This window comes from Colius striatus, chromosome 3 (genome assembly GCF_028858725.1).
Source record: "Colius striatus isolate bColStr4 chromosome 3, bColStr4.1.hap1, whole genome shotgun sequence".
NCBI lineage: Eukaryota > Metazoa > Chordata > Aves > Coliiformes > Coliidae > Colius > Colius striatus.
The window spans coordinates 68,150,104-68,438,461 of NC_084761.1; the positions used below are offsets into that span (position 1 = coordinate 68,150,104).

The following is a 288,358-nucleotide window of genomic DNA, read 5'->3' on the forward strand; positions in this document are numbered from 1 at the left end:
GCCCATCCTGAGAACTTATACACACAGAGGAATTGAAGATGCTAAACATAGTCCATGCAGAGTAATCTTCTCAGATGACTTAATTTTCCTGCCAATTCCTGTAGTTAAATTAGATTATAAAGTATAGAAACTTGCTTTTCTCATCTTCTGTCTTCCAAATAAGCTATACTAGATGCTCAGGTTTTTCTGTATTTCTTTTACAGGCAGTACCACTAACATATTAAACAATTTGCAGGCATGCTTGATGTAAATTACAGATTACATATATTGAAACATATATTCATCTACCAAGCTAGCAGTAAATGTATAGAGATTATGCACCATTTGTCTTGTGAGCTTACTTCAACTCCCTTAGTCAAATGGCAGTGTCTTCTGTCTTCACCCTTACTAGTGTTTTTCTCTGCTTATCCAGGCAAAGCCTCTTTGGGACTGAAGGATCAATCTTATTTCTACCCATCCTGCATGTTTGCTTTAGGAGTTATCAAAAGGATTTGGAATGCAGTGTGAAAATAAAGTCAAAACACAAAGGCATATTGCCTGGTATGGTAATATTAAGAAGTATAGAATTTATAGAATGGTTAAGTTTATAGTTTGCCTATATTGAGACTGGGGACTCAGAACAAGACAGTTAATTTGTGATAATATTCTAACAGAAAATATGTATTTAGGTGTCAGTGACTAAAAATTACCATAACTTCTGACTTTCAAAAAAGAAACAGTATAGGAAAAAAATTAAACTTACAGAAAAGCTGTAACAGTGTAACAAAAACAAAAGGAAATAGAGAAGGCAAAGTGAGACTTTTTGTTTACATTTTTTTTCCCTACAACATAATGTGTAAAGATTTGGGAAAGCTACTCCTTTACAAAATTAATTAAATGGACAAAATAGATGAATAAATGATGAGTAATCAAGTACAAGAACCACTTCTGTTTATGTCAAATATCAGAGCTCTGATCCTGTGTTGCCTTGCATCTTACCTAGTCTTTTTCTAAAGAGCACAAGGCATATACAAAGTAGATATAAATTGCCATTCTAAATATGTGAGACAGTCCATGTGCTGTATGGGATCTTTGCACTCTTCTGAGACTGAATGAGATATAGGGCAAGAAAAAATGAGTCTCCAGTGGTAGGCAGACATAAGAGGGTAAACACAAGTGCCTGCTGAAAAAGCTCTCCTCAGTCAGTGTGCAGTCCACAAACAGCAGAATCACTGCTGTATGTAGCTTCGATTTTGTTGTTTTCTGGTCATGGGTATAAAAATTATAGAAGACATCCTTTGAAAATTGTGGTATTGAGGCCAAGTTACCTCGTCTCCTCAAATTTGTGTCCACTGCTCAGCCCAAGAGGAATGAGAAACATTATTAGTCCCAAGGAAGATTTTGGTTGATAGGCAGTAAAAAATGCAGATATTAAACATGTTACAATGATGCTGGAAAAGTGAAATCACTTTGATAAACAATAATATTTTTTTCTACTACTTCCATATTACTGTGTATTTCCTCACTGAAATGAAAAAATATATTAATGAAACTTGGGGGAAAAAAACAGTAACTTGAACTTGGATGAAAAGGTAATAGATTCCACAATTATATGACCTACTTAAGTGCATATACTTTTACAATTCTGATACATAGCATTTTGCATACTGTTTATATTTTCAGAATGATGATCATTCTAAAACCATGATCAGTCATATTGCTATCTTTATTTCTAAGTTTCTAAAGTTTTTGACAAATTTTGTTATGATTTTTTAAATAGGAGGTACGTTCACCTTATAGTCTTCTGAAACAGATTTTCTGATCTGATTATTCCTTCTAAATTTTAACATTAGTCACCCTAGCTTATGATGTTGCTTTTATCAGTCTCCCCTGATCAAGTTTTAATAACTTTAAGTCTCTTACCTATGTTTCCTTCTGGTCTGGAGTATATTAAACAACTTACCAGTTACAGAAAAGTTGAGTGCAGCTAGTTTTTAATAATTTTGATTTGTTGCATGAAGCACAAAAGGCTGGAATCTCAGCAGGATTAAATGCATTTAGCTTTCCATAGTTCTATGAAATTAAATGGCAATGTGCCAGTCTATATCCTATGAGTTTCTACACATGAATATGGAAACAAACTACTTTTTTTTTTTTCAGGAAATATTTGAGACTTTTGAGACTTTTCTATATATTTCTACTTTTATTATCTTTTTTTTTTTTTCCTGGGCAAAAATAAACTCTTCCATATACAGTCTAAGGGTTTATAGTTGTGAAAAAATTGAGTGCATTCCTCTTGGTAGGCAACAGAATGAGAAAAAAGTCCATCTATAATTCAGAACTACACTGTGTCATATAAAATAAGATCATAATAAAATAATAATGATATGACTCATGAACCAGAAACTCTGATTGTTCAAGAAGTATAGTAATAAAGTTAAGGACTTAATTTATTTGTGATACAAAATCTGAGTTTCTAAGCAGGAGCTGAAGAAAACCTCAAAGTAATTTCTTCATTAAAGTTTATTAGAAAATTCAAGATTAATTCATGCATAATTAAGGTTGAATTAGCAGCAAACAGGAGACATACCATCCATAGCACCCTCACAAGTAGTGAGAGTACTTTGCTTAAGAACAGCAAGACCAGGAAAATCACACCTTCAGGATACTCATTAGCAGCACATAATGAGGTAAATGTGCTATACAGTGTACTTAATTAAAGGTGAGTTCCCAATGGTCACCTTCTTAATTAAGGAAGGGGCCTAAATAGGCTACTATTCTACTTTTTTTCATTATTGTAATCAGTAATGTAGTGAATATTGTATGATACCTCACACAGCTGAAGATGATTACTTCAGTTTAAGTGTCTATCTAAACTATTCTTTTTATATAGAGCAAAATGGAAATATTTGGTTTTTTTCAAGGACATAGAGTTATAGCTGAATTTATGGGAAAGAATGGAAGATCTGAAGTTTAGCACTGAAGGAAAGCATCTCTTGCTCTCCTTGGCTGATGAGATCTACTGCTTCTTGGCTGCTCAAGTGACTGTGCTGAGTGCAGATGCTTGTCTGGGAGTTTTGCTTTTTCATATAGCTTTCTGTAGGTTTACTTTTGGTTTCTGATTTTTTTAGCAGATTCAACTGCCATAATCCCATATTATTGTTAATCACACTATGCAACTGCGAAAAGGACATTCCATCTTTTTTATCTAGACTATACTCATTCCTTGCATTAAAAGTGTGTTACATTAAAAAGAGGTAACTGAGTCATAAAACAAACATTCCAGGCATAAGCATTTTCACAGATAATTAATTAATTCAGTTGCTAACTTCAATGAAGCAATGAGTTTAACATTACAAAGCTGCAGGCACAAAAACTACTTGCTGAAGTGCATATTGAGTTTAAAACATGAAATGAGAGAAATAGGGAACAAGAAATCTAAAAATTGAACAGTTTAGACACTTTGAAGAAGCAAAGGATAAAAGCACACCAATTGTGTCTGCCTCCTTACAAAAAGCAGGGTGGTAGGAGAGTGATATACAAGGACTTTTAAAAAAAATTTACAATTAGTCCATTGCTGTGGTACGTCTGGTATAAAGGAAAATTAATGTTCATAACTCTGAATATAAGTCCTACAAATAAATATTTATGAATCTAAAGACAGTCCCTGGAATGAAGAGTGCAGATCAACTGAAATAAAACCAGTAATATTTCTCAAGTATTGGCCTTTGATATCAGCTTTCTGTTATTAGTCTTCCAACCCCTACCATTCTGTAATTCTGTGATTCTGTAATATATTTCACATGTACAAATCATCTTAAAACAACTGCAAGAATTAGAGCTACACTGAAGATTAGGGATCTGGAATAGCTCTCTAAAGAGGAAGCTTTTAGAGACCTGGGGCTGTTTATCCCAGAGGAGACACTGAGGGGTGACCTTACCCATGCTTATAAATACCTAAAGGGCAGGTGTCAAGAGGATCTGATGAGTCTTTTTTTCCACAATGCTTAATGAGAGGACAAGGGGTAAGATAAACACAAGCTGAACACGAGGAAAACGTCTTTACTCTGAGCATGATGAAACAGTGGAACGGGTTGCTCAGAGGGCAGAGTCTCCTTCTCTGGATGTTTTCAGCCTAACACCACCCCCCTATCCCCATCATCCAGATACATTCCTGTGTAACCTGCTGTAGATGAACCTGCTTTAGCAGTGGGTTGGACTAGATGATTTCTAGAGGTCCTTTCCAATGCCTACCATTCTGTGATTCTGTGAATTAATTTCCAGTAAGGAAACTGCTGTTAGCAATGGTTCCTAGAACATGGACCTGCTTCTGTTTTTTCACTGGTAAATTACAAAAATAACATGTCTAAAAGCCTCACTAGAAAATACGATGTTACTTCAATTCTGTGTAGTGGGATATTTTTACAGCTTTTACTAGCAAATGCAAACACGGTGCAGTGAAAACTAAGTATTAGATACCACTCTTGAAATCACTATTGCTGTTCTCAGTAATGGCTCTGATGCTATAAAAGTGGTAATTGAGGGCTGAATTCAGAGATGATAAGGTGATATGTCTTTTTCTCATTGAGCAGTGTATATGTATAGTGTATTTGTCACACAGAAGTACCTTAGAAATATCTCCGTTTTGTAATTTGGAACATCTTATATACTCTTTTGACCTAAAATAAATGAAAATTTTTTAGGCTATGTATTCATTGGCACAAGTGAATGTAATTATAGAAAGAGATAGTAGAAATACATTTTCATTACCTTAATAAATACTTGTTATTTATCATTGCTTCCTATGGAAACCAGAAAGTAAATAGATCAGTTTAAGCCATGCCTTATTACCACTGCTAGCTGTTAATGTTTTTAAAGGTATCTGAAAAAAAAAGAAAATTTCTATCTCATTCTTAAAATATTTCTGAGCCACTGATTTTTTACATATTACATATACCTCCCAAATATAAAGCACAATCTAGTAATTATAGTAAATGAAGGTAAAAAATACATCTTTGAATTCTCAGGTTTTAAAATTATCTTATCATTGCTGCTGTGCTGAATTTATATTTTCTGTTGAATATTCATAAGATCGCAATGATGGCAACTCTCCAACATTTTCCTCCTCAGAGCTTTAGCTGCTTTGTATAGGTGCATTTTTAATATTTGAGATTTTAATTTTTATTAAAATAGTAGAAAATCTCTGGGGTTATAAATACAGTACTATACCAAATTTCTGTTTTTAAAATAAAGGTAAAATATCTGCTTTCATAAAAATTATTATAATAAGCTTTGTTACTTTTCTACATCAACTTGTACAAATATTTTTTATTTCATTCTGCAATATAGTAATTGTGCTTCAGACATTTTTTTCATGACTATTATGCCAAAGTACCATTAAAACAGAACTTTAAAAATAATTTGATCTAATTATCTGCACTCATTTTCTCAGCACAATAAATGAAAGGAAAAGCACATAATATCTAAAATAGGCATTTAAGCTTATTTAATTAAATTGTTTAAGCAAAGAGAAATATCATAGAATCATTTTGGTTGGAAAAGACATGTAAGATCGAGTCTAATGCTGACAAGCCCACCACTAAACCACACCACTCAGTACCTCGTCTACGTGCCTTTTAAAGATCTCTGGAGGTGGTAACACCACTACCTCCCTGAGCAGCCTGTGCCACCATCTAACAACCCTTTCAGTGAAGAAGCTCTTCCTAGTCTCCAATTTAAACCTTCCCTGGTGCAAATTGAGACCATTTACTCTTGTCCTGTCACTTGTTACTTGTGAGAAGAGACTGACTTCCACCTGACAACAAGTACTTTCAGGTAGTTGTAGAGAATAATAAGGTCTCCTCTGAGCCTCCTTTTCTCCAGGCTAAACATCCTCAGCTGCCTCAGCCACCCCTTGTAAGACTTACACTCTAGGTCCTTCACCAGCTTCTTTGTCTTTTTTTGGGCAGGATTAGGGTGAAGGTTTTTCCTAGCTCTACTACTCCCAACCCTGCCACAACTCTAATACAATCTCCTACTTTAAGGAGACTATTTTAATGATTTTATTTTTTTCCTTAAAGAATATCATGTTCACAAATATAAACCCTGTAGTTTAGCTTTCTGATTGTTCTGTTGTAACTATTCTTGGAAATGTTAGAAAGAGCTTGCTTTTTCCTCTTCCTTTTTAAAATAATGATCCATAAAACTACCTTTGATGTTAATGCCTTCTTCCTCGAGAAAGCAAACTGCATATATTATAATAATGAAAATTGTATCAGTACAGTAGCTGTTTGCCAGTGGTAATGCTGGCTTTTTTAAAAACTTTTTTTGTTTTTCTTTATTTTTTGTCTTCACTGCTAATGATTTAGGATTTAATAGGATAAAAAGGTGAAAAAGAGTCAGGACCAAAATGAACATGATGATTAAATTTGTGCATTTGCTGTGTGAACTATCTATCCTAACACTGTCCCAGTCTCTTCAGATTGCATTTCTTCTTCTACCTTTTTCAAGACATAGATCTTAGTCAAAACACAACTTCTGAAAACCAGAATGAGATTAGAAAACTGAGGAAGTGCATTCATTTTTCAGAATGTTAAAAAATCAGATTGCATAAAGGCTTAATCAGCCCTTGCTATCACATCCAACCACAGAAGAAACTTAGTACTAGTAAAAAAAGAACAACCAACAAGAAGGTGTTAAACCAGTGTTAAACCAGAAGGTCTTATACCAGTGTCAATTCAGATTACAGACATAAGACCTTCCACTATTATCTGCTTGAGAAAATTTTGTCACTCTCATGTATGGTGTATGTTGATGTGTTTTATGAGTTTATGAGAAGAGTTGAATGGGAGATTTTTGTAAAGGCACAATGACGCTTACAGAAATTTTGTTCAAATATTCACTTCTTAAATTAAATGTTGGATATATTATTTCAGGGAATAAACAAAGTTCAGTGTGATAAAGGTACATAAACCCTTTAAAGCTCTTATTTTAAACACGGTAGATTTAAGTCTCAGTCTACATAATACTTTCTGAAAATACCTGGAAGACAAATGACTTTTAATATGTGCTTCAACAAAGAACTGTGGCTTAAAGTGCAATCTACCATACTTGCAACACAACCGTCTTTGGTGTAGTGGATAGTATTGTCCATTGTTCCTTTTTGGTACAATTTGGGCTACCCAGCCACAAGCAAATTAAGTTGGTAGGTCAGTCTGGAGGAAGCTGCAATACTGTCCATGCTGTACCTTACTTTGAATTTAAAAATTGTTCCATTCTTCCTCTCTTCTTGATTGGTATTTTTCATGAGCACAAGATTGACTTACAAGATTGCTAAACGTATCAGTAAGTTGTCTCAAAATATTTTTTTTGCTGGATTAAATCTATATTCTATTGACAATGCAACCAAAGATAATATTGCATATACCAATATTTTTAATGTATGCTAGTCTGCTCATAAAACCCTTGCTGCCTGAGCTTACATACTTTTACATTTTAATGCCTCAGTGACTGAAACAAAAGAAAATGTTATATAAACCTTTTCCAAAATTATATCTGGGAAACAACCAGTGCCATTTACAATCCAATAGAAATGTAACTATTTAATATATCATCAGATTCTGCCGTCTCTCTGTCTCTACATATATTACTTCTTTACTTATGCTAAACACGTACAACTAAATCAGATTCCTAACTTTTCTTCTTGACTTCTATGACTTGAAATGAGATCCAGATATTATTAAACTCTTCTGATTTCTTGTCTATCCTATAAAAAGATAACCTTTTCATGCCATGCATTCAAGACCCATTCAAAATTCTGATCATTTCCATCAGTCCAATGCCATGACAGATTTGTTTTCAGAATCATCAGCCTTCTAGGTGTCACCTTTAACACTGACTCAAACTCAGCTATAATTCCTAAAATATAGATGAGTGAAAAAGAAGAGTCTGACCTCATTTTCTCTAGCTCCTGACTCATCTTGCTATTAGTGGTTCAGTTATTTGTGGACAAATATATTCCTTTAATTGCTTACAGTGCTGAGGTGTTTAAAATCTTCCTACTTATGTTTTAAACTCTATTCATAATCAAACTGTGCTTTTTAATCGTGATCTTGAAATACTTATACAGTATTTCTCTTAGAAATGTTTGGGGAAATGAATGAGGAAATTTCTCCCTAAATTTTGGACCCATTTACTAAATGGAAAATAAGCTATGCAAAGTATAGTTTTGATTCTGAATATGACCAAGAAGACACCAGGGACAAGACTTAACAGCCATTTTCAGATTACCTGAAAAATAGATGCAAAATTCCAATCAAACCCCATAAACGATAAAAAGTAGGAAATTTCACTTCTTTCTTGGACTGTGGTGTCTAACCAAAAGCTGCAGTGAGAGATAGCTGTGAAACTAGGATTCCAAGTCAGAAATCTCTGCTGCTGTGAGTGAGGGGGCAGGACACTAGAAGTGTGATGTATTCAACCTTTTAGGACATTCAAGACTTCAGTTCATGTGTATTTGGGACTTTCCTCACCTCTACAGCCAGAAATACAGGTGCTTGTAGAAACTCTGATATTAAAGATGAGAGCACTCTGTTGTGATCAAACAGTCCTGGATTCTGCTCCCTGCTTTCAAGATTCTTGAGGGTTTTGTCATATAGCAATTTAATGTAGACCATATTAATATATGAATAATTGTGATCAGCCAAGTCTCTGTATGCCTGTGCCGCCTTCTAAAACCAGATGTTATCAGAGCAAATAGTAAGCATTTAGCTGAATGGCAAATAATAGATCATGAAAGAGCAATTGTTTAACCATGAGACAGAAACAGTAGTGTAGATAATAGTTGGATACACTGAAGACTATTTTTTCATAAGAGCAATTAATTTTATTCTAAGAGGGGAATATGATTGATTAAACACAATTAGTTCCATCTTATCTATGTGCTCAGACACCTGCTTAATCTTTAAGCACAATTTGTATGTTGTATCTTTTAGGAATGGTCAAGATACAGAGTACTCCATACTTATAAATAATTTTTAAAATCCTTAAAAAATGAAAATAACACAAAAAACTACTGAGATCAGTAGAAATGTAAAAAAAAAAAAATGACCAAGGGGAGAGGGCATGGAAATAATTCCAACAACCTGCTGGGAATTCAAAATAAACCCTTGCTGTTCACATATTACTCCTTCATGAAGTGACCCATTTTAAAAGCAATTAGGTTATGCTCTTGTTACTCTGACTAGGAATTTTCCGATTTATTATCTTGTGTTCAGAATCACTTTATCCCTACATCTTGTATCAACACCTGTCCTTTAGCTTGAGGGTTTTTTCTCCTCTCTATTTCCTTACTATTTTTTTTCTATGATAGGCAGTTATCCTCCAAAGCTTGCCTTTGCTTGACTAAAACAATCCTGCTATTTATACTTTCTCTGTTAAAAGAAATGCTCCATTTGTTACTCAGCCTAGATGCAAATATTTCTCAGTATTTATTCTCTGTGACACCCACCAGAAGGATTCACAAACCACAGAGCAAATTTCAGAAATATTCAAGTTGTTTGTTATGTTCCCAGTCTCCCACAGTTAGCAGAACATTGAAAGTTTCAGAATAGACAATATCTGAGACATAAAGAGATGCTGCAATAACAATGCACAACTGTTGGCTTTATTTAATAGCCAAGGACAGCTTTCATGGAACTTTATTGCTGCAATCAGAAATTACATTCTTGTTTCCAAAATTAATTGTCATCCTCTCCCTTCCTCCTTTAATACATATTTCATTCTAGCTTTGAATTGCTTCTGGTTTCTAGCCAACAGAACGGATTTTACGATTCATGACTGAAAAAAGAATGTCATTGAATTTAACCTTCTAAATGTAATCCTTTTAAGTCTTGGTGGCTTATAATATAGCCATCTTGGTTTTAATGGCAGCTGTTTCCTCAGATTTACAGCTCAATTTTCACAAATACATGAAATGCTTATTGTAGGTCTCAAAAACATGTGTTTAGGAACATTACGATAATGAATAAAGCCATTTTTGTACTGCCACTAAACATATAATCAAGCTTTCAAGAGTCTACAGCTTTGTGACAAAGTGTTGCATTATTTTTTTTTTCCTTCTGGCATTAATTCTATTAGATGGTCTGTACAACCTGATTATTTGTCCTCTGTGGAATATTCACTTTTACAGACTGTCAAATAAAAGCTACTAAAAAACATATCTTGCAAAGTGTGTTTACAGAGACAGCCACATCTGCAGGATTAACTATAAATCGAGAACAACTATCTAACTGTTACAGATTTAAAGGAAGTGTAAGTTTCGGAAGACTCTAGCAAGTTTAAGGCTAAAAATTAATGAGAGTTTTCATGCTTCATTTCCACAGTGTAAACTATTTTCTAGTGATTACTGTGATCTTAAATGTTGTGTATCTTGTGAAAGATTCTTAAACATTGTTAAATACTATCCACTGTTCCATGTGAAATCTTCAAATAAAGATATAGCAGGTTTTTTGAAAGTGATAAGCAGACAAAGGATCTACGACTAACTCTTCAACTGGGGTGATCTTGGATGAGGAATTGCTATGTTCACAGTAAAGCAGAGAGAAGTGAAAACAGGAAAAGGTGGACAAGGCAAAAGAAAAAGAGTGACACATGCCAGGATTGAAATAGTCTTCCTTCAACTTCACTTTTATCAGTTACTGCTCCAAGTCTCCATCTAGTTTTGACTGTTCTCTCTGGAGCTGTGATTTGGGTATGGTTTTACGTGATGCAGGTTGGACTCCATACTGTGACTAGCACATGAAGAATGTTTCTTGTCTGTTCAAAAATCAAATCTCCAAGTTTTTGATTCTTTCCTTTTCTTGTTAAAATCCAGTTGCACCCCTTCCTTTTAGCTTTAATTGCATGTACCTGATATCATATGGCTAGTTTATTGTCATTTAATTATTCTGTTTAACTGTTACTGTTGTTTCTATGGCAAGTTTTAGCAATGTTATCTCTCTGGTCTTGATTCCTTGACTTTATTAGTCATGTTGAAATTATTTTTGTCATATAAGTATTTAATGTAATTTTTACATCATGTGATACATCTAAATGAAAAAAGTGTGTTACAAATGTACACACATACAACTGTCAACACATGCTTGTGATATATGTTCTTGGCAAAATTTTTTCTCCTTAGTGGATCACATTTTTCCTATACCAAGAAACATTTTTCTTTCTACAAGTACTTAACAAATGAAGTTATACTTGTGTATCAAACTTAGGTTTGCTTTTAAAGCTATTGAAATGGCCAATAAATTCCAGTAGTTTCTCAAATAACTCTACTTTTGTTATGTTGAAGCTAACATTCCTCAAAAATCTCCACAGAATATATTGTAGCATCTTCAAATATTAGCATTCTGTATGTAGAGGTCTCAGTAAATAATCAGATAAGACTGGCAATTCTTCCATGACCTACATGCTCAGAAGAAAATGGTCAGGTCACATCATTGCATTCACTTAGTGTAACAATAAGAACTAAGAGACTATGAAACAGAATATTTTTTTCTGAAAATACGTTATTTGTCTAAATGACAGAAAATATCTTAAACTGCTGTACCAGAGATGTAGTACATTTGATTTATGACAATGCCAATTATATGGCAATAACCCAGTGTGTTATATGCAAATAACAACTGCAAAAAAACCCCAATATATGGATGAGAAAACAAGAAAAAAAGTTTAACAATTTAAATTCTCTTGAGACTAAGCAAAATCTAAAAATTTAAAGGACAGATTGCTGCTTCTGTTGTGTTCCCTCCTTCCTAATACTAGATCCTCTGATGCTAGAATTTCATTACAGTGACCAGCACTGCACATAGATGGTTAGTGTGATGCACCACAGTATTTCTTTGCAAGAATATTGCAAACCTATTTCTGTGCAAGAATATTGAAAACTTATATTTTATTTCTTTGAGGTGCATCTTTATTAATGCATCCATTGTGGTAGCAGATATTACCATTAATGACCAACACAAATATTTATCCTCAAAACAGATATGTTTTCCAATGCTGCCCATTGGTTTGATGTTCAAAGAGAAGCTCTTGGAAGTTTAAAACTGTTATTCCTTTTTTAATAATAAATTACAATGAAACAGAAAAAATGATTCTCCTAACAGACCACAACTTTTCCTCCATGTCAGTTTTACTACACCCACAGTGCTGCCATAATATCATCACGTTACCTTACCTATGAGGTAATCCAAACCCCCTACTTCTACTACAAAAGTCTTTAAGAAATGATGAAGTTTCAGACTAGGTTCTTGTTTAGATTTTAGTACCAAATGAGAAGCAACAATTTTCACACTTCTACACTACACACAGAAGTTTCAGCAAGTACCTTTCTATGTTCCTTGTCTTGAAACAGAATCATAGAATGATAGAATGGTAGGGTTGGAAGGGACCTTTAGAGATCATCTAGCCCAATCCCTCTGCAGAAGCAGGTCCACCTAGATCAAGTCACACAGGAACATGTCCAGATGGGTCTTGAAAAGCTGAAATACCTCTAGGAGCTTCTTAATCCACTATGAATACCATGATAAACCCTTTTTCTAGGGAAGGTGGGGCAAAATTGTAATGACTTTCTAGCAGAATAGCACCACCAAATTAATAGCTGGCTGGGACTTGAACTTCTATGGCTTGTGTACAAGCTTATTGTGAACCTTGAGAACAAATGTCTCTTTTAAAAAGTTTGCTATGATACACGTCTATATCCTATCCAAAAGAGTATAAAACACTGATCCAACTGAAAAAATATGTTAGATATCCTTGAAAATATAATATGAAATATAATAATGCTTCTAATATCTACTGTATGTAGTCATTGGCATCTAGATGATAGTTGTATTTGAAATTCATAGATGTATGGGATTAAACAAAATTAATTTGACCGACTTCTTCAGTTTTCTAATATTGTTTACAGTAATGAGGCTTTTTTATCCCTCAGATTACAGTAGAAACCATTTTATACCTGGAGCACATGCAACATGCTATAAGTGCACAATTTATGTAAACTTGTACAAAGGAGAGTGTGAAAACAGAACCAGATATTTGTGTTATTTTAGCCACGGAACTTTCTCAGAAATCCTTATTGATTTTTTTCCCATTAGGATACGTTCTGCAATAAATGATGTCTTAGTATTTTAATGTTCCAGAACCATCATTCAGTTTTAAAGCCTCATATGTAGCTGATACCAACACCACAGCTCTTTCCTATTTTTAGTTAGCAACCTTAATTGCTACTAAACAACAGTGTGAACTATGACAGCTTGAGTTTAGTATTGAAACAGAGCATATTTCCATGTCTGTGGAAACACAAAAAACTACAGTATCTGCTCTGTATCAATTAAGCTGTTTTTTATAAAATTTCTCATCTCTTTATTACACAAAGTGAATAAAATCAGAATTATGTGTCACCTCTTCTTCACTTTCAGGCTGGGAAGACTATTGAAACTATGAATTCTGAATTTCTTTATTTATGTGCCAGAAATATTCTCCTAGAACTATAGCTTCAACAACTGATGAAACTACATATAATTAGTCCAAGCTAGACTCTTTTACCTTTTTTTTTTTTTTTTTAATCAAAAGCAGTCAAAAGCTTTCTATTAAGGAGACAAGTTGGATCTTAATGAAATTATACACTACTAATAGTTTAAAAAGAAAGAGTAAATGTAATGGAAGAAGACATACAATTCATGGTCAGTTTTTAATGTAATAAAAGCAATTCATTTCTCTGACTTGAAAGAAATAGCATGTTCTGGGTGCAGTAATGCTAATCCTGGCAGTTGCTCCTGGCCATGTATCTCATATAATTTTGAAAGATACAAAGACATGAAAAACTTCTTACATGAAACAGAACTTATGGATATTAAGATGACAGAGCATGAAGTGAAGAGTGTGGGCTTTGAAGAAAGCAAGGCAATTTTCAAAGCAACTAACTTTTTATTCTTTTTTCTAGAGTTACTCTGTCAAAGATGCTTAGCTCAACTGTCATTTCTTCCTTACTAAAGCCATATGTTTCACAACTTAAATCGGCAGATCCATCTGTGTTATTGGTGGTGAATAGCAGTAAACTACATACGCTGCATACAGATCATTCTGTTACATGCACACTTGATTTTGATTAAAAAAAAAAAAAAACAAAACTAAAAAAGAACCATCAACCAAAATTGCCAGCTATAAGTCATAGACATTTTCAGCTTTCTGATCCAGGAACTGAGAGAGAAAAGATCTTTTTTTGTTTTTGTTACTTCCATAATTTGTTCAAAGCCATTGGGGAAAAAAAAAAAAGGTGGATTTTTTTTCATGTAATTTTTTTCTAATTCAGAATAAGTCTGTTCCAATATTTACAGTTGCTTCAGAAGAGCACATAGCAAGGATGTATCATGCATAATAAGCTTTTGTACCAATTTAGTTTTAAATACCAGTAGGTAATAAATTTTCAGTAATGTCTATTGCTTCATATCACCATCTGTGACACATTCAATAACATATTTTAGCTGATAAAATACTTTATTTGATAAAGTGTATTATGTGGGTTACATTTTGCAGAAGGTGAACCTTTCTGCCTTAGAAAGTAGAGAGACAGAAATTGAAACCATACTGATGCTAGCAGTGAGGTATTGTTTTCCAGGAAAAACAATGCTTGTTCTCACATTCAAGCAGCTATGACAGTGTCATCAAAGACTCTCAGAGTTGCACATTCCTTTTAAAAAAAAATCTCACTTGCATAACTACCAGCCTTACCACTATCAACATGTTTCTCTTTGTGGCACCATCCATTACATTGCACTAGGCAGAGATTCTCATCCTAGCATACCAATTAACACACTGCTAATTTATTTTGAGCAAAATAAAAACCTCATAATTTCTTTCTGAAATTGCAGCATTTTAAGAGCTAGAAGATAGGATATTTGAAAGTTACATGCTCAGCATTCCTTTAGAGGACAACTGATTTCACCTTCAGACCTTGTGTGTAACCAAATCTTGCCTGGATTACATGTAGGAAGAGATGAGTTCAGATAAACAAAATCTCTCCAGATTCATGGTAAGTGTGACTCAGCTCACTGTGGCTGCCCATCCAGCTTTTGAGCTAAAACACTGTCAGCGACCTGTGGGATGAGTGGCAGGAGTTAACAACTTAGAATCAATGCTTTTCTGGATTACTTGACTGCTTCTTTTCTTTCCCATATCCTCTCAAGTCCAGTTTAGGGACAGTACAGAAAATGGTTTTGTTTTCATGCAGACATAGAACTGCTTTACTGAGAAAGAGGAACTTTTTAGACTTATGACCTAGCTCAAGACATCAGCCATACTCAGAAATATCTTTTTTTATTTGTATTGTACACTTACCTTTCTTTTAGGGCACTACATCTCACCGTCAATCTTAAACAAGTAAAATACATATCTTCTCCATACCAATTCAATTCTATGGAAGATGTACCTTATAAAATTAGTCCCAGAAAAATAATACTTTGTTAGCACAACACATTAAGGATGAAGGTAGACTGCAACACACCTCAAAAGTATGTATCAGTGAATAAATGCAAGCATTTCAACTTTCTAGCAGCTTGTCAGTCATGCCCAAAGTTATTTTGGCTGGAGAAATCTCCACAGCAGTTGACATAAGGATAAACCTTAGTATTGGAAGAATTGAGTGCTTTATGATAAAGTTGAATAGTAATGCTGATGCACACTAAAATAAAAAAAAAAAATAAACAAGCTTCTGCATAGAAGGCAGTTTTTCATCCGATTAATATCCGTTATGTGAAGGGCTGACGTTTCCACAGTAACACTGCAGATATGTTTCTGTCACCTTTCTTTTAGTAGAATCTAGGTGCAGCTCTTGGCAATGCAACAGAACTTCTGTTTAGAAATGTAGCTGCTGTAAGAAGGGCTTTTTTTTTTTTTAAAATTACATTACTAGATATTAGCTTTTTTTTCATTACATTACTAGATATTTTTTTAATTAATAAAAACCTGGATATTTTCATACAGATATACATTCTCACCACTAGATTTATTACAATCTAGTTTAGCCTCACAAAAGAGACAATGACAAAGAAGTTCAAGAAACCCTGTCTGGGGTCTCCAGCTCTGTGCTTGTGAGCTGCATGATCATGCCCTGCCTTTGTGCCTGGTCCAAGACCTCTGCAGAATTCAAAAATGAGGTAAGAAGGAATAAAATGATAAATATTAATGACATTATTGAAATTCTGTAAAATTGAGAGCATGTCACTGCAAACAAAAGTAGTAGTTGCATAATGGACTTAAGTAAGACAATCTAGAAAATACTATCGGCAACAGCTCTGAAATGTCAAATTTAAGACAAGCAGTTCTGTGGGACTAGAATAAACTGATAAAAAGCTAAAACCAACTATTGGAAGAGGTAATACACAAGTCCACCACTCTGCTAGAAGATTAGAAATACTTTATCTCCTGAAATCTTTATCAGAGGGATTCTAAAAGTAGGAGTAGAACAAGAGAGTCCAGCGCAGGGCCACCAAGATGATCAGGGGTATGGAACATCTTTCGTAAGAGGAAAGGCTGTGGGAACTGGGACTGTTTAGTCTGGAGGAGATTGAGGGTGATCTTATTAACATTTATAAATATCTAAAGGGTAGATGTCAGGAGGTTGGGACATCCCTCTTTTCTATAGTAGAGAGTAACAGGACAAGGAGTAATGGGATGAAGCACTTAACATAAGAAAAAAATATTTCACTGTGAGAGTGAGGGAGCCCTGGCACAGGCTGCCCAGAGAGGTTGTGGAGTCTCCTTCCTTGGAGGTCTTCAAGACCCGCCTCAACATGTTCCTATGCGACCTGATCTAGGTGACCCTGCCTCTGCAGGGGGGTTGGACTAGATGATCTCTAAAGGTCCCTTCCAATCCCTACCATTCTATGATTCTATGATTCTAAGATGATAATCTCTGACTTTCCTACACATGTAGGTCTACTTATTTCTTATTTGCAACTGACACCGTGTTGAGTAGGAGTGTTGATCTGCTGGAGGGTAGGAAGATTTTAAAGTGGGACTTGGACAGACTGGAGTGACGGTCTGAGGTCAGTTTTATGAGGTTCAACAAGGCCAAGTGCTCGGTCCTGCATTTGAGTTAAAGCAACTCCATGCGACTACACATCTGGGGAAGAGTTTGACAGAAAAGGACTTGGAGTTGTTGTTTGACAGCTGTCTGAACATGAGCCAGCAGTGTGCCCAGGTGGCCAAGAAGGCCAATGGCCTCCTGGCTTGTATCAGAAATAGCATGGCCAACAGGCCGAGGAAGGCGATTGTCTCCCTGTACTCAGGAGTGGTGAGGTCACAACTTGAATACAGTTTTGAGTCTCGCACTAAAAGAAAAACACTAAGATTCTGGAGCAATCCAAAGAGGAGCAACAAAGGTGATGAAGGGTCCAGAGAACAAGTCTGATGAGGAGGGAGTTGAGGTTGTTTGGCCTAGAGAAATGGGGTCTGAGGTGAGATCTTATCACTCTCTACAACTACCTGAAAAGAAGTTGTAGTGAGGTGGGGGTCAATCTCTTTGCCCAAGTAACAAGCTACAGGACAAGAAGAAGTAGACTCAGGTTTCACCAGTGGAGGTTTAGATTGGATATTAGGAAACAATTCCTCACCAAAAGGGTTGCCAAGTATTGGAACAGACTCTCCATACAAGCGATTGAGTTGCATGGTTTAGTGGTGGACGTTGCAGTGCTAAGTTAACCATTGCACTTGATGATCTTAAAGACCTTTTCCAACCTAAAGGATTCTACGAAATTAAGCCTATTTTACTTCTAGCTGCATATGCATTAATTTCATTCTAGTGGTAATTTCAGTTATGATTGAGGTATAATGAAGCTGATAACTTTCTAAATATATAGCTGAAGATCTTCAGCTATATCAAAGCTAATTTTTCTCTTCCAACACAGGATTTTTTTTTTTTCTTAGATGCACTTAATTTTTCTCATTTGTAAAGTGTTTTGAGTATCTCTTTCACATGATAAATGGGACTCTTAAAAAATCAGTTAGGGTCAGACTGCATACTGTCTGAATGTGTAGGAGAGTTTGAAAAGGATTCCTTCCTGCAAGTGTCAGTTGCCACTACTTCAGCTATATAACTTGGATTGATAAGTTTGCTAACTATAGGGACTGTTTCTATGGTATGAGCTGAGAAAATCCGGACTCCCAAAGAACCCTCTCATGAGAGATCAAAAGCAATTGTGTATATGATGGCTTTTTCTTCTGAAGTATCTGATTCTGTGCTGCTTAGACAGTATTCCCAGTCAAATCAAATTATGGTGTTTAAAAAACCAATTAGATTAGTTTTCTTGACACTGATATAGATTGTTTAAAATAGTTTTTCTATTGTTTCCCTTAGCTTCTTTGATTATTAGAAAGCTTACCTAAAGCATAACTAGGTAAATGCAGTGAATTCTAAGTATGGAAGACAACTCCTACTAGCAAATGCATAAATTTTCCACCCTTACGGAGACTAATTGTAAAGTTATTTTGGTCGGATCTGTTTTTATCTGTCCTTAGTACACTTCTTTTTCTTCTGTTTTGAGATCTATGTCAGTGTTCAATTTTAATTTTCCAGAAAGACCAAATGCTAATCACATGTAGAAAGGTTGATGGAGGTACTTTCAGCAGTGTTAATTAATTTAGCCTGAATAGTTCCATTCCATTCATACTTTGCAGTTTTGATTTTCGTATGAGCTGGGTGTCTGTTTCAACTCTGGGTGATAACTGAAGCAGTAAACCCACAGAATATCTATAAACAAGCCAAGATCTCAGCCTGGGCCTTCACATAAATTAAGGCATTTAGTAGCAGTAAGTAATCTGGTACAGGGCAGTTTTAATTCTACAGAAAGGCTGAACCTGGAACTCCAAATTTCCTTTTTCAACTCAGAATCCTTTCTGTATTCAGGAATGAAAGGAAGCTGAATCAAGATTTCAGCTTTTCAGTTATAGTATATTTCTATTCATTAAGCCAGGCAGCAGGATGACTTTCTAACAATTATGAGATAGTACGCCCGCTGCAATACTACACCTGCTCCAGATCTGTCATGAATGATCTATCTCCACCATATGAATTATCACTCTAGAGGATCTTATATTTTCACAGTCGTGTGTTCCTAAACCAAACTTTTCAGTGTTTCATTGACTCCTTTCCTCATTTTATTTCCTTTCCTTTTACCTTTTCATTTCCTTTCAGCTTGATTTAAGAAACCTATCCCATAGCTCATCAAGGAACAATGCTGGAGGTAACATTTTTTACAGCAACTTTTAAATTTTCTAGAAATTAGTTCTAGATAGGCCAGGTAATTTCTGCTTATTACATAGCATGAGGAGAAGTTTTAAAATGTTTCACTGTGGATAATATTAAAATGTCTGGACAATGTGGAACAGGGAAACCTGATGTGCAAAGACTGTAATGAAGTATGAGATAATCTGTCCAAAGGAAGGTCTAACATGTTTAATGCATTTGTTAGTGCTGTGCACTTAACACACAGTACCTGATAATTTAATCCTAGATGTTTTAAATGTATGGGGGTTTTGGTTTGTTGCCTTAACTAGTGCAGTAAGGATTTTATTTGTAATGGTATTCTAAATATGCATGTGTTTTACAGTTTGCTGTGTCAAACTGAATTCCAATGTCATGTAACTGGAAACTACTATGAGAGAATCTCTCAGTGGTCCTCAGTGTGAGAGTCAGGTTTTTTTTAAAACTTGCCATTTTTTACTTACTGTGATAGTCTAGTTTAACTGTCTTCAAATCAGCATTTCAATGTTTAACCAATGTAGATTTATAAATTCGCATGCTGATTTTCTCATCTATGCCTTCTTCTATAATTTCAAAATCTCTTCACCTGTCAATTTTTTCTGAAGTACTATGTACTGTAATCAGAAACATCAGAAATAATTATACAGGTAAAATTCATCCTTTTGGGAGATTTATTTCCTTTACACCAGATAAGCACTAAGTGTATAGCTATGTTTGCTGTAAGAACTGATGTGGAAATTGTGCCAAGTGGGATAAATCATTGGATTATTTGGGCAATAAAACAAAAGATATTGCATAAAAGGCTGATAACTAACAGTGTAGGTGCCAGACAATTGAATAATATTTATGTGTTCTAGTACATGTCTAGTGATAGAGTTTTCAGTAGAAGAAGAACACTTTTTTTTTCCTGTTATTATCAACTTCTATGTAGAACTAATGGAATTTTCGATTTATATTACTATAATTTTAGCTTCTTAAAAAACTAAAGTGATAAACTCTGATTCATACATTATTGCTATTATATAAGCTAGTACAGGGGATTTTGGGGAGTGAAGTTTATCTGAGGCAGGAACAGTTATTTGCATCGTCTCATGACAGCATAGCCTCTGTAGGGAGAATTTACGTCTGCATTGCAATTATGGATAAGTTTTATGGAAAATTCACTCTAGCTTTACATTTGCCATCTCACTTAGTTTCAATCCTTAGGCCTTCCTTAGTGTGACTAATACCTAGGATTTTGCATTTTTTGGTCTCTTCGGTATACTCCCATGGCATGGTTACACAACTTTCTTTAAAATTGAACTGTACCATCTTGTTGTCCTACTCTCAAAGCTAGTTCTTATCCACCAGTTCAAAATGCCACAATCTGTGTTTTTAAAGAGTATTAAATATTTTTTCATGCTGGTGAGGAATTTCTAGTTTTCCAAAAATTTTAATTGTAAATTCCAATATCTTGCAACGGAACTGAAAGAAAATAGTCTGGCATAGCATTCTTCAGCTGTCCCAGCCTCTCAAAATGCTTTTGACCCTCTATTGAGACATTTATGGGTATATTGATAGCATTTATAGATAGATCTCACACTATTCCAGCTTTACATCATCTGTTGTAATACTTTAGGGAAAAAAAAAAGAATTCACATAGAAGTCATTATGCTCTGATAAACTAGAAGTTCAGATACCTGCTCTTAGACAGACACTAGACTCCAGACACACTTCTCACAGTTCATAAAATGGTAGAGTTGGAAGGGACCTTTAGAGATCACGTAGTCCAAATCCCCTACAGAAGCAGGTCCACCTGTGCAAGAGCATAAGTGTGAATCTCCTGAATAAGAACTCTTACGCTGAAGGATGCTGGAGAAAAATGTGAACTCAGGATAAGTATACAACTAGCAATGATATAGATTAATCTTAAGTGATGGGTAAGCATATCCATAGTCTCAAACTGCTACTGTTACACTGCTAAAATATTTGTCTAATTTCATCCATAAGTGACCATCCTTTGTCTAATTAATTTAAACTCTCTTTGGAGTGACAGAAAGCTGATTTTTAAAATCATATACTTAGAAATAGTTACTCTGAATATTCTACAAAGACCTTTATCCAATATTTATTAATATGAAATTCTACTACCTAACAGTAGTTCAATGTTATTTGCAGAAACTGCTTGGTATTCTTTTCTCAAAAACAGAACAATTTAAATGTTTTAAAACATTTCCACACTGTAATATATGCAGCAATGTGTTTTCTCCGAAGTAAGCAAAACCCCATAGATAAGATTGCTATTTATCAGCAACTTGGAAAGCATTGTATCAGTAAAAATGACAGATTATACTGTCCCTAATAAAACCACAGGAATTACTTTGGATTTGGATTTGAACAGATATAGATAAAAATAAATAAATAAAACAAACAAATAAATAAAATAAAGCTGCACTTCTTCCCATGACAATTTTATTTCTAGTCAGTTGTTTTAAGGAAACAGTCCGTGATTTAATCAAATGAAAAGAACAATTGTGGGGTTTAAAAAGTTATTAATATAGTCCCTTAAATTCTCAGGCAAAAGTGACACCACAGAGTTGTATTTTCATGAACTCTTATTCCTTAATATATAGGCAGGCTTGTCTGGTGAAATAATCTCCAATCTCTCTCTCTTAATACAAAGAAACAATAAAGGAAAGGAGAAAAAAATTAAGTAACCTCCAAACACAAAACTCCCAAACATGACAGAGAAGGATAACATGCAGAGGCGATAACAAAAGAAATTCAGAAACTGATGTAAGTCTTTATATTTCCCCAAAATATTAAAAAATTATGATATTCTGGGAGCTTCCACAGTAGGAGTCCCAATAACTCAGTCTCTCCTGAAAAAGGACATTGTGATGGCATTTTATCTCTGACCTTCTGTATTTCAAATTTGAAATTCAAACAGGGTAATGGAGAGAAGTTCCTTATATGGAAACTCAGACGTCAGTAGAAGCTCTTTGACACTGAATACATTTGGATGCTGATGATAATTCATGTGCCAGGTACTGAATTACTGGGATTCTGGAAATGGAACTGTCTCAAAAGGGAGGTTCCACTAACATTGCCATCTTTGTTCCCATTGCTGAGTTACTTGGCTGTTTTTATATATGTAAAACTTAATTAGACTATTTCAGAATGTTCCAGAAAACAAGGGATCCAGTTCTAGCTCACTTGCCCTATAGCTCATAACTAAAATCCACATTTTACTGAAGGAGCTTATTTTAATGAAAATTCCATTCAGGTCATTTTTTACGTAAGCAAACTCAGAAGATGTTTTTCTTTATATAGCTAACACTTATTTTAGAACTCCTGATCAATCACTATCTCAGGTTTATTACTGTTTGTTTTACTTGTTTAAGCAAGAGATGTTTGGAGGGAATGAATTACTATGGTTACAGTCTGAATGGTAAAGAACAATAGATCAACCCTGACAGCCTTGTTTTGCAATGTTTGAAATAGTGCAATAAATGTAAAAAAAAAAAAAAGGAGAAAGAAAATGTTCCTTAGCACTTCTTTTGTTTCATTATACCTCAAAAAGTGCTGCATTGTTTTTTATTATGATTGCACTTAATCAAAGATTAATTTCCAACGTTCTGTCACTTTTACAGATTGGATAATTAAAGAGAAATTCTGAAACAATTCAGCAAAATTATAAGGTATTGGAAGGGTTAAAATATTCTTACAGGTATGAATTTTTTTAGCAGACATGAAAACAATGCCTAAACCTTTTTTCACAACTCTATTTCATTTTAGGGACTTCATGTTTGAAAACTAATTGTTTCCAGTATAGATTTACTTTTTCAAGAGATTTAGAAAAGAAATGTAAGCTTGTGTGACCTTTTCCATGAGTTTTGAAAATAGCAGTGTATCAATGAAATAATTCAATATTACTGAATGTGATTTTTTTCAAACCAAGACAATGTATTAACAAAATCCTGCTAGCTTGAAATATCAGAAAAGTAAATGAAACACATATTGATCAGTTTTGAATGATTTCAGCAGAAGTTATATTAAAACAGGGCCATTTTGTTGATTCATCTGTCTGACTAATTACTTTTCCATGTTTTAAAAACTTATGCTGCATAATTCTACAAGACACTTTAGTATTTGAAGTGTCATTTAAACATCAATATTGGGCTATGAAGGAAAGTTGGAGAAGCATTTTAATTATATACTAAAAAATTATACACCGCATGCTTGATTGGTCTTATTTTGCATTTTGTTTCTCTCTTCTAAGTAGGCGTGCTGTTATTAATGATATTTCTTTGATTTATACTCACATGTGTTGATTTAAAAAGTACAAATTCTGTGGGAATTCCATCTATTCACAGAATCATAGAATGGTAGGGTTGAAAGGAACCTTTAGAGATCATCTATTCCAACCTCTCTGCAGAAGCAGGTCAACCTAGATCAGGTTGCAATTCTTGAGATTATTCTTTCAAAGACTGATTTCAGCTCTCAAAACTTTCACTCACCCCAAGAGAGTACATTCTTTAGCATAAATGCAGTTAGTTAGGACAAGTTTTATGATTTTATTTTCTATTATTTTATATTATCTTTTATTTGACAATATAATTGGCAAAGCCAATTTGATTGATTACTTACATATATATTACGTCTTATTGTAATATAATAATGCAACTATCCAGTATAGGCAGAATATCGAAAAACCATAGTAGTCATCTGCTTGTAGGCAAGCTGCCTACAAAGGTACAAGCTACATTTTTTGCCTGACTGCATTATCTTCAAGTCCACCATTTAGAAGATGGCCTCTGCTACCCAGCCTGGGACTGCGAACTAGAGAAAGCTGGGTCTCAGCGAGAATATATTCTATTCATAATAGGCTCAAAAAATATGGAGTCAGGCGGTATAGTATGAGCATGAAGCTTTCAGATGACCTTTTTTCATTCTTTTCCTGTTAACTAAGTCTATTTCTTAATATTATGCCAACCTTTCACATCCCATGTTACTAATGATACACTGACTTCAGAGGAATTGTTCAATGACAGCATATCCCAGATGAGTTCAGGCTACCCAGAGAGCAAAAGTGATGGACTCCATCAGCTCAGCAGCTCAGGATTAGCTACCTGAGACATCTTTGCAAAGAGTGAGCAGACTCTGAGGTAGGAGTGAGATGATTACACAACAGTATATTGCTTTAAAACCTTATTACACAGGAGTGACTGTTCTAGCCCAGCACTTGATTTTTATTTGCTACTATAATGGAAGTTCAACAATGATGATAAAAATCTAAACTGTTTGTATAATACTGTCTAAGGGTTTATAAGAGGTATCCAATGTGTTAGGTGATATGAAACTAAGTATATATCAAGCAAACCCACAGTCCAAGCTGCAGTCCCAATCAACATTCTGGGAACTGAAATGTGGCTGAACATATAAATGATTTTCATTATTCTTGTATGAACACAAATTGTTAAAGACATTTTTTAATTCCTTTATACATGTTTTTAAATTGAATAGCACACTACAAATTTCCCTCAATAATTTCTGATTGAGAAACTATCTTATCAAATAGGAAAATTTCCATTATGTTTCTGTCCCTGTGTTTAATTAAAACAAAAGATTGTGGAATGGAACTCCTCTCTAAACACAAAATTTAAATGTTTTTAAAGCTGCTCTCAAACTTTATAAGTAATTTAAGCTATTCTTCTGAAAGGGCTTTTCTTTGACAAGCTTTGGCTAGTTATGACAGTAAACTATATTTTGCAAATGTATTAGAAAAAGAAGCTGTGGTGCTCCTGCTGAGTGAGAGAAAATGAAGTGTGGACTTACCCTACATGTAGACACTTTGAAACCTGAAAGTCAAGTGGCTATTTGTTCTTCAGTTCCTGGCAGTATCGATGTAGGCACTTATGGACACAGAAATAATGGTGCCAACTCAGAATATTTTCAAATACTAATCTGTGCAAGTTACAGGGATCTCAAGTTAAGCTTCAGCAGAAGATGAATTTCCAAATAATCATTGTAAGAGCTTGGAAACATGACTCAAATGCAACATAAAACTTCAGAAAGTAAAAGTGATTCCACAGTACCAGGAATATTCTCCAGAAATACTGTGCTTTTAATGGGCAGCAATCCGGAGTTCTGAATGTGTTTCTGAATGCAGGAAGTACAGGCAAGGATGATTGTATGTTGCAGGAAATGTGGGAATATGAAGGAAAAAAAAAAGTGAAACAAGGTAGTACCTTCTGGAAACACGGATGAAGGAAATCCTACAGGCAGAAATATGGTATGTTTTGGAGAATTTAGATATATTAAGGAGCTCCAAAGAGAGTTGTGCAGAAAAGTTCATTTCTCATTGTGTTATCAGTCATTGTAGATACAAACTCAGTGAGAAGCAATAGACATCAAAAGTCACACTTCAAGTGCAAAAGTTGAAATGTCAATGTTTGGGGATATATGTATGACAGACACAGGTTGTTAAAAATGAGAAGTAAATGAAGACAAGCAACCCAGATCTATGTTGGCAAATGAAAGCATAATGCTGATTTTTGTTTTTCTTGTTTGTAAATTTTAACTATTTTAACTGAGACATAAAAATAACTAAATGCAAAGTATTCTTCTGCTTCTGGTGGAAAGGGATGAAATATGAAAGGCATACTGTAGACAGTGGTTTTCAACACCAGTTCCATCTTCTGTAATTCATCCCAAAATTATCCTAGCAGAAAATGCAAGGATCTGTTGTGTTCTGACAGAACTGAGGTCACCAGTTACCAGTCACCAAATGCTATTATATAATACAACATATATAAAGATAATTTCTTCTTTTTCAATGAAAATATTTTTTAAAGACTTCTAAAATCCCATCTATAACACCTAATATTTCAGAGTTAAGGATCTTTCTCCTTTACTATTTTTCCACCTTAGCTACACAAAACTTCTCATAGGCTTCAGTCAGAAAACTTGTCTTATTGAAGAAATTTATGTGAATTGCACCCGGTTTTGATTATTTTTAGCTTTTTTATAATATACTGATTCTCATTTGAAGTTTTTCTTTAAAATTCATAGATAAAATAAATCTAAATTGAATTATATAAAATAAGTTATTTTTTTTACATTGTGTGCGTGATGTTCAACAAAAATGAAGTCTGGCAATTGAAAGTATCACCATTTTAATTTAAATTACTGTTAATAGATTGAAAGAGTGAATCTCAAAAGATTAGATGCTGTTTACAAACTATCAGTCTCCAAGGTGTTAAAGTAAGAATGATAAGAACAAGAAATGAGAATAAAATAACAATATAAATCTACTCATACTATTACTTACTAATATAATGACATTTTTCAAATAGCGAAGTATTCCTAGCTCCTAAATGAAATTAAGTTTATAGAATTTCAAACCACTTTAAAGGAACTGAAGTTTTTAGGGCTTTTTTTTTAAATTTCTTTTTTTGTTTGTTTTTCATAAACCATTGTTGTACAATCACAAGTTTTGGAAAAAAAACCCCAACTTTTCTGCTTACTGAAATCCTAAGAGTCTATTAAAGTCTTACACATTCCTCATCCTTATTATTCTGGCTTCAGAATATCCTGAGTTGTAGCATTTAAGGTTATAGTCCTGCATTTAATGACACAGAGCATTCTGATAGTTTTGAGGCTTTGTTTTATTTCATAAAGTAGCTGTTGTAGAAAAGGACTTGGGATTTACAGTTCACTTTACCAGTAATCCATAAATTATGTGACTTCTATTTACTAAAAGTTTGCTCCATGTGTTGTGAAATTATAATTTCTAGATGTTTGGTAGTTTTGCTTGGATCCTACTGCAGGGTTTAAATACGAAATAATTGTTTTCTCTTTCACTCTTCAGTTTAATTAGGCAAAGCAGTTAACATAATTTAAACACCCTGTGAGTTTTCACATAACCTCTATTCATTCTACTGTACAGTCTTTTTACTCTTCTGCAGGGGTGTCAAAATATATTTCCTCTCATTTCAGGATTGCTGCATCAGTGCCCTGTACATCATTTGTATCCAGTCTCTTTTAGATGTAACTGTTTGATAGCAGAAATTTTTTGAAAATTTCACAATTATTTAGGAAATTAATCTCTGCTGACTTTGGTACAAAAACCATGGAGGTGGAAGGAGTGAGGGCTTTTGTGGAAAAACTCATAGCTCTTCTAACTGACTTACTGCTGTTATTGCAATATGTTATTCTTGACGTTTTCTCTGACTGTAGAAAGATCTCCATTATTTTCTCGTGTAAGTTGGTTGCTTCTAAACATGAAACTAAAACAATTCAAAAGAATCGTTTTGCTTTAGGATATAAAGAGTACAGTGGTGAAAGGACAATGTTCTGGGAAAGAGTCACTTCTGATCTAATGAATACAAAGGAGACATTTCTACCTCAGGAGGTGAAAGCGTGGTCATTATTAGTCACATAAAATATTTTAACTGCCCTCTGGAGTTGTGACTTCTGGTCTCTCATAAATTAGATGAGATACTGGTGGTCAAACAGACTTATTTATATCCCCTGAGCCAAAAGAACTTTTTTTTCCACAATCATTTTCACCCTGCACTCATAATCTAGTCCTATTTTAAAATAAATCTAAAAGTTATTTTTCACTACTGGCTGATTTCCAGCAACGAAAACTGGTAGCTGACTTCTGTGCAGTGAAAAATGAGAGCTTCCTAGTTTATTACTAACCTGATTTCCCATGAAATTCTACCATTTATCAATCGGACAGAATTAGAAACATAAATGCCTTTGAATGTGGGCGAGCATACATCTCTAGTATACATACGTAAGTGCCAACACTGAGCACACTCCAGGAAATCCAGAAATTTAAGGCTCCCCTGATAGGAATAACCTCTCCTGACACTCTTCAAAGAGCTCTGTCATCTGAAAGGTTGCTGAGCCCCTACTAGTGTTTTCTTTCTGTAACAGCTTCTTGCTGAGCCTTAGCTTTTTTTGTTGTTGTTGTTGCTTTCTTCACATTTCAGTGGGATGACAGGCTCTTTGGGAACTTGGAGATCAAATTAGTTTTATGTGCATAGTGTTAGGACAAACAAAGAGTCAAACTACAGATGGCACAGGAATGAAAATAAAAGAGAAAATCAATACCAGTGCCACAAAAACCCCAGTCTAGACAACTTTTTTTTTTTTTTTCCCTAAGGAGACATATCAGTCCACAGGGAAATAGTCTGCCACGCCAGGGAAGGTGAAAGTGTTAAAACTATCTGATTCTGACTTGAACAGGACTGTCTTCAGTTCTGATCTCTTTTCAGGTCCTAAAAATAAAGGTGGAAACAGTTCTTTCTCAGGTATGGAGACAAACTTCAAAGAAAAGGGGCTTTTAACTTTTAAGGAGTAGCTGTATTGCCCAAAATTATGTCTTTTTCCTCTCTTGAGGATGATTTGTTGTGGTATTACAGTGAATGGTACAGAATCCTAAACCAAATGTGTGCTAGTTTGGGAAAGTATAATTCTATTTTGTTTAAATTCTCTTAAAAAAGAGGACTAGTTTGTTTCATTACATATATTAAGCAGATTATGTAGTTGGTAAGGAAACTCTACAAGCATGGGATAAAAAATTAAGTTATAGCATTCAACTGAACAGAGGGATTCATCACTTACTGTGAAAGAATATGGCTTATTTAAAACACAAGGAAGTCAGGTTGTAGGAAATGTAACAGAAGTTCTGTATGCAAAAGAGAATAAAGCATATTAAAAAAGCCATCTGTTTTTGTAATTGAATCAGCCACTCAGAATCTATCTTTTCATCCAGTGACCCAGGTAATATCACTACTGAGAGTTGTGGTGGTTGACCTCTCCTCTGCAAGTGCAATTTGGTTTCTCCCGATTCACCAAGCACAGGCAACCTAAAGAGTGTCAACAGGATTGTAAGGACATTCTAAAGACTGATGACATGTACTCTCCTGCATGAAATTGAGATCAGGTTATCAGGTGTGCAGGATTTCTGAAGGACAAAGTTGACATGTTGCCATGTTATTTACCTTGTGGTGGCATAGACACAGCCTCACAAAAAGAACTGCTGCACATCAGACAAGTCTCAGACCCCAGGAATGCTACAGGCTGCTTAGTTGCTTAGTTACTCAATTGCCGTGTGGTCTGGAACTTCTGTAAGAGCATTTGTCCTGTGTTCATCACTATTGACTATAATAACAATGAGTAAAACATAAGGTTATTTAGCCGTGTGGTTTTGTTCTTCACGAGACAAAGTAAAACTCTAGGAAGGGAAGAAATTAAGTTGTTTCTTGAATGGTAACTTTGTCCAACAGCTAACAATTAATCAAGGTATAAATTTGCTTCTTTGCCAAGAAAAATTCTTCACAAAATCTAAAGAGGAGGCTAGACAGAAAAACTATGTCTTGAAATACAGTTACTTTTGCAATACCAAATAATTTTTAACAATCAAGTACAAGTGTTAGGTATTGACAAACTTATGTTTAGTTAGTGGATGGAAGTCAAAGTTTACTTAATCAACGGATGTTAACATGATCTCAGTTGACTCCTTCTCATAAGCAGTTCTACAATTGTTTTCAGTGGTTGTAGAAACCAACCTTTTCCCCACATAAATAAAAAGCAGAGCTGAAGAACTTGGATTATCTGAATTATAAGAGGAATAATTTGTATTTCCTGTGTTATTTAATATTTTACTTTCAAGTTTAATGCTTGGATTTTTTAAAGAAATTATGACTACTAATACTATCTACTTGCAGAGTAATAGTCATCCGTTTTAATAAATGCATTGAATTTTTCAGATTTAAAATTTAAAGAGATAGTATTATATGGTATATAACTATTTGTGCATATATATATGCACATTTTTTAATGTATGAATTAGCTACATATATACAACACAGCTGAAAAAACTCAGCATCTTTTAAACCTTTCTTGTATATTTTGAATCTTTAGTCCTCAACTGACAAATAAAAAAACAATTACTAAATGCAATCATATGAAAACTATTCTTCTAAAACTTAAATAGAGACTCTCTGAGGAACCAGACTAAATTTTATGAAGAATTTATCTACAAGGCAAATGGTTCCAATTTTCAATTTTTACAAGTCATTCCTCTCCCAGGATGCTCCTTAATACACTCATTCATAATCCAAATGATCTTTCCTACTGGATGGTTTTACCTAAGCTATGTTTCTCATACCTGTGAGGTCAGAGAAGCCAATCTCATCAGTATTAAATCTTCTCTTGAATTCTGAGTGGCTCTTCTTAAGTTCATTGCAGCATGTCATCAAAACCTCAAAACACTCTTTCCAGCTTCCCTGGAAGTTGGTGGCTATATATGTAACTCTCCCTTCTTTCTCCACTTCTCCAAATATTTAAAGTTTTTAATGCTCTTTGGGCTCATTTTTGGCCTTAGAGTAATATAACTCTTGAATTATTTTAAAAATATGGTTATTAAGCACTCTTCATATTCTAAATAATTTAATATATAGCCAGTATATATGTAATATTTTACAATGAAATTATTAAACATTCTTCATATAATTACAATAATGTAATATATAGCCAGTATATCATATTTTTTAAAAAAGTAAGATATATTGAAGTGCAGAGAGGGAATAGTCAATTGTGTGAGGGCCTTCAAATCCATATCTAGAGACCATTAAACACCTGCTAAAGTAAGTCAGAAGAACATAAGTTGTCTCTTCTCTGTTGTGCACTACTCCACCATTCCAAACATTGTATTCATGAAAAAAAACCAGTCTGTATGTTGACTTTCATGAAAGGATGAGTTCTCTGCAAAATAGGTTCTTGATTTGTGCTAAAAAGACATACAAATCAGGAAACAGATGTGTTTTGTCCTAATGTATTAATAGCAAAACAGTTTCCTGAAGAATGTTAAAATCACTGAGATAGGTTGTGGAGGTGGTAAGAATACCAGATGGGACCTCAGGATATCAAAGCAACACTCCTAATTCCAGTTAAAAAATCGCTGTGTGACCTCTAGAAAGTTTGTTAAGCTTACATTTTGCAAAAGTTTGTAAGGAATTCAGATGCCAAAATCTCATTCATTTTCAGTGAGCTAAATCTACCCAAGTTGCTCGCAGATGTGGTTCATGATCTCAGAAATTGCTCTGGGAAATGAGTCACCAGGGAATTAGGGCAGCAAATTTTTCAAAGAACCTGTTAGTAGACTAGTGTTGAATGATAATAACCTGTTTCACAGATGTACAGGAAGAGCCTGAATGCTACAGTGGCTAACAGTTTAGGAAGATATATGGATATACATGCACAAAATGCATGTTTTCTATGTGACCTATGTGTACTCTGTCTGGCTTCTCTGATCAGGGTTAGAAAGCTCACCCTGCACAGCTGGAAATGCAGGAAGGTGATAGATTCCACCGCTTCTGAAAATCATAGCCAACTCATTTAAGTTACTTGAGAGAGTGCCAACTCTTTGGCAAATTAGGAGTGTTAAGGCTTTGTTTCAGGTGACCTAGAGGTATCACCGAGGAAAGTGAACAGACTTTGTTCTGTTTTGTTTTCTTCAGAGAGCTCATTGTCTGGAAAAAATCTGATTCTATAATTCATTTGATTATCCTGCTGATAATGAGGACAGAAAGCACTGAAGATTTCTTATGTAGGACTATTTCTTGTGATGAGCTTTTAATACTCCTAACCCGAAAGCAGTCTTCTCAGAGTCCAAGAGAAATCACAGCGTTTAATCATCTGGGACTTGGAAAAAGAACATAGCCCTTACTGGGTGACAGGAAAGGGTAGCACAGAAACATTCAGAGGCTAGTGATAAAGTAGGAGTTATTTCATCTTGTTTTTTTGCTTCTCTGAAGTAGCACAGATAAGTTCGCTGCTACAAGAAATAGGAAATGCCCTCAGGCACTGAAGATCTCCAGAGTACGTGTCTGTCTCTGCCTCTCACACCACCAAACAGAGTAGTTTTAAAAAATCCTATTCCAGACAAATAACTGAACTCATCTCATAGAGCCAGGAGGAAAATGAAAGTGCACTAATTTCCAGGATTAACTGTTGAGGAGGACTTTCACATGCACCGGTCCACCAGCTAGGTATTAGAAGACTGCACTGAATGCTCCTAAAGGTAGTAGCTATTACCTCTGATTCACAGCCTGGATGAAAAATCAGACAGAAAAATCAGACTTTCCTTTCCCTCTTCTTCCTCTGCCCTCTAAAACCCTCACAAGTACATGTTCTTTTTTTTCTAAAAGAGGCAAGCCTTTTTTGGTCTAAGTCAAAGTAGGTGGCTTTTTCGAAACATGTTAATAAGAGAACATTTCTTTATTCTTCTGATGATGAGTCAACAAATGGGAGTAAACGGAGCCTAACAAGGAAATCAGAGGTAAGATGAGGCCATGGTCTTGATGTTTATATTTTTGTTTTGACAGTCTGTTCCCCTGTATATTTACCCTTCTTTTGGGCTCCCTTCACCTTCCCTAGCCCAGATGGTGCTCCTGGCTATGGACCTGTGTGACAGAGATAAGGGCACTTTCTCCACATGGACCTGAACAGTCTCACCAAAGCACAACCCCTGAGAAAGAGGAATACTTTTACTGAGGGCATCTGGCAGAGACTGGGTGTGAGCCACATATCCAGCTGTTCAACACTATCCATCTGGCAGGGCTTTAGGGCTTATCCTGATGCTGATTTTTAGAGTTCTAGGGAAAATTAGTCTTGGCATCTGATGTGCCTGGAATTACCAAGCATTTCCAGGGTTAAACAGAGCCTGTTTTTTAGGAGTTTGACTGTGTTCTTCTATACAAACCTTTTGGATCTTATTTTGTATATATATTTTATGCTTTCATAGGAACACAGTTGCTGTTGGAGGATTTGAATTCACAAATTAAAGACCACTTCAAGAGATGTATATCTGTGTATATTGAAACTAACAAAAAAGTTTCTACAAAGCTTAGTAAAGCCAAGCTATGCAGCTTCCTAGATCCCAGCAATAAAGGCATTGTATAAAATTGGGTTAAATGTATTGAAGCAGTAATGTACTACTGTATTAATTTAACATACTGCAACATGAAATGAACTTTATCCTTTTAGAAAAACAATTATTATTTAATGTAATACAATTTCTCATGTGTTAGTGTTGCAGGAACATGTAACTGTAGTCAAAATACGATTATTTTCTCAGCAAGATAGCTTTATATATTCATCTTTTTTACTCACCCTGGCTTTTTTTTCAGTCTTGGGCTTGCTGAATGTAAACAAACCAATAGGAATTTCAGATAATCACTTTCCTAAAATCATCTAAAAGAATAATACATTGTCCAGAAAATATGTGCTATGATTATGTTAAATAACATTGTTAATGGTCACTTACCCTAAGAAAACTGAAAATCAACTGCTTTATAGTGCTTCTAATTTGCATTAAAATTCGTTTTAACCCAAATTCCATTATTACAAATATCTAATAACTAATCATGAGGGGTTCTCCACCATTAATTTCAGGATAATTCATGAACTTCAGTGTCTCTAAAATGAATGTTCACTTTAGCTCATTTGCAAGCTGATTTGGTTTAACACAGAAACACTACTGAGATCTACATTTTCATTTACACACTGATCTATGAATAAGTTTATTTCTTTTACTAAGCTAAATGTGATACATAAAAGGAACATGGATAGAAAGCAACAAATCATTATCTGTTGTTAGTACTCTATCAGGAAAAAAAAAGTTTCCCATTTGTGTGTTGTGATTTAATTTGCATCTAAAATAATAAGCTATGTTATCTGTTATGATGATTTACCAGTTAAAATAAAAGATTTGTTTTCTCTGAGCTAGTACCAGCAGTTTAACTGCAGATGTCACAAAAAAATGGAATATGGAATAGCTTGCTTTCTTTGAACATTTGGCATATATTGCCCACTAGAAGCAAATATAGGGGGCTATAGTGCCTAACCAAATAAGTCTTGTGACGTTTTAAAACACTAATTGATGTAATAGATTTTGCAGTTTACTATGCCATATCACAAAACTTACTTTAGAGATGCATGAATGTATATGATTAAATGCTATGTTTTAAAAAATTGTAAAGTAATTGAATAATTGAACCTTTCCCTTCAAATGATGAAGTAAATGTGGTTAGAGGCCAAGATGAGCTAAGTGTTTTATATAAGGAACATTAGCATATTATTATCATCCCTGAATTAACTATCTATCCTAAAAATCTTCTCTAATACCATCTCACGGCTGATCTCTTTTCTAATACCTTTATCTTCACTTTAGCACTGTACAATAGGAAGATACTATGTTCTTTTTAGAGAAACAGAATTACAGGACGTACTTCTTAAGCATAGCAGAGGTGTCTGAGTCAGTAGCCTAGATAAGTCAGGACAGTCAGAAGCCCAAATAATTTATAGGGTTTACATCTTGCTCATATAAAATCCAAGTTGCTTTCTGACCATGTCTTTCTCTTTCATCTCACTGAATTGAGGGTTTTCAAAGGCAGAATTTGAGCAGATCTGGAGAAAAACAAGCAGAAGATAAATGAGTTTTTTATTTTTGAAAAGTATTGATTAAATTATCTTCAGCATATATTTCTATGTGGGATTTTTTTAATGCTTTTCTCTGATAGAGATAATCAAGGAAAAAACCAATGACATTAAAGTAAGAGCTATTTGTCAGCTGTTGATGTTGTGAATGCTAAGCTTTATAGGTGTGTTTGTGTGATGTGTCTATCAGACTGAGTTAAATAACAGAATTAAATAACAAAGATAATTTAGAGAAACTTGCAGGAATTTTATGAAAGAAATAGGGTGATCCATGAGAGGGCTGTGGGAGATGTCTCTTTCACTTAGACAATGCTAGTCTACTGAAGGGGTAGCAGTTCCTTTAGCAGGGAAGCTTGGACATTTAGGGCCCACTTAGCCTGCAGTCAGCTGCACACATTCAATTATAAAACCTACTGGGAAAGAAACCGGTGATTATAAAAACCAGCAAGTGGTTCAGCTCCAACTGAGAGCCATAGGGGGGAAGATAGGATCCTGCAACAGGCCTGAAGCAGAGGGATTAAAGAGAAGACAGCAGGGAGTACATGATTCTTCAATTTCACTACCTGTGGTAGGCAGGGGAACTGTTTTGTTTTGATGTTTGCTTAAGTTTCATGCTGGAGAATAAATTGTATCCCGAAAAAGAACAGAGCCCCTCCTGCTCTGAGGAAGGTTAAGCAGGTTATCTTTAATGAAATCCTCCACTGACACTGTGGTTTAGCTGATAATACTACTTTAATGCCTCAACTACTTCCCAGAATGATGAGACAGGCTTTTTTTTTCTGTGTAAGTGGTTGTTTTCCTCATCTATTCATTTATTTGTTTGTTCGTTTTAAGATATATGTATTACTCCTTGTAATACCCCTCTGGGCCACATCCTGTCCTGAAAACTATCTTTTCATTCCACTTACAGCATACTGGACCTGTTAGACTTTCCATATTACAAGTGCTGTGGGGTCTGGAGTAGCATGAAGTTGCTTATCTGTGCAATGACATCTCCATGGTCCCCACAGAAGAGCGAGATTTCGATTTTCTCACAGAGAGCCCTGGGAATCTTGAGCATTTCTATGATTAAAAAAAAGTTTACCTTTTTGACCCTTCCCTACTCACTCAAAAGGCATTTTGTTTCTATGGACTCTCAAATATATTGCTGCACAATGATTTTTGACATGCATTTTTCAACAGCAAGAAAATATCAGGGCTATTACTCTAGTTATTTTATTTACAAGGTATTGCACATCTTTATATTTTAATAACTTTATCAATTACTTTAATTCTAGAGAGCAGCAAAGCCTGCTGCTCAGGAAGCAATTAACACTTATTAGCATGCAGAACTCATTATAATTTTGCTTGGTGTACTGTGTTTTAGAATAAATAATAACAATGTGACTTTCAAATTCCTTGAATACATTGACAAAAGCATATTTAGGGAATGGGGCTGCCAGTAAACAGCACTTTTTGAAGAGCAGGTTATACTGCTAATCACTACTTGTATTCACAAACATGAAAAATTAACAGACATTTTGAAAAATAGAACCAGATGTTAGATTTAAAAATACGCCTTAGGAGTTTATTATAGTCCTTTTTTCTCTACTCAGGTAAGTAAGTGTAGAATTCACCACATGTAAACTAGGTGCATCTGGTTTGCCAAGAATTATCTGGACATTATAAATTTGTTTCTGTATCAGTCACTAGTAGGATAGTAGCTGAGGTACTATGCTAATTTTGGAAAGAAAGGCACTTCTATTATCTAGTTAAGTCCTGAAGAATTGTATTTTTTGGATAAATTGGAGTTTTGGGCTCCCCAGCTCAAGAGGGACAGAGAACTTCTGGAGAGAGTCCAGCGCAGGGCCACCGATATGATCAGGGGACTGGAACATCTTCCTTTTGAGGAAAGGCTGCGGGAACTGGGGCTGTTTAGTCTACAGAAGAGGAGACTGAGGGGGGAATCTCATTAATATAAATGGTGGGTGTCAGAAGGTTGGGACATCCTGTTTTTCTATTGTATGTAGTGACAGGACAAAGGGCAAGGGTATAAAGGTGGAACACAAAAAGTTCCATTTAAACAAAAGGAAAAACTCTTTTACTGAGAGGATGAGGGAGCAGTGGAACAGGCTGCCCAGAGGGATTGTGGAGTCTCCTTCCTTGAAGGTCTTCAGAATCCACCTAGATGCATTCCAGTGTGATCTGATCTAGTTGGACTTTTTTCTGCAGAGGAGTTGGACTAGATGAGAGTCCCCTCTAAAGGTCCCTTCCAACCCCTACCATTCTATGATTCTATGATTCCATGACAATACAATACTACTTCCTGGACAGAGAGAAACAATGACAACATGCAAACATAAAAAATGATTTTCTGAAGACAGAAAGCTGTCATCTGTTATTCAAAGTTTATTAAATGTGAAAATTGTAATATCAAAATCTGCTGTTAATTCTTCACTCCATCAAGTGGAGAAATCACTATATCATGTTCTAGCTGAAAGTTAATAAACTTGGGGTTCATGCTTTACTCTGTGTAAATTTCAGGCATGATTCCTACAAAGAGCTATACCTGTAAATATATTGTTCTCCCATTAAGAAGGACATGAGTAAACTGAAAGGTCTAAAGGATCTGAGATGAAGACGTTGAAATGCTGAGGCCTGAGCAACAGACCCTGAACCAAAGCTGACCTCTAGATGAACTTCCCATAAAATTATTATCTGATTATTAATGAAATATGTATGATTATTAGTGAAAGATGTAGCTTAGACAGAATGTAATTATTAAGGAAGACGGATAGCTGTGAGAATGTAATCCTTTGCTTGTTTAGAGGCAGGGTATCAAGACCATAAAACCAGGTGTCTGGCCTTGTGTGAAAATACGTGATCAAAGCCAAATAGATAAAGAAACTCCCTTGGCTCCTCCCTGAGTCCTGGCCAAGCTCCAGGTGATATCTCAACAGAGAGTGAAACCAAGCGTTCCCACATTTGAAGTTATGTAACATTGTTTTTCATATAAAATAAAAATAAATATAAAATATAAATGTAAAATATAAATTCAAATAAAAAGAATATGAAAGCTGGACCATCTTGCAGCAACTTGGGAGACCTCACCTATGAATTGATGCACTGTGTAGGATCTCCCAGTTGCTGGGGCAGATTCGCAAAATCCTCACTAAAGCAGGGGCTCCCCAGTGACTGTGGATCTGGATGATGATAATTAGGAGATTGGTGATGTATTTTTCTTAATTACTACCTCTAAGTTTATGTAGTAATAGTTAAGTGCATTGTCTTAATTATTGTCTCTCCTGCCTTGCTAAATTTGTTGTATTATTTTACTTGTTATTTAGACACAAGTGAAAATCAGCCTGTTTCCTTTTAACTTGTGTCTTGTGTGCTGACCCTGTCTATTAGCAGAACATAAGTGTAATCTCCTGTATAAAAATGGTCACGGAGCTTCCCTGAATTAACTCCTGTTTATTTTTTAAAGAAAAAAACTTATTTAAAAATTACCAGTGATGGGTGCTTGTTGCTCTTGGGACTATATTTTATCCTCTGTCATTTAGTGGAGAGACAATAAGTGGCAACTCTTGAGAAAATCTGGCTCTTTGAGGAAATTCCACAAGATGATTTAACATTTGAAGGATAACTTTTAGGGACTATTCACCAATCTTCATATTAAAATATAGGAATCAATATGATGGGGAAAAACAGGATAAAGTCTTTAAAAATCAGTGGAATTTTAATGCTCAAAAATATGCTTTAGTTTTCAGTAACAGTGTTCACTCTACAAAGTTTGCTGACTGTTTATCAGTCAAATTTCCCCACTGTGAAGACATATCGAGTTACATTTGGGATGGCTTTAGTCTATTATCTATGTAATGCAAAAACAACATTGGTTTTACCTTCACATAACCTAAAAGTAAATGAACAGAGTTTTCATTACATTCAAAAAATTCTCCTTCTTTTTAAATCAAGATCAGATCAAACATCTAAAAATCCCAAACTGTTTCTTAGACCTAATGAAATAATAACTAAAGTCTGCTAAACAAATACTGTAATTATTTTCTGTGCATGTGGGCTTTTATCATTTGTCTCGTCAGATGAAATTTCCTTAGCCATCTCTCCACGGGAAAGGAATTTTCAAGATTTTTCAAGGTCATGGTTAAGCATTAAGTGTTGTTACAGCTCATTTCATCAGCAATTTTAGACCACTGAACACATGATGCTCAAAACCAAATTTTCTTATTTCTGCACAAACATGGATTTTGCTTCTGTTTCCACTTTGAACTAAATAAAGGCAGGGACAAACTGACGTTACCAGATGTAAGATTTAGCATCGAGACACAGCCATATGAAAACACATCAGCTAACTAGCCCAGTGCTAGGCACGATATTTGGGATGGAAAAGTTGCAAGGAGGAAAGGAAAGCCCTATACTGCTGACAGAGTAATCAGTAGAGCAAGAAAATGCTTGAGCCGTGAAGAAAGAAGGCTTCTGGCAACTTTGGGTGTCGAAGTGCACTGAGGAAAAGAGATGCAGATGTGAAGACTTGCCAGTAATGCTGACACAGGGTGCAGAGGCTTTCTCTCTTGTAAAAAGGAGCACAGGAAGAGGTCAAACAGTGTACTGTAACCATCATAGAATTGCAGTGGTTATTTTGATTCTGTTCCACAAAATAAGAGTGAGAAATTTCTACGTGGTTGTTGCACTGTCTTTTGAACACAGAAAACCTAGAGAAAACAATGAAATACTCTTTTCTGCAAAGCCCAGTGTAAATTCTCAACCATAATTTGGAAAACTCAAGTATCTGAAGATTCTATCTTACTAACCTTTCTACACATCTTTTTTTTTTTTTTTGTAGTTTTAATACACAAGGAGAAAGAAATCAGATAAATAAAGCACAGCAATGAATAAAAGATTTGCAGTGGTCAGGAGAACGGATAGAAAGCAGAAGGTACTCATACAGATGAGAGCTGTAGCCAGTTAGCTGAAACTGATAGTGAAAGATTAATCCAGCTAAGGAAATTAGTTTCTGGTCAGTAAAAAGTAATTGAAATGATATATATTAATGTCAGTAGTCTCAGTGGCAAAACTGAGGAATAAGAATTGCTAGTGCAGGACCTGAGAAGTAATATTCTTCTGGTAACAGAAGCATATTAGAACAGCAGCCATGGTAGGACACAGGTATGAAATAAAGACATAGGATGATTGTATCTTAAGGATATGAAAAACTTCAGGAAATAAGAAGATATGAGATACATAAAGTGCAAGTTATTGGAGTCAAAATCATGTGGGGAAGCATGCTAAAAGATGAACTACAGGTAGGATGCTGGAAGGTTTTGGGTCAGATATAAACAAGGATAGATATCTTCATGGAGCTTCTAGCAGGAGAAATATTACCACTGGTTACTTTTCTATGAGAATCTTCAGAGCTACTGGAGATAGACTGACAAATAAATGAAGCAAATATTCATAGGATCAGTTATCTCTGGAGATGGTAGTTGAGAGATCTCTTCATCGAAAAGTTTGAGTACAAAAGAAAAAATGACATTGGTTTTGTTAAGTCCTTCAGTTACACTTGGTGTTAAAAATAACCAAAGTTGAAAGATGGTAAATTAAATAGTAAATAAGCAAAAACAACTAGGGTTCTCAATTCTGAAATGACAGAGAAAAAATGAAACAAATTGGGGAAGATCAAGCAAACTGCTGAGATACAGAAGTGTAATAGAAGACAAGACTTTATTTCAGTTTAAGGTACTATAAATACTCCGGAACTACATGTCAGAAAAAGACAGAGAAATCCTTGGAGAAAAAAGACTGCATATACCAGTATGAACACCTTGAGATAGATGTTTGAACTAAATATAACATCTGAAAGTAGTGGGAAATAAAAGAATTAATCAGCGAGGAAAAGTATGTCAAACTAGAAGTCAAGGAGTACAGCAAAGTATTAGAACAGAGAAAGTTTGCCCTTGTGAATCAACGATGGAGGTGACTAAATGATGATGGTATGTGAGAGAGGAGCTAGTTCATGGTATCCTCACCAGAGTAATATTTACCTGCAGTGTTCAAGTTACAAAGGTGCTATTGGCCATGAGAGCAAAAACCAAATTAGGCCTGTGAATGAACATGGAGTTCACTCCTACAAAGTGTACACTAGTTGAGAAGACTGTATAATTCTAGCCTGGAAAAGTTAGTACTAGACATGGAGTATCTTTAAGTATATTTTCTTTAAATAAATAAATGTTTTTTAAAAATTATTGGTTGATTCATGATAAGACTAGACTATTTATTTAAGGGTTGTAACAGTCAGAGATAAAAGCAAAAGTAGAGAAAATTTATATTAACAAAGAACATAAAATATCCTGGGAATGTCTCATTGTGTATCTCTTCACAAGGACTATAAAAGTTTTTTAAAAAGTCTTGAAGAAGAGTAAAATAGAACTTGGACACGAATGAAAATGATGCACCATCATTCAACAAATGAAGATCATACTGCACTAATCTAATAACTTCCTTTGATTTTTCCATAAGTAAACTCATTTAATTTATACAAAATAATTGGTCATGGTGAAGAGAGAATGGAGAAATTGGAAGATGGATGAGGAACTCACAAAACCTATGAAACACAATGATGAAAGTTTACTGTCTAGAAGATTATTGGTGGAGTTTCTATGAGATAAATCTGTGACTCAATGTTTTAAAATATTTTAAGGATCTTAGCAAAAAAAAATGACAAGGTGTAGATGTAATCAACTGATTAATTAATGTTTACAAATATGTAAAGAGTGAGTGTCAGAAGGATGGAGCCAGGCTCTTCTCAAAGATGGCCAATGATAGGACAAGGGGCAATGGGTATAAGCTGGAATGCAAGAGGTTCCAAAGAAACACAGGGAAGAATTTCTTCACTGTGAGGATGATGTAGCACTGGAACATGCTGCCCAGGTGGGTTGTTGAGCCTCCTTCTCTGGGGACACTCAAAACCCATCTGGATGAGCTCCTGTGTGACCTAATTGAAGTGGTCCTGCTCTGGCAGGGGAGTTGGACTAGGTGATCTTTCGAGGTCCCTTCCAACCCTTAAGATACTGTGATTCTGTGAAATAAGACACATTTACCTTTACAAAAAGCAAATTCTGTTCTTGGAGGTAAAACATACTTCACTTTATATAGGAGTTCATTCTCTGAAACCAGTTGAAGACAAACACGAACAACTATTAATAGTGAGACCTCCAGCAGATTTAGACAATAATTGTATGAGTATATAGATCCTGAAAAGATTTCATTTCAAATATCAACCCCACTTCCAGGTGCTCAAACTATCACAGATGCAAAGATTGGCTAATAGGGGAACAGAAAGCAGGGTAGAAAGAAACCTAGAAAAGTTGTGGCTCGGCACAGAAGTTGACATTATTTTCTGTGAAATGCATAAAATGTAATAGCTGGTGAACACTTATCCTACCAAGAATGCCAGAAATTCATAGATATTCTCAGATTGTGTCTTGAGGCTGAATCATAGTACCTATCTCAATTCAAGAAAAACACTTGAGTCCTTTCCATGTTTTTCATGGCTACTTTTCCAGCTTTTTGCTGACATCATTGCAAACCAATTCCCTTCATACTTAGTCTGAAAGAGGTGATACAACTATACATTTAGCATTGCTGTCTGGAGATAAGCAGCCCCTTATGTACTTTTGAGAAAATAGCCCTAGCTATATAGATGAAGGTTCATCCACAAATCTGTATTTGACCTTGTTCAAAATTTTGTTATTTTCTGCAAGCACATTGGATTAAAACTTATGTCTAAATAAAGTTTAAAATATTAATAATTAATGTTCATTCTTATAAAGACAGCTCTTCTCACTGATACACAGGAGATAAGGAAGTGCATTCATATTTGAAGCTACGCATGTCAGTCCTCACATAACCCTAAGGAATCTTTTCTTCTGGGAGAACAAAGTGTATGTGGCTGCTGCATTCTTTCTATCAAACCCCCTGCCACTTCCACTTAAGAAGAATAATTTTAGCAGTTACTCTGTGCTATGAAATTTACATTGGTTTTGCTTCATAACCTTTTCCTAGCTGGCAACTGTCTGATTGCTGTATTTGAGGAGATAGTGGGACAGTCTAACCTAATCAAATCGTGTGCAGAGCCAGAGTTCAAGATGGTTTGGGATTTATTCATCAGAAGAAAGGTTCAGCTAAACTGCTCCTTTCCCAAATCAAAGTGACGTTTCTGGAAGAGGCTGCAAATGTAACAGAATCATACTGGCAAAGGAGACACCCTTTGTAGGAAGATTTTATTAATTAACTGTAACAGCCAGAGTGTTACTTCTTTAATATTCTCCCCATAACATTTGATGTTTGGTTTTGTACAAAAACAATCAACTAATTCAGAGTTTTTTCTACATTAGTAGGTTAATAGAATGGGGAGAATTAGAAAAACAGCCATAAGCTACGTTGAATAATAAATTAGCCTATCCCAACATAACTGGTACTGCACAAGAAAGTGAGGTGACAAAAGTGTTATTCCGTCTTTGATCCCTGGTGCCCTGAACCTATGAGTATACCATTCATCAAATCAAACTTTCTCAAAATAAATCAAAGTACCATGGAATTAGGCCATGCCAATTACCACGTCCTTTAGCTCTCCTGAAACAGCACACGTTATTTCCAAATGTGAGGCAGGTTCATGAAGGTAGAGATCTCCTGGTCTCTAGGACACCTCTGAAACTACGTGCTCTAAAATGTATGTTCATGCAAATTTATGCAAAAATAATAGCAAGAAGCAGAGGATTAGTAGAAACTTCAAGTGAATCAGGGATGTTACATCATGCTATATGTTTTGACTTGAGCCTATAAAATTAAATACACTGATTCTCTATCCTGATCTCTCATCTTCATTTTTAGCCTGGGCCCTACTTAGAGTTCAAGGAAAGTTAGAAGTATTTTGTTCTTCGTCACCTCCTTCCAATGCTGGGAATATTCATCTAATGAATTGTATTACTCTGCAGAGAATGGATTTAAAACAAACAAAAAAAAATCTGAGACATCATTCCCAAGGTGATGAGCTGATACAGTGAAAAAACCCGGTAATAGAATATTCTCACTGTTTACACAAGATAACTACAAACAATTCAGTGTTTAAAATACAGGAGCAAATAAATCAGTCTGTAAAATCTGACTGCATCTTCCATTTCTTGTTGTATCGTATGAAACGGATATTAATTGCTCCATTGTTAAAAGTATACCATGGAAATGAAAGAATTTCTGATCCTCCATGTGTAGAATTTTTAACATGGAAGTTTTCTGGCTGTTTCAAGAGGTTGCTTTTTTTGTTTGAAATATTTTATATTATGAATCAGTAAGGGAAAGTCCTCAGGACAGGGACTGAAACTCTGGCATTGTTGAGAACATTATTCATCTTCCTCAACTGATTGTTCAGTCCACTGACATACAGTCTTACATGGCAAGCAATAGCTGTACTGAACAGGAATGGATGATAACTTATCTAAGGGCAATATCTATTAGGACTATATTATTATATTGCATATAAAGGGAGTTTTGCAATTGAAAAAAATAAAAATGAAGATTTGTCTAGATTACATATTAGAGAGATAAAGTAACTTTAGGCTTTAAAGATGAATCAGAGATACAGTAAATACATCTTTTATTATTAGAGACTGAAATTCATTCATGTGTGTATCAATCCATCACAAACTTTTATATTAATGTTTATAGTTTAGGTATTCCACTGTTGGAAAATATTGTAATAATTTTTAAAGGTAGTCAGGTTGTTTTAACCTTAAATTTTTTGCTTCAGAGGGAATCAGCTCCTCTCCTGCAAGAAGACTATAAAAATATGAAGTTAAGAAATAAGAAGACAATAACAACACAAAATTAGTGAGAAGCTCTTACACCTATCTGTCAGCATGTGAAAGAAAATATTATTTATTTTTCTCAATGTGCATTCTTATACACACAAATAACATATATCTATACCTAGTTTGGTCACTGTTTATATGATTGTGGGTTTTTTCATCACCATTACTTAATCTATTACATGTAAAGAGAAGGGTTAGGGGAGAGAAGAGATTTTCAGAAGTACAGATGCTGCCAACAACGTTTAGTAGATGCAAGCATAAAAGTGCCTGTGACTCATTCTTCTTTCACTCTCTGGGAAATGTACACTTTTGTATTCAAGCTCTTCAGAACAGAAACTTCTTCCTAGTGTGTTCGGAAAACACTTGACGCCATTATATACACCATTATAAAAACATCCATCATATTCAGTTATTCCATGAATGTTGATTGCTTCCATCTGACCAACTTGAAAAATTCTTCTAACTCCTTACACTTGTACTTTGAGTATCTGTCATCTTACATCTATTCATTTATATCTGACAAAGCTAAGTGTACTCTGCTCTTTTCATCTTTGCTTTAGCATCTTCTTGTAGTCTTTTATGTTCCTCTCTGTGCTGTCTTAGATGTGTCAACATTAGTGATCACAGAAAGAGGGAGGACTTCAAGATGATCTACTAGATGGCTCTGAATGAGGAATTAGTTTGACAAAGTAACACAAGTTAACCTGCTCAACCTAGTACATTGTGCCCAGTGAGACAAAAGGCAGAAATCATCTTAAGAGACAGCTAGAGATTTTTATGGTGAGAGAAAATTGAAGGAGACAATGACATATCAGAGAGCAGGGCATAAGATAAGCTTAAGAAGGACAGACTCTTTGGGATAAGTTAGCTTTCTCTATATAAGTAATTCTTTTGCTTCTATGACACTTCAGCAGCTGATAATGCTCTGTTTTACACTGACGTAAAAAGTTTGCTAACAAAATCAAATCTGAGGTTTTTTTTTTTTAAAACAGTACAGAGTTGCTTCAGGAGTTTGGGGCAAGTTAAATGTGACACATCAGAGATTTAATATTTGAAAAATTAGCTTTTCTAGCCAGAGATACTGCAGATTTAATGTGCTTGATAAATCACTGTCATGGCTACAATGAAACTGGCATAGCAGGTATAGTAATAGAAGTCCAAAGGAAACACAACATGTTGAAGATGAATGATATCAAACAATATCTTTAATGGAAAACAACTTAGACAGAAATGCTCTGAGCTGCTATGGTTCTTTATCACAACATATTTTAAAATGCTGCATTTCTTCAACAGTAATTTTGAAATTGATGTGTAGGTGTATAAATATACTGTGAGGATTTTGAAATGTAAGACTATCTGATATAACATCTAGGACATCCATTATTGAATGTAACTTTGTTTTATTTGCTTAAACCTATCACAAAGTAAAATACGTGAAAATAAAGTGGTAAAGGTTGGTTAAGTTCTAAGCCCTGTACACATTGGAATATTTCCACTATATCCTCTAAGTGTTAGGCACAATAATGTAAAGTGCGACCAAAAAAGAGCAAGACTATTACAATACAGACTATAGAATGATTTTTTCTGAATAAGTTTCTCAGTTAAGCAATTTGAATGCATTTGTACATGAACAATGTTTAGGTACCAAAAGAGAAGCAGAATTTAGGTATTTGCACCTTGAACAACTATTTAAAGTGTTTCCCATTTGAAAATTAGATTCTAAACACAAAGTCTTACAAACTTCATCCAGACATTGTCACTGATGTTTATAGTATAATGCAAGAAAACATTTTGAATCTGTAATTTATAAGTAACAGTTGTCTCTCTGCAGTTGGCATTGTACACACAATAGAGAGAAAAGCAATGATATAGTCACTGACAAGGAAGCAAAAAATATGCAAAGAAAAATCCACTTTGAGAAGCATAGTTTGCATTTCAGTTTTTCTAGCATACTCATTACATTTGTTTTGGAAAAAGAGGTCATGTTCTAGGAGAATGTCTCACTGCTATTTTTACTCCTGGGTTACACTAATCTTCTGCCAAAAATAAATATCAGCAACAAATTGAATGGTAATAATGTAGGATTTCAATAGCATTCATTAAACTGGTCTACATTTACCAAAATATTTTTAGGTTAAATACAGTGCAACTTGGTGAAGTTTTAGGTATAAAAGAGGGATTTAAGGTTTTTAGCTTTTTTGCCGATTTTCTTACTCGGGGAGAAAGAGATTGGCTCTTCCTCCACCAAGACAGTGATATCTTCTTGGTAAGAATTGTGTTTTTCTCTCTGTAGCAAAGAATACCGGGAATAAGCGTCGCTAGCATTTTTATTAGGAATATTGCAGTAAGTGTATTATCAATGGCAATCTCAAATCTATTGTATCTGTCACTTTAATAAATTACCTATCCTTTCAGCCTTCTGAAATTGTATCTCATAAACAAAAATCTAACCCCTGACCTTGTCAAAATGCTTTCAGCTAAGTCCTCAGGAGGGACTCTGACAGGCAAATGTCTATCTCTTGCCCTTTAATGTGGCAATGTTCAGCATTTATTGCCAATTTCAGATATGCAAGTGGAAGCACCTGAGTCTGTCCCATTCCATTTGTTATCTGCCTCCTTTTCTTCCAGAAGCTCCCTGTTTTGAAGACTCTGTTTTGAAGGTACTTGTTAGGAGTGAATAGTTGTTTTAACTATATTAGCTACAAAACATCTGATTTCTGGCATAACCTGTGTCAGCTGAGCCATATGAATTCAATTCATTTCCCCAAATTGGTAGAAGATTAAAAAATGTCACTGTCCATTTTTACAATTTTGTGAAGTTTCTGTAACAGCAAGAAAATGAAAATTGTGGTATTTTTCTTTGTTTAAAATTATTCAGAGAGAAAATTGCAGATCATTGGTGTAAATTCAGTGGAGGTGATTTCGTTTGTAACAAATGTCCTTCTATGGCATTTTACCGTCATCCTCCTGCCCCCTATTTACCTTAGATGTATTAAATAGAAATATATCCTTTCATAGCCTACATATATAATTTCTAAACTAAAAATAAGAGCGAACAAAGTTAATAAAGAATATATATTCCACTCAAAATATCAGACATCTTAAACTCTGTAGGGAGAAATAGTGTGAGTTTGGATCTAATAGTCAATACTATATAGCAGCTTAAAAAAATTGGTCATACAATTTAGTTAAGAAACAGCTCTCTGAACGTTAGATTTGTGACTGCTGAAAAATACATGAGTAATAAATCCTATATCAGTTGTGTAACGGTGGTAAGTAATGCCAAAGTAGGAAAAACCTTTAGCCAACAGAAATGTAAACAAAAAACCCTTAATTGATCCAAAGGGATTCCTTAAGTGATTAAATATGTAGCAGTTTGTACGCAGCAAACTTCCTTCCCAAACTGACAATAAGATTGGATCCATAGCACAATTGCCCACCCCAGTGCTTGCAATATATGTAATCTGTTTGTATTGTCATGACAGGTGCAGTGGACTACTCACTTTCAATATTCACCACCAAAAATAGATGACTTAACCAAAGTTCCTAGTTGGCTGTATTGACACTCAGGTATTGCCACAATCATCATCTCTCAAAATTCAGAACGCTGATGTGCACAAGTAAATAGAAATAACTATTTTTCACAGTAATTTAGCATATTTCTCTATTGTTAAAATTTATAACAGAATTTGGGCACTGTACTCTTCATAAGATGTTGTTGTATTTTATGTATGCAGATAGAACCATTGGTACTGTTGCTTGTTACTTGTCAGAAAGATCATGCTTTTACTAATCACATTCTTCTCTTTTGGGAAACATTCTGACTTTTTTTTCTCAGTTCCAAGACATTTGTAGAATACAATATTAAAAGGAGCATAAATATCCTGAACCATCAGCATAGTATAGATTATATAATTCATTGTACTATCACATTTTCCTTTTCCAGCATAACTACCAATTATCATAACCAGTGACTCCCCGTGACACTCATTGTCTTCACTGATGTTCTGCTTCAAACAAGTAATTATTTTATTTTTTTTTAAGATTAGGACCTGTGTTTACTCATAGAGGCTGTAACTATAGGTAGAAACAGCCATATGACAGAAATACTGATTTTTTGTAGCATGATAAGAAAGGAAGCTAGACATTACTTGAAATACATCAGAGCATGTTAACTTTCTCGGTTTAAATGTAAATTGCATATTGGCAGTCACTATAAGTAGTGCCGTGATCTGGATAAACATAAAATGAATCATAGTGCTACATGTGGCTGTATGTTTGTTACAGATTTTATCACAAAAAGTGTTCTCAGTAGTGCCTGGATGCTATACTGATCATTAAGATTACTTTCTAAAAATAAAATGTAGATAAAAGCAGGGTTAGAAATATGGGGCTTACTATAAAATGAAATGGGAAAGATTGGTAATATATAGAAGAAAGTGGTATTTCTGATGATATCTTCCTTTTTCTGCCCTTAAATTCATCCTGGAGAAGGAACTTCTTTCTGCTGTGCTTACAGGAGCAATACTAACCTTGATCCCTGACATAACTCCAGGTGGAACAGACTGGCTTCAGAGCAGCACCTCTCCTACTTGCAAAGTCCTGAGGATCTGCAGTGTCTCAGTTACATTCAGGATCTGAGGCTGGGCTCACCCCAAACCTGCACTTCTGTACCCACAGAGGTCTGAGCCCAAGGGAAGCAGGAAGACAGGAATGTTTTTCTGCCTAGATGTAGGATGTTGCTCCAGCGAGAGGCACTAATCCCCGTGGCTACTTCATGATAGAGTGGAAGTCACAAACTTTTGCAAAGGCTGGATACAGCCTTTATGAAAGGTTGTTTCTCCTTGGCTACTGTCAGCCCTCCACCTCATTAAGACCAGGATGCCTTGACTGTCAAGGTGGAAGGTTCTCACTGCTACAAGAGAAGATGCTTTAAGCTCAGGTTCTGAACTTGGACTTAAACACTTTGGGAGCTGGAACAGTATCTCAGAAGACATAATCTTAGCTGAAGCATATCACAAAAGGAAAGAAGAAACAAGCACTAGGCAGAATTTTTTTGATATCTGATCAAAGTACACCCAAAGCAGCCTATAGGATATGATGATGAGGATACGCAATGAACTGTAGAGTGTTATAACGATATTGCAAACTTAGCTCAGTCAAAGAAGAATTAGCTACTTTTACCTGCTTGAGTGACATACTGGCACAATAATTAGTGCACACTATCTTGAAGAGAAGTGACAACATTTTTAGCAGAACAGCTTTCTCTGCACCTTTCCCTCTCCACTGTTTTTTTTTTCAGAAGGTAAATTACCCTCTGCTTTTGTCCAGTCTGACTCATCATTTGATTTTTCATTCCTCTCAAAGCTAACATAGAGAATATTCAGGAACATTTCTATCTTGCCCATAGGCATTAATGTGAGGGTCTCTACCTACCTTCTGTCCACTCTCAACTACATTGGTTCTTCCTAATGCCATCCTATACAGAAACTGATATGTTATTAACTTTAAAGACATTTTTTCCCCCACTTTCTGTTCTTTTCCTATGACAGAAAGCTCAGCTTCCCAGATCAGCTGTCCCCTGAAGGCAATTGGTAAGATAAGAAATAACCTTAAGGCAATATTGTGACTTTTGCAACTATTGCTGTTTTGGAGATGTAGGGTAACGAAGTCCATTCCTTCAGTTTTAGCTGCCAGAGGCATTCTGCCCACAGAGGATAGAGCTTATGTTTCACATGCTAGCACTAAGAAATCTTTGACTTACTAAAGGAAAATTTCATACAAATCTCTGCATCTTTCAATTTTGAACATTTTTAAACAGGAAAGAAATATCTTAATCACTTAACGATGAGACATCAGGCTATTTCCAAACTTGTTATGGGAAAGAGTATGCACTGTCCTGAAATTACAAAGTACAGACTTGGTAATGGGGGAAATAAGCTAGATAATAATCTCCAGTAGTACTGCAGATATAAAAACTGCCATTCAAAGAAGAGAAAGTATGACCCAGTAGCTGATATTTGAGAAAAATATTAAAATTGCTGTCTTGGAGAAGTATTTCAAAGTTAGATCCCACAGCACTTTCAAAGACAGTACCTATTGTAAGGCAGTTGTGTACCTGAAACCTGATTAAATCTAGCACTGGATACAGTGCGCATGGAAACTAAAATAGCTGAGATGAAAATTTGCGTGATTCCTATCGCATTTATCTCAAAGAGTTAAATCACTTACAATAGGAAAAAAAAATGGAGATCGAAATAAAAATCTGTAAATTTTTAAAGTTTAAAAGTTTTCTCTTAGTCTGCTAGCAAAAGCATTTCAAATACTTTAGCATTTTCAGCTGAGCCCAAGATCCTGGGGGAATTTGCAGACAAGAATTATTCTCAGGGTTAAAAACATGGAATGAAATCATGCCTGGAACAGAACATTAAACATTACAAGCTCCCCAGACAAACTGCCTATGGATTTCTGATGTTATGCCAAGTGTTGTTGAAAGTGAAGAGGGATTGCTTTCCTTTGCTGCATCACTGTAAGCACAGCACAGTGTGAAGGAGGTTTTCAGAGACTGTGTACTAAAAAAGTTGTCTGCTAGCTCAACTCAACAGCAAAAGGCATAGAAAGCATAATAAGATTAGACTGAAGTAGAATTTCAGCCTAATGAGCATGAAGGGATATTGTTCAGTTAGTGTCCCATGAGAGACATAGTCAAGAACTTTGAGTTCTCTGTACTCTTTCCAAAGGTGCCTAAATTTGCATCGTAGTGTGCATCTTTCTCCATTTATCATATACATGATGCAAGTGCTTGTGTAATGGGTTGCCTAACTGGAGCGAATTGACTCACATAATGCCCATACAGTTATTTCTCAACCCAGGAACACTGCTAGGGACTAGAAAAATTTGTGCAGTGAAACTCCTGAATACCTTCAATGATGAGAGACTGTTCAGCTACAGCAGTCTCATTTCTGTGTCCCTGTCTAATGTGTCCCCTGGATTTAAACAAAGATTCCTGTTAAAGTACCCCTCAGATAAGTTATAGAAGCAACTAAAACTTCTTCTGATCATATTATCGTGTTGTTACCTTTTCTATATATTAGTGATTTCCATCTGGAATTATTTTTATAAGTATATCAACAGTACCTTCCCATCTCATTCCCATCTCTTCCATCCCATCCCTTCCTTCTCCGTTCTTTCCTTTCCCCATCCCTTCCTTCCACTCCCCTTTGGTTTTCTGATTTTTGCACGGCATTAAAGCCCTTTTAAATCTCCAAAGACAGGAAAAAAAAAACAACAATCAAGGACACATCATAATCATATCTTAGTTCTTACTATTAAAAAGAAAATCAAATCCATTATTGGATAATGATTCTGACAGTGTCAGATTTTTAACAGTTGGGGCACTACTTTTTCTGTTTGGTAATGTGAAGTATTGCTTTCTCTGCACAGTGGTAAATTTAAAATGATCTCATTTGCTTCAATCTGTTTGAACTTTCATTTCTCACCTTTCCTGTCAATCAGAGAACACAGATGGGGAAATAACTTCTCAGTGATTGGACACATAGAGCTTTACTCACCTGTCAGTCGCTGTAAATCAGAAGAAAGGATATCTGAAGACTTAGTTAAAAAACTGTAAGTGAAGTGTCTAAACTCAGGCTCTTCTGACAGCTGGATTAAATTAAAAAAAAATAATTAAACATCAGAATTTAAAGTACAGCAGGCGTCCACAGATGTTAAATACCTAAGGAAGAATTTATAATGAGCCTACACTTAAAAGAGTATGTATAACCGAATGATAAGTTAGGCTTTGGAGGACATAATTTGCTGAGAAATTTGGTTCAATAGATAATATCATAAATTAATTTCTTTGCCTGAAATTTTTGAATGTCAGTCCCATAAGCTGGATTCTTGCACTTGACATCCTCTCTGAGACCACCTGAGATCAGCCATCTTCTTCCTGCACCAGATTTCACAGAGACTGAATTGAAAAAGAGTTTGTGTTGAGTGATACTTACTATGTATTCACTGCTGCTAACTCTGTAAAAAATATGTATCTCTACCATATTAAATGTGGTCAGGAGAATATGTGAAGAACTGATTGCTCACTATGTCTCACTACAGATATTTCCTGTCTCTTGCTGAGTTTTCTAGTCTTGCTTGTTCCATTCCAGCAGCAACGCTCAGCCTGTGCTGTTGAGAATAGAGGGAGACAGGAGGTGGTTTTTCTCTATAGCCAAGCTACTGATAGCAATAGGTTATTTCATTTTCTCAGCTACTTCCTCACCTCTCAAGCACTTTTTCCATCTCTCATCTATCTAATATTTACTTTACTTTCACAGAATGACAGAATCTTAAGGGTTGGAAGGGACCTCAAAAGATCATCTAGTCCAACCACCGCCAGAGCAGGACCACCTAGAGCAGGTCACATAGGAACTCCTTCAGGTGAGCTTTGAATGTCCTCAGAGAAGAAGACTCCACAACTCATCTGGGAAGTCTTTTCCAGTGCTCCATCACCCTCACAGTGAAGAAGATTTTCCTTGTGTTCCTTTGGAACATCTTATGTTCCAGCTTATACCCATTGCCTCTTGTTCTATTATTGGTCATCATCATTGAGAAGAGCCTGGCTCCATTCTCCTGACACTCGCCCTTTACATATTTGTAAACATTAATGAGGTCATCATTGCTTATGTGATTGTTTACATTCATTTTTGTGCTTTTTTACAAAGTCAAATTTGTTGCCTCTTTTCAGCATGTAAAACATCAGTTCTTATGGTTAAAGGAACTAAAATGCTTTTCCTAGATGAGCTATAATTTTTTTAAGTTTTCCATTCATGACAGAAAATTAATTTTAAGTCAAAATGCAATTTAATGAATACTGACAATGCAATTAAATCTTTTATTATGATGGGTAAATCCCAAGGAATTTGATGAGAAAGAAATAAATGTAGTTGTGAATCACAGTTCTTTTTTCTTTGCAGAAGAGAAAGAATGCAAATTAATAGGCAGAGATAGTCATGAGCAAAATCTCCCACTACATCATCATCAGAAAAACTTATCTTCACTCTTCAAGTACATTCATATATTATCCCCCATTGCTTTAAAGGTCTCCCATGGATCAGTGGAAATATTAGAACTGATTTATTCTCTTGAGGCATTGGAAAAAGTAGTAACAGGAAACAATTCTGATAATGTCAGTGATTGACAAACCTCCAAAAAAAGATGAAAGTATAGATAAAATAAGGCTCAATGTTCTCCTGTGTTGAAGACTCTTTACAAGTGATGAATGTGGGAATTATTCTGCCTGTGAAATAAGAGCAAAGACCTTCAAGATACAGCAGTTCTTTAACAAGACAATGTAATGATGCTACAGGATGCACACAAAGCAATGCAGATGCAGTAAAATCAGTGGGAATATTTATGTCCTTTAGAAAATCAACATCTGCAAAGTTCATGTTTACTTTCAGAAATTCAAAATAATTCATTACATTAGCCTTCCTCCTCTCAGAAAGGGATTTGTAGTCTAACTGATTTGTTACTTTTAAATGTCTAGAAAAGTGGAAGGGTAAGATATACAGCACAACACAGGTGAGACTCATCATATTCATGATGTTTCAGAGAAATCAGGGCAGCAGATTCCAAAACACTGGAACTTTATTGCTGACATCAAGTCGGAAATGGTTTCAAATATTTCAAAATAGGCTCACACACTTCATGTGCTGATTTCTGTGGTACTCTGAGGAGAAGGAAGGAACATTGCAACAGTTTCCCCAGTAGCTGCATCCACTGCATGTCACCAGTCCTGGCTGGATGAGACTGTAATAGTAACAGGTAATAATAAATGTGAAACAAAACATGGAAGACACGAGGAGGAGAGACAAAAAAAATAAACCCAACCACAAAATCAATGATCAATGATGTTTCATTATATTACTTATAATATATTACTTATATTATATTATTTATTTGAATTTTTATTATTGTTTATTTTTATTCCCACAAATTTTGCAGTCATTTGCTGTTAGAAAAAGCATGCAGGAACTTAACATTCAGAATTGTGAGGACAGTATCATTCCTTACATTGTTAACATTTCTTCTTATGGAATCATAGAACCATTTAGGTTGGAAAAGACTTTTAAGATGATTGAGTCTAACACAGCAAAATCCACCACTAAACCATGCCCCTAAGTGCTACATATACACATATTTTAAATACCTTCAGGGATGGTGATGCAACCCCTTCCCTGGTCAGCCTGTTCCAATGCTTTTCTCTGTTATTATAAAGGAAAGAGGAAATGGATTCAGCAGCAGTGCTCTTCAATAGTGCAACTACATCTCTCACCCTGGCAGCTAGCACCAGTACAACATACTTCATGAACAGTTACTTTGATGTACTGTACCCCAGTGACACTGGACAAGAGCAGTAATGTCTGGCACCAAGCACATCAAGTGGATTCGCATTGAAAAATCTGCAGGCTTTGTCAGAAGGTGACCTGTGTGCAACAGTATGACCGTTAATTATCTCTTTTGTTATTTTCTTTCCTTTTCATTATCAAAGATTATGAATCTTAATCAAACAGTAGTTGTTAGATCAAAGGGAATTAGATCAAAGTAGGAAAATACCCAATACATGAATGATAAAGTATTTGGCATCATATTTTCCCAACAAGTCTGTGAAAAACGTTTATAAACCATATATTCATAGCCAGAGCATAAAAAATAGAAGCTTTGGGTTTATTTGTATCTAGAGTCCTGCATATTACTTTTCTTTTTTCCAAATCATATAAACATGGCACTTCCGAGACTGTCTCAGGTAAGGTATCCAGTTATTGACAACCAACTTGGAACTGGTGCCCAGCTTCAGTAATAAATCCGAAATAGTCTTGCCTTGGCTACAAATAAGCATTTCCAGTTCAAGAGGAAAGTGAATTCGATGATGATTAAGTGGAAATCTGCTCAAAGTTTTAAGAAGGATTTGACAAGAAAAGCAATTTTCCTTTGAGCTTGTGTTCAGCTTTGAATCTCACTAAAACAGAGCTTTCATTTTGCAGGCAGTCACTCACTACACCTGGAAGCTTTAAAATTTAACGAACATACCCTTTGCAGGATGCTCTGGCAATAGCTCAGATATATTAGTAAGTGCAATGATGTCAATAAAAAAAAGAAAGGAAAAGGAAAAGGTAGCACCAGTGATATCTTTCATTGTTACAGTCACATTGATAGTTTCTGTGTTTTGAATTCCTGAACCATTTCCCAATTTGAACTAAACAGAATCTTAAAAATAAAAAAGTACCATACAATAATATATATCTTTAATTTTCCTAATTTTACCAACTACATTATGTTAATATGCACAGTTTAGAGAAGGTGTTTCCAATCTAAACTAATCAATGCCAATTTTCATTTAGCTGCTCTGAAAGGTAGCCACAACTCACAGATGTAACAATTTCAATTTAGAGTAGAGATTGATATTTATATATGTTGCTCCAATAGGATTTACAAACATGCCACATAAAGGTTGGGTTTAACCTCATGATAAACGCAGGGCTGAAGGAAATGGGCTCAGCTTCTGGGATTAAAAGAGCAGGAGGAGGCAGCTAAAGCTTTGCAGAGAGTAAGGAAGCCTCAGGGATGTGTAGGATATTGATTTCACGAGCAATAGTGCTGTGTGACTGGTGTAGGGAAGAGCTGTGTTAGGAGGCAGTCCTCTGTGCTGGAGGGCAGAGGCTGCCCCAGGTATGGCTGTGAAAGTTTAGATCATTGCTGGAACTGTGCTAACTTGTTGCCTTGTGAATTTTTTTTTTTCCCATGTGAATGTGCAGTTAAACCTCACTTGTAATTTGGCGTTCTCCATCAAAGCACTCTTGCATACCTTGTGGATTTAGGGCTTTTCGTGTTGTGCTAGAAACAGAGAGTAAGAGTTTCCTTCATGAGAATTGCTGTGTGTGACAAGTGAAGTCATTTCAAGTGCTATATTTCTCTTAGATTCCTGATTTTCTCAAGTCGATCAGACAGTTGAAATCAAGCTATTTCTATATTCTCCTTAAAGTTGAAGTGCCAAAGGCCTTGCAGTTTTTGAAGGCTGAGTTTCATTACAGTATTCTGAATAAAATTGAATGGCTGTTAGGTAAAATGGAACAAAATATGAGTTATCTAACCTTGAGTTATCTTGCCCACTATATCCTTGTACAATGGGTGATTTTCTTTGTCTTAGGTCCCAATAAAGTACATGGTCTCCCGTGTGCTCCTTGGACAGATAGTCTGCTCTCTTCTACTGCTTAAGAGTGCCTTAAACCTGTCTATGCCATAAATACCCCACAGATTAGTCTCTCCTCAGCCTGCTTCCTGACTCCGTGCTCTAAGAAACCCATGCCAGTAGAAGAGGTGCAGCACCCTTGGGCAGCTTGCCACGTCTTTTTGGTCCTGAGGCTGTGTCTGACTGGGAGCAAAGCTGCCTTTTTGTCTGTGCTCAGCTTCAACATAATTGTAGGGATATTTAGTAAATTGAGCAAACAATCTGCACCTTCCATCGCAATATCCATTACAACTACATGCAGATGGAGGCAAAAACTGTGTAGATGCACTGATTGTTTTTTATTTTCTTTTTCCTGAATTGATTTGATCTATCCACGTTCCTGTTACCTTTACCATCTTCTTGAGCTCATATCTGCTTGGAAATAATGGGAAAGAATGGAAACTCATAACTTTCATTTATAACTGGAAATGTTCCATGTTTCTCTGTTGCATGTTGCCTGTTCTCTTTTTGTTTTTACAGTCCTGGCTTACTGTGTTGAAAGTAATAACTGAAACACTAGGTATAGGAACTGAAACACTAGGTATAGGAAATATAACTTGTAAATACAAAGTGGCTTTTTAGTAAAAGATTTTCAGCCTTAATTTCCTTATCAGAAATACTATGCACCCTTGTTCTTGCCATGTAATTTTTTATTAGGACTTTGAAGATGATACTGATAATTGGTGCAAATTTGTGCCTCCTGGAAGCACAAGTGAAGAAAAACTCATCCCAGCAGTCTCCCTAGCTGAGCAAATTGTTAACTAATCAATTATTCCGAGGTAGGAAGACAGCTACTTAGCATAAGAACAGATTAATAGAAAATGTAATTGTTCCTTTTCTAAACCAGGATTATTCATGGTTATGTATCTCATAAAGCTGTAACCCTGATTATAGAGAAGGCTACATGTCATATTCACAAGCCAAATTACTCCTATATCCTCTAGTCCTAAAATATTTACTCTAAGGACATGACTAATTGTGTAGTATTATCTTTTCTTTTGTGAACAATAATCAGATTTGCTTTTAAATTAACGTTTTCTTGTGGCTAAATAGAATAAATATAATTAATTTTTTAAAATAATGCAGAGCATTGAGCTGCTGAAGGGATGAGACATTATAGGATCTAAGTAATATTTTCTGAATAATTCTTGCTGAATCCTGTTATGTTAGATGGGATCAAGAAAAGCTGACTATCTACTAAGAAAGGTATAGTAATTCAAGAAAAAAATTAATAACATCAAGAGATAATTACTTTTCTTTAATGAGTAACTGTACTTGGAAAAAGACATTGAAACATCCATTTCCAATGCTTTGGATTATATGAAATTTAACAAGAGAAGACTATAGTTTATAGTTATGCACAAATTATGTATATGAGTTGGAGAAGTTTATCCTGAACATTTACTATTGCTTTTGAAAAAAACACAACCAATCAGAACACAGTTATAATGTATGTGTGAACATCACCTTTGATTTCAAGATTTTAAGAAGGTTTGTCTCTGTGTAGAAGCTAACAAATTGCTGTCCAATTCCCAGTTACTCAGAAACTGATAAGTGATTAGTGTTTTCTGATTTGTGCCCTATGTACATACATCTAAATACCTTTCTTAATGGCCCTAAGTACGCATCTGCTTTTCTTAAACTCATAATTGCTGTACTTACATGTTCTTGTATATGCACTTTTACAGGATCATGGCTTAGAACATCTGTACCTCTTTGTATAATTTCAGATATCTAGCTCTACAGTAGATGCAGTATTTGGTGCTGAAATGAAAGGCCACGGCAACCGACATGCTATTTTTACCTGATGAAAGATACTTCCTGTAAAAAGAATGAAGCATGCTTATTATTGGGTTTTGATATAATTGCAGTCAAAGACTACCTGTTCTATTTGCCTTAGCTAGTTTGTGTATGAGGCTTGATTCAGCATCCTGTATCAGCTGTTATAGCCTATGTGATAAAATACCTAACTTGCAATATTTGTATTGAATTCAGCTGAGAGGTGATGGCAGTATATCTAGCAAACAATACGCTGGCAGCAATTTAGAAAGGCAACTAAAATTTCTGCTTTGGTAAGCTGAAGTAATTGTACTAGAAATGTGGTTATCTTCTCTACTAGGGACCACTCGATGCTCTTTTATGAGTATTTGGAATCAGAGAAAACTTCCCTTGACGGAAGTAGTAACACAAAGACAGTTGTTTTTTTAAGCTCAAGTCACCTGCAGCACCCTCTCTTTACAGAGTATGGGCTTGAATGATCTCTTCCCAGCCATTTCCTGTAATCATTATTATGCAAAAAAAGCTTTATTTTGCATTCTGACTTTTAAAATACAGCAGCTGAGCCCTTGTGTAGGCTGTAGCCCTAAGGACTGAAAGCCAGCAGTTCCTTACAACAAACACGGCTTTCTGCTTTTTCTTATGTAGCTTAGGAGTAGACTTCTTAGTTACTCACCTGAATACCATATACTTTTGACTACAGCTAACATGTAAGTTTAAAAAAAGGATTATCAGCACATAATATGTCCCAGCACAAATAGTATTTACTGGGAGAAAGAGGCCTAATTCCATTATTTCTTTGCAATGCAAACATTGATTTGGGAAGTATGGCAAGTGCGGTCACCAGGAAAGCTTGCATGAATATGTTTGTTAGTAAACTGCAGCTAGCATGTGATAATGAGAACCTGGTACATATCAAGAGTATATTTTGTAGCTGTTGTTTATGTATAAGCTCACTAACATAATAATACTATAAATCTACATCTTGTGCAGTATTCTTGCTTTTAGACCTCTGACAGTCCTGGGAGCACTGCTGCTTGCTTCATTTCATCTGTAAATTGTGCTGAAAGCTAGTCTGTGTCAAGGCATTCTATTATATATGTTCATTTATCTCTATTATCTTGCCCAGTTTTTTATCTTTATTAATGTATGACACACTAGAGCACCCTTTGGTCCTGATTTATTTTAGTGTCATAAAAATTGCAACCTAAAAAAAGGAAATTCGCTCCATCAAAAGGATGATAAATATCTACTTAAGCCTGAAATGACATTAAATGTTAATGTTTTCCTGAAATGAATCAGACAGAAGAAGTGTTTGAAGGAAGAGTAACCAAGAAAGCACAACCAATCAAAAACAAAGTCTCTTAATGCACTTCTTCAGGTATCCCTCAGTGTGAATGACACTTGAAAGTACTAAGCCACTTCAGAAGGAAAAGGGATACTTGTGCACTAATAGCAGTAGTAAGCCTCTTGAAAGAATGGTAAATTTTGAGGGTTTTAAAATATGCTTAGACTTGGCAAGAGAGGAAGCTGAAAGAAAGACCAAGAAATTAAGGTTTTAAGGAGAAGACAGGTTTAATACGGGATACTGGACAGCTTGGCTTATTTTCCAATGATTACTATTATGCCCTTCTTATACTATGTGCTGCTGTTGAAAAATTCTTGGTGATCAAAATGGTTTTTTTTCCAGTTTTTCATGCAACTTAGTTTCATAATAAGACCCCAGAGGAATTAAATGTCCCTGAATACATAGGGGAAAAGGTTTAGTTTATTTGGAGATGCTTGTGGAAGCAATTTATGGTGAGAGAGTTACAAGAAAAATAAATCTGAATGTTAAATAATGTCTCAGTAGTTCCTGGGTTGTAACAGCTGGTTGAACTCTTGATGATGACAATGTCCCTGAAGAGCATGAGCTGTAGCATCTCTGGAGTTTTTGTGTAGATATGAACACTAGGATGTGAGTAACAGTGATTTGTCTGTCAGAGCATTCCAGAGAAACCAGAGAGATTTCAGATTTCTCCTAACAAGAGTTTCTGTGGGTACAGAGGTCTTTGCACCATATGACATTTGGATAGCTAAATATGTAGACACTTAAGACTAACTTTGTCGACCCCTTAAGAATTGCTTTACCTTTCAACAGTTTAAAACATGAAAAATTCTGTATCAAAAGCTGTAGTGGCTAGATTATTTAATATCATCTATCTGCCTTAATAATAAATTGTAGTGGATTCATTTGTAATGCACTGACATGAATGTTTTGGCTCGTATTATCCTGTGAACCAAAATGTAGTCTTACAATTTGCTTTTGATGTATGTGCCTGTGGCTTACATCCTTTTTTTGTGGAAATGATCTGGGGAAGGAGCTATATGCCCAGCAGGAAATCTTGTTTTGCTTTGAGGAAACTCCCCAGCTCTTACTTGAGAACTGGGCATTGCTGGGCTAAGGCTTTTGGCAATTGTGATTACCAAAAGGGATGTAGGATGAAGTTGTATGATTACTGTTGCTAGTTTCTTAACTTGCTGCATTTTAAATGCTCATTAAAATTCCCAGGACTTATATAAATTCCTAAATAAGTGAGCTGTGAGTTTAAGTTTGACATCAACCCACAATGGCTTAAGGACAGAGGAATCATTACAAAGCCAATGAACTGTGACTATATCTTTCTCTTACTGAATGAGAAGTTCTAGAGAAATGCTTATGCTGCTCTTTCTGCATGCTCTCTGTATGAAAGTGTCACATGAGATGTTGAAGATCTTAAGTGCAAGTAACTGCAGTGATTGCATGAAAAATACTGTTTACAAATTTTACTTACTTTTGCAAAGTTCTCTGTTGTGTTCTGCTTTCAGCCTGTCTTCCAGAAACAAATGGTCTGCTAAGTGCAAGAAGGCCTCTCTGGGCTGATGTGACGTCACATAGCAGAGGCTTATTTCCAGCTTTGTTTCCCCTTACGGATTTTATAATATAGAATCATAGAATCATTATGGTTGAAAAATAACTTTAAGATCATTGAATCCAACCAGTCACCTCACACTGCCGAGTCCATCACTAAACTAAACTAAACCAAATCATATCACTCTGTGCCTCATCTATGTGTCTGAAATATCTGTAGGCATAGTGACTCCATCACCGCCCTGGGCAGCCCCTTCCAGTGCTTAACAACCCTGTCCCTGAAAAAGTTCTTCCTAATGTTTAGTCTAAACCTCCTCTGGTGCAACTTCAGCCTGTTTCTCTTGTCCTGTCATTCATTACTGGACAGAAGAAATCAACACTCTCTCAGTTTCCTACAACCCCTTTTCAGGTAGCTCTAAAGAGTGATCATATCTCCTCTCAGTCTCTTCAGCTCTAGGCTAAAAATCCCCAGTTCCTTCAGTTGCTTCTCGTAAGACTTGTTCTCTATATCCTTCACCAGCTTCATTGCCTGCCTCTGGACACGCTCTAGCATTTCAATGTGTTTCTTGTAGTGAGGGGCTCAGAACTGAACACAGAATTCTAGGTGTGGCCTCACCAGCACCAAGTACAAGGAGACAGTCACAGTCTTGGTCCTGCTGGTCCTACTATTCCTTATACAAGCCAGGATGCCATTGTCCTTCTTGGCCACCTGGGCACACTGCTGGATCATATTCAGCTGTCAGTCAATTAACATTCCCAGGTCTTTTTCCAAAGGACAGCTTTCCAGCCACTCTGTCCCAAGCCTGTAGTGTTGCACGGGGTTGTTGTGGCCCAAGTGCACAATCTGGCACTTGGCCTTGTTGAACCTCATACATTGGCCTACACTCATCGATCCAGCCAGTCCAGGTCCCTCTGAAGATCCTTCCTTTCCTCAAGCAGATCTACACTACTGCCCAGTTTTCTGTCATCACTGAGGGTTCACTCAATCCCCTCATCCAGATCATTGATAAAGATGTTAAACAGAACAGGCCCCAATATGGAGTTCTGGAGAACTCCACTAGTGACTCGCTGCCAACTGGGTTAAGCTGCATTGGCTGCTACTCTCTGGGCCTGGCCATCCAGCCAGTTTTCCACCCAATGAAGAGTACATCCATCCAAGCCATGGGCAGCCAGTTTCTTCAGGAAGATGCTGTGGGAGATTGTGTCAAAGGCCTTACTAAAGTCCAGGAAGACCACAGTGACAGCTTTTCGCTCATCCACTAAGTGTGTGACTTGTTGTAGAAGTAGATCAGGTTGGTCAAGCAGAACTTGACTTTCATAAAGCCATATTGACTGTAACACGTTACATATCTAAGCTGTGAAGAGGAATATGCCACTCTTCATTAATGGGCAATAGCATCAGTTCAGCCAAGCTGTCTTCTGAGAAATCATCTTAAGAGTCAACCAGAAGGAAAGCTGACAAAAGTCAGAGTCTGCTTGTGTCAGGCAGACATAGAAAATGCTATATATGAGGGCAGGGAGCTTTGGCCTGGGACTGGACACCTGTGAAGTTAATGAAATTCTCTGAGAAAAGTCACAGTACAATCCAGCTGAGCTGTGTGGCTCTGGCTTAGAAGTGTCAAGTCAGAAACGCAAGAAGAGAATCTGGGAAAAACAGGTCATCTGAGCAGTAACTAACTGTTGAGCATTTTAAGTGCCATAGTAGTAGGGACATCAACCTACCCATGACCCTATTCAAGAGGGAGGTGGGGGAAAGAATTTGTTAAACATGGCTGAGGAGAGTAATTGTAGAAAGGAAAGGGCTAAAGGTTGTTCTGCACCAGGTACAATTATTCCTAGCTCCAAATACCTTGACTAGGGAGGACTTCCTATTGACACAGACAGATGGCCAAATCCAATCTCTGTATAGAGGTGATTTATTACTTATGATCAGATAGCTCTCTTGAGGGCAAAAACTCTGATACTAACAACCTCCACTTGCTTTGACCACTGAAAAGCAGTTTTGTTTACCTTCACTCTGCAAGATGACTCCATTGCTAGAAAAAATACATACTGTTATAAAATAAACTAAAACTGAATAAGACTCTAACAGCTTTTCTTTATACGTAATGTTAAGCTTCCTGTTCTCTGTCCTTAAACCCAGAGAATGAAACTCTTGCACCAAGTGCTATCACCAGAAAAACTGATACTTATGGAAGTTTGTGTGCTACAGCCTAGATAAACTCATATTTTCTACTGTTTTTTGCCTGAAGCACTCCTCAGTAATGACTTACCTTGAGGCTTTCTTTTTTTTTCTCTCTCTAGAGTAAGACTCCTAAAGCAAAAATGTAGCTATCAGAAGATAAAACAAAACATTTCAACTTGGGAACTTCTGAGGCTTCTACATTACTGTTTATACTTATGAAGCATTTTTAAAATGCAAGACAGAAAAGCTAAATACAAACCAGAGAAATATTACCTAATTGAAGTAGTTTTAGAGGGACCAATATGCAGCCTAGTGTTATGGATATTACTAATCTCAAATGAAATGTACTGATTTGTGTTAATACACAGTACAAACCTCCCTTGAAAGTATGGTAAAAAAAACTAGAGGCTATTTTTCTCTTGAATGTAGTTATTCAGTACTACCAAACATAAAGAGTAAAATCACCCTGAGTTGTTCATATATTCCAAAGAATTACAAGAATAACCACCAGAGCTTCTAATGTGGTTTAAAGACATAAGGGTGAGGTTCTGAGTTTGTGTATGACTCTGCCTGATCAGACAGCTCCATCAACATAGAGATCTGTCCTAGATACTTAACAGGACACTGAACCTTGTTTATGTCACTATCACAACCGTGGAGAGAGTTTTATCTGGCTGGTTTGAAAAGTATCTGAAGTTAAATTTGATTGGAAAGAGAATGGTGATTTTCTTTTTTTCCACTTTCTTTACAGCTTCAGTTGCAAGGTTTTGCTGCTATAAATCTTTATCCTTTGATCCTCAAGTATGGATTTCCTTTTTTACAAGTTTGTGGGTGTCTGCTGCTGAAAATATCAACCAGTGAAAAATGCTGCCAAGATTTTTAGTACCACACTACTGCTTATTTAGAATCTGGGTACTTTTAAGAGATATTGCTTGCTTATCTCCACCTTTATTCATACATCACTTAGTTTTCATCTAAATGGTCCCTTTAATAACATGTTTTGTAATACTAATTACATCAGCATCTAGTTAAAGTAATTAACAAAGTCCAACAAAACAAACGTGGGATGAGGTTTCCCTAAATGTCAGCTTGATCAGTGTAAAAACTTTAAGGCCTCTGATACAGAAAAAGAACACAAAGAAGCAGCTGCTGGTACAAGAGGATGGAAGAAAATGCTTGCTAAGATCTAGAGAAATATATCTAAACCTGGGTGTGAGAAGAGACAATATGTGCCAAGTAGTGGTCCATTTCCCTCTCTGCAGCATCCAGAATTACAAACAATGCATGCTTGCCTTTCCTTTAGTTTCTGGTGGAACTGTGACCATGAATTTTCTGTTTTCTGAACCTGCTGATATTATGTAGCTCCACAACCTCCTGTGGCAGAGAACCTGTAAAATTAGTACGGATGTGATCCCTTGTACTTTTTTTAAAATCAGTGCACATTGGTTCTAGGACTGTAGGAATTGTTGAATGTTTTTAATTCAGTTTATCTAATGCATTTATGAAGTTGTGAAAAGTTCCAGTATTCTTCATGTCTCTTTGTAAAGAAGGACTTTATCTCCCTGACCGATTCTCAGGGCCTTCTCTGTACCTTGAACTGCCCCATGTCTTTGATATGTTTAGCTGAGAACTACATGCAACACTTAACATGAATGCACAGAGATTTTGTGTAGTTGTAAAGTGCTGTCTTACATTTTTTTACCCACACCTTTACTGCTAACACCAAACATCTTTTCTTCGGCTGACAGTGCACATTGACAATTCTATTAAAATCTCTTCAGTGATAACTTTCCTGTCTTTCCTGAGTTTTAGCTGAATAAGGCATGCATTATTTTTCTCTAGATACAATGATGCTCACCTGCCAACTTCTTACACATTCATTGAGTTTTGTGAAGTTTTTGTGGACTTTAGTCTGCATCAGCACATCACCATATAAGCTTATCTATAATTTAGGTTGCACTGCATAGGCTCTTCTACAGGTCACTCATGATGTTTTCAAGTTGTTCTGGCACCAGTCTTCAGGAAGGTCCCATTTCTGACTTTTCTATCATGGGAAGTGACCATTAAATCCTATCCTTTGTTTGATATCTTTTATCTGGTTTTCAAGTCATGAAAAGAACATTTCTCCCAATTCCAGATTAGATTCTATAATAAAGCCTTGACAAAAGTTTTGGTTTTTCCTTTTTTTTTTTTTTTTATCCACGTGCTTTTCTGACACTTTTGTAGCCCTCTCCAGGCTTTGTGAGCTCAAATTCTCCTTCCCACAAGACTTACACCTTTCTCAGATGACTGTTTACTTACCCCAACTCTCAGTAAACTTACTCTGTATTGCAGAATTGACCATCAGAGTTGGAAATTGTTTGTTGGTCTGTAACTCAGTTATCCCTTTAGACTCTCCTTTTTACTTGACAGTTGTGTTAGGAGTCCTAAGAAGGTTTTTCAAAACCTGCCTGGATGCGTTCCTGTGTGACCTGATCTAGGTGGACCTGCTTCGGCAGGGAAGTTGGACTAGGTGATCTCTAGAGGTCCCCTACAACCCTTACCATTCTGTAATTCTGTAACTACACAAAAGGTGCTGGACCACATTGCTCTAGATCTTCGAGCCTAGCTACTACAGAGAATTTAGTTTCTCTGTCACGGCCTTTATCGGTTTATGCTCTTTAAACTTTCACCATAATGTCTCTTACTAGCTCCCTACCTTGTTCCCTGTTTTTGATATATTTAAAGAATTTTGTGCTACCATGCCACCACCCTGAGTAGCAACTTAAAACTGGGGTTTTTTTAGACCTGTTATGTTTACAGTTGTCCCATGATGTGTTGTGAATTTTTATTCTTCAGCATTGAAAACACAGAACTCCAAGTAACTTTCTTATTGAGTCATGTAAGTACTTTTAAATTATTTTAAAGCTGTGGCATGTGTTTTACCTGGGCTTCTAATGCAGTATTTAACAACTCCCAGGCTGGCTGTGTCTTGCTATTTGGACCAGGGTGTTATTAGGTTTGTGATTTTTTTTTTTTTTGCTCATTTATTAAATGCTTATTTCTACATTGCTCACTATAGTAGGGCAACAGTATTTCCATACTGTTGCCCTACTATAGTGAGCAATATATATTTCCATACTCCATCGCAGTTGCTGTTTCAGAGTAGCTGTCCCATGAATACCCTTATGCTAGTACCCATGCCCTACTCAAGCTGCTGCTTTTGCTCTGGTTATTAATTAAGATACACTGTGGCAGTCATATGTCACTGGAATAGTTTACACTCCATCACAATCTGAAATACATAATCTCATTAGGATATGGTCTTGATCTCTCGCTAGGTTACCTGTCTGAAACTTGCAGTTTCTTTAGTCTCACTTCTTGATCACTATTTTCATCTTGATCAGGGGTCACTAGCACAGTTTAAATTGTTTTCCAGATTTCTTTCTTTTTTAATTAGGTCTGTAGAGACTTCCAACCATGCAGACCCACTGCAATACCGTGATTTGGGTTTTTTTCCCTTTTTCCCTTGTAAGACATCCATAATGTTGCACTATGTAATCTTTTACATACAGTGCCACTCTGTCACCCACATATCCTGCTGTGTCATTCTCAAGTCAGCAGCCTGGCAACAGTGTCCTGCTGATTATTTTTTTCCCCACCAGGTCCTGAATTCCTGTTAAAACAGTGCTGTTGTTTGATATCACACATTCTAATTCCCTCATCCATTTCTTAAGCTTCTAGCATTGACATTAAGCTCTTGCAAATTCTGCCCTAGCTTCACCACACTGGCATATGCCAGTCATCTGGTATTGTGGGCAGTCTGATTTGACTTCCCTACACAATGTGATGTGTCTTCCTTGCTATTAGTTGATAGATCCCTCACAAGACTCTCACAGTGAACCAGTGGTTTTGAGTTTGTCAGGCTTTTCCCCAGGTTCTAGTACAAATGCTGCTCTACAACCTTGCAGCATTTCCACACCAGCAGTCTTGCTCTGGTTTTGTGTATGACACGATTTGACCTTCCTTTTTTTTTTTTGGTCCTAAAATGTTTCCGAGTCCTTAACATATTGATATCTTCTGGAGAAAGAACAGCTAGATTATCAGATGAATTGAAGTTTGTAAAAATTCTACTCAGTTTTCACATTTGGAGGCATTTTTATATCACGATTTAAGAAATTCCAGCCTGATTTCATTCCTGGGATGCTAGTGACAGTGAACTGGTACTTGAAGGAGTACCAGCAGAGAGGAAAAGAAGTGACAGGGGTGCAGTAAAGTATGATTCTTGTTATTTCTTGAGCCACAGATAATGCACTATGTAGGCATATGCAAAGGTTTATGGGCAATTCATATAACATTAGACGGTCTCAGATATAAAAAATTGCCAAAAATCTTGACAATACCCTTTAGATTCATGTACTAAAGTTAATGAGGAAGCCTGAGACAGAAGCCCATTATAATGAACTTTATTTAAATTCTTGATCATGGTATATTCATAACTTCTTAGCATTCCCCAATGAGGTGTTTACTGTATGTTTCTGTAAATTACACATTCATTGCATAAAACTTTATTCATTTCTCTATCAGCACACTATATAAATTGTCGCAAAACCAGATAAATCAACAAAAGACTCTTGAATACATGGAACATTGGTAGGCAGATAATATCAGTAATAGCTTATCTTCATGGTACGCAGTTCTAAATGAATCCCTCTTGAATTCATTTAATTAAGAAGCTGAAAAGAAAGAAAACATGATTAAATGTTGAAAAATGCACATAAAACATAGCATCACAATTACTTGAAAAGAACAGACAAAGGCTTCAAAACACTTATTTGAAAAGTCATTTGACATTTGTGTAATCATCTCTTTAAGTTTTCAGATCCCATTTAGTAATTAGTAAGCGAGAACGAAAGTTATCAAATAAAACTAGAGTGACTGAAACTTAAATTAGCCTATTTAAAAAAATTAAAAACCCAAATGTGCCTCAAACATCTGTTGTCTTTCATCAAGTTCCGCACCTGCTTTTACTACCTAAAGTGAGTACTACCTCTCCCAGGATGTTTCGGATTTATTTAAAACACTTTTACTGTTGAAGTGGCCCCAGAATGGGGAGAGTTTAGATAACTTGGAAGTGCTCTGTCAGGTTGCAGACAAATTCTTAACATTTTAATAAATGAAGAAGTTTCAGATGACATTGCTGTTTCTTTACCTCTGGAATGAAACTTTGAATTTTTTAAGGAGTACCTATAAATTGCATGTCATACCTTTCCAAGTTCTTTGCCAAACAACATTTATGTCAAAAAATGAGGTAATGGGAAAGATAACAGTTAATAGACTGAGTTAACTGTGCAAACATGAAGACAGTGAAATACTGAATGGAGGGGTTTCTTCACTGCCTCTAGGTTTGCATGAAAGAACTTTAATCTCCTTATAGATATGCAGTGTGCTCTAGCATACACATTTTGTAGCATTTTCACCAGTTTTCCATTCATGGCATAATTAATTAATCATTACAAAACATACATACAAGCAGCATAAGCTTAAAAGCCTGTATCAGTATAAAGATGTTCCCTGCTGCAGAAAGCTGACAAGCTCATTAGGCAAGACATACAAACCAAGGCAAAACAGATGGCAACTGGCTGGGTGCTGGAGGGTGAAGTGATTATTGAAAGGGAAAAGCTAGTAAGAACAACTGCATGAAGGGATGAATTGTAGGGTGCAAAGTGAAGAAGAGAATGTTGAGCACATAAGACCAAAAAGGCATCCCAGGCCTAGAATAGATGTGTTAGGCCACATATAGGAAAGGAACTGAGAGGAGAAAAGAGAGGAATATTAGTAGTGCAAATGTTGGGGAGGAAAGAATGGTAACAGCTGAAGATTATAATAATCAGGTAGGTAGCATTGATAGATTTGGGAGGGGTACAAGACTGGATTATGTAACTGTAAGGAAATACAAATATGTCAGTATCATCTTAGATAAATATGTTACTGTCATAGCTATTGTTCTTTCTGTCTAAAAGTGAACTGCATCTTTAGCGGTGAAGAGATATGATATAGATTATAAGGTAAACACCGAAAGTTACATGGAAATTATAAAGTAAGCTTAAGAGACTAGATCACAAACAAGGAATGAGCCTAAGGTGGAAAAAACACCAAAAGCCAAACCACCACAAAACCCCCATAAACTAGAGAAGTAGCCAAAAAGAAGTGGCTGGGTGGCATTGACAGGGTTTCTGGAAAATCTAGAATAACAAATTGGAGAACAACTGTTGAGGTAGATCTGCAAAAACAAGCCATCTCCTCTTAGGCAAAACAAGGGAAAGCAGAACAGAAAAGGTTGGCCAATGCCCTTCCTCACTGTAACTAGCTGGAAAGGAGTAGAATATGTAGGAGTAAACGCTAAACTAAGACTGGAAAGCCATAAAAGCAAAAGATATTTGTAATGGTGGTAGTACAGAAGGAAGGTCCTACTTATAAAGGAGCATGAAAATTGTTTGTCACAGCAAAGAAAGCACATACTTCTTCAGAGATCTCCTATGGAGCGAGACACACGGAATTCAGATCCTTCATCCTTTAAAGGATCAGAAACCAGCACTGAACATGGACACTTCGTATAGAGGGGAACGTAGAGGTCTATGGATATTCATTCATTAAGTGTCCTGTTGGATGGTTTAAATGAACACAGGATACCGAGCTGTTTTTCTTTCCATTTCAATGGGCAGCTTCCTTGCTGAAGAACACTATGTCTAGCCACATTAAATAGTACAGAAAATGCTAAATGTAAAATGCTTTGTTTTGACAACTGTATTACCATTTTCCTCTCTTGTAAAATAATTAGATTTCTGCTCTTTTGGAGAAAGTAGCCTATTTAGCTGAAGAATAAAGATCTGAATGTGGATCCAGGTGTTTATCAGAAGTGTATTTATCAGTTCATAACCTTTAGGTGAATCAATTTAATTATGCATGAAATCAAGATGGAACATGTAAACAGTTGTTAGTAGTGCTCATGTTCATTAATAAACTTAATTTTCTATATCTGCAAATACTATTTGTTCCTATTTACTAATACTTTACCAGTATATTTCAAGAAATAACTATTCCATTTTATTCATTAGCATTTAATTGAAATTGCTCAGTATTATATGGGATTTTTTAACAGAAAATAATTACAAGGAAGTCAGACATTTCCTGTATGGTATATACACTGAATGTAAGGAATTTTCAAGCTGTGGGGCATCTTGCAGTTGTTCTTGTTGCATTGACTGTTTTTCCCTAAGCAATGAATGAATACTTCATATCTGACAACATTTATGTGTGTCTGATGAAAACAGGGCATCTTATATTTAGCATGCTTTCTTGCAGCTTAGTTTATTTTCTCTTCTAGTCAATTAAGAATATGTATCTTTCATTCTACCAAGACATAGATCAGAAGGTTGATTATTTTTTATGGTTTAACTAAAACCTCTTCACATTACTCTTTAATAATACCAAAATACAACAGCTATAAAGGATAGTCTGACAATGAAACACTCAACTGCAGGTATCATAAAATTCTTAGAAAAGCTACTTATTGCAAGCTAGTTAATGAAAACTTAGATGAAAACTTGGAATTTTCAGGTATTCATGAAATTGGCATTCAGATTAAAGCAACAGCAAATGATAAAATGTAGTCTTGAAAGGACAATTGCAAGTGTCAACAACAATGAAACTGCTAAAAGTTTCATCTAGAAAACAAAGCAGAAAAGGCAACACATGGCAGTCAATAAATTTCAGCCAAAGTTAAATAAAATAGAGATTTTTTTTAACATTAGTAAACAGTGGATAAGACTTTTGTCTGTTTGTCCTCTTGAAGAAACCAGTGTTAGAAATATTTACTTTCCTAACGTTCCATCTTGTCTGATGGCTTCTATTTTGTTTTCACTGTCCTTCCTCATTCTTTTCAATATTCTGTGTACTTTTTGTACTGAAACTGCCCAAGGTGAGATTTCCAGAGAGCCCTGGCTAGCAAAACTCAGAGTTCATGCTTATAGGTTCTCTGTCATTCCCATGTGTATTAGTTGGTAGACAAAATCCTGTATTGATATCATGAATTGTATTGCTCAGTCACTGACTATCTGATATTTAATGTATCACTTATTCACTTTAAAAGTTGAGAAGTTTTCCAAACCAGATTCTCTTGGACATATCAACACTCTTGTCTTAAAAAAAAATTATAAAGGGAAAAACATTCAATGGTAAGAAATTGAATTATTGCACTTTCTTTCAACAGTTAATGATAGCAATTAAAATTGAGGTTTTAGCAAAATTAAAAATTTCATCCAGTTTCCATAAGAAAAGTGGATTAGTACATGCATGAAAAAGCTCTGTCGTGGTAAAAATGGCCCTAGCAGAGAGATTTGTTAGATGTTAGCTCATCCATCATGAGCGTGTTTGCTCAGTAAGTAACTTTCATGATGACTTCCACCTTGCATCAGCTCTTCCATTCCAACACTGTATTATATAAGGGTATTTTGCCACCATATTCATTAAATATTTTTTTTCCCTAATCCTAGTCTTCAAAAAGAAAATACTGTGGAAAGAAGAATCAAAAAGTTAATTGGAAAACGTCTGAAGTGGGTGAAAAAAATGGTAAACACAATGTTACTCTCCCTTCCTATATACATGTCCTCTAAAGTGCACACTTACAGACCTATGCTCCTATCTATCACTCCTCTGGACACTTTTCTGTTTGTCACAGAAATTAACAACGACAACAGGATTACCAGGGTCAAAGAAGTAACAGCATTCCCTGCACTTATATTTATGCACATTAGAAAAGGAAATAACAGTCTTTCTCCAGTTTTTGACTGCTGCTTTGTTTATCCACCTCTGTTTTGATTTATCTTTGCGACATGGAGGTCACTGGAGAGAAAGAGGATGCACAGCAGGTTGTTACTATTTCACTTTTTATCAATACGTGCTGCTTCACAGAGGAAATACTTGGTTGTTCAGTTCCAGAGCACAGAAACAATTTAGTATAAAACAAAAAAAAAGGAAAAAAGTCAAAGTAGGACATTGTAGTTGATGCTTGAGATCGTGCAAGCAGCATTAAATCAATTTCAGCTTTCTTTAACTGTTGCTTTAGGCATGCCAACACAAACATGCTTTCTTTTTTTCTGACAAATCATTAGTATGCATTGTTGGTAGTATTGTTAAAGGCAAAGCTTCACTAGCCTGAGGACAATTTATCACATAAAGACTGTTTCAAGGTGAAATCTACAGACAGTGAACACAAAGAGACAGACACATTTCAAATCTTAAGATATATCTATACTGGGATTAACTGATGGGACACAAAACTACTTGGAAAACCCTAAGGAATTCAGACAAAATGATTAATGTAGATCAGCACATATGACTGAAATTAAAATGCAAGATATTAAATTAAGGAGGGAAAGAGAAAATAACAGATTTTACATATTTTTAGTCTTCTTTACTGTTGTGTGCATTCACTTCATTAAAATACTTAGGAACTATGCACATAAACGAAGGAGGCTTCTCTTAAGAAACACTATGATATTGCCATGCAGATGATGTGGTTGAGATCACCAAGATGTTGAGGAATCAATAGTATGTTTATTTAAAATAATGCAACAGAAAATGAGGTCTGAGGTACCTGAGAGATAAACAGAAACCTGAAAAATTCAACACTTGAAAGAACCAGATAAATAAATTACACATTTTGGAAACTAGCAAATGAAACTGGAAAAGAGCAAAGCAAAGGGGTCAGTTCTAGTGACGGTTTCCAGTAATTCTGCATTGAGTGAGGATTTAAGATTGAATAATTAATTTATTCCCATGAAAACATGAAGAATCTTGGACAGTCCAAGTGAGACTGTAGGATTGTGCATAATTCCCTGGGAGCAGAAAAATTATTAAAAAAAACCAAAGTAAACTGTGTAACACTTAGACAGCTATTGAATGTTTCTAACGTACTTCTGCATCGACAAAGTTCATCCTTTTATGAATTTAATTGATGGCTGTTACTGATCAGTAAGTTGTGATATTAAATCTACTTAGCTCCTTAAGGCAGAATTTGGTTTACGGACCTAATAATTTGTTCGTAATAACATGATGCAGAGTAGTTGTTTTGCCTGGGCCAGGTTATTTGGTAGCAAGGAGGCTACAGGGGTGGCTTCTTTAAACAAAAAGAGTTGCCAGAAGCTTCCCCTGTAGCTCACAGGATTAGGGCCAGTCAGTTCTAAGCTGGACCCTGCACCTGACCCAGATCTGTCCAATTAGTGAAGGGTGTAATGCCTCTGTGAAGAACATATTTGAGAAGGAGTTGTTGTGCAGTTGCTGAATTGCAGCAGCAACAGGGAGGAAGAATGTGAAAATATCTCCACAGACACCAAGGTCAGTGGGAAAGGAGCAGGAGGAGGGTGCTTAGGCACCAAAAAGGCTCCCCTGTGATATGTAGTGAGGACCATGGTGAAGCAGGTTGTCCCCCTGCAGTCCATAGAAGCCACCGGGAAAGCAAAGACCCACACGTAGCCCATGAAAGACCCCATGCTGCACTGGGGGGATGCCTGAAGGAGGCTGTGACTCTGTAAGAAGTTTATCCTGGAGCAAGTTCCTGGCAGGACCTGGGAATTCGTGGAGGAGGTGCCCACATAGGAGCAAATTTGCTATCAGGACTTGTGATCCCATGAGGGACTCAGGCTGGAGCAGTCTGTCCCCATGGATGATCCACATTGGGGCAGTGTGTGAGGAGCTGCCCCTGTGGGAGGCCCCATGCTAGAGCAATTTGTGAGGAACTGTAGCCCATTGGAAGGACCCACGCTGGAGAAGTTCATAAAAGACTGTCTCCCGTGGGAGGGACCCCACAGTGTAGCAGTGGGAAGTGTGAGGAGGTCTCTCCCTGAGAAGAAGCAGCAGCAAAGTCCATCTGTAATGAATTAACTGCAACCTTCATCACCCATCCCCTGCGCTGCTAGGGGGAAAGGAAGGGGAGTCCCAGGAAGAGGAGGGGTGGGGGGAGGTGTTTTTAAGACAGTTTTATTTCTCATCTCCCTGCTCTTATTGTTTCTTTAATAAATCAAACCTTTTTCTCCTTGAGTCTTTTGCCCGTGAAGCTAACTGCCTATTGATTTGATTTCTTATCTCAATGCGTAAGCCATTTGTTATATTTCTCTCTCTCTCTTGTCCAGTTTAGGAGGGGGAGTAATTTTATGACTTGGTGGACAACGGGTTAAACCACCAGCAGTAAGAATATGATGCAGCACTATCTCATTTTTAACAAGATTGTGATAACTCATTCTTTTCAGTCCTGTCCTGGATTTCTTTTATTTCTTTCAGCTTTGACATACTAACAGGTACAATTGTTTTCCATATGCATTGCCCAGCAAATTAAATTTCTTGAAATTAAACTTCCAACATAATTTAGAAATTCTCTTTCTCTTTCTCCCACCTGTGATTCTTGTTAATTTAGATACCAACAGAAAAGTAAAAAAATAACTACATACAGCTCCAGCTTTTGATAGACACTGCAAAGAAAAGATGTCTCTCATTTTACTAAATACAGGTTCAATTGTGGGGAAAAAAAAAAAAGACCCCAAACCAATCCATCCCATCCAAAATCTGCAGATTAAAACAGATTAAAAAAGAGGGAAATCCCCTACATTATTTAATATTCTTAAAGCTTACAACATATGATACTACAAGATATGTAGTAGATCTGAGCAATTAGGTTGTAGGCAGTAATGTAAGTGGTACTGTGTAGGCAAGCCAACTTCGAAAGTATATTAATGTTCACAAGGTACTGCTTAATGTCAAATGTCCTAGGAATCCTAAAGCAGTCAAAAAACCCTAGTGTAAACATTCCTAAAAGCCATGCAAAGTTTGGAAATTGGCACTGACATATAAACAGCTGACGGGAACATTCCTAAGATGAAATAACTAAAAACGAAACTAGTATAACTGGCAGGTTTTCTTTAATAGCTGTTAAATTGCATGGCAAGCAACACAACTGCTTGTTCCTTTTAGTAAAGCTATGGGAAGATGAAAGTGAGTTCAGATCATGGGTTGACATTCTTTGTCAGTGCTTCTCAGGTGGGCTTACAAGCTGCAGACCAAGTTCATAATTCCTTCTTTTTTTTTTTTAAGACTTCAACACTTAATAAGAAGTAAGAACATCTCATACTTGGGGAAACTGGATCCTGTCTTTCACCTCAAGTCAGTGGAGCTAGATGGTAGTCTCTAGACAGGATGCTGATCAATCATACAGATTATCCCAGATGGCAAACTACTAACTCCATACTGATGAAATCTTGTAGTGTGATACTATCAAGCTCTTTTCAGACTCCTTTTCTTAGCAGAAATTAGCAAGAAAGCAGAACATTTTCTATGCGTATTGCAAGGGGAAGAATTTCCTTGTCTTGAGTATGATGCTACTAAAAGCTAAAACTAATCTGAGGCAATCTAAAATAAATGTCAATTAATCTGCACAGAGACCAAGTTCAGTAATAAGAAAGTAGCTGTAAAGTCAAGCAGCATAAAATAATAGAAATAATTATGTATTAATTCAAACGTTAGATCTAGAGTTTGCTTCTTGAGATTGAAACCTTACTTGTGGAACATAACACAGAATATAAAGCTGGCTGCTGCACTAATCACAAGACCTAGTCATAGAAATCAACACTAAGATGTATTTGAGAAAAACTAGAAGTATTCTTTGTATGACTCTTTAATAGCAGCTGTAAAAACAATAGGACTGTTAACATTATTAGACACAGCTCTTTTGTTGTCTATCTACTTAAAAGTATAACATTCTGGATCTGTTTTACTGATGTCTCATATATAGATTACTCGACATTTCATCAGGTGAGATCTTTCAGCAAAATGTAACTATGTCTATAGCACAGCATACATGTCAATCCACTTACTCTTCCATACACAGTAATAATAATGATGTAGACTAATACTCTGGGAAGAATTAGTCTACCAGTTTACAGAAACTAATTTCACTGAAAATGAAGAAAATCTCATATTTTTAAATGCACTGTGGCCAACTACAGGGTGGGAAACAGCATTTATGCTTAACCCCTACTGTAAAACCTAGCACAGCATGTTAAGTCTATGTTGACTGTATACATATATAAATATGTCTCTACCTCTATATATATACATGTAGATCTTGACAGGAAAAAATAGTTAAAGAGCAAAGACTGAAGCAACGGGAAAAACAGTAGATGCAAATAGGATCAAAGGTCAAAGGAACAAAATTGCCAGTCCTGGACAATAGAACAACAGGAGAAGGACTTCATGATGAAAAATATTTAGTCATCTTACAAAACAAAACTTTGGGAGAGAAAAAACAATAGATTTCTGATTTATTCTGAAGAATTGATAACTCAGGAAATGTCACTACACTGCTTTTACCTCTGGAAACTGCTCCATCATTACTATAGTACTGAAAATTTTCTTAAGTACATCCTTCCTTTTCCTCTAGCTATTCTTTTTCATGGACATTTGAAAATGGTACCAGCATCACAAAAAAATGCCATGGACCACTTGTTCTTGATAAGAGGCTAAAAAAATTTATATCAGATCAGCAGAAGACATGAATCAAAAGCACAGACCACCTCTGCCAGTGACCTCCTATCCGAAATACCTTACCTACAGAAGGCAGGAACTGTATTTTCTTTACTATTTTTCTATATTGTCTGCTTGTTTGACAAATTACAACTGTTTCATTGATAGCTGAACATATAATTAAAAAAGAATATAACCCTTCGTTTTCTCTTTGGCATGGCTGACAAAGGAAGACGGTATTTTAAGTGATAAATCATAGCTTAGCACTGTACTCTGATGTTTTTGTGCCTTGTCTTATGTACACCTTAGTTATAAAAGACAGGCAAAAAATACATCATGATTGTTTATAAACTGAAGAACACATTTTCTTTTCATTTTTCATGGAGCACTCTGTATGGCCACATGTCTGTGCTCAAATCCATTTAACCGGTCTGTATGAACAGTCATGTTAACAACATCAGCTTTCTAGCCCTTTTTGATCTTCTTGAATTAATCACCATTCTTCCTGCTTCTTCGAAAACCCACAGGCTTCAGTAGCAAAATTTAAAGACTGTTCACCAAAATGCTACTCTCAAACTTATACGAAGCTATTAAAATCTATAAGATGAGGATTTAATGAGAGTACCTGTATGGGTAGCCATGGTATTTGGAGCGAAATATCGACAATAGAAAGCTGAAGAAAAAGACCACCAGACCCAGGCCTACCAGACATATTACTGTGAAGAAAATAACTTTATTAGCACATAAAAGATTTAAAACTGGAATCTCTGCAAAGAATATTAATGTCAATCATTTAAAGAGAATTTTGACACAGTTAAATACAAAAATGTTATTGCCTTGACTACTGATGCCCACTATCTTCTGACAGGATTTCAAACACATATAGAAATAATATTTATGGTTATTAAGAAAAAATAACTTGTCAGTGTGAAGCTATTTTCAAGAAAAAAAAGCATAAATTTGCAACTCAAATGTATGTGGATGCAAACACCTTACTGCAGGATTTAATAACCCTGTAAATTATACATATCAAGCAAGGAAATTTCAGGTATTGCTTGTTATTTTTGGAAAACAAATTACATTTAGAAAAATATTGCTTGACTAATGGAATCATGTTCTCTCTAGTCAACCATTTAAGGCTGAAATAACTGCAAAGGCAGTTTAGTAACTACTTTATCAGTTCTTTGTGGCTGAAACATTTTATTGTCTTAAGTTCCACGGCTGATAGCCAAGTCACATTTTACTCTTAAATTGATAGCAATATAAATCTTTAGGTTTTGAAGATAAGTGGTAATAATGCAGACTTTGCGATAGCATCCAGATGCAACAGCTTTGACCCTTTTCAGGGTAGAGTGAATTAGAAAAGTAAATGCTTATATTAACAAATAAAACTTGGAACACCAGTTGGCACCTGCGTAGTAACAGCATGATACCTTTTTGATCATGATAGCCCACTCAATTTTGTGCAGTTAAATAACTAAATGAGGCAACATGTTACAAGCTGATGCATATAATTGAGATGTAGCTCATCTGCATTAAAGTTTTGGTTGTAGTAAGAGCCTTTGATTTTAAAAGCTTCTTTTTATACTATTCCTACTTCAACCAAGCCATTGCTACTTAATTGTAACATTCATGCTTCAAAAGAGTGCTTGCTTTGAGTGAAGGATGAGCAACCATGAAGCCTGGGAAACAGGCAATGATGCATTTTTTCATTAAAATCAACCATGTGGAAACTGACACATGTCAATTGAAATACAAAATTTCTGCAGTTATTTTGAGAAAACTAGCCATGTACAAATCTTATAAAAACACTTCATTATAAATAAATCACCATCCACAAATATGATTCCAAAGCATGGACAATAAAATTGCAAAGCATGAACAGTGGAAAAGTGGGTAAATAGAAAGCCTCCACATAATGGCCACGAGCAGAAGAGAGTCTGAATTTGTACTGCAGTTCACTGTTATTTTGTTGTGTCCATATTCACAGATTCAGATCTCAATTGTGATCCTATGCCAATTAACCTAATGTCACTGTTTCTTTTGACATTGGTATTAAAGCTGTAAAAGATATTAAGAATTAAATTACAGAACTGCGGCAAATTGAAGGAGACCCTCAAATCATCATAGATTAGATATCCAAAGGTCCCTTCCAACCCTACCATTCTATGATTCTATGATCTCTAGCAAACATTCAATAGCCATATTGAAGAATTATAGAATGTTTTTTGAGAAGGATTTGGCCAGTCCTATCTGGAGTATTGTATATTACATAGGAGCTAAAGAACTGATCTAAAAAGAAAAAGAGACACAGCATAGGAAGTCTGGTATCTTTCAAAGGTCTTCATAGAATCACAGAATGGTAGGGGTTGGAAGAGACCTTTAGGGATCAACTAGTCCAACCCCCCTGCAGAAGCAGGTCCACCTAGATCAAGTTACACAGGAACACGTCCAGGCAGGGTTTGAAGACCTCCACAGAAGGAGACCCCACAAACTCCCTGGGCAGCCTGTGCCAGTGCTCTGTCTCTCTCACAGTGAAACAATTTCTTCTTATGTTTAAATGGAACTTTTTGTGTTCCAGCTTCCTCCCATTACCCCTTCTCCTGTCACTAGAAACAAAAGAAAAAAGGGATGCCCGAGTGACACCTTATATGAGGAAAAATAACAAGTGGATATGAAGAAGCATGTTACAGAAGGTACAAAGGCAAGTGGGTATATTGCTTTCAACCTGCTTCATATAACAGTTGGGAAATTTAAATCTGGATAAAAAAAAAAATCATATAGTGTGCTTATGCAATCATTGCCTAAGAATCTTGCAAATACTCTGAATGACAACATTGAGAAAAACATAAACTTTGCATTTCAGGCTAAGAATCTTTAGACATTACAGATGTCGTTGATGACACCAAACTGGGAGGACTGGCTGATTCCCCAGAAGGCTGTGCTGCCATTCAGTGGGATCCCAACTGACTTGAGAGTTGGGCAGAGAGGAACCTCATGAGGTTCAACAAGGACAAGTGCAGAGTCCTGCATCTGTGAAGAAACAACCCTATGTACCAGTACAGGCCGGGGATTGACCTACTGGAGTGCAGCCCTGCAGAGAGAGACCTGGGAGTCCTGGTTAACAGCAAACTAAACATGAGTCAGCAATGTGCCCTCGTGGCCAGGAAGGCCAATGGCATCCTCGGATGCATCAAGAAGAGTGTGGCCAGCAGGACAAGGGAGGTTCTGCTCCCCCTCTACTCTGCCCTGGTGAGGCCTCATCTGGTGTACTGTGTCCAGTTCTGGGCTCCCCAGCTCAAGAGGGGCAGAGAACTTCTGAAGAGAGTCCAGTGCAGGGCCCTCAAGATGATCAGGGAACTGAAGCACCTTCCTTATGAGGAAAGGCTGCAGGAACTGGGGCTGTTTAGTCTAGAGAAGAGGAGACTGCTGGGGGAATCTCATTAATACGTATAAATATCTAAAGGGTGGAATTCAGGAGGTTGGGGCATCCCTTTTTTCTGTTGTATCTAGTGACAAGAGGTAATTCCATTTATTCATAAGGAAAAATTATTTTACTGTGAGAATGAGGGAGCCCTGGCACAGGCTTCCCAGGGAGGATGTAGAATCTTTGGAGGTGAAAACCTGCCTGGATGTGTTCCTGTGTGACATGATCTAGGTTGACCTGCTTCGGTTGGGGGGTGGACTAGATGATCTATAAAGCTCCCTTCCAACTCCTACCATTCTATGATTTTTGGAATGAATGTTTTGAAATTCTTGTTCTTGATGCTGCTGACTTTCAATATAATTCGAGATACTATGTGTAGTTGTATCTTTCAACAGAATTTGTAATTTCTCAATGTCTCTGTCTAAACTGTGTCTTAGTTGTGCTAAATAACTTACTTCTCCTTTTTCCAACATCCCCTTTGGAGGTAGCAGCTTCATTCAGGAGTACCATTCCCATGGTGATGGCAGCATCTGTTTCACCATTGTCAAGGAAAACAGCAGATGTGTGTATAGCTCAGAAAACCGCAAAGGTATGTATACAAATTCAAGCTTACAAATTCATAAAGTGAAAGAAAGTATTTATATGTAGAACTTGATATTGCGATCAGTACAGTACCAATACACTCACCTGTGATAAAAATATGTAGTAAGAATATCCTTTGTGGATTCTAGGTAAAAATGGATGGAAAGTTCAAAAGGCTTTAAAGGACAAGTTGTCAATGAAGGACACACCAACTTTGTACAGTTATGGAAAGAGCTGTTCCCCAATGTCTTACAATATTCTTTATATTGGTAGTAATGAATCTTTAAAAGTGAAAACTCTAAGAATCAGAAAGAATTCCATGTTTTTTTTGCATGTAATTCACTGGTTATTTGATGCAAATTCAAGCAGTTTGACCACTTTATTTTTCTGTGTTTTTAGATTAGACATTGTCTCCCTCTTTAGTGTCATATTGCTTAATAGTTTAGGAGAAAAACATTTCAAAGTCTTCAGTCACTATCAGGGTTTTATTGTCTCATTATAACCGTTACAAATATGACTAAGTACATAATGAGAAAACAATTTAACTAATTTAGCAATATCTTAACTATTCATTTAATTGTTTATTTGAAACTGTATAAACAAAAAGGAATGGCTACTACTGTGAATAACATCTGTTCTGAAGAGGAGGCATGCCTGAATGCCATAATGAAGCAGGAGTGCATCATGAGAGCTGTATCTCACAATTGCAAGAAATACAAACTTCACAAGAGTTAATTGATTTTTTAATAAGGTTGGATTTTTAGGGGCTACTTACCTCAGGTCTAGGTAGCGAGACTACTACAGACTTTAAGAATAAGATATTTCAATTTATGCACACAGATAATTCAAAAAAGAGATTTTAAACATGCTACATCCATAAATACCTGCATTCTGTAACATTATACTTGCATTAATCCTATCAGTGTTCATACTAACATTTTTCATGTTAGAAGTGCTCCAAATTAGACTAAAATGCTGACAGACATCTGAAGTTTTAGGTACACAGTTTCAATTAAGCTGAGCCTCAGCAAAAGGATTCAGAAACACCAGTACACATCACACTTCATCAGAGACTGGCAGCCTGATTCAGACTTCCAAATTTCATTTACATTGAATGAGAAAAATCAAATGAAGAATAACAGGATTGAAAAACCCAAACACCAATGGTGAAAGGAGGCAGATGCCAATATGCAATATCAAGAAATAGAAGTTTTAATACTGTCCCTTTGCTATAGCTATCAGCCTACAGCACTAAATTAAACATTATTTAGAAACATACTCGAAGACAAAATTATTTTCCCACACATGCCCAAGGTATAAGGCATAGGGTCACTCTTATGAATAAATGGTTATATTCATGTTTTCTAGAAGCTTACTAGTAGCAAAAAAACCCCTCCAAACCCAAACAAAAATATTGTGAAAAAAGACAACTCTGAAATCTGTGAGACTATACAAATTGGAAGGGAAGGTAAAAATTATTTTCTCATAATTTTACTTGTTAAAAGATTCAGATTCATACACATAAGAGACTGGAAAATTTCTGTGTTACTGCTACACTCAAGTTGGAAAAAAACCTGGAAATAATGTAATGAGTATCATTCAGTTCTCTGCTTTCAAAAGTTACAAAGATGACTTGAAAAAGCTGCAACAAGAAGGGATGAAGAAAAAAAAATCCACATATACTTCTTCCCTATTAAGAAAAGCCCCTAACGTGGCATTATCGAATAACTTTATTTTGATGATTCCTTACATAGTGTTTTTGTTCTTAGTTTAACTGAATCATGGGAAAAAGCAGCCTCAGGATGACAGCAAAGCATAACTCACCAGACCCTCTCAGGGAAGTGCTTCTTTTCCCAAAGGTTTTCAACTGCTTTCTAAATGGAATTTATCTGCTTGATTATCTCACGCAATATTACCCATAATGTGGTCTTTTGCTATTTCCCTTACCTGGTTCCTTCTGAGAAACCAACCAACCAACTCATCACACACTAAAAATCCATTTGGCAGACAATCATTCTGTAACTTAGTTCTTATCTTCTTACCAGACCATGACTTTAATTTGCTTTTCTTACCCACAAGAATAACAGTCACTGAAATAACTGCTTGATCTGGGACTGAGAATTTTAGATCTGCGACTAGCTGAAATCTGCTGGGTTTTTTCTTTCTTTTGGAGTCTCACATCATTACTCCTAAAGCTTCCCTCACACTTTCCTATTTTTTCTTCAGTTGTTGCTTTCTACTTTTAGTAATCATTGTTGAGCTTTCAGCCTCATTGGTTGCCTTTTAGCTTCATAACTTCACACTCTAAAACTAAGCTTACCATGTGCCCTAATTCTTTGATGTTGAAGCTGAAATTCAGTCTGAGTTCTGATTTCAATGCAATAATTAGCTTTTTACCACTAAATATACAGTTTAAGCTAATTTTTTCCACTCCTCTTTCTAATATTGTATGCTATGTCTTTATTTTGATATTATACAGAGAAAACAACAGTCCTAGTTCTCAAAATAAGCTCTTACTATATCATATTTGTCCAGAAACGCAGAATGTAAAATTTTAGCAAGTGGTTACTTGGACAGTTTTCCATCTGGAAAAAATTAGATGTCATGAAAAGATGTACTTATTTTTTAATTCCTCTTTATCTCCCTCATTACACATTACAAAACTATTCTAAAAAGATAAGAGTAAAGTGGCACTAAGATAATCCATGATTAGCAAATGTTTTAAATTTAGATGTTCATGGTTTCTGATAAATAGATTCCTCACTGGTGTTTTTTTTCCCAACGTAAATCCAGGTTTTTTGGTTTTTTGGTTTTTTTTTTTTCAAATTTGGAATGATATCACTTTTACATATTGAATTTCTGCTGTGCCTTTTCCCAGCTGGTACATGCTGCTTTTCATAAAAATTGAGTTAGTGCTTTTGAAAAGGTTTTGAATGTTTTGATACATGAAGAAGAACTGTTTTAAAGTAGAATAAAATCAACAGTAATCATAAAAATTCCTTCAGAATTTTCTGAAGGAAATCGTTCAGAGAATGATCAGTAGTAAAAAAGCATAATATCTAGCCCTGCAAAACAGATGCCTGATCAGAAGTATAAAAAACCCCACAAGACCGAATCCAAACCAAACCATTAAACTCCAGAATGATAGATACCCTACAAAATGAAGGCAATTACTAGCAAATTCTGGATATATTTTATTAGCATACTTTAACAGAAAATTTAATCACTCTTAATGCTAGCCAAAACGCCCAAAAGGAAGAAAACCTGATAGCTAATGTTTACTAATGTGATATATAATTTCTATCTTTACTTCAGAAATTTCCTCCTAATTAGTAGTGAGTAGGGAATAAAAGGAGGAAAGAAAAATGGTTAACTACTTTTGTGAAAAAAGTTTGGTGATCTCATTCATATTTTGCTGGATTTGTGCCAAAAGTACAAACTTTGGCATTAGCTTTATACATTTATACATTAGCTTTATACATTTATGTACCTTTTAGATGCACATCACACAGCTGTTTAATAACACATGAGCAAGAAAAACTAGAGAACAAAATATTCATCCCCTTAGTCTCTGCTTAGTTTACTGTTAATTTAAAATGGACATAGATTATCATACAAACTTTAACAAGTTCTGCTTCACTTTATTGTACATGGAACAAAGAAAAGCTTATACAATTTTTATGAAGGAGTAGTAAGATCAACAGTAAAGTGTATGGTGTTTTTTCTTTTTTTTGTTTTCCTTTTTTTATGTTTTGTTTTGGTTTTTTGGGGTTTTGATCTTCTTTTTTGGCTAGAGGATGATGATTACAACATAAGAAATTCTTTGCTGGCCACTTACAAGAGGGGCATATTTGTCTTAATTTTTTCATACTAATAGTTAAACCTCTAAGATACGTGCTAAAATTTCAGAAATGTTGACATTACATGGAAAGATTTCAGATAAAGAACCTGTACATTCAACCTTCAACTTACAGTTGAAAAATTCAAGAAGAACATGCATTCTAGTCATTCTATTTAGGAAATATTCTTCAGCTACTTGCAGTTCTTGAAAACAAGGTATTAGCCACCTTTTCCAGCTTGTGAATCTGATTTTTTTAACTAAGGTTGAAGAAACTTATGAAGACAAAAAGTATGGTTCTGCAATGAAACAAGTCTCATGGTTTATTTCAAGACACTAGTGCTTCAGTTCAGAAAATAGTGAGCAATGATTCTAATACTCCACTTAAGCTATTTGATGTGCACTCAATTCTCAATTAGACTATAGCCGTCCCTGTGGATGATTTAAATGGTCTTGAGGGCTCAGGAAGGAGGTATTTTTACGATACCAATCACTTTACACCTCATCTCAGTGAAGAAGGATGACTCCTAACTCAGGAGTTGAAAAACTGGATCAAAGTCTTACAATTATTTATTTGAATGTATAGTCAATTTAAGCATGAATTGTACACAATCAAGGTGTACTTCAGGGTTTTTTTAATGGCTTAAAATCTAGTTACACTGATACTCTCAATAACCCTCAACATTCTGGCTTCAGCTACACCAAATGTTTTTTTCAAGTATTTTAGGAATTATTATATGTCTTGGTACCGGAGTTCTCCAAAACTCCTTGAAACACACAACTCATAGCAGTGAAATAGTTGGAAGTTTGCATTTCAAACATTTAGATGCCAACCAAACTATAAAACTATACAACTTTCTTTTTTGCTTTTCATCATTTTAACAGAGTAGAGAATCAATTTGATAATAATGTAGTCTCTCCTATAGTAAAAAAGTTATTAATTCCATTAGTTTCAGCTTCAGTTTATGAGACTGTCTTTCTAATCCACAGATAATATGATGGAACTATCCCTCTTGTGATGCTCTTAGACGCTTGAGAACGGAAAGACCATTGAAAAGTTTCAGGAGCACAGAAAGACTCAAAATCGATTTTAACTGAACTGCAACAAAGTACCATAGAGATATTTGACTAAGTTTGTGATAAATCACAAATCAAACATTCAGGTGTTTCACGCCTGATTTACATCCTAATTATTCATATTGGTGTAATCTTTTAGGATTGTCTAAAAACTTAACTCTGGGGAGATGGTTTTTACATTTAATATTTATGGCATTTTTTGTTTTGTAACTTATACGATAGAATATCAGGGTTTGTTGTCACAAATTCCCCTAGTGTAGTTGTCACTGTACAAAATAATTTTTTTTTCTAATCTTATTTACATTTCTTAATTTGTCTCTAAAAATGTTATTGCCTAGAGACAGACAAATCACAGAAGTATATACACCTCCAGAGCAAGCAGACATTTAACAGAAGTTTAGTTTCCTTACCAGAGATTAAGACAATTTAATTACTTTTTCTTAATGGCTTAATTCCTTAATTCATAAACAGATACATTACCTAAAACAAACTCTACTTGAGCTATTTGTATTTATGGTGCCTTATCATCTTCTCTCACTATTTTAACACTTTATCTTGAACATTTACCTTATTTTCCAGCACTAAATTTCAGAAAACGTTATCTCATCTGTTTGTTAGTACCTACTTGATCCTCCAGTGTGCACACACACTCTGTCTCTCATTTTCTCTAAGCACCTATAAATCTTTTTAGGAATACCACATATTCTTGTTCTATATCATTAATCAGCGAACGTCTCTTTGTCTATGGACTAATTGTCACGTATTTGCAAAGGGCAAATAACAATGGGGCAATTGCCAGAGCAGTCAACAGATAAATTTGCTTTGCAGGTGTACGCACTTCCACAGGAAAATTTTAGAGCCAGAAATTGAAAATGGTTGAAAAACCACTGAACTATACAGTTAATAACTTCTTCTTGAGGACACATGCCATATTTTAAAGTAAATCATCAAATTCATTATCATTCAATCATATGATAAAAGATAATTACATGGTAAGTTGCACTGACATGTTTAGCTGTAAATTTAAGGTCTCTGTGTATCTCTTTGACATCTAAGAGACTTCAGTATCTTCCTTAAAAGCTCATATTATGAATTATTTAAAAGTCAAGCAGTAGAACAATGAGGTAACAGAAGGAAATTTCTTGATTTTTCCAGTTTTCATCTCCTTATGCTTCATTACAGTTAGGTCTCAGGCAGCTGCCAGAAGAGCCTACAAGGTTAACAGACAGTATTGGTGGACAATGCAAGTAAAGAATAGGAAATGTTCAATGTGTTTTTCTGTTTTGCACATCGATTGCCATAGTTAATTAAGAAGCACACTTAAATATGCAATAATTTTGTGCTTTTCATTCTACTTTTTCCACTGTGGTGTTCCTCCCTTTTTTCTTATTCATAAGATCATGCATATAGAAATCATATCACACAGTTTTAGATGTCATCATCATTCACTTTTAGATAATCTCTGGTACACACAATTTGATTCTATTATGAATGACTACCAATAGCTAAATGAGTATTGTTCTTCTAAGTTTGACTCAAAAAACCTGAGATTCTTATGCTCAGTGACTTTGTACAAGCCCTACTGACACAGAGAGACACGTCTCCCATTCAAATTCATTCTGTGGTTAAGTTTCCTTACAACAAAGAGGCCCTTTATACACTTTATTTAAATTCACTAGGTAGGACAGGAAATGTCTTTCATAACAGGTGCAATTTAATGCTACAGGAAAGATTTGTCTTTTTCTTTCTAACTGATCAAATTCCTTTTTCCTTCTTAATCAACATCTCATATCCACCTACACAGCTGTCACGTTAAACTCTGCCATGGGAATTCAAATTAAAAACTGCAAAGACATTTCCATTTTTACTTTGATGTATGTGATTTTTACTCAGATGTATGTGTTTTATAAGCATCCAAGTTAACTAAGTTTAATAGCAATAATGAAAAAAATTACCAGGTTAATATTAACTTCTAATACCTATAAGAATGGTTTAGATTTATCTCATGTACAACAAATAATTTGCTTAGTAACGAAAATCCTTTTGATAATGGAAATATTAACTTTTAAACTTCCTCTGTATAATAAAGATTAATTGTTACATGACACATGACATTATAATCATTTTTATTTCTCCATGGAATGACACAAAAACTTGATGAAAATGGATGTTCATTAGGAGTATTAATTAGTGTCTACCAAAAGGAGAAAAAGAATTGAAGAATTTTATCTTTCAATTTCAATAGTTTATCCAACCTTACTATTCTTTACCTTTCTCACTGTACCTTCCACACTGTACCTTCACATCTAGAGCCACATTTACAGCTCAACACTGGCTGGTTTACAACACTCACTATAATGTAACTGTGTTCAACTACAGCTAATTACAACAGTAATACTGATTGTGCAGTTTACTTTACATTGCTCCCCCTAAAAAATGACAGATCTTAATTGCACAGTTTTATCTTTTCTGCCTCTGTATCTTCTTAATAACTCTATCATACCCAGCTCTAGCAACAGTACTTCAATATCTTTTATTTCCTCTTCTTTGTCTCTCTAAGAATGTCAAATTATCACGTGCTTTTTATTTTTTAATAACTACATGTTTGTTTCTTATTATCTATAATCTCATTTCTGTTAGGAAAGGGTTGTAGGAACAGACATCAGCAGCTTGGAACATCTTCTGTCTGAGGAAAGAGTTTTTCAACTTGGAATGGAGAAAACAAAGAGAAATCTATATGCTGAATTCTATAAAACTCCAAGTAGAAGGAAAAAGAAAAAAAGAATAAAAAAAGATCCTTTCCCATGACTTGTTAAAATGACACAATACAGTTATCACACAAATTGTAGGATAAAAGAACATCCTAAAGGAGTAAGCTCTGTATATTATAAGAATTTAACACTGAAAATTCATTGTTATAGCATGCTGTGCTATAACAATTAAAATTAAAAAGAATTATTAGAATTAAAAAGAATTAAGAATGTATTTATTGTTGGCTAAGAGCTGTAATGTTCTGTATGTTAGATCCGCCTCAAAAACCCCTAAATCACTGATTATGGTTGGACATTTTATTTTGCACAATCCTCGTTTATCTTCTATACTGTCTTTGCTGCATTTAAATCCATGGATGTAAACTAATGACAACCCGTGGAGATGCCAAACTTTATTGTTAAATCATAACATGTTTAGATATATTCTCTTTTTATGCAGTAGAATTAGATATGTAGCCAACAAATAGATTGTCTTACCTGGATTACTCACATGAATGAGGTTATTCGTCTGGGTCAATTATACAGTCCTAGGGTCATAAGAGATACTAAAAGTCTTCAGAAGCAAAAACCTTGCATTATAGGCTGCACAATGTCTATCATGTTGATAGCTCCACATAAGCTACTGCTTTCATATCCATTTAAAATAAAGAGATTTCTGTTTAATATCTATTCCATGCTCCTTTTAATTTTTTTGCTTGTGCAGTCTGTTATATTTATTCTACAGCAGTTATATGGCCATTTTCATGATGACTTTTTGGTAACTTTTCTCCTTCACAGGGAAGTCCCAATATTGATATGATTCCACATAACCTCCCAAATTATTACGTGTGTAAATCACACCCAGTTCTTCAAAGCAGTGATCATCAGGCTGACATGAGGATAAATACTGTTATACATTACATAAAACTTGCCTCTCAATTGCAAATAGTGACGGTGCTCTGTTGCTCCTGGGAAAGAAATCGAAGTTGGTCAACTAACCTAACAGGATCAGCTTGAGCATCAGCAACAAAGTACTTTGTACTGTGTTCCTACTAATGGGAAAACTGAGATGCCAAGAGAAATCTATGAATTTGGATACTCTACAGTTTAGATATATGAGATCTCTGACTTAGCAGGGTGGAGCTAAGCTGCTGAAGACAAAAATGCTCCTGTGTTGGAGTTTGACTGAATCCAGTCAGTCTCCACATGCTCTAGACCACAGAATTTCACCTCAAATACTGCAGCCTAGAACTAGCTTGGGAAAGAGAGTCTGAGGAAAGATCGCATAAAACCTTATTTCATACACTGAAAGGAATATCAGAATTATGAGGGATACTTCTTACATGGAGGACTCTTTCTTGGTTTTTAAAAGCCTACACAAATTTTTATTCATTATTCTGCAGCCTGGAATTCAACTAGGTCTATGTCAAAATATGGTGATTTTTCTAAATTTGTAAAAGTCAACTTTACCCAAAGTATCAGATATTAAATTGTGGTAGTTCAGGAAAAGAAAAAACACATTAAAAAAATTGTGGCTTTACAAGAGAAAGTATTAAAATAATATTATATATGATTCATATCATCAATTATATTTCAGATTGTTTCCTGTATAATAGTTGTCTCTGAGTACTTTTCAAAAAATGTAGCAATTAAATTAATAACTGAGTTTTTCTTAGCAGTTTTAAGATAAAGCTATTTATTTTTATCTTTCTCTTTCTAAGAAAAGGAGCCCAAATTTAGAAATAAAGAATAAATAAATGTACTTCCAAAATGAATACAACGTTGACTTTGACACAATATTAATTAGGATATGATATAAAATACAGAACATTGACAGGATTACAGAATGTTTGAAACTGGTAGGGGCCTCTTGAGATCTAAGACCTGTGCTCAAGCAACCTCCTAATGCAAATTTCCCAGAACCCTGTCCAGTCAGGTTTTCATACCTTCACAGAGACTCTACAGCCCTTCTAGGCAACCTGTTGCAGAATTTGACTCCCCTCACAGTGAGAAATGTCTTCTTGTCTTCAGACTGAACTTCTTTTTTAGATTTGGTCCACTACCTCATGTCCTGTTAAAGGGCACCACTAAGAAAGTCTGTCTTCTTAATTTCATTTCATCAGGTATCTATAGACATTGATAAGATCTCTTCAAGTCTTTTCTTCTCCAGATTAAACAGTTCAGGTCTTTCAAACTTTCCTCACATGAGAGATGCTCCAGTCTCTTATGCATCTATGTTGCCCCTTGCTGGATTTGCTCAAGTAACTCTCCATCTTTCCTGTACCGAGAGCCCAGAGCTGGACATAGTATTCTAGTTGCATTTACTCTGCAAAAATAACTTTGAAATGAAATTTGCAGTGGTTCTCCAGAGAGTAAGTAAGTTTTCAGAGGTAGCAAAATTGTTGTCAGGTAGATGAATTAAGTGAAGCAAGATGATATAATGATGGTTCTCTTTGCGTCATAACTGCCAAAATCAAAAGCATATAAGAGAAGCCAGAGGAAGTGCAGGACCTAAGCCAACATAACCTCAGGGAGAGAACAAGGTAGTAGCCATGATCATAAGACTCTGAGATCTGGCCGTTACTTTAAACTGGTAAATGTTATTTTCTTTCTCTAGTTCTCCTTAGAAGAAGGTATCTGTGAAGGAATGATTGTACTTTAATATTGGTTACCTTATTTAATGAGTAAAACTGATTAGGAGCAGGGTTTAACGAGACAAGATACAGTATGAGTTCTTACAGATTATTAAGACATAGTCAACAACAACAAAAAAATTAACTTGCTCTGACTCAGTAAGGACAGAAGAATAAAAATCGGTTTCAGTTTTTTTGTGAGCAGATGATGTCAGAAAAAATGAGAGTGGGTTATCTGTTTCAAGAAGATAAACTGTTTAGATTAGGTAGGGAAGAGAAAACCAAACCCAAAACTACAGGAAGACAAATCATCGTCAAGATTAGTAAATTACAGTATGCTTTCCTTGTGTGTTAAAGAAATAAAACAATATTTAATGAAAATTTTTCAATTTTGGTTATAAAGTGTGAAAAAAATGAAGAAAATTAGTTTCTGCTACTGAAAAGATAGCATTGAAAGGAAGAATACTAAGATTAGTAGCTAGGCATAAATTAATGAAAATAACCAAGGCACATGTTAGTGAAAAGCAATGTCTGCTTTACTTGGTAGTAAATAGCAACAACATTGAATATTTATTTAAAAATATAATAAGTAGGCCAAAATACAATACCTGTTCAAAAGTTCAACGATATTCACTGTCAGAGCAATTTCCTTTATCAGCACCCTGTGTCTCAGCTTGCTTTGTTTCTATTCATCACCAGTCTGAAGGATACTCAGCAGAAGAATAATATGTGATTCTGCAACAAACTGAGCCTGACTGCTTCCATGTATGTAACTCTGTAAAATAGAAGTGAAAACCAATCCTCTTTACAACAAAGAAATCCATTGAAAATGGCACAACTGGATATTTGAGAATCAAAATAAAACCTATTTTGCAGAAAATTGCAGGCAGCTACAGGTAAACAGCACAGTTTCTGTATGTATATTTAGTGAAAAACAGTGTTTAAAACAGCATACTTAGGCACAGTACATATATCCAGTAAATGCAGTGTTCTGGACATCAGTGCATTATGCAGTTCTGCTAGCATGGAATAAAGAACATGCATTTCTTTGCTCTGGACATACAATTTTTGAGAAGGGAGGTGATGAAATCAAGGACATGCCTCAGCATGGTTTTGGCAAAAGTTAAAACTGAATCTTGTCTTTAATCAATCCATTTTAGTCATAATCAGATTGAGTTAAGTTTCTTCATATAAAGTCTATTTCATCTTTCTCCATGAAGGTATAACTACGTCCATAAAAAAATCCTAATTGTTTGTACGGAATTGTAGTAAATACAATCACAGATGTTAACACTAAATGCAAGTCTAACATAACTTACTCATTTTTCCCCCCAGTAATTACTGTTAACAGGCTCACTTAGCACATATATTGTTAAGGACATGCAGCATATTACTCAGAAGCTGTCAGTGTTTATTATTAACCTGCCAGGAAATAAAAATTTGAAGGACTAAAATTATGCACAAAATGAGGGATATTCTCTCTCTTCCCCTACTACATAAATTACAGACATTGAGTATAGCTTGTCATACTATTCTATATAAAATTAAATATGTCCATTTTCTCCAAGTATTATTTATATATATTCTTTATAGGCATAGATGCAATCTTCACCCCAATTAAATACAAATAATTTTTTACTTCTTAAAGAAAACTTATACATTTTGCTAAATTATTTTTATTCTGAACAATTCTGAGTGAATACCATCCTAGTCAAGATTCAGAACAAGTCAGATCTGAAATACTTTGATGCTTTAGCATACAAAAGAATGTCTTTGTCCACACTGGTTAAATTCTGGTTGACGCACTGCCAGAACATGCACTTCACAAGATATTATGAAAGTCTTTACTTGGCAGATGATTTTCTCTTGTTTTTAAAACTTGCTTATATTATGTTCATTCATATAACCAATTCAAAGTTAAACCAGACAAGTTAAACCAACCATGTATTTAAAGATTTCATATTGCAAAGAAGACGTCTTTCTTTTTTTTAATCAAGATAAAAATCACTGAGCTCATAAGAATATCTCATTGCACTCTGGTGCTATTTCTTACACAGCTAAAGCAATATGTATATACATAGGCATATATATACAGTTGCAGGATCTGTATTCAAGTGTGCATATAAAATAGTAAACATCTATTTTGTCTTACAATTGTAGTAGCAAGTTATAAAGTTTACAATGATTACAACACATACTGTACTTATTAATGAAATGTGAACTAAAATGAAAAATGAGCTTTTCATCAGCAAAGCGTAACAGTCTAGTAGCACTATTTACTTATTACATATCTATATGCATTTATACATAAGCACTACTACTCTCTCTACACACATTCTAAATTGTATAAAAACACACACTGGGAACTAAAAAAATACACTCTGCGTTGAAGAGACAACATTATTATTACTGATTAATAAAACTGGTTGCCACATTATTCCAGAGATTATAAATGCTTTCTGTATTTGTAAACTATTTAGATGAGAGATGTCATTTTGATTGATGTACTTTATAATTTGTTAAAGTAAATGGTTTTTTTTTTTTTTTGTGGTAACAATTTAATTTCTTGTAACACCACTGAATGAACAGTTATTTGCAAAGGCTGAAGTTTGAACCAATCAAACAAGCCAAAACCTGAAATAAGCAAAACCTGTCTCAAAGATCCGAATCAGACTGCAATTTGAACACTAGCTGATGAATGTGAATTTCTGGCTAAATGTGTCTTAGAGATTAATGCTGTAACCACATTTCTTTAAATGTGAGTTGCTAAACGGCTTGCTTGTAAGGAAGTGGATGTTCTTTGATTTAGTTCTGGAAATCTGTATATTAAAAGAAAGTAAGAGATAAGTGTTACCTACTACTGTTATCAACTGTTATGCCTAGAGAGGGGATAAGAATGGATAAAAGCATTGTGAGTAGCCACTCTGAACACAAATAACCAAGCTTCATCTTTATTTGAGAGGGCAGGAGATCTCGGGTTAACTTAGAGAGTGTGCACTAGTTAGAAGGCAGTTATTTAAAATGTTAAGTAAAAGCAGATGTTTACTGTCAGGTATTGCCTTTAAAAAAAACAACAAAACAAAATTTAACTTCTTTGTTCTATTACAAATATCTGTAGGACAAAATAATATATTTTTTTAAGTTACTTAGTAATAAATTTAACTATATTTGATCAATAAGATCCTCAAATTGCTTCCCCAAGACATTGTTCTCCAAATGCTCAAAACAGCAACATGCTGTCTCTTTATAGTTGTGGGTCTGTGAGAGCAAAAGTAGTAAAGAAGCCAGGAAAGATAGTTCCAGTGTCGAAGGGTAACAAAAATCAATTGCTTTTGACAATATAATGTGAATCACCTGAATTTATGACCGTACCTCAGTCCATTTCTAATGAGAAATGGATCTTAACCAGTTCAGGAAAGAATTACATAGTGTGTTCTTTCCATAATGAACTTTCAGTTCTGTGTTCTAAACACTACACAAAAATTAAAGACGTTTTCAGAAGACTGGTAGTTAATGTAAAAATGATAGCAAACAGCTTTCCTTGAAGAGAGAATAGTGAGAACTGTGTGGTGTTTGTCCTTGTGTCTTTCCCTACAGGAATATGATGAACTGTGTGGCCACTTAAAACATATTTACATATCTAGATACTTATGCAAATATACCCCTCCCCCCATTTTGTACACTACAATGGCCATCAACTCATCGTTTTTTTAAATTCATGGCCATCTGTGGCTCATACTTACCTAAGACAGAATATATTTCAAGACAATATATTTTTAAGGAATTTTGACTAATTAGCTTTTCAACAACTACTTGCCTCCACACTTATTTGTGGTTTCTCAATAGCTTTTAATTGGGTAAAGTTCTTGAAATTACATCCACATAACCAAAATAAAGGATCTAGTCACATGTGAGGTTTCTTTATTTTCCCTCTTTAAGAAAGTTGCTGAATGACCTATATGCAAGGCACATATTCTCATTAAATTTTATTTGAAGCTACAGTTAAGGGATTGAAAAGTAGGATTTCTTGTTTTGCTGTATTTTCTGCTTTTTGATATTGAATTCATTTAGTATTTGGAAGCTCTGTGAAGTCTATCTAGCTGCAAATGCTTTAAATTAATGAATAAACTCAGTATTTCTCTTCCATTTTAGAGGCATCAAGAGGGGGGACCATATAAGATGCAATCATGTTTTGAGGCAAAAAGCTGCATAGCTAAAGAATGGATGCAACAGTTCTGGTAGAACTAATAGGGGAATCAAAGCATGAGTCACAGATTTTGAATAATGGTCTGTTTCCAACTTTAACATTTTCCTATCTCAGGTCTCATTTTAAAAAAGGAATATTAATTGCTAACTGGGATAATCATGTCCTCAAATCAGGCCATTTTCTTTGGCAGTGACAAATGATCATTCAATGCATACACATTTCTAAAAAACTGTGTTAAATATTTACCTGCTATTTGTAAACTCATCAAATATTTACTGTTATTGGACTGCAGATGGTATATATATGTGATCCCTCACTGGGATAGTAAAAGATAACAACAAAGTAACATATTTTTCAATTTCTCTAAATACAGCATATGCTTGTGACTTCTGTTAAAGAATGACAGTTGTCATGGCTCAGTAAAATACTTATGTGTAATCTGTGCTCTTTCTTTCCTTTCTGTTAATGCAATGTAAATAAAAGAAAAGCAAAGTAATCAGAAAGAAGGCCTCTACGAGTTAATGTTAATTCTTAAGACAATATAACTAACTTGTGGAATACCCAAGATAAAAATTGAAACACGATTTCAGGTGCTCCAGTACTCTTTCCTAAGATAAACATAATGATATTTATTTTTTTATGAGAATGTGAATAATGGATACTGGGGTGGAGGGATTTGATAGTACAGTTGGATTTAGTAATAGTACACCACACAACACTGTTCCATGAAGTATTACTATTTTGGATAACTAAGAAATAATTTATCCTGAGTTTACAAGACGACACTCATCTAATAAAATGCGCCAGAAACCAAGCAAAAGCAGTCAATTTTGACAATAATTCTGATTCTTAGCAACAAGCTGAATTTGAATTGCACATTGAAGAAACCTCTAGATGGAGACTACAACCTGGAGGAGACAACAGGCCAAATTCAAGCTAATAAATGTGGAAAGAGGTGAAGTAAGACACTAGGCCCCCAAAGAGAGTGTTATGAACTCCACATCAATAGGATAAACACTATTAATCTGTCTTCCTTTACTATAGTAACATTCAGGGTGAAATTCATCAGAGGGGAATGTTACAGAAGGCCATGGATAACTTAATTATGATTAAGCCTTCAAAATGGCCTATTTCAATTAGAGTCCATCAATTTTGTGAAGAATACATATTAGCTATATGAATTTGTTCTTTTACCATAGTTTAAAGAGGATAAAAAGAATCCCACAACATTCTTTATCACATCAGACTTTTATATGTTTAATATGTTTTCATCCAGGAGGAGCATGAATTTAATCAGATTTAAGTTTAAAAAGCAAAAGTTTTAAATCATTCTCTCATCATTCATCACTGATTCTCTCACCATTCTAAGTGTGAATTCAGGAAAAGGTTAAACATGAACAAACAATTCATTCACTAAAGCAAATCCTTCAAGACCAAACACCAAGATTTATTAATTTAATATTTTATCATGTTTTCATGATCATATGTATATTTCTCCAGAAAAGTTTTTTTTCTGTGTTAAATGACACACACTTGCCAGTAAGATTCAGAATAAAATCTTATGCAGCTCAAAAGAGCGTAGCTTTCAGACTCTTGACTCTTTTACATGTGTTTAAATATTACATTTTCTAGAGAACACCGTAGTTTTACATAGCTTCACTTGAAGCAACACTCTCCAAATACACTTACTTTAATACATACAGATCATACAGGCAGATTAGAGTTTTAACTTGCTTAAGAACCCAGTACGGGACTTTATGTGAAGTTATTAGCCTAGGCAGATCTGTGAAAATCTGAAAACAGAAACCTAATGTAATTTCTTGTTGTTCTTCCATAATAGAAGATATTGTTATCAGGTGGGGATAGTAAACATACAGTAGCCTATTTTTCCTGTAGCAGCCAGCCCTCAAAAGCCCTTATCATGATCATTGAAGTGAAAAACATGACCTGATGCTGTTTACAGCCTAAATGCCAAAATAATTTTAAACCTTTTTTCAGACAGGGGATGTAATGTGGTTATGAGTTTATTTTACAGAACCTTTAGAACACAAAATCCGAGTAATTTTTTTTTATATAAATAGTATATAAAACATTAAGTAATATCTCATAAACTGATGAAATACAACATGTCTTGACTCCAGTTCATTTATTAAACATATCAGAAACCTCTGACTATTCTAATCACCTACTAATTTACAACGGGATAATGTGCAAGTGTTTACTGGGGCCATTTCTTTTGTTGTAGATGCTCTTTCATTGTAGAGACCAAGTTATAAAAGGGCATACCTGCAAATGATGCTTAACTGATTCAAAATTTAACACAGTATTAAACATAAAACTAATCTGAACTCACTGCCAACAGAAATTCTGAATTTATGAATTTGTGCTTCTGCAAAATGAAGACCCTATATGACTACAGTAAGAAATGTGCAAACAGCTATCTGAGCCAGTATTTTTTTCAGGGAACTTCATTTTATTTAACTATGAAACAGGAACATTTTAGCACTAACCTGGTGGAAATAATCACTTTCAGGTAGTTATTAGCTCTATGAACATTTCCAACTCAAATGTAAGCCAACAGAATGCCTCACTGATGAAAATTTCATTTATTATATTCCTAGTAAGAAATTGTTCTAAGCAATGTCTCTAAATGAAATCCAATCCAGCTCAGTTACAGGCAAACCAGACCAGGACTAAGAAATCAGTTATGGTGCACACGCCAGTACCCACAAAATGGTGAGGAATAGCCAGAATTACTAGAGGTGGTGACTAGGCACTTAGTGATTTTGTTCTGCTTATACTCAGCTGCTTCACTGTAAAATGTATTAGGACAATCTAGAAAATCAACATTGGACCTCACAAATAAAACTCCATGTATTTACACTTGGCTCACCATCCGTGCTGTAACAGTTAGTGTAAGTGTTCAGATTGCCCTTTACTGAACATGACTATAAAACACAGCAGCCAGTTGAGGGGAGAGTTTAATAGCTATGGTTAAATTTTACTCTATTTAAGAAATATTTAATGTTGGATTTTTTAAAAAAAACTATATAATACATACATATGTGACAATCTCAAACAGACTCCTCGAATCCCTCATGTATTAATTCAATGAATATGAGTTACATCTTCCCTGAGCTCAATGCTGCTGTCATCGTTGTCCCAAATCAAAACAGAGTACAGAGATAGCACAGAGACAGCAGCCAGTTTTCACAGGACTGGCTCATTGAAACAGGCTGTACTGGTTGCCTTCCACAATGTTCATCTGGCATCAAGAGTAGAGTATGATCTGAGTTCCCAGACCTAGAGCAAAAGTGCAGCTTACTTTTTCCAAATAGTTGGCTGAAAGGAAAGGGTAGTTGATATAATTTAAACTGGTATACAAATCCTGGTTTATGCTGCTACTTAGGCTGTCCCTAGGCAGCTTTTATAGCTGTAATGTATTATTTAGGGTGTCTAGAACTCCTATCAAAGGAATTAGTAGAGGTGATCTCACAAATTCAGAAACTGTGAACACTCTCCTCAGTTATACAGAGGCTTTGATACAACCATCTGAATACGAATTTTTTCTGAGGGGCTCCGCAGACATTTACTAATTACTAAATAAGACAGAAGATACAGCAATCCTCTGACGAACCTTCACTTTGTATGTCTCAGAAAAAAAAAGCCCATAAATATTGTCATGCAACAAATGTCTTCCCCCTGAATGGGCATTATGACACACAGAACCCATATGAGACACTAACAGAGATCATACAATCATAGAATCATTTTGGCTGGAAGAGACCTTTAAGATCATCGAGTCCAGCCTTTGTCCTAGCACTATCAACCACTAACCCATTTACTTAAATACAACATCCAACTGTCTTTCAAACACTTTTAGGGACGGTGACTCCATCACCTCCCTGGGCAGCCGTTCCAATGCCTGACAACCCTTTCAGTAAAGAAATTCCTCCTAATATCCAGTCTGAACCTCCCTGATGCAACGTGAGGCCATTTCCTCTTGTTCTATTGCTTGTTACTAAGGTGAACAGATCAACATTGGCCTTGCTACGACTTCCTTTCAGGTAGCTGTAGAGAGTGATAAGGTCTCTCCTGAGCCTTCTTTTCTTCAGGCTAAACATCCCCAGATCCCTCAACTGTTCCTCATATGAGATGTGCTCCAAATCCTTTACCTCAATATCTTTCTTGTAGAGAGAGGCCCAAAATTGGACACAGTATTCGCGGTGCTGCTTCCCTAAAGTCGAGTGGAGGGGAATGATCACATCTCTTCTCCTGCTGACAACACTGTTCCTGATTCAGGCCAGGATGCCATTGGTCTTCTTGGCCACCTATGCACACTGCTGGCTCCTGTTCAGTCATCTGTCAACCAACACTCCCAGATCCCCCTCTGCCTGGATCGATGCTTCCACCCAGCTTGGTGTCACCTGCAAATTTACTATGGGTGCACTCTATCCCCTCATCCAGATAATTAATAAAGATGTTAAACAGAAGTGGCCCCAGTACTGAGCCCTGAGGGACACCACTCATGACTGGCTGCCAACTGGATTTAACTTCATTGACCACAGCTCATTGGACAAGTTTTTCATCCAGGAAAGTGTATGCCCATCCAAGTCAAGAGCAGACAATTTCCCTAAGAGAACGCTGTGGGAAACAGTGTCAATCACTAAAGTCAAGGTAGACAACATCCACAGCCTTTCCTTCATCCAACAAGCATGTCACCTTGTCATAGGAGATCAAGGCCTGTCCTTCATAAACCCATGCTGACTGGGCCTGATTACCTGTTTGTCCTGCATGTGCTGCATAACAGAACTTAGGATGATCTGCTTCATCAGCTTCCCGGGAACTGAAGTCAAACTGGAAGGCCTGTAATTTCCCAGGTCATCCTTCCATCCCTTCTATCTATGGGTGTTATATTGGCTGACTTGCAATCAGATGAAGGTAAGAAGTGAAGTTTACAAATAACACAGCTTAGTCTAGCTGCCTAAAGAAAGGAAATTTTTGAAACTGTAATTATTTGATTAACAACATGCCAACCTTTTAATCAATTTAAGAGAGAAAAAAACCCTAGGAGAAAACACTGCTTTCTCATTAGAACTGGACAAGCAAACCAATGATTCTAATGAAAGAAAAGCTGCAATTAATGTCCAACTGTCATTACTTTTGTGGTAATTTTGCCAGATGCCCACCAAGTCATAATATCACTCCCCCTCCTAAACTGGACAGGGGAGAGAAAAATATAATGAGAGGTTTGTGAGTCGAGATAAGGACGGGGAGATTGCTCAGTTAATTAGCATCACGGGCAAAACAGACTCAACTTGGGGAGAAAAAGGTTTGATATATTAATGAACCATCAGGACAGGAAGATGAGGAATAAAACCGAACCTTAAAACATCTTGCTCCTCCTTCCACTCTTCCCAGGACTCTTCTTCCCTCTCCCTCAGTGGCACAGGGGATGGAGGTTATAGTCAGTTCATTACAGATTGAATGATGCTTCTTCTGAGCTGGATGCTTCACTTCCTACTGCTCCAGTGTGTGGTCTCTCCCTAAGGAGATAGCCCCTCCTGTGGGTCCTTCCCATGGGCTACAGTTCCTCACAAACTGCTCCAGCATGGGGCCTCCCATGGGGGCAGCTTCTCATACACTGCCCCAGTGTGGGTCATCCACACGAAGAACAGTCCTTCAGGAAGAGACTGCTCCAGAGTGAATCCCCTCACAGGATCACAAGTCCTGACAGCAAAACTGCTCTGGTGTGGGCTCCTCTCTCCCCATGAGCTCCCAGGTCTTGCCAGGAACTTGCTTCAGGGTGAGCTTCCCACAGAGTCACAGCCTCCTTCAGGCATCCACCTGCTCCAACATGGGGTCCTCCACGGGCTGTGAGTGGATCTCTGCTTCCCAGTGGCCTCCATGGACTGCAGGGGTACCACGGTACCTCACCATGGTCTTCACCACAGGTCACACGGGGGTCTTTCTTCCAGGGCCTAAGCACATCCTCCCCTTCCTTCTCCATTGACCTTGGTGTCTGCAGAGATGTTTTAACATTCTCACTCTCTGTTGCTGCTGCAGTTTAGCAATGGTGCAACAACTTCTTCCCTTCTCAAATACGTTATTCACAGAGGCATTACCTCAGTCATTAATTGGCCAGACCTGGGTCAGCTGTGGGTCCATCTTAGAATTGACTGGCATTAGCCCTGTCAGCTACAGGGGAAGCTTCTGGCAGATCTTAGTTTAAGGAAGCCACCCTTGTAGCTTCCCTGCTACCAAAAACCTGGCCCAGACAAAACCACTACAAGTTGTTTCGGAATTGTGTTTTTTAACACATGGAAGCCAAACTACGATACTTCTAATTAGGAAACAAAAGAGATTGACATGGTGATCAGGAACTGCAAGTTCCATTGTGGGTTAAGTATTTTTTTTCGGTTTGGAATAACAGAGAAATTTGTTGCGTATAGGAAAAATGCTTGTATGTTTGGAATATTGCTTTTACAATGCTAATACACTAGGAAAGTCAGATATACTATGCAGGCATGACCAGGCATGCAAAACTGAAGATGAAAAATTAGTCTATATGACTGAATATTTAGACACATGCCAGACAGGAAAGCCATGATAGTCATTCTTGCCGAAGTAATTTTTAGTACTGTCTTAAGACAACCTGTACATAATTTTATAAACCTTAATGCTTACTTTAGAAAGAGGTATGAGTGAGCACAGTGCAAACTACTAGAATCACAAATTGAAACTTTTTTTTCTTGAGTACAACTATGGGTCTTTGATTTCCTTTCAAATAGCACATTTTAGTAAACAGTGAATTACTCTTGAGAGGAAGATTGACAGCTAATTGACAAAATATGAACACAAGGGAATTGAGTTACAGCTGCCATTAAGGGAAAATAGTCACATCTGTAGTAATGTGTTTGCTTTCAGCTATTTAAGATGAGGGGCAGGGTTATAGAAACAACAACAAAAAAATACTCTCGTGAAAAATGTAACTGTTTCAACTACCAATTTTCAATAACCAATTTTTTATGACATGTCATATAGCTCATACAGTCACATAAACATACGCATGTCCTGGGATTTTATATCCTCTGGGATTTTGTCATTATGTGACAGTGAAACAGAATAAAACTTTAAAAATTAATAGTCCTTATTAAAACTAACTTTATGTAGAAGACTATGCAAGTACATAAAAGTATCAAAAACTAATTCAGTAAAAAGGGGAAAGTTATTTTCACTACAGCAAGAGTTCATTTCTTCCTTTCAGATTTAGGTGTAACTTAGCTGATGTTGTTGTAATAACATATCATTTCAGTGACCTAAACTTCTAAATACTGACAATTTAAGTTCAATTACATATTATTGTTTAACAGCATTCCATATTAGCATCACTCTTGGGATAAAGAGAATATCTCATCAATTTTTTAAGAAAATAGAACTCAGGCTGGCACACATTACTTGAGGGAAATTTCTTTCATTCTTCCTTTGATTACACTCCTTTAATTCTTCTTTTTCCAAAACTTTTTTTTTTTTTTTAAGTTAATCTCTCTTCTCCTCATTCCTCTAACAGCTTTCTTAGTAACTTCGATTATGATGGAAAACTCAAATCTAAACCAGAACTCTCTCAATGGAAAAAGATGTATATGCTTGTTATCTCCTTCCCAGTACAATCTCTTTCATTTGGTCTTTGTTTCTGCTAATTACTACTTATTATTAGAAAGAAATAGTCCTTTGGAGAAGAGGAATAAGGAAAAGAACAGACCTAACACGATTGAACAAAAAGTTCAAAATAGAAGTGAATGCATAGAAAAAGAGGTCAAAACCAATTTGAGCCTGAGTTTTGATGTACTGCTTTTAATCTTCATATCAATATTCTGGAATAAGCCTCTATTTTTCAGAACTGTAGAGCTGAGTTACTAAAAAAAATTGTCCTGTGTTTCCCAGAGCATTTTTGCATGGTATATTAGGTCTAGTTAGCACATTAGAAGAAGTATTGCTGACATGACACAGAATTTGAGCAAAATGAAGCCTTTACCAGGAGAAATTGGGAAAAAAGGAATCACTCCATGTTTAGAGTATAAAATATGAAAGACATGCTCGACAAACAGAAATTTATCTCACAATAATAAATGCTCTGAGTCACTTATTTAAATGCATCGTTTAATGTACTGACAGATGCTACCTAATTATTAGAATTATTAGAGTAAGAACACTTTTTTTTTCAATGAATGTGCTAAAACATTAAATATCACCTACTTCAGCAGCTATCAAATTTGTGATGATAAATTTTTAAAAGGTCTGTTTAGGATGGCAGGCATTTACTTAACATATCTGAAAAGTCAGTAGCTAAAAATTTTATGTTATGACACACAACCTCAAATCTATTTGCTGTGCTATCCTTAGCAAGTATTCCAGACTTCAATGAAAACAAATCAAATAGTGCTGTCAGCAAGACAAGTTGCATTTCAAGTTCCTTCTGACAGCTATCTCTCAAAAAACCACCCAAATAGTAAAAACCTGAAAATTTCCAGGACTGCAACAAAAGAGGACAAATCTTTCAAACACTCAGAATGATCATTGTATTCAAGTTTACATAGAAACATCTTTTTAGAGTAAAAAATTAAAACCTAGAAGACAAAAAAAACCCCACTCCAACACTGAACATTTTTGTAACTGAGACAAGAAAACCTAGAAATTATTTGAGGTCAAATGAAAAATTCTCTTAAGATGTAATAAGTGTTTGCTCCTGTGAGACTTTCACACTTGTACTACAGTATGCAAGGAATGAAAGGAATATTACAAGTAATGAATTGTGAAACTGCTGTTTGTTTTCATCTCAGAAAGGAGAGATAATCTTATTCTACAAATATCAGAGGAGTTGTTCAAAGCTCGGTTATTGTGCCTAAATTCATGAAGTTGTACTTTGGTAACACATTTAGTGTTTTGAGAGAAAAACAACAAATAGGCCTCTGTGGACAAGTGAGCTTTTAGGTCAAAAACAAAGGCCATATAATGAATTTCATTAACAAAGTGTACTGAAGTACAAAGTAGATATCTGAAACAGCAGATAGAATACCTCATGATAAATGACTGCCCTTTTGTTATGGTAAGGAAGAGAGAAGAAACAATTTAATTTTAATATATCACGGTTTCACAGAAATGAGAGCAATTTGCAAATAAATACTAGTAATTTGGGAAAAGTTTGTCAAAGGCAAAAAACTTAGATGTTTCACTTTTTACAACAGTGTATTAAATTATATAGAAAATACTCATATCAAGAACAAATTTTATTTAATAGCATTCATACATTTGGTGTGAAAGCACTATGCCTGAAAGAGGTAAATGATATCTTGTCTGTGTTAGTAATTTTGAATATGCAAAAAAGACATGTCAAGGCTAAATAAACAAAAGAAAAATCCAGAACCTTAATTGCTCACATGAATTTATGAAAAGTTGATATACCATGAAGGAGATAACAAGTGAGTAAATCCAATGAGATGTTTAAGATTTTTGAGGGCTTTTATAGCTTAAACTGCAAATTACCACTTGGATTGAAAAAAAAAAAAAAAAAAGGAAGAGATAGACAGATTAGAATGGAAATAACTCTGTAAAGAAACATACAAAGAGGAATCACGCTATATAATACTAATTCAGCAGGTGAAATAACATCACAGTGAAATATAAACATAAATGAAATATAAAATAGAGCAGAAACAAAACTGTTTTCTCAATTACAGAATGAGCAGAAAAGTTCCGGGTCTGAAAAAATGTTTCTATGAATGTCCTCAGGCTGAATGGCAATGAAAAGACGCTTTCAGTCTGTGCAGCCTAGATATCTGGAGAAAACTGAAATGTCTCCCAAGGCCAGCAGTAAGTGAGAAGAATTTACAAATTACAGAATATTCTTTTATGCTTTGTATTTAGTGCTTTATGTCGAAGGTAGTTCTGAAGAGAAATGATGAAATTAAAAAAGCAGAAGTATTAATTGAACAAGTAGTTCAAAGATCTTGTAGCAAGAGTCAGGACCATAAAATACTCCCCAAAAAACATTACTCAAAAATTAAAACATTTCCTATACCTCACTAAGTGCGTTTCTATTAGTGACACTTATCAATTGTCAACATGGGATTTCTATATACTATATTTAACCACAACACTTAATTGAACAGTTGCCAATGAAAGTTGCAGACATAAAAACGTCAGTGATTTGCTGTCTAAGGTGCAAAACAAAGTTATCCCTATTATCTTGCCTGCGAAATGCTGTAACATAGATGGAAAAGGGTTATCTGGGATGCTTGAAGAGAACAATTTTCTCAGCAAGTATGCATATAGTGTGTTACTTCATTGTATGAGGAACTGCAAGAATAGGTCAATAGTTTCCATGTACAAGAAAGAAAAAAATTACATATCATGACAAAAAAAAAAGGTTTGAAGGGGAAAAACTGAACAAGGTAAGGACTGTATGTTGTCTGTTAAACTAAACTAACAAGAAAGGATTGTTTAAAAGAAAAATTAACTCAAAAGAACAACTTGACAAAGTGATCAAAGATCTTGAAGCACTTGTTACAAACCATCATGTCATTTTTCAAGTGGCTGAAGCAGATACAGATTTAGAAATTCAGATACTGAAATGCATCACTGTACCAGATGACTAAATGGTTTCAGAACATTCAGAACCTTTGAGGTCAACTTTGAGGTCATTAAATATTATTTTCCTCTCTTCTTCTCACCTGGAAAGATCCAAAGTTTTTAGAATTTTAAAATATCTACATTGAAGTTGAACTAGTATAGCTTACTTTTTCTGTTAGAAGTGTATTTTTTCCTAAACATTTATTCCAAGACAAAAGTTAGCCCACAGCAGCTAACTGAATATTACAAATAAAAGCATCTAGCACAGGAACACCTATAGTGAACCTATAACATGGCTCTCTAGCAATGTCAGAAAAGAGCACAGCTGTCTGGACTTTCAAAGGTAGCATAAAACAAGAATGTAAAACCACTTTCACACATCATCCTGAAGAACTATTCAGTTATTCATGGATTTCTTTAAGTTTAGTGCCTTTAAAGGCAAATTTAGACATAAGTAAATACATAGCACTTAAAAAATGTTTTTCGTTGATACTTATGTCACAATAGAATTTCAAAACATGTCAAATACAATTAAAATTTAAGTCTTTTGCAACACATATTTTTTTCTAATACGTTGTGAGTACTTGCAGTCCAATGAAAGAAGTCTAATTTGCATTTTAGATGTGTGCTAGTGAAACTTACTATCTGAGCCAGGGTCTGACAGGATAAACACTGCCTCAACTGGCTGTATTTCTCTGAATTTAATTAATTCACTAATTTATTGCTGAGTCAAGCAAGATCTAGTGGTCTGTCTTGTTTTCTCCAAATAAATGACAACAGAACTCCAGTTCACAATTCCAAGAAACCTCAGTGGTTTCATCAGTTTACAAAACTTATCTATGCTGGCAGGTATATCCTTAACAATATGAACGTGTAATCTGAAGACTGTTTCTCCACACATTCTGCCACTTTAATTCAAAGGATTCTTTCCAAAGGTGAAGGGGCAGTTATTGGTTTTGTAATTAATTTTGTCCCTTTTTTTTTGCCACATCACAGAATCACAGAATGGTAGGGTTGGAAGGGACCTTTAGAGATCCAACCCCCCTGCAGAAGCAGGTTTACCTAGATCAGGTCACATAGGAACATGTCCAGGCAGGTCTCCAAGGAAGGAGACTCCACAACCGCTCTGGGCAGCCTGTTCCACTGCTCCATCACTCTCACAGTGAAATAATTTGTTCTTATGTTTAAATAGAACATACCTATCTCTAGTTTATACATGAAGTTCTAGTTACAAAACCTCACAGTGACTTTGACCTAAGCAGATTTCCTGTCCCTAATATTTGTAGAGCACGTAGATTTCTTCTCTGTACCTAAAATAATTTAGGTGAAACGCTGATTCAAAGAAGTCAATAAGCATTTTGCTATTGATTTCAACAGAGACAATATTTCATTCTGATGGTTTATTGGTGATAGAATTTCAGAACATCAATATTTAGGAAAATACATAGTACACAATAGACCACATAATTGCATAGAACAAACTATAAAGAAAAGCATTTACTCTATATTAAAGGATTTCAATCTAATGTATTTATTTCCCCATAATATTTAGCTGCAGAAGACTAAACTGGCTGCCACAAGAAAAAAGCAAGCTTTCAATATAAAAGAAAAGAGTTCTGCAAATAACCTCAGGCAAGAGATTCAGCAGATAAACTGTCATCCACATGATTTTTGAGGTTAGAAATACCTCTCTCACAAGTTCCTTCTAAGTTGACCTGGAGAGTGAATAATTTAGTGAGCTAAAATGCAGGTAACACTAAACGCTTGAATGAGAAAAAACATCTAGGGGATACTTCATGACATCCTCCCAGTAATGCTCCACATCAGGCCTAGTATCCATCCCCTATTTAGCATTTGAAGTTTGTCTGAGGTAAGCTCTTTTCTCTGCCCCTATCAGAATACATTATTAATTTGTTTTTCAGCATGAGGCAACTATTTCTTTCACACTCCAAAAGACAACTAACAGACAAAGCATTGACTTCCACTGCAATGCCTATCTCAAGAAGAAACTATGATGGCTAGAAGCTACTGTATGTAAGATATGTATATGCTTAGTTTTCTAAAAGAGTATGAATAGAAGAGGATTTGATCACACATCAAGATGAGAATAGACAGTCATAGTCCTCTAAGTACAATCTCTACTATCTCTCAACTTTCTCCCAATCAAATTTAAGCATCTTACAAGTTCTAAAATTCCTTCAAGTAACAGGGAATGCAGCATCTGCCTTGATAAAATCAGTACTCCAAAATGTAAGTTATTTTCAACACTAGGAAGTACATTTTTATCTCTTTGCCTAAGTAGTTTAAAAGCCCCCTACTAGTGAACATCTTTTCTGTTTTTAAGTATCTGTCTCCAGTGATCCATATCCTTTCAAAAGCTAATCTGAACAGCTGGCATGCCTTGCAACTGTATTAGCAAGACTATGTATTGCTCCCTACCATCCACATCCCTTCCTCTTTAAACCTGGCTTACTTTAAAGGATGTGAATTAGTACACATACAATTTGAACTATGAGGTTATTGTAGGATGACACAAAGAGATTCAGCATGACTGCACAGAAGACTCTTCGAACTTGCAATGTAGCAACAAAAGGCCATTAGTTTATTTTTAATGATCTACTACTGAAAACCTTTATTTGTGTGACAATATTTCCATTATTTTCATATCTCTTGAAGTATACACACTTGAATAATTTTCAGTCTTCTTCTTGAAGGCAGTTTTACAGCTATAAATTTGTAGCATAGCTTTCTGAAAGCTGTAAACATTTAGTATGTGTGATCATGTGCTGCAAAGAATTCCACACCTGTGTAACACAGAAACATTTTTTAAAAAGTCACCTACAAATTTAATTTTAATAAATTGAAAATTATTCCCTTCATGGTTCTCTCCATGTCAGCCATTACTTAATATACCTCACTCAAGCTGGTCTGTTATCATTCCTTCTACGTAAGCTCATACTTTAGTGCACCCTATGTAATCTCTTGAGCTTGTTCCAGGCTGCATTCAAGCTGTACATGAAACAGAATTTATAGCATTGAAAGTGTTTTTGTCTTCCCTATTGATTCCTCCCGGTAAAAAACCTTTTAAGTACTAAGTAAGTTTTTAATCTATTAAATGTGTGCCTTGTCCATTCCACACAATGCAACTTAAAAAAGTATAATGCAACGCTTAAAATTCTCGCAGCAAGCTTTACCAGGACTCATTCTTCTTGGCAACATACGGCTCTGGTATCTTAAATCTCCTCATCCTTTGCTTCCCCTTTTAAAAGTTCACATTGTCCACTGTCTTTTAGAGTAAGTAAAACAATATTTCATTGCTAGCTTGAAAGTCTATTCAAAATAAATTAAGTACTCACTATATATCTCTGATGCATTGCATACGCCCTTTAAACTGCTTCCAGAGCCAATGTGGTATCTTTAAGGATTAAAGATATTATTTGTATTTTAATAAGTGTATCATGTAGGAAAATGTATAAGGAAAACTTATATCCTATGACATGTAGCTAGCACAAAAACTTTTCAGTGAACAGGGGAAAAAACCTCCTCCTACACAACTTCCCTTTAGCTTTTACTGTTTTTCAAGAAGACACAGACCCATTGAGAAGAAGTGATTGTATATGGCCCACTTTCTAATAAAAGAAATTGGAATTTGTTGCCGGTTTTGACACAAATCTTTGTTAAAGAAAGACCTGAAAGAAGCATGTCATTGTTTTACCCAAGAATAACTACGTATCGTGCTGCCTATGGCTATGAGAACATTCCTTGTTTTGTTTCCACATAAACAATAAACCCCCAAAAACCTAATCCTATGAAAAAAGAAAACTCAGGTCTGAAACTAAGCTGATATAAACGTGAACTTTCAGACTCTTATCAGCTTTGCAGAAGTGAGGGAAAAAAAAATAATACTAGTAAACTGAAAATCTTTAGACCTCATAGCTCTCAGGTGTAACTTTCATCCTCTCTTGAAAAAAAATGTACTTCAGTATTTGTACTTTACTTTCTTTCTACATTTCAGATACTTTTAGAACTACTAGGCTTCAACCTGCTAAGGTATGCAGAGAAATATGAAAGTATATCTTTGAAAACAATACTGCTTTTGCTATCAGGTTTTCTTTTCTATCTTTTTAGTTCAACTAATTGCTCCATTAACATCAGGAAAATTAAAAAAGAATGCACTTAACCACTGCTTCAATAATTTATTGTTTCCCGAAGACAGGTAGTTTGGCAGAAGAGATATGGCAACCAAGAACAACAAAGTGGAAATAAGACAAAATTTTGTCGTCATTATGTAAGATGGATACTACAGCCTGATCTTTCATGTATTATAAAATATATATTATCAGCTATGTAGCTTTCTAAAGTCAGTTATACTCTGACACAGAAGTTTTCCACTAGCAGTGTCCTTATCACAACATCCAAAGGAGATATAAAGGCCATCATATGATCTGATGGAGTCTGATCATAGAATCATAGAATGGTAGGGTTGGAAGTGACGTGTAGAGATCAGCTAGTCTAAACACTCCTTATCATCAAAAGCAATGTGTTTGCTATCAGCCTCTTGACTGGTCACAGAATAACAGAATCTTAAGGGTTGGAAGGGACCTCGAAAGATGATCTAGTCCAACCCCCTTTCCAGAGCAGGATCATCTACAGTAGGTCACACAGGAACTTGTCCAGGTGGGCCTTGAATGTCTCCAGGCTTTTAATGTCTCCAGAGAAGGAGAATAAATAATCCACCTGGGCAGCCTGTGCCAGTGCTCTGTCACCCTCTGTCATGGTTTAGCAAGGAGCAACTTCTGCTTGGTAACAGAGGGGGGCGTGCAGTGAAGACCTGGTATAAAGTTCTCGGACTCTCCCCCGGCTCCTAGGTTCAGATCCACCTCTGGCCCGGCTGGGATCGCTATTTAGGGACGGGAATTTGAAGTGCTTGGCAGAAGGTGCAAGAGTGATACAAGATGGAGGTGACCATGCGGACCCCACAGTCAGGGAAGGAGGGAGGAGCACCAGACCAGAGACCCCTCTGCAAGCTGTAGTGAGAACGAAGTCTGTACCTCTGTAACTCATGGAGGGCAATGGCAGGACTGAGAGCCACCAGTAGCCTCCATGTGAGTGCACCTGGACAGGCAAGAGACTGTGTGGGGAGGCGGCCATGGCGCAGGCCATGCTGGAGAGCCTGCACACCACAGAGCAGACCCACACGAGAGGCAGAGAGGAGCTGCAGCCTTTGGGATAAATGCATGTCAGAGCAGCCTGTGCAGGGCTGCCGTGTGTGTGAGGTACCCCATGGACATGCAGGGAGAACTGGTGCAGTGCTTGCCTGCTGTGAGGTGAGACAAATGGCAGAAACCATCAGAAATAGACTGACTGAAACCCCCATTCCCTGCCACCCTGAGCTGTTTGAGAGGGGAGGAGGTAAAGACACTTTAATTGACATTTTAATTGTCATCATGATGTATTGGATAGCAATGGCTATTTTCAGAAATCTGAAATATTTGAGATTGCTGGTGAAACCCTAAGCCCTGACATACTTTATTTGCTAATCTGCACATTAGAAAATCAGGGATGAGAATTTCACTCAAGTAAAACACTAATATTACTTTAGAATACCTATATGTAGTAAGAATTCATAAAACTACCTAAATCTGGTAGTGAATATAATACATAACTCCTGTAGAAACAATCTTCAGTAATTGAGTTCATTTATATATTGCTAACAATGACCTACAAGTCAATGCAAATGAAAAGAAATTCTTTATAGCTCTCTACAGTACACTAACAGTGGTTAAGCCTTTGATTAATTTCAATGTGAATATTAACAAATTAGAAGAGGGACACATGTAAAAGTTTATTAAAATTGTACTACCATTAAAAATTTAAACATTCCTTTTGAATACGTTGAGATTTTGTGCATTAGCTAGTCTATGGGAAAAAAATACAATACAGAACAAATAAAAGTTACAAGCCCATGAACAGCTGTTCAAACCAATTTACAGAGTCAGCAGTTAACACACAGGGCTTGAATATCTTATCAATAAAAACATGCAGTGATCATAAACAGTTTGTAATGGTATTTGTATACTATACAATTTGTTAGCTTTTATTCTCTATGTTTACATTCCAGTGTTAAACTCTTAAGTTCCAATTGGCTGACAATTCAACACACATCTCAGAAAGAAATGTAGATTGAACGTCAATTTCCTAAGAACAAGGTTAGAAATGTGTATGAAAATTACTTTTTTTCTCTCCAGAAAATACTCATAAAAATCTCTGAAAGAGACCAGAGTGGAATTTCATACTGTATCAGGACTGACAGAAACATTCAGAATTTAGTTTAAAAGTCTGAAATATTTATCATTACAATAATATCTAAACTGTACTAAAAACTGCATTTCAGTACATGCAATGAGAAATTGGCTACACTATAAAAACACTGATAATAGTGTTATCTCTTCAGTTCTAGTGAATATAACCTCTAAGAGGAGGCTTTCTCTATTGACAATTCAAAGCCTTCTTGAGTATTCACATTATGGCTCTGACAGTTGCATGACTGATAAGAGACAAAGTCAGAAAAAGTTTGAAGGTTACTCTTTTGTCTCCCTTGAAACTGATATTTTTTATATAATCTAGCAACATTTTCTGGTAAACAACATCGAGAAATCTGCTATTTTTGGGTAGATATTAAAATATAACTTCTCTATGTTTGAAAATTTTTAATTCCCCCTTTTTTAGGTTGCCAAATTAAGATAAAATCATTAGGAATAATAGAATTGACCGATACAGTGAAAATACGAAACATTAGAATTAGGAAACTATATATAATATACACACTATTTACTTCTGTTAAATGATTGAGCTTTTAAAATTGTTTATGTACAGGATCTAGGTATCAACTTGTATATGTACTTTTACCAAAACTTCAAAAGAGTTGTGGAGAATTCTAAAAATGTTAAAGGACTTCCTATTGTGTCTGAAAGTCACAAGCAAGAGGATATTAAAATATTTCTATAGTATGACCTGTTATGTACAAGAAAACTATCTTCTTAGCATAATGAAAACAGGACAAAAGGGGCCAGGATTCACCCATTGTAATACTTAAAAATATGACAGAAAATCCACACAGAAATATTTGTTATGTACAAAGGACACAATATATTTTAAAATTCTTATTATCACACATTAACAGCATTTAGATCTTGAGTTACTCTCATAGTTTCCTCAGTTGAGAAAATTTTGATTTCATCATTGAATAAAAATGATATCATCCTATCTCAACAGGATATAAAGTCAACATATGAAATTGAAGATTTTATTAAAATTTATGTGAACTTGAGTTAGCTGTTAATTACATACAGACCCCTCCTGTAACACATTATCTAGAATCGGTTCTTAACATCATTTTAGAAATTAGGCATGAAAAACGCAGTTTACAGTTTGGTAGTCATATTTTCTAAACATTAATTCAAAGAGACATTTTCACTGTCAATAGAAAATTACAAGACTAAGGAGGAAAGATCTTCAAATTAAGCAAACTCTTCAGAAAACATATTTTGTGATCTGACAGAGTCTAGCAAAGCCTTATAGGTATAAAGGTAAAGCAGATAGCAAAGCTTTTAAGTCAAGACTTTCAGGAGCCTACTGAGGCTTAGACTTTAATAGAGACCAGCACAGAGATACTAAGATAAAAGTAGACATGACTCAGAGCTCTATCTAGTTGTTGTTCATATGTACATAAAATAGATTTACAATCATTTGATGATCCATTACCAGAATATATCTGGTAGAATGTTAGACACATGTTCTCTTAGAAACAAGGATGTCAGAGAGGAATCTGTGACTGAAATGTTTCTATAGCAGCAGAGCCTTCTGCTCAACAATACCCTTCGTCTCAGAAGAAATTTCAAAACTTGACTGCAAAGATACATTCATTACTGATACTTATGTTGAGCTGCTGAGGACTTAAAGGCTATGTTCATATTGGCAAGAAGAGCATATTAATTCTCCAATGTAATGTTCACATCTCAAGTGGTTCTACACTAGTTCACCTTTGGTCAAACGGATTGAACGGATCAGTAGCAGCTGGGGGCGTACTGACTGAACTTCTGGAGTCCACTTTCTGGATTCATTTTATCCAGAAGGATCATAGTCCATGTGACCTATATAACATGAACCAAAGTACATGGAGTGAAGATGGCATGGGCTTCAAAAGAGCACCTCTTATCTGAACTAAGCACTGGTGTGTGCGAACTCACATAGAAATGGAAATGAAAAGACATGAAAACAGCTTCATCAGACCATTTTAGGCTTCAGAGGAGGAGAACAAGGTCAAGAGATAACTCAGATCCCACTCACAAACTGAAGAACCGAAAAGAAGAAAAAAAGTTGGCATCCTCATGGTAGACTGGAGAGTAATTTTTTAGATAGAATTGAAATGGATGCTAATAACAGCAGATCTCAATGACTGGTATGTGACAGCTGGAAGATTCTCTCCTCAGTTACCAAATGTTCCAACAAGAAGCACAATATTTTAAGTGCATTTTTCACAGAATAAAAGGCATTGTAAAACCACAGGAAGTATAAAATGATTTCAGATAAAATTGCCTGAGTTGATTCAGTAAAGTGAAAGATTAATAGTAACGTATTTAAAACTTTCAAGTTAAGATTATTACATTTCAAAAGAGTTCAACTGAAATGAAAAATTAACAAGGGAAGACATCTACACTAGAAAAATCTGGTAAACTGAATGAGTCAGAGGCAGTTTAAATTTCTTATACTATCTTGAATCTGTATCTTACACATATAATAAATAAATTAATAAAGAATTTATTTACTTTTTGGGGTAGGATTCCAGATCTAACCGATTAACAATCTGAAATTGAATTCAATGAACAACCATAACTTAGGAAGAAGGGAAAAAGACCAACTAGCAAGTACGTTTCCCTCTTAAGAGGTCAAGAGGCTTAGTAATAAAATGAGTACAAGAGTAAATACAGCGCACTTATTCCAAAGAGACAGATACTAGATTCATAATCTCTTTCTTAAGATAATTAATCCCCTTGACAAAGAAAATGTGCTACTATTTATCTGTAAACTCATTCTTTTATATATAAAGCTGGAGAAAAACTAGTTTGGAACAAAGAATATAAGCAGGCTGAATAACTAGCTCAATATGAGACAGAATAGGCTGTTTAAAAACACAGAAAGGAACTCTAGATTTTAGGACTAATTTATTAAGTTTCAGGTTGATGACTTCGAGTGCAAAAACAGGTACTAATGAATTCAGATGAATGCAGAAAAGAATGGAAGAAAAAAACACTACTACACTACATAGGAAGAAATGAAGGATACATGCTTCAAAAGTTAGAAGGCTTTCCAAAATTATTTTCTCATTATCTGAAGAAACCAAGTTATTTAAAAAAAACCGTATTTGCTATGTAAGTACAGGCTGAATATGATTCATTAAGGTGATCTGTCTATTCAAAAATTAAGTAAAAATCAAGGTATAAAGTATTGCATCTACAATCCACTTAGTAATTAAAAGAAGTTTCATTTGAATATAAAAGGTGGTACAACAGCATTATAAAAGAAGTCTGAGACTAAAATCTTAATTAAAGCCAAATATTAGATGCATTTGTCCATGAAAGGAAAACGTATAAGGGCTCTCCCACTACTGTGCACTATGAATTAAGCACTAAAGTTATCTGCTGAATCAGCATGATATTAAATAGTGCAGATGGTGAAATGAAAAAAAAACATCAAGGGGCAAAAGACAAGTAAAAATCCTCAAACCGGTATTATGCATTTGGAGTCAAGTTGCTACCTTGGTAGTACATTAATAACCCAACCTTACAGTATTTGACTATCAAAGAGATCATATTCTATCCAAAAAAAAAGCCTAGTTTAAAGACATTAAACATATCAGCAGGCATGCATATTGATCACCTATACCAGTAAATCCAATGCTTGAAGTTTTTTCTCGTTTTGTTTGTTTGTTTGTTTTTCCAGTTGTACTTTTATTTTTCAGGTTGCTGATGTGTCTTTATTTGTATAAGCACGACTTATTTCAGTTGTGCTATCTATTCTCAGGATTCATTTTATCCCATGTTATATCTGCTATCTTTTTTGGAAGGTATGTTCTCCAATTTATACATAAAATAATGATCTAAATAACAGTGGTTTGAATGTGTCTCTAATCTGTTCTGGACCTTTTTTCCTGAGCTTTAAAGAGGCTTGCTTAGAGAAGTTTCAGTTGTTTGCTCTTCTGTAGATGAAGCTTTCCAATATTTTAGTAGGGTTAGAGAAACAGGAACTTAAACCAACAGGGGAAAAAAAAGCCAGAAGGAATACAAATTAAAGTCTGTGAACTGTTTTTTTCCAGTTACTCAAAGTTTGCAATATGTTTGTAGGCCTGAGTTTAATATAATGTTTTTAAGGGATAAGAGGGATAGAATGGAAAATCACAGTATCAAACACACTCTGGTTCCTCTCTGAGCACTATCTGAAGTGGCATGTACATTCATACCATTTCCTTGTTTTCCAGAGATAATTAATAATAATGAAAGTGATCAATTACTGGGATATTAAATTCCTAACTGCAAGAATTTAATTTCATTTGGTTCTTAAATAAATTCTTCAAATCCATTCTTAAACTGCAGTTTATCCAACGTCTGCATAATTTCCACTTTTTGTAGTATACTTCTAGTTACATGTGTATTTGGAAGGTGAATTAACATAAATTAACATAAAAACTCTCTTCTTTACAGTGTCACAAAAAAGGGCTGAGAGTACTACTATGCCCAAATATTTCTGCACATTTTCAAAGCTCAATTTTAAAGTTTTGTTTTCACACTCAAAGTATTTTAACTGCAGTATACCTAACTTGTGCTCTAAAGACAATCTATGTCTTTTCCAGCATTAATATCTTCAATGACAGCACAAAATAAAATGGTGTTTATTCATTCACTATACCATTCATTGAAATGTTCTCTGACTATAAACAAATAAAACAATAATAATTGAAAAAACATTTTTCAGTTTAGTTTTATCCACAAACATGATTACAGAACAATTCCTTCTTTTATCTGACAGGAATTACTCAATGTGATTAAAGATGTGAACTACAGAATCATGGATGTGCAAAAGTCATGAGGGATGTTTTTGTTTGGAATGGCTTTTAGAACAATGAGTAATAATGAAAAAAAAAAATCACAGACCAAATTCTTCTTTGGTTCCATTGACCCACATTAGAAGTGTGAAGGGCAAGTTATTATTTAAAAGAGGGAATTTCCCTCTTTTAAATAATAACATTATTTTCTCTTTGTGTATTCTGCTATGCTAACTGATCTCAAGATCTGTAAACATGAAGGAGATTATTTCATGTTTTTGTTTATTGTTTGTAACTTAAGATTTGCAAGACCTTCTAGAAAGAGTTCTCTTTAATTTATATTATACCTAAAATTAAAGCATTCCAGCTTTTAACAGCTTTCATACAAATATTAACAATAGGCTTAAAGGAGAACAGTGAAAAATGCCTCCTCTTTTCAGTACAAACATACAAAAGAACTACAGTCTATTTCTAATAAACGTGAATGTTCAATTAAGTACTGGATACTATAAAAATTTGCTCCTCAACCCACTTCTATGCATGATATTAGCTTGATGCAAGATGATAGCAGATCAATCTCAGTTGTATTATGCAGTAGTAAACTCTCTAAGACAGGCTCTAGACCATCTTTACTACTTAACACACATAGCAGTTCTGCAATGTCTTCTTCTAGTACTAACAGAACAATATGAAGATTTTTCATTTGTGTCGTTCTGGTTTTGTTTTAAAACAAATGTATTTTTCTGTATTATGTTATGATTCTATCTTCAGATACTTCATAATCTCACATATTGGAGGTTTGTCTGAGTTATAACATAAACAGAGCTGTTCTGTACAAAACAGACTTGCTTTCAAATGAAACTAAATAGGCTCTTAGGAGTCTATCTACACTTAGCAAAAGTGGGCTGGGGGGATCAGGAATGTGCATTAGTAGAAAGCAGTATCAGTCAATTAAAATTGGATTTCTGTTGTTAGAAGCAGCAATTAAAATCTAGTGCTTTTTTTATTAGATTTTATCATGACAGACTATTTGCTGCCTGATTATTTGTCTAAAATCCAATTTTACTTGATGGGAATGTGTTACATATTCACTTAGCCAAAACTAAAGTAATTGCAAAACAATGGTACTATCTGAACTTTTGCATCATGTATGCTTCAAAAAATGACCACTCTAAGAATGGAAGGGTTCTAATGCCTCATCAGAGCAACTCCTCTGTCATGGCTATTTTCCTACCTCCTTTTCCTCTCACGATAAAAAAAGAGTATAAAATACTGTGTAAGGTTATCTTATTCTAATATCAAGGTAAAAATGTGTTACAGAGAAAGTTACTGAAATGCCATCTACAATCACCCTTGGAATCTTAAAAATTAGGACAAATGCCTTATAGAGGCTAATAGTGTTCCAAACACTAGTTTAGATATGTCAATTAGTTAATGTGCTCATCTGTCAACAGAATTAAGATAGTTTTATAGTACACCCTTGACTAGGCAAGCTTACGAGTACTCTTACTGCCTTGATAACCACAGGAAAGCCATTTCATTAAATAGACTACTTCCCTTTTCTGTGAAGTACATTAACAAATAGTTGGTTACTCAAAAAAAAATTAAGAAGTATTCTGCATAGCAGAGTGGTTGTGATTATTGTCAATAGATGCATCAAAATATTGCTATGGCTAAAGTGATGCTCATCTGCATGAATTATTTTTTATCCAAAAGCAAGACATATATATAATACATTATCTTAAAGTTATTTTTGCATATATTGAAACTGCCACCAACCAATGTGGCCATTTACAGAAAAGTCAGGCATTGCAAATACAATCTTGCTAAATTGTACTTCAAACATACTTCCAGATAGACAAAAGGACAATGCATTTACTGTGATTTCCTGAGCTTGAAAGAGAGAGTATTTTTTAAAAACTGTTTCAAGAAACAGTTTCATTTATTTTAATTGGACTCACATGAAAAAGTCTTATCAGAAAACACATAATATACTTTAATATAAATGACATTTTATACTGCTTAGCAATCAAGGACTAATGTGAATTAAGAGTCTTGATATTCTGAACTTAAATTTTTCACATGGAATACCTTAATTTTGCATTGACAACTGCAAAAATGCAGTCAAATATGTTTTTCATTTAACTTCAGAAACGTACAGAATACCGCATAAGCAAGACCATTTGAAAAGCAATATTTTAGAGGCTGTTCCTGAATGAAGATCAGTATTTATGAAACTGTGAAAGGAAGGTAGGAAAAAAGAAAGTTGAATAAACTCTGTAGTTGAAAAGATATTAATATATGATCTGATATTTCAAAGTGTTTCATCTGTAAGATCTGATAGACAGGTATAAATTGCATCATAAAGGTATCATTGGTGTTAAGCAATTTTATCAAACTTTAAAAATACAAGACATGTTATTGACCCCAATTAATATAACAATAAATAGTACCATTATCCATTTCACAAAACATCAGCTTATATAGGAAAATCATCTAACATATGACAACAAAAATATCATATTTTCCTCTTCACACAAAAAATTTTCCAACTTCTAATAATTTTTTCTCAGAGAAGGAAAGCAAAACTATGAGCTTTGGAAACCATCTTAATTTAGTATTTTAGATCAAGCTTGTTCTTTGCTCTATTCTCATTTATAGCAAACTTTTTAAAAGATGCAGACTTAAGCATACTTCACAATAAAAATTGTAGAATTTTTATCCAAAACAAAACAATAGGTGTTAATTCTTATATAGATATACATAAATGCTTTCTTAGCCATTGCTGCTATATGATTGAAAGCTGATGAAAATCTAATATGAATTCCTGGCTATTACGTCAATTTAACAGCAAAAGAACTATCTGTATCAGAGGCTCAAAAATAGGTACCTACTTTCTCCATCTCTCTGCTTGTCTTACCACTAGCTCTAGCTTCACAGATCAAGCTCTGAAAAAAAATCAGAACTCTCCCAAGACTGTTTATATACAGACAGCAATGGGATGGTTAGTTTTTACTCTCAATTTACAGATTTAAGTGTCAGAGTCACTAAAAAACCCTAATACTAAGAAAATTACTAGGCAAAAGATGGAAAACTCCAGCAGTACAACAAAGTAAAATAACGTGTCAAGATAGAAGACTAGCACTAGTTTTGTTAGCCTAGATCAGAACTGAAATGGCAAGCAATGGTACTATGCAATTCAGGTCTCTACATAAAATTTGATACTACTTTCACGTGGGATCAAAAATTGTCATTAGTAGAAAGCAATAGGAAGTCAAAAAAGTAATCGCAATAACATCAGTAAGAAAGTACAGAACAGATCTGCACAGAATTACAAAAATTTGGTTTAAAAACTTCATTAAAAGAATACAACCATAGAATCATGGTAGTTTAGGTAATCAAGAAAAGAACAGTAAATGCAGTTCACAGACAAAAATATTAAGAACTGGTAATGTTACTTGTAGAAGATACTGACACTACTAAACAGTGTTGTTTAAGCAGAGCTAACAAATGTCTTTTCATTGTTTTTTAAAAAAATAGGAATTTAAGGGAAGGAAATGAAGTGTCCCCTAAAATTAGGACAAGAACAAAGCAAATAATAGGAAACTGCTGAGGTGATGAACAGTTTACGGAGTATTATCACTTTCAAAGCATGGTGATATATCACACTTTATAACTAGTACAGAACTGAATCATCAACTACGAAATAAGAAAAGGAAAGATTAAGTAAATGAGCTATTCTATGCCTCCTCTTAGAAGCAGAACTTTTACAAAGTAGGACTATTAAAGCTTCAGAGTACTACATACAAGTAATTCTTGTACAAAATTGGCATGCAAATTTGGAATTACAGCGAAATCCTAGACATTAGAAAGAAAGTGGTGAGTTAAATTTCATTCAGATGTAAAGACAGCAGTTGCTGACTTACTGCAGAATAGTGTTATAGTAAATTATCATGGCTGAATAAGTCTCACAGAATTGTTAGATAAGCACTTTTATGACCTCAAATTCATAGGAACATAGAGAAGTGCTAGAAAAATGAAACAAGAATATATTTAATAGTGTTATTTGAAAAAAATCAATGTAAAATAGGTAAAGGTTTACAGAATACTTATTAAGCTTCCAACACTGACAAAAATCAGAGCTTTAAGTTACAACTTTACTAGTCACTGACAGTTTAAAACATTCAGGAACTTGGTGATCCTGCATCTATACTTTTAAAATGTATTAGAACCTGTGTTTTTTACATACTGACACACACATAGCTTCAAGAAGGTGACACATATGAACGGGAAAAACAGGGGAATCAGAGGCACAAAAAACTTACCTGGTGACTAATAAAACAGGCTAGTATTTACAACTGAAAATCACCTTTACCATTATTTTCAGTACTAGTTGTGTATGCAAATAGTTGCTTTTTACACACACAGACGGGATATGAATTCATACTCTGAACACTGAGACAAGACAACACAAATTCGTAAAACAACTAAAGGCATACGTTTAAAGTTTTTAATGTAGGGTATACTTCAGAAACAGATCTTTAAGAAAGGCAATGTATATAAAACTGGATATGGTAAAAAATAATTTGTCAAGGACAACGTGTTCCATATGGTATTTCTCCTTACTGTTACTCCATAGAATAGCAATATAAATTTAATATTGCAAGGCGGTAATGAAAAAGTCTAAATTTTTATAACTGCAGAGTTTTACAGAGATTATTTATTACATTATAAATTTTTCTTCTGCACAACAAAGTTGACAGATGGCATCATGTTATTTTATGACATCAGTATGCTGCTACATTCCTGATAAAAGCAGATCAGTAATCAAGTTCAAGCCATCATTTTTTTTCCTACTCCAATTAAGATACGACAAAAAGGGAGCTTTGAATGATTTTTTTTGTTTTTTAAATAAGCTAGTCTCCTTTAACTACTGATGGTCAACGCTGAAAATAGCTTGACAACACACTAGTTATGGAAAAGATTCCTGACCAAGTTCACTGCAATTTGCATGGATTCCATCCAATCAATTGCTTTAAATGTGGTAAATAAAATGAGTGTTAGAAACTAGATAAAGTCCTAGTTACCTTCCTAGTAGGCAAAGTGACTTTCTCCTTCTGAACTCTGATGAACTTTAGCTATTTTGTGAGTAGTAAGGAAAGAAAAGTCCTTCAAAGACTGCGGCAGCAGGATATAACAGGAATTTTGGCATAAGTCAGCTAGTGGTTACTTCTTAGTAAAGCAGATGAAGAATTTAAATTGATTAAGAAATATAGGAAAAAGCATTCTATAAATTTCAGTGGAATAATTACAGTCATGATGGAAAATGGTAAGAAGCACATGAAAATATTTGCTATATCCTTTTCTGAGTAAAATGCTCAAGAAAGAGGAAGATAAGAGGTTACAAAACTTCAAAAGTTTGTGTAAATGGAACCTGAAAAGAAGAACAAACCCAAATTTGCTTTTCACATTGTGAGGGAGCACATTTCTACAAAAAGACATAATATCTATATACCTTTGGGTAATGGAAATTGTGTGGTATGGAACATCTTATAACACACTCACAACAGCTCGGAGCCTGAAAGAATGGCAACTCATTTCATCACCCAAATCAAAGATGGCAGCATTTTCTAAACATCTGAAATTCCAAACCTGACTGATTGCAACCGGAGACTTAATACTTTCACAGGCTGTCATACAGTGCAATGGAACTGTATTTATTCATGCAATTATTCACAATTGTTGACTCAATGGAGGAAGTGACTATACAATATTTTCCCTCAAAATGAAATCAAAAGAATCAACTCACCACTTGTCCATTCTGAGGATTTTTATGTGCATATGGGGGTCCACGGATGTGATTCCACATCTGACCAGATGTCATAGCAAATACAACACACTAGAAAAAAACAGAAAAACAATATACTCATTTATTTACCCAGAGGAATTGAATACAAAATCATTCTGCTGGTGATGCTTGTTTTACACACATAGTTATTTACCTAACCAGAAATGGTATCTAACTCTATTTGATTTTTAGGATAGGGTTTTCAGATGTGTGGCTCTCAGAAAATTCTTAATGACTTCTGTTAGAAAATGAGTTAGCTCATGAGAGAGATTTTCAAAATGTCACTTGAAATAATCCTCTCTTTATGTGCACTTGGAATTGCCACATTTACACATACATATGTCAAAAAACACTCACAACAATAGAAGGTATTCATTGAAAACATTCTGCACTCTACTATTCAAGGTTTATACAACCTTTCATGAAATTATTTCCGTCTCCAATACAAATGTTCAGCTTACTTGTTTCTGTATGAAATGATATATAAACCTTATGGGAAAAAAATCCAACTATAAAAAGTCTATCTTATTTTGTGAGATTCTCATTCTGTGTCCTATATTGACTGTGATTCAATTAGCTATGATAAATAACAATGCCTGAGATAGTAGAAAAGTGAATTTCCCTATGGAAAGTAGTGTGAAGCTAGGTTAGGGATGTATGACAACTGTAAAAATATTAATTCCTGTAGAAGGTCATACTACAAAATCTATATGAAAAACATCACAGTCACAGCAAGAGTCATTATGAATTTCTTAAAGAGGAAAATATAGTATCTTTTGATTATTAAATGAGAAAAAAACATAAATGGGAAACTTGGATCATCTAAATATGTCTTCTGACTTATGAGTACAATTAATCCTTACAAAAACTCCAAGACATTTCAGTACAGTTTTTACATACAGTCTGATTTTTACTGTACATCAACATTCCCATCAGCACAGAACAGTCAGAGATTTAAGCAGATGGATCAGGAATGTCAAAATTTATATGAGGACAGTTAACTAAACCAGGGCTTATTAAAATATTTTAACAGTTTTTCGTTAAAGAATGTTTAGTAACACGTTCTTGAAATAAATATAAGGTACTGTAGCTCTCTAGCCCTATAAATGCTGCATTGACACCTCTAGCAATGCAATTTGAACAAACTTTGCAAGGCCTTAGGACTGGATCTTCTCAGGCTTAACTACTTTAGCTGAAATGGCAATTTTTCCAAGGACCAGGTGGCTATGTCTAGTTTATATTACTTTTGCTTATCCTTTTACGGTATAAATTATCTATTCTAATCAGAATAAAATAATTATGACCAATATACTGAGGTAGTGTAGGCACCAGGTGACAATAGAGACAATGAAAATGGAAACACAGGATGCAGTGCACCAGTATGGAATGATAACAAGGGAGGAATAGGATTACTCTAGAGATCTCAAGCTTAAAATATTATGCCAATAAAGAAACACAGATATAAGAGTTGCTCAAAACCAGTTTTAGGGGTAACAGGGAATAAAGGATAGATATCCAATGTATGTATGCTTTCGATGTAAAATGCTTTTATTATTGAGACTATTTGGCCTTGTAATAGAGAGAAAATGAAATAATGAAAAAAAAAAATCTAATAATAATTCTTTGTTGTACTGTTAAGGTTTCAATTACATGAAGAATAGATTCTTGTTTTTAAATATAAGATGTGTTTCATTCTCCCCTCAACAAGATTTAGAATGTAACAGTATAGTAATTAATGAAAGCAGATGAAAGCATAATGGTAGTGATTATTAATAAACGGATTATGTTTTAAATAATAATATGCAAAGAAAAGAAGAGAATATATGCTTCCTTTACTGGAAAAGGGTAACAATTATTTTTATACCTTGCAGACAGTTTTAGAAGAGACATTTATACTGCTATTTTAGTGATGAATCACATGGGAGATAGCTTAATGTGAAAGTAAAAAAGTGTAGAAAATGAAAATATGGGTAATGAAAGTGAAGTGAAAGAGATGTTTTGAAAGGCCAAAAGTTAGCTGAAAAGTAAAACACTGAAAGAGAACAGATGCATAGAGTATACAAGCTGTGGCTCTCAGAATGTGAGTTTTCTATGAAAAGTCATTTGCCTCACTCTTTAAGGTACTGTATTTAACGTTTACTTTCTTGGGCCAAATCTTCTTCCATATGGAAAGATTAAAAAAAAAAAAACAAACCAATCTTAGTTTATATGCTGTCATTTTCATTACAGAGAACTCTCTTAAAGAAGAATTTGAATGTTTGCAAATAAAAATATTCTTTCTCACAACATGGTAATGTGAATAAAAAAATACCTAAGAGACACTATGGTAGGGAGAAACAAATTCTAAGTATTCATATTATTCAAAGAGTTAACAATATAGTTGTTTATCCTGAAGGCATCTTTCATACTTTTACAGTTCAGACTGTTAGTGACCAAGAAAATGAATTTAGTGCACCACATCTGGATCTGCCATGATTTCTTTTCATCATGCACCTCTTCAAAATGACCTTTTCAGGAGCCAAAAATCATTCTCCCTTGTCCTCTTTCATCCTTCATCTATTTTAACTACCTTAAGAAGAGAGCATTTCCATCATATCTCTTAAGCAAGCATTTGGTATGCTACAGACAGCACTTGACATTCAAGCTCATTTTGCTGTGCTCTATACTCTCGTTCTATTATGATCATCAGGGTAAAAAAAAAAAAGAAAAACAACTAAAAATCACATTTGAAACTACAGACTTCTACTGTTTGTAAAATATACTTCAAATACACACCATTACTTTTAGAACAGATGAAAGCCTCTATAACATGACACATCACACTCATACACAATGCCTACCACTGCATAGTTCCCATAGGATCCTAAGCTTTGGGATCCAAAATTTCAAAAATACCTATCTGATTCTATAATTCTATGATACTGTGAGCTGGTGTTTCCCATGATAAAACTTTGCCAAATTCCTACAAATGAGCAGCTTGTAACATGTGATTAATGACTCCATATTTACCTTACAGATTTATATTGTGTTTCTTTCAGTGGATCAATTCATGGATACAGAAATGGTCACATAATTTCTTTGGATCTTGTCAAAGGATGAAAACTGAGGCATTTCTCTTTGAGCACTTAGAAAGATTTTGAACTCTGCATATCCAGAGTAGAGTCTGTACTTCAGCAGTCCTACAGAGAAGAGCACCACAGACATCCCTTTCATCTGCCTGCTCCCTTCTTTCTCCTTGTCATGCTCCAAGAACAACACTTTAACTCTGCATGCCACCTGAATTATCAAGGGAGTTCAGGGTTAGCTATTTTAAGAGCTTCCTGATTTAAGTGGACTATTCTGTATCCAAATGACAAATGCAAACAGAGTAGATCTACACTACTGGCTGGTGTAGTATAGAGAGGGAAGGAACAGAAATCTGGTTGTGGTTCCCAGACCAAATGTCCACAGGGTGTCTTCGGTGACAATGAATTTCATCCCTATTATCAATCTTAGGTGAGTACACTGTAAACAGGACTGCTCAAGGGCATTGTGTCCTGGTTTCAGCTGGGATAATTTCTCCTTAGTAGCTGCTACAGTGCTGTGGTTTGGATTTAATGTTGGTAGCAATAACTAAAACATCAGTGTGTTAAGTTGAACCTATCGTAAGTGAAGGACTTTTCTGTTTCCCATTCTCTGCCAGTGAGGAGGTTCGTAAGAAGCTGGGTGAGAGTATGGCCAAGATAGCTGAACCGGACTAGCCAAAAGGGTATTCTATACCATAGAATATCATGCTCAATATATAAACTGGAATGAGTTGGCAGGGAGGGGTTCATCACTGCTCAGGCATTGGTCAAAGAGTGGGGAGCAATTGTGTTGTGCATCACTTGTTTTTTACCTTGGGTTTCATTTATCTCTTTTTTCTTATTTTTTCAATTACTATTATTGTTATTAGCTATTAAACTGTTCTTATCTCAACCCACGAGTTTTACTATTTTTCCAATTCTTCTCCCCATCCCACTGGGAGGTAGAGAAGTCAGTAAGCAGCTGTAGTGGTGTAGGGGTTAAATGATAACTCCTTGTTAACAAATTGCAAGTGGTATATCCATAATGGCTTCCCAGTGCACAGCTTCATCCTTAGTTTTGGAAAGAGGGAAACTGCTTTGAACTCAGTCATGGTGCACTTGTGTATGTACCACAAGGTTCCTAAGAACAGACTCAAGGTAAATAAGCACCAAAGAGTCCTACCAGAACACTGAATTACTAGCAAGATGCAACTTTACATTTCCAGGCAGAATTTCGTGACTGTTCTTGGTCTTGCAAGCTTTGTCAAATGATTTGAGTTTAATCACTTTTTTAAAGGCTTAAGTTTTAATTTAATACTATCTGCCCGTTTATTAAACAAAATTGCTATAGACTTAAAAAGATATTTGGTATGCATTTAAGTGAAGTTTCCTACTAGCAGATACTATACAAAATTGATCATCAGATTTCTCTGTAAGTTTAGGCCCCAGAATATGGCAAATGCTTCGTAACATAAGAAAAATAGTGAAATTCCAGATTCATTTATGAATATAGTTAAATTCAAGCATGGTTTCAAAAAAGAGGAGACATGCAGCAGTTGCATACTTAATTTCAATACTGTTTCATTTATTAAAGTTTTTGCCATTTCACAATTACTATTTTAAATAAATGTAATCCTTCCTATCCAGTTTAACTTTGGGTTTGTATTCAACAAAGGCTACAGAGCTGTAGCTCCATTCCTAATCTCTAATAAGAGATATACAGTTCAAGGACAGAGAGAACACCACAGAAGTAAAGAGAATGGGTGTATGCATCTTTAAAAGTTATTGTGCATCTCAAACTTCTAAATATTGGAAGAAGGACTACTACACATAAGGATCCTGATTTTCTACTCACACTTTTTTTCTAGCTGTTATCTTGAATAAAACACAGTTTTTACTGTCATTCCCAGAGAGGGATAAAGAAGCCATTAGTAGCCATGATACACTTCAAGCTCTTTTGGAGCAACAACTGATGATGTACTGTATGGCACCAGATCTGTGGAATATATCAGCACAGAATACATTTCTAATAGCCATTAACTCTTACAACAACAGTAAACACATATTTTTTATCTCATTCAAGTCACATTCAAGTGACTTGACATATTTTGACAATTGTCAACTCCTAGGCAGTTGCCTTCTAACTTGGGCACAGACTTTGCCTTCCCAGATTCCACAGGCACACATACACATACAATAAAGCTGAAAATTACATTCAGAAAAATACAGTGCCAGCCTGGTAAAGAAAATGTTTTAAAAAGCCCCCTAGCAGCCCACATTCTAGCCAACTGAACAGGTAAACTCTCAGCTCCTGTACTTTTGTCTAAAACGTAGCACTCCTTATCTAAAACAATATAAATTTGTCCAGATTATACCTTTTGTTCTGCCTGCTTAAGAAATGAAGAGTCTTGACAAGAATCCAAATTGCTTCTTGTTATCGGTATAGAAGGACAAGACTCTACAAATTTCTAAGGACTGGAGGTCATCTTCATCTTTGTGCTAGCACATCAGAGGGAAAAATATCCATAGATGAACAATATGATTTAAGTTAAAGTCTAAAATAATCTAGGGGATAAATTTTGGATGTGATCTCAAAACATATATCTTTTGGGATATTATGTACTGTGACTGCCATCCTGGTTTGCCATTCTAAAAGTCTGCTGGGTAATGTTAAAAGTAAAAATGCCTAAGGCATACAAGATACTACCAGACTGTGCTGTGCTTCAATGAGGGGATGAAACTGCTAATAGCTTTGCTGTTGCACAACCTAATGTTGAGGACAAAACCAGTTCAATGGTCTTGTGTGAACTGGCATTGGAATCCATGTCTGAGATGAAAGCTCTGGTCTTGCTAATGAATGCCTATCTAAAAGTCTATTCTGAAAGTGAGTCAAAACCATTAGATGGATCACTAAAAATTGCATTCCTAAATGTTCTCCTAAAACAGTACTGGAAATACTACCTATGAGACACAACTTTTTGGTATCACTGCAGATATAAAATAAAAATCTAGTTAATATTTTTTACTTCCTCCATTCTCCTGCTACCAAAAACAGCAGAGTCACTTAATGCTGAGAATTTTTTTTTTTCAATTTTTAGGAATAGATCTTTCAATCAGGCAGAGGGGCACTGTTCAGTTTTCATTTAAATAAGTTTCCCATATTCGGGAACATAAAAGCTCTTCAAAAAAACTAAAAAGCTCTGAAAAACAAGGAAGAGAAAACAAGAGATTTGTCTATTTGCAATGATACAGTTTTCAGTTACTGAATTTCAGGATGAAAGTATTTCATTTTAAATGAAATTAAATTATTTTCTATATGGCTAATGAATGTTGTTTCCTGTTCTGGGCCCCTCAGTTCAAGGATAGGTTGCTGTTGGAGGAAGTTCACCACAGGGCCATCAAGATGATGGAGTGGAGCATCTCCCTTATGATGAAAGGCTGAGGGAGCTGGGGCTCTTTAGCTTAGAGGAGACTAAGAAGTGACCTCATTAATGTTTACAAATATGTAAAGGGTGGGTGTCAGGAGGATGGAGCCAGGCTGTTCTCAGTGATGTCCAATGATAGGACAAGGGGCAATGGGGACAAGCTGGAACATAAGAGGTTCCAAAGAAATACAAGGAAGAATTTCTTCACTGTGAGGGTGAGGGAGCACTGGAACAGGCTGCCCAAATGGGTTGATGAGTATCCTCTGGAGACATTCAAAACCCACCTGTACGAATTCCTGTGTGACCTACTCTAGGTGGCCTGCTCTGGCAGGGGGATTGGACTAGATGATCTTTCAAGGTCCCTTCCAGCCCTTGAAATTCTATAATTCTCTATTTAGCAGTAAAACACATCCTCAAAAACAATCCAACCCCATAACTGCAGCTTTTAGAAAAAAATAACAAACTCCTCTGCTTTCTCAGTTCTGCATCATCTGCAAAAAGAACTGCCAGTAAGGAAAAAAATTTGCTAATATTCCTGTCAAAACCATGGGTTTCCTGAAGTTTTTAATGCATCTTGACAGGGTTTCCCTGTTTAATTCAGGTTTTATACTTCAGGAAAGAAAAAAGAAATGAAGAACATACTTCTTTAAAATTATTTCTTATTTGCACCCTTCATAAAAGCATTTCATTAAGCATGACTCTCTCCCCTTAACTAGCCACCATCTTCTCCATTTTTCCTTTTAATGAATTTTTATGAAAAAAGAAGCTCTTTCACTTGTAGAAAAAAAGCACCATGTAAGAGAATTATAACTACACAATACCTTAAAATGAATATATTACTGACCTTCCGTTTTCTTCTATGGATCTTGGCATTTCCTAGTCATTTTACAGAACTGAGACCATCTATGCAAAAGTCTGCAATCTGAAATCCCTGATGATTTTACCAAAAAGAGCTTAAAACATTTAACTCATATGCCCATGTGATGTTAAAAGAGTAGTGATTTACAAATTAAGCAACCATGACAATCAAATTTGAAACTACAGCAATGAGAATGGGAAGTCCTCGAGAGAATAAGAAGTCCCAAAACTACGTGCTGTTAAAGATACATGTTGTGGTTAACTATTGTCTGAGCACAACCTATAGCAGGATATTATATTGAGCAAGAATTTGGTGGTAGCCAATACGATGAAGATACAACCTCTAGTTACCATAGATAATTACAATACTAAACCCACACACCTAGGAGGAGACCCTACATATAAATATGGGATCACTTGAGTATAACAAGGTAAGTAAATAGACATATGCAGAAGAATATTCATAATACAAGCACAAGTCACCAATCATGTATTTTGCTGAAGTTTCTCCTTTGTTTTTGTTCTGTATATAAGACCCTATTTGTTTTCAGGAAGTTATGCCGGCTGCTCTCAGATGCCTAGCACCTTGTTCTGCAGAACAGCAATAAAAGGAAATATCTCGATTCAGTGTGCTGACTGGCTTCTTGCCCTAATTAGAGGGAACAAGTGTAGATCTGAACAAAACCAAAATGACCTCTGGTAACTACATAATCTTTGCTAAAAAATAATTTTGCATTATGAGGCTTTGAGAACATTGTGAAGGTAAACAACAGTAATGACTATAAAAAGGAACCACTGGGAACACCATGATTAATGGCTAGATAGTTTCAGATATAGGACTCTTTTATAAAACATCGTCTAAATGCCATTAATTTTTAAAGTAAACAGAACTTTACAGGAAAAAGTATTATCAACAACAATAAATGACATTAATGCTATTTGTATTTCTTTTGACTCTATAATTGCCTGTCAATACAATAACCCAGACGACAATTACTAAATAGCATTAATAAAGTTTCCTTACATGTTATGTCGACTTTGGTTATAGTCCCTGTTAACAGGGGTTCAGTTGAATATGATTATAATTCTCTACATTGCAATTTACAGTTCCATGAAAAATGTCCAGCTGCTGCTAAGGAGAACAGCCAATATTTTCAGAAAGAATCAATGTGTTAATTTTCTTAATTTAATTAGGAAGTCAACTATGTCTTCAACTATTTATTAAGTGCAGATATTAGTAGAATTATTTTTGAGGAACTGATTATCAAAATCGGCAAGAAAAAAACCTTCAATTCCATAAAACATTCAAACATTAAATGTCCAACCTGAAACCCTGAGGTATGAAATTTAAATAAAAATACCGTCTCCAGAGTTACAGTACATGGTTGAACAAAAGAAATATACTGATTACATGTCTTTATTTGATTTTTGACACAAACATCTATTTTGGTGTGCCAATCATTTTTTTACTGAGATGACCTCTAAATATTAGGAGTCCAAAAGAAACTGATACATATCTGGTGGTAGTGTATCTTTAAAAGGTATTCTCTTTGTAAATCTGGTAATCCAGGAAAATATAGAGAAATAAATCTGACAGACTTATTTTGAAAGAGAACTGTCAAAAATGTGTTAGAGCTCAGGATACTCCAAATGACATCCTGGAACAAAGAAGACACTCTCCCTTTGGCTCTCTTCATAAAATGGAAACATCATTCTAATTGAAATCTAGTCCTGTGGGTGGTTTATTTGAAATCTTGTTCTTTATTCCTTTCTCTATGTACAATGTAGATTAACAAACTGTTTAAACCAAGACTGTATGCCATGTACACTAATAGATGATATGATATGCACATGAGAGAAAACAGCATTATCACTAACCATTATTCAAGAGTAATGCCAAATATTAAGTAACTCTGAAAAAAAGAGCTTGCTTTAAGATATTACTAATCATTTAGATATAAAAATGAGTTATAGTCTAACAGGTACTAGGTAACTTCATCTTTGAACTGACGTAATAAAGGCTGTAAAAAAAAGCTGAAAGTGTCACAAAAGAAGGTATCTTCTTATATTGTTGAATTAGAGCAGGACAGAAAATCATCAATATGAAGTGGCTTTGAAAGTTCAAAAGCAATTGCAGGATATATAAACAACATCCTAGCAGAGGTAAAATAGAAAGAATCATAGAATAGCACAGGTTGGAAGAGACCTTAAGAGACCATCTGGTCCACCCTTTTGTAGGAAAGGAAGTCTAGGTAAGTAATAAAATATGAATGCTGATGCAGAAATAAACTTGTATTCCATCTACAATTCTAGCCATGTGATTTCAAGGAAGGTTTATACTGAGAAAAGTTGAGAAAGAGTCTTTAATAAAATGAATAAATAATCATCTATGCAGAAAAAGAAGAGTTTGTCTTACGTTGTACAATACACATGGATACATTTCTGAAAAGGCACTATTTTCAGTTAATGTTTTGCTAATACGGAATTAAGCTGTAAAAAGTTGAGTCGGATTTTACAGCTCTAGACAATGCTCTAGTCATGATAACTAAGGTCCTGATCCCGTGACCCTGAAAATTAAGCCTTAGATGCTATTAATTCCATTTTTTTCTCTTCTGTCAGCCACAATGATAGCAGAGCAATGATTGATACATCTTAATTGTCACATATTATCCTTGCATGCTATTTCCTATCTTAAACTGAGACAGCTGGCTATGATTCATGGCCCACATTTTTCATTATTCCATGTAGTTACTTGAAAACTATGATACAAATAAACTCATTGCAATACAATATGAAGCACATTAAACTAAAATTCATTATTTAAGTCCCTAGAGGCTTAATTTACCAATATTTCAAAATAGACTATCTGCTAGTTTTCAAACTTCCTAAGACTAATCTCTATAAAACTGGTGTATTCTTATTTAGGTTAACAGTCCGATGTTAAGGTCAGTACTATTGAAACAGTTTTGAAATAATTCCACCATTTTCCTTTATTTCTTAATTCTTTTATAATTTATAACTTTTTTTGTGATTACTTCTTGTAACCTTTTATTACTCTAAAGAGATACAGTCGGATATTAATGCCTATAACTACTCATATTACCGGTTTTGTAAAAATAAGGGCAAGTTGAACAAAAGCAGTGAACATTAGTAACATTTTCTTAGAAATTATTCTTCAAGTTCAAACAATCTGCAGTTATGTCAGGATTTGCTAATTTTCAGCGAATCGCTTGTAACTGATATTGCTTACATGAATGTCTCAAAATTAACGTATCTTTCTGTGATACTACTGTTCTAAACAATGCAGTGGTTTTAATTTACTGCGCAAGAAACATATGCTAAGATAAGAAATTAATGAAAAGCATATTATTAAGTAAAATATAATCCTTATTATTAAGTAAAATATAATCCTTAAAACACTTAAGTAAAATATACCAGAGCTGCCATGGCCCAGCCAGTTTTGTTGTAGATGAACTCAAGGTTATTTCTTCGCAAGTATAATAGACCACCAACAAGAGATACCAGAAGAGCCAATGCAATTGTACCAGAATAGTTAGGAGGCCTGAACACTCTAATCTGGAAAAGATATATACAAATAGAGATTAGAAATAAACACATAGATCATCTTCCACTTAAACAAAGAAAGAGCATCCAAAATCTGGTTTCAATGTCAGAAAGACTAATCCCTAAATATATACTTAAGTAAGAAAAAATAGTATGTCCCTGAATAACCACATTATATGAAAAAATCATTAAGCATTTTTTTGAACTGTCAACTACAAAACCTTATTTCTTCAACAGATTTGCAGCTTGTGTCTGAACTAGGAGCATCTACCTTTGAATCTGTTTTGTATATAGTTTTGCAAAGCGTGATTTATTTTTAACAATTAATTATCACAATAGCACTGCTTGTTTTCACTCAGAATAAGACTACATAAAAATCTAACAAAGCAAGAATGGAATACGATCAGCAAACTTCAGCAGTTAACACAAGTACCATGATTTTTTTTTTAATGTGTTCTAGAATGTACACTTGAGGAAAAGGCTATTAAGGAAAGATGGAATTTGTCATCAGCGTGTTTCAGACTACAAAGGTATATTTGGTTTCAACTTTTAAAACTGTCGAAAGACTTACATGAACATCTGTTCTGTCAGCTATCCATTTAGCTAGCTGTTCAGCTGCAAATCCGATTCTCTGCAGGTCAAATGTGTCAGCTCTCTTGGGCTTGCCTTTTGGAGGAAAATGCATGAAAGTCGGAGCAGAGTTCATATTGAGCTACAAAACCAGAAAAAGGGGCAAAAAAAATTAGTAACTCTACCCTCAAAAATGTTTACCTTTTATGTATAAGACATAAGTCTAATTATCATGAAAAATGTAATTTGCCTCCATATAGTACTTTTTTTGATACATCTTCGTGTATTGTACTGCAAAAAAAGTGCTCAGAATATTCATTCCAGTAGATTCCTTGGGGTATTGAATTATTCTGATTATTTCACCCACAGGCTTTTCTGATTCAGAGTATCTTAAGTTTTTATCCACTGTAAGAACTTTCCTGTAATCAGTAAAACAGACTTCACATCCTTCCCAGCTATTATAGCATATTAGGTTATAATTCCAGGGGAGGAAAATTAAGTGTTCAAATAGTTTGACATTGTTTGTCCTGTCTATCTCTCACCAGTCTAAAGTTAATGAAACTACTCATCTAGCCTTCCACTGGCTTCAAGACAATCTGCTCCCTAGTAAACCAGTCTCGTATGAATCCAGTAAAGCTGAGAGAACTAGCTTACTAACTGGCCCTAGAAATTACATGACTGTTAATCCATATATTGATGTCACTGGAACTATTTATGGTATACCAAAAAAACTCAGGCAATCAACAAATAGATTTACGTTTACATTTTCCACTTTAATTTTTGACTCTGCAAGGTAGCATTTTACTATGTAAAATTCCTCTATATTCAGTCCATCTCAGAAAGGATAAAATAAAATTCTTGAAAAAAAGAAAACATAAACAAAATCAGAAGAAGTATTTATAACGTGATGGAAAATGGTGATCTTTAAATAACAAAGGCAGAGTAAACTTGCTTCATTCCCAAAAAATGAGTTTTATTGCACTATCAAAAAATAAGTTTCATTATAGACCTGAATTTATCAATATAAATCACCAAAAATTAAAACTTTTTTATCTTAGCAAAAAATAGTCCTCTTTAATGAACTGATTTGAATTTTTTTTAAAAAAGTCTTAAAACAGTGTTTCCAGAAAAAATATTCAGAGAAAGGCTAAGGCAAATGTGAAATAGTACAATAAAATACTTTGTAAGACACAGATACTTTCTGACATCGTATGAGTTTTGGTGGAGTTGGTTTGCAACTGCTTTGTTACTTCTCTATAAACAGAGCAAAATCTGAAAAATCAAGTCACATAACTTTTGGGGTTTTTTTTTGCTATGGCATCAGCACCACATACTTGTTTGTACACAGACACTACAGGTTTCTCCCAAATCCACTTTAAAACAGTCACTATCATCTCTTATTCTTAACACTGTATTTCTCAATTTAAAAACTTAAATATTTTATCTAGTTACTCTTCTACTATGTATTGATCCTCTTAAGGCAAGATCAAACACCACCTTTGGTATTATTGTAACTGTTAAGGATAATGAAAGACAATTTTAAACCTTACCTGAAATAATGTTTTTGAAGCAAAATCTTAAGCCATTAATAATCATTCTTTACACAATACAGTCAAAGGTGTCAATTGGAAGAAAAACTATTTACCAAACAAAGTAGTTAAACTTTTAAAATTATGTATTTTAAAAATAAATACTAAATTTTTTCCCTGAAAATATTAAATCACGTATTTCACCAAAAGGTGTTTAAAAATACAGAAAATTTCAAAACATATTACTTCTGCAATCAATACACAAATATCAGAGAAAAGTATGTCAGTATCTAGTCTTAATTTTCAAGGGAAGCACTGTGCCCCAACTACTCAAGTTTAAATGTAGCCTTAGATTGGTCTCCAACAATTGATATTTCCACTCTTCGTAGCCAATATATAAAAACTAAAACAAACTCTTTTCCCTGAAGAACTTCCAGACTAACACAAATATTACTGGAGTTGAAAAATACTGGACTACATAAAAGCAATTAAAAGGCATTTAAGAACTTTCTTCCCCCATGAGAAACCTTTAAAACCAAAATGTTAGTTGCATTGCACTCAATTCTAAACAATTATATTAAAAATTGGTTGCCAAAAAATTTCAAACACGTATAATGTAACCTATAAACAAATACTATAAAGTATATTAGGAAAATACTAGAATTGGCTACTGGTACAACCTGTCTCTGCTAACAGAGAAACTGCAGTGCCTTGTGTTTTTAACCAGGAAGAATTTCTACACAAAACACAGAGATACACACTCACAAACAGAAAATAATTTGCCTCATATCATTTAGCAAATCAACGTGTACTTCTAAAAATTAAGAATGTTATACAGTATCCAACATTTACCTGTTGAAATACATCTGCACCTTCATCATAATCCACGATTGTGAAAAACAATTTGTTTGAAAAAGCAGATGAATAGCGCCAAGAATTAGCCAGCACTTGATATTCTTCATTAGCTTGCCTGTTAAGGAAAAGAAACAAATGTACATTCATGTGGCATTTGCTGGCAAATAAAGATTCTATAACCAGATACAGCAGTCAGATGAACTACACTTGTAGTAGTATCATTCTCAACGTCATTACTATCAATGAAAAAGGTGTCAGCTAATTACACAACTCTTTTCTTCAGACTTCCCTTTTCCAAAATTAGAAATGTGTTAAACTATACCAGAGACATCCCAAGATAATATTAATAAACAGTGTTTTTCCTATTTAAAAGTCTCAGAAAATAAAAAAAAAAAGGAGTGGCCTGAGTGGCAGGAATCACACAAATCTGCTAACAGATCCTTGCAAGGAGATGCTTACATGGTCCTTGAGTACAATACCAGGATTTACTTGCTGGAGACGGCTGCACACAAGGAATTCTGAAACTACTGGAAAAATAACACAGAGATGTGACAGTAGTTATCTTACTAAAAGCAGAGTCCTAGAAACTCCCAAGCACTGGGGAAACTATACCAAATAAATGAACAGCAGGCTTGCAATTAGCGTAATATACTCAAGATCATTTCTACAAAGCTTCATTTAGAAGTGAAAAAAGATAATTTTGCACAACATATAGAGTTAAATAATGTTTCCTATCATTATTAGAAAGTCATATCGCTAATACTCAAATTTGTCAGAAAGCCTTCCCTTGCCCTTACTCACGACTCTATAATGGAGGTGAGATTTTTTTGCTTGTTTGGATTTTGTTCATTCATTCCTTCATTTTAAGAAAAAATAAAATCCAAACAACCAAAAATCAGAAACCACTGCAAAATAAACAACTTTGCCCCATCTGTACTGAGAAGAAAGTAAAAGTAATCGCAGCTGAAGAATTCTGAGCTTTACACAGGCTCCTTTGCCAATTATTTCCATACTACTAATTAATCATATATGCTGTGGAATCCAAACCAAGGTTTGGCCACTTGGCAACGTGTCTTTGCACATGGTAATAGCAGAAGTAGTATTAAAAAAAAAAAAAAGTATTCTGCAGCTTTTCTCAAAACAGTGTTTCTATAAAAACAGTTCCATGTGTTTGACGGTGCAGAACGTTGTTTATTTAAAAGTTGTAGATGCAAAAAAATCTGTTTGTTGCAAAAGAAACTCTGCACTAAATACAAAATATATATTGTAGTTTGCAAGAGCAAAGAGGGGGAAGAGGATGAAAAGACCACAGATATCATTGAACCCTCCCTGTTTCCTCATAACAGAGGTTAGCCTTAGGCATGAAATATATTACATACAACTCAGCAGAGGTGTGTTTTATCAGGGAATCTACTGTACATGAAAAAAATCTATCATAGCAAAAAGTTAAAATGATGTTATTATCTCCTATTTCCCCAAAGAATAAATCTCACAAAGCACAACAAAACTCAACTTTCACTCTTATTACCCAATAGAGTAAAAATTGTTACTCAAGATACTAACTCAATAGGCAAAGCTTGCAATTATTAAAACAAGAGAAAAAAGTGATTTAGGCATTACATTAGTCATTTCTAGAAAGATAGTAACATTAAGCAGACTAACATATTCACTGTCAACCTGAAGAGGGCAGTCAGACAACATCAAAGGAATGCTGCAAAATCTTAATATCTGCAGGACACTGCTCTGTTAAACCAGCTATATTAAAACTGGACCATTTTTATTATAAGAACAAGATAAAAATCACTTCCTCTTGATGTCATCATTCTTCTCAGTCTACCTTTACCTTACGATGAAACAGTATTTCTGGGAAATGCAGATACTCCAGTTATACTCCCTTTATTTGAGAGAAGACTCTTGTTCCCATTCATCTCCATGTATTTTGCATCTCTGAACTATTTTGAATTACTAGCTAGAAACTACACTTCAGAAAGTATGATTTTGCAAAAGGTTGTCTTAGTAACAGATTCAAAGCACAATTCCATCCCCACACTGAAGATAGTAGAGTATGCTGTAATATATCCCTCATAGCAGCAACAGTGAAACAAAGACAGGAATACAAAGATACAGGATTAGCACATACAGAACTGAAGAACACAGAATCAGAAAATCACAGAATGGTAGGGGTTGGAAGGAAACCCTAGGGATCATCTAGTCCAAACCACCTGCTAAAGCAAGTTCACCTTGATCAGGCAAAACAGGAACATGTGCCGGGGGGGGTTGACTCCACAACCTCCCTGGGCAGCCTCTGCCAGGGCTCCCTCACTCTTACAGTAAATAAAGTTTTCTTTAAGTGGATTCTCCTGGGTTCCAGCTTGTGTCCATTACTCCTTGTCCTGTGCATGGGCATTACAGAAAAAAAAAAAAAACCAAACCAAACCCTCACTCCATCCTTTTGACACTCCTTTACATATTTATAGGTGTTGATGAGGTTCTCCCCTTAGTTGTCTCTTCTCCAGGCTAAACAGTTGCAGGTCTTCCAGTCCTCCGTTGCACTCTGTCTAGAAGTTCCCTGTCTCTCTTGAACTTGGGATCCCAGAACTAGACAGAGTACTCCAGATGTAGCCTTACAAAGGCAGAGTAGAGGGTGAGTTGGAGCTCTTCCTCCCAAGGACTGCACTTGTCTTTGTTGAACCTCATGAAGTTCCTCTCTGCTCACCTCTCAAGGCAGTCAAGATCCTGCTGAATGGCAGCACAGCCTTCTGGGGAATCCGCCAGTCCTTCCAGTTTAGTGTCATCAGCGAACTTGCTGAGGGTATACTCTGTCCCCTCATCCAGGTCGTTGATGAAGATGTTGAACAAGACTGGCCCCAGAACCGATTCCTGTGGAACTCCACTGGCCACAGGCCTCCAACCTGACTCTGTGCCATTGATCACCACCCTCTGGGCTCTGTCATTCAGCCAGCTCTCGATCCACCCCACCATCCACTCATCCAAGCCACACTGTCTGAGCTTTTCAATGAGGATGTTAGGGGAGATGGTGTCAAAAGTCCTGCTGAAATTAAGGTAGATGATATCCACTGTCCTCATCTATCCAGCCGCTCATGCGATTGATTATAAGAAGGCTACCACATTGGTCAAACATGATTTCCCTTTGGTGAATTGATGTTGAGTACTCCTGAGAACGTCCTACACTACTATATACTTTCCAATGGTTATAATGTTAATACAATCACATTAATAAATTTTGTAGCATTGCTTACTACTTTTCAGATCATATGCAGTAATTGTAAAAAGCATAAACACTTGGCTGAAAATAATTCAGCCTCTAATTAACATCAGATACTGTAAATTCTGTCACTTCTTATCTGCCTCTATCATCAGTTAATATCAATTCTATCCATTTGTTTCTCTGAAGTAATGTTGATTATATGAAATTATTATAATAACATAAAGACATAGGGCAGAACTACATTTGCTATGAACTCATCAGGTTAATAGCATGTTAGCACTGCTCTTGTTAGTTTGACACGATTTCTTAATACATAGAGAAGACTTAAATGTTATTGCTGCTACAGTCATCTCTTAAGAATTTCATCTTAACAGCAGCACATGAATTAGTAACAAAAATAGTAATATTAACCAGCTACTAGAAAATAGTGACCATATCAAAAGGGAATGCTGCTATTTGCTTTACACAGAAAATTCAAAATACTCAAAAGAAAGCTGCTGAGCAAATGCTCTAAAGTTTCTTCTATTACACAAGAGTTCCTCATGAAATAATAAAGTTTCATTTAAAAGATTAATTATGTGGGTGTCTATAGCAGTTAATCAGAACTGTACAGTTTGAGCTATATTAAATTAATTTTATTCTATTAGTCCAACATTACAGCCAGGAAAACACAAATGGAATATTAAGGAAAGAATAAAAGAAACTGTTTTGAAGGTCCCTTCCAACTCTACTATTCTATGATTCTATGACTTGCCAATTGCCAAAGGGCAGGGATGGCTTAATTGCCACTTAAGGTCCAGGACAAAACAGACCAGGCTACTTGGCTTGGGGAAGAAAATAGAAAATAATTTAATCCACCACCAACTAAAACATAACCAAAAAACCCCAAAACATAACAAATACACAACACCACCGAGTGGTACAATTATGAAGAGTACAAGCAGCGCTCTATGACCACCTTCTCCCCACTCCTCCCCTTTTCCAGGGCTCAGAGCCCTGATCCTGGTGTCTTTATCTCCTCCTCCCCAAACAGCTCACGGGGGCAGGGAATAGGGATTTCACTCAGTCTGTTCTTGATGGTTTCTGCTGTTTATCTCTCCTCAGTGCAGGGGGGCTCCACACTGGTCCTCCCTGCTCGTCTGTGGGGTCCCTCACACACATGGCAGCCCTGCACAGGGTGCTCCAATATGTATTCATCCCAAAGGCTGCAGCTCCTTTCCCCCTCCTGTGTGGGTCTGCTCTATGGCCTGCAGGCTCTCCAAGCACGGCCTGCGCCAAGGCCACCTCCTCACACAGTCTCTCACCTGTCCAGGTGCACTCACACAGGGCTGCTGGTGGCTCTTAGGCCTGCCATTGCCCTCCATGGGTTGCAGGAGTACAGCCTGCATTCTTGCTACGGCTTGCAGAGTGGTCTCTGGTCTGGTGCTCCTCCTTCCTTCCTCCTTCTCTGACTGTGGGGTCCACACGTTCACCTCCATCTTGTACCTTACACCTTCTCCCCAGCACTTCAAATTCCCACCCTTAAATAGTGATCACAGAGGTGCCAGATTGGCCCCAGCCAGGTCAGAGGTGGGTCTGAACCCATGAGCCAGGGGAAAAGTCCAAGAACTCTTTACTGGGTCTTAACTGCAACCCGCTCCCTGTTACCAAGCAAAAGCAGCTCCTTGCTAAATCACGACAGCAGCTGACTTTGAGCTCTTTCTGCAGTAGGCTTTCTGCATTAACTACAAGCTTGTTCAATAGATGCCACTAATCACTTCTAATAGAAATCAGCCTTATCACTGAAGTGAAACAAGTCTTTAGAAAGCACGTGCCACTCCTGTAAAATTGGTCCATGCTTCTCATGTCTTCTGTATATAATATATATATATAATTTATATGTATATTTACACACGTGTGTATTTATAGATACTCATAAAGTATCTTTAGCTAATGGGAGTAATTAGCATTCCTTTCAACATAATGAAACCTCTGATGCTTTTAAAATTACAGTAGGCTGGTCAACAGGGGTGTGAAGAAAATTATGGGCTACACAAACTGCTCTGTATTACCAGCTTTTTCTAGTTTCTTATTCATAAATACTGTCTTTGAAAAACTCTGTTTTCTAAAAAACTGGAAGCAGGTTTATTGCTCACGCAGTAAAATACTGTTAAATATTGTCCAGGACTGAAACAACATAATTTTCAGCTTGTGTAGTTTATAAGTTTGTCTCCACAAGTGAGCATCTGCCATTGGTACAGTCTTTCTCTGTTGAATTTCCCCAATTGTATCCTGATCATTTATGATGCTGATTCTAGGCTTTAATCTTGATTTGCAATGATTCAAATAGGCTTAGTTACATTTTTTAAAGAAACATTTGGGAATTTAGAGACATAAACAAGCTTATTAGAAAGTATGCAAAATAAAATCCACTTGTTTCAGGTAGCTTGAAACTCAGAGAAAGGTGTACATGTCTAATTTACTTTAATCATTATCTCATAATAAACTAGTGGCAGAGTATGCACTGAAACTTTGCATCTTTAGCCTCTGACACTGCTCTAATCTTCTCAGGGAACACTAAAGAAAACAAAAAAAAACCCCCAAAAAACCAAAATATGCATCTCTTTGTGGATGGGCTTCAACTGCTGGTGAAAAAAAAACCCTTCAAGTGACTGGCTTAATTTCTCTGACCCACATATCCCTTTCTAAATGGAAATACATAATTAATCTGAAAAATGAACCACACACAAATCTGAACTGTTTGGCAACAAATAAGACATCTCTGATATGTACCTGTCTGCAAAGAAGAGATGGTTGCTTCTGATAGAGAGATGAGAGAAGCAGAGCTCACAAAAGACCACATATAATTTGCTTAGGGAGTGATTAGATGGTACAGCAACAAACAAAAAAATGAGTTAATGATAACAATGAAAGATGCAAAGGAACAGTTAGCACAGTGATGGTTTCAGCAGGCTAGAGCTAAAGTCCATATGCAATTGAAAATCACAGCAGTAATAATGAAGAAAGTGGAGCAGGAGAGACATTGAAATCTGGTTGGTAAAATGGTGCTGATCTCTTTGGGGAAATGCAGTGAGAATAGAATGAGGGAACAGATCACAAGAGGCAAGAACACAAAGAGCAGAAAAGCTGGGGGAATTTTCACCAAAAAATGCATCGAAAGTCAGAGCAGTAGTTTGCCTGGATGCAACAAAAAGTACAGTCTGAGAAACAGTCTTATCTTTGTGAAGATTTTTTTTGTCAGTGACCATTCCTTTGTTGTTCTTATATACGTAGTTTTTTTCAGTAATGTGACTGATGTGGGTAACAGGGACAAACTATCTAGTTGACTGAGTACCTAAACACAAAGGAAAATGGGAAGTTATCCTTACATCCTAAGGAGTCACTGTTTAGAGTTAGAATATTTCTGATTGTTCACAGAACCAAAAATATCCAAACTGACTCATCATCACAGTGCATCAAAGGGCCCATTAGTAGCTGTTTCCAAATATTCTGTTTTGGGGTATATACATCAAGTATAGTAATAATGTATAAAAGCAATTAAGACTAACCAAGTTTATTTTCCTGGGATCAAAACTGTTTTAACAAACACATTTCCAAATGTGTGTGGAAAAGTTCCAACATCTTCAACTGTTAAAAACACATCCCACCCCCACAATGACTTCAAATACGACAACACATAAGATATATAAACTGTTATGGTTAATTCATCTCTCAATACCAGCTATGTCATATTGAATGTAACCAATTGTGTCAACAGAAAAACTGACAATTATGCTACCTTGTACATGATATGACATACATCAGGAAAAAAGAAGCCTAGCATTGGATGAAGAGGTAAAGTTTTGGAAAATTGGCAAACAAAGCATTAAAAAAAAAAAAAGATGATATATAAGATTATATATTCATCTCCTACAATGATAAAGAAATCCTTCTCATTCCACTGGAAAAAAAAAAAGTCTTAAGTAACTTTTGCTGGCAAATATCTACAAAATACATAATATGCTTTGGTTTCATCTCGTTTGACTGAAAGGATATATTTTACATACAGAAGTTTCATTGAAATACCGGGAGTCTGAGGGACCTCTTTGCAGTGTCATTTTAAGAACACGTTGGGATTAATTACACACACTTTCACAAATCCTAACTCTTAGGTGATGTATGTGACTAATGCTACATGCCCTCCTTGCTGCACAAGTAAAACCCTTGGATTCCCTTGAAACAAATTTGGTCGGTTTTCAAAATATAGGTACTTTCTGTATGGATAGGTAAATGTCCTGGTTTAGGCCCATCAGGGAACAAAAGAGCACGATTAGCCTCAAGTACCAAAGACCTGAGGATTGCCAAAGGGCAGGGAGGGCTTAATTGCCACTTAAGGTCCAGGACAAAACAGATCAGGCTACTTGGCTTGGGGAAGAAAACAGAAAATAATTTAATCCACCACCAACTAAAGCATAACCATAAAACCTCAAAACACAACCAACACAAAACAACACAGAGTGGTACAATTATGAAGAGTACAACCAGTCCTTTAAGATCATCTTCTCCCCACCCCTCCCCTTTTCCCAGGCTCAGAGTCCCAATCCTGATGTTTTTACCTCCTCCCCCCTTGACCAGCTCAGGGGGGCAGGGAGTGGGGCTTTCAGTCAGTCTATTCCTGATGGCTTCTGCCATTTGTCTCTCCTCAGGGTAGGCAGGCTCCATGCTGGTCCTCCTTGCACATCCGTGGGGTCTCTCACACACATGGCAGCCCTGCCCAGGCTGCTGGAACATGCATTCATCCCAAAGGCTGCAGCTCCTCTCTGCCTCTCGTGTGGGGCTGCTCTGTGATGCGCAGGCTCTCCAGCACAGCCTGTGCCATGGCCACCTCCCCACACAGTCTCTCGCCCGTCTGGCTGCACTCAAATGGAGCTGCTGGTAACTCTCAGTCCTGCCATTACCCTCCATGGGTTGCAGGGACACAGTCTGCATTCTTGCCATGGCTTGCAGAGGGGTCTCTGGTCTGGTGCTCCTCCTTCCCTCCTCCTTCTCTGACTGTGGGGTCCGCGTGGTCGCCTCCAACTTGTATCACTCTTACACCTCCTGCCAGCACTTCAAATTCCCGTCCCTAAATAGTGATCACAGAGGTGACAGATTGGCCCAGCAGGCCAGAGGTGGGTCTGAACCCAGGAGCTGGGGGAGAGTCTGAGAACTTTATACCAGGTCTTCACTGCAACCCGCTCCCTGTTACCAAGCAAAAGCAGCTCCTTGCTAAACCATGATAGTAAGGCTTTTAAAAAAATGTTTAAGACGTGTCTAAGTTTTATAAAAAATGTGTAACTTCTCTGACTCTAGGCAGCATCCAAACTACATCACTTTTCAGCAACAGACAGGAACAATAATTCTTAGTCTGGCAAAGATCTTGGATCACCAAACTGACTTTGCATTTACTTTAAAGTGTGCCAAAAGTGTCTTTCTGAATGAAAGAAGCTACGTCTCCATCTTTGTTGGCATAATCATTCAAAACACCTGTATTGATTTTACTGTAAGCAGAGGCCCATTTTAACAGCAAATGTTTTAAATACAATCAAATGTAAAAATCAGATACAAAAAGAATATAGCTTACTTTAGCAAAATAGGACACACATGACCTCTTAACAGTGTCCTGACCTGTACCAGAAATAGTGTAGACATCAGGATTAGGGAAGTCATTGACCCGCACTCAACACTGGTGAGGCCACTACTTGAGCGGTTCTGAGCTCCTCATTACAAGATGGTTATTGACGTGCCAGAGCATTTCCAGAGACAGGCAACAAGTGAAGTGGTGAAGTATCTAGAGTGTCGTGGTTTAGGCCCATCAGGGAACAAAAGACCACGATTAGCCTCGAGTACCGAGGAGGCTGAGAATTGCTCAAGGGCAGGGAGGGCTTAATTGCCGCTTAAGGTTCAGGACAAAGCAGACCAGGCTACTCGGTTTGGGGAAGAAAAAAAAAACAGAAAATAATTTAATGCAACATCAACTAAAACATACCCACAAAAACCCAAAACATAACCAAAACGAAACAACACAGAGGAATACGTCAATGAAGAGTCCAACCAGCCTTTTTAAGAACACCTTCCCGCCACACCTCCCCTCTTCCCGGGCTCAGAGCCCTGATCCCGGGGTTTTTACCTTGCCCCCCCCGAACGGTTCGGGGGGCAGGCAGTGGGGGTCTCAGTCAGTCTGCTCCCAATAGCTTCTGCCGTTCGTCCCTCCTCAGGACGGGCCAACTCCACACCAGTCCTCCCTGCAAGTCCGTGGGGTAGCTCACACACACGGCAGCCCTGCACGGGCTGCTCCGACGTGCACCCATTCCAAAGGCTGCAGCTCCTCTCTGCCTCTCGTGTGGGGCTGCTCTGCGGCGTGCAGGCTCTCCAGCACGGCCTGGGCCATGGCCGTCTCCCCACACAGTCCCTCGCCCGTCCGGGCTCACTCACATGGAGCTGCTGGTGGCTCTCAGTCCTGCCACGGATCTCCATAAGTTTCAGGGGCACAGCTTGCATTCTCGCCACGGCCTGCAGAAGGGTCTCCGGTCTACTGCTTCTCCTTCCTTCCTCCTTCTCTGGCCGAAGGGTCCGCGTGGTCGCCTCCATCTTGTATCCCTCTTACACCTCCTGACTCGCATTTCAAATTCCCGTCCCCTAAATAGTGATCGCAGAGGCGCCAGATTGGCCCAGCCGGGCCGGAGGTGGGTGTGAACCCGGGAGCCGGGGGAGGGTCCGCAAACTCTTTAACGGGTCTTCACTGCAACCCGCTCCCCCTGTTACTAAGCCAAAAGCTGCTCCTTGCTAAACCAGAACATAGAGAAAAAAACTGATGAGGAGTGGCTGAAGGAACTGGAGTTGTTCTGGAGAAAAGGAGGCTGAGGGGATGCCCTATCATTCTGTACGACTACTTGAAAGGAGGTTGTCACAAGGTGAGTGTTCTCCTCCCAAGTTACAAGTGACAAGATGAGAAGAAACAGTGTCAATTTGTGGCAGGAGAGGCTTAGATTTGACATATAAGAAAAAGATTTTTATCAAAAGGGTTGTTAACCTTTCCAACAGGCTGCCCAGGGAAGTGGTTGGGTCACCATTCCTGAAGTGCTTAGGAACATAGTTTAGTGGTGGTTATGGCAGTGTTAGGTAACATTTCATAGAATCATAGGATGGTAGGGGTTGGAAAGGATCTTTAGAGATCATCTAGTCCAACTTTCCTACCAAAGCAGGACCACCTAGATCAGGTCACATAAGAACGTGTCCATGAGGGTTTTGAAGACCTCCAGAGAAGAAGACTCCACAATCTCCCTGGGCAGCCTGTGCCAGGGCTCCCTCACCCCCACAGTAATTAAATGGAACTTTTTGTATTCCAGCTTCTTTCCATTATCCCTTGTCCTGTCACTAGATACAATAGAAAAAAGTGATGTCCCAACCTCCTAACCTCCACCATTTAGATATCTGTAAATATTCATGAGATCCCACCGCTATTGTACTTGATGATCTTAAAGATCTTTTCCAACTGAAACAATTCTATGGTTTTGTGATCCTTCTAGCCTCAAATGTGCAAATCTGCAATGGCCTGCTCTAATGATGATTAACATGCACTGCTCTTATCCACAAAAGGATCACATTTCGTAACATTGCTCCCCATCTCGTTGTTTATCTTTTCTTGTATAATGCTGTGTTTTTCATCCTTAGCATTTTATGTAGCTCTATTGAAAGCAGCACATTAATGTATTTTCTTCCCTTTTGAAAATACTGAAACCTTGTTCTTTACAAATGGAACATTTAGAAGAGATAAAATATTGAACTGTCAAAATCTATCCACCAAAGGGAAAAGACAGACTCATTTTATTTTAGATAATCCTGTGGTGCATAAACTAACCAGGCTTAATCTTTAGGAGAGGAAAAAAAAAAAAAGTAATAATTCCTGTAACAAAGTTATTCAAAGTCAAACATTTCAGTCTATGTGCTTTTTTCTATTTGAAATATGACATTGATTTGTTTTTGTATGCAATTGTTCTGAAATTATTTTCATGAGTAACAGTTAACTTAAATCTTAGACAAAAGCATCCTCACAGAACATTGCAGATTAAGTTAAAAATCTATTTTCCCTTTAGGCAAAGTAACTAGTGAATAGCTAACAATAAAGAAATGCATATATTGCAGTTCTGTATTTCTTTTCACTGCTCCTGTCCATTAATCAAACATTGATTTAAAAATGTCAATTTTCCTGATAATGGTTTTATGTGCAGTACGACCAACCCCATTAAATCCCTTTTATTTCATACAAAAAAATGGATCACAACTTCACATTTATTTAAACAAAATGAACTCAAAGCAGTGTGTTGGGTTTTTTTCCTTCATTTTATGCTTAACAATTTTTAGTTGCTTCTGTACATAAATGGCTAGCCTGGCATATTACAAGATGAAGTTTATAAACTATTTTTCAGTACAGTAAACAATACACAGTTGTAAGCAAAAATAACTTCCTTAAACAATATACACTTGTAAGCAAAATTAATTTCCTTAATAATGGCAATATTTATGTTGTTTTCACAAGCTTTACAAAAGAGCTGTACATAACATAGGGAAAGAATTTGCTATGGCCATTATAATGACAAATACACAGACCCTTATGAAACTGAACTTAGTGCATTTCCTGTAGCTTTATCTACTGCGTAGGGAACTAAGGAATGGCTATACAATATGGTAAACTTTCAACTCCTATTTAATCTCTTAAAGTTGAATTCTGGCAACATGAGGAAGAAATAACAGCAAACAAGTACTCAAAGTTTTAAATAAAATATTTCTTTAACTTAAGAACACTGGAAAGCTTCTGCACCTACTTCTTCATGGTTCAGATGTGGAGAGTGAACTCGTGGAATGCAATTTACATATACCCCCCTCAGAACTGACCAACTGACTTCAATGACAAAAATTAGTCTATAAATAAAATTTAATGAAACCCATATATGACTACAGGTACACAAGTTAAAAGTTTCTACTGTAAATATTGCACTACAATACCTAAGAAATCTAACACACTGCTACATTTACTGACTTTGCATATTTTTCAATAGGTGTTCCATAAACACCAAGAAATACAATTTCTTCTGTGATTCCTATACAGCTTACGTATTTCATAGTTCTACCGAGTATTTTACTGTCTACCTAAATACTTTTTAGAACGTCCTGCACAATAATTCCAACTAGTACTAAACACAATAATTTCTAATGCATATTTTGGCTGAAAAAGGATTTATTAGCTCAGTTTCCGATTTCATAAGGGCATGACTACCTTTCAGTCACTTGGCCCTATTTCCATGTCTATCATAGGTCATTTTTTGATTAATTTATTGAACTAGGAATTTGCAGAGAAAGATCTTGAACTTAGAAGAATATTAGAGCCACTCTAATACATATTCTAAAAGCAGCCACCAGAACATATCAAAGTGCAGAGAAAGACAGTTTTCCACAATACGCATGTTCTTGTGGAAAAATGTGTTTGCATGTAAGAACTGTTCAAAGCTGTGAAATCACAATGTAACTCACATCTGCATCAGTTTTGGATGACTTAACTGAAGAAATCAATGACGTGCCATATTATTAAATGCAAATTAATCACTTCTGTCACAAAACATCTTTGGAAAGAATACGGTCAAGTAATAATAAAATAGAGCAGATTTCTTAAAGAGAAGGCCTTCTTCGGTTGTGAACATCTTGTTCAACTGTGATTTAACAAATCCCTAAGCTAGGAAGACTTCTAACATTTGACATATAGATTAAAAGGACATTGAAAGACACTGTAAGAAACACATGAGACTGTTATACAGCAAGCATCTATCATCCCATACAATGAACAATCCTACTCAAGTGTATTGCACATTGATTAAAACATTCACTTGAAAATTGCAGTCAGGAAGATGTAAAAGACAACTGAGGTATAAATTACCTGCAAACAGAGCACTGCCGCTGCGGCTGGAGAGCAGTGAACATCACTATCACAGAGTAGTTACGAGGTGGAGCCTTCACAAACCTTCGGAATTTGTCTCCATTCATACGGATGACTGAGCGCCTTGAGCTCCACTCCATCAGCTGTTCCACCTTCTCAGCCAAAAGATTCTGTAATTGAGGATAAGGATGAGGATGGTTAACCTTAAGCCTCAAGCCCTTCATACTTAGACTCTGTCTTTGTATCCTCAGAAGTCCTATGGACTTAAGCAGGAAGTTGGGGGCACCGCTATATAGCTTATAGCACAATTTCATCTTCTATGTAAACTAGTAGGTTTTAAGTATCTAAAAAAACAACTCAACATGGTCTTAAACAGAAAGGATATATAAAATGAAATCAACCAGGTTGTTACCAAAGGCAAAGGAGTAGAGCAAGGCTGACTGCCTAAACACAGGATACCAGTACAGCAATCATTTATCTTTCATTAAAAATGGGAAGCACTAGAAAATACAGCATTATGTCATATTTATTCTATTTAGTAAAAATCACAGCAGGATATTACCAGTCACTCCATATTAAAATTAAATAAAAATGTAGCTACAAAGACAGAAATAGTTACTGTGTTCAGATTTTCCTTACAAGTATGTACCAATTGAAATTAATGTAACTTTTATATTTTGCTACAGACAGGACTGCACTGTCTTATAAACTCATTTAGGCACATCCTGTTAAAAATACTGAGAATCCCAAAATATTTTGGCTGAACTATAAGCACAAAAGAAAAAAAATAGCTACTCTGTGGCTTTTCTTTTGCATGAAAGGAATTCATCACATAAATGGTTTAAAAGCAGGCTATGAGACATGTTGGAAGATGGCTCTCAATACATTCGTCTAACCATCCTTATGAAAATGTTTTTTATTTTTATTAAGTGAGGCTTGATAAAAAGAGTATGTTACACATACTCAGCAGAGACTTCTCAGTCTCCTAAGTTATCTAGGTTCAACAAGGTTACACTGACCATACTCTAGGTGGATTGCTACACCTATAGCAATGCAACAATCCATCTTGCCTTCAGTTCTCTGATCAAGGGCACTGTGGAAGCTGCCTATATCAAGAGCTAAAAAAAGAGTGGAGAAAACTGGAATACTATGACTTGCTTGGAAGATGCATGCTGACAGAATGTAGGAAGGACAAAAAGGGGGACAGACAGAAAGTGAGGGGGTATCAAACAAAAGAGAAATGGAGGTCAAAACTGGAAGATGCGAGGCCTCTGATAAAACACTTGACTTAGTGAAAGAATATAGAAATTGATGGAGGGCCACTGTAGCTTAACAAAACATACTGAAATGGTGATGCTCTCAGAAAAGAGAACATGTTGACAGGGAAGGATGAAACTCAAATACTGTGGAGGAATAACTGATCAAGAAGACAGGGTGGCTTTTCTAGGACTTAAAAAAAAACTAGAATGAAACAGAAAAATTAGCTCATCTAGTAACATTTTGACAAATCAGTAAGGCTATAAATAAAAGTAGAGATAGATATATGAGAGGAAGCAAGGAGTGACCTACAAGGATAAAAGAAAATTACATTTTCCATGTCAGATCATCCATCTTAAAGAACAGTAGATGTCCCTTGGAGTTCCTTATAAGGAAGATGCTCCAGTCCTCTGACTATCTTCATAGCCCTCCACTGGACTCTCTCCAGAAGTTCCCTGTCCCTTTTGAGCTGAGGAGCTCAGAACTGGACACAGATGAGGCCACACCAGGACAGAGTAGAGGGGGAGCAGAACCTCCCTCGACCTGCTGGCTACTCTCATCTTGATGCATCCCAGAATGCCATTGGCCTTCTTGGCCACGAGGCCACATTGCTGACTCATAGTTAGTTTATTATCAACCAGGACTCCCAGGTCTCTCTCTGCAGAGCTGCTCTTCAGCAGGTCAACCCCCAGCCTGTACTGGTGCAGGGGGTTGTTTCTCCCAAGATGCAGGACTCTGTACTTGTCCTTGTTGAACCTTATGAGGTTCCTCTCTGCCCAACTCTCAAGCCTGTCCAGATCTCACTGAATGGTGTCATTAATGAACTTGCAGGGGGACACTTTGTGCCCTCCTTCAGGTCATTGATGAAGATGCTGAACAAGATGGCCCCAGAACCGATCCCTGTGGAACTCCCTGTGGACACAGGCTTCCAACTTGTTTCTGTGCCATTGATCACCATTCTCTGTCATTCAGCCAGCTCCTGATCCACCTCACCATCCACTCATCCAAGTCACATTTCCTGAGCTTTTGGATGAGGATGTAACGGGAGATGGTATCAAAAGCCTTGCTGAAATAAAGGTAGATGACACGTCCTCCAGTGTTTTTCTTTTACCATTTACCATCCAACTATACAAACTATACATAAAACTGTCACCAAAGTGAATCCTCATTAGGATTCTAGCCATTTACAAAAAATGTATTGACTTGTCTCTTTCCACTCCCTGGGGAAATTCTTCTGCTAGAGAAAGTCTGGAAATAGGAGAGGATGGCTAAATCAGACTCATTAGACAAAACACGTTGTGATGACTAAGACACGTGAACAATTATACATAAAACGAGACACACTATCTCATTTTTGTTCTAGAGTGTTAATTTTCTGTACCTTTCCACAGTCTATAGATAAAGACCCTACATGTGTTTAAAGACTTTTATTTAAAGAATTCTTCTGAGCATTTACCAGCTTTAAGCTGTTAACTCAAGGGAATTGTTTTAGTTGAAACACACAAACAATCAATTTACAAGCATAAACCTGAGAAGGGAAAATCTTCCTTTAGGAATAAAATTGCCATTTATTTGGTGCAAATAGCTACAAAAGCGTCAAAGATAGCAGCCTACTGACAAAAGCCCAGAGAATATTTGAATAAATGGGTGAAGAGGCAGCCATATATCATTATGTATATTTTCATTAGATGATGCACCAAGTAGAATAAAAGAACATACAAGACTTATGTGTGGAAATGACATGAATGCTAGCTAATAGCTATACTCATATCTTTAAACAGAGCTATAATCTTATTTGTTGTTCCTACACTATTTGGTAATAAGCAAAAAACCATATGGCACAATAGCATTTTTTCAAAACTAAATAACTCTTAAAAACATGCCCAAAACTAACAATCAGGATTTTTCTGATGTAACAAGAAAGCAGTTATTTATTTAGGACAGGATTTTTTTTCCATAGAGAGATCACGTATGAAAACTGGTTTTGTTGCTGGAATACGGGCATAGTCATTGGCATTTTAGCCTCAATCCCATTAAGTAGATGAACAATCCCCACTGAAACAACCTGCTTGGGACAGTAATTCTAAACAATTCTGCTTTTCTTCCTGTGGTTAGCAAAACATTTTTCCATTTGCAGTTGTCCATAACACTGAATCAAGAGCAAAGCAAAAGAATTAAGTTAAAGTTCATTCATTACAGATCTCAGATTCCAGTGATGTGATCAAACAACTATGCCACCTGTCAAAAACATAGGCAAACGGTGACAAGTTGTGAAACAGAAGATGCTGTCAGGCCCAGACTCTGGCATCTGCATCTCAGGAACTCCCTAATATTGGGAACTGGGATTGCTTCCCAGTGATCCCCCATATCTGCTCTCTTCTTAATCCAATAGAGCTTGGCACCTACAAGCCTTCCCTTTCATACTCCGTGACTAGTAGATTAGCTACTTAAAACACAGCTTTATTTATTCATTCTCCCAAGACACAGTGCCTACAAGACAAAGCATAAACAATAACAACCACCCTGTTATTTGTGGTTACACACATTTTGCCTCACTTGACGTAATCTTCCTTGGTCAGATTTTCTAAATTTCTTTTGGCCTAAATAAAACCATGGCTCTCCGGGGGAAAAAAAGCAAAAAATCAAAAAACCCACAAATGAGCACATAACAAAAGAGCAAAACACACACTACAAAAAAAAAACCCACCAAACCAAAGCAAAAAAGTCACCTATATTTTCCTAGATTCTGCTCACTCCGTCTGTCCAATGGATTCTGCTGACATTTTCAAGACAAATGTCTCCATTGTAAAACACAGAAAAAATATTTAAGATTTAAACACTTGCTGATTCAGATCTGTTGATTGGGGAAATAAATATACATCACAGCAAAATAATGTTTAGCAAATGTTTCCCTTGGTTCTGACAAAAGATTGTCTCTGTCATATAAACATATTTCTGATCCTTTTACACTACTGAAAATGTATTTTGCCTTAGCTGCTTCGTTACACCTCCTTTCATTTATCTTGCCTTCAGTCACATCATCATCATGCAAGTAACTGAAAGTGTACAGGGACTACCTAAAAAAAAGCAAAGAACAAAATCTCAATGATGCTCCAGTGTCTAAATTAGCCTCCATGCATTTGAAACACACTGGTTTTACCAATTTACTTCTTTCAGGTTTCAGAAGAGGTTTCACAGCTCTTTCTGATGTAATAGGTTGTCTCCTGGATAGTACTAGACATGTGAACATGGAAGATGCTCTACAAAAGCAAGGTCTAGATCTGTAAGATGAGATATCAGTACTAGTCATCAAAAGTCATCAAAAAAATTAGGCAGGGACTCAATCTGCTGTTGGCTAACTAAGAAGGCTGAGACATTGATTTTTATGAAGGCATTTTCATTTCTTGATGAAACATTTCAAATTCAGTCCAGTAGCTCAAATTTCAGTTTCTGTAGAGAAAGAAATAAAGCAAGGAGTTTCTAATTAACAATTTGATACTATAGTTAGTACTGGAGATAGTAATAGGCTATAGACTAACTACAGATTTTGTAGATAAATAAAAAGTACTGACTGAGGTGGCTTGGCTTTCGTATTTCCTTTATATATACTTTACCAAAACCAGCTAATGCAGACTGAACGACCATTCTTGAAGACTGCTTGTTCACTTAGGTGCCTCAAATACCCAAGAAATGTTAGCTTTATAGGTAATTACTTCAGGACAAAAATCATTGCAAAAAAATGCCAAGGTTGCACTCATAAGGCATTTAAAGTATCTCATAAGTCTCAACCTGATGTATACATCTTAAATTTCAATTTAACAGTCTTCTTTTTCAGTCTTTAGGAACACCAAGAATAACAGTATAGAGAAACTAACTGTACTAATAAATGCATTTTAGCACTATGTGGTTAAGAATCATTAACTCATCTAAAATATGTCTGATAAAAATTCAGACATGTAATTATTGACTGCATGACATTAATGGCAGAAAGACTGTGGAATTAACATTAAAAGTGTTGTTACAGTCTATTTAAATTTACAGTTACTCATTTCTCTGTTGTCCCTTGTTCACTTCATGCTGGCATACAAATGTAATTTACACTACTAATAAATTAATATCCTTGAACATATCAAAGCTAGTTTTATCCTTCATAAAACTTGACAAACAATTCTTGCATATAACTCAGGTAATTTTATGTACCTATATAATTCTCTACTGACTAAAAAGGGAGAAGATGGATAACTACTTTCCTGCACAAGCCTTCTAAACAAGGTCTAACAGGATTCATGGGCTTGAAAGTGTGAAAGAAGAGCAATTTTTGATCTGTCTAGACCTTCACTCTTCTCTCCAATACTTCTTAGGCTCTTCTGGAATGTATCCAAAAATTAAAACGTATTTCAATTTTATCAAAGTTTATTCCTCTTCAAAGAAAGAAAGGCAGCTTATTCCCTGTTTTGAAATTGTCTAAAATCAGAAATAGAAAGCTCAGGTCATATAAAATTTACAGACTTTGTTAAATGTAATTTCTTGACTCATAACACAAGAAACCATAGGTCTCACAGGGAACTCCAGAATTAAGTACCTGGATATTCCATTGAGCAACATACTGCTGCAGCAGAAATCTGCAACATTCACATCAAATTCTGGAAGCAGCAGAAGCACAGTACAATGTTCTACAGGCTGTAAAGTCATGAAGTAATTATTCTACTGAGAATGGTTGTATCAGTGCTATGAAGGTTTCCTTCCTTCCTATCCTCCTCTCCTCTGCAGCTTTCCATCCTTTCAAAGGCTGCTTTTTAATTAAAATAGACAAAAAACCTGAAACAAACAAACAAAAAACCTCCTATCAACTTACTAATAAAAAATAATAACCACTTACTAATTAAACCAAGTTACTAACTACTAATACAAAAATATGTGTCAGGCTTTCGCCTTTCAGATTATTTATTTGTATATTTACAAAAAGCTTTTACGAGAACATAACTAAGAAGCCACATAAGCTGTCACTGTATGACTGACTTGATATTATGCTCCATTGACTTCAAGTCATTTAGCTGTGACTGAGAATATGTTTATAGGAATCAGAGTCTGATTTTCATGTTTATGAAAAAAAGCCTACATTTTGTAGTATTAAGCCTAAAAATGTCCTTTGAAGGCTGTGTAGATAAATCAACATCAGAACTAAAAGTACTGACGATTTTGATTTCAGCCCATAAACTGATCCATTAGCCATTTTTAAAAAATTCAGTTGCTTTCCTATTATTTGGAGCTGACATTTTCTAATCATGATACAAGAAAGTAATATTAGTACTTTTTGAGTGTAGAGGACACAAAACTAAAAGTAACCTGCATAATCACAGAATCACACAATCTTAAGGGTTGGAAGGGACCTCAAAAGATTATCTAGTTAAACCCCCTACCAGAGCAGAGTCATCCACAGTAGGTCACACGTGAACTTATCCAGGTGGTTTTTGAATGTCTCCATGGATGTATTTTGTCCAATTCATTTTTTAAAGATCCTTAATTTCCATGAAGTATATTCCAAAATTGATAATTCCTTTAAAATCATACGGATTTTATCTTTTTTTACATTTAATATTTGTCAAATTTTTCACAATTTGACAGATTTTTTTTAAATGAATGTAAGTATTCATAAACTTTACCTAATTTAAATCAAGTCTGTAAAGTCAACAATATTAATTACAGAGTACACTCTAGAACTGTAAACAAGCACATAGTTTACTTCAAGAAAGAGAAATCCTACTGTATTGCATTAAATAAACACAAGTTAAACTGTTTAACAGTTTATAGATATAAACCTAGATAAAATGCTTTATACAGTTATAGGCTTTTTCTCTACTGCTTTATTTTGCTATTTTTTAAACAAGTATGGAAGTAATTAAAAATATAATGAGAAATATCAAGAGAATGAATTATGAATTAGAGAAAAGATACTTCAACAAAAGCATCAGCTAAACCTCAAAGTACATTTTGCTTAGGCCACCTTTACACTGAAAGGATATTAGTCTCAGGAGAGCATAATATAGGACAACCAGGATGATTCCAAGAGCACTTGCTATACAGAAAGGCTCAAAAAGTTCCATTTATTCTCAGTGGAAAACACTTCAGGGTGACTTAGCAAAAATATTGCAAAAGTTCTTGATTAAAAGATGGGGAAAATCCTTTGAATCATCTTGAAATCATGCAAAAAGAAGTTAAACACAAATATCGCTCTGCACATATATTTCAATTCAATGATCAATCTAATTCTAAATGACTGCGTATTTTTTCACTATTCAGTATTCCTGGGAACTGCATATGTCCATACCTTTTAGAGTGCTAAGTTTATGATTTTTTAACCAGATACTTCAAGTTAATTCTATGTACAATTATTATTTCTGAAACAATTTCTAGATCCAGGATTGCATCTCACAGCTACAGATTATCAAGGCATGTATGACATTAACATACTCAGGCATTTTGCCATTTTTAAATATTTCTGAGTTTTAGGTATGACTAAGCTTAGCTGACATAGTCTTTTAACCTATTTTGTATTTATATTGCCAGTTTCAGAAATTTTTCCACACATCACCCAAATTTTTTTTATGAGGTTCAGCTTGCTGCAATATTCATTGCACACCATTCAGCAGCCTGGCTGAATTTACAAGGAAAAATTATCAGTTAACTACTGAAAGCCATTCAAGAACTATTATATACTTTGTGTACCTCTCTCTTGCTACAAAGAATATTGACTTTTCAAACAAATTATTAATATTGTGCTTATTTTAAAAAAATAAAGGAACTTTTGATCTCATTTTTTCACTTCTTCAGGGTTTGTTGGAATCAGCAGGCAGCCTTATTTAAACTATCTAAATTATTTGAAGAAATGGCATTTTTCTACTGAAAGCAAAGGCTCAATAGTAAAGAAAGACACAAGTCATTTTCCCCAAAACGTTATTTTTCTGTCGTTTTCTGAGTCCAAAGCGTCTTTGAAAACATGAAAGTGAGCTATTTCTTTCTTAAATTATATTCCTGTTTGACTGCTCTCAAGCACTATTAGTGAAAATAAGTTGAACATTTCTCCAAATAGTGCTACATAAACAACTGTTCTCTGTGAACTTTATTGCAAATTATTTTGTTCAGCCGAATCTCTTTAAAATGAGATCTACGTGGAAAAAAAATCATGTTATTAGAGCAAACCATAAGAACTCAATAATTCAGGATCAGGCTGCTCATATACTAGTTATGTACATACCAGACCACATAGCTAAATGTACTTGGAATGAGGACATGATGCCAGGCAGAAATCACATACAGTATGAGACTTTAAGTAAACTCTAAAAATTCTTCAGAATAATCTATCCTGTTGTACTTCCTGAAGTCAAGGTAGATGACATCCGCTGCTCGCCTCTCATCTAGCCAGCCAGTTATGCCCTTGTAAAAGGCTATCAGGTTGGTGAAAATGGACTTCTCCTTGGTGAATCCACATTGACTCTCCCTGGTAAGAAATGGGGGATATAGTCAGTCTCTCACAGATGGACTCTGCCACGTCTGTCTTCTCAGAGAAGGATGACTCCTGGTATTCTTCCCCTGCTCTGATACGGGGTCCCTTCCCTGGGACACAGTCCTTAACGAACTTCTCTGGCATGGGTTCTTCCCCACAGTCACAGCTTCTGTGAATATTGGGTCCCTCCCACAGGACATGACCTCCTCCAGCCATAGTCACTGCCCCTGGCATAGGGGCTTTTATGAAGTGAGTCACTGCCCCTGGCACAAGGTCTTCTTTAGCAAAATGAGTCTCTGCCCTTGAATGCGGTGGCTTTAACAAAATGCAAACAAATCACAGCTTCACCAGTTCTGTCAATAGAATGCAATGGAGTCTCTGCTCCAGCACACCTCCTCCTCTCTTCCCTCACTGAACCTGGAGTCTGAATGATTGTTTCTCTTTCCACTCCTTGCACCACCACCAGCCCAAAAAGAAGAGACAGAAGAGAGAAGGAACAGGAAGAAGCCTCCTCTTCGGCTTCTTCTTAAAAAGTGATTGTGGAGGCATCTAATTGGTTCAGCCCCAGAAGTGGGTCTGGCTCAGAGCTGGGGAGAGTTTCAAGCAACATCTTATAGGAGGCGTCTTTACAGCCCCTTCTCCCTTACAAGAAATAGCTGTCATGTCAAACCATGACATACTCTCGCTACACAAAAATAATAGCTCTTACATCTGCTAAGTTGTGTGTTAAAAATAACTGTGGAGTTTGCAGAAAAAAAATACTAGATTATTCTTTTGCTAAAGAGGAATATTCCAATTTTGAGAGCTAAACAACTCAAGAAATACCGTTTCAGTTCTGTAACGGACACAGTACGGACCAATGATTATTATACATCTAAAGTTAAGGAAAACAGAAAGATTCCTTCTCCTTTTGAAGTCTAGGACTTTAAAGATACAGAAGAAAGGGAAAGAAAAGAAAAACTACTCGTCAGTTTGGTTTTTGTGGTTGATTTTAAGGGGTTTGTTGACATAGAATCATGAAAAACTTAAAAGGAGAAAGTAAGCGTTAACTTCATAAGTTGTTATTCCACAGACCTACCATAAAGATTTAGTTCCAAAGCAATTAGAAGGATTATTCTGTAAAGCACTTCCCCTGGTTTTGTTCATTTGAAGAAGAGACATCACTATTCCTGAGTACTTCAATGCACTCAGATATATTCTGAAGCACTCAATAGATCTCAAGTCCATCACCACAAAGACATAACAGAGGCTGTATTAGCTCAGGTCAAAAGTCAGCCTAGTCCACATTCAGTTTGAGACTCCTACAACAACTTGAGGGAACTGAGGAAACATAATATCCTAGTATATATTCTCCTGGCCCTCACCATTTGCATCTCAGGGACATCCTGAGATAAGAAACACTATCTTTGTATTTAAAATAACTCCACAAAGGATAAACACTGAAAAACTACTGAAGTCAAAGGCTGTATTATCTTTAAAGAACACATCTATTCGAATGCGAATGAAATTTATGCAGCTTCTTGTCTTGTCTTGGTTAGCAGCTAACTGAAAAGACACTACAGCTAATTCAACTTATTATCTCACATTTAAATATTCTACTTCTGAAATCTGCATTCTTTAAGGTCAATATTAGCACAGTAGTTTACCACCACAGCCACTTTCAACTCCCATTCAATATAGTTTTTAAAAAGAGCATGAGAGGAAAAAAATATACCTCAGAAATCTTATTTTATAGCCTGAGGAATCTGCAGAAACAGTTTTTCCACAAAATGTTTGCCTTTACAAATGAGGTTTTTCAGTATTACATTTTCTCCCATTTGACTCTAACACAGTCACTTTCCTACTTCTCTCCCAAACTCTACATAATTTGCCATGATAATGAACTAGAAAAGTTAACTGCCTTACAGATACAGACAGAAAGTGAAAACAAATCCTTATTAGTTAGAAAGATACTTTGCTATTATTCTTTTTTACATTAGCACAATAGTCTATGCTAGAACAGTCACACCCTCCTGTTGTGAGCAAAACCCATGAAAACTGAAGCAGTAACTAATCAAAAAGCACAGAATAGCTCTAATCCATTCATTTGTCAATTTAACATTACAAAGTCAATTACATAGATGACCTAAAAGGCGAGTAAACTAACTAGTTAAAGGTCAAGTGAGAAGAAAAATCTTTGACAAGTAGGGAGCAGGAAGGGAATAAGAGGGTGAGATGTCTGGTAGATTAACAATAATTGCTATTGAGAAGAGTACAGTAGCCTAAAAAATAATGGTAAATATCTGAAAAATAAATGCAAAGCTCATCAGTATATTTAGCAACAGAATTGGTGAACATGAACAGAATTCATTGAACATACAAGAACAAAAAACAAATCAACTCATTATGAGAAAAAATGCCAATCAGTAACATTCACATTGGTTGCACTAGTTTAAATACAGTAAATTAGGGAGATTTTAATCTTTAAAAATTCTTACAGTCTTAAAAAATGTCAGAGAAAAAAAGGAGGTACCACTTAGCAGCTCATTCAAATTCTAGTCCAGCACAATTTATATTCCATATTGTTCAAGGGAGTCAAGGTCTTACATTTCATGAACTGGACACTAAAAAAAAAATTACCTTTTCTACAGAATTGTACTATTCAATGTAACAAAATTTACTTCTCTCCTTCTTGCAGGGAGTCTGTGTGGCGGGTGGCAGTGGAGAGGGCAGATCAATATTAGCATTATGTATGTGCACATCCCTAAATAAAGTTCTCAATTTACACATTATTTTTCCCCTCTATATTTGGAAGAAAACAATTATGGAAAAAATATTTATTCTGACAAGCCTAGAGATAAAACATAAAGTAATAGGAATTGCATTAATATTTAAGAAATCCACTGCAGACACTTCAACTCCTCCCCACACATTTTCAGTGAAATAATACATCAGTGACCACAGGGAGGAGAAACCATCACCAGAAATTAGATGCAATTACTGTCGTAATCCCTACAGACACAAAGACTGAGAACACACTTTATCTCTGTTTGACAGAAACCTATCCTTTTACAAGAACACCACATGATTTGCTATAAACTTTTAGGTCTGAATCACATTTAAAAATAAGTATGTGAGGCACTACTTTCCAATTTACTTTCCTGGTACATAAGTATTTATCTCCCACTACAAGAGCACAGTTCAACCAAATTGAATTTACTCTGCAAAACACTAAGTCTAATAAAGAAAATATTTATAAAATGTATAAAATTATTAAATTTATATAGGACAATGAATGTAAAATTAAAAATAATGTAGTTAAATATTCTGAACTATATACACACAAAGAGTTAAAAATGCAAGAAAGAAACTGGATGAATATTAATCAACCATATAAATGGGTTGCTTTAAACACACCATCCAAATAATATTCTGACTTGACTAAAGTCATAGAATCATAGAATGGTAGGGTTGTCATCTCATTGACACATTGTTTGCTTGGTCCTTGGGGTTTGGACAAACACTTGATAATTTAATGTTTTCTGGTACAAGGTGAGATGAGATATCTTTCTAAAAAAATACTGCTTTCCCAAAAATTATGCAAACATATGACTCAAAAGACAAATAAGAGTACAGAAATTTAAGTATTTAAAGATTCCATAAAGCAGAACAGACAGGGCTTCTGGGCCAGATAACTTTTTACCAGCTCTGTTGTAAAAGGAGGTAGGGTTAGTAATCTGTAGTGTGACTAAATAACTTTGCATACACCCAGTTGTGTCTTCAAGATAAGTAACCAGAACTTGTAACACTAAAACAAAAATTCACATTTATCCAAAAACAAATACCCAGCTTGAGGCATATAAATTTCCACTTAAAAAGAAAAATGTGGTTAACACAAGAAAATTTACTCTCCTGCTACTTCTACATAGCATTTAAACAGATTGGCGGGAAGAAGGAGTAAGATGCAAATAAAGCAGTGTTCAGACAATTAAAACTGCAAACTTCAACAAACTCAAGAAATTTTAAAAGGGTATATTTTTAAAACATTTGTGTAAAAAGCTGTATACTAGAGGCAAGTAAATGTTTTCATAGATGCTGTGGGTTTTACAGGAAAGTTGTGCTGGAGATAATTCTGTTCTTGAATCAACTTAGTGCAAGCTCTGTTACCTGCTCATCTTTCCTCACAGCCCATACATTTAACAGCTTTTTTAATCTTCTCACCTTTTCTATCACTCATTGACATGAAAGCATCCACTTTTCCCATGGAAATGAATGAGAAGAAAGGACCTATTGATTTACTGTCCAAGACTGGGATACCAGAGTTGTCAGAGAAAGGAAAAGAAAGATGCAGAAAGCCATGGAATTAATTTCTTCTAGGAAGCAGAGATCCAGGAGATAATAAAAGTAAAACTAGACCAACATCAGAGGGAGGAAAACAGATCAGGCAAATGGTCAAGAGAGTCTAAGGATAAAGGATGCAAGCTTCTGCCATATCCACTGCATATGACTGAACATTATACTTTAATATGTGCTATAAAATTAAAGCAGCAAGAATTTACATTGAAGGCCTTAAACAAAAGCCAGTGAACGAATCCCTGACAATTGTATTGGACTCACCATTGAACACATCTTTTAAAGTGTTGAACAATGTATTTAATTTCCAAGATTACATTGATAAAGAATTTATAGATCAAATTATGTTGTCCAGGGTACAAACATAATATTGTTCATTTATGCTCTCCATTAATTTTGTGCAAGGAATTATTATTTCAGCATTACTGCTATTTATATAATCAGAGCACTAAGAAATCCTAGTCGTGGAGTAGAATTTAATTGTGCAAGGTACTGGAGAAACATATAACAGAGACAGTTCTTGTCCCCAAGAGCTTGTAAGCTACGAATCATGGAAGACAAAGCAGGTCTCATTTGGTTATTTATGTATGTCTGCACATAAAATACAGGAGACCAATGAAGATCATGACTTAGCATAGTTAGTTAGAACACTGACAGCAAAACAGACTTAAAGAGGGATTTAAAAGAGAAGAAGGCTTTGCAACATTTTATGAGCTACTGTTTCAATGGGAAACTATTAATAAATTTCATCGAGATATACTTGGTTTTACAATTTATATGAGTGGATAACAAAGCCAGACACTGCATGATAATGAAGAGCAGGAGGTTGGTAAAAAATAATTGCTAATGTGCAAAAAGAGTAAAGTAAAATATCTTAACTTTTGTTTATCATCCACAGTTGTAGAAGTGAATGGTATGTCATTTGTCACAAATGTTGAAGAGTGAGGACTAGAATAAAACCAAAAGACAGATGTGGTAGGTAAAACGTTGTCATTTTTGTAAGTTTTCAAAGCAGACATGCTTTAATATTCATTAACTGTAGAGACCCTTTATTTTATCCCTGAAGCCCTAATTATTTTGAACCCACACTGTCATCTACATTTTTTTTTGCAAGACTGCATCCTTTCCCTTTTTAGAAGACTTAATTAAATCTTTAATAAGCCAGTATAAATGTAAAGGATGTGGAACACAAAATATCACCTTATGCATATTTATTAAATTTCTGCAACCCTAAAGCATTTTCTCCCCAAATTAATGGTATGGAAAGAATTCATTTCAGTGTACCTGCCAATTTCTTTTCTTGTAATAATTCCATCTGTTAGTTCTCATGACAAGGACCTTACTACTAACTACTAACTGCGTAGTCTCCAGAACTTGGTATCAACCCTACAGCTGATCACTTCCTCAGGAAATTATTAAAATAATGCTGTTCTAATCACTGTGTGAAATTAAGCATGAAATCTACTCACTCTCAGCAAGTGGACAGCCTTGTTTTCATATTCTTACTCAAACACTAGCATACAAAGTAGTCTAAGATCATCGAGGAAGTTAACAATGACATTCAAATTGTGTTACCACCATATGGATATGAGATCTCACATTGAAACTGGTGATAGTCCAAGAGTAATTTCTAAAACTACTTAACCCAATAAATTTACTTCAGGTAATTCATTAGAGGTCTTTTGACAGGCGAAAATGGTAAGATAAACATGACATCACAGAACTGAATACTGGTGGTTGCATATATGCAAGTTATCTTGCCCTAACAGCAAATGCTACTTTCGCATTAACACTAGCAAACTCAGGTCATCCAGGGTTAAAAGGAAGAGGGAGGAACCAAGAGGACAAAACAAAGTTGAAATGTTCTAAACAAGTGAAAAACTGCACTGGTTTTGGAGAAATTACATTAACTTAAAGAAAAAAAAATCTTTTTTCCAACTCTGAGTCTTGTGATGAAAATCCTAAAAATGAACTGATTGATTAAACTTTGGCACACTGTTGATTTCCTCAGGTTAAGGAAAATTCAACAGCTATAAAAGCATGATGTGCATTACTCATCTAGTCTGACTTTGAGAATTTGAGCTCTACAAATGGTACTTAGAATGTCAGTGCCTCATTTCAGTGATGAGTACTCTGATAAAAACATTCAGCTAATATTCTAACAAATTGTATCCAATCAGCTTTCAAACATCCAAAATCCAATGATCAACAAGATATATTGCTATCTAGTTTGTCACTCTGCTATGCAGTTATGCTTTGTGGATACAAGTATGTGGCATACAGAGAGATGTCACAGTATATAAAATGGATTCCAAAGCAAAAATCAGTTACAGAAATTGTGTGAGTTATGGGTCGTTTTCATAGCTTAAGCCAAAAGGAAGCACTACAATTGCTAAATCCAAATGACAAAAAATACTAAATAAATTAAATCCCTACGTAAATGAACCAGAAGTTAATGAAGTATATTACAATACAAAATTTGCATCTAATCTCATATCTCATTTTGCCTAAGCTACAGCTTTCAGCTGTCAAACCAAATGTATTTTTTTCTGATAGATGAGAGCCACCTTTCTTAACAGACTTTCTTCATATAAATAGTTTTAGGTTGTGGTCAAGGCCATCTTTAATGTTTGGATTTAGCCAAGAACTGAATTCAATCCTTTCCCTTCCGGGTGGACTACAAATATTTTTTGTAATTCTTTCCTAAATACTTCATTATTTGTCAAATATTCGTTAGTATCCATATCAGAGCTCGCTATAATAACCTATCAATGGTCTCATCCATGCCAGTACCATGTGCATAGACAGTAATGTAACCAGCTAATTATTTCCTCAGTTGCTTATTCAGAAATCACACTTGCCCCCTCCACAACTGCTTATAATTGGTATTTATTTTTGAATGGCTGCCATTATTTCTGCACTTCTTCCCCACATACCCTCCCAGTGACCACAGTATTCCAGCACTATCTTGTAAAAATGGTTTCCAGATCGTGTTTCCAGTCACACAGAACAACTAGCTGGGTGAGTTCAACATACAGAACTACTGCTCCCTCAGTTTTTAATCACAGGAAATAACCCATGTCATGTACAAACCTGTACTTGTCTCTCTCGAAATGACTGATGGAAAATTCTTCTCAGTTTACAAGGAAATGAAAAGTCCATGTAAAATTAAGAAGTCTATTGCAGCTAATCTGTTCAGGGAATGCAGTCATTAGGATTTTCATCATTAGAGCATATCTGCTAATTAGGTTTAAATCAACTGTTACAGTACTAATGTTCTGATGGATACAAACTACAGTGTTCTACACATACACTTCACAAGACTACATACTATCAAATATTATATTCTCTCTCCTCATATTCTCATTATCTGATGATTTTTCCCCCATAGCCACAGTAATTCAGAACTACCTTATGAAAGTCTTTAAAAAGATGCATAAGGGGGCTAATCTTGTTCAACATCATCAATGACCTGGATGAGGGGACAGAGTGTACCCTCAGCAAGTTCGCTGATGACACCAAACTGGGAGGACTGGCTGATTCCCCAGAAGGCTGTGCTGCCACTCAGCAGGATCTTGATCGGCTTGTAACAGCAGTGGAACAGGCTGCCCAGAGGGGTTGTGGAGTCTCCTTCCTTGGAGGTCTTCAAGACCTGCCTGGATATGTTCCTATGCAACCTGATCTAGGTGAACCTGCTTCTGCAGGGGAGTTGGACTAGATGATCTCTAAAGGTCCCTTCCAATCCCTACCGTTCTATGATTCTAAGAGTCATGGAAGCAGAAATGATAAACAAATCAAGAAAAACACACAAAAGCCTAGAATTATGGTCTTTAAAGTGTTATATTTCACATATAGCCCAAGACTCTATATTATCCAACTAGTAAAAATATATTTGTTTTAAATCTCATACTTGCTACAGAAAATCTTGAACTTGGAGAACTAAAACTGCAGATGACACAAAATGCATGGAAGTAGTTGATACACCAGATGGTTATGCTGCCCATCAGAAGAACTTTTGACAGGCTGGTGCAATGGGACAACAGAAATCTCAAGTTCAAGAACGGGAAATGCACACTTCTAAATCTGGGGAGGGAAAGCCCCATGCACCAAGCACACTGTAAAGGGCCACCAGCTGGAAAGAAAATCTGGGAGTCCCAATGGACCACAAATTGAACACTAAGCAATGAGCCTTTGCAGCAAAGCAGCACACTGTCCTGCAGTAGGAACAGCATCACAAGCAGGCTGAGGAAAGGCATTACTCCTTCTTCAAAAAAAAGTCAATACATCAGTATTTAATATATAAAAGTATATTATGCTTTTCAAATGCATAGAATTTTTACTCAGTTATTCTCATTTAAACTTTTTCTGATAAGCAATGATTTTTATTTAAGTTGTGAGAATTTTAGTCAGATGGTTGCAATGTTGACAAATAAGACCTATCTTATCTTTAATACTTGTAAACCAGCATCTTCCTCTTTGCATAAAGTACATGTTGTTGAAATTGAGAATACATAGCTAAATCTTTCCTTAAGAACCAAGATTATCATATTTATTATAAATAATAAATAATAAATAATAAATATAGTAGGAGAGATCTCTAGAAGTCATCCTGTTCAATCTTCGCAAATAATGGATAAACTTCAGGAGTTACAATGGCTTGCTGAGGGCCTTACCCAGTAGAGTTTTGAAAGTCTCAAAGGATGCAGATTCTGCAATCTCTCTGGGCATCCTCTTCATTATGATTTTTTTTTCCTTCCTCCAGTGAAAATTTCCTTCTTGCAGCACCTAGTGGCTCTAGTTACTTGTCCTTTCAGTATGAAAACTACCAGATTACAGATAACACATAAATATCTCATGTTACTTGAGAAAAAGGAGGGGAAAACAAAAAGGAATTAACAGTTCTGAATCAACTCAGAAACTCCATGACTTGCAAAAGGTATTTATCCACAAGAAAGAAGACTCTCTACTCAGAGCATGTACAGTATAAAACTTAGATAATCTGAAAAATTGACAAAGTCTGACATGCTGTTATCAGCTGTGTGCCAGTATATTGCACAGAAAGAACTAAACATACCTGAATCACAACAGTGAAATACAGTCCAATTTTGCAATTTTCAATCTATTTCAAGACAAAAGGGTAGATCCCAATTCAAAGGCCAAATGACTGCAAATTTACTCCCAGCTCAATCTTACTTATTTATTCTCAGTTGCAGAAAGTAGAATTTTTTTCAAATGTCAACCCAATAATCCTGAAAGAAATATCTCCTTCAGGAAGAAAATGGGCTCTTTCACATCTTAAGTAGATAGGCCAATATATGGGTGAATTCTTGGTGCAATGAAGAGTGGAAAAAAGAGAATCTTGCTCTTAGCAATACTGACCCTAGATAAGGTCACACAGGAATGCATCCAGGTAGGTTTCGAAAACCTCCAGAGAAGGAGATTCCACACCTTCCCTGGGCAGTCTGTGCTAGGGCTCCCTCACCCTTACAATAAAATTTTTTTTCCTTATGTTTAATTGGATCTTTTTATGTTCCAGCTTTTGTCTACTACCCCTTGTCCTGTCACTGGACACTACAGAAAAAAGTGTTGCCCCACCCTCTTTAAATACTTAATAATAATTAATAACTAAATAATTAGTAGTATTAATGAAGTACTCTTTCAGTCTCCTCCAGGGTGAACAGTCCCACGTATTCCAGTCCTTCCTCATGAGAAAAATGCTTCAGTCACCTGATAATCCCCGTGGCCTTGTTCTGGACTCTCTCCAGAAGGTTCTTGTCCCAATTGAGCTGGGTAGTCCTAAAAAAACGGACACAGTACTCCAGATGAGGCCTCACCAAGGCAGAGTAGAGTGGGAGAAGAACCTCCCTTGACCTGCTGGCCACACTCTTCTTGATGCATCCCAGGATGCCATTGGCCTTCTTGGCCACGATGGCACATTGCTAGCTCATGGTTAGCTTATTATTAATCAGGACTCCCAGGTGTCTCTGCAGAGCTGCTCTGGTCAACCCCCAGCCTGTACTGGTGCATGGCGTTGTTCCTCCCCAGGTGCAGGACTAACTCTCAAGCCTGTCCAGATGCCTCTGAACGGCAGCACAGCCTTCAATTCTGGGCCACTGGTCACCACCCTCTGGGCTCTGTCATTCACTCAGTTCTTGATCCACCTCAACGTCCATTTATCCAACCCACACTGCCTGAGCTTTTGGATCAGGATGTTATGGGAGATAGTGTCAAAAGCCTTGCTGAAATCAAGGCAGATGACATCCACTGCTCTTGTATCACTTAGCCAGTCAGTTATACTCTCATAAGAAGCTATTAAGTTGATCAAACAGGATTTCCACCTGGTGAATCCATGTTGAGTCCCCCTGAAAACCATCTTTTCCTTCATACGTTTAGTGACAACATTCAGGATGAGTTGTTCCATCACCTTTCCAGGGATGGAGGTGAGGCTAACTGGCCCGTAGTTTCCTGGGTTGTCCTTCCTGCCCTTTTTGAAGACTGGAGTGACATTGGCCTTTCTCCAGTTCTCAGACACTTCACGTGTGCTCTACCATCATTCAAAAATGATGAAGAGTGGCTTAGCAATAAGGTCAGCCAGCTCCCTCAGCACTCACGGATGCATCCCGTCAGGTCCCAGAGATTTATGGGTTTTAAGCTTGTATATTTCCATGCAGCGCTGATTAAGAAATGAAAGTAAGTATTCTAAAGATGTGAACAAACCCCTTGATAGGGGTGGTAAAGATTGCAATCATATTTGTGCATGGTAAAAGTTTGAGCCCACACTGATTTGGCAATTTAATTTCTTTCAGAACTCAAGGCTGAGACAGAGGAAAAAACAATCTAGTTCCTGCCAGAACAGGTGCTTGTGAAAGAACAAATTAGCTATGGAGCAAGGTAGCTGTAAAGTGTTTTAACAGTAACTTTATTTGATACGTTCAGAGGGATGTCTATTGGATAATCTTAGCTAAACCTTTAGGAAAGAAAAAAAAAAAAGCACTCACTTTCATTGACACCAAAATACTTGGCAAAGACTATAGTAAAATGAAAAGGCATGAGATGTAAGACTTCCTTGAGCTTCTCAGCCAATTTTGTAGGATTTGAAATTCAGTTTCTTTGTGTTAGCATCTGAGAGGATGCTGAATGAACACAAAATCTAAACAAGATATTTTATGCATGGTCTTATCAATTTCTGGATTAAGAACATCACATTCCTGTAACAAAACACACAAATCAGCAGAATTTACATCTGAGAACACACACAGTTTGGGGCCAGGTCAATCCTCTCCAGATCTAGTTGTAAGTACATATCCAGATTCCTTAATAGCCTCACTCTGTACCACATAGACAGGCACAAGATCTAGGATTGCTCGATTAATCATGACTGGGCATTCCTCTAGACAAATTTATTAGTCAAAAATATTAAAGAAAGCCAAAGCTTAAAAGAGGTGAAGAGTGAGAGACTATGGGTTAGCTGGGGAGTACTGCTTCTCTGTCCTAGGCATCCATTTGTAGATATTCACTCAAAAAAAAAAAAAATCAGGAATGAGTGAACTCAGCCTCAGTGAATTAAGCAATTGTTACCTATCTTACATTGAGATCCTATCTTATTTGATGTTCTAAAATATTCAAGCATAAGGCACTTTTTCACCAATTTTTCACCACTGCTCAGGAAGGAAGAAAAAAACCGAATTCTCCTGGTTGTCACACTATGGTGCACAGTTTGCTGTTCTGGAAAGAGAAATCTGAACTATTTCACTCAACAGAAGACAGCAACAGGACTTCCATGACGGCTCCTGTCAATAGATGGATAACACGAGGCAACGATTAGAGCTTAATCAATGAGAATTATCCCTTTTAAAAGTTAGTGCAGAGAGTGATCATGGCGAGATTAGAATCTATTACTAGCCTTGTGCATATCTGGGAATTGCAATAAGGACTGGAGAGGGAAAAATAAAAGCATCTAACAGAGATCACGTTCATTTTGATAGCATTTCACACCATGTCCTCACAGTGATTTTTTTTCTCCAAGTGTAGCAAACAACATTGAATTAATTCATGAAGTCCATTTTGATTTTCAGGGAAGAAAAAAAACCTCAAGACCTACGAGTCACAATGAAGATCTTCAAGCCAAAGCAAGGAACCTAATAAATCTCAAAGACAAATGGAAGCCACAGAGAAATAGAATTGTGCTGAATCTCAGAGAACTTCTTCACTTTATGTCATGATTAGAAAAAGCCAGGTCCAACAGAATAAAACACTTTATCTTCCAGATTAACAATGTGTCGAGTGTCTGTACAAACTAGAGTCTTACAGTTAGAAATAAGAATAGTAATACTTAAAGGAATTATCTTTGTTCGTACTTTGCAGTGTTTGGAAACACCACGAGAGCACATGGCACAAGTATATGCTATCAGATTAGTATTACTTGGTATTTTCACAGAGAAAATATGAATCACATCAGATGGCAATTAGAAAGCTGATTTTGAGTGTTTCTTTCTGCAGTTAAGCCACAAGCTAGCTTTCTAACACGATCTGATCAATCTAGAAGCAAATTGCTATTCTGATTTTAGGGAAGATTGGCTCCTCAAAAGCCTAGAAATACACAATAACAAAAGAAGCTTAAATTTCTGTCTTCACTTGCAAGGGGTATGGACTTTGAAGGAAAGCTAATGTGAGTCAGAAATAATAACTGAAGAACCAATGCAACACTCAGTGTCAGCTCAGCAATGGCGAGAAAACTCACATAATGACAGACATCTGATGACAGAAACCAAGAGGAAGAACAGTGTAACGTGAGCTACTCTTTCTTGAATGCTGTAAACTGAGCCTGTTTGGGTTCTGACTGACAGGATCTATACCTACACTAATGTGCACATAGTGTCTGATTTCAGAACAGATCAAACATAGCGAGAGAAAAGAGAGATAAGCACCAAATAATGAAATCAAACCCTTGACTCCTTTGTACAATTGTCTCCATAATGATTACAGACATGTCCTCCTCCCATACCCCAAATAAATCCAGAAGGATGATACTGAGATTTGAGGAGGAAGAAAAACAGGAAAAAACCCCAAAGAACATAGATCTTTCCAGATACATCAAAATTTGACTCATCCTACCCTGTTTTCTTTATTCAATTCTCTCCTTAAAGAGAAGCAAAATATGACAGCGTATCTCAGAATAACAGATATAAAACAGATTGTGGGAATGACTTTTCAAGTCCATCTGTACATACCAAGAAAAACAAAATATTAAAAAGAAAAGGAAAAAAAAAAAAAAAAATCACATTTCTTGAGACAATGTTGACGATATTCCAGAAAAATATGATAAAGTCAAAACCAAAGGCTATATGGAAAACCATCCAGACAACCACAAAAATGTGATAATAAGCAAGAAATATGAAGATGAAAAACATATGAAGGAAAAACTTCACATGAAGAAAAAAGTAGAACCACTGAGAGTTACAATAGAAAGAAATAGAATGAAAAAAAAATAATGCACTCTAACCATAAAGGGAAGAGAAATATATTGTAATACAGGAAATGAATGGAGGCAGTCTGAAATTTTTACTTTGAAGAGACTTGGAGAACAATTTTTGGCAGAAAATAAATGAGTAACTTTCCCCAGGGCAGCCACAAACACTCCAGGTTAGGGTTTGTTCTGAGTTAAGCAGGCATCCAAATACGTGAATTTCTAGACAAAACCAAAATGCTAAGATAATAACAAATTCTCAAAGAAAGGGGAACTAAATGGTAAGAAGCAATCCAGATACATAAAAAACTCCACCAGTTGGGATACAGGAAGAAATAAGACTTTTTGGTTAAGCAGGATACAAAAGTAAAGTTTTGTATTGTAATTTTACAGTTCTAATACTGCAGGAGCAACAATTTGCACATCTTCCCACCAGCCTGTAAGTGTGCAAGTCTAAAGACTTTAATCGATTTTTCAGGGTTGAATATACATAGTCCATGCACTCAAATATCTGAACCTGAAAGAAATAACTCTCTGATCTGCTAAAAGGGTACCTAAAGGGTCTTTAAAATGATGGACGTACTTTTATGGGCAAAGAAATTCAGAGAAGGGCTTATTTCCACTGCAACTGAGTATAAGATGACTGTCTGCCCCTTAGCAAGGGCAGCTGCAAGACACACAGTTGCTCAACATGTGGAGTTACCAGGGAAAGGCAAATCAACCACTAGGAATGCAGAGTGGCAAGTTAAATAATACACATTTGGAATGTATCAAAAAGTCAACCAGGAAGATATTGGAAATGCAGAGGAAAAGGAACCAACAACAGCCCTCAACCCGTGACAACAATAAATGAGAACATAATGTAAAATGAACGCTGAGAGGCCTGGAGAATTTTTCACCTTATTTCAGAATCAGTGTGTTGAAATTCTCAAACAACTCAATACAGTCATTAATATGAAAGCATTCACAAAAGGAAGTTTGAAATAGGCTAGCATATATCTTCTAACAACATAAATACAAAGGTGTACTTTTGTTTAAGATATATGGAGCACCTGAGAATTCTTTTGTATAATATTACCTCATGGCTATCCACTCTCCCACCGCAGTTTTTGGGACAGGACAGTTACAGAAGCACTCCCCAAAACATGCATCAGTGAAATGCTGAAATTTTCTCTAAGCTGTTTATAACACAGTTTACAGGTCAGAATGATTTTTTGCTATTGCTTAAGACTGTTTATATAACTACCTTAGGACTACAGGAGTTACACTGTATATAGCAGTCATTTCTACTGACACAAGACTTGACATCTATACTGAACAGGGAAATCATGCAAAAAAGGAAAAATACAGCCAATATAAAATTGGAAGACAGTCCGCACACCTTCCTGCTCATCTTACAAGTATCTCTGCAAATGTAATTTCCTCTTGTGAACATAAAGACATAAAAAACCTACTGTTATTCATTTAAATAAAAACTCAGTACTGAATTCTTCTAACTGAAGAAATTAATAAAAATCTACACCTGCAGGGAAATTAAATAAAAAAGTTATTCCTGTTACGGCATCAAACTTTTAGAGACTGCTAGGACACTTTTATTATAATATTTGTATTCTATAATATGAATTACATAAACAGCAATATTAACCTTTGATAAATTAATTACAGCAAAATAAAGTCATGTAACGCAAAAATATGATGCTGGCTATACTGTTGACTATTACTGTGTGTGTTCACTTTATAAAACACAATTTATGTACATCTGGAAATCAGGTACACCCTGTAGCAACTGCAGCTGACATAAAAGTCAGCCTTATACTAGCACAAGCATAGTATACAATGTTGGTATCTAAAGAAGGAGAAAATTTATCTTATGTTGACGATGGACACTTATTCACACAGAACAGAGGCCATTTTGGCTATCACTCTGAATTAAATAAGTTATAGAAGCATTACAGCATAAAAGCATCATTTAGCTAGAAAACTGCAAGAACACATTTGTAACTCAGGTTTTTGAAATATTTGCTTTCTGAAATTGTTAACCTTGTAGAAGTACAAGCTTTAGCACATTGCTAATCTTGTAGAGTCGCAAGAGGCCTTCACTGCAGAACATCTGTTGTTTTCTAGCAAGCCTATAGAACTTAGATCAATCAGAGCAAGATAAATGAATAAGCAACCGCTCAAGTCTGTCCTCCAGTTTGGATGAACACCAGGAAGCCAAGGGACCACAGGAAGGAGGTGTGACAGAGGGGTAACCTGGGCAGACTAAGGCAGGACAATGGGTGGAACTAATGAAGTGTAATGAAAATGCATAGCTAGTCTGTATAAATGTAGAAAGTTTTGCTTTAAACTGTGCACACACTAGGTGGAGGGATCCCCTGTGTGCCCAGTGCTGCAATAAAGAATACCTGCTTGACAGTCACAATGGCTACCTTCTCAGCATCAACTCAATTTGACAATTAAAAGTTCAAGCCTTATCACTTTTGTTAATCACTGTTCTAACCTTGAAAACTGTTTACTCTCTATAACCACATCTATCTATATCCATAAATTCTGTTAGCAGCATCAACCAATGAACTGTCCTAAAAAATCATGTGATGAAAACAAACCCCTCATGTTCTTTCATCTTGCATTGAGGGAATTCCACAACATTAAATCATAATTCCAACTCCAGAACAGAGAAGTCTCAAATGCCTTGAATATTTTTTGTATGAATGCCCTGGATTAAAAAACTTATTCAATATGTTAGATGTCATTGAGCAAGAAAAGTTGTAACTAGCCATTTCTACATAGTCCAGCCTCCAGAGGTAATGTTCATTCTTTGTTATCAACGAGAGTATTTTGATAGTCAGGAAGCCCAGATTTTGTTCTTAGCTCTGAAAAATAATAATGGTTAGAAAGGTGATGGCAAATTAGTTTGGTCCCTTTGAAAGGCAGAATGAGATAGTGGATAAGTTTTGGACAGTCAATCAGTTTTTATTCCTGCATCAGCTTTTTTTTTAATTATTATTATTTTAAAAATATACTGCTTCCTACTTTCTAAGCAGTATTTTAATTTTATTGTTCATATCTCTGGCAGCAGTCCTCTAGACAAAAGATGGATAGTTGGTAGAAAGTATTTCCTTCTCCTTTCATTCATATGCTTATCAGGAATATAATAATACTTGACCCATGGCACATACATAATAAAAATCCACTGGGCTTATCTTGGTACATGAATTCTTCATTAAGGAAAAAAAAGAAAAAGGAAAAAAACACCAAAAAATCCCACCAAAACCAAATCCTGCAATTTACTTAATATATCTGAACTGGTCAATCACGACATGATTACTATGTAGCTCGAAGACCTTCCAATAAGGGGCTTACCCCACATGAAAACCACATTTACATGAGTACTATGGCTAGAAGTGGTCAGAGATGGAAATAGAAAAATAAGCATTCTTGCATCACTACCTTTTCAAGAGTGTATGGAAGATTCTGATACTGTCAAAGTTTACATTCTGCACATTATTTTTATCCACTTCAAACAGATGAGCAAGGGAAAAAAAACCAACATTTGTTAAAACTAAACTCCAGCAAAGCTGCAACTGAGATTTGACTCAAGCAAGATTTGACTCAAAAAACCCCATTTAATCATTCTGTAACTTCAGTTTTAAATGCATTAAACTTAAATTTAATCCATACAAAAGATTATGTCAGAACACAAGTGGGAAAAGTGTGTAATTATAGCATTGTGTTGGCTTGCTGAACATACACAGTGAAGAGTTTGAAGTGGGATAGAGGAAAAAATTCAGAACCAGATGGCCTCCTCTAGCATTTACTTACAGTGATTCCATATCCAATCAAAAGCAGCAAGAGTAAATGAAAGAAATTCAATTTTTAAAAGTGTTGTCAAAAAAAAAAAAAAAATCCAAAAAGGGCTGTAACTCTTTTACTGAGCTTTTCTTTTATCTTTTTTTTCATTAATATTATCTACATTAATCTAATCTTCAGAAAGAGGGAAGGAAAGAAGTCAGAACCCTTGTTATGCACCCTCCTTTACTTCAAGAATTGCAGATGTTACTAAAGGAATCTACAGTATCAGCAGGTCCTTGTATTCTGGACACTGATTTTAGAGAAATTCATAATTTCCTTCAGTTTATTAGTTTATTAGTGCACATATACTTTTCTTAACACATTCTTTGAACCGCTGTTTCAAGTATTTTGAAGCAACTATTATTACAGTATGTACGTAATATTACACATTCACTCATAAAGAAGCCAACTGTCTGGATGTGTTCTTGTTCCTACATTTCCTTAAAAGGTAATTTCTAACATGGTACAACAAGAAAGTTGTAGGGACACATCTACTCTAGGTAGTCCACAGTAGGTGTGACCTATTCTAGGTGGTCCTGCCCTGGCAGGAGGGTTGGACTAGGTGATCTTTCAAGGTCCCTTCCAACTCTTAAAATCCAAATTAATAAAAGTCCTACTTCATACAGGGGAAAAGTCGTAATTTTCTTTCTTGTTAGAAATGAAAAATTGTATTACAGAAGGATTTAGATGACACAACTACATAATGGCAGAAGTTTGGATGCAAGTTCAAGCTGTTGATTTTTCCTAATTTCCTTTCATTATATGCCAAAGAAATTCTCTTCCTTCTTTTTCTTTTGGTAAAACATTTCAGTAAAAGGATTCTGCAAGTAATTAAAAAGAAATTTTAAATAGTAGGCAACAAATAAAGCTTTGAGGGCATGAAAATATTTGAATGTAAGCTCCTCTTAGAAATTTGTCAAATTCTATATTGTATCCATTATCCCTATGCTAACGTACATTTCGGAGTAGCATGCCTCCTAATACTTCTCTTTTAAGTTATTTTGATCATGACTCATATTCTTAATTTTGAGAAGAATCTTCATCTGTCCTCACATATTATTTCACTACTATTTTATTACTAATAGTTAATCATACATTCTTTGCCATCTCTGACATTTATTCTCCATAGTTTTATTCTATTATGCTATCCTTTTATTGGTCATTTTATTGGCAGTTTCCTAGCAATTTTCTCAGGAAGAAAAAAAAAACACCACACAAAAATACGATAGAAACAATAAATTTAGCATTCTTCTTCTCTCTAACTAGTACCTCAATATTTTCAAACAACAAATATTTTACAAAACTTTCCTTTCCTCTGTCAGGCATCCAGATGAAGTTCTTGCATACTTGAAATTACCTGGACATTAAAGGACAGAAGTATTACACAGTTCCTTGTACAAGAGTTCCTTTCATTGAAATACTACTTACCCTGTCAAATCATTCATTAGAAGACAAAGGACATAGCACGATGCTAAATTAATGAATGGATTCTGTGATTCAGCAGAAGGTAGACAGTCTTTAGTCACAGATAAAGCCTTTAATCCTTTTAACATAAAATAGTTACTTTGTAGTTTCAGATCCATTTCTGTGTAGTTTAAGGAAACACGATTCACAGATACCAGTACATCACTTCAGTCTAAAGTTTTAAAAGTGCAATTAATAAGACTAAAACAGAAGTTCATTGAATGCTAAATCAAGACTGTACAAGCAGTCAGGTAGTTTAAATGCAAAACCTAATGGTCTAAAGCACATGTTAGGAAACAGATGTTTAAACATCCATACTCGGCATTAATTTCTGTGTAGAGTATTAAAAATTCAGGTACTTTATAGTGGATAATGGAATAACTCACATTGAGAAAATGGGAGGTTGAACTAATGTCTATACCAGAAAAGTAAAAAACTTGATGTTCATCAAAATAACACTGCATTCTGATAAAAACATGGACATACTATGAAATCTAAATCTTTATCTTATGAAATTAACTTCCAAAATTAACCTGAAATCAAACTTCTACACATCTATGCATTTTTCATTCTTAGACAAAGTGACTACACATCTAATGTTAAAAAACATCATTAAGTGTCTCTCTAAGATAATTTTTTAAAACACACTCCTTTAACTCTTTGTAGACTCGAGACTCACTGTAAAGACTCGAGTCAAAAATGTGCTTCCTTCAGAACATTTTCACTATCAAAACAGTTCATTAAATTCAGGAAAAGTTACATTTCATTTATTGGGAGAATCAGAGAATGTTTGGGTTGGAAGGGAACTTTAGAGATCATCTAGTCCAACCCTTCTGCCAAAGCAGGTCCACCTAGATCAGGTCGCATAGGAACATGTCCAGATAGGTCTTGAAGATCTCCAAGGAAGGAGACTCCATAACCTCTCAGGGCAGTCTATTCCATTGCTCTGTCACCCTCACAGCAAAATAGCTTTTTCTTATATTTAAATGGAACTTTTTGTGTTCCAGCTTCATCCCATTACCCCTTGTTCTGTTGCTAGATACAAGAGAAAAAAGGGATGTCCCAACCTCCTGACACCCACCCTTTAGGTATTTATAAATGTTGGTAAGATCTCTCCTCAGTCTCCTCTTCTCCAGACTAAACAGCCCCAGTTCCCACAGCCTTTCCTCATATGAAAGATGTTCCAGTCCCCTGATCATCTTGGTGGACCTGCGCTGGACTCTCTCTAGAAGTTCTCTGTCCCTCTAGAGTTGAGGAGCCCAGACCTGGACACAGTACTCCAGATGAGGCCTCACCAGGGCAGAGTAGAAGGGGAGGAAGAACCTCCTTTGACCTGCTGGCTACACTCTTCTTGATGCATCCCAGGATGCCATTGGCCTTCTCGGCCACGAAGGCACATTGCTGGCTCATGTTTAGTTTATTATCAATCAGGACTCCCAGGTCTCTCTCTGCAGAGCTGCTCTTCAAATTATTTTGGAAAACAAAGCTGCTGTATCAACTAATGAACTTGTAATTTTCTCCCTCACAGCAAAGCAAGCATGGGTTCTGCATGACAGCACAACACATTCATTGCTCAAAAAACTGATGTTGCTATAATTCAACAGAGTTGAGACCAGCACTAATACAACTCTAATTATATCACTTGTACACAGTCGAACAAGAAAAAAAATCAATTAAAGATGAACGTTTACTTTCTATGAAACTACATGTCATCTGAATATGCAATACATACTGGGACTTCAAATCTCTCCAATACAGCTCTCTTGAGGCTCTTGTAAATGAACACGTTCTAAATTTATGAAGGAGCTGAGAGTGGAAGAGGAGGTCATTCAGTTCATACATACATGGAACGTCTCCATCAGTGCTGCTACTGATGGCACTACAGGTTAATAAAGCTCCAGTAACAATACCTCAACTAAAAATTTAGAGTGGGATGACTTCAGACCTCATTGATTTCAGGCATCATTGGTTTCCGGTTTCAGTTGCTAATGTTTCCTACAGTATAAAACATTTTGCTTTAAAATAAATCAGAGCTAGCAATTCTAGATTACAACAAGTTTCTCCTGCCTGCCACCAGTACTCAGAATCCAGCTTTTGTGTAATCTCCCCCTGCTCTACACTCTTGTAGTATACAAACAGCCTAAAACAGCAAAAGAAAAATGCTGATTTGTGCATCTTTATGTTCTCAGCAAGGTCCTCACTACTTCTAAATATTCAAGGGCTGGCACTCTGGGTACACCCTATAATTACTTCCTCCAGTCACCTCCACTGACAAAGGCAGTTACAACTGAGAAGGTGATAGCATCTTGCACAGAAAGTGTGTAGACAGATGCTATACTGAAGAACCCTCACGACTGAAAAATAACCTTGACTTCTTTCACTGCCCTCTGTGTGTTCCCCAACTTAGAGGTTTGGCAGGGAAAATTCATGTCCAGATGGTGGACAAGTAAACTTACTTCAACAGATTGTACTACAATGTTTTACACTAAACAGTTATTGGATTAAATGTACAAATAGCTGTGGGAATCCAGGACTTCCCTCTTTCGAATTATCATCTTTCGGCCATAAAATCATCTCTCTTGCTGCTCCTCTGTGGCCTAGTAAATCTTGAAACCTTCTCTGAAGCTCTGTGCAAGAGGACAGTTTGCCTAGATGGATATCAATGCACAGTGCAATGCAAATGAATGGATCTGCAGAATAAAATAGCTAGTGTTGAAAACTTAATACCCACACCCTGCAGGATTTTGCTTTAAATTAATTCAGTACTTCCAAGGATTGAATGTAAATAATCAACTGGAATACATTACATACATTTCTGGAGTGCACGCTTCAGTTTAGTTTCCGCAACAGATTCCAGTTCCACACTCAGAGACATTTCAGAGTGCAAACATGCATTGGAGGGAGAAAACAAATGATATTTCAGAGTTGGAGCTTGTTTTTTGAATGAAAATAATAATGCAAACTACCTTAAGAGGATCGAAGCACTCAGAGGAGCAGACAGACAAGTGTTTAGGGTACTTGATGTGAAGCAGGATATAATTTCCCAGAAATCAAATTAATATCAACTATTCCCACTATGTCAATTTCCTAGCCACAGTGACCACGCTACCACTGTACAAAAAGTTGACATCACATTTCATTGACAAATTAAATCCTACTGTGAATGTTACAAGTTCATAGCACACAATGACTTAAGAATGCCTTGTTTCTGTGCATAGAATGGGCTAAAACACAAGATGCCAAATCAGATAAGGACTGTCCAAATGTGTGTGTGTGATTTATTTAGCTTAGAGGAAAGAAACAGAAAAAACTAAAAAGCCTACTAGGCATTTTAAGTTGAAATGAAAAACAATGATAATATCTGGAGTCTGTCCAGCGGATATTAATAATATTTTATCTTGGTTTCTAAATAAAATGCCCGCTAAAGAAGTTAGTGTATTGCTATCAATAAACAGAGATTTGAAGAAAACTTACAAATACAGATGCGAGCTTTTATGCGTCCCTAGCTTAGATGAGAAAGTGTCTCACAACAGAAGAAAAATATTTACACAGTAATTTGAGTATTAATGTACCATTCCTGCAATTTCTGAACAATTTCTGCCTCACCCACTCAAAGCAGTGCCATATTGTTAATAACTGAATCCATCTGCTGTGGACAAGTAAGATGCATAACAGTCCTATATCTTGAATTTGGATTAAGCCTCCTAGGATTGATGTCCTTCTTGAAATTCTGGTGAAATTCCTGCCATTCACTTTCCACTTCAGTTGGAAACTTTGGTAGAAATGGACCACACACTAAAAGATGAAAAAATCTTCCACTGAAATGCATTAATGCTGAGCCATCACATAGCTACTGAGAGTAGAAGTGTGATGCAAAAATAATAAAGAATTCAGACAACTTAGCACTACCAGTTTCTGTCCTCTACTAAAGAGTTCAAAAAGAATTTAAAGACTCTCATTTCTGAATATATTTGATCATTGAACTTGGCTTCCCTTAAATCTTAATAGATAAATTTGGTAAATATTTTTATTTTTTAAGGTAAGGTCATGTCATGTTTCCTTAAAGGAAAAGAACAGCATTAGAACAATTTACTGAACAAAATTACCAAATATTGCCATCTGGATTTTGTGAAAACAATTACTGCTTATCTGTAATAAAAGGACATATCTAAATGGCATGACCAAAATATTCCTCATGAATAAACCAGTATTTGTTTAGATGATCTTGTATATTTAGAAAGGTGTGTATCTTGTTCAATATGTTTACATGCAATCTGTGTGGCATTATATTTCACAGGCATTTTGCCTCTAATTCAGATCAACTGCTCATAGAAAAGAAAAAATTGATCAGATTCAGCACTCATACCCAATCAGGCCACTCATTGAGCAAGTTCTATTTCAACATGAGGCATGTTAGAAGAATCTAGGACTTGCTGAGAGAATATGCAACAGGAATCTGGGAACTAATCAAGTTTTATGTACAATTAACAGCAATTCCATTTAAGGCTGGTAGTTGATAAGAAGAAATCCTACCAACTTCAGTCATCCATCACCATAAAGACTGATCCACTTCAAACTGATTTTTGCAGCAGTCAACTACTGGATTCATGGATACCTGAAAGCCTTCTTAGAATATAATGGCAACACAAACAGTTGATGAAAATCTAAAGCATTTTTTTGAAATTAGGTCAGAAAGGTACAAGCATAAGAATAAAGTTTCATCTCTTCATACATTTGCAGTGAAGCACTGCATTTAGTGTCAAATTAACCTATTCATATATCCCAATAATTCTGTTAGTCTAGTTATTGTAGCTGAGAAAAAAAGTCTTTTAGGACTATTTCAAGAAGTAAGGCAAAGTAGCATCTTAAGTCTCTGGGAATTCATGCCCTCTTCATTTCAAAATAGTTTTCAGTAACTTTTGTTTTCCTTTATGTTCTTTTATTTTCTTTCCTCTGATCCTGCTGAGGCCTCCACTGTTCAAAGGAAGGTGGGATTGGTCATGGGGTGTAGAGGGCGTGCGTGAACAAGAGGGTGTGTGGTCCTTCATTCTCTGATAGGCTTCAACCACGACAAGACAATACTCACTTATTGCTGTGTGTATTTGTGCACTCATATAAATTCTAACAGTGACTAAGTAGGAGAAGTGGATTCAGTAGGAGCTTCATCAGCACTAAAGCATTTAAGTCCCACATCTCAGGAGAAATTCCTGAAACACAATCAGTAGGCGTGCTTCTGCCACATGACATGATCTATGCTGAAAACAGAGTATATCTCACCTCAACCATAAATACAACATGATGTGGATAAATAAAAAGAATGCAATGCTCTATTAGGGTGACTACATTCTTATTTTGCCTTTTATTGTTATAATTTTTACAGACCATGTATGTAGTCCTCACTGAGGAATGAGTACACAGTCATTGCCACTATGTCCTCCTATACTTGTAGTCTGCACGACACTTTACCAGGACATCATCTACATTAGGAAATTACACCAAATTCTGGACAGCATGGAATAGAAGCACTGCCTTACGGTTCTGAGTTTAACAAGCAAACTCTACAAAAGGAGAAGATGTCAGAAAGATCTTTTTGTATTTCTTATTCCCTAGTTCAAGATCACAAACTATGCAGAGTGCTGCCACTGCAACCTATGATGAGGTCCCCTACTCCTGTTACCAAGTTCCTCTCACCAATTGTGAATTGAATTCTTCTCTTTGGACAAACACCTACATATATGCTGGTGTAGTTAATTTATTCCTTCGCTGTATGTAGCCCTAGCCTTGCAACTTTTATGGTATCTAGAAAAGCATTACCTCTGTCAGTCAAAACAGATTCCTACTTGTATTCAAAATATCTTTTTTATACTGTTAGATAATCTTGAAAAAACAGAGTAGAGCAAACAGCTGTATTTCAAAGCATACTGTTTGCTCCATTTTAACATACAACACGTTAATCTCCTTTGTACAATCTGATTCTCAAGTTATGTCTTTTTATAAAAAGATGAAAATTCACATTGAAATACTTCAATGGGATTAAAAATAAAACTACTTTATTTTTCATGTTTTAGTAGATCAGTATCCCAGTAAATTTAGTAACTGTGGGTTAAATGCAATTTAGATTTCACCCTAGTTTACTACCAAAATCAGAGGAGGGTAATATGGAGTAGGCAATAACTAAGGGAAGGAAAAAGAACACTGAAGTAAACAAAGGCAAAACAGGTACAATTACCTAGAAAAGTTTAATCAGAACCAATTGCCAAAAAATAACTTTCTTCTTTATTGTTAAAATAATAATATACTTCAGCAGAATACAAAAAACGCACTGCAATATAAATATAACAATTCCGTATCCAACATAAACAGACAGTGCAGTTTTGAGTTAAAAGGCTTAAATTTGGAACTCTGCCACTGACAAGATTTAAGAAACAAAATACATTGAAAAACAGCTGAATGTGTAGTCAGCAGGACCTGATAATATGCAGCATTAAGGGAATTAGCTAATTAATTAGCTAACACCTGTGAATTATTTTCATGAGCCATGAAAAACAGGCTAAGTATCAAAGGTCTTCATAAAACAATCAAATTTATGAAAGTATTGAGTAAAAGTTATAAAATAAAACCCAGAAATGAACCTTATACTTTAAATATTTTTTTTTTGCTATATTACGTACACTTTTGCTCCACAGGCTCAAAAATCTCCATTGAAGATATATTTAAACATTCAGACAAGAACATATACACACCAAAGTTTAGAGGTAAATATGCAAGGTTCAGGTGTAGACCCTGTCATAGCTGACCTATTTAAGGCAATTGGATAAGGACAGTAACCAAACGTGCCAATTTTGTAATTGTAGAGCAGACAGCAATAGCAGTCTGAAATTACTAAAAGTCAAATTAAAAGCAGAGCAAAGAGTTTTTATCCTTTCAAGCATCTTGAGCTCAAAATGTCATTCCACAAAGGGACTGCACAACTATAATTACCACTTATGTTAATAACTTTATATACAAACATTTTATGCAGAGTCAAGCTCAGCTAAGCTTCATGACCAGCACATCTCAAATTAAAAAATAAGTTGCTTTACATTCAGAAGAAAAGAAAAAGAACAAGTGGAATGGCATAATTAGGCTACGAACTGAAATTGCTTAAGAGGAAGATAAAGAAACTGTAGTATTTCAAAGTGAAATTATCAGATACAATCACCAGAAGAAAATGAAATCATATTAGGCGGGAGAAGTCTCCCCAAAGAAACAATAAAAGTTGTCCCACCACTTTAGCAATCATGAAGAAAAGTATTGTCACAAAGAAGCCTGTGCTGGCAAGAGTACAAGTCTTCTCAAATTTCTCAAGATTGTTTTCCACCACCAAAATATTGACTTTTTCTTTTTAAAATTCCATCATAAAATAAGCAAATCATTTGCTTATCTTTCTCAGAACGTGAAGGACTTGTGATAATAGCATGTAAAAATACAAGTTTCTCTTTCTGAAATGAAGCTTTTGAGGATCAGTGAAAAATATCATTCAATTTATTTAATGGCAATCCCTTATAATTGAAAGTTCTAGCAAAAAAAAAAAAAAAGGTCATTACACTGGATATATGTACCAAACATTAAAGGAGCTATTACTTATATATATAGATCTTCCTTCATAGCATTAGATTAAAAAAAAAACAGTACTTTTTCATTATGCCTGCTTTCATTTTTAGAGTAAGAAGAAAAGGCCTAAAACAAATAGCAAGTTATCTTCCTTTTTTAGGTCTGATCATTATCTGATCCAATAAAATGTGACCTTCAAAACACTTTTAAAAATTAAGAGAATAAATCTGAAGATCCAAAACAATAACAAAAAGAACACCCTAATGCTTCCCACTGTAATTGTACTGACTGATTTTTCCAGAGTACTTGGAACTCAAGCAGATAACAGTCTGTATTTTCCATGTGGTTGCACAGGATGTGCTGTATAAATGGTTATAGAACAGAACAGGGGAAAAGATCAATTATGCCACTGATCTATCTTATGAAAGTAAGGATGCCAAAGGACAGAAAAGTTTCAGTAATCCAATTACAAAATGCTATCAGGCTGCTGTAAGTCTCCTTTATTTCACTTATCATATGCAATCAGTGAAGACATCAAGGTTTTCTATACAGATTTGTTAAAATAAGAACTACTAGTTAATTTTGTCAAGTTTCTCCAAGACTTTAGTTAATTAGGAATAGAAGAAGAGAGATAGAGGGGTTTGCTGCTTTTTAAACAATCAAGAGAAAATAAAGAATCCTTGAAAACATTTTTTTCCCCCCCATTCTGTTTAGGACAGGGTAGAGAAAAACATTTAGAACTGCATTTAAAGAATTTTCCTTTTTTAGGCTGACTTATTGCTGTTATTTCACTTCAAACCCAGGACAGTTATTTCAAAGCTTTATGCATTGATTGAGAGAAAAAAAAAAAAAAAAAGAAAAAAAAAAAAGTCCCTACTGCGGCAACAGATAAAGTGGCAAATTATTAATGGATATGAACCCTTCACGTATCTTTAAAATAGTTTGAAGAACAATCTGTAGTCAGGACTGAGTTTCCCTTTGCAGATTCAACCTTTGCTAGACCTCATTTTTTTAATGACATTTTGAAAGAGGAATAACTGCCAAACATTTTCCTGCATGCTGATTCAAATGCAAAAACATGTAGTGTTTCAGAGTCTGGAGACCAAAACCAAAATTTTAATGATTAGAAGACCAAAAGGCTTTATACTGAAGTTAAATATTAATCAGAATTTCAGGAGATAAAAGAAATTTAGTTTTAATTGTCACTATCTGGTTGAAGTAGTATCAGATACATTGAGAGATCAACAATCTGCATATTATACTACATGTGCTATTGAATCTATGGTAAATGCTCCTCATTCACCATACATCTTTTTTTCTTGTTTGCTTTTTCTCCACTCGCTCTACCACGTTTCTCATAATTTCTTTCTTTAAATTAAATATGCAGGCAAAATGTTATCAGAAGGAAAAAGCGATACAGATCATCAAACACAGCATAAGGAGACAGAGGAAGAAACTAATTAAGGTCCTTTCCATTTTGCAGCAACAGAGACCAAAGTAGCAGATTTTGCTGCACATGTTGTGGGCCCTAACTCTGAAAAGGTGAGTTTTGCTACATTTATGGTGATATACCACCATGAATTAGGCTAGGAAAGTAATTTTAAAACAAAACATACCATTCTGGCTGCAAGGGAAGGAGCATGGTAATAATCATTAACCCTGAATTAACGAGATGGGCTCAAAATGTAAACTGAAAGGAAAACAAGAACATATGGTGCAGAAACAAGGGGATTCTGATAATCCATCCCAGTTAATTTCACAGACAACAGGGGAAAGTATGTTCTGGACTTAAGATTCTCTCAGAAAAAAATATCACATTTAATATTCAAAGCTAAAAAAAAATACACAGTTGCTTTTATCCTAAAGAAAAAAAAAATGGAAAAACTGTCAAAGGCTACCTTTAGTCCCTGTCTAAATTGAGATTATGCATGAAAGAATGTTCTTTATAGTCAGAACAAGAAACTGCAGGCGCAAAAATGTGAGTATTGCATACACAGAAATTTAGTTTAGATCTCAGAGAAAAAAAAATCTTTTAAAAACAAGAGATAGTAATATGTTACCTAAGGAAGCTGTAGCGTCACCAACATTAAAGGCTTCTAAGGGCACAATTCTAAGGAACTGCGATAGATACCAGTCTTGAAATGCTTCAAAAGTTTTCAGGGTAAATTAAGACATTACAAAAGAGTAAGATTACTACAACTTTATATAGATTCTTTTTGCATCAGAACCTTTTTGAGTAGATTTAAGTTCAACAAGATACTTCTTCTTAGAGTTGATATGTGCTCTACACAGACAGCATCCCTGTGTCAGAATTAGCAGTAATAACAAATTTACCTACAGAAAGATAGCTATACGATTGCGTATCAGTAGTTCAAAACTCAGCTTCTGAATCATCCATCTGAAAGCTCAAAAATACAGTCTACGCACTTGGAGAAATGTTTTTAATACTGCTAAACCAACGTTCTCCTTCTATGTCAGTCCAAAAAAAATCCATATCAATTGCCCATGTGAAACAGTTTATAATAAAAATCCAAAGAGTAATCATCTCATTCTGATTCTTTTCCATTTTTAATAGTTTTATCTACTTAGAATTTGTATAAGATATATAAAAAGCAGCAGAAGGATTAAGAATACACTTTACAGAAAATACATGGATCTTAATACAAATATATTACCCCAGATGCTGTGGAAACAATTATTCTTTTCTTTCACTATTAATATAGTTTCCAAGAGAATAGTCCTTCTTCAGCTATTTGCTGCTATTTTCTATAACCAGGAACTTTTTTTTAAACTCTACTTTTCTTTAAGAGTATTTCTCAGCAGTAGAATTAAAATCATAAAAGTAGTCTTTTCAAATCTGGTTAACTTTTAAATGTGTGCAATGGGACAGTTATGATGTAGCTCTTCAGACGATTTCCAAATTATTAGTTTATCTGCAGTCATTTTAACAATGTTTTCTATTTATCTCCTCACAAGTGTTCATGACAAAGAAAAGTGAACAGCAGAATTAAAGCGATGCAATAGGAACACTTGTATGTTTACATATTCATGTGGTCATACCTTCCATGACACCAGATAACTAATTATCTACTAATTTAAATCTATTCCCTAACACTTCTTTACAGTTTTGCAAATTGAATATAAGATGGGCACCAGCACTTTTCAGTAATTTGCCACAGAAGAAAGTCTCTTTAGTCATCATTAAGAATGTTTTGCTTGATACCTATTTTTGTAATTTAAGAACTTATTTTACACGCTAAATACAGCTATAACATAGTATTTCCCAGCCAACACAGAAAGTAACAACAATATTCTCTATGTTCTCCATTCATCTTTCTCTGCTAACAGTAAGACCTTCAAAAACATCTAGTATTTTAACTCGGTCTTCTCCTTTCTGCAAAGTCATTATTTCCATCTTCCAGGCTCGTACAGCTGGCTCAGACACCTCTAATTATTCAGACTTTATGCATACATTTCTATGTTGTCAATGCTTTAAAAGAAAAAAAAAAATCATCTTCACCAAGGATACTTTCCTGATTTAAGCTCCAATTCCAGTATCTCAAGTTCTTCTTATTTTTAAGTATTTCAAGCACTTGGAAGTATTTCAAAGATTGGGAAAGAAGTTTCCTTTTTCTAATCCTTAGCCTCTCTTCCCAGTCACCCCAACAAACACATACATAAAGCAAGTAGGAAAGCAGAAATTGAGATGTGACTGCTTTTTGTCTCATGAAATGTACATTTTAACCCTACCATATTAATTACCCTTTTTACAGTATTCACTTTGAAACAATTCACTGTATGTTCAACAATTTCTCCAACTTCCAAAAAAACTATGACAATCTTTTCACTCTCTGTATAGAAAAAACTTAAGTTCACTTTACACACTTAACCTTCATTACCTTTGTCTTTTACCACTGTGCTTTTGAACAGTTTTGTGAACAGGAATCTCCCATAACATAGGATCCCATGCTTTTTCAATGTATACCATTTTAAAACTGCTTTGAAGAAAATTGTATTTCCAAACTGCTTCCTGTAAGAAAGTTCAAGTTTCATCTTTCACATACAGGTGTTTTTCCCCCACATATATTGGGCAAAGTACTACGGTTTTCAACATGAGGTTAGTAAGGGCAAGAAAAGCCAGAGTTTAGCTGTAACATATACAACAGACACATACAAAGTAATATTTATAATACAAACCCCTTAAAAACACTAAGTTATACTTTTCTTTAACTTTACATTTACACTGAACACTCACAATGTTGCACTGGTTGCTTTAAAGATACAGTTGTAGATACAGTATGTCTACATAAAATCAGTAGGTGTTATGTCTGTACGAGCAGTATTTAGTCCATTGCATTAACAGGAAAATCTGAAATGGGAATGAGAAATGGAGATAAAAAGATGCAGAAGACCGTGAAATGTTAACTAATCAATTATATCATTTAAAAAGGAAAAAAACCCTGAATATTGAGCTTTACAGAGAAGAAATGCTAGCTTGAACAGTAATATTGGATGGCTAAGCAAAGAAATCAATTTCAGTCCTGTTGTGTACCACATCTGCTGTAAGACCAGGCAACTTTATAGAAAGTAATTTTAGATGTCCATTTTAATTTGCCATTATTCACTTGTTAGGAAAGGATTCCATTTAAAAAGAAATAAAGATTATTTCAGCTATCTTGGTAAAACAGCTGGCACTCCACATGCAAGTGTCAACAAAAGTTGCAATAGCAGCACCCCACAGCAAGAGAGAATCAAGACTGTAAAACACTAAACACATTTTATATAAAAAAACCCTAAACCCTAACAATTTATAGTTTTGCAAAGTTAATTATAGCAGGGGAGAAGCAACACACTACTACCTACTTCTTCCACAGAGAGACGGAAAAAGATAATGCCTACCATAATATAGGGCATTTTTTCAATGATACAATGATCAGATCATTATTAAACTTGGTAAGAACACAAAGTCAGATCACTATTTAGATACTTCAGTGAATAACTTTTTCCGCTACATCCAATCCAAACTTTCCCCAAGGCAGCTTTAAGCCACTCCCTTCAAGTGCTGTCACTGAACACCAGAGGGAAGACATAAGCACCTCCCACTCCACTGCCTCTCATTTCACTTCTTTGGCCTATAAGCCCTAGTAACCTATAGGGTTATTAAATAAAAATTTTTTAAAAAATAATCAAAAGAATGACATTTTGACCACCTCTCTTGTCTATTGATTCTTTGTCTCTCTTGACTCTCTGAGCAGAAAGTTTAAAGGTAGGACCTATTAGCAAAATTATCTTTTCCCTCTCTTGCACCACTACAAAGTTCACGTCCTCTGGCAACCACTAACAGAAAACAGATGTAAATCAAATAACAAAAATTCTACAGTTCTGTTAAAAATTCCCATTTCTTCTAAATGATGTTACACAGAAACTATAAAGAGACTCTACTGGTTGTCCTAGCACTACATCTATGAGAATGTGGCTGGAAATCGAGGGCAAGCTAGATAGGAAGAGACAAGTATAGTAAGCTCTAGTAGCATTGAAACCTGAAAAAGGCAAATATTTACACCACACATTTTTACACATTTCCCTACTTAAGTAAAAAAGTTGCTGCAGATAAACTGTTGCCACTGAAGCTGAATTAAGACCGCTTCTTCCTTCAGGTCTCTGCCCTGAAGAGAGCATCGACACCTACAAGTGCACACGGACACACCTGCTGCCATCTCTTTAGTGTTAATTCGGGGCATTTATTTTAGTTGGCATCACAAGCACGGTGATGGCTCGTCGTTGGCCACCGCCGCTCACCTTCGGCTGCCCGCTGAGGCCCCCGAGGCCCACGGCGGCGTGCTGCGAAGCACAGCAGGGAGGCCCTTGCCTTTATTTGCTCAAGACCAGGGAGTTAAAGGCTCGCCACAGTGGATGGCACCCGCCAGGGCCGGGACATCACGGTGAGGACTGCGAACCCGTCGCTCGGCCCTGCCGGGGCGGGCGGCGCTGGCTCCCGGCTGCCCCTGGGGACGCGTCCGCCGGCAGCGCTGCCAGCCATCTTTCGCCGGGCGAGCTGCGGGGCGGCCCTCCGCCCCACGGGCGCCCCCTCAGGGCTGGGCAGGGAGGGACAGCAGCCGGCAGCCGGAGGGGATGGCCCGCGGGGCGGCAGGAGGGGCGCGGGGGAAGCAGGGTGGAGAGCGCCGGGCGGAAGGGGCCGCCGCCGGTGCCCACGGGCGCTGACGAGGGGTAAGCAGCGCGGCAGGGCAGCCCCATCCCCTCCGCCTGGCGCGATGGCGAAAGAAGCGAACGTTTCTACCTCCTTCTTTTTCTGTCCTCCCGCGAGCTGGCCGCGCAGGAGCAGCAGCAGGAGGAAGAGGAGGCAGCTCCCGGCCGGCAGGCGCAGCAGCCGCGGCGATGCGCGGGTACCCGGCGCCATATTCCCCCCGCTGCCCGGCCGCTGGCCTCCTCCGGAGAGCACCTGCCGCACCGCTGTCCAGCCTCTCCCCGCTGATTGGGTGCGGGCTCTGGCCAATCGTATGGCCCCGCGGCGCGGCGGCTCTTGGGAAATGTAGTTTCTTTTCCTCGCTCTCCTCGCCGCGTGCCCGCGGGGTTGGGCCGGCGCCATTTCTGCCGCGGTGCCGTAGGGCACGTGCAGGCAGCCCCACGGCCCGGCCGGGCGGGAAGCTGTGGGGGAGACTTCCGGTCAGCTTTATCAGGGGCAGTATGTGGTAAAAAGGCTCTGGCCTCAGAAGTAGTGGTAATCCCCAGTGGGGCAGGTTGCTGCCAGCCAGGGGTTGGGGTGAGCAGCTTTGCCTGCAGCTCCAAATTCCCAGCCGCAGCTGCCTGAAGTGCATTGTGCAGTTGTGAGTCAATGCTGGAAAAAAGAAAAAAGCAACCAAAGAAAACCAAAGCAACCACAGAAACTGAAGACCCTGGTACAGGCTGCCCAGAGAGATAGTGGAGTCCCCTCTAGAAGCTTTCAGAACCCTGCTAGACATGTTCCTGTGTGGCCTGGTTGAAGTGAACCTGTTTTAGCAACGGGGATGATTTAGATGATCTCTAGAGGTCCCTTCCAGTCCCTACTATTCTGTGATTCTGTGCAATTTTTCTTTTCTGCACATTTGCATGCATACACTTTTCATATTTCAGTATACACACACAAGGACTTCTTTGCAGAAAAAAATATTAATGTAATACACTAACACAATGTAAATTTAATTCCTAGAGCAACAACCATGCAACTTTAATTTGATAACTCATGTTACAGTGTTCGAATCAGTGATTGCGTGCTTTTCTCCATGACAGTACACACTGCAGTGCACATGCTGGGTGATATTAAATTAATGAGCATATAATTTTTTCTTCTATTTTTTTCTCTTGAGTTACAAATACCCACCTTATGTTACAGTAGTTAGTTATTTGCATCTGTGCTGACGACTGGGAAGACAGAACTATTAATTTCTTCAGAGATTTTGCTATATCACTCAAAATAGTAATGAATTTTGTAATCAAAACACTAAAATAGAAAGATGACATACTGAGAGAGTATTTAAAACTTTTTATTTTGGGCACTGAATTTCAGGCAGTATTTTGATGATAATACAGATGCTAACTTGACAATACTGCTGAAATGTTAGCACTGAGCATTTAAACCACTAAATAGGCCATTGTGTTCTCTTAAATTATATTTGCCACGTGCCTTTCAGAAGTTACTTACATCCATAGAAATTGTAGATCAAATAATTGACCAGACACATAAGTTTGATGTAAGTGTGTAAGTTCAATAGAGTTCAGTCCATCTGTTATCCACAGACATCAGATTCTGTCATTGGACGATAATGATCATAAAATGGTATGAAACGGACCCTGTTTCTCGAGGATTTAGGAAGGTGGGCCCAACAGCCCTTGACTGTAGACTTTTTGTTCAGACACCAGTGTTGTCATAAATCTTCAAAAAAGTGTTTTGGTTTTTTTTAAGAGAAATCACAGATCCTGTCACTCCAGACCTCCGTCACCCAATAAATAGCCGCTACCCATTTGCAAATGGAGAAGGAATGAGTTCAAAAGAAAGACTGAAAACAGAAGGAAATGCAAGAGAAGACACGATAAAGGAAGAGTGTCACATGGATGAATGAAGTAAATATATGAAGGTTAGAAGTAAGAAGCTTTGTTTTTTCCATATATGTTTTCCAGAGTTTTGGAGTTCTGGTGTCTTCTGGGGCATGTAGACCTATCCTCCCCAATATGTACTGTGTAAGAGGATGGACGAGTCACTATACCTCAACTTTTTTTTTTTTTTTTGGGGAACTCAGGAGAGATCCTATTTCAGTTGTGGAAACCCTTGTGCTACCATTAATCTCTGAGTCTCCATTACTATCAGATAGTTGGAGTGTTTTTTTTCAAATAAGAATATGACTTTTAATTGAACTTGTCTTTTCATCATTTTGAAAACCCTTATCTGTTCTAAAACATTCACTCGCAAATATTCTAACACCCACTTTCTAGGATGTGGCTAAAAGGAACAGTAGGAACAACTTACTGGGAAGCGAGACAGAGACATATGCTTGAGAAGCCTACACTTCCAAGATATTCTCTCTTATATTATTTGTGCTAGTAGAATGCTTAAACATCGCTGTGACAAAAAGTATCTCGGTATTCCTACTATCAGTAGGCGTATACTATGCCAGACACTTCTAAGTAATATCTGTAATTAACTGTGTAATAAGCTAAGCAACCTAGTGCAGGCCACCCATGCTATCTGCCTTCCTACTTCCCAAAAAAAGTGAGGACAGGGGCTAATAAGTGGTTAGAGCAAGAAAAAAATGAAAATAGCCATCATTACAGTGGATTACAGAGGTTTCTACTACAGACTTCTGATCTGTGGAGAGAGAGTAAACCTATTGGTCAGAACTGTGTCTCTTAAAAATGACCTTTTTCCCTTCTGTTCGCTTAGTAGCTAAGCTAGTTTCAATGGAAGCTTTGCACTGGGATAAGAGAAGCATATCTTCATTAATGTGCTAAAAAAAAATCACATTTCATTAAAAAAAAAACCTCAGGCCACTCTTGCTAAATCCAGAATGTGCTTTCAGTGGAACCTTGTTTGGAAACCTGTTAGCTTCCTCCTGAGCTTAATAAATCAGAGACCTTTCATGTTTTCACTGTGTGAAATTGTATGTATTTCAATCCTTGAAAAGACTGAAGAAATTGTTTTGACACAATGCAGCTCCAACTGTCAAAATCCTTACATTTATTTTCAATCAAAAATCTCCATCTTCAGGCACCTGGAGTCCTGACTCCGAACAGGAAAAAGCAACATGAGCAGCTTTACTTATTTTCTGCTTAGATTTCCAACCAGAGTTTCATGTAAATCAGAGCTTTCATAGCCTGGCTATTTTTTTTCTAGCTTACTGGGCAAGGAAAACTTCACACAGCTGATGCAGTAACTGGGATGTACAAGTGACCCAGTAAACCTGTAACTGTAAAACATTTTCCTATGTGTTTTGTACTTTGAGGCTCTTTGGAGTCCATGCTGACAGAACTATCCTTATAGATACTATATACAGGCATTGTTTCCATATAATGACATGTATGAATATGAAACTGGTGATGAAGGTATAAGGTCAAAGGAAAGTATCCCTTCCTTCTTTCCTCAAGGAATGACAGAAGGAGGAGTGTAAGCCTGGAAGTGCAGTGTGGTGCCGTAGAAGGGGAGATTAAAGAGAATGATTATATGAAATCTGATTGTTATGCATTTATTGTGTTACCATTCTTGAGAGTTACTTCTGTTATCTCTGTCATAAAATTATAATGAGAGTTTTTATTTGTAATAGTATTCATGTATCTCTGGCTCAAATAATTGAAAATGTGCCTGGAAGGAGTGTCCAGACCTTAGAAAGTAGAACATTCTTTGGTACTGGGATGCAAATGCGAGACTCTGGAAAACAAGGGTGGTACATTAAAGGTAAAAGTCTTAAGGTTTAAGAGAAAAAAGTGGCATATGCATTTCTTGTGAACTTAAACTTTCCTGCATGATGTGTTAAACAAGAGTGTTTGAAAGCCTCCTGTGAGCTTGAAAGAGTATACTCTTTGTCACTATTACATGAGCCCTCCTAAGAGATGATACAATAACCAGGTCTGTGGGAGTTGGCTAGAGTGGTTATCATCAGAACAAACAAAGCAGCATGATGCTCAGATAGCAGAGATGGAATGAGTGCAGGAGCAGGCAATGGAGTGAGAGTGCCTGAAACAGTAGCATATGAAAACAGGTAGGGGAGTAAGCAGCTGTCCAATATGTGTCTGTGGAGACTGAAGCTTGGCTAGAGGGAGTGCAATGAGGAGCAGCTGACATGAACATGACAAACCAACAGATCAGATTAGACCTTGCAATCCAAAAACATTTTAAAAACCTTTAAAAAGTGAGTGAAGGTTCTTGCATGAGCAGAAATCAGTAGAATAACAGTTTCCTAGAAGAAATAAAAAATGTGAACTTTTTAAAAGTGTTTTAGTAACATTTTAAGAATTATCTTGTGTATAATCATTGGAAACTTTTTTGTTTCCTTGTAATAAAAATATTCTTCATGTGCTATCTAATTTGTGTTCTTGAGTGAGGAAAATCAGCTCTCACAGAAACAGAAAGTTTAATTATCGAAAGGTTTATAGGTAGAACCTGAGCCAGTAATCCCCTTAAATTTGAACCTGATCTTTGTTCCAGCCAGTCAAGCCCTGATAGAAAAGTTTTATGAGTTAGGCTGCCATATCCAGCTGTATTTAAAAAAAAAAAAAAAAAAAAAAAGTAACTACTCTGGTTGTCAGGTATTGTCTGCTACTTCTTTGAGTCATCATTTTATGTAGGATATTTTTGTTGGACTTTTTATTGGAAAAAAAAAATCCACAATCCTCCAACATTTTCTACAGGAGTACAGCATTACATCCTCTAAAACTACACATACATGTTCAGCTGTGTAGTTTTGGTTTTTATCAAGCCATCACTGGAATATTTAGTTATGATAGCAGCCTGGCCCAATGAGAAAAGTACCACATGATGCATCTATGTTGCAGTTTCATGGAAAAGGGAATTGTGTTTGTTGAGTAGAATTTAGTATTGAACTGACCCAAAACAAAGCAGTCTCGTCACCTTATTAAGCTATGATGAAGCAGCTCTAGGAATGCTTATGTGTGTCCTTAAAACTAGTAATGATAAAATATCTTGGCATTTCTTCATTAAAATTTCAAGAACATGAAAAAAAAGGTGAATTTCATTGTGATTTGCGATCAAAATAAATCATATATCAGAACAGACCTTTCTGCGTGAAATTAAAATTTCTATTCTAGTTCCTATATCCAAAATTTGTAGCAGTAATAGGCTTGGAAAGTGATCTATAGTAGTATAAACCTGTTCTTCAGGAGATGGTTGGAATGGTTGGTTCTGATACAGATAAAGCATGAAACGCAGTGTCAAGGCCACTTCCAAGAGAAAAGATTACAGACTTCTGGACAAACACATTTTCTTAAAGACAATCTTTTACTACTTTTATACAATCATTTAACAGTCAGAGGTCAGAAGTTGCAGACTTTAGTCTCGAAAGATTAATTTACTCCTTCAATCAAATGGAAAAATATCTTCTAGCTCTCAGCCATCAGCCTTCTGAGAGCCCTTTTTCATTCATGCCCCATTGATTGCTCACTAACCAATGAGTCTCTTCACATCCAAGTCAGCTCTGAAAGGTGGTGTACTGAGTTTTTTTTTTTTTTTATCCTATTAAAGATGAAGTATGCAAAACAAAACTTGAATTGTTGCTGGGAGATGCTTCCTCTGAGAGAAGCAATTTCCCATGTATCAACTGCTGTTGTTAATAGAACTATTACCTCTCATAGATGTGCTTTTCAAGATATTGAGGCCCTTGGGTTTTGGCATTGCACAGATGCTGATGTATGCCATTAGAGAAAAATGTACTTGTGGTGTATGGTTGGCAGTAGCATAGCAGTTGTTGATTCCTGTTCTGGACTTTGTTTGCTCTGAATAGAGGAAATAAATCTGCCTAGCTACCTGTCAGGTTTCCAAGCATATCAGAGTGAACTATTACTTTCTTTCTTCTAAGTTTGGTTATTTGGTTGTGGGTTTTTTTCCCTAAACAAAAGAAAGGCAGCAGTGGGCCAGGGTGGTAATACTGAAAAAAACTTCTTAAATTGAAACCACTCTTAACAATTTTTTCATAATGTTTTCTTCCTGACCAAGGCACTGATCCTTTCCCCAGGAGTACAGCTATACTACTTGCAACAAAGTACTTACTGTGTTTGCTATTGCACGTAGATTTTATTTGCATGCTTTATACCACTTATATAAAAGATAAGTGCTATGAAACCAGATTGACTATAAAATCTCATGCTGTCTTCACATTGTTATTTTTCATTACGTTTAATTTTAGTAAACTTCTGATTCTCATGTATACAATTTGAGTGATGTAAAATTTTCTTTTGTTGTCCTGTTTCATTGACTTCAACTAAGATTCCAAGAAATATTATTAAAAAATTACTATATGGGATTGAGCAACAAAATAATTTATATCTACACTAACACACCATACATTTTAATTTCTTTTGATTTGCAGACTATCATTTTGCTTTGTTCATAAATTAATTTCATATTAATATGACAAACGCATTTTGTGTTATCTTGGATAAACAGACTTGCATACAGAACAGAATAATCCATATATTTGGGAAAAAAACACCAGCAATCTAAGCATAACCAAGAAATTTCTTAGTACATACCATATTTACAGATATACATACATACACAGATTCACATAAGTCTATATCAGTAATGGGTGTACTTTTATTTGAGAGCAGGGCAAAAGCTCAAATTGCATTACTGATTTGTCTAATTTTCACTCATATTGATAAAACACAAATCGCTATGGTTAAGGATCCCGATTCTTGTTAACAAGTCTTAGGCTGTTACAGTACAGCTGTAGGATGGGAAGATGCAGGTGTAAGCAATAGGGATGATGTTTAGGCTTCATGGAATCGTTCAAACTGTGAGGCACTAAGGAGAACCATGCACATACCTTTTGGGGCTCCAGAATAGAGGAGGCTGGAAAAAATGTGACAGGCAGGTAAATAGCATACAGTGCTGGTACGTTAGTACATGCAACAAAAAATTGTAAGCAAACAGGGTTTTTATTTATTGAGAAAGTATCAATGCAGTGTGCTTCTCTCTTCCTCCTTGCATATGTATAAAGACTAAATTAGGAAAATAATTTATTATTATTAATAAATATGTAATTGGATCTTTGACTTCATAGTTGTATTTTGAGTTCACCTTTAAATTGGTTCCTTAGCCCTGCTACAAATGTTGTTTTGGTTTGGTTATTTAACATGGTTTGGGCTAATCTATTTCTAAAAGTGACTTTATCTGTAAACAGTGATGTATCATCTATAGTATCATAGAAATATTTTTAACCTTGAAGAAAAGTTACAGACATACATTAACAATATTGGATTTGAAAAACTTGAGTTAGGAAAGTGAAAACTGAAACATTTAGAAAAAATGTTTTAGTTCCCCAATGAACAGCAAAATCATTTGCAAATGATGAATATGTTTTTTAACTACTCTGTAATAACTGCAAAATCATACAATTTATCATTAAATTAAAATTTATGGGTTTTCTTCAAGAAATTTTCCATTGTTGGCAAATAGTAGCAAAAGAAAACTTTAAAACTATGCCAATAGTCACCAGTAATTCTTTAAAAAGTGTTACCATAAACCATTCCCTCTCAACAGGTATGCTACTTTACATGAAAACTTATAAACTTATTATAAAAAAGGATGTGTAATTGCTCATTCCTTTTAATACTTCACTCCAGACTCAAGACCCAAGTGAATGTTCGTTGAGAATCATAGAATATACTGACTTGAATGGGACCCCTGAGGATCATTAAGTCCATCTCGTGATCTGAGAGCATTGTCCAGAGCATTCTTTGGAACCATGAGGCATGACATGAATGTCAAAATGATCCCTGTTGGGGATATAGGATGAATTGTAGTCAGCTAGTTCTGCTTGAGTTATGTTTTGTAAACTAGTCAAATATACCAGCTATTTTAACTTCAGCTTTAGGAGGGATGAGATAAATCACTCTTTGGGAGCATTTATTTTTTTTACTGTATAGGCAGCTTATTTCACAGTAGATATGAAACTCTTGGTAGAAGTTGGAACATATTAACACCATTCATGGAAATACAATCAACATATTTCATACTTGGAATGACTGAGTAGCATTTTGAACTACAGTCACTACAGTTACTTCCCTGAAAACCCCAAACCTTGCATTCCTTAATGGTTGTGTAGAATAGGAGCTTTTGTCACACAAAGCCTGGCTTTTGATTTCTGGATATATAAGTACATGGTTGGTATATGAGCTATGAGGAATATGGCAATATATTGAAGATATTTTTCCATTTGATTGAAGGAGTAAATTAATCTTTCAAGACTAAAGTCTGCAACTTCTGACCTCTGACTGTTAAATGATTGTATAAAAGTAGTAAAAGATTGTCTTTAAGAAAATGTGTTTGTCCAGAAGTCTGTAATCTTTTCTCTTGGAAGTGGCAATATATTGAGGGACAAAGTTCACAAAACTTCTACAAATTTATAGTATTGAAAAATTTTAGTCCCAGTTGCAATCATCGTCATGGTGGATGCTAACTTAGGGATGTGGCACAGCACACGAAACTCATACATAACTTCTTACTGTGTCTTGGGGATCATCAGAATTAAGGACATGTAAAATAGGTACTAGTGTTAGGTATGAATATTTCATTAACAAATGAAAAGGAGTATGAAAAAATCCCAGGTCAAGAAGGACAGGTGGTTATTTCAGTAACAATCTCTTTTACATGTCTCTCTGTGAAAAGATTTAAATAAAAATGACACCTTTGAGAATGCTAGTTATTTCTTCTCTAAGGAAGTTAAGACAAATGTGCATAATTTCCACATCAGTAGTGGCTCTTTTTTTACACAAAGGTTTAATCTGTGCCAATAGTAATTGTAATAGAGTATTGAAATGGTGTTTATCTTGAAGTTACTAAATATTTCTGTTAAATACTAATTCAGATTTTGTCCTTCTCATGGAAGAATAATTTAATGTTTGATTAACCAAAACAATATAATTTAAGGACTACTGAAAATTGTTTAGTTTATTGTGGCTGGTCAAAACAATTCTTAATCAGTAAAGATGATAAAAACCAGATGAAACTAAAAGTAACTGTTTAGACTCTTTAAGTAAGTTATTGCAGACTCAGCTGCAATAGCAACATTTCAGTCATAAGTAATGCCTTAAGGAATGGTAATAAGAGAGAATTTATGTGCATTCACCTAAGCGTACCCTTAGGTGAACACTGAAAGCATACAAAATTTTAATTGCCCCTTTTTAATGCTCATCACTTTCAGGCTATTTTGTGAGTATAAAAGGTCTGATTTTCTCTAGAGAGTGTGCAATGAATGAAAACAGGATAAAGGGTCCTAGAATCAGTTTGTGAGAGCTGGCTAGACCATCTATGGATAGGCAATGTTTGGACAGGATCTTTAAGATCCTTCAAAGAGGAAGCAGGATGCATCTCTGTAAGAAACTCCTCTGCTCCATTTATTATTTTAACCCAAATAATAAATTTAGTTATTAAGTTCCAGCTTTCAACATATCTCCCTGTGATCTAGAATATCAAATGTTTTCAGCAAGGAAAAATCAAAACATGGTGACTTGAAATATATCTCTCCACGTAACAAATATAGACATGTGTATTGAAGTTTTTTGCATATGACATTTTCAGAGGAAAAGCATTTTGTAAGTTTAACTATCTTAAGTACTTTATTAATCAACGACAGAAAGGCATAAATTATTCATCAAGCAGATGAGGATAATTTTAAGTATCTGATATTAAGTGAATTTCCTAGGCTTCTTACTACTATTACTTTTAATATTAATATTCCTGAAAAATCACGCATTTCCAGCTACTGGTATGTCTCCTACTCTTTATTTGATATGGAAGAGAGTTTTGCTAATACTTATTTATTCCCTTAAAAACTCACCAATCTCTCTGGAGGCAGGCCTTACTTAACCTCTTGAAAATCTTGAACGATTCTCCAAATGGGAAGACTAGTAGATGATCCTGTTGGGATGGCAGCTCAGTTTAAAGACTATGGATAGATCACTTTGTATCATTCTGAAATCATTTCAGCATTCTTACAATGCCATTTTTAAAGATATTTTGTCATCTAAAGTAATACCTTGTTTCAGGAGTGGCCAAATGAACTTGGTGGCCTCTTTCAGATAATTGAAAGCATGTATATAAGAGTAGTCTTTGCATGTATTATCTCACTGATACTTTAATACAATAGGTTACCTGGAGTTTTGTTTTGTTTCATTAATGGATATTTTAAGTTTTCTTTTCAGAGCTCTTAACCTTCAAACAGAAAAAAATCCTGCAACTTTTAAAGAAAAGGTCAATAGCAAAGAAGCTGAAATTTTATCTTTCAGTTCAAGGATATTTATGGGAAGTAAAATTACTTGCTTGATTTTATTTATAAAAACTGTCTGAAATATGTTTAAAAAAATTATTCTTGACATAAATTTAATCCGAAATATTTAAAAACGGTTGTTTAAGCAAGAGATGGTGGACTTGTTTTGTTTCACTCAGATTGAAGTAATAATTTCCTAAAATTTGCCTCAATCTACAAAATTTCTTAGATATGCTTATTCATAAAGTGCTACTTACAAGTTTCTTGCCAAGCAATTCAAGTTCATATGTACTGTGGTGTAGATGGTATACTGTGGTATTTAGCTATGTCCATTGCTAAACTCTGTCCCTCAGCATATCTACATGTCTTTTAAATATCTTCAGGGATGGAGACTCAACCACTTTTCTGAGCAGCCTATTCCAGTACTTTGACAACCCTTTTGGTGAATAAATTTTTCACAATGTACAAGTTAAACTTCCCCTTGTGCAGCCTGAGGCCATTTCATCATGTCCTATCACTTGTTACTTGGCAGAAGAGACTAACCCCCACCTCACTACAACCTTCTTTCAGGTAGCTGTAGAAAGCGGTAACATAGAAATATTTGCCGTGATTTGAGTCTGCTCACCGGTCCTACCAAATCAGTATGTTTAAATTCTTGATATCTCTGTTTTATGATAAAAATTAGCATAGAGAAAAGTAACATGTTACATTTTTACCACTTAGACTGTGATTGCTTCATTGATAACAATAGATAAAATTACTTGAATGAAACTATTATGCCTGGGGACATGTGGCAGGTACCAAAATAACTATATACATTATTTCTGGCTATATATAAACTAGTGTATGATTTTTATAGATATTTAACATGTAAGTAGGGTAAAAAAGGAAAAGGTTAACTTTGCAGAAAAGATGTGTTAGGATTAAAACCCCAAAAAAGACATTATACTTTAAATTTTCATAGGCTTCAAATCAGCTTTTACATCTGAAATTCTAGCAGTCTGAAATTAGTAAAATATAATGAGTTATTTTTCACAACCTTATATTCTCTATTATTCTTTAACAATTTAATTAAAATATGAGCATATGAGTGTATCACCATACACCATGAAACCAATTATACAGCAAAAATATGACAAAATTATGTTGTTATAGCTTTTGCTATATAGGCAAGGACTTGGACTTAATTTTTAAAGAAACAACTAACTGTTCATTTCTTAACTGAACTTAAGGAAACTGTTATGTCACGCTTGTGCTATTATTATCATAGCAAATGAAAAAAAAATTACACTCTTTACTAAGCACTTTAGTGGGAATCCTAGATTTAATCACATCCCCCAATTAGGGGGTATTCAAAAAATATGAAATGGGAGTGCTCTTCAGCTCTGTATTAATGTGATGTCTTAGCTGCAATTTGGGGTTATATAAGCATGAATAGGATAGAACCTCTTGAAAAATGAATCCCAGCAGTCTAATTAATCTAATCATCACAAATTATATTCTCCCTCAGTAATACATTTTCCACTACACATAGAAATAGAAAAAGTGTAATTTATATATAGTCCAATAAACTAATCTGCTCTCTGTGATTACTGTATTTTTAATACCCCCATTATCATGAGCTATGTTAATATTTTTTGACCTTTTCAGTCATTTTCCTTTGAAAAAACACTTGTGACAGCCAAGTCAGCATTGTATTGTAAGAATATATCCACATTACTAGTGTAAAACTTCTGAATGCTTGTGGTAAGTCGACCTTGGCTAGACAACAGGTACTCCCTCCTCAGCTGAACAGGGGGGAGAAAATACAATATAAAGCTCAACTGTCAAGATAAGGACAGGAAGAGATCACTCACCAATTTCTGTCATGAGCAAACCAAACTCAACTTGGGGGAAATTAATTTATTACCAATCAAATCAGAGAAGAGTAATGAGAAATAAAAACTGTACCTTAAAATGCCTTACTTCCACTTCTTCCTTCTTCCTGGGCTTTTCTCCTGATTTTCTCTACCTCCTTCTCCACCAGCAGCACAAGGGTACAGGGAACAAGGGTTCTGATCAGTTCATCACACATTTTTTTCTGCCGCTCCTTTGGAGGAAGGACTCCTCGTACTACACGTGCTCCAGTGTGGGGTCCCTCCCATGGGAGATAGTCCTTCACAAACTTCTCCAACACAAGTCTTTCCCATGGACTACAATTCTTCACTAATCTCTCCAGTGTGAGTCCCTTCCAGAGTGCAGTCCTTCAGGAACAGACTGCTCCATCATGGGTCTCCCACAGGGTCACAAGTCCTGCCTGCAAACCTGATCCATTGTGAGCTCCTCTCTGCCTACAGGCTCACAGGTCGTGCCAGGAACTTGCTCCAGCACAGGCTTCCCATGGGGTCACAGGCTCCTTTGGGCATCCACCTGCTCTGGCATAGAGTCCTCCCTGGGCTTCGGGTGCACTGCTCCCCTGTGGTCACCATGGGGACCATGCAGGGGCATGGCTTGCCTCATCATGAGCTCTACCACAGGCTGCAGGGGAACCTCTGTTCTGGCGCCTGGTGCACCTCCTCCTCTCATGTTGGTGCCTGCAGAGTTTTTACTGGTCATGTGTTCTCACTCTTTTCTCTGACTGCAATTGGTGTTGTGCAGTAACCTTTCCACTTTTAATATGTTAATCACAGAGGAGGTATCACTGCCACTCAGCCTTGACCAGCAGCCAGTCTGGTTTGGAGCTGGCTGTCATTGGCTCTATTAGACAGTGAGGATGTTTCTAGTAGTTTCTCACAGAAGCTACCTTGGTAGCCCACCCCTTCACTATCAAAACCTTGTCAGTGGAACCCAATACAATGCTACTTTTGTGTGCACTGGATCCAAGTGCAGTGGTGCAAGTGGTGTGAGAACACCTGAGCTAATTTGACTGTATAGTTTTGAGATATGTGTGCCACAGAGTCTTAGTGCAATGCTGTCCTGGAGGAGCCTCCACCATGGTCTGTCACGTTGGAGGACTTTGAAAAAGCGTTTGCATGTATGTCCACTCTGCAGACAATGCAACAAAGTGAGAAAACCACATAACATGATTATACTAAATTGGTAAATTGTATTCAAGGCTCATAATAGTAAGGGCAAAAGTGAAATGATTGTATGTCTTTTTTCTAGTTGCATGGAAGGAGGCATTTCTTCCCTCTAGATAAATTTAATGAAAGAAAGGTTTGTTCAGACTGTTACATTCCTTAAGAGAACAGCAGTGTTTCTGCTAGCACTACCTGCAATTTCATTTGTAAATAGTCACAATTTGGGAGTGTCATAAGGCATGACCTCTGCCTTCACCATTGTTGCTACCCTAGCCTAACTCATTGCAGCTGCTAGTTTATATCTGTCAGGCCAGCACATATGACTGTAGATGCAAGCACTGATAAGAATGATCATTCAGGAATGATGACTGGCCATAAAAGTATATATTAATAAGAAAAATAGCCAGGCAAACTGAAGGGAAACAAAAGGAAACATAATAAAAAGTCCTTCTGGCAATCTGACAACACTATTTATTCTGTTATCATTTTATTATGTAATGCTCATCAAAATGAGTGCTGGCCACCTTTTCTATGTAGCAGTCTACCTAACATTTGAATGTGATAAACTTCATGTTAAGTCATGACTGAAATTGTATTTTTCTTATAAGTATTCTGCCAAATGTTCCATGAACAGCCTCACTGTCCTGCTGTAATGTGAGGAGATTTTAGCTAATAGTTTCTTTTGAAAAGCACATATCCCAGAATAGTTATCTGTGATAGTTATCTTCCAGTTGTCCTCTGGAGCCCTGAGAAGCCAGTAGGGAATTTTGACCTTGTGTTGGGCATGCGAGGATAGACCAGTCTCAACATTTAGACCTGCCACTTCCTAAGAAGTGAAATTCCTGTGAATTAACAGCTCCCCTGAGATCACTGATGACGTCTGGACTCATTTGATGTAGAAGCTAAGTAAGTTTATTATAGTTTATTAAGTTTCTTATAGTCAAAAGCAAAGCTTGTAGAATATTGTATTTGGAAAGAAATACAGGAAAGTAAAACAGGAGGTGCTTTGACTCTGGTTTCCTCTTTTCAGATAGCAGGCTCTGCTGCCATGCTAACGCCCTAAAAAATTCCTCCAGCCCATCAGAGCGAGGTTACAATCCCATAGACACAGCATGCACCCAAGTTTGCCTTCACAAGGATATTGATGACTGGGTTGTTTCTGTACTCAGTAAGATTTCTATTGCATATAAAATCATGCAAAGGCTTCTAGTAACTTCTAGTCCTGGTGACAAATCCAACGTCTTCAACCTTGTGTCCTGTGCCATAGTGTTCTGCCTCATGAAAATACCTTTGAATATATGTTCCAACTAAGTGGAGTTCGCTTAGTGGTAATACATTTGTTTATGTTGAGATGAGTCAAACAACTGTTAATATGCCTTTTTTTTTTGCAACCAGTTGGTGACAATAATATCTTTTTTGATTTCATTTATTTAAAATTATGTTTTTATAATGTGTAGGTTAAAATATTTCATATACATAAATTTACAAATGAGAATAGTGACTGTTTAATAGATCATTAAATGTGACTATGCAATAATACTGTCTTAAAAATCAATAAATCTGCAGTACAGGAAAACCTGAGAAGTATGGAATGAGGGAGGTTTTTCTATTTAGTTACAAAAGCTTTACAACAGTTTGGTTCTCTGATCATTTTGGAGAATGTGCTAAACTGGAAATGAAAAGTACAGTATTGAAGAGGTGCTCAAAAGCGATAGAATGGAGCTTTAAATTTTCAACAGAACAGGAACCAGAATGATTGATGGTATGAAACTGCTTCGGTAGAGGCAGCTGGGCTTCTTACCTTCAGGAGAGAGTCATATAAAAGGCAAGCAGACAATGATCATCTCTCATAATTATTAACAGAAGTTATAGTATGACAATCTCAAAGAAACCAGAAATACCATTTACGATCCACTTCTATACTCTTCTCTGGTCATCTGCTACTGCTCACTCTTCAAGTACATACTTTAGGTACATCCATTCTTATATTCTGTGGACCCATACTAAACATATCATGATAAAAACATGCTTAGTTTACATTGTAAAGCAGATGACTGGGAGTTATGTTGCCAGAATTCTCATAAACAGAGCAGATATTTGGAAAAATATATTTTATCTGGCTTTTTAAGATTGATAGAGCCTATAAAAGTGTTCCTAATAAAACACAACTCTTATTGACACAGTCACTGGCAAGGGAAGGATAGGAGATGAAAATCCTGGACATCTTTGGGCACTCTGTTTTAGCAACACAAGGTAGAGCAGCAGACCTGTGCCTCCTGAGGATCGCAGGGAAAAGAAGATTCTCATAAGTCCAGTCCTGCTTACCTTACAGTTTGGTGTCTAGAACTGTAAAAGTCACATAGAGGAAGGGGCAGCTAATTTCACTACAATCCCTTCACAAGCACTAAAGCAAGTTCTCAAAAATGTTATGCTAAAATTAGAGCTGAAAGTTAATTTTAAAAATCATAAACATATGGTTTGTCTGTTCCCAGATGAAAAGACAAATCAGAAAAAAAATCATGATTGGCTTGAAAACCATTTAAACGTCAGTTTATATAAAATGTTTTCAATCTATGCTAAGTTCTGTGGGGAGGATTCTTCTGCTAATTATTTTTTTAAAACCCCATATCAATACAAACATAAGTACTGAGAGCAAAGAGATTCAGCTCTGGATTAGGGAATGCAAATCAGCTCCAGGAATACAAGCAGCAAAGCTAACAAGAGATTAGCATAGAAGCTACAAAGCTAACAAGGGATTATCTTTCAGAAGAGCTCACCAGTTTATCTTTATGAACAAAATATAATATAAAAAGGGAGATGAAAACCAAAATAACCATAAAGACAAATGTACAGGGTAAAACTACTAAACTATAGCTGCAGTGAATATATTGCACTGCATTTCTAAGCACAGGCCTGAACGTACCCTTCACACCAGACCTGCCTTACATTCAACTGGGTGCAAGTCCAAGGTAAAACAAATTCATTTCAAAGCCTCACTCAAATTATTCATCAGTTGAGCTTTAAGCATGCTTCTATCCAGAGGCAGATGGAGTCCCACTGTAAAGAGGCAAAATGAGTTTGCCTTAGAAATCATAGTGACAGTTGAGCACACACTTTGGCTCCTTGGCTGATACTACTTGTGTTCCCCACACACAAATGCACATACATACATATGTGAGAGTACAAACCCAAATGACCCATAAGCCAAAGAAGGATGTAATCTTTTTACCATACAGTGAGAACCACTAAGGACAAGTTGGAATGTTTGTACAAATAACAGATCACATAAATAAAATGTTAAGTGATGTCCTATGGAACAATGAAAATTATACAAGTGCAACTAAAATTTGTACTGGCATGTGGAAACTGACAGCCAAAGTTTATTTTGTCTACAGAACAGTGGAACTGCATTGGTTATCATTTCACATACACCTTCTAAGTTTTATTTTTATGTATTCATAGTATAATTATATCACATTAAAAATAAACAAAAAACCCAACAAAAAACCCAATCAATATGCTGAACTGTGTGGGAAGTCTGAAAAGACCGAGAAAGCTGAATTCAGGTCAGAAAGGGCCTTGCCCTAAATCACTAACAAGTATATTCTTGTAGAATGAGTGCTTCAGCTCAGATTTCTGCTTCAATGGAACAGAGTATTTACATATCCTTACCTCTGCTCTGTAGACTTTTAGTATATACATTCCTGAATAAGAAGCTTGGAATAGACCGTTCTTGTGATTATCAGACATACCAAACTTAACTATCATACTCTTTCTTGCACTAGTTTTATTTAAAAATATTGATTTGACCTGCTTTTTAAAATTTTAGCTGACAGTAATTACATACTGGTTTCCATTCAGAAGCAATAGAAAAGTTACCACATGTATGGGATCTGAAAGATAATTGTAATGAACTTCTGATGGACCAGATGATCTGTAAAGGTCCCTTCCAACCTCTACCATTCTATGATTCTATGATTCTGGTCCTTTCCCAACAGGCCACTAAAATATAATCCCTTAGAAAGTTAAACATTGGATGAAATAATCTCTATACACTGGCAAATGAATTAGGAAACCTTCCCTTGGTAAATTATGAAAGTCACAAATTTTTACAGCGTGCCACTACCATAAGTGGATGTGAAACATGAAACTTCATGTTTATCCATTACTACCTACATAAAACAACTCTTTTGTCCTTATAAGAAGTTTACACACTTACTTAATGTTCCTTTTACTCCTAATGAAAGGCACTTCAAATTAAAAACAATTAAAAGCTTTAAATTTCAAAGTCTTCATCTCAGTCTTATGTTTAGATTGCAGACAATGCAAGTTAAGTGCCTTGCTGTATCATGATCACTAAACTTCAAGTACACATTTCTGATGATGGTCTGGGCTAACTCAGAAACATTTTCTCTTCACAAATATTTTGATGAATCATACCTATCACAGATGAATTCACAGCATCCTGAAAGGATATTTAAAGGAAATCTTTATACCTAGTTTTCCACTGATAGCAGCTTGCAAAAACCTTTAAAACAATGGAAAGGACAAACCCTTTACCATCTCTGTTTAGTGGGCTTAGATAGCCTTTGGACAGGTGTACATTAAAATTATCCACACAGATTTACTTGGGATGCTAGATTAATTACATTTTCCAATTTAATTATGCTGACATAATATCTGTTACAGGCATATTGCACATTATTCCACTTCTGGGTCAGTCAGTCTCAAACCATTAATTCTTGAAGCCCCATCATTATTATGCCTGCATTAAACTGAAGAGTGCATTTGTGATGGTGTCACACCTGAATGGTGCAAATTAAGGATATGGTACTCTTTGCCAATCTATTTTCCCTCCATTGCTATGGATAACTAACCTTCAAGACAAGTGTGCCTGTATATTTAACTCAGATTTCTATCCTTATTACCACTGAAACAGAATAATACCTGCAACTTTTCAACTGTAGCACTATCTGCAAAATTTAAATTCTGATCTTTAAGTTGACAGAAGTGATAGGGAATTACTCATGGAACTTGTAGATATGGATGTCTTGTTCTTATGGAAATTATGTCTTGTAGCCTTTGCTGACAGTCTTCTAAGAGTCTGGAAAAAGTTTCAGGTTGCTGGCTGTTAAACCTCCACCATGGAGATCACCTGTTTCTATTTAACTGCTAGGTTAACTGCTACAGTTATAACGCTCTACTCCAACAGCCACAGAATATGCTATCAGGCAATAACAGAAAGCAGCAGAATTACTTAATTCCCTTAACATAAGGTAAGTGAAGACCTCAGAGTCTTTTCAGAGTTTGCAGTCTTTTATACACCGCTTATAGGCTTGGCTTAATTAAATCTGTGCATACTTTGCATGCTATGCCCTGTTGAGTGTTCAAATTAACCTTCCTCCCACCTTTTTTCCTCCCCATATGCCCTTCCTGAAAGGTAGAGTCAATATGCCACCCATTGCCTGTCCTGGAAAATCCTTCCACTTACTCAATAATACTTACTTACTGTATTTTCATTTCTTTCATTGTTAAGAAGACAAAAAGCCCCTGCTTGGGGTGTGTTGCCTTGGAAAGACTCTCTATATAGTTTCTGCCTAAACTTTTAGATTCAGCTGAGTACTCAGGCAAGAAAGAGGGTACCTAAAATCTTAGTATTCTTGACAAGTTACTTTGACATATTGCTTACTGCAGTGACTTAGTTCAGTACACACAGATGGATGGCCGGATTCAGAAACAGCCTTTAAGAGTGTTTTCATGCTTTCTGGTTTGTGGAACAAGGTAAAATACTGACCTTAAAGGCTTTACCAGATTTGAATGTTGCAATTTTTCTCTTTATCAGAGAGTAAGATTATTTTAGTCTTAAATTACTTCTAAGTTAGTTTGAAGTACAAATTCTGATCGTGAACAAGTCAAATTGATATGCAAGAACAGAATATATATGTGTTTTCCTCTCTAGCAGCAACTCAGACAATACTTGTTTCTGTACCAAGTCAACATTTTCAGATGATAAAAATGCTGTACACACACACAAAAAAAATCCTGTGTAAGTGTAATCTCCGTTGACTAGCTGTGTATAATCCACTTAGAAATTTGCTGTGCTTATTATTTTTCATTCTTATCAATGATTAAAGTTGAGCAATTACATGTTGGGGTATTTTTTTTTTACTGTAAATTACAAAATATTTTAACTCATTTGTCTTAGATTGTAATTTGTACATGACACTGACTAAGCTGTTTGCAACAAATGTAGCAGAATTTCCCAACTCATATGCCTCTGAGATCAGGCTTGCAGTTACTGTGAAACTTCTACTCTGGAAATTTTTCCTCACTTTTGCTTAGTTTTCAGCTGCTGGTTGGTGTGTGCTATGTCTAGCTTTGCTAGATCACTTAGCTGTCTTAGGATGTTCTAAGGAAAATGCCAAACTTTTATGGCCTCTGCAAATACAGAATCATAGTATTGTTGAGTTTGGAAAAAGGCTTTTAAAGTTATTGAGTCCAACAAATTTTGTTTGGTATTATCTGGGCCTTTTATTGAAATTGCTACTAACAGATAATGTGATGGCCAAAACTGCTTTAACAGACTTTTTAGTTTCAATGGAACTATGATAATTTCTTTTTATTTTTGTGACTTACTTTTTGTTCTCTGGTAGGTGTTATGTTTCAGCTGATGACTACTGCCACTTCCCAGTAAGATCAGCCAACCACAGAGACATTTTGCCAACTCTTTTTTTAAAGGAGACCAGTTAGTAAAAATTACAGGAAGAATGAATTGTTATTCTGGCTTTTGGTGACACTTCAGAGTGCAAATAGAGTGACACCTTATGCCACCTAGCATAAATTTAGTGCAACAACTACACAACACAGATTAACTTCATGTCCATTACCAACATGCAGAGCTATAGTCAATTCATTTTGATCTAATGTGTAGGACAGTCTGCATTCTAGTGGTGGTGTAACTTGAGCCCTGATGCTGCTCTTTAGGAAAGGGCCATTTCTGCTGCTTTATCTCCACTGCTCTCATAGATATTATGCAGAACTGCTTTCTTCTGCCAAATCAAGGTCTCTGGCAGATCTGCCATGAACAGTTTATCCTCTCCTACTTGTTATAGGACTCACAGTACAAGTATCTCAAGCTATTTCATGATAGCATTACATTCAAGAGAAGTAGCATGTTGATAAATTGTTGATATTTGTCAATTGCTCCCTGGCCATCTGATTTGGACAGGTGCTTCTGGGGGATTTCCAATGATATGGGACTAACAGTGACTCCCACTAATTCTTCGTGTGGTTCAAATATGAAGGGGGGTGAGGGGTGGGTTGAATGTTTGTGGGTGAAAATTAAGGGGAAGGGTAATGTAGGTGATGCTGTTGTGGGAGTTTTTTACAGGCCACCTGATCAGGATGAGGAAGTAGATGATGCCTTCTACAAACAGCTGAGAACTGCCTCACAATCACAATCCCTGGTCCTCATGAGGGACTTCAACCACCCTAATATTTGTTAGCAAAGCCACACAGCCAAGCACACACAGTCCAGGAGGTTCCTACAGAATGTTGATGAAAACTTCCTGTCACAAGTAGTCGAGGAACCAACAAGGAGGGGTGTGCTGCTGGACTTTTTACTGGAAAATAAAGAGAGTCTGGTTGGAGGCAGCCTGAGCTGCAGTGACCATGAGATGATAAGAGTTCAAGATCCTGTGTAGAAGAAGCAGGACACCAAGCAAGATTGTGACCCTGGACTTCAGGTGAGTTGACTTTGGCCTCTTCCAAGACCTGCTTGGAGGAATCTCATGGGATAGGATCCTAGATGGTAGAAGGCTGTGGGAACTGGGGCTGTTTAGAGAAGAGGAGACTGAGGAGGGAATCTCATTAATATTTACAAATATCTAAATGGTGGGTGTCAGGAGGTTGGGGCATCTTTTTTTTCTATTGTGTCTAGCAACAGGACAAGGGGTAATGGGATGAAGCTGGAGCACAAAAGTTCCATTTAAATATAAGAAAAAAACACTGTGAGAGTGAGGGAGCCCTGGCACAGGCTGCCCAGGGAGGATGTGGAGTCTCCTTCCTTGGAGGTCTTCAAAACCCACCTGGACACATTCCTATGCGACCTGATCTAGGTGAACCTGCTTCTGCAGGGGGATTGGACTAGATGATCTCGAAAGGTCCCTTCCAACCCCTACCATTCTATGATTCTATGATCTTCAAACTCCACTTCCTCTAAGCCCAAGATCTGTGTATCACCACAAGTAGAAAAGCAGGAAAAGGAGGCAGGAGGCCTCTGTGGATGAACTAAGATCTGCTAGGACAACTCAGGGAGAAAGCATCCATCTATGAGAGGTGGAAAAAAGGCCTGATTTCTTGGGAAGAGTACAGGAAACTTGCCAGAGCATACAGAGGTGCAACCAGGAAGGCTAAAGCCCTTCTAGAAAGAGATCTGGCCAGAAAAGTTAAGGAAAATACGAAGAGCTTCTTCAAGTACATCAGCAGCAAAAGGAAGATTAGGGGGAATGTGGGCCCACTGCTGAACACAGAGGGTGCCCTAGTGACAGAGGATGCAGAGAAGGCTGAAGTATGCTAAAGATGATGGAACAACTCATCCTAAATGTTAATAAACATATGAAGGAAAAGATGGTTGTCAGGGGATGTCAGCATGGATTCACAAAGGGGAAATCCTGTTTGATTAAATTGATATCCTTCTATGAGTGCATAACTGGCTGGCTAGGTGAGGGGAGAGCAGCAGATGTCCTCTGCCTTGACTTCAGCAAGGCTTGTGACACTGTCTCCCATAGCATCCTCCTCAGGAAGATCAGGCAGTGTGGCTTGGATGAGTGGACAGTGAGGTGGATCGAGAGCTGGCTGAGTGCAGAACCCAGAGAGTGATGATGAATGGCACAGAATCAATTTGGAGGCCTGTGGCCAGTGGAGTTCCACAGGGATCAGCCCACAGTCTTGTTCAACATCTTCGTCAATGACCTGGATGAGGGGACAGAGTGTACCCTCAGCAAGTTGGCTGATGACACCAAACTGGGAGCACTGGCTGATTCCCCAGAAGGCTGTGCTGACATTCAGCAGGATCTCAACTGGCTTGAGAGTTGGGCAGAGAGGAACCTCATGAGGTTCAACAAGGACAAGTGCAGAGTCCTGCATCTGGGAGGGAACAACCCCATATACCAGTACAGGCTGGGGATTGATCTGCTGGAGAGTAGCTCTGCAGAGATCTGGGTGTCCTCGTTGACAGCAAACTAAACATGAGCCAGCAATATGCCCTCATGGCCCAGAAGGCCAATGGCATCCTGGGATGCATCAAGATGAGAGTAGCCAGCAGGTTCAGGGAGGTTCTGCTCCCCCTCTAGTCTGCCCTGGTGAGGCCTCATCTGGAGTCTTGTGTCCAGTTCTGGGCTCCCCAGCTCAAGAGGGACAGGGAACTGCTGGAGAGAGTCCAGCACAGGGCCACCAAGATGATCAGGGGACTGGAGCATCTTCCTTATGAGGAAAGGCTGCAGGAACTGTGGCTGTTTAGTCGAGAAAAGAGAAGACTGTGGGGGGAATCTCATTAATATTTACAACTATCTAAATGGTGGGTGTCAGGAGGTTGGAGCTTCACTTTGTTCTATCTAGTGACAGGACAAGCGATAATGGAAAGAAGCTGTGTCATGTTTTTGCAAGGAGCTGCTTATTCTTGGTATTAGGGGGAAGTTCTCAGACTTTCCCCTGGCACCTCCAGCCCGGTCAGGCCAATTTGGCACCTCTATGATCACTCTTTAAGGACAGGAATTTGAAGTGCATGGAGAGAGATGGAAGAAAAGGCAAGATGGACGTGACGACATGAACTCCACATGCAGGAAAAGACAGAAGGAGTGATGCTGGACCAGAGACATCCTTGCAGCCTATGATACAAAGTAGAGACCCCGTGACAGAGGGGTTGAGAGCTAGAGACTCCAAGTCAGAGGGAGAGAGCAGTTTAGACCCCAGCCCAGAAAAGATGAACTGGGGTTGCAGTGCTCTGTCAGAGCGGCCTGTGCAGGGCTGCCTGGTGTGTGGGAGACCCTGAGCTGGAGCAAGGGAGGACTGGCGAGGAGCACTTCTCCTCAGAGTGCGATAAGCAGTGAGAGACATCAGGAAAGGACTGAATGCATCCCCCATTCCCTGCCTCCAACACTGCTTATGGGGGGAGGAGGTAATGGTACTGGGCTCAGAGCTCTGAGCTTGGGAAGAGAGAAGGAGTAGGGGAAAGGTGATCTTGAAGAGCTAGTTGCACTTTCATCATTTGCCCTACTCTGTATTATTTTTCCTTTGGATATTTCTGTTTGTTAAGTTTTAGTTGGAGGCAGATTAAATTAAGCTTCATTTTCTTCTCCGAGCTGAGTAGCCTTGTCTATTTTGTCTGGGACTATAAGCAGCAATTAAGCCATCCCTGTCTTTTGGGAGTTCACAAGTCTGTGGTACTTAAGTGTAATTGTGGTCTTTTGAACCTGGATGGGCCTAAACCATGATAAGCTGGAACACAAAAAGTATGTTAGGAAAAGCTATTTTACTGTTCAGGTGAGGGAGCCCTGGCACAGGCTACCCAGGGAGGGTGTGGAATCTCCGCTGGAGGTTTTCAAAACCCGCCTGGACACATTCCTGTGTGACTTGATCTAGGTGGACCTGATTTAATGCGGAGGGTTGGACTAGTCCTTTAGAGGGATCTTTAGAGGTCCCTTCCAACCCCTACCATTCTATGATTCTGTGATATAAAGAAGCAAAGCACTGTTGTGTGCTATTGTTATGCTCAGAAGTTGTAGATGAGGGAGTATAAAAGAAGAAAAAGTAAGCAATTTTTGTTGCAAAACTCAACACTAAAACATTGGCCTGACAACCATAAAATTGTAAGTATCCTAGTAAAATTGGGACAGGTGGCAATGACAGCTGTTTTAAAATTCATCAGAATCTTTAGATTTTTTTTTTAATTATTTGGGATAGAAGGTATACCCATGGATTATATTCAGCTTTTGATGAGATTACAGTTTCGGTGAATAAAGGTAACTACACATCTATTAAACTTGCTCTTTTGACTTTTTTTTTTTTTACATACAACATGTTTTTAACAAATTAACTTTAATTATCTTCAATTAAATAGCTCTAGAACAGCTACTTACTGTATATCAGAATGACTGTTAATAAAGAAACGTCAAACCAGGATGCTTCTAGCAAGGCTCTGCAGTGAGCAGCTGAATGCTACTATTAAACACTTTTATTACTGCTCTAGGAAAAAAGAGTCCTTAGACACACTGCTGACAAAACCTGGAGAATGGTGATAATAACAAAAAAGTCTCGTTCAATCACTTAGATCACATAGTAGGCTGAAGACATTAAAAATATATAGATATCTGTAAACAAGAATTGTTATTCTTGTTCATGGACAGGGGAGTAATCCTGAAAATGATTTCCAAGAGAAAACCAGTTCACAGCAAACTAAGTGTAGCCTGGTCCCTGTCTGTAAACAAAGAAGGGGGGAACTTTTATCTCTCAGGGTGATACTGCTGACTACAGTATTGGAATACTACATATTCTACAGCTGTTCACATTTAACAAATTGGAGAAGGCAGAGAAAAGAACCAAAAATCACTGACTACTGAGAAAATGTCTTTGAGGAAGAGACTTAAAACTTACTCTGTTAGCATACTGAAAAGAAGATTGGAAAGTGACTTGACACAGTGTAAAAGTATTTCCTTGAGAAGCAAATATCTGGCATTAAAGGTCTTTCTACCTCAGCAAAGAAAGGCTTTAATAAACAATAATAATAGACTTATGTAATCAAGGTAGAAAGAGGACATGCACTGATTCAAAGTGAGGAAAAGAGACTGAATCTTACTGTTGATCTTTGGTACAAGACCAAATGTTTTTATATAAAATAAGGTGTTAGCATCTGAAATTCAATGTCAGATACCATACCTAAGGTCAGAGTAGATAATCTAATGCTCCATTCTGGTCTTAAACATAAGTAAAAAATACCTTCCCCAAAGCCCCTATTAAGTATCAGAACTGCATTCACTAGTGTGTTTCAAGGTAGATGCTGATAAGTAGTTTCATCAGTAGATACCAATAATGTGCATCTACTTGAGTGTTGAACTCTGCAATAAGAAGTCTGAGTAGAATACTATCTCAAAGCTACTTAACTCATGCAATACAGTCAACTCAAAACCATGGTATATAAATTGAGTTAGAGTCGTGATATAGTGAGGACAAAATCCAAGTCCGAGTAGCCCACTATGACAAGAGAGTGTCACTTGTATCCTTCATCCAGTTAGCAAGCAGATAAGCAGTAGATGACTTTTCACCACACATATTATGTTGTTTAGCAAAATAATTGCTCATATTCTTTATGCAGATACCACCTGCTAAAGCATTAATTACTTTTTTCAACAGAAGAATCTAGCACAAGTAAAGGGATGGGTTCCTTTCAAAAGGAACTTCATGCAGCTAGTCGAGAGCCCAGAAATGCTTAACAGCTCATGAGTGATTATACTGCAATGCACATGCCTTTTGCATCAGGAGGCTGGCATCAGCAAAGCCTGGCTCCCACCTAACTCACCATGTTATGTACTCTCCCACCACATAATGCTATGCCAAACTAATTGATAGTAATCAGTCAAAACTATCCAAAACTTTGGATTAAAGGCTAGAAATTAAATTCAGTAATTCTTCTTCCTTAGATAAACTCTGTGCTGTTCTTTTGCCCCCTGGTTGTCATTTATGTATCAAAATGTAAGAACGTACCCAATTACTTTGGTAATTTAGTCATGGAAACAAGATGAAAATCAACATTCTTTACAAGCTCCTCTTTTGAGTAGACAATAAAACCTTAACTGGATATCTTACCTTATATTATTCTATAATATTAGCAAAGAAAAGAATATCTGGAAATATTTGCCAACCATAAGAAAACTGAAGATTTAATTTCGATTGTGATTTTTGCAAAACAATTTTCATCCTATTTACATGTTTCCTTAAATACTGATAATTAATTCCAAGAATGGAAAAGTTTTTTGCAAAGAATGAATGAAATAAAATAGCAGAAGTCAAAATTATTATGATGATATTTTTCTCTGTGACCAAATCTAAAAAGTGGTAATAAGTCCTACTACCTACAAAAGGCTCTTTCATTTATAAATTTGTCTGATTTAAAGTTGAAACTTCCAGGCACATAATAATAGGTTGCTAGTTGTTATAATGGAGTTTAAATCTTGGGATATCAAAAGGAAATTTTGGCAACTATTTATTGCTACATCAGAGTAATCCTGAATGAGGAATAGAACTGGTAATGGTCAAGTTAAGAACAAGTCCTATACAGAAAAAGAAAATGAAAAAAAAATGCAGCATTGGTATCTCCAAAACAAAACATGAATGTAAGACTTTGGTGTTCCTCATTAGGATTGGACACCTGGATGCATTCCTGTGCAGCCTGATCTAGGTGAACCTGCTTCTCCAGGGGGGTTGGACTAGATGATCTCTAAAGTTCCCTACCAACCCCTACCAGTCTATGATTCTATGACTGTATTCTACATAATGTCTGGATATGAATTAAGTTTCTTTTAATCTCTTTTGAAACAAGCAGACACTTTTTAGAGAAATTACTTAAAAGTACGCACAATAAAAAATTATTCCTGTATCTGTGTAGTGAGGTCCAGAACTTCTCAACTACAAAAGCTTCAGAGATTGATTTTGATGAGCAACTCTATGAACAGAATTAAAGGGCTCATAATCAATATCTAAATTGCATGTTAATGACGAAGCTTAAAGACTTCACAGTTCAGAAACTGATGCAGGGAATTCGCTCTTGGGAATAATCTGAGACATTGCTTAGTTTGTTTCTGGAGGTAATTACTATTAACTTAGGGTTTTTTCTCAGTATTACCTCAAGGGCAAATGAATAAATCAAGTATGTTTTGATAATTTGCATATAAGGTACCTTCTTAATTATATTTAGCCATAAAGCCAAGGCACTTGAATACTGCTTGGGTAATTGATCTCCAAAGTGTGTCACCAATGTTCTTTCCTCAACATATTTCAAGTTGACATACATGGCTTAGAAGAAGCATTCTTCTTCTCCCACTTCCCTTTTGGGGCAGTCTTACACTCCTAGAAGTGTAGTGAAGGAGAAATCCCTGTGCTCCACCAAGTCCAAAGGCTGTAATTATGCAATTTCTTTATGTAAGCCTCCCAGGCTCTGGATGAAGAGAAAGAGTTGATTCGTCTCTTTCTGCATACACCTGCATAATTCCTGGGTGCAGTGTGGCCCCTTGTGAGGTAATATGCATCTGTCTTGTAAGAAAACCCTCCTTCCTGAATTAGCAGCTTCTTTGAAGGTACTTGCCAATGGCAAAGGAGTTGTAGCTCTTAAAGAACCATCACAGTGATCACTTCAATTATCAGTGAGTGTGATAGGGTCCTAGCAAGATTTATCTAATATTTTCTGAATTGTCAAGACTTCACTGTAAAGTTGTATATCCCTTATTGATCTAGGCAGAGCTGCTTGAGCAGGAGCTTGGACTAGATATATTTAGAGGTCCTTTCCAACCCCTACCATTATATAATTCTATGATTTCTACATTAACAAAGATACTGCTGACTCAGGACTGTACATCTTTGCCTGTGAAACAAATCACACAGACTGTCATGGTTCAATCATTGGCTTTTTATAAGAGTCAGAATGGGAATCACTGGTGCTTTATTTCCTCCTCTAAAACCAATGTACTGACTTCATTGAATGCACATTCCAAAAAGGCATAACTGAAATACAACTGAATCAGTTAAAAAGAAATCTCACTTCCATTAACTGTTTCCAAAGACACCTAAAAGATGCAGCTTTTGCTTCAGAGCAAAAAGTTTAATGCAGTGTTCATGCTGCCCAGCCTTTAGTACTGTATTTAATTTTCCCTTTGTGAAGATGTAATACAAATAATAGTTTATAATTTCAGCCTAATAAAAAAAATACTTGGTATGTAATTGAGCAAGTTTTCGTAGAGCTCCTTTTTTATGGTACTATGGAGGAATTGGCTCATGATAAAAAGAAAACTATCCATCTTTCTTACAAAGATCACAGAGAGAGAAAGTAGTGTTTTTAATGGTTTACTGTTCATACCACTTTACTAATTTTCTAGTACAACCCGTACTAAAGAGAAAAGGTTTATTTAGCTGACATCTCCAAATATAACAATGATAACCCTTTTAAGATTTATCTGAAGTTAATTTCAACTAGTTTAGGAGTGAATTTATAGTTCATCTAGCTAAACCATTATTAGTTCCCAGCCTGTATACTCTGAATATACACTGAAGGCAAACACATGACATAACATGAATTAAATAACTCATCTGAGCAATGGACATCTAGAGTACTAAGGCCACAGGGTGTTAGCTCATGTCTAGGTGAAGTATACAAACAAACAGTAAAGAAAACAAAAAGCCAAACTGAGCCATTGCATCCAGACATGAGCCTTTCAACCTGAGTGTCTATTGCACTTCTGTGTTGGAGATGTATAGACAAAGAATCTACATGGCTCATACATCCAGGATAGGGAAACTTAAAAAGCTAGGTAAGCTTGTGAGCAACTAATGCTCATTTTTAGTGCAAACATGTAGTATCAAGTAGCAGGTGCTGTAAATCAGAGCCTTGAATGTTGTCTACTAATATCCACTTGCAGACAACCTCCCTTAAATCTTGCAGGATAGCAGATAGGGTGAAATTGTGTTGAAACTCTGTGTTGTCAAAATGCCTTTCCACAAAGCTTTTCACAGACTACAGTTTTTAATGGCAAGACTTGAACACAAATATCTCCACATTTGAGGTCAGGATGTCGATGCCCATTAGGTACTACCAAAAATGTTTCATATATAAGATCTTGCCAAAGCAAATTGTGACTGCTTTATGTCAACTACCCTAGTAACACCATTCTCCAGGTATCTAATTGTATCAAATATGTAATTTTGAACTGAGTGTATAATACAACTTCTTTTCTACTTTAAATGGTTGACTAAATTATTAAAAAATGAAATACTACTTTTGGTTTGTTTTTTCTTTTAAACCTTCCACAGTTCTGTTCCTATTCTAAGCTGCTGTTGTCATGGTTTCACTAACTGTGGTGTTTTGGGTTGACCCCGGTTGGTTGCTCAGCAGTACACAACTGCTTGTTCATCCTCACCTCAGTGGGGTGGAAGAGAGAATTGGAAGGGTGAAAGTGAGAAAACTCGTGGGCTGAGATAGAGACAGTTTAATAAGTAAAGCAAAAACTGTATGTGTGAGAAAAGCAAAATAAGGAATTCGTTCACTACTTTCCGTTAGCAGGCAAATGTTTATCCATTTCAAGGAAAGCAGTGCTTCATCACGCTTAGCAGTGATTTGGGAAGACAGATGCCATAACTGCCAAACTTCTTTCTTCCCTCAGCTTTTATTGATGAGCACAGTGTCATTTGGTATGAATATCCCTTTTGCCACTTGGGTTCAACTTCTTGTGCACTCCCAGCCTCCTCTCTGACAGGGAAACATTAGAAGAAGAAAAGGCCTTGATGCCTTACAAGTGCTGTTCAACAATAGACAAAACATCCCTGTGTTATCAAAAGTGTTTTGGTCACAAAACAAAAACACAGCATCATACCAGAAACTATGAAGAAAAATCACTCTATCCCAGCTACAACCAGTACAATCTCCTTCCCTTATTCCACAACATTTAAGTCATGTTCAGGTCCTGTACTATCTAATATGTTGTCATTAAACATGAATCCCCTTCCTCTCTTTTGATTGATATCAATATCATTCCCTTAGTCTGTGGACCACTCCCATAAAATATCCACTCAGTTCATTTACTTCATGGCTTAGTGTCTGTTATAGTGGTCACTCAGGATAGGAGAGGTAGTGTGTTTCATGGAGTTATTGGGCACCAAAGCCAGCTCCGGTCAGGTCACTGCTGCACTTGCACTACTTCTTGTGAGGCTTGTCCTCCATTGTTTTGGGTGTTTTTTACTATTGCACATAGCATCCGTTAGCACAGTCTTACTGTATTGGGTCTGAGATAGTGCTAATTTTTCACAGCAGCCCATACAGGGCTGTGCCTTCTCTTGGTAACTAGAGACATGTATTGATAGCACATCAGTGTTTTGGCTACTACTCACACAGTATCGAGGCTGTCCCTCCAGCATTTCTTCCCCCACGTTCACCACTATCTGTGGGTGGGCAGGATCCTGGGAGGAGACATGGCTGGGACAGCTGACCCAGTCTGATGAAAGAGATATTCCAAACTATATGATGTCAGCTCTGCAATATAAATTCAAGGAGAGAAGCAGAAGGGGGTAGGCATCTGTCATTTACATTTGCCTTCTAAAACAACCATTACGTGCACTGCAGCCCTGCTTCTTGGGAAGTGGCTGGACATTGCTGCTGATAAGAAGTAGAGTCACATCGTTATTTGCTTTGCTTCTTACATACATGGCTTTGCTATTTCTTGATTAAATCTTTATTTCCTTAATAAACTGCTTTTATCTCAACCCACAAGGCTTCCATCTTATTTTCTCCCCTCCCTGGCTTGCTGAGGAGGGGGGGTGATAAAGTGTCTTGGTGGGCACTTGGTGCCCAGCCAAGGTCAAACCACCACACATACCTTGAACTTTTGTGTAGAATCCATGTCAATGATCTGGCTTAAGTTTCTAAATTTCTAACTGGGCAAATATCTGAGTCTCAGGAGTAATGATAAAATGACAAAACTAGTTTCTTGCATTTCCATAAAACTGGAAACAGTAGTCCCATAGAAAGCATTAGAAACTGATAACTGATCACATGAAGAAACTCAAATGCTTCCCATAACCCAGATAATAAGTGAGCGTGTGCTGTGTTTGCAAGTGATATGAGTGAAATAAGTATACTTTTTATTTTCTCTGTGAAGAAACATAAATAGAAAACTATAGAATGTCCTTATTTCTAGTAGTGTTTGTAATAATGTTTAAGCAGTTCTTGGTGTTCCTCTGTACCAAGCATTATAGAAATTAAGAAAAAATAGGCAACTAATTCTTGAGAATAGAGATTTAAAAAAAAAAAATCTTTATTTGGTAACACTTTTAAATGCCGGTGAGGTTGCTAAACTGTATCCCTACTACTGAAGGTTTGGTGAAAGAGTGTATTTGGGACTGCTAGTTGTCATTGTTAAGAATTTAATTACAGAAAAGCTCTGATCAGGCTTCCTTCTTCCTCCTCCCTTCTCCTCCATTCATCTCCCAAAAAAGAAAAAAACTCATTTGCCTTGTAGAAAGGGAATTATGGTCACTATGATTATATCTACACTTTTAAAATAGAATACTTTTAAATATTTTACAACACCTTTTTAAAGGACAATTAAGCTTTATTCTTTTTATGATATGCATCAGTACTATTTTCAGCTCTTAAATATGCACCTTAATATGACCAGCAGCAAAACTTCTGATTCACCAAATAATCCATGACATTAAATCAGAAATTATACTGTTCACAGTATACTGATTTCTTAACTGGCCATGTATTCTTTAATAGTTTAATAAATCAATTAAATAATGACTGATTTATTCTTAAAAAATCTTTACCTTTACCATTTCTGAACAAGATGACTCATAATGCTAAACTCTAAGCTCAAAAATACATCCTCAGTATGCTTCACTTTTGTTCGTAAAATGTTTCATTTTTTTTTCTCCTCAAAAATACTTACCAGAGTAATAGTCATTTTATGTACAGCTAACTGGTGTTATAATTTAGAAGGGAAAATGACACTGTTTATAAATCAGTTTTATTGTCCATATTAATTTTTTTTCTAATTCATGCAAGCTAATTTTCAGGGAAATACTACTTTACTTCTGGCTCGGAGCCTTCTGAACAGTGATATATACACAGGTGCTGCCCACCAAGACCCCCAGGTCCCTTTCCCCTACACAACTCCCTCTGAGAGTTCATTCCCCAACCTATACTGGTACATGGGGTTATTCTTTCCCAGATAGAAGACTCTACACTTGCCCTTGTTGAATTTCATTAGATTCCTCCTTGCCCAACCCTCCAGCCTCTCCAGGTCTCATTGAATAGCAGCACAGCCCTCTGGTGTGTCAGCCACTCCCCCCAGTTTAGTATCATCAGCAAACTTGCAAAAGTGCCCTCTATTCCCTCATCAAGGTCATTAATGAATAGATTGAGCAGTACTCATCCCAGCGCCGACCCCTGCAGGACTCCACTAGATACAGGCCTCCAACTAACCCTGCCCCATTGATCACCACTCTGCCTTCTTCCCTTCAACCAGTTCACAATCCACCTCACTACCTGATCATCCAGCCCACACTTTCTCAGTTTTTCTGTGAGGATGCGGTGGGAGACGGTTTCAGTAGCTTTACTGAAATCAAGATAAACCACATCCACTGCACTACCACCATCTATTCATCTGGTTACATCTTCATAAAAGGCTATCAGGTAGGTCAAACATGACTTCCCCTTGGTAAAATCATGTTGATGGCTGCTACTGACCCTCTTGCCCTTTAAATGCCTGGAGACAGCACCCAGGGTAAGTCATTCCATCACCTTTCCAGGGATAGAGGTGAGGCTGACTGGTCTGTAGTTACCCAGCTCCTCCTTCTTACTCTTTGAAGACTGGACTGACATTTGCTTTCCTCTTGTCCTCAGGCACCTCTCCTGTTCTCGATGACTTACTGAAGATGATGGAGAGTGGTTTAGCAATGACTTCTGCCAACTCTCTCATCACCTGTTGGTGCATCCCATCAGGGCCCATGGATTTATGTACATCCAGACTGCTCAACTGATCTTTAACCCAGTTCTCATCAACTAAACAAAAATCCTCTTTTAATCTGACTTCCTGTGTAGTCTGGGGCTCCTCAGGATAGTCACCAGCGGTATAGACAGAGGCAAAGAAGGCATTCAGTAACTCTGCATTCTCTGTATCCTCTGTCACCAGGGCACCCACCTCATTCAAGAATGGGCCTACATTTCCTCTAGCATGAGTTTTATCTGCAATGTACTTGAAGAAGTTCTTTTTGTTGTCTTCGACCTCCCCTGCAAAGCACAACTCTAATGAAGCTTTATCTTTCCTAGTTACCTCTCTACATCCTCTGACAACAGACTTATATTCATCCCAAGTGGCCATCCCTTCCTTCCATGATCTGTAGACTCTCTTCTTCCACTTGAGTTTGTCCAACAGTTCCCCGTTTAACCATGCCATGTCTCCTGGCTCCTTTGCTTGATTTCCTACCCATTGGGATGCTCTGATCCTGAGCCTGGAAAAAGTGATCTTTGGACAGAGACTAACTATCTTGGGCCCCTCTGTCCTCTAATACCCTGTCACACAAGATGTCCCCTAGCAATTGCTTGAGAAGGCCAAAGTTGGCCCTTCTAAAGTCCAGGGTTGTGATCCTGCTTAGTATTCTGTTCGTACCACAGAAGATCTTGAACTCCACCATCTTGTGGTGCTGCAGCCAAGGCTGCCCTCAACCTTTACTGCTTCAACCAGACCCTGCTTGTTCATGAGTACAAGATCCAATCATGTTCCTCTCCTAGTTGACACATCCACTATTTGCATCAAGAAGTTATCACCAATGCACTGAAGGAACCTCCTGAACTGTAAGTGGCTAGGTGTGTAGGCCTTCCAGCAGATGTCTGGGTAGTTGAAATCCTCCATGAGAACCAGGACCTGTGATTTTGAGGCTGCTCCCAGCTGCCTGTAGAAGGCCTCATCAACTTTCCCCATCCTGATCAGGTGGCCTATAATAGACACCCACAACAGTGTCACACATGCCAGTCTGCCCCTTAATTCTATCTCACAAACTCCCAACTTGACCTTCATCCTCACCTGGACAGAATTCAGTACATTCCACCTGCTCTTTCACATAAAGAGCATCTCCACCACCTCTCTTGGCTGGTGTATCTTTCCTAAAAAGGGCATAGCCATTCATGACCACATTCGAGTCATGTGAGCTGTCCCAACACGTTTCTGAAATAGCCATCAGATCATAACCTCTTGGCCGTACATAGGCAAGGGCTTGTCCTGTTTATTCCCCATGCTACATGCATTGGGGTGCAGGCATTTCAAGAAGGAAGCCGATCATGTATGAATTTCTCTAATGCCTGCTTCTCACCTCAAGTAATGCAACTTCAGATGAAAGAAAGACATTAAACAAAATTAGATTGCTAGAAAAATGTAAAGTGTTCTTAGCACAAAAGATGACCACCCTTAATGTTCCCTACTTTGTGTCAGCAGGACTGCTGTAAACTTCACATGGCCTGACAATGTACTTTTTCTCTCCGCAGTTATAAACACAATATGATTTCTGGGCATCATCTACAGCTTCTGTAGATTATATTTAAATCCTTGCAACTTTCAGGAAAAAACAGAATTCAGCAACTATTCGGGATAAGCAGCAATGGACTTGAGGCAGAAATAGCATATCCTGAATGTAAATAATTGGCTGAAAACCTCTGGAGATCTCAGCAAAAAAACTGAACTAGGAGCAGATCTAGAGGAACTAAGCTGCTGCTAAAATTGTTTTATTTATTCACCTTAGAATGGTCACAGAAGGCTTGAACTGTTGTTCAGTCTTCATATGAGGGAAAACTTTTCTAGGTAGCCAGTCTTTGCTGCTTCATCTGCAAAGCCTTAAGCAACAGCTGTCAGAATATGGAGTAAAATACAAAGCTCCTGGACATTTGAACAGATCAATATATGCAAATTGGACCTTGTTATCAGACAAGTGTCTACTGCATCACTTACTACAATCTGAGTTCTTAGCTGCTCCATATAAAACAAGGAAATTACTTTACACAACCATCTTCTCCCAACTAATTTAAAATTAAAACTGCACACTATATTTGAAAGTCTGTAAGAGAAATAAGAGTCTGATCTGCACTTAGTGTGAACTGGAAAGCAGTGGATTTATACAACCTCTCAGTTTAAATCCGCTTAAACAAGTTAAAGCAACATTTACAGCTAACTAAAGTGCAGCATGAATGAACTGCGCCTGTACCAGCAGAAGTTTAGAAATAAGAGCTGCTGAGGCTTTCTCTGAGCAAGGGTTAATGCAGACACATCACTATACTTTTCAGATGACTGTTTATAAGCAATGAAATTTTCTTTGGAAGCAACTCTCTGGAAAAATCAAATCTTGTAAGCAGCATCTCTAAAAGACAGGAGCCTCAATTTGAAGATGCAGGGTTTGTGGAAACAATATGATTTAAGGAGTTCGTGTCTTGGCAAGCTGTTACACCTCACTATCCCCTTCATTCAGATGTTTGCTGGATTCCCCTGTGGACTGAGGCCAACTTAAAGGCATAAGCATACACAGAGAAAAAAGGAGGGAGAAGGAAATACCAGTATTTAAAGAGAGTTTTTTGGTCCAGGTTGAATTTGGCTAACCAAGGATTTGGTTTGATGCAGCTGATAACCTGGCAGATTGCAGGAGCAATAACAAGAGCAGGCATGATGGAGGGTGACAAGAGCTCTGGAAAACAGCGTTGCCATCAAAGCTCTTAATCCAAAAAAAGAAAGCATTACTTACATATTGCAAGGCAGGAATGACAAAATGAAAATAAAGTTTTATGACTCAACAGAAAAATCTTCCTAACACTTAAGAGAATAAGGAAAAAATGGAAAGATAAAGAAAATTGCATTAACAGCATTTGATTTTAAAGTTAACTAAAATAAAAGTCTGCATAATGGTATTTATGTATGCATAATGGCATAGCTTTTCCTGAGAACAGTGCTATGGTTCCTACCACCAATGTTTTGGGCTACTTGTCTTGAAGGAAACCTAGCAACTCAGGGTTACTACTTCATAGAAGTGTGTACAGAAACCTGACAAAAGCCAAAAAGGGCCAAGTAATAAATAGACATTACTGGTAAAAATTAGGAGAAAGTATCAACGCTACATTAGGCACATAAACCAAATCAAGTCTGTGAACAAAAATAGGAATTTGCAGGAAAATTTTCTGAACAATAAAGGAAACATATAAACTAAAACATTGTAAACAATCAACAAGTAGTGAAGTGTGAATTTCAGTGAGTGTACTGTCAGACAATATCACTGGGTCAAAGACTCAAGCAAATTGTGTGTGACCCTTAATGATTGCACTGAGCTCATCTGCTAGATGAAGGGCCTCATGTAACTCAAAAGAAATCTTTTAGTGGTTTAGTGATTGTGTAATAAATGATTCAGCTGGTAGTTTGCAGTGATGTGTAGTTATGTGCCAGCATATAAGCATAACAACTCAAGTATGTGCAGAGATATACAGGTATTTTATGTGAAAAATTTAATTGCATTTTTCATCTCTACTACTGAAATTTCCTATAAGTCTAACAAAGATAGGTAAGAGAAGCCCCAGCGTTTTCTATGTAGACAGATTACAGCCTTTTAGAAAAGCTTTACTTTTTATGGTATCTCAGATTTGAAACTTAACTAAAATACTTTGAGAGAGTTTTTATTGGATTTCTTTAACTTTTTTTTTTTTTCTTCCTATGTGCACTGAACTGGAATTTCAGGACTGCTGAGTGATGTCATTTTCCTTAATAAAATTAGCTGTAGGGTCTTTGAAGTTTTATGACTTTTACTTCTGCAGAGTAAGAAATAAAAACCTGCGGTATTCCCAGTCTTTGGCAGGAGTTCCCAAAGGAAGGAAATCTTTTTCTCTGAACCACAGGAGTGCTTAGGTCATGGGGAAAAAGGCACAGGGAGCATCAAACTAAGGTTTGTTTCTGAAAATGCTAAGAATCATTTGATGTTTCATACTTTGAAGACAGATTTAGCTTTGCTGAAGACCGAAGGTGCAATGAAGGATGACAACTTGTTCAGAGGTACTTTGAACAGAACTTTAGCACTTATAACAGCAAAGGCCAGAGAGAGATCCAGTCACTAACATTTCTACTAAAGAGGCACAGTAGACACTAAGGATGAGATAGTTTTGAAATAAAACTGATTGCTAAAGCAAAGAATTTAATGTTCTTGTTATGTACTTTCTGTTGTTCATTTTGTTAAGATTTTGGCTTTTTTTTTATTGGACTGATAAATGCTTTTCAATGTTTCTGCAATCATTTCAAGTACTGTATCCTGAAAATTATTGAAAAGGACAAATGAAAAAAAGTCTGTAACTGGAGTTTTAATACATATAAACTATACATTCAGTTCAGATTAATTTATCCTTTTCCAGTTTCTATCAAATTTTTACTTTGAGTGTTTGAATAGTCAGTATAATTTTGCAAGAAAAATTATGCCTAAGATGTAAGAATGAAGTCTGTCAAAATCAAAGTGACAAAACAAAATGCCCTTGCATAATTCATTTGGACATTTAAAACTCTGAGAACTCTTGGAGAAGGGTGGGAAAAAGGATTGGAAAAATTAGAATGAGTTACTCTAGTAATTAGGAATTACAAGAGATCTTCAGAGTCTAGTTCTGTGATACCACAGCTCAGTGTAGCAGGCAATTCTTTTCTTTGACTGCACTATCTGTAAGAGAAGTTTTCTTGGCTCCTTATACTCCAGTTGGCAGTCTTGTTTGTTCAGACCATCACTGCTGAAACCTGTTTAATCTCCCTGTTCTCTACTAGCATGATCATTTAGCTCAAACAGTTCTCCTTCCCAATGTATACCCCTGCCCCTGATTTATTTGAGGAGAAAAATTTTGTCTCCTCAGATGCAGTTTCATTGAACTGAATAGATTTCTAGTACCCTGTCACTACTGGAAATGCCAGTTTCAATGCATCAGGTAGCTACATCATCCCCTTTTCCTCCCACTTTCAGCACAGCCATGTGTCAGCAGACATCCTGTGCCCCTCTAGTACACCAAGCATCTTGATGCACCACTCAACCATTTCTATGCTGCAGTTATTCCTCTCTAATGAGACAGAGATCAAAGCAAGAATAATTCATGTGTAAATGGTACCTTGCGTTTTGCAACACTGACTTATATCCATTCCTTGAACTCACTCAGTACAGTATCTCCTCTGTTTTCTGTACTGATACCATTTTCCTTCTTAGAGACCTTCATAAGTTTCATCAGGAATCTTACAGCTATCTTGTGAGGATTGTTTTGTTTTTTTTTTTAAAAAAAAGGCAAATTATTAATTGACATCTTTATTTTAGCTATGTACGTAGAAAGTCATGTGGTACATGCTTGTCATGGCTTGGCCCAGCTAGCACAGCAGCACCACGACAGTCTTGCTCGGTGCCCCCATTCACCCCCATCCTCATTAAGATGTTGGAGGCCCCAGCGAAATGGGAGTAAAAAGATAAGCAATATTGTTGTGGATTAAGACAAGGGCAGGGAGGGCTTTCTGCCAATTATGGTTCTGGGCAAAACAGACTCCAGTACTCGACTTAGAGAGGAAAGTAGGAATAAAAGCAAAAAGGGAGTAAGATGATGAGAAAATTACAACCAGCACTTTAAGATCTCCCTCCCTCATCCTTCCTTTCTTCCCGGGCCCAGCTCACTGCTCTCGATATCTCTACCCCCTCCCCCAACAGCTCAGGGGGGCAGGGAGTGGGGGATGTGGTCAGTCTCTCACAGATGGGCTCTGTCACTTCTGTCTTCTCAGATGAGGATGACTCCTGGCATTCTTCCCCTGCTCCAACACGGGGTTCCTCCCCCGGAACACAGTCCTTAACAAACTTCTCTGGTGTGGGTTGTTCCCAGCAGCTTTGGCTTCTGCCGATACAGGGTCCCTCACATGGGACACAGTCCTTGGTGAATATCTCTGGCGTGGATTCTTTGCCACAGTTGCAGTTTCTGGAGTTACAGGGTCTTCTCTTGGGACAAGGCCTCTTCTGGGCATAAGTTTGATGAGCTGCTTTGTCATGGGTTCCTCCCCACAGTTACAGCTGTGGATATTGAGTCCCTTCCTCGGGACATGGCCTGCTCCGGCCATAGTGATAAAGGGTCCCTCCTTCGGGACACGGCCTCTTCCAGCCATAGTTTTAAAGAAGAAAATCACTGCCCGTGGCTCGGGGCCTTTAGTGAAGTGAAACACTGCCCCTAGTCTGGGGCCAGCTTTAGCAAAATGAGTCTCTGCCCCTGATATGGAGTCATGATCAAAATGAGTCTCTAACACTGATGAGTCTCTACCGTCTTTAAAGAAATGAAAATAAATCTCAGCTTCACCAGTTCTCTCCATAGAATGCAGGGGAGTCTCTGCTCCAAAACATCTCCTCTTTCATCACTGACCTTGGAGTCCACATGTTTGTTTCTCTCACTGTTCCTACTCCTTGCACCACCACCAGCCAGAAGAAAAAGAAGGGGCAGAGAAGAAGGAAGAAGATGGAGGAAGATGGAGGAAGAAGCCTGCTCTTCTGACTTCTTCTTAAAAAGTGATCATGGAGGTGTCTAATTGGCTCAGCCCCAGAAGTGGGTCTGGCTCAGAGCTGGGGAGAGTTGTGAGCAACTTCTTACAGGAGACATCTTTACAGCCCCTTCCCCCTTACCAGAAAAGGCTGTCATGTCAAACCATGACAAAGCTGATCTAGTAACAGTCCTTGCCACTGAATGAAGCACTTCCTTTGCTCATTACTGTGGTGGGGTTTTTTAGTGAATTTCCAAGTAAGAGTTTATTAGATCCTCAAAATATCAGCACATTAAACTCTTAGAGAATGATTTTGACTTGAAATAGTCAATGGAAATTTCTCTGTCCTCATTTTTAATAGTCTGTTTTTTCCAATTCAGTAACCATTTTCTTTTGTTAGGAGAAACTGAGATGAAGGTTTTGTTTTGTCCTTTGGACTGTATCAGTATAATCTGAACTGCTAATGACTGCTCTTTTCTTATTCTGCTTTTATTTGTGTAGCTTGATTTTTTAATGTAGAGGGTTTAACGTTTACTATTAGTTTCATTATTGAAAATCAAACTCAGAACCACTTTAGGCTATATTTATTTTATCCCTGCAGTTCTTGATTTCCAACATTCCATTTTTTAAAATCAAGCCTTTTGTTTCACTTGTCCGCCTGGACATGTTCGTATGTGACCTGATCTAGGTGACCCTGCTTCTGCAGGGGGGTTGGACTAGGTGATCTCTAAAGGTTGCTTCCAACCCCTACCATTCTGTGATTCTGTGATTATGCCCTTTGAAGGGATTTGGGATCTATTTAAATTTCTGTTAACATTTTCACCTTTCTTAGAAATGAGATTTCTCCGATTTTGAGAAATTCTGGACTAGTTCAAAATTGAAGTCCTTAACCTCAGATACTTATACTAACCAGTTCACTGATCAAATTTGGGATTAAAAAATGTAATCACAAAACTCTATCAATTTTCTATTTATAAGAAATTAATTTGTGATTATGGGTTACACTTTTCCTCAACCTCTGTTTTAATGTGATACTGAAATAATTGCTGGTATCACACTTTTTGTTAGTGATTAACCAATGAAAACCAATGAGATTCAAGTCTATACAGACCTGTAATTATGTCTTCTATACTAACATGCTCTCCTGTACTTATTCTCATGCTTACAGTACTATCCAAATACAAACTAGTTTATTAACCTTCCCTAAAGTGAATTTTGCCTTGAAGTAGATTTGAGTTCATTCGTGTCTCTCTCTTCTTTTTTTCTTTACATCTGAAACAGAACCACATATAATGGCATTCATCACCCTATATCTGTCTTTCCTGAATGATTTGTGCCTGTCAGTAGCTGTGCTCTGACATGATTGTCATGTTAATAACTGCTTTCAGGTTCTACACTAGTAATTCTGGTGGCACTATTTGGGGTCCTGAACTGGACACAAGCCTTTCAGCTATTGCTTGCTGTTTTGTTTTCCCATTTAAGCCTGTTTACAGTACTTACCTGCAGTTCTCACCTGTAACTGTACATTTTTCTGATATCCAGTACTATTATACTTACTGCCATACCCTCATTTATCAGTTCTTTCTCTGTATGTTTTATAGTTGTGTGTAAAGCTACATACATCTCTCTCAAAATTCTTCATTTTTAAAATATTTTCTTGCCGGTACCGGCCAACCTCAGCCCAAAGTATGTTATTTCCCTAGGCTGTGATGTAAGTAACCTATATTCACACTTCCTTGTGCTCAAGCTTTCTTCAGCCTCCCTTGAAGCTTTATTAATATTTGTGCTATTTGTTGATCTTCCTTGTTTTGTTCACCTTCCCACAGGTCAAAAAAATTTCCCTGAAGATAAAGAGCTTCCACTGCCTTAACTATTTTCCCTGCCTGCCCCCATGGACTTTTTCCATCTGTTCAGATAAGTCCTAATAAGCAATATTTTCTAAAATTTGCTGGATGGTCTTCTGCATATTGAAATGGCTCCATTTTAGCCTCAGGTGCATACCTTGTAACAAAAACTCTGGTGCTATATTTGATATCTGCTCTTGGCATTCAAGCTAGTGACAAACAGACTTGTCTTTTGGTAGGAGTCTAGAAATCTCTCTCTCTTCTCTGCAGTGATCAAAGAGAAGGAGCTTTTCTCCAGCTCTGAGCTCATACCCTACAATGCAAAGCCTTCCACTGGCAGAAACACAGAAAACTAACCCCCGGAGGAACAAGATGTGCTCTTCTCTCACTAGGCATAAGTCCCTTTCATATTCCCTCTTTCAGCTTTCAAATTCATCTTACAAGAGACTAAAGCTCATTAAAACCAATGAGAAACTTTGTCATTTTTTCAATAAGGGATCAAGCCTATACCATCGGTAGTGCTTCTAATTGTTTTCTGCAAATATATGTAGCTTTACAGTGTACTATTTTCCAGTTTCTTTCAGTGTTCTTTCAATGGCAGAGAGGTCTGACTAAATCGTTTACATCTCCATTTTCTTCCTTATTCAGTATGGTACTTACATGCCCTCTTATTCACCTCTTAAGTAACTCATCCTATGAAATAAATTTTAAAAGAAAATTTAAAAGCCTGTACATCTCTTTTCAGCTATCATGTTAGTCACAGGATGAAAGACAAGCTGATGAAAGCATCTAACAGACAACTCAAACAACTGTTGTGACTGGCAGAGATGTATGAATTGTTCACTGCATCCTAAATATCTCTTTTTTCTCCTTCAGATTTGTCTAGCTTGATTACTAATTTTCAGTAACTAATGTCATCCTAAAATTGGCAGTTCCTGAACAGATCAAATACTTCAGTTATATATAGGAGTGACACAGATTTCTCATCTGGACAAGTTTTATGAGTTTTTAGACTGCAACTACTTAGTTTTCTCTTTTGGTTTACTGCTACAAAAATAACAACAACAACAAAACAACAAAACTCCCAATAAGAACAAAACCAGAATTTTCTCTTTCACCCTCTAAGACTTGCAAAATATCAAGAAAAGGTATATGTAAAACACCAGTGGTTAAGAAGATTAAGAAGTAATTCATCAATGCACAGTATACCAAGCAAAGAGCCTGAAGTAATGGAAGGAACTCTAACTGGAGTCAACATAGGATACAGAGCTCAGTGGCATTCAATAGACAAATTTATCTCCTGACTTTCTCCCAAGTTCTCTTAAAGGGATTATAATTAGGGCCAATCTTAGCACCAAAGATGCTAACAAAATGTTATTTCTAAGGAGTCACAGAACCATTACTGAAGATGATTCAAATAATCAAAGAATCTGTTCCTGAAATGGAATACTTATCCAACATAAACTTTGCTTCTATTCTGATTGCCACACTTTGCATCATGTCTTTTGACCACGTGTTTTTTTGTCTAGACAGTGGCAACATATTTTCTTGCCATCTTTTCTCCAAAATGATAGGTATGGAAACTTGATTTAAGCCAAAGTATTCAGCTGTTCCCATTATTAAGTATCTGACATGTCTCTTCACCAATTAAAGCAAAGAGACAAATATTTTAAAAAAACCCACCCAACCAAACAAACAAAAAAACCCCAAAAAATCCTACAACAAACTATTTCAGGCAATGTTTCTAAATTTTAGCAGGGGACTAGGATTTTAAAGATTTTTTTTTAAATAAAAGGTGTTTTCTCAATGAAACAGTTGCAAGATATGTCTGTCAAACCCAACACCTGTTTTAAGGAGCCTAAATATTCAACACAGAGCTCAAGATGAGTGAGTGCTCAGGGGTGGGATATAACTACCCAGCAAGCTGAGCAGGAAGCCACTGACTTAATAGGAAATACTAGGTATGAGAAATATTCTTCAAATTCTCTTGAACATCTTATTTCGGAGAACTAAAGCATCTCACTATTCATCACTCAAAATACTACTCTTGCAAAAAAAAATAATTTCCTTTCCCCCTCTCCCTACCACAGATTTGACCAGGGCGGTGTTTTACCTTTTCATCTCCATTTCCCCAATGCCTGTCTCACCGGAGAGGCACTGGAGAGACTTCTACTCCTGCCCTTAACAGTCCCTGAGAAGCAAAAGACTAAGTCTCATCTTTAATCTACTGCAGAGACCAAAGACACTTCCGCAGGAGTTCTCTAGATGCCAGATGAAAGGCTCTTTCAGGGTGCAGAAGGGAAAAGAACATGTTGGCTTTCAAGTCCTTGATACCTTTGTCTGTTTTTCAGCTGAGGATAAGATGCTGGATTTTGCACCCAGTAGTTGTCAGTGACTGTGATCTTTTGTCTCCAGCCTCAAGTCGGTGAGTCATGCATCTCTGCTGATATTATGCTGATGAGTATGATGCTTATACTCACTTCTGTCTCTAGGAGTCTAATGGCTCCAACTTATTCTTTATTTTCTTGTCATCAACTCATACTGGCTTCAACTGATTGTTTGGTTCAATCTATTCCTCACTTTCTTCTGGATATCTCCTTTGTTTTTTGTTTTAGGCTATCTTGTTTTTCTGATTTAGGTGTCCTGAGAGCTGCATGTAGATGTATGATAACATTCATGACCTTCTGACAAAGATGCTATTAAGCCATGACAGTTTTCTTCTTCTACTCTTCCTTCTCTACTTCCACACCTAGACTTTCTCATTCAGATCTCAGCCTCTTGACCTTTCTCCATTTTTTTCTTGTGTAAAGGGAATAGGCATTTGAGTTTTTTTCCATCATGCTAATCAAGAAAGTAACTATTTAAAAGCAGCACAACTTGGTTGAATTTAAAAAAAAAAAAAAGCTTATTTAATAATTTTTTTTGAATGTAACACCACAAAAAATGTTTGTACATTTAGTTTAGAAAACTTGATTCTCAGCATATTCCTGTGAATAGAATTCTTTTTCATCTCCCAAGGGCTGAAGGATGAACCTGATATCCTTTGGGTTTTTAGTGAAACTCGGATACTATTTTGGGTCTTTGTTAGCTTGCTTTCTCTATCTGTTGATTCAGCAGAGCCCAATTTACAGTGTGGAGCTTTAACAAGATGAGCTGTAAGTGAAAAACACAAACCTAATATTAAATGGTTCAGGCAAACTTTCCTCTGCTTGTTCATTTTGTGTATATCATCTACCTTTTCTATGTTTCAGGACAAAAATCTATACTAAATTCCTCCTAACCCCTGACTTACGTTAAAACAGTGTTATTCATTTAGAAATGAGAGAGTCTGCAAGACTGCAAAACTCATTGCAGCATGACAGGATAATATTTTTTTTTAACTTACTCCTGATCTAATTGGTATCACCAACTACTTTTACAAAAGAACAGCAGCAATAGCAACAAACAAGGGGAAAAGAGAGTGAGAGATATCTTCACATATTTTTTGTTCTTAATGTTAAGAAGATTGAGCTGCTTTATCAAAATCCACTCTTAATAGACAGAGTTCTATATTAACTATATATAACATTATTATGAAATAGACAATAAAGATTATTATTCAGTATATGTTGATAGTTTTCCTTGCATATGCTATATAAACCTCAAATAGTATTATAATATTCATGTTTATAAGAGTAATGCAACTCTACTGAAGTAATATAAATTTGAAATATACTCAAGACTTTAAGAAATTTTCAAAAGTGATCTTGGGGATTTAAGAGTTTATTTACTGACTCTCAAACGTCCATAACATCATTGTCTTTGCTCACATAGCCTTCTATGATAAGTGCAGTTTTTGTTTTGAACCTCACCTTTTTTGAAGCTGAGGAATTTCAATTCAAGGCTTTGATTCCATGTTCAACCATTCAGTTCATCTGTTTACAAATGACTGCCTATCATGTTAGGACAATTGCAGACAGGTTGACAAACACTGTCTGCTGGTATGACCAGTGGTCGGTCAGTAGTGCAGTGCAGCTGCAGGGTTTCAGACTGTTAATCTCACTGCACATATGCAGCACATCAGTTTTTCAATCTACTAGCCCTTTAATTCAGCTTCAGATACATTTTTTCCTTCCATGAGGCAATGTTTTTAAAAAGTGATTTTATATATTTCTGAAACAAGTGTAACTGTTTCAGTACAATACCAAGCATTTATCTTATGCACCAAATCCTGAAAATACTCATACAAATACTGCTTTACATGTCTGACTAATGTGAATCTTTCCCTTAAGAGCTTATGGGGTGGGATACTGTGGTAATTTTCAAGGATAAGCATGACTACATCTTAATGCCTGCAGAACGTTAGGCTTCTTCAGCATACACTGGTCTTAGGAGAATTGGGCGTTACTCAAATCCAACAGGAGATGCTACGTAAATAAAATGTTTTTAGATTAGTGCCTCTACCAGACTTTTCCCCAATTACTCTGGACAGTCATTTGTATAAATGGGTAGAACTGTTATATTTCTGTTTCGTTAAGTAAAGTGCTTCCAGGAAGCATCGGGCATATGCTTTGGACAGATGGTCTGTTCATCTACAGTAATTGGAAACTTTTGGGATATGTCAGACTTATTGTGCATACAATCATAAGAAAACAAACCTAGAAGGAACCTAAGGAGATCATCTAGCCTAGTGCCCTCTTTAAGCAGGATCTGTCTCCTGACAGGTGCTTGTTTAATTTGTCATTAAATCCAATGCTGAAGATTCCAATTTCTCCAATCTACCCATTTCAATGCTTTGCAATTCTTACACATAGACAGTGTCTGACTGGAAACCTCTGCTGACATTTAAGGCCATTCTTTTTCATCCGGTGTACCAAAGATGTGAAGAACAGTTAATTCTCTCCCCTCTGTGGTAGCCTTTAAATTCCAGAAATAGTTTAACCCCTTCTCACTTTTGTAGGTATGTATCACCAGTGGTCGGTCAGTAGTGCGGTCAGCTGCAGGGTTTCAGACTGTCAGTACCACTGCACATAATGCAGCACTTCCGTGTTTTAATCCACTCTTCAGAAGATTACTGGGTCTGCTATAACCCAGACCAGCTACTCTCCTGCAATAGCATAGTCAGTGAGAGCTCTCAATAGCATCCCTGGTATGATGTATGTCCCCTCAAACTGAGCCACACTTGGTGAATCTACGCAGGATTTCCTATGCAGAGTGCACAGAGGGTTCTTGAGGACAGGGAGCTAAACTTCATCTGCAAATCCCAAACACAGTCTTGAAGGTTGTCCAGAGAAATCCTGTATAAGAAAAACTGCTTGAGAGAACCCACATGTGTGGCAGTTCTATCAATGGGGTAGCATGCTAACCCTAGCTTTTTAAAGTTCTAATTGTACTTTTTAAAGTTCAAGTTGCACAGACATAAATCTACAAAACACAACAGTAAGCTTTCTGCTGGTAATCAGCTGCTACATTTGCATTACTCCACTATCACCACAGAGCCAAAGTTAGAAAGAGAAAATGTCCCTATCTACATTATGCTGCAGAGAAATGACTGCTTGGAAATATAGTCTTAGAAATACTCATTAGCAGCCTTGCCAGTAACAATTAATGCACTCACTGAGGACCTATATTCAGTGTCTGGAAAGTCTAGGATTAACATCTATGTGGGTTTTATCTCTTTGATCTCAAGACTGAAACTCCTTCTTTCCCTTGTGCTTCTTACCCACTGAGCTGAAATTTAAATAAAACTTCTTTGCACTAGTAAAACAGAGAAATTAAACTCAAATTATATCCATGCACTAACTAACACTGTGTTAGTTATCAGTATTGTGGACTGTTGCAACTCCATTACCATTTCACAGTATTTCAAAGGGAAAGAGAGTAAGTAGGAGTTTTTACTTTAGGAGAGAGGAATAGACAATTAAATTATGCCATTTCATTTTGGGATCAATGAATTACAGAAGGTATTCACGACTAAATTAAGAACAATAGTTTAAAACAAACAAACAAACACACAAAAACAGTGAGGAAGTTTCTTTTCAGTTTGTTAGGATTTTTCATTTTTGTTTTTCAGAATAATCATGTTTATGTGGGAAACTTTTGACAGGAAGTGATTTTTCCATTTCATCAGGGAAAGTATGTTTGAAATTACTAGAATCTAGACCATATGGAAATGAAGCTCCCCAAGTAGGCAGCTGAAAATGGCACATTCAGAGAGTGGTAGAGATTTGTGGGGGATGGAGAGCTACTCTTGAGTATGTTTCAAGGCTATTACTGGAGCCTCAAGAAAGCCTGTCAGCATTTGCTGTGAGTACAGGATATGAAAAAAAGAAAGAAAATATTACAAAATATCCTAAACAACTTTTTTATTAAAGTAAAATTTCACTGTTCTATTTTAAGGATTTTCTCTTGCAAATGTTACAAAAGTTCTAGTCTTAGGAGACAGAAAAAAAATAGCAGAAATGTGATGTATTCTCTGTAATTGATGAGCTATACACTAAATATGTGTCTAGCACTAAAAATATTCAATGAGAAAGAAATCGGTTACCTAAGGTTCATGGCTAATTACCACACAAATCAATGAAGGAAGATCTGTATATAGAAATCCATTTGATACCTAGTAAATGTATGCTGGGAAAAAAAATAACCTTGAAATGGCAAATGAGATGCTGGAGTTATTCAGCTTATTGCCCGTCCCCTTCCTTACAGTATGATGTGAAATAATCTCTCTCTTCTTCTGAATTCAGGTGAGTTCAGGTCAGACTTTGTTCCTCTCTAAACAAAGTCTTATTTTTTTTCTATCTATCCAGTAGAAATGAAGATAGTATCAAATAAAACCTGAAGCTGACACTCACTAAGTTAAAATTTGGTATAGCAAGGTATTTGGTAAAGTTGGAGGCTATAGTGGTTAACAGCTGGTTTCCATCACAGCTTGTCCAAGTTCTGTGATCAGAGGGAGGCTGACTGTGGCAGGAAAATCTTGCAGATATGAGTTCAGTGGCAGTGTAGTATAGACATCCCCACTTTTGCAGGGGAGGTGACCATCACTATCACACACAGTGACAAGAGTGTGTTCTAACTCAAGCAGACTAAATCTGCACATAGGTCCACTTGGAGTGTCTGCAAGAAGAGATGTCATGGCACAGTTCTTCCTCAATAAAACAGAGAAATTCTCCAAAAATAGAAGTTGGAATACATCACATCGCTTTAAGCACCAACCATACTATTGGACTCCTTCAGAATAGTGGTGGGCTCTAATTCAACCTGTTATCTGTTTCCCAAAAAAAGGCAGCAACAGTAGCTCCTTCAGTCTGTGGAGTGACTCCAGCTGAGAGGAGGAAGAGAGAAAAGGAAGCTAGACTCTGGAAACAGCAAGGAACTGAGCTTCTACAAAGGAGTACAGTGAGGAAATTGATTCTTGGCACTGGAAGACAGTATGATCATTGTTCCTGGACAGCAAAGAGACTTTCAGCAAGTGAATTGATGTTCATGGATTTTATAGCATAATAGTCCTATGTGGTTCTTCCTACAAAGAGATGAAAATCCTTGAAGGAAAGAACTGTAGAACAATTTTTCTCCCTCCTTTGCTGATTTACATTACAAAGCAAGCCCTCAAAATTGTAGCTGCTTTTCACTATCTTAACACTACTGCTGCTCACCAAGTTCTTAGCATAGCACAAGTAATGTACTTCTATATACCCTCTTGGTATTCAGGAAGAGCAAAAAGACAGGCTTTCCCTTCAAGGACTGTGATTTTAAACATAAACTGCTTTTTTAAGTCCAGACCTAACTGTATGTAATGAGAATAGAATTATGAACATGGACTCAAATCCTATCCTACATAAAGTCATTCACAACAGTGAGATTTGCACATGTTGCAAAAGGTAATTATGCTTGCAGTTTTCTTATCTCGTCCAGCACATTTGAGTCATCACCTTGAGTTAGAGACTAGCAGGATACAACCAAAATGAAATACTCAACTTTCAGAACATTTTGTGAAAAGTTGAATATTAAAATAATATTCTTGGGATTGATTTTCAGCACATAATTTCACCACATCTTTAGAGTTCTTTTTTTTCCTTGATATTCTTTTAGGGATAACTATAAATTGAGTTTTACTACTAGGGCTGTTAGTATTGAATTACATACTACACCAAAATATCTGTTCTGTAGACTCATGCACAAGTCTTTTTATGGTCTCCATCACTAACACTTGATCTTATTCACTTACTGCTGGTAAGTATTATAAGTCTTAAATATCTATAGTAATGAAAATATAGCAAGTTATTTAATAGAAACCAAAATCTTGAATTTGTTTGAAGTTCACGAGACTTCATATTTGGAGCTGGAAATCAAATATGAGTGCAAATACACCTGTAAGTACAAAAAGAAATTCAAGACTGACTCCACTAATACAAATAACATAATTTTCCTTGATGCCTCCAAAACTTAGAAATTACTTATCAGAAGTTCATCTAGTTTTTCAGATTAAGTTATAGAAGAAACAATCAAAATCATAGAATCATCGCATGGTAGGAGTTGGAAGAGACCTCTAGAGACCTTAAAAAAAAGTCTCTAGACTAGTCTCAAGTATTTTTAAAAAAAACTCAACTTTAAAAAATCCAATATTTGACAAATTCTAGAAAACTTCTCAGAACATGAGAGTTTTCTTTTTAAATAGGAAAAGCCTTAGCATCCATGTTTATAAGAAGAAAAAAATGCTTACTCTTCTTTAGTACTCAGCAACTCACTTTAGACTTTTGCAGTGTCTTAGTTTCCTCTCATTAAACATGTTGCAAAAAAAAAATGCTGTGAAAGCCTTAAAATCAATGTGGAAAAGAGTTTTGAACCTTGTATCTTACATTTCATCTTTATTCACAAAGATTATTATGAGGAAAAATACAGGAGATTGAACAAGGATGATCTGTGTAACTAATACAAGCAAATAGATGTGTATTAAGATACGTGTCTTTATCCATATCTTATTTCAGTCAAATTGAACAACTTTGTGCTACTTAACAATGACAGTTGGATGAGAGCACATTGCAGTGTTTTACATCTTGTCTGCTATTTTTGCCCTCATGTCAGAACACCAGTTTGACTATTAAAACTACTAGAAACTCCTGCAAAAGATGCAGGAGAGTCTCAGCACAATAAATATACTCGGTTATAAGTAAAATTTTGACAAAATCTTACGCTGAAAAATATGGGTAATAGTGTAAAAATCATTAACAAATAGTTTTTCATGGAAATATTCATTCCAGTGGATAATCAAAGAAAATTGATTCAATAAGCTTAAGGCCTTTAATAACAGATATTTGAATTCAAGTCTTCCCACTGAAATCCATGCTCCCTTCAACATTTCACTTAAATATATTTGACATGAAAATAATTTTTGATCATTTTGGATTCAAGAGAGAAACCTTGTATTTGTACAAGTTATATATATTTCATTTCACCAGAGTAAACAGATCAAGCATATCATCACTGGTTATATCAATTATCTCAATGAGTTACTTCTTCAGAGTATCACCAAACAGCAGAATTCTTCCCAGGGTAGGATCATACCTTTGGTTCTGGTTTCTCTTTGTGTCTGTTGTTCATCACGTTGACGTGCCGCTAGTTAGAGATTTATCTCAGCAGTTTCTAAAAACCAATTTAAAGTCTGGAAGGACTTCATGCTCACAGAGCTAGGTGTAAACAAGTCTTTCATCCTAGAATGTTCTGAAAGCTGCTAGTCTTCTTAAAGTTGGACTTCTTTCATCCTTTTGTCATCTGTTCTTAGGCTCTACTGTCTCATTTTGCTCTTAAGACATTAGGGAATGCCCAAAAACTCTTTCTAGGTTTTATATTTGCAAAATTCTCAATCCTACAACATTATTCCTGAACCTAAATGCCAATGTTTCTTTATTTTGTATGTTCATCTCCTCTCAGTTCTAAATATTTTTCTATATCATTTACAATAATTTATTATTTTCCTTTCCAGGCCTCAGTTCCTAAGAAAACTTTCATCTATCCCTCTTTCATTTTTCTTTTGGGGATGGCTATTATTTCTCATAGTTATTTCCTAGACTTATCAGTGAATCTTTCTGTTTAGAATGGTGAGTGAAAAAATCAAGAAAAGGACATGGAGTCAAAATCTTACACCCAATAATAAGTTTTGGGGTTTTTTTAAATGCCTGTTTGAGGAATTACAAAGTGACAGTAAAGAGAGGGAAAAAAAAAAAGTGTTCTGTAGCAAATACAAAGATTCTAAGACATGTGTATTGGTATGATGCAAAAGAATAATTTATATGCTTGAACTTTTGGTGATTTAGTTAATATGTTCCTCTTAATGCACAGAAATTATTAGTTCCTGTTTCTAAGTAATATCAGGTTAGGTATCATATTAATTAGGCACTTAGAATTCAAAGCATAGATAATATTCATTGATTTTTGAAAATGAAAGAAAGAGCAATGGCTATTACTAGTTCCACCTGTCAAATCTTATTCACTTTGATATTAGGAGGAGGGAAACATCCTAAAAGTTTTATGAAGCATCCCACAGAAATCAGCAGTGAATTTCTTTCCTGCTGTACACTGTTTGAGCCATATAGAATGGGTCAAACAGATTGGGAGAAAAAAAATCTCTGATTTATAGATTATCAGACTGTTTTCAATGTCCTGTTACTCTTTATAAGCAAATCACGTTTAAATCCTGAGAACAATCTTCAGAAGAGCTAGAGTTGCTTAGTGGGATGACTTCTGTAGAATTTGGAGACAGGTCTGGAAAGTAGCTTAAAATTGATGTTAAGGATTAGTGCAATGTGTAGTATAAAGCAATAACAAAAAATGGTTTTTTACAACACTAGTCAATGCTTCCCCTCCCCACATCTTCTTGAGTTTCCAATCTGATGCTTTTACTGTTATGTCGTATGATTCAGTGTTGGTCACAGAATTAGGATACATGTTATATTGTGATTAATATTTTTCCCTCCCACTTCTGCTAGTTCAGGGGACAATGTGCTATCTGCACATATTGCAGACTTGAAGATAAGCACCTGCCACAAGTGTTTCAGCTTTAAAAAAAAAAAAAAAAAAAATCAGAGCTGTCCTGGAAGCAATCTTGCACAGTTTAAAGCCATTTAGATGTTATTTTTCTGAAACATGCTGGGTTAAGGTTCCTTTACCATGAAACACATCACTACCAGGTTTGGGGGAAAAGCACCATACTAAATCCTAAGAGGGGAAGTGTGGCTTAGAAGAATGCAAGTGAATATTGATACTTTCATATGCCAGTGCTGCACATAAGGTGAATGATGTAGAAAAGAGCAGACAGTGGCTGTAAGTCCTATCCACCCAACCTGTTGATGAGAAAATTACTCCAGCCTCTGCATGTGTAAATCTAGTACTGACCTCTCTGAAATGCATACATGCTCATTTCCTGAGCAGAAACACAAAGAATAAGCGGTATTTATGTTTCCTCATGAATAGTATATTTCAAAGCTAAATTTATTAGTGTTTAATGGACACGTAGGAAATCTGAAGGGCTACACATCAACTGTATCTCCAGGTAGGTGTGCAGATGTTTGGGCTCAAGTTTTCCAATCCATCTGAGTGCCAGGGGGAATGTTAGTTTAGACCCACAGTATTTTTGCAAGGACAAACTTCAAAGTGCCTTTACAAATTTATACTCCACTGTTATTTGTCTGACACAGACGCCTCAGAGTACTTGTCTGTGTTACAAATACAGATCTTGTTTGTGTGCCTATTTTATTTCCTTGATAGCCACACTATACTTTCACTGCAGGCTCCTTGCCTCCTTTCATTGCTGGTGTGAGAACATGACGAGAAAGCCAAACTCAGTATCATTTTGACACTCCAGGCTGCAACACTCCAGGCTGCATCATTTTGACACTCCAGTGTTCAAATTAGAGAAACAAGCAAGACTTTTGTCTCTGATCTACAAAATGAGAGAGGAATGTCCTAGCCAAAAGGCAAAGAAGTTAGAGCATCAAGCAGGCAATGATACTAATGGCTTATATGGTCCAAGCCTTAGTTAACTGAACCAAAAGGCATTATTTTCAGCTGAGCCTTCTCTCAGCCTAAACCCTAATATAGAAGGTTCTCCTGATATGAGAAGTATGGATTCAGTGCACTGAAGCATAGAAGTTCTGTCAGATGCAAGTACAAGCCCCCTAAACACATTTGAAGTGGGATATGAAACAATCTTCTTCGGTGCAAATCTACACTGGTGGTGTCCACTTCACTGTCAAGATTTGACTAACACATTCATTGCCCTTGATGGAAAAGCAAAAATACTGTGATGGAATTTTCTAAGTCGGCTAGCTGAGTGTTTATTCTTTCAGCCTGCATTCATTTTTCAGTTAACCCTTTGGGCATAATTTTATAGATAGATAGATAGATAGCTAAGTAAAATGTTGTGTTTGTTTGTTTGGGGGTTTTTTTTGTAAAGGCTATTTAGTAGTAAATAGGCAGTAGCCTAATACCAGTCACTCTAATTACTTCTCTCATGAAAATCTGAAGATTTTGTCACACTAGTGAATGTAGTGCAGCTCTTTTGTTATACTTGCTCCAGGCTACTAGCTTCTTAGTGATTTTAGGAATATCGTCTGACCCCCTCAATAATTTTTCACCATATTCCTAATATCCTGATAACCTGAATCTTTCTAATAAGCAAACACACTGACATCAGTACTACCTAATAAAACCAACAGGTGCTGAACTTGTCAGTTTAGCCAATATACATGCATTAAACCAAGAAATACCTTACAAAGAAATGATTAGTTTATAGGCATCATTAATCCAAGCTTTATATTGGTTGAAAGCCATGCATCTAAAAAGCCTTAGGGATTTTTTATCTAAAGGAAAATTTAGAGAAATAGAGCATGATAGTGAATACTCTCTAATGTGCATATACAGCGATATGCAAGCAAACAGTGGGTGGCCTACTGAAGAGCAACAGCTTCATAGATAAGTGAAAAGGAACATCAGGAGCTATAGTGCTGTGGTTTCAGATGAGTGAGTGTAGCCTAATATTGTGATGGCTTGCTCAGCTTGCTTTCTGCAGTTTTAATGATGACTGATCCCCACAGTTTCTTAACCAGAAGCAAAATTCAGCAGAAGTATAACACAAGAATATTTGCAGAGATTATTCACAGGTTGTTCAGATTTCTACTTCCCTTTGATTTTCATGCCTTTTAACTGATACTGTAAGCAGCTGATTATATGATCTTATTTAGTTATTAATAAATTTACTGTTAGAAAACAACTGTGACAGACACAAGGTGCTTTCTGGATCGGAATGTCTCTTCCACTTAGAAAAAGAAGACTTGCAGTAATAGAAACACTGGATTTGATAAGCAGCTAAACAATCTCCACCTAGCATAGCAGCAAAGGAAATAGATTCTAAACTTTACTGAGTACTTATCACTGCAGTCATTACTATAAACCACAAGTAGAATGTTACAATTAAAAGCCTATTGATGGTTGACCACACTCTGCTTCCAAAGCTTAAAGTGTTTGCAGGCATTGCAAAAAAAAAAAAAAAAATCCACAGAAGATAATTATGCCAAGCTTTCAGAAACCTTTAATACTGACAGAAAATCTGCCTCCTTTGGGATATACATTATAGTACTAATATCAGAGTTTGAAAGAAGTTAGTTTCTATTCAGATGTTAGCATTTCATGCACAAAAGGCATATTCTGAAGTGCCCTTAAACATTTAGGTATGTAATGATGACAAAGGCCAACAGATAAATCCTTTGTCCCTAATGTCTGTACATAGCTCTTGAAGGCCTATAAAATTATGTGGACCTATACATGTGCCTATAAAATTTAAGTGTTGTGAATTGAACTTTGTAATATCTCCTCTGATTAATTATGGTAAGAATATTTTGCTATACTATTCTATTGATTAATTATTAAGTGAAGAGAACAAAGAGATAACTTAAATCCCACTTAAGATGCCAGTGTTTCTCATTTTTCATCTTGCAGTGTAGATCATGTACACTAAATACTTGACTTGTTGACACATTACACCTTGGCATTAAAAAAAGCTTCTATTTCCATATTAAGTTTTGCTACAGCACTAAAGATTTAGCACTTTCCTATTAATTTTGCAGCTTTTGGCTCCCAACTGATTCAGCAGACTATGTAAAGACTGTAATTTATGCACATCTGAAAGACTTACTTATTGAGAAGATGCTCAAGAACATCCCGACTTGAGTTGCTGCTCAGCAGAGGACAAGCCAGAAACTGAGGATGATGGCTAGAAAGCAATACATCCTTAAGCTTTTCAGGAAAGCAGAGCAAGTCCCACAGCAGTAATTGCAGTTAACCACAGCCAAGGGGCAGCTGATAAAGCCTGTAGTAACAAAGCAGGTCAGAGGTCAAGCCAAGAAATCAAATTTAGCAAGCGGAGGTGAAGTGAAGCAAGGATAGCGGTGTGGAAGGCTGCACATAGATGCCAAGAAGGTAAAACATAAAGAAAAGGCAGGGCAGAAGTTTAAATGCAGCTTCCAAGACAGTGAGAGGAGGATGTGTGGGTGAAGGCTCCTGCAGCTATTTTGAATACCCTGGTTCTTTCCACAGGTGGCTGGTGAAGGACTGTGGCATGCCAGAAATGACCTGCAGTACAAATTCCTCAGATAACTGGCAGAGACAGTGGAGATGAAACTGTGGGGGTAGGCTGCAAGCTGGATGTACTTCTCGTTATGCACTTTTCTCTGGTTTTGCTGAGTGTGATTGACTCGTTCATTTGCAAGTACTTGTCTGAATGTATTTCTAAGTTACTGCTATGTAATGTCTCTAAGCTTGCAATTCAACTTCTAATTCTCAATATTATTATTCTTTTTTAACTTTCAGCAAGTTTGTCTTTTGTTATTGTCTAATTGGCTGTTTCTGCTTGGCATTTGTATCAATAAGTACAAATATGTTTCTTTAAATTCAATTGATTTCCAGGAAATGAAAGAATCTTGTTTACTCAATGCTCCCAAACTTATATCTTCAAAAATCGCATTCTTTTAAAAAACACAACATATGTAAGTTCTTTTTTATTGCATTTCAAGCACTTGGGGTTTAGATTTACAAGGCCTATGCAGTGAGATCTTTGCAACTGTCAATAGAAGTTGATAGAATGTGTTTTCTTTTTTTTTTTTTGGGTGCATGCCTAAAGTGTTATAAAATCATTTAAATCCACAGTGCAAGACTATGAAAAAATACAGGAATTGCATCAAAAGTTCCCTGAAGTACTGTGGTGGGAGTGTCATACAAAAAAAGTTAATAATTTCCAAAATATTTTTTTATGTACATTTTAAGTTATAAATATTCCAGCAATGTGTGATAGCAAAGGATTAGCCATGTACTGCAGGAGCCATTTTTTTCTTTTTAGTTCTGATTTAGCATGTCCCGTCATCTTGAGTCTTCCAGGATCTTCAAGAAATCTCACCTTGATCATGGAAATGTTGTGTTAGATTTATAGTGTAGTTTCTTGTTTAATGATAGAACAATAGTCTTTTTATTCTTTGTATGTGAGTTTCTGAAACATACTCTTCAGACCTATTTCAGAGGGGCTACAAAATATATTCAGGCTACTATTTGCCATTTCTTAAAACCAGCAACTTTTATTCCACTCTCATCTAACAAGCCAGTTTTGGAGTGTCATTCAGTGGGATCTCGACTGGCTTGAGATTTGGGCAGAGAGGAATCTCATGAGGTTCAACAAGGACAAGTGCAGAATCCTTCATCTGGGAAGGAACAACCCCCTGCACCAGTACAGGCTGGGGGTCAAACTGCTGAAGAGCAGCTCTGCAGAGAGAGACCTGGGAGTCCTGATTGATAATAAGCTAAATATGAGCCAGCAATGTGGCCTCGTGGCCAAGAAGGCCAATGGCATCCTGGGATGCATCAAGAAGAGTGTGACCAGCAGGTTGAGGGAGGTTCTGCTCCCCCTCTACTCTGCCCTGGTAAAGCCTCTTCTGGAGTCCTGTGTCCAGTTCTGGGCTCCCAGCTCAAGAGAGACAGGGAACTTGTGGGGAGAGTCCAGCACAGGGCCACCAAGATGATCAGGGGACTGTAACATCTTCCTTATGACAAAAGGCTGCAGGAACAGGGACTGTTCAGCCTGAAGAAGAGGAGATTGAGGGGTGATCTTATTAACATTTATAAAGATCTATTCTATTCTATCCTACCATTCTATGATTCTATGATGATGTAATAGCTCAGAAAATGTAGATTTTTAAGAAGTGAGCTGAGTTCATGACATATATGTTATTCAACTTAATGGGAACACAATGACCAGAAGACAATAGAGCCATCTTTATTTGCTGAGTTGTAGAATGGTTAGTGTGTCAGAATTCTATCAGTGTAACAGTAGCATGACAGGATGCTTTTATGATTGGTGACTGTGTATCGTATTTCCTCAGGTTCTAGGTAAAAAATGAAAATCCTCCCAGCTGCAGCCCTGCATGCTCAGCCTGAGGTCTCAGACATGATATATCCTTTCAGGCTATCATTTATTTACTGGCAAAAAAAGCACTTACAAGGCCAAAGCCTCTCTTTGCATATGCTAGTCTCTCCATTAGGTTTCACAGGTTTAATTGAAGACAGAATTTGACATCAATAATAGAATTTAATTAACACTTCTGTTGAAGATGTATGAGATGGAAAACTCTCCCTAGCACGTTATTCAGCTATTTATCTCAGCCCTGTGGTTGTTTTGGCTCTCAAATATTACCAGGTGTAGAGAGTAATAACAGTTTTTTTCCCTTGAAGCAATCTGATGGAAACCTGAAAATCCTTGAATAGCAAGTCATTGAAGATGTCATTGTTACACAGGTGCTTTACCAGTTAAATGGATGGAAAACTATCTAACTGAGACTACTCAAAGTGTCCAAATTCCATGAACTACAATATTCAGCTTTACACAGCATTAGCACCAATTTTACAATAATTTTGCAACGTGTAACAGTACATGGCAAACAAAATAGCACTTTGCCGTTTAAAGCTTGTCCTCATGGATATACAAAGAGTTCAAATTATGAATTGTTAAGAATCTATAGCTAAACATCTATCTCCTCTCTTCATCCCTGTAAAGATATCCCAAGTATAGAAAAAGAGTAACTAATTTTGAATTTGCTTAATCTCTTTTCTAATATGTTGCCTGCTAAGGTTACACTAACAGAGGTAATTAGAAAGGTGTTTCATCAGATAAGAAATAGGAAAGTTGTACCAGAAACATGTGTATGAGGAAAATGAGGTACCTACAGGCTGGGTCACAGGCTTAGCTTCACAAAACTCAGTTCTGACACATCCTGTTTCTAGTACTTGCATCCCTAAGTGAATTTAGTAGTATGGTTTAGACTCTTGGTTATACATACCTGGAGCCTATGGGAATTGCTACCAGTTGGTCAGTGGTGTCATAGCCTGAAATGATGCAGTCCCTTGGTGTGAGCAGATAGTCCCAGGGATGCATGTGCTTTGTTAGCTGGGTGTCAAACATTGGGTAGCCAAGACACAAGTACTTGCAACATCATTGCAAAGGCTATTCTGACACCCTTTTAGGTTTTACCATGCTGTCCCTACATCAAGTTCCTCATGTGTGTGTGTGTTTCAGTTTTGGGTATTCACCATTCATATACCCTCAATTACTTGCTTAGCATTCACAATTTAAGCTATTTTTTCCCCCATAACATCATGTCTTCTTTTTTTGCAAATGTACACTAAATGAAATATTTCAAAAGCAGATGGTTGTCAAATACCAGAATAGGTAAGATCTTTAAAATCTGTATGATTTTGTAGGATTTTCACCCTTTATATTACTATTTGGAAAACAGCCTGCCAGGACTGAGTCACCTTCAGATACACTGGGAGAAATGAGTGACCATGAATTAGAACATTTTAGTAATTAGAGCATGTACTAGGACAGAAGAAAACACAAAACATTTTCTGTTCTTCCTCTGGGAAAAAAAAATACAGTCAGTAGTGATACTCAGAACAAGTATTTAATAAGATTACCCTGTTATTTATATGGAAATGGACAATCAGATATTTTTGTTTTCCCTTGGAGAAAATGAATAATTGGTATAAAATCGTATAAAAGTTATGGGCACATAGTGAAATTTAGCAAACAATTTTGTTAGTGAGAAAATAAAGAAAGGCTCATATTTATCATTTTACTATCCTGAAGCAGTAGTAGACGTGTCTCCTAAGACACATAGCAAGCAACATGTTTCAGAACCAGCTGGAACCTCAGAAGTCTGATGAAAAGATGAGAAATACCATTTGGGATTACTCAGCTCTTATGCTGAGTAATTCTCATGGAGAATTTAGGTAACTAATTAAAAGCTTTTGGATATGATGACTTCTATAGCAGAAACACCTGAATCTGGAAGAGTTTTACAAATGACTCAGATCTTGAAGAGTTATGGAATATAGAAAGAGGCAAATTATGGGAAATGCTACAGTTAGTCATTACAGCATTACACAGAGAATGCTGCATCCTAATTACATTAGTTCCGGAACCTTACCAGCATATCTGATTTCTGTATTGATTTCTGGAAGCTAAATGTAATATCTGGTTCAGATGTACATCCAATACCTCAGATTAATGAAATGCTACTGGGCTTGGGCAATGGCCAGTGTATAACTAAACTTGACTTACCAAGAGATGTTTGCAGATATTTTTGGCTTCCCAGATTCCAGACAATAACTATCTTTTCTATACTCTCTGAGGCATGCTAGTTTTAGCAGTCCATTTGATTTATAATAAGCTCAGGCAACATTTCCAAGACTGATGAAGAAAATAATTTAATTAGAGATGCACACCTTGATGCAGTGATCTGTATCACTGTATATCACTCAATGACCTTGATATAGCTGGGACACCTACAGAAGGTGAAGATGGCCCTAGAACCCTTCTAGGGTGGTCACATTTTCCCACTTCTCTGGCTAAATCTAAAAATGGGTGCTCTGAGATGAAATAGATGGATTAATTTGTAAAAGAGAAAGAATAAGACTGCCTACTGAATTTGACTGTGAAGGACTAAATTTTACTTATAGCAATCCCTGTGGAGCTTTTTGGTTTGTGGCTAAAACAATGTTGCTAACACACCAGTATTTGGGCTGTTGCTAAACAATATTTGCAGAGCCTCAGAGATTTCTCTGTTATTCTGCCCCCCATAGTGAACAGGCTGGGAACGAGCAAGCAGTTTGAAAGGGACACAACCAGGAGAAAACAGATTGGCCAAAGGCATGTATAATTCCATGTTCAATAATAAAATCTGGGGAGAGGGTATTTTGGGAGAAGTAGCCATTGCTCGGAGGCTGGTATCTATCTCCTTTTGGAAGATAGTGAATGAATGTCTTTGTATAATTTGTTTTGAGTATTTTTTTTCTTCCTTTTTCCTTCACTTATTAAACTGTCTTTAGCTCATCCCATGAGTTGTCTCATTTTTGTTCTTACTATTCCCTCCTCTGTCCTGTTATGGGAAGAGAGTGGGTGAGCAGCTGTGTGGTGCGTAGCCACTAACCAGGGTCAGCCATCACAGACTGGTGATGAAAGGGCTTCTGTGGAGTGCTTTAATCCGACCAGTAGGCAAGAGATAATTCTTCTTTTGTCTTTATCTGAGTATTGACAAATTATGTGTGACTTTTTACCTAAAGTAGATTTATTATAAGAACTATTATAAGACCTGTTTCTGTAAGAAATAGTCATAACCAACTTGTGTGAGTATAGTAGAAAAGAAAACATGCATCTTTTCCAATATCTTGTTTTGTATGTGAGATCTTTCATTGGAGCCTCAGAGTTAAAGGTGTTCAGATTTATTCCTTGATCTTATTTCTCTCTTTTCCATGGAAAAATAATTAGATGATCAGAGAATCAAAAAATTGCACTGAGTCACAGAATCAGAGAATGACAGGGTAGGACGGGACCACTGGAGATCACCTAATCCAATCCTCAGCTAAAGCAGGTTCACCTCAATCACACAGAAATGTGTATTAAAATATTTTTAGTTTATACATAAGTGAAATCCCATACAGACTATGTCTTACCTACTGGTAGGGCCTTTGCATACGGACAAAATTCAATATCACATTATGACATTCATTGTGACCACATATATTATTTAGACTTTTTCTCAATGTACAATATTCAGTGAAAGAACCTATGCAGGGTGTCCTGTTTTACAGATTCTACAAGCACAAAGAAATGCAACCTTCTGCCTCGTGGATCTCAATCATCCTATCATGTCTCCTGCAGTCCCAAACCAGCAGCCCATATCTGACTCAGCCTATTACTGCATGCTAGAGAATTTATAAGATGAAAGTTTCAAAATAATTGAATGTTTCAGTCAAGAAAATAAGCTCAACACATCAAAACCAACCGAAACATCCTGTGTCTGCAGGTAAATTCCTAGATATGAATGTTACTTATATACAGTAGTTATGTTAGAAAAGGTAGACACAATCCAGTGCAAATCAGAGTCAGTAACAATATGTTAATAACAGCAACACGTGGATTTTACCAGGACAAGATATAATTTAGATGTGTGAGTCCACAGCAACATGGAAAATCGGTTCATGCATTCTTTTAAACAAAATAATAGTTATATAACTGCATTACTGCAGGGTCAAGACACGGCTAGCATTGCTTTCATGAGCCCAAAATGAGGTTGCATTTGATTCTAGTGTCTATGAGATCACACAGATTCTTGCACATATCTCTACCTGACTTTAAAATGGATGTTGAGTCTCTATCAAACTTTTGAATATAGTTAATTTGTTCAGGATTGACTCAGTTCTATGCTGCACTTAAATCCTTTTCTTTTTCTGTCTATCTGCAGTTTCATTAACAGTGACTGTTGCTGTTTTCACATGCATAAATGCAGAGAGTTTTTTAGAGTAGCTCAGAACTAAACAGGTGATGACAATATGCATTCTGAATTCTACTATGGGCAATCTCTTGGGACCACACATGGATTGCACTGAGTTGGTGCATACAAAGCAAAGAATCTGTAGACAGCAGACTAGAAAACAGGGTAGGGGGAAGCAGTTCTTAAAGCTGGCCTCAGCTGCTCCATTACATTCTCTGCTTTCACTGAAAGCAGTCTTCTTTCATATAGATTAGCAAGTGCTGACCACAGAACAGGCACTGCACTTGAAGTCTGGTTCCTTGTCTTCTCTGCAGGAACTTGTTTATGATACTATACGCCCACGTGTATCTCTGACCTAACAAATATCTTTTTTTTCCTAAATTTATGTGAATAAGCTGTAGGGCAGATCGTGTTACCTATCACTGATTTTGTTATGAGATGAATGTTTAGACATTAAAGTGGGTAAGTTGTGTAAGTCTTACATATGGCCTTGAAAAGTTAAATGACCTCCAAACAGTTAGATATCATTCAGTTCCTGAATGACAAAAAGTCAGAGAACAGAGTGGATGGAGCTCTCCCTGCTGGAGAGACAACAGAGAAAATGATTGACTCAACTCTGGCTCTGTCTCAAACTTCTAGAAGAAAAGCAGTCATTCACTGCAATTACTCAATCCACAAATTAGAAATAACATATGCATTTATTACTACCTCTTTGAAAAATAATTGCAACTTAGCTAAACTAAGCTATTATTGCAATACTGTATATAAAGTTTCATAGGATTTTTCTGTAAGGATATTTGATAGTTTAGCTCTGGCTGGGTGCCAGGTGCTCACCAAGTTACTATATCACTTCCTCTCCTAAACCAGACAGGGGAGAGAGAAATATAATGAGGTTCATGAGTCAAGATAAGGACAGGGAGATTGCTCGGCAATTAGCATCAACAGGACTAAACTTGGGGAGGAAAGGCTTGACTTATTAATGAAAGAACAGAGCAAGGACATGAGAAAGCTGAATCTTAAAACACTTTCCCCCACTCCTCCCTTTTCCTGGGACTCCCCTTCCTTCCTCTCCAGCGGTGCAGGGGATGGGGGATGAGGGTTATAGTCAGTTCATAACAGATGGACTTTGCCACTGCTTCTTCTCAGGGGGAGGCCTTGTCACATTTCCCACTGCTGAAGTGTGGGGTTCCTCCCACCGGAAATAATCTTCCAAGAACTTCTCTGGCGTGGGTGCTTCCCATGGGCTACAGTTCCTCGTGAACTGCTCCAGCATGAAGCCTCCCATGGTGGCAGCTTCTCACACCCTGCCCCAATGTGGGTCATCCACCAGGAGAACAGTCCTTCAGGTACTGACTGCTCCAGCCTGGGTCCCTCACAGGATCACAAGTCCTCACAAAAACCTGCTCTGGTGTGGCCCCTCTCTCCCCACAGATTCCCAGGTCCTGCAAGGAACTTGCTCCAGGGTGAGCTTCTCACAGAGTCACATCCTCCTTCAGGTGTCCACCCGCTCTGGTGTGGGGTCCTCCATGGGCTGCGTGTGGATCTCTGCTCCCTGGTGGCCTCCATGGACTGCAAGGGGACAGCTGCCTCACCATGGTCTTCACCACAGGTCACAGAGGAATCTTCCAGTGCCTGGATAGTTCCTCCCCCTCCTTCTCAGCTGACCTTGGTGTCTGTGGAGATGTTGTTCTCCCATTCTCACTCCTTTTCTGCAACTGTGCAACTTCTTCCCCTTCGATACTCGTAGAGACGTTACCTCAGTCACTAATTGGCCAGGCCTGGGTCAACTGCAGGGTCCATCTTAGAATTAACTGGTATTAGCCCTGTCAGCTACAGGGGAAGCTTCTGGCAGATCTTTGTTTAAAGAAACTGCTCCTGTATTCCCCTCACTACCAAAACCTGGTCCAAAGACCACTAAAGGATAAATAACATTCTTTTGTGCTGGGCGTTCCAATGAGATGCCACTTTTGTTTTCCCTGCTCCAACTTCTTCCACTCCTCTTTTTTCATGCATTCTTTTCACTTCATTACGATTATGAAATACCCACCTTTGGTCATGATCTACGTGTCCTTGAGCGAAGCATCCTAGTCAGTTTTTTGGTTAAAAATACACATTTGTTTTAAGTGCAAAGATAGTAGAAATGAAGGTGTTTTGAAAAGTCTTTGGTAAGATGCTTAATGGTTGCACGTATGGTAGACAGATTACATTCAACGTGACTATGATAAGTAAATAAACTCTAAACAATTTCACATAATTTCATTCCTGAAAGAAACTTTGACCTTGATATGTCATGTTATGTATACAAATAAAAATAAATGAATATGCTTTGTGCTGAGCTGACTGATAGGTTCTAGAATAGCAATGAAGCTCTACATTGAATAAAGGTGTTCCATAAACCTTTAATTTCCTTGAAAAAAACAATAATTGATTTCACAGTAATCTCCCTTTTGCTGAACAAGTGGTTGCATTTTCACAGTGGCAGAGTAAACCATCTGGAGATTTAATGTAAGGAGTAACTCAGCACTAGAAAATACTACATATGCAAAGAGATCTGCAGTTTAATTCAGAGGTCAGAAGGCGTGTTGCTTCTAAATGATATTGGAGAAATAGCTTGGAATGATTCCCTTTCCTTAATTCTGAACAGTAAAGAACAGACAAATTAAAATGTCAGCATACTGAATTGAAAACTGTTTTATGATAAGACACTTGAGCGAGCAAACAGCTTCTCAAATATCACATGTGACAGTAGATTTACAGTTCTTCATGGGAAGACTGGTGTATATTTTCAGCATTCAATATCTCAGTGAGGCAGTGCTGGAATTCAGGAGTCACTTGTATCAGTGGTATTTTAAAACTAAAAATTCTTAATTTGGAGTAGACATGTCTCCGTAATTCAAACAGCTAAAGCTATTTCTGTTCAAAAGAATTGAGTTTACTTTTTACAGGCACTGATGTTTGTAGTTTTACTTAGTAAAATGCTGTGAATAATTTCACATCAGCTTATCAACTGACAAGAATATATTCTCTTTGCAACTGAAGGAAATAGATAACTATGAATTAAAAAGAACAGCTTTCTCCGTAGCACAAGATGATGATGAAACAAATAATAGTATTTCACTAATCCTGCTGCAAGCCTATAAATTCTAGATATATGTATGCTGAGCAGATTCCTTTGTTTAGCTATGAGTTCAATAAGCTCTTTACTCAATAACAGTTGAGTTGGAATGCTGACATATTTGGAGTATAAAATCCAAGAGTGCTGGCTCAGTCAATATTATCACTGGCTAAAAAAAATTACCAGCTGATTCATAGCCTTACATTCTACTTCTCAGGATAAACTTCTTGTTCTCAGAAGAGTACCGGAATATTCAGATAGCAGGATAAAAATTCTGTTGTCAGATGATGAATTTTTGCACTGCTTTCTTAAGAGCTCTATTGTACTAAACTCAAAGATTCAAAGCTCCCACACTCTCCACTGCAAACACTCATTTGAGACTTGCTTTATCATTTCAATCCAAATAACAAAAGATAGAATTTGGTACATATTTTTCTCAGCAAATATGGATGTTTCTTTAGAACTTCTTTGTCTTGGTTCTCTCAGCAGCTTATAGGCATCTAAAAGCTCTATTAAATTTGCTTTAAAAATTTATAATGCTACTGGTATCTGTCTTCAAACTCTATTTAGTTTAAAGAGCTACAGATTTCATCTCACACTGGATTCATTTGAACTCATAGCCTTCAGCACTAATACTTCATCCCTTCTGCACAGAAATGGCTACACTTCGAAGTCTAGCTTTTAGGAAATTCCACTTAATCACATTACATTCTGTATAATTTTCAGTATTTCTCCTAAAGAAGTCTCTATTTCAGTCACATAACTGAGTCACTTAATTGTGTCCTGGTTGATAATAAGCTAACCATGAACCAGCAATGTGCCCTCGTGGCCAAGAAGGCCAATGGCATCCTGGGATGCATCAAGAAGAGTGTGGCCAGCAGGTAGAGGGAGGTTCTGCTCCCTCTCTACTCTGCCTTGGTGAGGCCTCATCTGGAGTGCTGTGTCCAGTTCTGGGCTCGTCAGCTCAAGAGGGACAGAGAACTTCTGGGGACAGTCCAACACAGAGCCATCAAGATGATCAGGGGACTGGAACTTCTTTCATACAAGAAAAGGCTGCGGGAACTGGGGCTGTTTAGTCTGGAGAAGAGGAGACTAAGGGAAGATCTTATCAACATTTACAAATATCTAGATGGTGGGTGTCAGGAGGTTGGGGTATTCCTTTTTTCTGTAGTAGCTAGCAACAGGACAAGGGGTAATGGGATGAAGCTGGAACACAAAAAGTTCCACTTAAATATAAGAAAAAACTATTTTACTGTGAGGGTGACGGAGCAGTGGAACAGGCTGCCCAGAGGGGTAGTAGAGTCTCCTTCCTTGAAGGTCTTCAAGACCCATCTGGAACCTGGCTCCTATGTGACCTGATCTAGGTGAAGCTGCTTCCGCAAGGGGGTTGAACTAGATGATCTCTAAAGGTCCCTTCCAACCCTACCGTTCTATGATTCTATGATTCTATAAACTTGCAGTACCAATGATTGTACATGTAACCACATTGATACAGAGAGGTAATTGATGGATATTTCTGTATCTAGATTCAAGGGGAAAAATGCATGGCAAGAGAAGCCACAACACAAACATCTTCAAGAAGGACATTGAGATGCTGGAGAGGATACAGAGGTGGGCTACCAAGTTAGTAAAGGATTTGGAGCACATGTCATATGAGGAACAGCTGAGGGGTCTGGGGCTGTTTAGTCTGCGGAAAAGAAGGCTCAGGGGAGGCTTTATGACTCTCTACAACTAGCTGAAATGAAGTTGTAGCAAGGTGGGAGTTGGTCTGTTCTCCCTAGTAACAAGCAGTAGAACAAGAGGAAAGGGCCTCAAGTTGCAGCAGGGGAGGTTCAGGCTGGATATTAGGAGGAATTTCTTTACCGAAAGGGTTGTCCAGCATTGGAATGGGCTGCCCAGGGAGGTAGTGGAGTCACCATCCTTGGAAATATTTAAGAGAAGATTGGATGTTGCCCTTTGGCAAATGGTCTAGTGGTTGATAGGGCTAGGACAAAGGCTGTACTTGATGTTCTTAAAGTTGTCTTCCAGCTGCAATGATCCCGTGATTCTGTGATAATATTTATATCTGATATCCCAATAATAGCCTGTCATCTTTCTTCAGGACAATGTCAACTTCCTAACAGATTCAGCATCCTCTTAGCAAAACACTAATCATTAAATCTCAGTCCCACAATTGTCTTGAATTATCTAGGAAAAAAATGTGTCTATAAGTGCAAGCATCATGTGTTTACACAGGGTTAACTAAAATCAGGAAGAATTTTTTACATTTGTTTAAATAAAAACACCTCTTCTGAAACCTGGGATTCTTGCAGGAATATTCTAGTCTCTGAACATCCCTCCATGCATAGCTTCTCTTATTTTTCTCTTGTTTTTGAGCATAGGATTAGACCTTTTTTCCACTGGATAGAGTTTGCAAATCAGAGTTATTTATTAGTCCTAAATCTATTTAATAAAGTTGTTCTAGTTACAAATTGAAATTTATCTTTTCCAAGACAGAGAAATATTTGAGTCTGGAGAGCTTGGAAGAAGATCTGACTGCCCCATTACAGGTAGGTATATCAAGAATCAGCCTAAAGTTATACAAATCAAGACTAGAAATCAGGCATGTACTTTAACACTAAGAATAATTAATCTCTGAAATATTTCTTCTGTAGATGATGTGTATCCTCAGCTCCATGGAGAATTTAAATCGAGACAATTATCCATTTCTCTAAACTGAGTTAGTTCATCCAGATGACGCTTTTTGAGATAACAGATGACTGTCTGAAATACTATGGTCTTTACTAACTCAGGATGGATGTTCTTAATGACCCCCTCTAGCTATGAAATCTATAGATGAATTGAGAAAATTAAATTTCTCTAGAAAATAGATTTCTTCTGCTTGATGTGGAACTGTTCTTCATAAAAGCATAATGGTCCTCACCTGAGACTTTTAGTTCAGTAATTTTTTATGTGCTTTGTAGGACCGTGACCAAGATAGAAATAGCTGGAGGGCTGCCTATCTTCTGTTGTGACTGTACCCTTGCAGACTTTTTGCTCTCACATGACATCAGCTGACAGGCAGCTCTTATTCTTTCTTTCCTCCCACATGGGAATATTTCTGTTGGCAGCTTAGCCAATTTACTGGCAGACTAAAAGAGAATAGCATGCATATAAGACCAGTAAAGTGAACATAAATAATTTCTGCTGAACACAATGTTTGATTTGACTCCACTACAATTTGGAATTAACAAAATTCCTTAGATACTGCTCTCTTGAAGCTGCTGGTGATTGCTGACTTTAACAGCAATCCCAGCACCTGCAATTAGGTCAGCTATTTACAGAATGCCCCCAGGGAACTGTGGACAGCCAGGTGTTCCAGTGCCTATCTATCACTGCTACCCACTCCAAAAAAAAAAAAAAAGTCTATCTGTGCTATATGTTTCTGTATCATTTTTTCTTCTACCTTTGTCATCTATTCTACATTTTATCAGGACCATTTTCTGCCTAGCATAAAAAAAATGGTAGCCCTCAGTTCAGTTCCTCAGTTGATATATATTTGCAGGAAAGGCAGAAACGACCATGCTGTCAAAAGCAGTAATTATCTTAACCACGCTCATTCACAGTAATCAGAAGACATACCCCACTGTTAGGAATGTATATGTCACCCTAAATCTGCAGATTACCCATTAGATTTATTATAAAATATATTTGTAAACTGATGGTGTTTTTGTGAGGAAATAGATGGTAAACCTACCATTACTACCATTGGTGGTAAACACAATTATTAAAGTGTATTTTGTATTAATGAATAATCTTTTTCATTGGATGTCTGCTCTAAATATACTTTAATGTACTTTAGGTACAATGTTAGCTTGGTCTAGCATTCTAGGTGACTACCATTCTCTGGTATTTAAATAAAGTGACACAGTCTTCTAGGACTGTCTCAAGACTATGTTTAACAAAATAGACATAATTTTAGGACCTCCATATTCTCCATTTTCCAAGGCATGTTTTTTATCTTTCTCAAACTCCTAAGCTCTTATTATCAACATACTGGATGCATGCCTTGGTTTCTAAATATATGAAGCTCAATGGTTTTCTGATTAAAATATATAAAAGTTTAAAAGGATAAAAGAAAGCATTTCTCTAGTACTAGTCATTTTTTCTTACTTTGTAGTATTTAATCTGTAAAATTCCTTACTTATTTTTCCACTTTTTCATTTTTTTTGTAATGTTAGTAATCTTATCTATCAATTTGATTTATTCAGGTTATTGTTTTGTATGATGTGTTATGTGCTTTCCGTCAATGTCATGGTTGAACTTAGATGAAAAGTTAAGAGTCGAAGGTTAATGCTAATACAATTCAGGAGTCTTCAAAGCTGGGCTTTTACTTCCGGCTTTCTTCTACTTTGATCAGAACAGGGTTTTTTTTTATTTTTAAAGATTGCCTTATTGGGACATTCCCGAAAAGCAAGAATATTGGTTGGGCTCCCATTATCACAATATAGATTTGACAGAAAAACATTGAAAGGAACAAATGCAAATAATCCAATCATGAATCTACAATGGTCTTTTGGGGCTTCAATAAAATCCATTCACATTCTCTTTTCTTTTCTCATGTTGTATTGTCTTTCAGGGAAAGCAGCTTGGAAAGACTCAAGTGGAAACACTAGCAAGCAAACCAAATTGTAGATGGGCAACAATAAAACTTCTACTCATCATCTTCTAACTACAATAAGAACTGCTTTGGGTCAGAGGGTTATACCATTAAGCAAGCTAAAAGATGTGAAAAGAAATATCTATTAAATTTCTAAGCAGATTTTCTACTGACTGGGACTGAAGGCCATTTTACTTGCTCACAGACTAACATGCAATCAATATTAATTATCAAAGAAAGGAGTGAATAACACTCTTGTGGTAAGATCAGCACAGGGTAATGAAATGAAGCAACATAAAAGCATTCTTTCAATATAGGGAACTCATACATAACATCAGAATTTAAAGAAAAAATAAATCACTATTACCAGAAAGCTGGAGACATTTGACTAAACGTTACTTTCATCTTTCTGTCTATCTGCAAAGTTAGATACAACATACTGCATAGTTATGTCAGAGAACAAGTAATAATAGGACTCTGAAGTTTTTTCAATAGACTGTATTCATATAGAAGTCCAGTTCAGTTTTTAGCACTGATTCCTTATAGTGTCCCAAGAATCTCAGTGTTTTACAATGTAACATTTATCAGTTGTATAATCAATATGCTCTGCTAGACTATGCTGTCATAAAAGGCATTATAAAATAAAATAAAACATCCTTCACTATGCATTGTTAAACTCTATAGTCTGATCATTTTCATCAGTTGTTATGCACTGCATAGTAATAATGATATTTCCTTTTACTAAGTAACAAAATAGAGCTGATAGGAGAAAAAAAGGAAATGGAAGAATTTAATTACTCATTTTCCTTCATTTAATATTAAATGGGTGCTGATTAAATAGTTAACAAATGTAAGGCAATTAAAAATTTATCACTTCTCAGCTTGATCCTTTCTATTGGTAAGAATCCTTTTTGTAAGACAGTAGGCTTTGAGAGAAATGTTTCTCTTGCACAGGAGCAATGAGAATGTGGTAGAGATACATCAGTGTTTATGCTGCTCTGGACTACAAAGCTGTGGAAAGAGCTGTGTTGCCTTTGTTCACAGAACATGCCCACTCAGCACAAATAAGATCTGGTTGGGCAGAATGCACACATGAGTCAAGAGGTCTGGGCTGTTCACACATTCTACAAAAAGTACCCAAGGCAGCCGCCAGAAATATCTTTCATGACTTAGAATACTTTATCTCAGACTCTAAGTTGTTCACAACATTCAGCCACACCACTCTAAATCAGATTTTTTTATCTGTACTTCTGTAGATTAATTCCATATTGCACTTGCAGCAAAACTGACACAGTGCCACAATTCTAAAACCTTTAGGTGAGACAGAATACACAACTTACTGAATGTGTATGCTAATAAATGGTTCTTAATCTGGCCAAATAGGAACATTCATGGAGTAAGATTCTACTAAATCACAGTGTAATGATCTAAATCCTGTTCTTACAGAAGCCACTATTTTAAAAGCCAGCAGTTGCCATACAATGTTAGAGATATCACAGTTATCTACTGCTCCAGAAAACAACTACTTACTCGATTTATAGAATATCTTGAAAGCATCAGATGAATCAAAGGAAAGAATTACATTGAAGTATTTTCAGTCTCCTCACCACTAGCAATTTTTATTACTTTCTCTTTTTTTAAAGTATTGTTCCAATTTAATTTTTCAGATGTTTGTAACTGGATTTTACCTTTTTTCTTTTTTAATTCAGATAAAGTGTGACTAGTATTAGTAGAAAATATTTTGTACACAATTTTCATCTCTTTTCCAGAGTATGTCTTGTATTTTTTAATAGCTTTTAAGGGAAGCTTCCAGTTATATTATATTTTTAGTTCTAGTTCATATCTTGCCCAATCCATCTTGACTGGTAAAATTCTTGTACCTATCTGGCTTGTCAGACTAAGGGATGTTGACCCCCTAAGCCATAAATGTAATAGTGCAGGACTAACTGTTCATGGATTCATAAGACAGTATCTGGCTTGTATTGTTACTTTGGCAGAAACTCTTCTCTCATTTCTGTCAGTCTTCAGAGACTTATTCAGCACCAGCATTTTATTGTATAGATGCTATAGAGAGATATATAGTTCCTTTAATATCAAAGTTGCACGATATTCCACTAGCATTAAAACCTTTGAGACCAATGCTGCTTGGTATGCAGAAAGACCAGACTTTTCAACTCCCCAAGTAGGTATTTATAATAGAGTTGGTCAGAAATTGGAATACTTCCATGGAAACGTCTTTGGTTTTGGCAAAACTACAACTTTTGACAGCAAATTGGTCATTTTTTTTCCTTAGTTCTAATGTGTACCTTCCATCAAAAACAGTGTCATTACTCTTTTCAGGTAGAATGTACATTTAACAGGGATGTCAGTTAAGGATCTAGTATTGCATTTTTCCAAAAAATGTTCTCATTTTTATGGTTGCAATTACTCTTATTGTTGTGATGTTGATAATATTTATTAAAAGAATGTTCTTATACTCTCCTTCTCTCTCCACAAATTTTGCCTCATGTCAGGGTGTTGTAAGTGGAAGGAAAAAAAAAAAGGTCTGTTTTCTGTTTTTTATACTCTTTTAATATTCTGTTTCTAGAGAAATACGTTCTATCAAGAAATTTTTCACTATTGCAAACAAAGACCATTAATGCAGCCTGGATATTAAAAGGTGTGGTTCCTAATGAGGTTCTTCATTGATCCATTTGGAAATAATGCCAGTTCAGATTTTATCTCAATCTAATAAAAATGAGGATTAGTCTGCAACTTAATATTGGCTTCAAATGGGAAGTTGTTGAGAAGTGAAAATAATTGGGAATGGCATTGTCTAGGCTGAAGAACTGTGAGATCTCAGCATGAAAGTTTTAAAGGCACAGATATTCTGGAAACTGGTTCAAATAAAGGAGGAAAAAAACCCAAAAGACTTATTGAGAAAGTACTCCAGACCTAATATATTGAAAAGTTCATCAGGAATAGCAGCGATAATACAGAATAAAAAAGGTGGATTGTCAAAGAAAGGACATGTAGAGCTTAAGAAGAAATTCCAAAAAGCAACTACTGTTGAAAATTTAAAAAAAAAAAAGCAACTGTTTTAACAGAATTAGAATAAAAAGGGAAGAAATGTATACACTATGAACTTAGGAAAGTTAAATTTTAAAAGCAAACTGAGTTTTATCGAAAAGATAAATAAGTATTTTCTCTCCACTTTTTAAAAGGAATAGGATGTTAGGAAGGACAGAGAAACCTTGATAGTTAAAAGAAACTTGATTATTTTGAGTCAGGTGGAAGAAAACCTCAAATTCGCCTCCATCACTAGAAAGCTTACCCTGGGTGCTGTCTCCAGGCATTTAAAGGACAAGAGGGTCATTAGCAGCCATCAACATGATTTTACCAAGGGGAAGTCACGTTTGACCTACCTGATAGCCTTTATGAAGATGTAACCAGGTGGATAGATGGTGGTAGTGCAGTGGATGTGGTTTATCTCCCACAGCATCCTGGCAGCAAACTGAGAAAGTGTGGTCTGGATGATCAGGTAGTGAGGTGGATTGTGAACTGGTTGAAGGGAAGAAGGCAGAGTGGTGATCAATGGGGCAGGGTTAGTTGGAGGCCTGTATCTAGTGGAGTCCCTCAGGGGTTGGTGCTGGGACGAGTACTGTTCAATCTATTCATTAATGACCTTGATGAGGGAATAGAGGGCCCTTTTGCAAGTTTGCTGATGATACTAAACTGGGGGGAGTGGCTGACACACCAGAGGGCTGTGCTGCCATTCAACGAGACCTGGAGAGGCTGGAGGGTTGAGCAGGGAGGAATCTAATGAAATCCAACAAGGGCAAGTGTAGAGTCTTCTATCTGGGAAAGAATAACCTGGGGTGTATTAGAGAGTCTGTGGTTAATAGGTCAAGAGAGGTTCTCCTCCTCCCCCTCTATTCTGCCCTAGTGAGACTGCATCTGGAATATTGTGTCCAGTTCTGGGCCCCTCAGTTCAAAAAGGACAGGGAGCTGCTGGAGAGAGTTCAGCACAGGGCCACCAAGATGATGGAGTGGAGCATCACCCTTATGATGAAAGCCTGTGGGAGCTGGGGCTCTTTAGCTTGGGGAAGAGGAAATTGAGGAGTGATCTCACTTATGTTTACAAATATGTGAAAGCTAGGTGTCAGGAGGACGGAGCCAGGCTCTTCTCAATGATGTCCAATAATAGGACAAGGGACAACAGGTACAAACTAGAGCATAAGAGGTTCCAATCAAACATAAGGAAGAAACACTGTGAGGGTGACAGAGCACTGGAACAGGCTGCCCAGATGGGTTGTGGAGTCTCTGGAGACATTCAAAACCCAGCTGGATGAGTTACTGTGTGACCTACTCTAGGTGGCCTGTTCTGGCAGGGGGGTTGGACTAGATAATCTCTCAAGATCCCTTCTAGTGCTTAAGATTCTGTGATTCTGTGAATTTAGTGCTCTCCATTTTAAGCATGAGAGGGCAAGGAAAAAGTCTGACTTCACATTCTGACAGAACTAATGAAGACTGGTGTAATTTAAAGATATATAAGCTAATGGACAAAGTAACAAAATGCAGTATGTGTTTACCAACAGTGAATAATGATGGACAAGTGCATTATCTTTTTAGAGACATAACTGATAGCATAATTCATCTATGTGAAGAAGTCATATACTTATTTGCATAGAATACGCGGATATGTAAACTGCAAGTGGGGACAGAATACAAAAGGAGAACCTTATATATGAATGTTTTTTGAAATGTGGAGATATCAGGCTACAGGGAAGTGTTTTGTGGAGTTATACAAGGATTGGTTCTGGTACAGATCTTAATAATGTTAGTTGCTTTGGCATAAAACAACGACCCGTAGTTATGAAATTTACTTATAACTAAGTTTGCAGACATCAAGACACTGGAGGATTGAAGTATTCTGTAGGAAAATCTAGAATTTAGTAGTAGAAATAGCACAGCGTTTATTATTACAAGGTCAAAATGATTGCAATATAGCTGATGATAATTTTGTTATTGGCCTCTACCTGTGAGTGCCTGTCACTGGAAACAATAGAGTAGGAGAAAAAAAACCCACTGTCCTACTAGTGTGAAATCAATTTAAAGATCTAAGTTTTACAGGTCTTGTTTCCAAATTTACTAGTGTTTAAACAAGTAATAGACCATGAAGAAGATGTAGAAACTAGAAATTCTAAGAAAATTCTATTAGATATTACAAAATATTACTGTTTTTGTACAAGGATCTGCTGAAGATCCCTCTGGAATTCTATATATAAATCTGGTCACTTTATTCAAGAAAGATGAATTTGTACTAGAGCAGCTGCTGAGGACTACTGAAATGCTGAACGGAGGGCTAAGCTTGTTTAGCCTAGCAAAAAATAGAGGTTACAAGGGCATTTTTTTTTCTCAGTAAATATGTAGGAATTATAAATACTGGGAAGGAAAAGTCATGTATAAAAATATCTTATATATTTTAACAAGAGAAAAGTAACTTTCAAAAATATTTCTAGCTATGAGATTGACTAAATCCCAGAAGCAGCTATGCAGGAGGCTACTCCCTATTCATAAACAAACTTTCTGCAGAACAGCTCCTAAATTTGCGTACTGTAAAATATTATATCAAAATCCTATACTTCAGATGTAATATCTTTTATTTCCTCATGTGTTTCAGAAAGGGAAGCATTAGGCAGAACAAGGATACTGTTAAAGTTTCCTGAAGAGAACGTGGTCAATTGATTATAGTTTTGGGAATAAGGAGCACTTTTCTATGTTTTGGAACTTCTTCACCAACATAAATCCTCTTACTGGGTCTTGTGTCACATGTGCAACAAAAAAAAAGACAGTTTACACTTTCTGCCTTCCTGGCACTGATGACAGAGAGGATGTGGAGGGGACTGGAACTAGAATTGGCCACTCTCATGGTTTAACCCCAGCTGACAACTAAGCATTGTGCATTCACTTGCTCACTCCTCCCCCACCACTCCCAATGGAATGGGGATGAGAAACAGGAAAAAAAGTAATCCACTTGAGGAGTAAGGTGAGAACAGTTAAATAACTGAAATAATATAATGCTGATAATATTTAAAACCAGGTAATACTTGTACTTTTCATTTTTATAATTTACAATTTATAATTTATAATAATAGAAGAGATAGAACAGGAAGAGAGAGAAATAAAATCCAAGAAAAACAAATGATGCACAATGCAATTGCTTACTGCCTGTTGACCAATGCACAGGGCCCAACTTCCCACATTTTATATATTGAGCATGATGTCCTGTGGTATGGAGTCTGCTTTTGGCTAGTTTGGGTTAGCTGTCCTGGCCACGCTCCTTTCCAGCTTCTTGTACACCTCCTCACTGGTAGAGCATGGCAAACTTAAAAGGTCTTGACTTGGGATAAGCACAACTGAGCAACAACTAAATCATCATAGAATCATTTTGTTTGGTAAAGACCTTTAATATCATGGAGTCCAAATCAGTGCATTATCAATATTATTCTCACATAAAATCCAAAATACAGCACTATACCAGCCACTAGGCAGAAAATTAACTCCATTCCAGCTGAAACCAGGATGGCCATCCAGTCCCTAGAGGAATATATGCCATTTGCTAAAAGTTACTTCTGTCTCTGGGCTGCTGCAGTTCAGAATACAGCAGAGAGTGAGAATTCTATGACAGACACTGACAGCTGCATTCATCATCTGTGCCCAGTATATTCTGCTGAGAAGTAAGCATTATGCCCATACTTTCTGAAGTCAATATATTTGACTAAGTGTTCAGTCAAAACTGAGATATATTTCAGTAGTTCACTCTCTCCTAAAGTAGCAAAGCTGTAATAATTATGAATATCGATGATGGAAAAATATATTCACTCACCCTTAAGCTGTACAGTTTACACAGCACTCATTCCAATAATCTTGTAATTCTGCCCATATAAATGGTATTCATTATACCTCCCTGGGAATCATACAAGGAGTTTCTGAAAAACACATGAACAATATCATTTAATTACAGAGATATAAAATATTTTAAGGGTGAAAAACGTATTTTGTGACCTTTAAAATGTAGCCAGATAACATTTCTATTATTTCTACTTTTGCAAACCTTGACAAATGTCTTGACTTTCAGAAAAAAAACCTACCATATTTTGATGGAAACTTAATTCTTGTTCCACATTGATAGGGGATTGCTTTGCTGCAGCTGTGAATGATATATCAGTTTTACAGTCACCACACAAGAGTCTCAGATAAACTTTCTCCAGGTCTTGTCATACAAAATTGTATTAGAATAGACAGAAATTACTCATAACTGGTTCTGACGTAACTGGCTTAGAATTTCTCTGGATTTATATCAGAAAAGACAATTTGGTGCAGAAATTTTTCAAATTTTAGATGGTAGTGCTAACGTTAGTATACCAAAGATTAAATAATATAGAAATGTTATTTCTCATATATTTTTTACTCTTTATTCCTTCTATTTTACTAGCATTATTTCCATCTCAGAGATATATCATGGCCAAAGTTTTAAAATATGTTTCATGCTTCACAATTATTTTTCTTTTCCACAGTGAGACCATTTAAATGATCTCATTGCTTCAGTCCACAGATCTTATGTTACATCGTATGCAGGAGTGAGTACAAATCCCTCATGATAGTCTAAAGCTTAATTTAGACTAACTAATTTAATTTAACTTGAGAAGTTGTGTTTTCCATCTGTTGAGATTTTGAAAATGTATCTTTGTAATGGTATCTTTATCCAGATATTAAAATTGTAATTATGTGACAATTTTAGCTGTGAATATCTGAGTAGAGACAGCAGGTATGTTCCACAAATAACAAATACCAATTTGTCTTTTTTTTCCCAATTACTTTTTCATGCCCAAGACAATGGGGTTGGTCTAGCACTGAAAAGAGGTTGACTGCTGCTAGAACTATTGCCTAGCTGCTATTGCCTAGACCAGAAGATAAAGGTTATGGTGAGCATTCCTAGTGTGTCCAGGGATTATATAAACTGTAATTAATTTTCTTTTTCTTTCTGTACCAGAAGCCACATCGAAGCCACCAGCCACTAAATGAGTGTAATGATTTATACTGCTTAGAAGAGCAAACATCTGAATGTCTTACATAACACACAGAATTTATTGGCATCCAAGTTTATTTTGACCACTGCACATATGGAATTTGGTTGTTGTGGGAGTTATTTCATTTGCTAAATTAAAGTTGCTCTCCTCTTTTGCATATATTTTGCCTAAGTCAATCCAGATTTTCTTGTGGCTTTGCTGTGCAAGTCTGTGTTTACATCCCTCTTTCTACATGTCATGTGAATAGTGGGAGCTTGACTCACTTGTCAAGAGTCTCTCCTGGGGACTTTCACAAAAAGCAGTTTTGCAAAGTCAAGGGTTAGAATTTGGTTTATGAGAATTTATTAAAGTGATAGATATAACAGGTTCGAGATTGCCGTTGATAAATACACTTACTGCAATAGCCCTAATATATGATAAAAATGCCAGCAATACTTATCCTGGGGATTCCTCTCCACAGAGTGAAGAAGAAGTGCAATTCTTACCAAGAAGGCGTCTTAGTGGAGGAAAAGAAGTACAGCCTGTCAGCTATCCCATCTTAGTCTTCAGTCTCTTTCTCCCTGCTGCATTTTTCTCTCTCAGTTGGCTTGAGCAGGAGTGGAGCAAAAGCACTCAATATACTCAAAAGGCCTAAAAAGCCAAAGCAGCCAAAAGGGCAAAAAGCTGAAAAGCAAAACCTTGAAAGTGCAAAAAGCTCTATCTCCCTCTCCCTGGAGACTTTTATACCCCAAACTTCTCTGTTCCCTCCCTGGAGTGACCTTTAATGTGATTTGGGTGCAGAGATGAGGAACATGATCATATATGTTTTGTGTGTATCTCTTTTTGCTCATTTTCAATTTTAGGGATGTCAAAGGGGTTTTAACTTTAATATTCATTTCACAGTTAATGAAGCGATTTTCTCACTCTGGGCACCTGTAGCCTTGCTGAAACTCTTTTGAAGCTGTTTTTCTGCTCAATCTCATGATCTATAACCAAAACCAGATCCTCTTTCCTCTGCAAATCTTCCTCCCTCACTGCTTCTCAGGCCTCCTCCTCCCAGACCTGCACCAGAGATAAGCAGGTATTAACAGTTTTAACCCTTTGTTCTCTTTGTTCACCCTGCAATTCACACACTGCAGATGGAAAACCATGTGCTACTTTTATTATCTCGTTTCTGCTATGGCATATTACCTTTTCTCTCTGTGGATAAGGACTTCACTCATGAGCTTTCTGAAGCTGTGCTGCAACAAATTAATTCTGCTTGTAACCTACTTCCAGGCTTTAAAATCTACTTGTAAATTGATTTTCATGCTGTCAGATGAAGATCTTTCCCTGATACCATCTTCTTTTAAGTCATGGAAAGCATACTTTTGTCTTGTGCTAGCCACTGTTCTTGATAATACTTACCATCCCTATAGGAAGTAAAATGTCACTTACCTTACCCATGTGTTCTGGATGTATATCAGTCATAATCAGGTTTTAATTATAAAGAGCAAGGCATTTTACAGTCTGCAAAATGAAGAGATATTCAGCTTGAATAAATATCAAAATATCCTAAGGTCTGGAATATCACTTCAAATGACTAAACATTTGAATGTTTGATTACATGCTAAATATAGTAATCACTGAGGACAGTGTGAAAAATATTATTTTTTATCTGTAATCAATCCTACATAAGCATACATTAATGGAACTAATTTACTATGGAAAAAATATCCTTATTTTTGAGAGAGTTACAGAGAACAGTAAATTTTGCCTATATACAATCTAGCTTTATAATACCTAATATATGCTGTAACTACCTAAACATTATACATGTAGTATTAGAGAAAAGGGATTTCTACATTAACTCTAAAGAAGCTTTTATTCATTCATATCCACTGAAGCTTATTCACCCTTCCAGGTAAGATGAGAATTTCCTTTCCAGTGTGAGGACTAGTGTGTTGGGTACCTCTTCCTTGCCTCTCCCCTGGAACTTGGTTCTCTTTCCTTTTGCTGCATAAAAAGTTGAAATAATAATAAAAAAATCACCTATGTTAAGACATCTTTAAGTACCTGCATCTTCCTTTCTAACCACACAACCTTGTTGCCTCATGACTATGAAAATTATTTCCTGTAAAAGAGTAAAAGGGACACTTTTGTCAGCTGTTGTTATCGTAGTGTGACTTCAGCTGTGAATGTGTCTGCACTCAGTAGGCAGAAAGACTTGGCCAAACACTGCAAAAACTCTGGATCCACAGCAGTGAAAAAAAATCTAATTACATTGATCTGTCCTTTTCTACTGTATTCAGGGTGATGATGAACTTAGTCTCCTTCTTAGATTCTCTGCAAACTCCTAAAAGCCTATTTATACTCAGCTTGGACAAGTATCTTCTGAAGCTTTAGAAACAAGGTTAATACTTTTTTGAAGAAATATAACCAAAATGACCAAGTATCTGTCTGAGGATAATGAATATGAAGAAGCTCAATACCACTCTGGGTCAAAGCTAAAAAGTTTAAAAGAAAATTAATGTAACCAAAGTTAAAACAAAAATTCCTTTAAATCCACAATGGATCGGAGTGCTGAAGAAAGTCCTAAGGAAATGCAAGAAATAAATTAATGCAGAACAGCAGCAGCCCAAAAATGGAAGTTATCAAGGTAATAGACCATCTTTCCAGCTCACAGGACATTCAGACTGAAATAAATACAAGACATGACCTCAATAGATTTTCACAACTAATTGTATGTGTAGTTGTAGTAGTCCCCTGTTTCATTATTTTGAAGATGCTTCCCCTCAAGGTAAGTTGGAATATTGTAAATGATCAGCTGTTGATTGGTTCTTTTTTTCGCCCTGCCATGAGCTGTCCTTGAGTTTCGTGTGTATCTTTGCTGTTGGTACATTATTTTCTTCTCAATTTCACAACATTTTGCAGTTGATAGAAAAATGAACATGCTTTTAATATTTATGAACGCATGATACCTAGCACAATGGACATCTAAAAAGGACACTTGTAGTACAAAAATAGAGGAAATAGAATTCTCCACATATGAAATAATCTCTGAAGTGTAGATCCACCAGACTGCAAAATTTTAACTGCAAGGCCTCTGTTAGCTGTAAGTGAAATGCTAGCTTTCTAAGTAGTCATTTATAGGTAGGAGTTTAACTTATATGAACTTTTTAAAGCATGGAACTAAACACAGAGCTCAGATTTGGATGCAAATTTTTCCTGGGGTACAGTAGCTATATGCGGGTAGGCATATATCATAAAATTCTGGGCTTAGTCTGGATTCTAAAGCATTTAGAAAGCTCTACTCTTACTTTTAATCACAGAAACACAGAATGATAGGATTTGGAAAGGATCTCTAGAGATCATCTAGTTCAACACCCCTGCAGAAGCAGGTCACACAGGAGTGTGTCTGGGTTGGTTTTGAAGACCTCCAGAGAAGGAGACTTCACATCCTCCTTCGGCAGCCTGTGCCACAGCTACCCCACCTTAACAGTAAAGAAGTTCTTCCTTATGTTAAAGTGGAACTTTCTGTCTTCTAGCTTTTGTCTATTACCCCTAGTCTTATCACTGGACACTACAGAAAAAAGTGATGCTCCATGCTCTTGACATACAGCTTTAAAATACTTGTAAGTATTAATGAGGTCCTCCCAACAATTTCCTCTTCTCCAGGCTGAACAGTCCCTGTTCCCGAAGCCTTGTGTCATAAGGAAGATGTTACAGTACCCTGATCATCTTGGTGGCCCTGTGCTGGACTCTTCCCCAGAAGTTCCCTGTCTCTCTTGAGCTGAGGAGCCCAGAACTGGACACAGGACTCCAGATGAGGCCTCACCAGGGCAGAGTAGAGGGAGAGAAGAACCTCCCTCGACCTGCTGGCCACACTCTTCTTGATGCATCCCAGGATGCCATTGGCCTTCTTGGGCGTGAGGGCACATTGCTGGCTCATGTTTAGTTTATTATCAATCAGGACTCCCAGGTCTCTCTCCGCATTGCTGATCTCAATCCCCAGCCTGTACTGGTACATGGGGTTGTTCCTTCCCATATGCAGGATTTTTTACTTATCCTTGTTGAACCTCATGAGATTCCTCTGTGCCCAACTCTGAAGCCAGTCCAGATCTCACTGAATAGCAACACAGCCTTCTGGGGTATCAGCCAGTGCTCCCAGTTTGGTGTCATCAGTGAACTTGCTGAGGGTACACTCTGTCCCCTCATTCAGGTTCTTAATGAAGATGATGAACAAGACTGGCCCCAGAACTGATCCCTGTGGAACCCCACTGACCACAGGCCTTCAGCTTGACTCAGCTCTGTTGATCACCTCCCTCTGGTTTCTGTCATTCAGCCAGTTCTTGATCTACTTCACTATTCAGTCATCCAAGGCACACTACCTGAGCTTTTTGATGACCATGCAATGGAAGAAGGTGTGAAAAGCTTGCTGAAATCAAGGTAGATGACATCCACTGCTCATCTAGCCAGCCAGTCTTTCCATCATAAAGACTATCATGTTGTGCAGTTTTTCTTGTGTAAATAAAAAGTAATTACTAACTTTCACATGAAATTTTCCGTCTAAAATTTGACAGCTCAAGTAGCAGAAGGTTTAAAAGTCATATATGATAATTACAGAATCACAGAATCACAGTTTAATAGCGAGTTTCAGTCAGTCCATAATGTTGTTAATACAGCTCATTAGTATCAGCTCTCTCCTGCACCCTCTTCCACTTACGAGATTGATTAAGCTAGTGGCACATTAACTGCAAGGAAGAGGTCATAGCTTTATTTATGCAGAAAACAATAAGAGCATAAATCAAGAGGAGTAATCCTAATGCTTTAGAATTGACCTTATGAAGGGGTACTTTGACAACAGCATCTGTTCAAATTGAAAGAACCTCATATCGACCAAAAGGAACACATCCACTCCTCTGTCAAATATCATGAAAATATTACATAGTTCTTATTGCCCCTTGTCCAGTCAAAATTCTTCTTTAGAACCCATCATCTGGTCAATTTTACCATTATCAGTTGAATTTTTCTCTTACTATGTATTTTTTCATCCTCCACAATCTTAGAATCTTTATTTGAATATAGAAATATGTCATACAATTATGATAACTGATGTGATATTTCCCTTCTGTGTCTGATAATATTTTTAAAGGAAACTTAGTCTTCTGAATTACATTATCTTATATAAATATATATGTTTATACATGAACACTACCACAGAATTAGCTTAAAGCAGCTGCTGAAGGTAGATAAGCTAGATATTTACAGATAGGCGTATTTACAAATATCTAAATGATGGGTATTAGGAGGTTGGAGCATCCCTCTTTCCTATTGTATCTAGCAACAGGATGAAGCAGGAACACAAAAAGTTCCATTTAAATATAAGAAAAAACTATTTCACTGTGAGAGTGAGGGAGCCCTGGCACAGGCTGCCCAGGGAGGTTGTGGAGTCTCCGTCCTTGGATGTCTTCTAAGACCTGCCTGAACACATTCCTATGCGACCTGATCTAGGTTGACCTGCTTCTGCAAGGGGGTTGGACTAGATGATCTCTAAAGATCACTTCCAACTCTACCATTCTATGATTCTATGAAAAGGACTTTTTTTCTATAGCTCTTAAAATAGATGACAGCATGTATAGTGGAGAAATGTTTGTGGAGATTGACATTTTATTGGATTTTAATTAAAACATTAGTGATTAAAGGGTGATACACCTTCCCCTGTGGGTCAGCCCTTACCACATTCACAACTGCAGATAGTGTTTTAGCAATGCAGGCTGGAAGAAGGAAAACCCAGTGTGATTTCCAGATATTATGCTGAGGATGCTTCCTTTTGAACATGACTGGAGAGGGCTTTCCGTCACATGCCATCCACACCCACCTCCTTGCTGTCCTGCACAGCTACTGGATTATAAGCCTCAGACCTTATGAGGCAGCATCTTCTGGGAGAGGAGAGAGATGTCAGAGGATCCCTGTGGTCTAAGTACAACCTGAGATGTGTTGGGAGTCTCCTGAACTTTTACTAGCCTTTCCTCTCAAGTACCAATCTACTAGGGTCACAGTTGATTTTTCAGACTTATTTCCACATGTAACCTGCTTCTACTCTGCTCCATCATCCCTCAGTAGTAACAAGCTTTCTGAATTCTAATTAAAACACTTTGGATGATGTGTTAGAGAAACATTAACCAACCATTAGAGACTGTCATTGCTCACAGGTTCTGAATACACTGCAGATTGCTATTTAAAGTAATAATTGAAGAGACCCTTCTTCCAACAAGCTCTCTTTATGGGTTCATGAGATCTGATTATGCTCAGTCTGACTGCTTGTGATCTATCTTTCATGATTTTGTTTAGCTGAGGAGTTAGACTACTAAGCCCCTCTTTCCCACTATACAGCCTTCTCTTTCATTCTTGGCCACATCAATGCCTAGTGTACAAACAACTGTATTTCTGATCAGAACCAGACTCCTCATGAGTTTTTCCATTCCTGAAAGTACTGATACGTGGTGGTTTAACCCTGGCTATGTCTATCACTGAAGTTGTTCTATCACTCTCCCTCCTAAATTAGACAGGAGAGAGAAAATATAACGAGAGACTCACAGATCAAGATAAGGCCAGGGCCATCACTCAGCAGTTACCGCCACAGGCAAAACGACTCAACTTGAGGACAAGTTGATTAGGTTGATTTATTAATAATCAGAACAGATTAGGGTAATGAGAAACAAAAATACTTGTAGAACACTTTCTTCCATCCCTCTCTTCACAGATTTCTACCTCCTTCCCCACTGTGGCACTGTAGGAAAGGGAATGGGGCTTAACCGTTAGTTCATCACAAATGGTCTTTACTGCTCCTTCCTCTTAGATGGAGGGCTCCTCACACTTCCCCTGTTCCAGTGTGGGGTCCTTCTCGCAGTAGACAGTCTTCCATGAACATGTCCGACACAAGTCCTTCCCATGGGTTACAGTTCTTCATGAAATGCTCCAGTCTCTTCCATGCCGTGCAGTTCTTGAGCTTATATATATAGATGATTATGTACATATGTATGCAGATATAAATATATATCAAATACACACAAATCTAGGTATATTTCTATACATGCAAATTCAGAAATAAGCAAAAATAATAACTGTAGATGTAATTAAATATTTTTGTGATATGAACCAATAATTTCATTTCTCGATGGAAAATCTTTACTGGAAAAAAAAGAAATTAAATAAAGAACTTGATTAAGTACCATTCACAAAACTGAAGGATGCATATGGTAATACTGCCAACCCTTCACTCACACACTCCAGGCACTGTGATATTCTTCCTCCACCTACCCTCCACAGTGCCTGACCCAAACTCAGAGTTGTCCTCTGACTGGTCAGATTTAGTCTACCTCCAGAGTGTGCTCAGTACCATATAAGAAAATGCTCTGAGGTAAACTAGTTTCAATTTCACCCAGTGATGCTTTTCTACTTAAATATTCAACAGTTGAGAAAGACAATGGTACAACATGTTCACTTTAGGGCATATTTAATTGAAATTCTTGTTTTGAGTAAGATTTTCATGTCTCAGATGAAATCAGCAGGCTGGAAGATACTCAAAATGCAGAATTTGCTCGATATCTGCAGTGAATGCAGGCCACTAGGCTCAGAAAACAGAATGTAACACCCTGGAGAATGACTGAAATTCCCTTAAAGCTATCAGCTCCTAGAGCCAATGTTGTTCATATATACATAATACTTACAGGGTCACAATCAAGGGGAAATGCTGAGTATAGCCCACCCCAATATACATCATACTATTGTGGGAAGGAGTCCTTGTTACAAATACCAGATTAATCCCTTTCAAGCAGGGGAGAAAATTGATTTTGTGCCTCCATCAACTGAGATGGATGCCCTAACCACTAGGCGGGAAGAGAAACAAACAGCATCTGTATCACTTTTTTCCAAGTTTTATTAATCTACTCCTTCTTACTTTTTTTTTCAGTAGAAACTATTCAGTAATTTTAGGTCAACTGGACAATTTATAAAGAATTCTTTTATCAAGAAGGAAAACATTTCCTAAATTAAATCAAGGTTCTACACCAAATATAGGCAGTTAACCAATTTCTCCCTGAAAACTCATTCCATCCATTCCTAAGTTGTGTGAAATAGGTCACACCTAAGGCTGACTTACCCTATCTTTCAGTTTTCTTAACACAGTCTTCAGAAACTCCTTCTTAATTATTCAGGCAGCCTATAGCAATATGCAATTGGAACACAGTAAGTCATATACGATTCACAAAGTTAGCACAGTCTCCCAGAAAATCTCAGCCATAGCAAATAATTCTGCTTCATTCAACAGTAATCCATAAACCTAAAGTTTGTCTTAATGCACTCAACTATAGAATTTATATTACAATGCTAATGTTAAGCAATAATGAAACAAGAATAAAACACCATTTAAGAACTTCTAATTTGAAGTTACATATTAACTAACTGTATACTTTTAGCAAATTTCTCAAAAGTGTAATATTCTACATGACTTAAATTTCCAGTAACTTCTAGAACTCATGACTACACATACACACTGACTCCCACTCATCACTTAAGAACAGCCTATTATGAATGATAATTCCTCATTGTGACACATTAGGGAGGAGACAGTCATTTGAGAACTTACAATTAAGAACAGACAAAACTTCTCTTAAATGAATGAAGCTACAGTCTTTACAATGGACTAACATCAGACCTTCATATTTCAACTTCTTCAAATTATTTGTGTTCTAACAAAAGTGAGCTTTTAAAAGAATATCTTGTTTTTTAAATAGATGCTGTTTTGTTCATGTACCAATTCTCGTTGTAAAACACATTATGATAACTAAAGAAAGCAAAATCAACTTCACTATTTTTTTTTCAGCTTAACCTGAACATTAGCCCAAAAGGAAAAGTTTGGAACACTGTAACAGTGGATAGGGAGCTGTAAGGCTGCAACTCAGTTATCACTAACAATAGTTTTATTGTGGAAAAAACAACAATAATAATAAATTTCATTCGTGAAGTGCTTTTCTCACAGTTTCAGGGAGTTTTGCATTCCAAGCAAGTAAAAGCAACACAGAAAATCAATCTTTCAAATTTTGTTTTGAAAAGAAAAATCCACAACCAGCTTTCCAGATACAAATAGAAATTTCAGTTCATTGTGAAAACACACATCAATAGTTCAGTTCCCTAAATCCTTAAATTATATTTAGGAAAAAATCATGAATCACAATATTCTGATCTAAAAATCACAGCAACAGGAAGAGAAAAAAGAGTGAACTAGGGCCTAGAATTGCCAGAGGCCTTTTAGATAAGGAAAAATACTTAAAAATCAATAACATCTTGAAAATAATAAGGAAACAACTAATATATTTTTATATTTTAATGTGTTTTTCTTATATGTATAATTCTGAAGAAAAATCTTTAATTCAGCAGAACCATGTACCAGTCTAGGTATAACTAATCTATCTATAAATATAGTTATAGCTATAGCTATAATGTAGCATTGTGATAGCCAATACTCCACAGGACAATAACATGGGAAAAAAGATTGACTTGTGATGCCAAAGATATGATGCTATAGTCCCAGAGAGAAATCATATTAACAAAAAGTCTGAAAGGATTAAATTTGTTTCTTGCTGCAGGGAAAACACAAGATTAGTATGCTGTAGAGAAGAACATATCACTGCTGACTCTTGAGCATGCTATTCTGGCACTCTGTAGGAAAGCCCTCACCAAAACCCTAAAATCCTCTTCAAGGATCTTGAAAAGGAAAGGAGATGGCAGGTTGTGTGTGGAATGGATCTCTGCTGGAAGTCAAGCCATTTCCATGTACTTCTATGACAAGGACAAAGTTTTGTCTGAGAATGGCTCTCCCATGTCACAAAATCACAGAATCACAGAATCTCAAGGACTGGACTATGGTCTATCAGCAGCATAAAGAGGGCCCATTGATGAGACATGGCATCTCAAGTAGGACTCAAAATTTTGTGTAACTTTATTGGTATCTCTAGTAAATAGCTATAATCACAAGTATTTTACAACATGTCATCATTTTATCTGAGTCACATTATCTGGACAAATTAATATATGGTTTCTAAGTGACAAATTCTAATACAAAATTGACAAAAAATTTGTTGATATTGATACACTGTAGATAAAGAGCTCCAATATTCTGTTTATTTGGTCTATATGAAAGGTAAAGGATAAATGAATGTATTTTCAAGCACTTAACTGAGTGTTGGAAATCAGAAGACGTACTTTATTTCCAAAATATTTCATCTGGGTGATGATACTTTCAACCATGCTTTATTTTTGTCTGCACTTCCCATATCCAGATTGGCCCAAGCATGATGTATATGTCATTCAGTTTTTGAATGGGACTTTTCAATTTTGTCTTTGGATGGATCAGAAAGAGTAATTTTTACTGATGTGTATTTTCATTAGTTTTCTTTAAGAGAATCTTTATCATATGGGTAAGCAAGGCAGTGGAGAATGTAACGTGCCAGCAAAGACACACGAGTGCAAAGGATATTACTTCCTATGACACTTCAGATTAATTATATCTGTTCATAAAGATAAATTGTTATACTAGAAGGATCTTAAGATTGAATTGGAAATTGACATTTTCAAATGTGACAATGAAGTAGGTCGTCTGTTTTGTTAATGAGGCAGATATATATGTGTTGAAACTACATTAATCAAACAGGCAAAAAGTAAAGCCTCCAACCCCCTCAGTGACCAAAGGAAAAAAAAAAAAAGGATTCTTTTTCTGGGTGTGAAATCACTTACCAATGATAATTACAAGAGAGAGAAGCTTCATCATTAATGAAACAAGAGAATGAAATAGAATGCTAAAGCCAAATGCCAAGGTAATGTCAACATCAATTCACAGAACTGCATTATACATTAAACTATGTCATGTCTATACTGCTTTAGAGCAGACTACAACAGTTTGTCTACAATAAATGAGGCAAAGTTGCAGCCACGTTTTAGTCCAGGCTTCCAAATCTTCAATGTAATGCCCATTCAGTTACCAGTTTATCCTGCTACAAGCGTTTCTTTACATCTCTCCATGTCTTTGTTGTTCAGAAATATATTCAGTGCTCACATCATTGCTTGAAAAACTACATATACATTTTTCCTTTTGCTTCATTTGAAGCTTGCGTAGATAGTCTCAACATTTATTGTCAGTGTGAAAGTGGAAATTACATTTTTCTACAGTTATCTCTTAATTCTTGATGAGAAACAGTTATAGTTGCTCAGTGCTGAGAGCCATTGCACATGACATTTGCAATATAAGGTGTACAGTGCTCTTATTGCTGAGCTAGAAAAGCCTTTAGAGTGTGGGTGATTTACAGAAAGGCTACAGAGTGGCACCAAGTGGGTGATGAATATAAAAGTACTTGTTGCCCTTTGAGTCTGAACTTCAGTAAAGCACAGTGAGAAAAGGTCTATCAATTTTCATTTACTAAGATCGTGCTTGACAGATAGAAAGCCACATTCTCTCAGGAGTTGAGCCTTACCAGATGTGCCCATTCAGCCTCCACGATGACGCACAAGTGATTTGTCCTGCGGTTGCAGCCCCTTGTTTGGAAGTCTTTTTAGACATTTTTATCCAGGAACAAAGAGACTCTGTAAGTGGGGTACAAACAACTTTAAAGTGTGAAGTTTTAGGGAGCTGATTCATCAAGCAATGTCATGCTCACTTCCCCTGATAGAGTATGTGAAGACCATACAGCATAGCATACTGGTGCCAGAAAGGTGGCCTCCGGGGACAAGAGTTAGCATCTGTAGCTATGTGGGACTGGTCCTGGATATTGCTGATTTACTGTTTCCCATCAGCTGATGGTACTGATAACCCAATGACCTACAGCAAAACTAACTGGCATCCCTGTTTTCCTTTTGGGCTTTGTATCTTTCCTCACCATTGTTTTTCTTCTTGATTTATTGGTGATCCTATCTCAGCAATCTTCTGTAACTTTAATCTTTTTCTGTCTCTACAGACCATTTCAGGACTCTTTCTCTGCAGTCTGAATCAAGGTAACACAGCTAAGCCACATCAGGGCTGGACTCTGGGTCCTTTGTACCCACACAACTAAATCCCTGGGAGTAGGGGAGCTCATGGCAGGGATTTCCAGGAGTCCTTGAGAAGATCTGCAGGCCCGGAGCTGGCATGGAGCTATGGGCTTTATAAACCTCAACAACAATGACCTATGTACTCACAATGACTGCTATATACCTAGTTTCTTATGTATATACAAGCATTTTTTAAAATTAATGAGCCCCATAATAACTGATTCTCATACACATAGAAAAGGGCCAATTGCAGCAACTGAGATCATGAATGCAGCTAGAACAGATTGCGTGGCATCTGCACATTCTACTCTTAAAGTTGTTTCTTGTTGTTAAGTAATTGTTATCCTAAAATCTGTCACAGTCTTCTATGAAATATTACAAAACTGTGTAACTTCGTAACTCAAAAATATTTTTCTTAACATTCCAGAAGAACAGTGTAAGGTTAAAGCTGAAATGATTATCCAGTTAATAATGAAAAAAATCATCCTTAATTGTTTCAAAATCTTAAATTAAAAAAAAAATCCATATTTAAAAATAAAATAGAATCTTCTTTGTTTATGGAAAAAGTCAATTACATTGCTTTTCAAAGCAACCTGTTTCATAAACTACGGTTAAAGACATGTAGTAAAGAAATAAGAAATACTTATCTGCAAAGATAAAATCAGAAATGGCAGAAGCAGCAAAACCTCCTCTGCATTGGTCTAGTTAATGATGATTTTTGTTTTCCAAAGCAACACAGCAGTTGTTAATTTCTACATCTTTGTATTCACCTGAATAAGGAGCAACATGTCCACTGACCTTTTTCTGTAGTCCTCCACCTACAGTCATGGAGCAGAGAACACATTGTATTGCTCCGTATTTCACAGGGTGGTCAAGGTTGGCTGCCAATGTGCAGATTCTAAACCATATTACAAGCATCTATTCCAAGACATGAGAAATATCAGTTTATGTACTATAACGCTTTCTGAAACACTACAATAGAGCTCGTGAGGTGAATAACCGGTGGTTTTATGTCAATAATGGCACCACTCCATGAACTGCTGAACTCGTGTACAAAATGTTCTCCACATGCCTCATTGATATAGACCATTTGAATCCAAATGTGCTCTCTGCTATTAATCAGGAGGTTTTTAATCTTAATATCATTGTGTGTTATCACTAGGCATTTCCAGTAGTTAAGCAATATAATAGGGAACTCTGTATATGAATGCACCAATAATTGTGCATTAGTCACCTCCACATGCAGTGAAAGACTGCAATAAATGTGGCAACATCATAGAAATCATAGTAATTTAGTATCTAGCCTCCAATGTTTTCCTAAACAGTCTTAAGATACAAGTTGTATTAGATGTCTTGTTTTCTGTTATCTTCATGTGTTATGCTAGAGTCCAGAAGAGTGTGTTAGTTGCTCTAGGTTTTTAATGTAGTAATATATCCTAAACTGAAGATTTCCTTAGGCTTGCTTCATTTTTTTCTGCCTCTTTTCTTTAACCAGTGACTTCACTGAATGGCAGATTTTGATTTATACCAGCTAGAAATAGACAACAGGTGAAACTAAATACTTCAATTTCCTGTAATCACCAGTTTATTCTTGTTGAAAGATGTGACATTTACCATCTGAATCTGACAGTGTTTCCTTCCATTCATATTGACAGTTACCATCAGTAGCTATTTGATAAAGAAACTTTCATCTACATGTAAACACAACACTCACAAAACCTGTGGTTCCTACCAATATCATCGTAAGACCTTCATTATTCATCTCCAAAGTGACTTCAGCCCAAACGGATCTTTAACTGTCCAGGTTAAAAGAAGACTTGAGAGAAACTCATCACACTATTCCAATACTTAAATGACAACTACAAAGAGGACGGAGGCTCTCTCATCTCATGCAGCCACATGGAGAGAACAAGGAGCAGCAGATACAAGTTGTACTGCAAGAGGTTTCATCTTGATATAAGAACTACAGTTTTTATGATGAGAACAATTAATCATGACAACAACTTTCCCTGGCATGTTGGTGGGGTTCCCATCACTGGCAGTTGTCACGGTGTGATTGGACAAGGTGCTATGTAATCTCATCTGCCTTCCCTTTCCCATGAACGGTTGGACCAGATGATCTTTTAAGGCTTCTTCAATGTGAGCTTTTCTATGATTCGTATTGTCCTTTTGTATTTCTTTGGTATTATATTTTTTGTATTATTACTATGCAACAGGATACCACCAATTTTACCTTTTTGTAAATATATATATATATAAAAGTTCTAATTTTAAAAAATCTTATTTGCAATCTCTTTTCATTATGGTTTTGGTGTCCACAGTACTGTAACAGGTCTTGTGCATAATTTCAATTTTCTTTCTTGAATTCCTCATTTTACCCTCATTTTCCTTACTTCCCTTATCTTGATCACTAGAGGCAAAAGTGGAAATCACTAATTTACCTCATCCCATTCTCTATAGTCTTTAGTAAAAGGTGTTCTTTCATGCCAACTTCAATCTTAAATAACTAATATCTCAGGCAGAATCAATCCATCAAAAATATTTCCGTTGTTCCATCAGTGGTTTGAGTACTCATATATTCCTTACAATACTAATCTTTGAGCTTGTAATTCTCTAAACAATTGTGGTGGTTTAAAATCACTTCCCCTCCTGAACTGGACAGGAGAGAGAGAGAAATATAACAAACAGCTTGTGAGTTGAGATAAGGATGGAGAGATCACTTGGCAATAAATGTCACAGGCAAAACAGACTCAACTTAGGAAGAAAAGGGGTTGATTTATTAAAGAAGCAATAAGAGTAGGGAGATGAGAAATAAAACTGTCTTAAAAACACCTCCCCCCACCCCTCCTCTTCCCGGGACTCCCTTTCCTCCCCTTCCAGCGGTGCAGGGGATGGGGGATGGGGACTGCGGTCAGTTCATTACAGATGGACTTTGCTGCTGCTTCTCAGGGGGAGGCCTCATCACACTTCCCACTGCTACACTGTGGGGTCCCTCCTATGGGAGGCAGTCCCTCACGAACTTCTCCTGCATGGGTCCTTCCCATGGGCTGCAGCTCCTCACGAACTGCTCCGGCCTGGGACGTCCCACACTGGGGCAGCTCCTCACACACTGCCCCAGCGAGGATCCTCCACCGGAAGAACAGTCCTTCAGGGACAGACTGCTCCAGCCTGAGTCCCTGACGGGATCACAAGTCCTGACAGAAAACCTGCTCTGGCATAGGCACCTCCCCCATGAACTCCCAGGTCCTGCTCCAGGATGAATTTCTTAGAGTCACGGCCTCCTTCAGGCATCCACTCGCTCCAGCATGGGCTCCTCCATGGGCTGTGAGTGGATCTCTCCTGGTGGTCCTCCGTGGACTGCAGAGGGACAATCTGCTTCACCATGGTCCTCACCACATATAACTGGAGCTTTTACAGTGCCTAAGCACCCTCCTCCCCCTCCTTCTCCACTGACTTTGGTGTCTTTTCACATTGTCCCTCCCTGTTGCTGCTGCAGTTTTGCAACTGTGCAACAATTTCTTCTCCTTCTCAAATATGTTATTCACAAAGGTGTTACCTCCATCACTAATTGGCCAGGCCTGAGTCAGGTGCAGGGTCCAGCTTAAAATTGACTGGTCCTAACCCTGTCAGCTATAGGGGAAGCTTCTGGCAACTTTTTTTTGTTTAAAGAAGCCGCCCCTGTAGCCCTCCTGCTACCAGAAAACCTGGCCCAGGCAAAACCACTACAACAACTTTGACAGAAGTTCAAAAAAAGTTATTGAATATCATCTAAGTTGTTACTTTTTGAATATCTACAATTGTTGGCCATAAGCATTTTGTTCCTGTGGTTTAATTTACCTCAGTGTAAAGGGTGATCAGTGAATTCTCCCATGCTCCAGTCAAGGTTCCTTCTCAGCTTCTGGACTAAACCTAAATACTTACTCCTGCATCTTTCTGTCCTCTGTATCTTGTTTAGATTATCAAGTGCTATTAATAAAAGATCTTGAAATATACAGCACTGGCTGTGTTCAGTAGAAGCCTACAGGTCTCGCAATACAGAATCTGAATTGCATCCCTTTCTCATTCTTCTCCCTTGTCTCGAAGCGGACATTAGTGTCTCAAACTCACTAATATCTTTAGATGAATCCCTAGTCACAGAATCACAGAATCACAAGGATTGGAAGGGACCTTGAAAGATCATCTAGTTGAACCTCCCTGCCAGAGCAGGACCTCCTAGCAAAGGTCACACAGGAACTCATCCAGGAGAGTTCTGACTGACCACATGAAATTTTCTATATAATTGGCTTTCACACCTTTCATCAGATAACTGCATTTCCTTCCTTCCTTCCTTCCTGCCCTCCTGCCTTCCTTCCTCTCTTTCTCTCCTCTCTCTTTCTTTCTGTTGCCTTTTTTTCAGCCTCTCCATTGCACTCTTTGCACGTGATCTTCTTCAGTCCTTCCCCTGTTTTTCTTCTTGAGAAAGTACTAATTTTGTGACTACCGAGTCCAGGAAAACATCTGATTTCTACTTTCTGTCCTCATCCTATTAAAAGGAAATAAAGCTGTTAGTCAGCATCTCAAAGACCAGAAGAATGCAGGTAAAAGCTAGATCACTATGAAGACTGCTATGAGACTTCCAGTGTCACTCACTATACCACTCATTTCTAGGTCAACAAAGATGTCTTTTCAACCTCAGCAATGCAATTATAGTAGTGAATCTTGCAATACATCAAACTGCCACTTTTGTATTAATCTTCAAACAGGAAGCAATTCCTGACATGATTATAATCTTAAATACAGTTATATACCTAATGCTCTCATTTAACTCTTAACCACTTTGTGGCCTGAATACTTCTTTTTAAATCAAATCAAGCAGTAAGAAGCCAAGGAAAAAATTAAAAGAATGTTATGTCTCTCACTCATGTAAAAACATTAAACCAAGTACTAAAAATGATTGGATTTCAATAAAGAATTTAAAGCAGAGCAAATATATTTTGTGATTTTCATAGGATCACAGCTTTTATTTCACCTCTTTATTCACTGTAGAAATTTGCTATATAACGTAAAAATCTATTTAATATGATTTCAGAAGCTAAATCTCTCAGAGAATCTTTAAGATGGCTGGAATTTTGACACCAAGGTATACAATATCAGCTACCTCATAGCTCTTTTTGCCTGGAAGAGTGAAGCACCTAAAAAATCTATCCAATCTCCTTACAAGACTATTCTCCAGGAAGGGAAAAAAAAAAAAAAGGCTGATAATAAATGTTGAAATGATCCAGTTTTTATTTCTCTGAAGTGTCTATGCCATCATGAAACTAGAAGGAGTTGAAATAAGATTTTGAATGCAAAAACATAAATAGGGGCTTCATAAGTCTTAAATGTCATCCCTGAAAGATAATGCTGTTAGTGGGAGAGCAGGAAAATCATGTTAATTTTATGGAAAGGTAATGATTTACTTTCAATTTATGCTAGTCTTAATTTTTAAAGTTATATTTTGCATGGGAAAGAACTGTAAACTGACATTTAAAAAATATAAACAGTACTTTATCAGGTTCAAAAGGATCAATCTCTTAATTCTATGAGCATTTCTTTGTGCAGACTAAGGAGGACTTCAACAACTACTATGTTGAACTACTAATTCTCTCACGAATCATTCTTAGGCATTTTTGATTGAAGTGTTAACATTATTTCCACTAAGCAAAAAGGAAATGTGATAATTTTTATTCTATTTTCCAAAGATATGTTTTTTCAAGCTGCTTTTTCAAAATGTTTACCAGATTCATATCATTAAATGCCAAAGGTCAAAATTTCTCATTTAATGGCATTGGAATGGATATTCTTATTTGAGTTCTAATTGGACTATAAAAACGTTGAGTACTATAGCTGATGATGTGTTTACTGTTTGCAACACACACACTTAATTTTCATTATTTTCCAGTCAAGTTGGGTTGTTTTTTTTTTTAAATTATGTTTCACAGGTATGAACAAACTACAACAACAAAATGTCAATGCTTTTACT

The 288,358-nt window shown here is 36.4% G+C and overlaps 1 protein-coding gene across 2 annotated transcripts; it reads right to left on the bottom strand.

Annotated features, from left to right (window-relative positions):
- Positions 1–68,218: 68,218 nt before the first annotated feature.
- TUSC3 (tumor suppressor candidate 3) lies at positions 68,219–192,395 on the bottom strand. 2 transcript variants are annotated; one of them, XM_061992716.1, is made up of 10 exons: positions 192,225–192,395; positions 150,459–150,628; positions 137,278–137,395; positions 134,898–135,038; positions 134,198–134,338; positions 123,397–123,486; positions 92,362–92,425; positions 81,226–81,300; positions 77,969–78,059; positions 68,219–68,504 (listed from the first exon to the last, which is right to left on the bottom strand). In XM_061992716.1, exons 1-10 carry the CDS (start codon positions 192,342–192,344, stop codon positions 68,489–68,491), a joined length of 1,026 nt encoding a protein of 341 aa, XP_061848700.1. In that variant the 5' UTR covers positions 192,345–192,395; the 3' UTR covers positions 68,219–68,488. The 2 variants fall into 2 exon arrangements, with proteins under 2 accessions (XP_061848700.1, XP_061848701.1); XM_061992717.1 differs by lacking the exon at positions 134,198–134,338.
- Between the last annotated feature and the right edge of the window lie 95,963 nt (positions 192,396–288,358).

What these genes read in the sequence shown, in the direction of transcription:
- TUSC3 (XM_061992716.1), bottom strand. Translation starts at nt 192,344, where the DNA reads ATGGCGCCGGGTACCCGCGCATCGCCGCGGCTGCTGCGCCTGCCGGCC. An exon ending in CGGCAGTGCTCTGTTTGCAG is followed by an intron (nt 137,396 to 150,458) that starts GTAATTTATACC and finishes TTTCCTTAACAG; the next exon opens with GCAAGCTAATGAAGAATATC. An exon ending in ACATATTATTCTTCTGCTGA is followed by an intron (nt 81,301 to 92,361) that starts GTATCCTTCAGA and finishes ATGGTGAAACAG; the next exon opens with ATGCTGCCATCACCATGGGA.